Source organism: Microtus pennsylvanicus, chromosome 9, assembly GCF_037038515.1.
Source record: "Microtus pennsylvanicus isolate mMicPen1 chromosome 9, mMicPen1.hap1, whole genome shotgun sequence".
Taxonomy (NCBI): Eukaryota; Metazoa; Chordata; class Mammalia; order Rodentia; family Cricetidae; genus Microtus; species Microtus pennsylvanicus.
In genome coordinates this window covers 12,094,454-12,382,811 of record NC_134587.1, presented here as the reverse complement: position 1 = coordinate 12,382,811, position 288,358 = coordinate 12,094,454, and the positions used below count along the sequence as shown (strand labels likewise).

General features: G+C 43.5%; 4 protein-coding genes across 7 annotated transcripts; 3 read left to right on the top strand and 1 right to left on the bottom strand.

Annotated features, from left to right (window-relative positions):
- Nucleotides 1-5,517: 5,517 nt before the first annotated feature.
- Nucleotides 5,518-29,986, top strand: Erich2 (glutamate rich 2). Of its 2 annotated transcripts, XM_075984393.1 has the most exons (12): nt 5,518-5,959; nt 6,071-6,116; nt 11,689-11,724; nt 12,985-13,015; nt 13,546-13,594; nt 13,814-13,850; nt 17,536-17,625; nt 19,659-19,807; nt 22,210-22,388; nt 24,774-24,831; nt 29,159-29,230; nt 29,781-29,986. In XM_075984393.1, the coding sequence occupies exons 1-12, from the start codon at nt 5,518-5,520 to the stop codon at nt 29,906-29,908; spliced, it is 1,317 nt and encodes a 438-aa protein (XP_075840508.1). In that variant the 3' UTR covers nt 29,909-29,986. The 2 variants fall into 2 exon arrangements, with proteins under 2 accessions (XP_075840508.1, XP_075840509.1); XM_075984394.1 differs by lacking the exons at nt 5,518-5,959; nt 11,689-11,724 and having other exon boundaries at nt 6,077-6,116.
- Nucleotides 29,987-38,986: 9,000 nt separating this feature from the next.
- Nucleotides 38,987-80,061, top strand: Gad1 (glutamate decarboxylase 1). Its single transcript, XM_075984934.1, has 17 exons — nt 38,987-39,608; nt 41,065-41,207; nt 44,483-44,545; nt 50,217-50,378; nt 51,482-51,724; nt 56,827-56,917; nt 63,488-63,600; nt 64,692-64,807; nt 64,889-64,968; nt 65,199-65,253; nt 67,007-67,123; nt 68,406-68,470; nt 71,150-71,228; nt 72,380-72,529; nt 75,460-75,567; nt 77,808-77,897; nt 78,666-80,061. The coding sequence occupies exons 2-17, from the start codon at nt 41,129-41,131 to the stop codon at nt 78,837-78,839; spliced, it is 1,785 nt and encodes a 594-aa protein (XP_075841049.1). The 5' UTR covers nt 38,987-39,608; nt 41,065-41,128; the 3' UTR covers nt 78,840-80,061.
- A 47,175-nt stretch (nt 80,062-127,236) lies between these two features.
- Nucleotides 127,237-155,427, top strand: Gorasp2 (golgi reassembly stacking protein 2). Of its 2 annotated transcripts, none has more exons than XM_075984935.1 (10): nt 127,237-127,434; nt 140,469-140,549; nt 142,214-142,417; nt 143,024-143,110; nt 143,782-143,912; nt 147,550-147,682; nt 148,655-148,778; nt 151,453-151,536; nt 152,358-152,477; nt 154,341-155,427. In XM_075984935.1, the coding sequence occupies exons 1-10, from the start codon at nt 127,372-127,374 to the stop codon at nt 154,676-154,678; spliced, it is 1,365 nt and encodes a 454-aa protein (XP_075841050.1). In that variant the 5' UTR covers nt 127,237-127,371; the 3' UTR covers nt 154,679-155,427. The 2 variants fall into 2 exon arrangements, with proteins under 2 accessions (XP_075841050.1, XP_075841051.1); XM_075984936.1 differs by lacking the exon at nt 127,237-127,434 and adding an exon at nt 129,817-129,890.
- Nucleotides 155,428-169,311: 13,884 nt separating this feature from the next.
- Nucleotides 169,312-271,451, bottom strand: Tlk1 (tousled like kinase 1). 2 transcript variants are annotated; one of them, XM_075984931.1, is made up of 20 exons: nt 271,313-271,451; nt 239,867-239,985; nt 226,546-226,617; nt 210,227-210,302; nt 206,582-206,628; nt 203,519-203,614; nt 201,623-201,712; nt 200,455-200,547; nt 196,100-196,210; nt 195,864-196,000; nt 191,472-191,660; nt 188,345-188,411; nt 180,560-180,657; nt 178,477-178,558; nt 176,160-176,341; nt 175,816-175,985; nt 175,362-175,497; nt 172,998-173,109; nt 171,807-171,914; nt 169,312-171,041 (listed from the first exon to the last, which is right to left on the bottom strand). In XM_075984931.1, exons 1-20 carry the CDS (start codon nt 271,449-271,451, stop codon nt 170,865-170,867), a joined length of 2,301 nt encoding a protein of 766 aa, XP_075841046.1. In that variant the 3' UTR covers nt 169,312-170,864. The 2 variants fall into 2 exon arrangements, with proteins under 2 accessions (XP_075841046.1, XP_075841047.1); XM_075984932.1 differs by lacking the exon at nt 271,313-271,451 and adding an exon at nt 246,333-246,352.
- Nucleotides 271,452-288,358: the final 16,907 nt, after the last annotated feature.

The following is a 288,358-nucleotide window of genomic DNA, read 5'->3' as shown; positions in this document are numbered from 1 at the left end:
TATTAACACAGTCTCAGAGTTTTGCAGCATAATCAAATATCCCTCAATGATCCTGATTTCTTTGGAAATCCACCGGCCCACTGGATAATCCTTTTCACTTCTGTTAGAACCCTGTTCCCAGTAACAGACATTGCTAGTCACTTAAGGATAAGTTCTGAGAAAAACAACAACAAAACCCTGCTGTGTAACTACATCCAAAAAGCCATTTTTGTTACCAGTATTCCCTATCTTGCTCATCAATACGCTCACTCAGATTTCTCACTGATCTTCTATTTCTTCTCCTGGATCCTCCAAGGAGAATGCTAAGTTCCTGGCCGAGAGAGAGAGAGAGAGAGAGAGAGAGAGAGAGAGAGAGAGAGAGAGAGAGAGAGAGAGAGAGAGAGAGAATATCTTTCAACACGAATTATCATTTCTCCTTTCATCCCATGCTGCCATGTCTGAGGACTGAAACCATCTCAGTGTGACTGACACATCCAGTCCTTGGTGTCCCTTTAAGGGAAGTGTACTCAGAGAGAAGGGGATAGTGAATGTTCACGCTGTCTTTAACCTAACACCACTTGTGCGATTGGAGATAGTCACCCATCTTCTGCACGGTGAATATCGGCACAGTGTCAGGTGGGGGGAAAGAATTAAGAATCCATACAGACGTGGAGGATCGGTAGCCGGTTCCATGAACTGATCTCCTTCGGAGGGAAACACTAGGGTGGGGTGGATGTAGCCGAGCAGCTGACCGTGAGCAGCGCGAAGCAGGACAGCACAATGGGGAGGGCTTGGACAAAACCCAAAATGTGGTCGCTGCTAGAGTCTCCTATAATCTAGTCTCACACAGACTTTAGATCCTGCCTCTCAACTCCTGATGGGTTCCTTGCCTGTGCAGAGAAGTAAGGGAGCCCAAGGGCTACGGCACAGAGTACACAGAAGGAATGAGATGGACCCTGGGGGCCCGGGAGAGGGTGGGGCCCTCGAGGAAAGGTGACTGTGTGGATAGGGCTGGAAATCTGTGAGCTGTGAATCCCCTCAGGGAGTGAGCTGAGAACGTGCTGCTCAGACGACAAGATGATGGAAATGGTGATCGCTGGACAGTGGCTGCTCCTATCAAGCTCAATTGTGACCACCTCCAGGCCACTGTTAGAGAGAAACATAAAAAGTGGCCAGAAAGACGGCTCAGTGGGTTAAGGGGCTTGCTGCTAAGCTGAAGAACCTGAGTTCAGTCCCTGAAAACCGCATGATGGAAACAAATGACCAATTATGACATAACTTCCACATCCATGCCAGAGCATGCTCACTTCCACACATGTAGACATACACATAGTAAGTAAATGTAATTTTCTTTAAAAAAGAAGTATTCGGTAGCAGAAAGGACTGTCTTCTAGAAGGATGCAGACATGTCACATGTGAGGAGCAGCCACTGCCTTGGGCCGAGGAAGGTCCCGAGGAAGGTCCCGAGGAAGGAACTGATGTATATAGGTACTCTCCATTGAGCTGTAACGTGGCCCGGGGGCATCTTTAACATTAAAGAAAATCCCTAGTCTGTGAAAGCTGTGGGAATGTGCTAGGGGTCTTCCTAGAAGGCTGTGAGATTTCTGTAGGGTGAGAGAGTTTCCCTTTGTGTCCGGGGGAGACAACTGACCACGCTGCAGTGACTACAGCAAGACAGAATTGGAAGTGACATATTCTAAAGTTCTAACAAAACGAAGAGTCTTGACAGTGTGTCCACAGAAATGCAAGGGTAACCTACACTGTTCTCTGAAAAAAGGAGAAAGCATTGCGCACAACTGACCTCAGCAGCGTGTTAGCGCTGGGATTACTTCCTGAGAAGTCAAGAATATCGGAATTCTGTTTGGCTCCACTGAGAACACTTAAGACACCCAATTTGCACTGACAGCCAGTCTCCTTCTGGTCTTTTGAAAAGAGATTTAAGCAAACCAACTTTAAAATCATTGCTGTTTTACATCCATACCACTGTTTAAATTCATCCGCATATCAAGAACTGGAAAACAATCATAATTTGCATGCCCTCAATAGCAATCTTTTGGCTCCAGGCTCCCTCTACTGACTCCAAAATAATAAATAACCATTTTATGGGCACCCTCCTGACCAGCTTCAACCATAGATGGAAGCCAATGCAAACCCTCTTGTGCAATCACAAAGGACATCCTTACTAAGAGGAGAAGGAAGTTGAACATTTGGGGAAAGGTGAAAATTATAAACTAATTTACAAAGTATTTGTAAAAATAGAACGACATGCCGTCGCCACCAGTTTGTAGCCACAAATGACAAAGTCTCGTGGCTTGACCCAATATTTTAATTTTTAATTGTCAGAGAGAGCAAGGTGTCCTGAAGACACAAGTGTATACAAATGTGATGGTGGCAGTGGTGGCTGTATTTAGTTTAAAACTCTCTGTAAGGAAACTCCCTACATGCAATAATCAATTTACATATCTCCTGACTAAAGATAACCACAGGATGTGTTAAGTCAAGTGCCTTACAGGAATGTGTATATGATCATTTTTGTTTAGAAGAACTATGCCCTAAGGTCAGTGTAAAGATACCAAGTGTTTCCCATGAGGAGATAAATGGAAGAAATGCATAACAGCCCTGTGTTTACAAGAGGGGAGCTGGAAATTAAACACCACCCTTAACAATTTAACTGTGAGAGGAGGAAGTGGGGTAATTTGCATAGACTTCAAACAATCTCACACTATTGAGCAAACCAGCAAATCCTGGAAAGAATTAGAGGCAAAAGCCCAAGTCAATATACTTCAAACACCCTTAGTGTTTCCCAGCAACTGGCGAGAAAGCATCTTCTGGGGAAGTTCACACTTTGCACAAAGTAAATATTAAGTCTGCTGTTGGTACCTTTCCAAAAAGTTAATATTTTACAGTTCAGAATTTTAGTTTAAGCCGGCCTCTGAAGCTCCAAGAATGTCTTTTGAAGTTATGTTTTCATAGAGCTAGGAATTTGGTCTGGGAATGAAAGATGTCATCAAAGATTTATTTACAAAGATGGTCATCAAAACCTCATTGCTTATAGTTCTTCTTCGGCGCTCACGTCTCACACCCGGCATACAGCCTCTAGACAGCTCCCAACAAAGGTTTTCAGAACCAATGAGTTAGTAGGAGAAAAGTTGGAATTTTTCAAATTAGGGACTCTGAAAAAAATTACAAATGAGTTCTAATACATATCACATATATGCTACTAAAACATTTTGACTAAAGACATTGGGAAAATATTTAAGAGAAAATGTTAAGTAAAAAAGAATACCAATAACATAGACCTTCAAATACAAATGTTAGTAAGTAATTACCTATCTGCCCAAAAGAGTGCCCGAAGTAAAAATTACAGTTAGTGACTGGGATTACTACTGGGCAGTAGCATTCTGGGTAGTTTATTTTAGTTGTGCTTTTTCATATGTTGTACATTGTCCTTCATGAGCGTGTATTGATAACCCAGGCTTTTGGTTTGGCAGGGTGCTTGTTTGTTTGTGGTGTGGTGTGTGTTCAGTGCTCAGCATTGAGCCTAGGACTACCATCTGCTGGGCAAGTACTTTCCAACTAACCTGCACCCCTAATCCCTGCGTTTGTTTTATGATCAGAAAGCAATGCATGTTATTAAAACAGTTTTTGTATCATGCTCTGCTAACATTCAGCTCTGAGATGAAAATGTAGCCATTAAAAATCAAGGAGATGGTCCTGGCATGTAGCTTAGTAACAGACTGCTCTCCTACGGTATACAAAGTCCAGGACCACGAAAACCACAGCACCATAGAGTTTAAAGTAGATGCTATGAAGTGATCTGGTATTTGTATGAACATCTGGCTTTCTCTCTCACTTCTTTAGAACAACCACTCACTAGGCAGAAACTTTAGATAAACATCCTGTGTCCAAATGCACAGGCCAGAGCTAAACTTTCTATGTGAGCATCATGCCAATAACAACGCCTACATAAAGGTTATAAAGGTGGGGGAATTATTCCCAACGTTATGCAAAGAAACGCTTGAACTGTAATGCTTTTTCATCAAAGAGAAGTAAGATAACCATTGCGGGGTCGAATAGGCCTTGGGTCAGGTGCTCTGCTGGAATGAGCTTATCCTTAGTTACTCCGAAAGTAGGTTCTTGGACTTAGATGCAAATTACAGCAGAAGAGCTACTGTTACCTAGGAGTTACCGCCCGGAGGTCGTTTGTCAGACTGAACATCTTTTCTCTTTCCATGTTCTGAGTTGTAGGAACAATAGACACACCTTGAAAGCCCTGCACTGTATAAACTTGCGTGAATTCGTCTTTTGCGGTGCAGGTAGTAGGAAGAGACAGCGTCATCAGGTCAGCTTGACTTCTTACACTTACAATAGGGCGGTGTGAGCAGCAAAAGCCACCATTATCTATTTATCAATGCCAAGCAAATTTAACAGAACTAACGTTCATAGACATTAATGATCAAGAAATTCGCTTTCAGCCGGGCGGTGGTGGCACACACCTTTAATCCCAGTACTCGGGAGGCCGAGGCAGGTGGATCTCTGTGAGTTCAAGGCCAGCCTGGTCTATAAGAGCTAGTTCCAGGACAGGCTCCAAAGCTACAGAGAAACCCTGTCTCGAAAAATCAAAAAAAAATACACTTTCTCTTTGCCTTTATTAAGCAACATCTGATGTGTAGCGTCCCTGTTCTTGCAATTGTGGAAGTTGAGGCTGGCTAGGTCCCCATCAAACAAGGCATGTATTTGTTAATTATTTCACTGAGTTCCTTAAACTTCCATTCTAACCTTTTTTTTTCTTGATGCTTTCCTATCATTCATGACTCAAAGAGACTTAGAGAGCGACTGGATGGTGGAATCAGAGAATTTAAAAGAATAACTGAAACTCTGTCTATTCTTCGTTCTGAATGCGTTGGCTGGTTCTATTTTCATAATAATGTTAAAATTAAAGCATCTTCTATACATTAAAACTTACATGTTTTAACCAAAAGGTAAAGTGCGTGTCCCCAGGGGGCCCTTAATATAGTGCTTATATCTCTTCTGTGTGAAATTCGAATCCAGATTTGATTCCAACAAACGGGTCTCTCTTTAAAACTGGTTGCCTAGAGACAAATTCTCCGTGTTCAAGGAGAGAGGTTACCCATTTTTTCCCCCTAGAAGATAAGCTTGAGAAACAATTGAGATTTTCTAACAGAGTCCTCCCACCCTCTTTTGTGACCGAAGCGGTGAGGCATAAGACCTCCAACTGGCTGAGTGGCTGCTTCAGTAGCAGCCCGGGCGCGAAAGGGAACCCAGACTTGGCCCGGGCTGGTGGGAAAGGCGAGCCTGGTTCTAAACACCTGAACCGGATCCCTAGAATTGATGTCGAGACCCCCAGAAAACCCATAATCATCTCGGGGCGATCTCAGGTGCAGGGGATTTTTTGTTCATCTACATCCACACGCACCCATCCCTCCCAACTCAAGGCATCTTTTCTTCCACAAGTTGTAACCCCCAAATAAGGCCACCTCGCCCCTTTCCCTCTGCCACCTAAAGTCAGGATCAGGTATGGAAACCGACCTTCCACTCCCCCTGTCTCCGGCTTTTCTTAAAGTAACCAGGGTACGTGCTCAAATCTGCCCCAGGGTGTGCGCCCCCAACTTGCCCCACAGCGTGACCCCCAGGCCCGTGGGGCGCTGGGCATCCCGCGCCGCACGCTCCACCATCCGCGCGGTTCCATCAGCTAGCCCAATCCCCGGCCCGCCTCCGGCTCGCTCCCTGCGCTCCACCCCTGGCCCGCCGCGCTCTGCCCCGCTCGCCCCTCCTCTGCGTCCGACCGCCCGGTCGCTGGGCGGCTCCCGCGGCTCCCTGGGCTCCAGCGGCAGCCCCTCCTGTCTCCATGGCGACGCGGCGTCCCAGGCTCGCATCTCGGAACCCAGCGCCGGCGGCGAGCGGGTCTGGCCCTCCTGGTCAAACCTTCGAGGGATCTCTTTGGCAGGGTCGCCAGCGGGTAAGCAGCGCCGCGGTGACTGCGAGTAATTTCCTGGTGTCCCCGCTAGTGGCGGGACCCAGCCCGCACCTCCGACGGCGCCTAACCCCGAAAACTTCTCTAACACTGCAGGTTGGGGCTCTGGAGCCCCACGGCTGCCGAGGCACCGCCCGAGAAGGTAAGGATGTTTAGCTGAGAGGAGGGGAGGTCTGCCTGGGTGTGGGTATCTCACCCTGCGGCCCGAAGGAAAACTGTCACCTGCCATCGCGGGGCCTGGAAACAATTTAATGATTTATAAGGATGAGCATTCCCTGACTTGCTCTTCCTGATCGCTCAAGAGAAGGGTCAAAATCCAGTCTGGATGGCTTGGTCTGTCCAAAAAATCAAGAGTTTGACTTTTGACTCCTTGAACCGCACTCCTTTGAACTCCTGTACAGCACACCAATAGGATTTCAACAGTATCTAGTGCTGTAACACCGGTAGCGTAGGTGAAGGTGTTTGTTCTTGCCCCCAAGAAAACTGCTTTTTAAAAAGGAGATCTGAAAAAGATACTTTATTTTTTAAATTTATTTATTTATTAAAGATTTCTGTCTCTTCCCTGCCACCGCCTCCCATTTCCCTCCCCCTCCCCCAATTAAGTCCTCCTCCCTCTCGCCAGCCCAAAGAGCGATCAGGGTTCCCTGCCCTGTGGGAAGTCCAAGGACCACCCACCTCCATCCAGGTCTAGTAAGGTGAGCATCCAAACTGCCTAGGCTCCCACAAAGCCAGTACGTGCAGTAGGATCAAAAACCCATTGCCATTGATCTTGAGTTCTAGTCCGGTTTTATCCCAGGCTTTTTCAGACCCAGGCCAGCTGGCTGAAAAAGATACTTTAAATACTTTAATTATCCTAAAACTCAATGTCAGTGACTCGGGAATACACACACACACACACACACACACACACACACACACACACACACACACACGTTTTTATTTTTGTTTTAATCTCCAGAAAACAACCTCAACAGAAATGATCTTTAACTGTGCCGAGTTTCCAGAACTAAATCCCAACATTTTCCTAGGAACCCCCACTGCACCCGCTCCAGAATTCCAGTCTCTCATCCGTCTTCGTTTGAAAGAGACATGCCTTAACTGTGCTCTCTGCTTCCATGTCCAAACAGTCTGGGGTTTCAAGTAGAACTGGTTTTCATTTCCCAGGTTTCAGGACTGTGTGTACAGAGCCAGGCCATTCATAATAAAAGCTCTAGGACTTATTGAGTGGTTGACTTCTAGTGGCGGTTAAGTTCCGTTGTTCTGTGTGTTTACCCATATAGGAGCCCACAAGTGAGCGAGTGGTTACCTTGTATCATCATTTTATACTTCAACGAGCTGAATTACACAGAGGTTAAGGAATTGACTCAAAATTACAAGATCTGTTGAGATTTGAACGTAGGTTGCCTCCAGCAAGCCGCTGTCCTGCCAAGGAGAGATTAAGGGGTGGACGATCATCTTATATGGATTTGACGCTGTACAGTGAAGTGTGCCTTGGTTGTGTTATGCTTCCCCCCACTAGCCAATCCTTCTTCACCACAGTCTACACCACAATCTACACCACAGCCTACACCACAGTCTACACCACAATCCACACCACAGCCTACATCACAGTCTACTCATCCATTCTGTCAATCAGAACACAAGGATGTTTATGGAAACAAATAGAAAAAAAAGAGCAAGATAGTTGCATAAATACAATAGAGGAAAAATGTTATACCTTCCACCATTACAAGAGAAACCTAAAACAATATTTGGGAATTTGACCCTTCAGCGTTAGCAGCTCAGTTGATAAATAGCTGTTTGGACTTTGCAATCCACGTGGGACCCGCGTGGCCCCACTGGCTGCTAGTTAGTGACATTGGCCTAGATGTGTCTGTTGTGAGATACCTTACATCCATTTTGGGGTACTGAGTCCTTTGGGTACCATCAGTTTGAGGTAACCACATTCCACAGGCTTAGTTCCTGTACATGACTTCATGGCTACCGTGGTGAACAGTTGAACTCTAGTTGGCATGCTGTGGTCTCTGTTTCTTTCCAGTCCTACCCATTCAGCAATTGCTTGCTGAGCAGCAGCTTACATGATACGGAGCTCACTGGGCCCTAGAAATGGGCAAATCCCCAAAGTTCCTTCTCTCACAGAACTCCCAGCTAGTGAGACCACGAGTGCATATAAGTGAATGAAACTGTCATGACCTCATATTTGGCTTCATGGGAGACCTCTTTTTTTTTATCTTTAACATTTTTCTTTTTTCTTTCTTTTTTGTTTTGTTTTTTGAGACAGTACTCATAGGTAGCCCAGGTTAGCCTGGCACTGACAGTCAAGATACTTTTGCCTTGGCTTACTGAGGTTGTTGGCATGTACCCCCATACCCAGTCACGCTCATTTGTTTGTTTGATGGAGCTGGGCTCCAGTCCAATCAGTACCTGATGCCTTTAAACAGATGTAAATACAAAACTTATGACTGAGAAATAGTTTCTTTGTCACTCTCTCTGTTCCTCTCTCACACCAAAGACTGAACACACGGTCTTGCGTATGCTAGGCAAATGACCAACCACTGAGCATTTTTGTTTGAGACAGATGCGAAGTTGTCCAGGCTAGCTTTGAACTTAGCTGTGTAGCCCAGGCTGACCTGGAACTTGGCCTTTCTCCTTCCTCCCTCAGTCCTCCTACAATTACAGGTATATTGCCACTGTTCTGGGCTAAGAACCAGTTCTCAGGTACCTTCCTCTATGGTTGTGGTCATTTCTGAATTCTCTAGCCAAATCTCCATATTGGTAGGTATTATATAGTAATTCTGCTCCCCATCTGCTTTGAGAATGTTCATAACATCCAGGATTGATTCTATCCTTGGCATCTCTTGGTCCATGTAGATGATGCAATCCAATGCAATTCTGTTTATAGATGTAGGCAGTGAATCACCATGGTTGGCCAGCATCTTCTCTGAATTCTTTATCTTGTCTTCTTGCCTCTGTTTTCTCTCAGATTTACCCTCCACCAAATTTCTGGGGTCAATTTAATCTTTGGGTCTTCTTCAAAGCCTTAAATTTGGTTTACCTCCCCCAGTACTTATAGTCCTGACTCCTTAGCATGTACCAATTAATGGCTTTTATACTTTGTCCCCAAATACATCTCTAACTTCTTCTGCAGACTTGCTGACACTGAGTTGGACTCCAGCTTTGTTAATGTCACCTTTACAGTGGTATCCTATGGGGAAGATCCAATCTTACAATGTTACAAACTTTGTGGTTGGGAGTCTTTTGATTTGTTCCATGTTGGCAGGTGGACTTAATGCTTCTTACTTGACATGCCCAGAGGCTATGCTAATTCTGCTACTCAGGCTTTTATTATAGGGTACCAGGTATGATAGCAAGAAATAAGAGCCATAGTAGTCAAATCTTTTGGTTTCAAACAGCAACAACAGACCCCTCACAACTCAGACTTGTTTCAGAAAAAGTGAGAAATTAACTGTCCTGCCCATGGGAGGGACAGAGATTGAGGGGAAATTGGGACTCAGCCAGCATTAAAGATGTATGTGTATGCCTCTTAACTGTGTTCATCTTGTCTCTCCCTTTCTCTCCCTTTCTCCTGTCCCTCCCTTCTGTTCCCTCTCTTTCTCCCTCTCCTCTGATCTCTCTTCTCTCACTCCTCATCTCTCAACCCGGAGTTCTAGACTCACATTTTCCCAACTTTATGACAATCCTAGTTGGAAAGCCTCAGAGGAATTTTGTGAGGAGTTAAGCTTGGATCACAGGTACACCACTTGGGCCTGTCACTGTTAGCTTGAGTCACCACCATGGGTGTCTTAGTTAGGGTTACTATTACTGTGTTGGAAAACCATGACCAAATCAACTCAGGGAAGAAAGGGTTTACCTGGCTTATACTTCCACATCTTAGTCCATTGCAGAGGTAAGTCAGAGCAGGAACTCAAACAGGGCAGGAACCCAGAGGCAGGAATTGATGGAGAGGCCATGGAGGGGTGCTGTTTCCTGGTTTGCTCAGCCTGCTTTCTTTTAGCACCCAGGACCACCAACCCAGGGGTGGCACCAACCACAATGGACTGGGTCCACCCGAATCAATCACTAATTAAGAAAATACCCTCCAGGCTTGCCTGCAGCCTGATCATATGGAGCAGTTTCCTTAGTTGTTCCCTCCTCTTAGGTGACTTTAGCTTGTGTCAAGTTGACATAAAACTATCTAGCACAGTGGGACAGCCAAGCAGCTAGATCCGGGGGCAGACACTATGTAATACATTGTTTATGGATGCTTGTAGGAAACAGAGTTACGAACAGAATGCAAGAGACACAGGACTAAGTCCTGGGTCTGGATCGTGGCACTGGAGGGTGATTTAGGGGCCGTTCTCCTCCTCAGTCTTTCCACTTCTGCCTCCACGGCAAGTGGACCCTTCTTGATATCACTTCTTATTCACGTGTTAAAAGGAGTTTGATTGATCTTGGTCTTCACTATTATCTTGGTTTGAACAGTATAGAAAATTACATGGTAGCCCTTCAGAAACCTTGGGTACAAAGCTCTGAAGCCTGGACAGGAAGGGAGACACTGTTTCTGCCTTGAGAGGCTGAGGTTACTTGGGGCTTCCACTTTAATTTCACCCATGTTGAACATTACAGCTTTCTCCATGGGCCAGCGATCTTTGTTAATACGTATCAGTACTTTAGGGCTGAGGTGGCTTTGTAAGTTAATTGTCTTCAAAGCTAGCCTGTTTGTCTCAATCACAGCTTCCATTTTGCTCCCCACAAAACAATCTTAGCCCAAAGGACATGTCCCCAGCTTTTCTTTTAGATAAAGCTTGAAGGTTTTGGTAGCAGTGTCTCTCCTATGTGCCAGGCTCCGTGTTAAACCCTGTCTTGCCGGGTGGTGGTGGCGCACACCTTTAATCCCAGCACTCGGAGGGCAGAGGCAGGTGGATCTCTGTGAGTTCGAGGCCAGCCTGGTCTACAAGAGCTAGTTCCAGGACAGGCGCCACAGCTACAGAGAAACTCTATCTTGAAAAACCAAAAAAACAACCAAAAAAAAAAAACTAGTTTACCCAACTTCATTGTCACAGTGACCCAGAGAAGTCAGCCTGAACTGAACCTTAAAGGAATGAAGTCACTTTCCAAACTGACCTGAGTAGGTGGCAGACAAGCTTTGAATCTGGTCTCTGACCCCTAAGGAATCAGTGCTGGGATGGGAGATGGCAAGTGGACATCTCTTGGGGAATGGAGCTGATGGACCGAGGAGAGTCTGGGTCTGTCGGTCCTCATTTCCCTTTGCCACAGAAATGGGAAAAGAAGGAACGGTTTGCCTGATTGTGCATCCCAGTAAGGACTGCAGTCCTTGCAGACCTGAAGCTGGAGATGTCAGGGAGGCTCTAACTGGGAAGCTCGTGCTCGGCCCGTCTTACCAGCGTGTCCACAGGACAGTAGTCATCTGTGGAGCCCATTTAGGAAAATCATTTATCATGCCTTGATTTTTCACAACTGGCTTCCCTCAAAAGATGTCTTGCTTTCTGGTACACTATAGCTCTCTATCAACTTTGCAACAGAGAATTAAGTTAGTAACATATTTAATATCTGGCTTGGTCAGGGTTCCCAGAATGCAAAGCCGGGGTGAAAGGGTAAACATTTCTGCTTTGTTCAAGAATGAGAGTCTGTCTGAGAAAGACAATTGGAGAGCAAGCAATCCCAACTAATGACCTTTGCTTTGCTGTCTACAGTCTTGGCCCTGGATTTTGTATTCCAGAAATCCCCAGGTATGTAATAATAACCATTCTAAAAGTCTCATTTGAGTGCTGGGCATGGTGCCACACAGCTGTAATCCCAGCACTTGGGAGGCAGGTGGATCTCTGTGAATTCAAAACCAGCTTGGTCCATGTTGGGAGTTCCGGGTCAGTCAGAGCTACTAAAGTGAGGCCCTGCCTGCCCTGGGATGTGGAGCCAAGTGGGGAAATGAGTGAATTGTTAACACTTTCTATAATTAAGTGTGACCTTTTCCATAAGTGAAAAATACAATTAAATGAAATGCATCTAGACATTTAAAAAGCTCCATTATGGGGAAAACCAATTATATAACTAAGTAACTTAGAAAGGACCAAAACCTCAGAGAAAACATTCAACTTCTAAGTATTAGTACATGCATGTCATGTGAAGATTTATGAGGAAAATTTACAATGTATCATTAGATAAAATAAAAGGTCAATTTGTACTTTTATATATTTAAATGAGACATGTTATTAAATAGTTGAATAACACCTAATATTTAAATAACATTTAAATATTCAAACAATCAGTGAAATTCCGTATCCTTCCACCTTCCTCTGGCTCCCTGCTCTAAAGGGTGTCCTTCCTGGCACCAGCAAACTGGACTGTGGCAGCGACTGACTTATGTACCCTGTTCTAGTTTGTTGAAGCTGGGGAGAGAAATAAAAATGTGAGCTGAATGAAGTTACGATTTCCAGGGTCAGCTCAGTGGGAAGGATGTCCTAGGCCTACTACTGAATGTATTTTAATCTAGACCCAGAGTTCAAGATAATGAACCGCAAAGGTAGCAGCCCTAGAGGACTGTCCGGCACATCGCCACTGCCCCGTGCAGAATCCTTTCTGCAGCTCTGTCTACATGCTCACCAAGGAGAGATAAGAAAGTTGGTTTCTCTAGACCAGTGGTTCTCAACCTTCCTAATGCTGCGACCCTTTAGTACAGTTCCTCAAGTTGTGGAGACCCCAACCATGTAAATTATTTTCATTGCTACTTCATAACTGTACCATTGGGGATCATAATGTGTTTTCCAATGGTCTTAGGGGACCCCCTGTGGAAGGGTCGTTCAGTCCCCCTAAGGGGTCGCGACCCACAGGTTGAGAACTGCTGCTCTAGCCTTTCTAACTTCATTCCTTACCCTGGATGGATCCATGCTCCGCGGCCTGCTGACAGTTCTGTGTTTTACTTCATTTGTGTTTACATTCATACAAGTATTCAGAAATTTGCAAAGTGAATATCTTGTTCCTTTGTTTTGCAGAAACTACCTAGACAAGAAAGATGTTGTAAAGGTAAAGGGTGCGGGGCTGGGATGCAGCTCAGCTGGTACAGTGCTTGCCTAGCATGGCAAACGGGAAAGCCCCTTCCATCCCCAACCTCCATGAACTGGGCAAGGTAGCACAAGCCGGGCTTACTTGCCCTGTGCATTTTTGGTTGTGTGCCTGCTCTTTTGATGGCTAAGCCATTTCTCCACCTCAGTCCTAACACTTGGGAGGTGAAAGTAAAAAGATCAGGAGTTCAAGGTCATCTGTGGCTACATGATAAGTTCAAGGCCAGCCCTGGATGCTTAAATATGCCTTGTCTCAAAAAAAAAAAATAGGTAAAATGTATACTGCTGAAGGTTTTGTTCTTGTTTTTGGTTTTATTTTTAGAATGCTTTGGGTCAGCTTTACCATCAATTTATAAAGTTTAAAAATAATTGGCTTTAGTATATATTACACAATAGAAATATTTACACAAAGGCTCTTGTTATATTTTTTCCAAATACTTCAAACTGAAGTAACAGTGATAATTCTAGTTTTTCTTCTCACTTCTATTTTAGGCATCAAAAAGCAGACCGAATGGCACATTGCTAGTGTTTGACCCAAAGGGTAAGTGATTTATTTCTTAGAATGTGTTTGACCATGATCTTACTCTGAATATTAGTTAAGAAGAATATTGGAGTGGTTGAATGTGGTTGTATGACTAAATACTAAAACCCTGTGTTATGTATCTTTCAAAAAAAACTTAACTATTTTTCAATTAAAAATTTATGTTAGAAATAGCACTGTTGAAAAAAAATAATAAATATTTTTTTTCTTCTCTTTCAGAAAAAGTGATGATTGACCCAAATAAAACAGTGCCACAGTAAGAAAATGTCTTTGGTCTTGCCATTTAAGTAATTAGACGTAAATAATGCAAACCGATTGTCACCTAGTTAAACTTGTGAAGGCAGGCATGCAGGAATGGGATCAGCTGTCACTTGAGTGGAGAAATATTTAAAATGAAAACTGAACTGAGACAGAAGTGAAATAGGCAGTACTCATTTCTGCCCGATGCTTAAATGAGTGTTTTCTGCCTACACTTCCCACTGTTCTTCTGTTCGTTTTGTTTTGTTTTGTTTGATTTTTGAGACGGAGCTTTGGATACTGTCTTGGAACTCACTCTGTAGACCAGGCTGGCCTCAAACTCACAGAGATCCACCTGCCTCTGCCTCCCAGGAGTGTCAGGATTAAAGGCTTGAGCCACCAACTCCCAGAAATACTGCCTCCTTCTTTAAAACATCCCTGTGAGTAGTTACTTTAAAATTAGTATTCTCAGCTGGGTGGTGGTGGCGCACGCCTTTATTCCCAGCACTCGGGAGGCAGAGGCAGGTGAATCCTTGTGAGTTCGAGGCCAGCCTGGTCTACAAGAGCTAGTTCCAGGACAGTTAGGACTGTTACACAGGGAAACCCTGTCTTGAAAAACCAAAAAAAAAAAAGTATTCTCAGCTCATTTAATGTACATTATTAGTCCTACATAAAAAGATAAATAAATCATCTTGAATAGTTGAAGAAGCTGACGTTTGAAAGTCACGGAGGAGTAGATCAGTCAAATTGCTGACTGAGATCCTGCTCCGTTCACAGGATCTAACACTTGGTTAAAGTCCTTCATGATACTATCTGGAGGAAAATATAATATGTAGATAAAGCTGCGGGCCACTTCCCGCCGCCTGGCTCCCAGCTGCTGGCTAGCTTTACCCAAAATAATTACACGGAAACTGTATTTTTTTAAACACTGCTTGGCCCATTAGCTCTAGCCTCTTACTGGCTAATTCTCACATCTTGATTAACCCATTTCTTATAATCTGTGTAGCTCCACAAGGTGGTGGCTTACCGGGAAGGATCTTAACCTGCGTCCATCTTGGAGAGGAGAGCTATAGCGTCTGTCTCACTTCCCTTCTTCCTCCCAGCATTCTGTTCTATCTACTCCACCTACCTAATTTTCTGTCCTATCAGGCCAAGCAGTTTTCTTTATTAATTAACCAATGAAACTATAGATAGACAGATGATCCTCCTACATCAATAATATTTGTTCTGTGAATAAATATTGTAATTAAATAAATAAATAAAGTTTGAATGTTGACCTTAAAACAAATTCGTAGGGCTGGAGAGCTGGCTTAGCAGTTAAGAACCTCTTCCATGGTGGCTCACAAACATCTGTAACTCTAGTCTCAGGGAATCCAACAGCCTCTTCTGGCCTTTTAGGGCACTGCATACATATGGTACAGACTCTTGCAGGCAAAGCACCCATACACATAAATTAAAATGAAAAGCAAAAGGTGCCTGTGCCAACCCTGACCCCTCAGTTGAGTTCTCAAGACTCACATGGTCGAAGGAGAGAAATCTCTCCCATTCATATGAATCAGTGGGTTCTCCACCTTCCTGACAGTACAGTCCCTCCATACAGTTCCTTATGCTGTGGTGACTCCAACAATAAAATTATTTTCGCTGCGACTTCATAACTGTAATTTTGCCGCTGTTCTGAATGGTAATGCAAATATCTGATATGCACATATAGATATCTGATACACATATGCAAATATATAATATATGCATGCAAATATATGATATACATATGCAAATAACCAATGTACATATGGCCCACTAAGACCCCTGTGATAGGGTTGTTCAGCCTCCTAGGGGTCTTGGCCGCAGCTTGAGAATCATTGATACACACACACACACACGCATGAACATAAACATAGCTCTTGGGAGCTGCAGGTAGATTGTCTGTCATGCCCAAAGTCCTGCTTCATTTTGAATCCTATTGGCCAAGAAGAATTCTACTCCATGCAACATATATTTTACTTCCATACTGTAATAGCTAAAATATCCATCTTCAGTTTTGTTGCAAACTTTATACATCCTATAGATAACCTAAAAAAAACAAAAACCACCTTTAATCCCAGCCCTCAGGAAGCAGAGCCAGGCAGATCTCTGAGTTTGAAGCCAGCCTGATCCACAGAGTGAGTTCTAGGACAGCCAAGGCTAATCAGAGAAATTCTTGTCTCTACAAAAATAGCAACAACAATAAAAAACAAACAAAAAGCCAAACTTGTGTATATGTAGTGAGTGACACGAGCCACGTGTGTAAAGGTCAGGAGACCATTCAGCTAGGAGTTGAGTGTCTCCTTCTGTCATGTAGGTCCTGGGACTTAAAATCAGATCATCAGGCTTGGCAGCACGGGGCTTCCTCAGCCGTGCCACCTCAGCACCCTGTATATTTTGTATCAAAGAGAAAATAATATGTAACAGAACAATATTAGAGGACTTACATTTGTTTCAAATTAAGGTTACAGTCCACCAGAAAAAAAAAAGCCTATAGAAAGTATTTCTGTCTCCAGGCACATAATTCTAGCCTGTTGTTACATAGTTGAAAGCATACTCAAAAAGCGTGAGATGTGATGTGCAGTCGTAAGGGAGGTTAGCGGGTCATCCATTGGTAGAAATGAGTGAGAGCTGTGTCCGAGAGCCCTGCTACATCGGTTGCTTTTCTTGGTACTGTGACAAAATAAATACCTGACAAAGCAACTTGAGTAAAAGGGATTTATTCTGTATCACATCATGGCCGGGAAGGAGGCCCCACAGGGGCATGAGGTGGCTAGGCACGCTTGGGGCAGTCAGGTGGTGAACGCCATGCTAGCTTGCTTTCTCCTTTTCATTAAGCCCTGAGATCCAGCCCTTGTAATGGTGCTGCTCATATTTAATAACTCTTTCTATCTCAGGGAACTCAAATCTATAAACTCCCTCATAAGTGAGCCCCAAGCACTGTCTCCCAGGTGATCTAGAGCTTGTAGATTGACAGTCCAGAGATTGGGTGCCTTAGGGCCGGTGTGACTGTAGATGGCAGTCAATGTTCATAGACATGGTGAGCAGGGGTGAGACTCGGGGGTGATCCACATCCCGAGGGAGACGCAGCTCAGGAGGTCATTGCAGCTTGGACCCAGACAGAAAAGCAGAGGGGCAAGTCCCTCCAGCCCCAGTCTACCTTTTGCAAGAGCAACATGGTCAGGACCTCCTGTGCCCATTCAGGGACAAGAGCAAGGCTGATCAATTCAGCCAGTGAGCTTTACAGATGTATGGCGTGACCACCCCAGGCCTCTTACCCAAGGTGAGGGTAAAAGGGGTTAGTGTTTGAAGACAAGTCATAGTAAAATGGAAAACTGCAGGAACCATAGCTCAGAGGATTAACTCATGCAAAGTCAGTGACTTTCACAGTGGGCTTCTCATCCACTTCCATCCCATGCTGACTCCGCCCACTGACTGGCAGGTCTGATTTGGTTAAGTAAAGACCCCACTTGTGGTAGGTTAGAGACAACTGTCTCTCTTCTTTCCCTTGTCTTCTCTTCTGTACCAGCTAAGGGAAAATGGCTGCCGCCAACTCACAGTTCTTTGGCCAACGTTGAAGAAACTGTATCCTTGGGGGGTTGTTCCAGAATGGCGGTAGGCTGAACAGCCTTTTCTAAAATGAATGCTAAGCTGCGCTTTTTCCTTTCTGCTTCACTTTTAAGATGCCTTGGACGAAGACCAAGATTGGCAAGCAAGCTTTATAGTTCCCCAACACAGATCTCCCTGGGAATAGCTAATACATTCTCAGCAAAGTAAGATTTAAATAACTTTTGGGTTTGACCCATGGTTGATTCATATAAATTATTTAGGACAAAATTTAAATTGTAAGTTTTCTGATAGTACTACTAATAACAACTGGGAACATCTCCTAAATAGGCAGATATTAATTGTTATTAATTATTAATATTATTTATTATATAAATAAGCTAAGAAAAATGCTAAAACTTAGGATATCTACCCTCAGTCATAACCACTTGCTTTGTAGTTTGAGGCTGGCCTCAAACTCACAGAGATCCTCCTGCCTCTGCCTCCTGAGTGCTAGGATTAAAGGTATGCACCACCACCTCCTCGCTAGTGCATAACTTTTTTGTTTGATTTGTTTCTTGAGACAAGGTCTCTCTGTGTAGTCTTGCCTGTCTTGAAACTTACTCTGTAGACCAGGCTGGCCTCTGCCTCCCAAATGCTGGAATTAAAGACACATGTGCCACCATGCCTGGCTGATGGCACATAACATTTCATTGTGTATATGCACCATGTATTTTCTTTACCTACTCATCCTGTCTTAGTTAGGTTTACTACTGCTGTGATGAAACACCATGACCAAAGCAACTTAGGAAAGAAAGTGTTTAGTTAGAGGCTTGCTTACAATTTCAGAGGGTGAGCCCATGACCATTATGGGGGTAGGATAGTAGCAGGCAGGCCAGGATGGCACTGGACCTGAAGCTGGGAGCTCATATCTGGTCCACAGGTTGCAGGCAGAGAGGGAGCAAGGCTGGGCTTAGCATGGGCTTTACAAACCTCAAAGTCCATCTTCAGAAGCACACCTCCTCTAACAAGGCCACACCTACTAATCCTTCTCAAACAGTTCCGCTAACTGGGAGCCAGACATTCAAACATACGATTCTATGGGAGCCATTCTTATTCAAACCACCACATATCCATTGATGACTATTAGACTGTTCCCACTCTCTGACTGTGGTGAATAGTGCAATAACAAACATTTATGTTGAGTATCTCTAGGGTATGATGGTTTAGAATCATCAGAATGAACGAACAGGGTAGCTTAGTCCTAGGAAATAAAGGCTACACTTTTACCTTTTCTAAGGAATATAGCAAGCTGGTCAACCCAGTTGTAAAGTAGTAACCCCAGGGCTAGCAAGAGGAACAGAAAGTAAAAAGGAGATTAGCACACAGCCTGATTTCTTGAGTTTGGGCCCTTCTGGTGAAGGGTAGCTTCCTCTCACCTCCACATACAAGCCATGATATATGCCAATATACATAGTACATGCAAAGAGAGAAATAAAGAAGGAAAGAGAGAAGAAAGGAAGAGAGAGAAAAAAAGAAAAACAGAACCCAAGATAGCTGACTGTTCTGAGGTCAGTGTTTGAAGGAGCAAAGCCTCCACAATTTGAGGGGAAAATAACACTTTATCTTTTTGTGTTTTTCCATGCAATTTTTTTCTTTGAAGTTTGAGAACAAGACACACTGGAAGATTCTTAATCCCTCTGAAAAGGGATTTGGGTTATTTTTCCACAAGCGTAGGCGTGCTTCTCTGGGAATGAGCACTGTATCCAGAATGGCTTTGTGTTCATGCGCTGTTTATTGGCTTGCAGTTTCTGATGTAAAAGCTCAAAGAGGCTGTTCTAGGCTGTGGGGTGAACATGAGTGTTGGAACCTCACTAAAAGTACAGCACTTGGCAAGAGCACACATCTATTTATACTTTTTTTTTTTAGAAAGCCATTCAAGGCCAGTTTCCTTAAATGGCTTTATGTCGCCACGTCACGATGATTTCCTAAGTGGTACTCTCACATGCTCTGGGTTGGAACTCTGCAAAGATTCTAGGAATTGTTGCACAATAATGAGTGCCAAGCAGAAATAGTTTTTTATCAGCAATGAAAATAATACTTTTCTAAAGAGCCAGCATTCTATTTAAATCCATATTTGGTATATTATATTATGATTTTCTTTGAAACATAGTTGGCACGTGTGTGTGTGTGTGTGTGTGTGTGTGTGTGTGTGTTATGAACTCTGACGAGCTGTCGCACTGTCTGCTTTGACGGTTAGGAAAGAACCCTGTGCAAAGAAGACTGAAGATAAAGACTCTTCAAAAAGTCCTGAAAGCAGACCGTCCTCAAGGAGTGTTGAAAATAAGGATGTCTTAACAAATCGGCAGTCTGACCTGTGGTTAACTTCCTTCCTTAAAGAAACTGCAGGTAACAAATAGCATGTCTTGGGCTGGAGAGATGGCTCAGTGAGTAAGAGCATTGGCTGCTCTTCCAGAGGACCCGGGTTCAATTCCCAGCACCCACCGGTCCAGTTTCAGGGGATCTGATACCTTCACGCCAATAAAGTTAGGTAAATTATAAAAAATAATATTAAAAAAATCAAAATAAATAGCATGTCTTACTGGGCTTCTTAATTGTGGCTTCTGTTCTAGCCCAACTGTCCATGATCTTTTGGACATGAGTTGACAACACTGTCACTCTGAGGCAGGTCAAAGGAAGCAGTAATTGTTCAAACTCATATACCCAGTTATTTGATATACATTCAGATAGGCATCTGTGGATATGTATGATGATCACTACAGGGTATTAGACCCTAGAATAGATTAAAACACCATGACAGCTTACCAAGCCAGAGTGCTAGGTACCAGCTTAAAAATCTGGATACAAATAAAAAAAATCTGGATACAGTTGTCAAGGCAGACACTGACATTTCTCTTAGGAAGTTCACATTCTACAGGAAGATAGTTCTTAAAAAGTAAGTGTTTATCGGTTGAAGAATAGACACAGAAGATGTGGCTTACTTATAGAAAGGAATAGCTTGGACATTAAAAATAAATGAAATTATGTCATTTACAATGTGGACGGAACTGGAGATCTCTATATTAAATGAAACAAACCAGGCAGAGAGACAGTGCCACACCCTCATCATGGGATGGGTAGTTAAGACTGGAGGAGGGGTTACCACACGCTGGGAAGAGGAGGGAGAGAGGAGGGCTGAGGAAAAACTCAGCACAGGTTAGAGATAGGAGTCTGATGTGTTGTTAAATAGTCGGATGGCTGGAAACCAGGAAAATGATCTCAAAAATCTTAGACTGATGGGGTTCATGTAGCTGTAAGGAAGTGATGTGTTTCATGCATTGAAACATTATGGTACTCATGAATACGTAGTGTGTGTGTGTGTGTGTGTGTGTGTGTGTGTGTGTGTGTGTGTGTGTAAGTCAAGGTTTCTCTGAGTAGCCCTGACTGTCCTGGGACTTGTTCTATAAACCAGGTTGGCTTCAAACTCAGAGATCTGCCTCTGAATGCAGGGATTAAAGGCATGCACCACCATGCTCAGCTGAATGCGATCTTTATCAATCACTATAAATAAAAGTTTTGAACAGCAGTGTGAAACACCAACTTGAAAGATAATTTGAGGCTGTAGGAGGGGCCACCCAAGAGAGAATCCTCTGGACTCGGAGATTTGGGAACTTGTGCACTACGCTGTGTGTGCAGTGAATGAGCCCGTCCCTGTGATGTCGCAGGATGTTCTTGGTCATCCATTATGACCTTCCTCTGATGACCTCAGTATGGTGAGGTGGTGCAGAGACCAGGCGTGCTCTAGAGGGTCAGGAGGTTACAATTCCATGGAGACTGTGGATGAGAAAAAAACAGGTAGATGGGTACCTTCAAAAGAGCTAGTGTCGTGTTTCAGGCTGACATGTTTGGCTTGGAGTTGGTTTTACTTTATCTTCTTTTTTTTTTTCTGGTCTGTATTTTTCCAGCCTGTCTTCTTTGGTGCTCTTCTCTGAAAACCATCTTTTTCTTTCCTATAAAGTGTTTTTATGTCATTTAGAGTACCTCATGGCCATGGTCTCATCAATGAAGAGACCCCACAGACATTTCGAGAAGGGCCTGGGTCTAACTAGTTCAGTCTGAAAGTATGAAAGACTACACAAAGCCAAAGGAACACCCCACAGTGCTTCCCATGGGATGGGGGGCACATTAGAAGAAACAAAGTGAAATATTCTTTACAATTGCCATAATACTGCATTTTAATGCATTTCAGGAAAGATTAATGTAGAACATGGTATTAGTTCTAGCCGATACTCTTGACTGACTCCCAGACCAAGTGGGGTTGCTACGTGAACTTGAATAGAGGTTGTTTCACCTTTTTGTCCTATTTGCTCATCAGTAAATAGGAATAGAAACACTACCCAGATGGAGAGGTGGCTCAGTGGTTAAGAGCACTGGCTGCTTTTGCAGAGGACCCAGGTTCAATTCCCAGCACCCACGTGGCAGCTCACAATTGTCTGTAACTCCAGTTCTAGAGGACCCAACACCCTCTCACAGATATGAATGTAGATGAAACACCCGTGCACATAAAATAAAATAAAATAAAATAAAATAAAAGGAACCATCTTAAAGAACAACAAAATTTATAAAGCAGGAAGGAAAACACTGCCTGTCTCCCTGGGATGTTGGGAGAGATAAGTGAGCGGATATGTGTACAGAGGGAGGCAGTAATGGTGGGTTTGTGCGCTGATTGTCTTTTATTAATATATTGGTTTCACAGATGCTAATAGGATCTGGTTCAGTTTAACGCTTTGGTTATGTGTTCTCTGTTTAAGATGAAGTGGACAAGGATGCAATCCTTGCAAAACAAGAGAAAATCAGTGAGTATTGCCTTGAGGACATCGAGGAGAAGTCGGATTCGACAGATGGCGATGGTGACGATGACACCAACGATGAAGATGACGAAGGCACCCCTAAAAAGGAGACTCGTGCCCCGCTAGAGTTGATGGCAGAAGTAAGTTTTTTGGTTTGGGTTTTTGTACGGTTTCTTTCTGTAGCTCTGGAGCAAGTCCTGGAACTCACGCTATAGACCAGGCTGGCCTCGAACTAATAGAGATCTGCCTGTCTCTGCCTCCGGAGTGCTGAGATTAAAGGCGTGCACCACCACCGCCCGGCCAGCAGAAGTAAGTTTTTGCGTGTGTATTATAACTGAAAACATATAAATATCAGAATAATTAAACAGGATACTATGTTATTAGATAGAGTAAATGAATTAGTATATATAATTATTTAAAAATTAGACTATTTCTTTGAGGACCATTTCTCCCTAAACCTGGCTCTAGGTGTGTGTGGGGGGGCGGTGTGGAGTGCGGGGAGATAGAGACAGGATGTACTTTATCCTGCATGTCAGCTCCATGGTGGAGCATGTGCTCAGTCTGCAAAAGGCCCTGAACTGACCTCTGCTCCCAACTCCCAGCAAATAAAGACTATTTCGTGCCAAAGGGGGAAAGGAATCACAAATTGTGGGGTTTTTTTTTCTTAATTTCTGGATAATCTCAATACATATGTGTAGTGATATTTCATTTGTATTTTAATAAATAAAGCTTGCCTGAAGACCAGACAGTAAAACAGCATCACTGGTCAGCCTTGCAGACCAGGCAGTGATGACACACCCCTTTCATCCCAGTAGCCACACCAGTTTCCATAGAAACCAGGAAGTAGTAGTGCACACCTTTAATCCCAGCACTAGAGAGGAATATGAAATGGGAGAAGACATTTCTCAGTGTCTCATTCTGAGATTCCTGGGGGCAGGATCGCCATTTCTGACTGAGGTAGAGATAACTGCCAGTGGCTGGCTGTTTTTCTTTTCTTTTTTCTTTTCTTTTCTTTTCTTTTCCTTTTTCTTTCTTTTTTTTTTCTGAGACAGGCTTTCTCTGTAGCTTTGGAGCCTGTCTTGGAACTAGCTCCAGTAGACCTTGCTGGCCTCAAACTCACAGAGATCCACCTGTTTCTGTCTCTGGGTTTTTTGTTAATCAGGCTATGTATATGCACATAAGTGCTCATTTCTATTTTAAATACCTGAAAAAAAATTCTGGCTGATTGGACAGAAGCATCGGCCTCTTGTAGATGATCTGGGTCTGGTTTCCAGCACCCACATGGCTGCTCATATCTACCCATAACTCTGGTTCTAGAGTGATGCCCTCTTCTGACCTCCATGGGCATGCATGTGGTACCTATATACCTGCGGGCAAAACGCTTGTGCACATGAAATATTTTTTAAAAAATACATGAAAATGTTAAAAAATAATTACATCTTTAGGTAGTAGAAGTATTTTCAATGAGGTACAAAGTATAAATTATAAAACAGTAGAAGGAAAACGATGCTGCCTTGGCAGTGCCAGTAGATGCTGAGCTACATAGTGTTAATCCACGGTTCTTCTGCTTGTCTTTAAAGATTTACTTGTGTGTGTGTGTGTGTGTGTGTGTGTGTGTGCGCGCGCGCACACGCTTTCATGTGTTCATGTGAACCACACATGAATGTCCTCAGGTCAGAAGAGGAACTGGAGTTACAGATGGTCATGATACAGGTAGTAGCAACAGAACCTGGGTCTTCTTAAGAGCAGCAAGTGCTGTTAACTGCCCAGCCATCTTTCTGGCCCCCATGGTTTGTTTTAAACTCGTAATATGACATTATGGTCTGCACTGGCAGAGGGAAGCTGACCCTGAACCAGAGAAATATGTAAACAGCGAGACCAATGTGATGTCAGTTGAATCAACCTCTCCATTCTCAGGCTCCTAAGTAACGCACAGACCTTGTAGCTAGACAACAGGACTGGGCTCTCTCACCAAGCTCCATCACACGGCTTCAGATACACACCTGGGTGGAGAGATGGCTCAGTGGTTAAGAACTTTTCCTGCTCTTCCAGAGGATGGGTAATTTGGTTCCCAGCCCACACACCAGGTAGCTCACAACTGCCTGTAACTCCAGCTCCACAGAATCCAATGCCCTCTCTGACCTCTGCAGGCATCTGCACACACAGCTGGCATGTATTCACACAGACACATACACACATATATGTGAATAAAAATAGATATTTAAGTATAAAAATATCTAAGTGTGGTTAGTTGACTGGCTGCAGACTCACTCATGGAGAAATGTATAAATGTTAAAAACAGAATAACTGCCAGCAGGTGGTAGCGCACACACCTTTAACCCCAGCACTCAGAAGTGGAGGCACGAGGATTTCTCTGAGTTCAAGGCCAACCTGGTCTACAAAAATCTTGAGCCCTGCCCCCCCCAGTCAGAATAACTAATCATTAATTAGTATTTTTCGGGTGTTTATTAAATTGACATGCAAATTCTGTCTTGAAACCACTTTCTGACAAATTTGTTTTTTAGTTCCTGAGAGCAGAAATGGGCCGAGACTACCAGCTGGCCAAAAAGTTATGTCAGATGAGTAAGTACAAAACGCTCACCTTCTCCGGCATCCCTTTGTTCTAGAAACAGATCCCACAGTACGAAGATGGCTTGACCATCCCAGTCTAGTGAACTCTCTACCAACATCTCAGGGATCCCTTAGGATAAATGAGTTCAGTTATCTAGGGACTCACTGGGACTTCTAGGATACTACTTTGTGTATTAAATCAAAGTACATTAATAGACCGGCTGCTAACCTGGAAAAGAGACTCATGACCGAGGAGGCAGTAAATCACTTTATGCCCCTGGTTTCAGAGATGCACCAGGTGGGACAGGAGTCAACATTAGCTGAACCTGTGTTTATCCCACCAATGTCCAGCCCTGCTTGTGTGCCAGGCACTGTGTGAGACCCTGGAAAGTCAGCAGGCAACTGAAACCAGTCCCACAGTCAGGTCTGGTGCTGGACAGAAAAGAAACTAATAGGTAAATGGTGTGCCAGGAATGATGGGTACCCTAACTGCTGGCTCCTCTTTTCCTGAGTCTCCAGTTACAAGCAAAAAATAAAAAATAAAAATAAATGGTGCCCAATGTGTGTCTTACACTCAGCTCTGAGTTTTAAATTTTAGTTCTGTGCCTTGTTTTGGGCATATTCTATTGACCTGTTTGTTTTTTTTTTAATTTACTTACCCTCCTTCCCTGTGTCCAATCTGCTGTTATAACTATCCAGGGAGTGAGCCAAGTGGGGTCACACTCCTTTAATCCCAGAATTTGGGAGACAGAGACAGGCAGGTTTCCATGAGTTTGAGGCTACCCTGGTCTACAAAACAAGTTCCAGAACAGCCAGGGCTGTTACAAGATAAACCGGTCTTGAAAACTACAAAAAAAACAAAATAAACTATTCAGGGAGTGAATTTCAGAGATTCTGTTTTCCAACATTAGAATGTTCCTTTAATGATTTGGGAAGATACCAGCCAGCTCTTACCTTGTACTTAATGTATTCCCAACCATTCTGACCACCTTCCCTTCTCTTTTCTCTTCCTCTTCCTCTTCTCTTCTCTTCTCTTCTCTTCTCTTCTCTTCTCTTCTCTTCTCTTCTCTTCTCTCTTCTCTAATAAACTCTCTCTACATAGCCCTCTGTCCCGTACTCACTACATAGACCAAGCTGGCCATGCAGATAAGGCTGGCCCCACCTTTTCTTCTAATATGGCAGTCATGGTTATTTTAAAAGTTAAAAATAGCAACCCTATTCCTCACTGATACTGAGACCCAAAACGGTGACTGTGATGGCCTTCAGTGAACACCTAGCCCAGGGTGGGAGTGTCCCCTCCCTGACACAGCACTTCACTGCTGGCTAAAGTGGCTTCATGACCCTGTTTGCACTGCATGGTTTGCATTGGAGGTGGTGCGCTTTATTAATTCTCGCAAACACTTTTGACCTTTTGTGTCTTTCAAGTAAAATGTTGGGTGCCCCACACAGAATTTCCCATCAGGAATCCAGTGTGTTCAAACACAGACCCATGCTCATGCTAGCACATCCTCTACGGCTGAGCTTGCCTGGCCCCCAGCCCTCCCATTCTGTAAAGGAGCTGAAGCAGGAGGTAGGTGGCTGGCTTGGCACGACTCACAGTGACGTGGCACAGGACAGCGGGAGCCCAAGCCTCTTCCTCTAGCGTCCTCCTCCTTCCGGGGGGGGGGGGGGGATAGAAGTGAGCGATTCTGCTTCTCTCACTCAAACTCCATGGATTTCTTATGGAGCCTAGATTGGGGGAAAGAATACTTTTTTAAAAAGGCCATTCCAGAAGGCCTGACTGAAGCTTGCAAACTCTCGGCACCAGCATGACATCCAGGTGGTTCTGACCAACACCCTGGCAGTGGTTGGCACAGATGGTAGGCGTTCTGTACGGTGCTGCTGGCCTGCCTCACCTGTCCACTGGGCTGAAAAAGTTTAAACTGATCTGTGTTCATGGGATTATATCCTCATGGAATTCCCTCCTCCCTGTCCTCTCCCCTTTCTTTCCCTCCTTCCTGCACCGGTGTGTTGAACACATGTTCTACCCTCACAAGCTGGAAAGAGCCCGGGGATCCAGGCTCATTCGCCTTCCCATCTAGGCTCACCCATCTACACTGCTCGCATACCTGTCTCCTAGCCCGTATTACTTCTGTCTGGGCATAACGTGGTCTGCTTCCTGTCCCTCTGTCTATACGCATTTACTCTGGCATTTAGGGGGCTCCTGCTATGATACACACCTGAGTGGGGGTATAGCTGTGCTTTTTCTGCTTTAATTCCCCCGTGCTGAGGAACAGAGAGACACAGCCCACTGCTTCACCGCCCCAGCCCCTCAGTCAAAAGAAGGCCCCCACTGAAAGTTAGCCATTCTCTACCCTAGAGCCATTCTTTTTAAATAATATTAATGACAATAACATCTAATACTTATTAATTGTTCTGCCATTCGCCAAGCCCTGATTCACACTCATAAAGTAATCAGTATGGTAAACATCACAAGGAGCCTGAAGCGCAGGCTTGAAATACTGAAACAGGACCCCGAAGCATTCCTGTAGGGGGCTCTTGCTTTCCCAGGTGCTCAGATGGCTCCAGGTTAGTAAACAGTCTCTAACACAAAATGCCAGAAATTTCCATCAGCTCGTCACAGACCCTCTCAGTCACTCTGGGAGTAAGGATCGCTAGAGCATGGACTAGGTACTGCTGGCCAAGCTTAAAGCTGCTCCCATTCCTTCGCTCTCTGGAAACTGACAGCTGGAGCAGCCAGGCTGAACCCCAGGGATAGCTCGCCTCATATCTGATCCCGTGAGATAATCCCAATTCCAGCAGGAAACTTCCTAAATTGTTTTAAGACTTGTTAACCTGTTCTGCCAAAACAAGTCCACTGTCAAAGACATTTGAGAACCCACAGTCTGGATCTGTGAATATTTCTTTGTGTCCTGCGGTTCCTCCTCCATGTAAACGGGACCTCCTTAACTGTATTTAACCTAGTCTGTCAAATGGATGTGTCCAGGGCAAATCAGACCCTGCTCTGCAAAGAGGCTTTGCCTCACAGAAGTAATTTAGGCTAATGATAAGCACATCTAGTCTAACTTAAAATACAGAAATAAGCACTTTGACAAGAAAGCATTGGTTCTGAAGACCCCTAAAGTCCTTGAAAGGAGCTTCTGAGCGGGCACATAGTCCGACTCAGACTGATGAGAACTGTTAATCACCTTTAGTAGTGTCAGGAATAGTCACTGGCATGGTGAATTGAAGCAGACGCCTGGGGATGATTTCCTGTGAGTCAGTGGAGTCTCGAACCATTCACCCTTCTCAGACAGGCAAATGAATAATAGCACGCTTGGTGTTTCAGTGCCCCCTGGGGGCCGCCAAGATAACTGCAAGAGAGGGAAGTGGGTGTGTGGAAAGAAACCGGAATATTCCTCAAGGCAGGTGGAAAAGAGGAGGGCGGTCTGCAGGGTTTTGAAAAGACAGGGTGACCTCGAAATGAAACTCTGGCCTCTAGGGTACTGGTAGCATATCAACAGGCCCCTGGAAAGTAGTTCAAAGGAAGAAACACGGTTACAGCAAGGATCAGCAAAAGGGAAGATAACAGATAGATGATAGATAGATTGATAGATTGATAGATAGATAGATAGATAGATAGATAGATAGATAGATAGATAGATAGATAGGTAGGTAGGTAGGTAGGTAGGTAGGTAGATAGATAGATAGATAGATAGATAGATAGATAGATAGATAGATAGATAGATAGATAGATAAGGGCTGTGGAGAGGGGAGAGCATTGAAGCGGGCAGGGTTAGGGTAGAGACTACGGGTAAAAATTGTCAGAAGAGAAAAAGTATAGTTTCCCTGTTTGGAACAGTGGCGCGTCTGTCGTGGAAGAGTTTGTACAAAGAAGAAAACTTGCCTCTTTTGGGATAGATGGGACCTTTATGTAGACTCTGTTGTGCAGACCCTGGGCAGGTGAGATTGGGAGGGGAAGCAGACCTCTAAGGACATTGTCTTTGCACCACCCAAGTCTCCGAATTTGGAGACTGTTGCCCTTTGGAGAATTTGATTCTCCAAGTCCTTCCATCGCCGGCCTGGGAAAGAGGCAGCGCTGAGGAGGTTGATCTCTTTGGCTGGAAGGTGGGAAACACCAGGAGCATCATTTCTCCTACAAAACACCAAGTGTAAGTGGAGTTTCCTTTGTGCTCAGATGTGCCAGGGGTAGGATTGTGGAAGTTCTTGGGGTTTGGGGGTTTTGTTGTTGTGTTTGTTTTGCTTTGTCTGCTCTGATTGACAGCTTCAGTCTGTCTCTAAGGGGCTGCTTGCTCAAACACTAGGTATTAATGACATACATTCTGTTCTCTATTTTCAGTCCTAATCTACGAACCAGAAAATCCTGTGGCCAAGGAATTTTTCTCACTTATTGAAGAAATATTGCTAAAGGGTAATTTTAAAATTTGAACTTTGTTTTTTTCCTCATAGAACTGTAAACCATGTTTTAAAAAAAACATTATGAGAGATTGTGAAAATATTTCTTAAGGAAATGTTAAGGAATGTCTAAATCAGTGGTTTTCAGCTTTCCTAATGCTGTGACCCTTTAATACAGTTCCTCATGTTGTGGTGACCCCCACCCATGAAATCATATTCATTGCTATTTCATAATTGTAATTTTGTTATAAATTGTAATGTAAATATCTGTATGTAACCCCCATAAAAGGGTTGTTCGGCCTGTCTTTTTAAGGATCTCATTGCTGATAGTAGAAGTTATTTTGACAGATCTGTGTTTGAAGTTCATTTTGAACCCGCAGACATCTACCTGCTAATCAACATAAATACATTGACAGTCTTGTTCTATTTTGATCCGACCCCAAATTAAGCCCAATTTTTATATTCCTCAAAATGCGTATTTCGTGGTAGAGGGAGTTGCGATGTAAGGGTTTTGGGAGGGTGGGCGCACTGGGAAGCATCATGAGTGTCTCTCCTTTGTGCGGCAGAGAAAGCTCAGAAGCAGAAGGACGAGGAAGAGGACAGTGAAGAGGAGGGTACCAGCAGCGAGAGCGAGGCCGAGAGCAGTGAGGACGGGAGCGAAGACAGCTCGGACGAGTGTGAAGACGGGTCCTGAGGTCGCTGCTGCCGAGAGTTATTTTCACGAGTGTATGCCATGCGGATGAAAATATAAAGGAGCTACTGTGCAGCCTGACTGTGGTTTCTTCGGTACTGAGTTCCAGCGATCTGCACTCTTAGTTCGAGCTCCTCGCTCCGTGTCCAGGCTTAGACCAAGACACGTCACTTCGAGAGGGAAGGAGGGAGGAAATATGACATCCTGGGAGCATAGCGCACGCCCCACACTATTTAATCTTACAACCCCAAGTAATATGTTACCATCCCCATTTTACAGGTGGGAAAAGTGAGGCACCGGGAGAGGAAATAGTTTCTCTAGTGAGAGTCACCTGTTTGTAGGGTCTGGATTTGCCTCTGTGACCTCATGGCTCAACAGCTGGGCTTTCGGTCCCCTTTCAAAGACTGCCCCATCAAACTTTAGCAAAGAACTCATCTGTCCATGTCACAGATCTGGAGATCTCATCTCCTCTCTGGCAGAGAAACTACAGTGTGTGTGTGTGTGTGTGTGTGTGTGTGTGTGTGTGTAACAAAAGAGGCCATGATTTTAAGAGGGAACAAGGCAGGTGTGGTAGTTTGAATGTTACTGGACGCCATGATCTCATAGGGGGTGGCACTACTAGGAGGCGTGGCTTTGTTGGAGTGGGTGTGGCCTTGTTGGAAGAAGTGTGTCGCTGTGGGGGTGGGTTTTGAGGTTTCCTATGCTCAGGAGACCTCCAAAGGTCTCAGTTGACTTCCTGCTGCCTGCAAGATGTAGGACTCTCAGCTGTTCCCCCAGCACCACCTCTGCCTGCATGCCGCCATGCTCCCTGCCACGGTTATAATGGACTGAACCTCTGAGATGTAATCAAACCACCCCAATTAGATTTGTTTTTCCTTCTTAAGAGTTGCCATGGGTCATTGTGTCTTTCCACAGCAATAGCAACCCTAACGAAGGCAGCAGAGCACATGGGGATTGTAGGGAGGAATGGGAAGAGGGAAAGTGAGTTGGTGATTATATTTTAATTTTAAAATTGTTCTAAATTTAAAATATATTTTACATTTTTTAATGGAGGTTGGAGAGAGGGCTTAGTAATTAAGAGCCATGGATGCTCTTCCAGAGGAACCAGGCTTAGTGCCCAGCACCCACACCGGAGCTTACAATTGTAGCTTCAGCCTCCTGTGATCTGTGCTGGCTACTCTGATGTCAACTTGACACAGCTATAGTCATCTAAAGGAACGAAACCTCAATTGGAAAGTTGCATACTTAAGACTTTAGGCAGACTTTTAGGGCATTTTTTTGTTAGTAATGTGGGAGGGCCCTGGGCTTGTGGTCCCAGGTACTAGAGGCTGAGCAAGCCATAGCAAGCCAAGTAGCTGCATTTCTTGGTGGCCTCTGCATCAGCTCCTACCTCCAGCTGACTGTCTTCGATTATGGACTGTGATATGGACATGTAAGCAAAAGAAACCCTTTCCTCTCCAAGTTGCCTTTGGTTATGGTGTTTCATCACAATAGTAACCCTGACAAATATGGGATCTGATTTCTTCAGACACCAGGCACCATGTGGGAGGTTCATATATGCATAGATGCATGTATGCGGGCAAAATACTAATAAAATAAATCTTTAAAAATTAAAAAAAACTCACAGGGTATTAGCTGGCATTGCAGTACATACCCACAATCCCAGTTCTAAGGAGGTAAAGGCAGGAGGATGAGGAGTTTTGAGGGCATGAGACCCTGTCAAAAAAATAAGACATTTTGAAATGAACATAGCTAAGGAAGTAAAAGACCTCCGCAATGAAAACTGAATAAATATACACACAGGCATGCATGTATACACACATATGCATACATACGTCACACACTGACACCACAGAAACATAAAAGTTAACTATGTGTGAACGTGCGTGCCAAAGTTCCGGTCTGTAGCCCCGTCTGGTCCTCCTTCTCCTGAGTACTGGACTTAAAGGCAGGAGCCACCACACCCAGCTGAAATACATATTTTAATTGCCAGCTCTCCTGGGCTCCTTACTGTGACCCCTTTAGCATTTCAGCTACTCTGTAGCAAGGTTTTGGGCCTCAGGTCCCTCAGTACCTCTTTGTAATAAAAATTATTCTAAGCCAGCCAGGACTGCAAAGCCATAAACCACACAGGAACACAAATGGGGCTGGAGTGAGGGCTCAACTGGCTGCTCTTCCAGAAGCCCAGGTTCAGTTCCCAACACCCGCATGGTGGCTTATGACTGCCTGTAACTCCAGTTCCATGAGATCAAATGGCTACTTCTGACCCCTGCGGGCACCAGGCATGCATGTGGCACACATACATACATGTAATCAAAACATTCATACAGATTAAAATAAACTTTTTAAAACTAAAATAAACACATACAACTCTATAAGATCTATCACTTGGAATATAAGGGCTGCTATTTCAGTCATGCTGATAGAGAAATATTGACAGAGAGACAGAAACAGATCTCTAAACACCCTCCTCTAAACACTCACCCCCATTAGACTAACGCTAAGCAGTCCTGGGACTCTATTACCAATCAGCCGAGGGATCTTTTGCTCTGTTCCTCTTTTGCTCTGTTCTGATGGAAGCTACAAAGAGCAACTCTCCTTCCATGTCATGTCTCTAAGCTGCTGGTGTTGGGATCTAGAATTCTTTGGCTCTGGGCTTGAAATGCCCAAGGCTCAGCGCCACCCAGCGGCTGGTGTGACATCTCTGTATTGGGCCCCACTGTTGACAGTGCTGTGTAGCGCCTTACAGCTAGTCTGGAACCTGGTCATGTAGACTTGGCTCCTCCCAGCGTTTCGTCATCTGCAGCTGCCACTCCCGCATCTTTTCAACAGTGCGCGATCCTTTTGTCATCTGCCGTCCTGACTTTTCCTGGTATCAGCCCTCCGCGGTCTCTGCTGTGGACCACTCTCTGGGGCTTTAGCTCCCGTCTGCTTCACTGTGCCTGGAGCTCTGCTGGGGGAGGGGGTGTCCGAGAGCTGTCTGTTCAGTCCTCCAGTTACCAGAGCCAACCTGGTAGTTTGAGGGTAATTAGCCCCCATAAATTCAGAGGAAATGGTACTATTAGGAGGTGTGGCCTTGTTGGAGGACAGGTGCTGCAGCGGAGGCAGGTGTTGAGGTCTCCTAGGCTCGAGCTACATCCAGTGACACAGATCACTTCCTGCTGCCTGCACAGATCAAGATGTGGGACCCTCGGCTCCTTCTCCAGCACCATGTCTACAAGCATGCCACCATGTCACACCAGGATGATGATGGACTAACCCTCTGGAAAATCATGCCAACCTAAATGTTTCCCCTTAAAAGAGTTGCCGTGGTCACCGTGTCTCTTCACAGCAATAGAAACTCTAGACTCTGGCCCTCCTGAGACAAAGACTATAGACAGTAAAGAATACGGGGTGGGGTGGGGCATGTAGTGTTTTGGGATCTAGGCTACACAAGGTGATTAGTGTACTGGAATGAGGGCCTCATACCCTCCACCCACCCAGAGAAGGATGAGAAGAGAGCTACTTATCCCATCCAGTCTGGAGCAGAGATTCACAACCCACCCCCACCAGGTGTCGCGGGTGAATGAGGTGTCCCTCCCTGACCAGACTGATGACCTCACAGGGATGCCTCATTGTAACTGTGGGCAGCATGGCCTGAGGATCATCAGAAGTTGCTGTGCAAATGGAATCTTCTGGAGCCATTTCAGGGTACCCAAAACTGCTGCAGCCGGAGCAGAGACCCCCAAACGTTTAGCAGCATCCATGAAGTCTTTGGTCTCTCAGATTGTTTGCTGCTGCTTTGACAGCATCCCTCAGTCATTCAGAATCATCTGTGGGGCTAGGAGATGGGCATCTGTTTCTCTGCTCAGGCAGCCGTGGGGACATCACCAGGATAATTTGGAGACTCTCCCTAGTGGCTCCTCCCCCTATGTAAAAACTGGCTGAGGCTGAGGTTGCGGTTCCCTGTCCTCCAAGGGCACTTGGGAACTAAGGAGTCAACAGGAGGTTCCATCCAACCCCCTTAGACATGGCTTCTGCTCTAGCTGCCCTCTGATGGAGAGGGGCGGGACCAACAGCTCTTGATAGGCAGCCTCACTGCTCCTGCCTGGCAGCTTCAGCCACTGTGATTAGTTTTAAAATTACATACATGTATAGATTGTACTTTGATGAAATCAGCCTGCCCATTCTCTTCCCTCCAACTCCCCCAACACCCTCAAGAATCCATTTTTCTTCCTGTCCTCCTGGACCCTTTTAAATCAACTGAACCCATTTAATGCACCCATAGGTGCCTAGGTGTAGGGTCATCCACTGGAACATGGATTTACTCATTTTAAAATGCAAAAATGTTAAGATGTTTTGACAAAGATCTGTTATGAAATTAACATTTTCTTCCAGAAACTTCAATAACGATTAACCTCTAGCTGACACTCTCAGGGTGGCTTGAGTCCTCTTCCTGTCTTAACGGATACCCAAAATTCCTGACTTCCACCTTGGCTCCCCTTAACCTTCTTGGTGTAATAGACTATAGCAATCTGCGATAGTCATAACACTGAGTCACCCCAAAACTCACGAGTTTGAAGACCAGTTGCATGCCAATGTTCAAACCAAATCACATGGCAAACTCAGCACGGAGGGGAGGGCAGAGAGGTGAGCAATTCTGAAGTATCCTCCCACTCTGGGATTTGCCTATGGCTTGGTCCCTGGCTTTAGAGTTGAAATAAGTCTATAACTCCAGTAAAAAGATGATTCCCATTTAACCCTTACATTTGTGAGCTGTTAAAAATCAGTTCAGCCAGGTGGTAATGGCGCATGCTCTTAATCCCAGCACTCAGGAGGCAGAGGCAGGTGGATCTCTGTAGCCAGCCTGGTCTACAGAGTGAGTTCCAGGACAGCCAGGACTACACAGAGAAAGTCTGTCTTAAGAAAACAAATGTTTAGCCGGGCGGTGGTGGCGCACGCCTTTAATCCTAGCGCTTGGGAGGCAGAGGCAGGCGGATCTCTGTGAGTTCAAGACCAGCCTGGTCTACAAGAGCTAGTTCCAGGACAGGCTCCAAAACCACAGAGAAACCCTGTCTCGAAAAACCAAAAAAAAAAAAAAAAAAAGAAAGAAAGAAAGAAAGAAAGAAAGAAAACAAATGTTTAAATGGATCTAAATTGATCACCTAGTCAAATAAAACAGGACCTTGGCCTCCCAACTGGAGCAATGACGGCTCTACCCTTACTACGTCAGGAAACCCAATGAGCTGTTAAATATAATCACATAAAATGGACTGACAATTTTGGGAGCTGGAATAAAGCCTCCCCCATTAAGATTCCAGCTTTCTTCCCTGAGTACTGGTCAATGCCTGGGAAGGGGCCAGACCTGACCCCACAAGTTTAAACAACCAGAGTCTCCCTGACCAAGTCAGAATATTCCAGGACCTTCTTACAAACTGTAGCAGCCACATGGATATAGGGATTAAATGCCTGGTATTTTAAACCGAAAAAGAAATAAATAAAATATTAGTTAGCATCCTGACTCTTTCACTAATTCAGTTTTGCAATAAAATTTTCTGTCACACATCTGGATTCAGGTCAGTGCTTTTCTGTGCTGTCTACTTTACAGCGAAGTTGTCTCTCGCTTACAATCAAGGGATACCATGCTGCCATCAACGGAACACACGACCCTGGGTGTCTGAGGTACATCTGGGGCATTTCTTGGCCTTTATAGAGGTCCTGCTGTGTTAAAAAAAAATGGCAGAGTGGGGGGAGGGGGAGAGGAGTGGGAGGAGGGGGAGGGAAATGGGAGGCTGGGAGGAGGCGGAAATTTTTTTTTCAATAAAAAAAAAAAGAAAAAAGGAAAAAATGGCAGAGACCTATATGACATGGAAACGGCCCATCAGGCTTCCTTGAAGACCAGCTAGCTGTGTTTCGGGCCGTTCTCCTCAGGAATTGTAATCTATCGCCCCCTGCTGGTCACTGTGTAGGCGCTCGGGGTGGCCAGGAATGGGCATTTCTAGATTCACACAAATACAAATCACCCAGTGCTGCCTGCTTGCTCGTTTTTTGCCAGAGGGAACAGCCATATGACAATTATCTGAAGACTCCATCTCTCCACGAGATAAAATCATAGCGACTTCTAGAATCGCCCAGCTAGAGCTCTGCCTCCCCACTTCCCCGCCCCAAGCCACCCTTTTAACCCTTTCGCGGCCTGCCAGGAACCAGTGCAGTTTTCTCTTAGGATGGGGTGTGCGTTAGGGTCCTCTAAAGAAAGTCCAAAAAGACTCAGGGATGTACCTTTAAAGTATGGACACACAGCGAAGGGACCTGCGGTCTAACTTAAAACCGCATTCCTAGCTCTCCTGGGAGACACGTTTAAACGCGAGCACTGCCATTTTTCCTTTTTCATTTTTATTCTTTTTTTAACCATAATTTAAATACTTTAAATAGACCTTTATGACCCAGCTAAAATGAACCAAAAATCACGACTCTAAATAACCGTTCCTGGAAGCTAATCATGCGAAGTGCGTCAAAACCGCTTGACGTTTCGCATCTACTCACCTTGACAGAAAATATTTTAAGCAAAAGGGGGGGGATCTCCCCGGAAGCGGGTTGGGGAACCTCTTTCCTACCTAACGCTCCTCCCACCTGATTCTCCTCCCCCCCCCCCCCCACTTTTTGAAAAAAAAAAACAGGGCTCCAAACGCATTCTGATTATCTTTAAATGTCCCGGGGAAAGGGCACTGGGAGGAGACTGTCAGTGCCTGTCGCTGTTGACCTAGGGAGGAACCTCGTCCTTGGAAGACAGAGAAGGTGAGCAGTCGGCCGGCGACCCCCACAGCCCAGTGGAGGGAGAAAGAACAGCGGAAGGCATTCCCAGCCCTTTTGTGCCTTAGAGTGCTGCTTTCTTCAAAGCGCTAATTCTTAGATTAAAACTACGAACGAAATAGCTGGCCGGACACCACACCCTTCCTGGCCACCCCTCACCACCGGTTCAAGTCCCTGGAGAGGAAGTCTTTTTTTTTCCCACCCCCCCCCCCCCATTCTTTTAAGCATCACCCTCTGGGAGTTTGAAGATAAAAAGAGTGAAAACCACAAACAAAAATAGTCCAAATACTGTTTTTGAAAAGCCAAATGACAAGGACAGTTATCACCCGTCCGAATTCTTGGGCAAAATGCTCCAGGGCACAATCCCCCGACAGGCAAAATAAACGATAACTGAGCGACAAGGAAGAAGGTGGGGCCCCGCCTGGGGCAGAGGCTGGGGGTTGGCCCAGCACTTTGCCCTGAATACTCAGGAACGCCCTTAACAACGGACGCTGTCCTCAGTGCTGAAGCCTATTTCTTGACTCAAAACTCGATGGACCGGTACTGAGCGGATTTCCAGGCCTTCTGTTTTTAATACCCCGCTGAGCCCAAGCGTCTTGAGTTGGAGTAGGAGAAAATCAGGGGTTAAGTCAATCGGGAGCCCCTCAGTCTACCTTTCTCTTTGGCTCAGCGGAATACCATCCTCAGGAGTGCAAAGATAATAAATCAAAAGGTCACTAACACTCCATTCATAAAGACAAGCAGGAGCCTTCATTTTCCTCACTACCACAAAGGAGAGAGTAGAGAAAGGGGAAGACACCTTAAAGATCGACCCAGCCTGGGTTAACTTGTGATATCTACTGTTGTAAAAAGAAAATAAAATCTTTTCTTTCCTACATGTTTGTTTTTGCTAAGGCACTAGTAATGAGCCCTTTGAAGTCTGTGGTCAAAGACATTCGTGGTTGAACATTTCTCCGTTAGTGCGCAGGTGAAGCCAAGGCACGTTCACAGGCAGTCTTGGAGGAAGGCTAAGGAGACAGAGAAAGACAGCAGAATTGTAGGTATTTAGGACCAGGAAGATTTGTTGCTTCCTCCCTTAGGGCCAGTGGGTCTTGAGTGTTTAAGCAGTGGCACCCAGCTTCGTTTGAGGGGACATTTCCTTCATGAAACACACACACACACACACACACACACACACACACCTACCCAGGAACTGTGGCGCGATAGGACTCCAGTTATGGCTCAAACCACCCTTCGGGTGCTTTTTGTCTTTAAAAAGTGCGGGGGCTTTTTTGCGAGGCAGAGAGAAATCAGCAGCGTCTTCTTTGGTAGCAGGAGCAGCGCTATTATTTCAACCTCTTTTGTTGAACACAGGGTATCTTCCAGCCCTGACTCTTGGAGCTCCCTCAAGGAAATTTCGGTGATTCGTGCAAATTTTTGATGTTTCCGTTGCACGGTGATGAAAATCGATAAGATAGTCACAGAAAAGGGGCAGGCCTGGGGTAAACTATCTAGGACCCAGGCGTGCGCATCAATAAGCCACATCTGCTGCACCGCAATATGAGGGGAATCACCATGAAAATGAGTAAAACGATCACGGAGTACTCCCCGTCACCCAGACAGACCCAAAGATCAAGTTTGATTTGCCCCCAAAGAATAAGACACGGAGGGCGAGAAAAGTGGAGTCAGGAGGTAGCTGCGGGGAGGCTTGAAAAGGCCAGCAAGTTACCGAGCTTGGTGGGCATCTCCAGGTGTCGTCTGGGGCGCACCAGGAAAAAACGCTGTCAGCACCGGGTCTCTGGGTGTTTGGCGCCCTCTGGTGGAAAATTTTCAGCTACCGACTTTTATGCTGGGGTACTTCACCCCGCTCAGTAAGGTGCTTGAATGTTGCTAAGAAAGGATCTTTAAACACCATGAAATTGAAAAGAAGTGAGGAGAGTGGGCCAAGACAAAGAGTGGCTGTCTTGTCTTCCCGGAGCCACCTCCACGCTCGAGTTCCTCAGGCGTGTGGAGAGGCACTCGTGCGTGTTATTAACCTTCAGACATGATCAATCACGAAGATTTCTTTTCCCATCCTCAAGGGAGGGGGCTCAGAGAAAGCGGGATGGGACCCCTTTTCTATGATGGTACCAGGTAACTGTGCTCGAACGAGGTGGTTTGGGGGTGCCTCTAACTGATGAAGAAGCTGAGCGAGGAAACTCCACCGTCTGGGTGGTCCCTTCGTCTCTGTTTTGCCTTTACAGCAACCCTGACTCAGTAGAGCCCCCCCCCCCGAATACCACTCATAGAAAACCTTGTGGGGAGTCACGGATCGAATCACGAGAAAGGGGTTAAGGTAATGCTGGTCTCTTCTTAATCATCACTAATTTCTTAGCTCCAGCAGGCCAGCATCAGCACAGATGATTCTCGTCTTCTCGGAGAAACGGGAAAGGGGCATAGAAGAGAAGAAGCGCCCAGTGAGACAGACTCCTACGTAGTAATTATCTTTCCCTGCCCTCACCCTATGTTGCCTATCTCAAAAAACCAGATCGTGCTGAGTACGTTCTGGATTACTCATAGGACTTTGTTTTCCCCCTTCTGATCGAAAACGCATGAGCTGGATTTATGATCGCCCTATAAAGCTCCAGAGGTGGTCAGACACCTGCAAAGGAGCCCCACCGCTCCGCGGACGAGCTGCCCCCGCGAGCAGCGGCCTCGTGATTCCCCCCGCCGAGCGGGTCCCCGCCTCCCCACTCCGCCCCCGCCTCCTCCAAGCCCAGAGGCCGCCTCTCCGGATCTCTGTCTTCTCCAGGCTCTCGCGTGCCGGACCAGGGATCGAGCAAGAAACCAGCCTGGGGTGATACCCGTCACGTACGCCTGTGGCTGAGCAGAGACAAGACGGGGACGCTTCGCAGAGGAGCTGCGAGAGGGTCCAGCTCGCGATCGCTGAACCAAGGTGGGTAAATACGAGATCGCCGGGACTTGCCAGTGCCCAGCCTTGGTTGTTCAATCCATTCCTCTCAGCCTGCCGCTTCTTGTCAAGCCCTACCGCACCCCATCCCACCCCGCGCGCGGTCCTGTCGCCCACCTTCCACAGCCTAGTGCTTCCCGCCAGTCCAGTCGCAGCTGTCTTTTGGCGCCCTCCGCCCCCGCCCCTCCTCACTCTTGCGATCCTTGTCCGTGGTTTCTTCCTGGGGGCACATTGGAGCTGAAGTGACACCAGAGCCATTTTCCCTTGCGCTTCGGGGATCGGAGCTCGGGGCTCTCGGATACGCGCCTGGGTAGCAGCAGCAGAAGGTGCGAGGAGCGATAACCTGTTACTTCCCCAGCACCCGCGTTCCACCGCCGCCCGCCGAGCTTCGAGAGCGCGCGCGCGGGGACAAATGCCCAGCCTGAGGGACGACGCGCAAGAGGCGGCTGGTGGGCTGCGCTCTGCGGGGTCTTAGATTTACCCAGATTAGCGCTCTCTCTCTCTCTCTCTCTCTCTCTCTCTCTCTCTCTCTCTCTCTCTGTGTGTGTGTGTGTGTGTGTGTGTGTGTGTGTGTGTGTGTCAGAGAGCAAGCACCAAGTAGGGCTACCGAGCACTCACTCAGCCCTAGGTCTCTAACGCGATGGGCGCAAGTTCGCCTCCCAGGTGACGATCTCCTTTCTACCCTCCATTGCCTTCTCTGGCTCAGTGAGACGAACTCTGGGGAGTAGGTAGAGTAGAAACAGCGAATCTGGGACGCAGCCTTGCCCTAGGCTTCGGATAGCTAGAAACGAGGTGGGACAAGAAGCCGACCAACAAGCAAGGTTCCAACTCGCTGCCTTTTGGTTGTCTGGAGTGCAAGGTGACTGGTTCTTAGTGGGTCAAGTCCTAGGGAAAAAATAAAACATATATATTTTCACATATATATGAATCCCTTTTCCCTCTCACCTTGTCTCACCAAAGTCCCTGTCCCCAGCGCTGTGAGCCTTCTTCATTCCAAGGAATTAGCCAGACACAACAACGGGAACCAGACACCGAACCAGACGTACCCGCCCCGCGCGCCCTCCCCTTGTCTGCGGGTCTGCCAGGCTGCTGGGAGCCCAATGGGGCTTGTCTCGGCTTGGCTGGAATTCACTCGAAGAGTGCTCCTAACCCTGTCCCCACCCTATCCTCCGCATCCTGAACCCGCCTCGGGAGTCCCTTAGCTCTGAGCCTCGCTCGGGGTCACCCGGTTGAGCCTCCAGACTTGAGAGTCGCTCTGGGCTACTGTGCCTGCGCCCCAGTCTCGGAGCGAGCGAGCGCCTCCCCACCCCCTCCCACCCACAGCGCACCGGGACCCAGCCAGCTCGCTGCCCTTGGTCTCTCTTCTGTCTCCGAGACTTCTGTGACCCGGGCCGCAGGACCCAGAAGCTCTCCCCAGCGCAGCTCTCCCTTCTGTTTGCAGCCTGTTCCTGCGCCCAACCCGCAGGGGACCCTTGAACAGTAGAGACCCCGGGACCACCGAGCTGATGGCATCTTCCACTCCTCCGTCCGCTACCTCCTCGAACGCGGGAGCAGATCCTAACACTACCAACCTGCGCCCTACAAGTAGGTCCTGCCCCAGTTTCCTATTAAATGGACTGCAGCGAGGGTGGGGGCGCTGGGACGGCGGGAGGCTGCGCTGTCGGAACGCTAAAGGAGAGAGTGGAAATGATGGAGGCTGGGAAACAAATGGGGCCCTATCCCAGGTTCCAGCTTAGAGGTCATTTGGCTGCCAGGGACACGAGGTGACTCCCAGGGCACCGAAGAGCGACGACTTCACAAGGGCCTGAGGCATAGATCCCTAGGGTCTTAGCGACGGGATGAGACGCGCAAGGCAGGCGTTACGTTGTTTTTTTGTCTGATGGGACAACAAGGGTCAGAACAGGGAAGGCGGTGTGAGGAACCCGGAGTCCCAGCGAGAATAGTTATTTTGCTCTAGCTTTGAGCTCAGACCTGACCTCCTCCTCTCCTCTCCCTTCCTCTACCCCCAGCGCTGTACTCATAGTCCATAATCAGGGGAAATTTCGACGTTAATTGCAGCTTTTAGAAAACTCAGGGTCCCTAATTGCTCCAAATTTGTGTCTAGCTATTGACGAGTGAGGGCGAAGCCAGGGGCGTGAAAGGTGCACAGAACTGCTTGAGATTCAATTAATTACATCTTAGAGACAAAAAGGGCGGGGTGGGGGGATATTAGGCATCTTCCGGAGTGGCACGGTGTGGGGGGCTAACTAGGAGAAGAAAAGGCTTGCCAAGCCGGTAGGCAAAAGCACCCCTATGCTTTTCCCTGGTCCAGAGACCTGTCAGCAGGTGACAAGTCTCGGAGAGAACAGGGAAACCAGATAAAGGGAGCATTTATGCTTCCCCACCCGATGTGTCTCTAATTCCGACTGACTTTCCGACTCCTTGAAGAGGAGCGGAGACACGGGATTTGTTTGTCTTTTTTCCTTTTGGGGGTGAAGTCTTTCCCCACCCCTCTCCCACAAATCTATCAGTTCCAGACGCCCCAGAATCTCTCCAGGGGAGGAGCTGAGGTGGATCGGTGTGCTTTCTCTTTAAACGCCGTCTCACCCAATCAACAAAACAACCCACGAAACACTCAGATGAGAGTGCTTCTTGCTGCTGCGTTTTTTATGGCACCACTTACCGTAAGCTTGTGAAAACAATTGTGCTCTTCTTCGCAAGTGTCAAGAGGAAGACAGGAAAGCCCCCTTCAATCTCTGGGGCAGACTCTGGAGCAGGAGGCCCTAATTCCTCAGGCCACTTTGCAGTTCCCTTAGCAGCCCCCTCTTTCTGTATGCAGGCAGGCTACAATTATACACACAACAAAGCGAGGCTCGGTGGATCGCCAGTGCTGGTGGCACGTGAGCCAGGCGCTGGCGGCGGAGGCGGCGGTGGGAGCTGGCCTGGCAGAACTCGAGGCCTGCGCCCCTTTTGTCTGTTGATTGCATAGATTTCTTTTCCAGGCCTCCTCAATCTTACTCCAGTCTTCATCCCCACAACGCACACCTTTCTCCCTCTCCTGCAGGGGTGGGGGCAACCCTTCACACTAGGCATCCCTGCATCCTACATCCAGATCGCCCTAGTCCTCAAATGTCTGGCCTCAGCAAAGGCGAGGCGATGGTCTGAGTTCACGTGTAGCATGGTGCCCCTGGAAACCACCAAAATGGAGGGCAGAGTTCTAAGTACCCCTGCCAGGAGAATGGCCTTTTCCTAGGAACACCTAACCCTTAACTGAAGAGCCCTGGAACTCGGGCCCCAGGCTTGGTTCACTTTCCGCCCTCCCCGAAAGACACACCCCCACCTGCCCAGCTTGCTCTGCTGCTGGATCCGCTGGAAGGCGTTGGTTCTGCTCACGCCCGCGCGCGGGGTCACACACACACACACACACCTTATTCCAGCAGCCCCCTGGCAGACAGGCGCTCTCTCGCAGATAGGAAAAGGTGTTCTCAACTCCGGCCACAACAAAGAAGCTCTCGCCCATCTTTCTTCCTTCCTGTCTTCCTGTTTTTATCAACGCCTAACTTGAAGGAAGAAAATAAATAAATTGAACTGTTTCTGAACGCCAACCTCAGGCTAAGTGACCTTGGGAAACTCTTAACCTCTCGGAGCTGAAATGTTTTTGTCATCTGAGTCTTGACCCACACTCCTGAGTGTTTCGTGGGTTGTTTTGTTGATTGGGTGAGACGGCGTTTAAAGAGAAAGCACAGATATTGGGAGGAAGTAGAGCTCTGTGCTCCAGGTACTATTATTAGGGTTTTGTTGTTGCAACGATTTCCTTTTTGTCAGTGGAATTCCATCTGCGACATACTGTCTCCCGACGTCAGGCCGTTTCTTCTCCCCTCTGGGGCTCTGTTGTGCCTGGGGTTTAATGGATGTCACCCTGCTTATCGCTGCCAACACTCGTGCGTCGCTGGAGGAGCGGGCCCGGGTGGGGTGGGGGGATGGGAGGCGCCTTGCTGGGAGGGATGGGGAGGGGATTTCTCTTTGGACCCACCCTACACGAAGGAAGGCTTCTCGGGAGCGGTAGGCTGCCTCTTCGCATTCTTTGCTGGGAGTTAACACCTGAGTGCCTCCAAAATGGTCTGGTTAAAAAAGGAAAGTCCTGCAGCCGGCGGTTCAGACCCGGAAGAGAGGTGCCCGCATCTGCCTGCTCCAGACCTTAGGAGTCCAACGGAAGGGTTAATGAGGGGCAGGTTGCGAAGGGGTTTAGGGGTGGGCTGAGGACAGGAAGACGGCGCACCATTGTCTTCTCTGCTCCCCAGTCTGACATGGAGCAGTCATGCGAGTCCGATCATCTAGTCAAATACTATTTTTCACCCAATTAATTCCTGAACTCTTCCGCGACCCCATTTCATGCCAGTTTATTTTAAGCTGCCACTCGGCTGGAGACCCGCCAAGAAATTATGAGACGTTTGGGTCCCAGATGCCTCTGTGTTCCCTATATGAGCTGTTGTCTTCTTCAAGCCCGAAGACTGAGACCTGGGGCTGGGCCCAGCGGGTAGGATAGCTGAGCCACGCCAGCGCCAAGGCCATCTTTGTGTGTGTGGTTAGCTTTTGCCCTGGTGGAGACGCTTGTAGGTGGGGTCCATAGCTGTGAGCATCCCTTCTTCAAAACAAGGTTCAGTACCTGAAGTCAGCAGCAGGCAGGAAGCTTTCTGAGAGCTGGGAGCTCTGTCTGCGAACCAAAGGTGTAGGTAGTTCATTGTTCCTTCCAGAGCAGAGCTTTTCGGGAGGTGCGCGCTGGGAAGGACCTCTACAGCCCTCTCCAAAACCTTTGTGCCCTACACAGTTTCTCACCTGCCTGAACCTTGCTAATTTCTTTTTCCTGTCTTTGCCCCTAGCATATGATACTTGGTGTGGCGTCGCCCATGGATGCACCAGAAAACTGGGCCTGAAGATCTGTGGTAAGTGAACAGGCCCTCAGGGGTGGGTCTCTTCAGAGGGAAGCGATGATTGTGCCGGTGGGTTTGTAGGCGTGTCTGGCATCTGGAGGAGGACCCTGGCCCTTGAACCTGGTGTTCTAACTCCTTTACAGTTCCTGCATCCAGTAGAAGCGGTCCCTAGCAGGCCCTGGCTCTCCTCATTCAGCAGGAGAGGTCTTTTCCTTTGGAGACCCAGTAACCAGAAAACGCTTAGATCCGGGGGGACTCATTTCTCCCAATAATGCTTCGGAAGTGGGGATACAGCACCCCCAAGCGGCAGTCAGGCTGTTCTCGCCGGCCCCGGGCTGCTTGGCTAACTAGTGCTTTCTGCCTTCGAGTCTGTAAAAATCTCATAAAAATTGCGAACTGGTCTGATTTTCGGGGCAAGCAGGCCTAAGGCGCAATATTTATCAAGGCTGCTACTGACCCTTTGTGCTTACTCACTCCATCCTCCATCCCCGATTGAAAGTGGCTTCCCCAACTTAAGGGTTTTGCACCGAATTGTCACCCTGATTCAGATTTCGTTCTTGGGGCTTCAGGGGCCCAAGAAAGGAAAAGGCTTGCCCGCAGCTCTAGGTGGCCTTTCTAGGGGAAGTGTGGGCAGCATGGACCGGACGGTTTGCCCTGCGGGTCTTCGACGGCAGCAGAAAAGAAGGAGGCGGGGCAGGTGCGGGAGGGGAGCTGCAGGGAAGGAGGGAATGTTGGGGGTGGGAGGCGGTTGCCAGCAGGGAAGGAAAACAGATCGGGGAGGGGGAGGAAAAGGAACGAAGGGTCTGAAGTGAAAACGCCCCAGGGTTGTAATTTTTTTTTTAAGAAGAAAAAAAAGGAGATTTGTTCGAAGGGACACAGCTGAATGGCTCCGGCTGAACAATGAAGAGCTGCTTTCCCGACTACATTTCTAAAATTCTCTAGCCTTATCGGGCCAGAAAATACGGGTTTCCCTGGGCAGGGGGTGGAGAGGAGGGGAAGATTAACGAGGGACTTATTAAAGACCCATCCGTCAGCTGCTGGGCACGAGATAGCAGCGGAGCCGGTGCCGCCGCTTGAGCTCCGCCCCCCAGCCTAAGGAGCGCAGAGACCCGGAGGGGAGTGGGTGCTGAGGAGGCTTGACCTGCCCGCCTCTCCAACTCCCCCTCCCTCCGGTGCCGAGGTTGTAGCCGTTGAGAATCGGTGGGAAGAGTGGTTCTTTAGGGCCTTTGGAAATCGGCCTCCTTCCATGTTTGGCCGCGCACGATCCTCTTCGCATCTCTGGGGCCCTGGATCCCGGAATCCACTATTAACCGTGCGCGTTTTCAGGAAAGCCCAGCCCTGCGGCCATAGAACCCAGGGGTTTAGAGAGTCCCCAGCACGCAAAACTGGTGGGCCACACCAGAAGCGATCTCTACGCAGGGGCAGTCAAGAGCCCAGAGCTTTGTTCTATTAATAGCCCCTTCCCACTCCCACCCAGCCATTCCTGGCTTAATGGCCCGTTTCCCCCCTGGTCCCTCTTGGCGCTGTGGCTCCCGCCTTCTGCTGTTGTCATTGTCGTGCAACCCGGCGGCAAACAGAACAGAAAGAGCCCTAGAGTCTGCCTGGGCGACGCAAGGGGTAGGGACAGGTTCCAGGTGAAGGGCACTTTTCTTCTGCCACCTGTCTGTAGGAGCTAGGACTTGAAGGCACAGTCTCTATTCTGCCTCCTCCTGCTCTTGCAACTGGGCCTTGGAAGATGAGATCCAAATACTCCTGTTGGAGACAGACCCGACGTCTGGGGGCATGGGAGCGGGGACTGTCATCCGGAAAGAGATTCCTCTCTGTACACACACACACACACACACACACACACACACACATACACACACACACTCACTTTGGGAGAAGTTGCACCCTGAGTGAGATGAGGGAAACAGGACAGTACTGTGGGAAAATTACACTAACCAGAATGCTGTGCCTTTGAAGGCTTGGTGCTGGAAGGGTTTGTTTCCCATACTTCCAGTCAATTTTCCATTTTAAGCGAGTGGAAGTAGTGTGCGCTAGTCAGCTACTGTTGCTGCTGAATCCACAGCCCACTCCAGCCCATTCCCAGACTCCTCTCCTCCCAGACCATTTTGCACCTGGAGGTTTGCACTGCCTGGACCTAACACCAACAAGACTGACTTGACGGCCAAGGATCTAATAGTCTGTTTCTTCAAATCCATCGCCCTGGATGGTCCCCTAAGCATCTGCATGCTTTGCTGAGATTCAGCTCTCACCCATTCCCTACCCCCTCCTCCTTACTCCAGGGAATGAAGCTGCAAGGATGGCCACAGAGTCCCTAGTCATACCCTCTGCTCTAGAGGCAGAACCCCCTGGGAGAGTAATCAGATGGAAGAAACCCAAGGCTCTGCCAAGAGCTGGAGAGTGGCTGCAGGCATGGTGGCATGACCCAGATAGAGTGAGTGGCAAGCATGCCTAAGCTTCTGGCTCTGCCAGCTCTCCAGCGTGTCCTTGGTCTTCCATCACTTACCTCTGCAGAGGTCCAAAACTTGCTGCCCAGACAGACCCTCCACACATGTGTTCTAAGTTTGTAATCAATTGCCTATTCTAAAGATGGAGATACCTCAAATGCCTCTCCGTATCGCTGGTGTCTTGTGAAAAGTGCAGATCTGTTAATATGTCCTGTGCCCACAAAAACTAAAAAGGAGCTCATGTCCCAAAGCTGTGGGTGCTGGCTTTCAGCATCCCCTGTCTCCCGTGACCCTGTGTCTTTATGCCACACCTTGCTTGGAGTTTCATTTGGAAACAACTGTGCAGAGCATGGTGCTCCGTTTCTACACAGCTCCTAGGGCCCTGGCCTTTGCTATGGGGGGTGAGAATGGAGAACACCCACCGACCCAGAGGGGGAAGTCCCCTCGGGATGTCGCTCATCTTCATTTGAGGCTGGGTGGATGGCCATCTATGACTTGAAGCAACACAAGCTGCAGGCTCTCTCCCCTGTGCCAGTTACTCACAGGCCAGCACTAAATCCTGGTGGCTGGAGTACAGAGCGAGAGAGAATACGGGGTGCTTCTGGAAAGTTTGAGGGACCCCCTAGTCAAACCATTGTTAAAGCATCCACCTCAAGAGCATCCTCCACTTAATTTCATCCTTCATCCCCTATCATCCTCCACCTCACCATTCCTGGAGAAGCAAATAGCTCCTTGCAGGGCCTCTCAGAGCCAAGAGGAGCTTTGATCAGATAGAGACTGCAGGGTAGGTCTCAGATGGACAGCACCACCCTTCATTGAGCCACAAGGACTTGATTTCTCCAGTCAGATACACTCTATAACCGTTGTTCTTGACAAAGGGAAACAGTGCCGGGGCCAGGACCCTACAACCCTCTCATGAATGGGTGCTGCCTCCTGGCTGTGGACTCTTGATTATGTCTTAGGGATCTTGGTTTCTACATAGACAGGTTTGAGAGCGGGGTACAGTGCTTGATGGGGGTGGGGGAACATGCTCCAAGTTGGCAGGCCTTCCAGCCTGTTGGGTTCAACCCTGCTTCCTGGAGTGCTGCTGAGGGTATTTGCACTACAAGCCATGAGCAAGCGAGGTTTCTTCTCCTTCTTAGGGGAAGTGATGGGGTGCTGTGAATCCCAGCCTGAACTCAGGGTTCATTTCAATATGCTTCTTGTATAGCTTCCTGTCATTACTGTGACAAAGGTGGCCAGCTGCCAGACTGAAGCTTCTGGAGGGGGAGAGATTGGTCTCACTGCCTCTGTATCATTCTAAGTACATGACAAGCTGCTTTTCTACAAGTGCTCCATGAGTACCTATAGCTAGCTAAGCCTATGTCAAGTGCTCCATGAGTACCTATAGCTAGCTAAGCCTGTGTCAGGTGCTCCATGAGTACCTATAGCTAGCTAAGCCTATGTCAGGTGCTCCATGAGTACCTATAGCTAGCTAAGCCTGTGTCAGGTGCTCCATGAGTACCTATAATTGGCTAAGCCTGTGTCAGGTGCTCCATGAGTACCTATAGCTAGCTAAGCCTATGTCAGGTGCTCCACGAGTACCTATAGCTAGCTAAGCCTATGTCAGGTGCTCCATGAGTACCTATAGCTAGCTAAGCCTATGTCAGGTGCTCCACGAGTACCTATAGCTAGCTAAGCCTGTGTCAGGTGCTCCATGAGTACCTATTGCTAGCTAAGCCTATGTCAGGTGCTCCATGAGTACCTATAGCTAGCTAAGCCTGTGTCAGGTGCTCCATGAGTACCTATAGCTAGCTAAGCCTGTGTCAGGTGCTCCATGAGTACCTATAGCTAGCTAAGCCTATGTCAGGTGCTCCATGAGTACCTATAATTGGCTAAGCCTATGTCAAGGCTGGAAGATGTTGAAGCTTTCTTGCCTTTTCTCTAACACTGTATCAGTGGAGCCAGGTGACTCAGGAAAAGCTGCACTGCATTTTTGAGTCAAAAGTATTACACCTGTGATATTTACCTGGCGCCAGAAAAAGGCATCTTCCTTAACTTCCAGGACCTTATCTTTCTCCCTCTTCTGCCCTCCCCCTCCTCCCCCTGCTGTCATTACCCTCACCCTCCTCCCTCTGCTGTCCTCACCCTCCTCCCTCTGCTGTCCTCACCCTCCTCCCTCTGCTGTCCTCACCCTCCTCCCTCTGCCGTCCTCACCCTCCTCCCTCTGCCGTCCTCACCCTCCTCCCTCTGCCGTCCTCACCCTCCTCCCTCTGCCGTCCTCACCCTCCTCCCTCTGCCGTCCTCACCCTCCTCCCTCTGCCGTCCTCACCCTCCTCCCTCTGCCGTCCTCACCCTCCTCCCTCTGCCGTCCTCACCCTCCTCCCTCTGCCGTCCTCACCCTCCTCCCTCTGCCGTCCTCACCCTCCTCCTTCTGCTGTCCTGCCCTCCTCCCTCTGCCGTCCTCACCCTCCTCCCTCTGCCGTCCTCACCCTCCTCCCTCTGCCGTCCTCACCCTCCTCCCTCTGCTGTCCTCACTCTCCTCCCTCTGCCGTCCTCACCCTCCTCCCTCTGCCGTCCTCACCCTCCTCCCTCTGCTGTCCTCACCCTCCTCCCTCTGCTGTCCTCACCCTCCTCCCTCTGCTGTCCTCACCCTCCTCCCTCTGCTGTCCTCACCCTCCTCCCTCTGCTGTCCTCACCCTCCTCCCTCTGCTGTCCTCACCCTCCTCCCTCTGCTGTCCTCACCCTCCTCCCTCTGCTGTCCTCACCCTCCTCCCTCTGCTGTCCTCACCCTCCTCCCTCTGCTGTCCTGCCCTCCACGCTACTGTCCTCTCCCTTCCTCCTTCTGTTGGTCTTCACCCTCCTCCCTCTTCTGTCCTCATCCCACTGGTTCCACAGCCCCAACATTGTCAGCATCCTCTCTGGGTCCCCTCCTTCCAGACCCCATCCTGGGGCGGGTTACTGGAGTGGAAGCTGTCCAGTCAACTTAATTCAGTTTGTTGTCACGTCGAGAGAAGATGGGGCTCACTTGCTGCTTTTCTCTCTTGCATGACTGGGTCTGTACCACTGATGACACCAGACACAGCCCCTCCCCGCCTGAAGGCAAGCAGTGCAGAGTCACTGTAGATAAACCCACGACACTGGGTGGCTTCTCTTAGCAAAAGTGAGAGCCCTGCCTGGAGGGTCAGCCTGTGGGTCGCGCAGCTAGCTGGCAGTTCCCAGTCTCTCTGACCTACCTTCTTGTGCTTTAGGCTTCTTGCAAAGGACCAATAGCCTGGAAGAGAAGAGTCGCCTTGTGAGCGCCTTCAGGGAGAGGCAGTCCTCCAAGAACCTGCTTTCCTGTGAAAACAGTGGTGACGCGGGTGCCCGCTTCCGGCGCACAGAGACCGACTTTTCCAACCTCTTTGCTCAAGGTGGTCCCTCCCCAGACCTTACCATGCCTAGCCAGTTGGTGCCTCATTTGAGGGTCTTGATTTCCCCCTGAAATTTTACTTCTTTCACTAAGAAATATCATTACTGTGAACCCTCATGAAACTGCTTTTCTGACCTTGGTATGGACCAGTCTCCCTCCTTCCCTACTGCCCAGGTCCCTGCTGTTTTGAAAGGTAGATGAAGGAAGTCTGTAAGTCATTCGGTTCTAAAGACACTCCTAGAGACAAATAGGGACACTTATCTTCCAAGATTACCAGCCTCCAAACCCCCAACCCACTCTGTGGGAAGCTGTATACCTGGGCCTCATGACCAAAAATCATAGACTCACTTTCCTTTTGAAGATCCTTTACTAGCTCCTGTGGGCTCTGCAATGCAGGCTTTGGGAGGTGCCTTCCCAGGGGACTCTCCCCTCCCTTACCTCTGGCACAACCACAGAAGCCACAGCTTTATTAAACCTCCGAGACAGACATGCCCTGGATGGCCACACAACCCGCACTTGGCTATCCTGGAAACGTCACTCAGGGTCCCAACAGCTCTTTTCCTGCTCACCGCTCTAAGTCTGCTCTACAGAGATGAGAGCCCAAGTCACCTTCAGATATCTAAAAAATAAGTCTAGGCCCCAAAGGATGAAGTCAACAGGAAGATGGTGGTCCGCTCTGTCACCTTCTAGAGCCCATACCCACAGCGGCCCCACCTTCTGCTGTCCACAGATCAAACAGATCATTAATACCAAACCAGATGCACGGGGACACCTGGTCTCCGGGAGGCCAACAGAAGTACTTCACATCGTGTCCCTCCCAGGTGTCCATTCAGCAAATGGACAGCTGCCAGGGTCAGCTGCTCAAGGTTCCTCTAAGCGCTCACTCCTCCCCCATAGCCTGACTCTCTGGAAGTGTGGAAAGCCCTAGGAATGCATCCAATGTCTTTGTGTGGGCAGAAGCGCATCCTTCTGGGGATGGGGGCATCCAAATAGCAGTATAGATCCGTATCCTGGAAAGCCACGGGGCCCCTCTGAAGGCTGGCCCAGGAAGACATAGGTACGAGGCAGGTGCTAATCACTCTTTGGCTTCCCTTCTCTGGTTAGATCTCCTTCCGGCTAAGAACGGAGAGGAGCAAACCGTGCAGTTCCTGCTGGAAGTGGTAGACATACTCCTCAATTATGTCCGCAAGACGTTTGATCGCTCCACCAAGGTGCTGGACTTCCACCACCCGCACCAGTTGCTGGAGGGCATGGAGGGCTTTAATTTGGAGCTGTCTGACCATCCCGAGTCTCTGGAGCAGATCCTGGTTGACTGCAGAGACACCCTAAAGTATGGGGTTCGTACAGGTAAGCGTGAGGAGGGGTTGACCATTCGCCTCACCTAGCTGATCAGGAGCACAGCCAAATCGTGTTGAAGTGGCCCTGTCCTGGTGAGGGAGGACACCAGGTCCTCAGTGAGCACAAGGTCATGTCTGGGCCACACTGACTAGAGCGACAACCCTGGCAAAAGCTCATCATTTCTTTTAAAACTAAAAATGGTACAGATATGTGTCAATAAGGCATTTTTTATTGCTTGCTTGTTTGTTTTTGTTTTAGGCTATTCATAACTTAAAGAGAGCAGAGAGACCATCCCTTTGGTCGTTTCTCAGATCCACCTCACGCTCCCTCGCCTGACATTTGCACTGGGGAACTGGCCCGTTTCTCTCTCTTCTGGGGCCCATTTCTAAGGGTTGTCATTACAAACTCTCACAAACAATGGGGATTCGTTCTTTCACAGTTTTAGAGGCTGAGCCTTCAAAATCGAGGTGTCAGCAGGCCTAGGCTTTCTTTGAAGGTGCTCAGAAAAGATCCAACCTTGATTTTGTGGGTTTTGGTCTTCCTGGGCGTTCTCCTTGGCATTCCTCAGTTTGTAGATGCCGCACGGTGGCCTTGGCCTTCCCTCCACATGGCCTCTTCCCTGTGAATGTTTGCCATAGCTTCTCATATCTTCTCTTCACATGAGGACACCCCCTTCTGTGGATTAATGGCCTTGTCTAGATTGTTTGCACCTTAAAAACCCTATTGCCAAGTAGATTCACAGGAACAAGGGATTGGGCCTTGAATTCATCTTTTGGGGGAATACAATTCAATCAAGAACACCCAAGAGAGCCCCCTTTCTGTCCCTTCCTTCTTCTCTCCCTCCCTTCCTCCCTCCCTCCCTCCCTCCCATTTTCTCCCCCACTTACATCGTATTCCAAATGAGTCACCAAGTTCTATTTCCTACTCAAAGATTGTCCTTTCGCCTCCTCGTCATCTTTCCCAAGTCCTCTCTAATCAGTAATCCTGGCTCAAGTGGTTACTTTAAAATCACCCCAAGTTCAAAGACGTTTTAAACCTCTGTAGGAGCTGTTTCTTAGCACTGAAATAAAGAACAGTTTCTCTGCCTGGCGACTCCCCTCAGGCAGACAGATCTTCAGGAACTGGGGGTCCTGGTCACAGTTGCCATCACAGGGGGAAGCCTTGAGGTGAGGAATGGCATGGTGTTGCTCTTTCCCTCTCTGCCTTTAAGTCCCCTCGATCAGGACCGGGGAGGCTGGTGGCAGAAAAGCTGAGTAAGACGGCTTGGGTGTCGGAAACAAACTGTCCTATTGAACTAACGAGGCTGACCAAAGACGCTGTTGAAATAGGGAATTCCGAGTAGCTTTTGAGGTCAGCCACCACCACTGGTCTGAGAATAGTCTCATTTTATAGTTACTGAATAGGCCAGACTCAGTCACATGCATGAAGTCTGCGCTGTTTGTTGAAGGAAAGTACTCATCAATTCAGCTCCACTACCATCCCCTTGGTTTGATGGCTAACCTGTTCCTGGGGAGAAGTGCTGTCTTGCTGGCTTAGAAGAGAATCAGGATTCCCTGTGTCAGCTTGACTTGCTTTGGCATTCTTTTTGCTTTACATACTTTCTCCATGGTAGGGTAAGACTATTTATCTGTCTGCCTGTCTGCCTATTTATCTATCTATCTGTCCATCCATCCATTCATTCATTTACAAAATCCCAAAGAAAACACAGAATCATGCCATGACAGCATCTCACGCCTGAGGTCAGAGAAAGCCTATCATTGGTCACTGCATATCATCTCATGTATGAATCCACTGAGCTGTTTAAGTCTGTGCACTTCTGATGGGCACAGCAGCTTCCGGAGGCAGACGTTCGCATTTACAAAGTACGTAATCTTCCACACCACGTGGAGCTTTCTGCTGCCCTTCACAGTGTTGGCACCCGTTAAAGGACACCATTGCTGCTGTATCAAAAGCCAGTTCCTGATTGCTGGTCTATAATTTCGAGTATGCATTCAAACCCCTGAAGGATATTAGTGCCCAAATAATGAGTTGGGTTCTAATAATGGAGCATATTCCTCTAGGTACAGTCTAAGAGGGGATATGGTGGTTGACATTGTTCTATGAATTAACAAAGGCCAGCACATGATTTTCCGCGAACTGGCGCAGAGATGAGGCAGCCTTCAATCAGAGCAGCCACTTAGGGGATTGCTGGCTTGTCCTTTTTTTTAACTTCTCATTACGGAAATTTTGAATTTATACCAAAGTAGAATTGTATAATGAACCCATGCGCCTAACACCTAGCTTTAACTATTAACAACTCCTGCCCACATCACGTCACCCTGACCCCTTCTCTGCACTGTGTGGAAGCAAGTCCCCAAAAGAATACTATTGCATCGACACCTATCTGCATGTTCAAGAATTTCTTTAAAAAAAATCACATCAATGTTCCAACTGTAAAAAACTTAAGTTTCTTAATACTATGAAATATTCAGTCGCCTCATAGATACATAATAGCTTTTGCTGAATGTTGTCTCAATTCTCTCGAATCGGGATCCAGTTCCGTTCATGCACACTGCAGTTGGCTTATACACATCCTGTTCAATTGATTTCTTCCTTCGTCTCTTTCTTCTTTGCAGTTTGTTTGTGGGGAAACCTTACTTTAAAATACTTTCTCCCCTTACTTGAGATTAAACCATGCATTATTTAGTGTCCTGTCATAATTGAAGTCAAAATCTGGGTTTGGACCTGGAGGTGTGTGGCTATAAAGCCAATACTGAGAGGGGGATGTTAAGAAGACCCCAGTCTGAGAACAGTCTGGGCTACATGAGGAGACCTATCTACAAAATCACAGAAAGAGCAAAGGATGAGACGGGAGGAGGTGAGGGAGAAGGAATGGGATGTAAACTAGGTTGCTGCTCAGTAGAAGCTGTTAGAGGATTCTGGAAACAGATGCTCTAGCTATCTGATAACGGGTGTTGGGGAACCTCTGCACCTTATCTCAGTGGACAGACTGTTTCACTTGGTATCAGTCTTTGTAGTGTGTTCTTCTGCCATTCTGTGTGGCTTCGGTGCGTATCAAATAAAGTGTGATGAGCTTATTTATAATCCAGTACTATCTTAGGATGAAGGAACTGTTTTAAAAACTGTATATGCTTTAATGGATATCAACAGAAGTGCTTCTTTAGAATATTTTTATTACTTAACAATTTCATAATGTATACAATGTATCTTGCTTACAGCCATCCCAACTCCCCCCTCCCAGTCTCCCTGGCTCCCTTAAAAGTCCCACTCCTACCTTCATGTTGCCTTTTGATTTATTTTGTTTTATTATTATTATTTTTTTTGTGGTTTTTCGAGACAGGGTTTTTCTGTGGTTTTGGAGCCTGTCCTGGAACTAGCTCTTGTAGACCAGGCTGGTCTCGAACTCACAGAGATCCGCCTGCCTCTGCCTCCCGAGTGCTGGGATTAAAGGCGTGCGCCACCACCGCCTGGCTCCATTTTGTTTTATTATTATTATTTTTTTGTTTTCCAAGACAGGGTTTTTCTGTGTAGTCTTGACTGTCCTGGAACTCGCTCTGTAGACCAGGCTGGTCTCAAACTCATAGAAATCTGCCTGCCTCTGCCTCCCAGAGTGCTAGGATTAAAGGCGTGCGCCACCGCTGTCCAGCATCGTTTTGTTTTGTTTTAATCTGCTGAGTCCAGTTAATGTGCCTGGGGTGGGTCTTCCATCTGACTGCAGACACCTACCAGCAGCCATGTTCCTGAAGAAAGATGACCCCCTCCTCTCCCAGGACATTGAGGGGAGAGGGGATTCTCAGGGAGGAGACTTAGACCCAGAAACATTCAACCACTAGCACTCTGACAGTTACTGGCAGACAAAAGCAGTTTCCACTGGGAATAGAGCAGCCAGCAAATCTCCCCAGCACTGTCCTCTGTCACATTCTCACTTGCTAATCTATTGCAGCGACTCCTTCATGGCAGCTGAGCCAAACCTGCTGGTGTGTGTTTGAATTTTTGATAAACATCAAGTTAGCAAAACCTTTGCACTGAGTGTGGAGCCAGTTGAGGCACACGGTGGGCTGCATGGGGCTTTTGACCGCAGAACCTAAGTATTTCTGTGCTCAGCAACTGAGGGAGGACTGATCTGCCTACTTGTAGAGGAGATGCTGGGTCAGCTCGGCTCTTAATCTGGTTAGCTCCATTACTTTATGGGCACCTAACTCTCAATGGACAAAAACCACTGTTGCTTGACATCACATTTGTCCCAGAGACCCAGAGAGTGGTGGGTGGTCTCTGCATCAGGTCTGCCTTGAAACTTCCCAGGCTTGGTTTGATCTACAGCACTCTGAAGCCTACAGCTTCCTCTCCATTAGCCAATCTCAACCTGGCAATTAAAATCCTTGGGATAGTGAAGCAAAGGTTGCAATCGATATGAAGAGAATAAGGACTACTGCCTGCTTCAGTAGGTGGTTAAGAAAGGATCTTAGTTTGCAATCCAAGCTGGCCTTGAACTCACTATCCTTGTGCCCCTGGCCCCAAATGCCAAGATCACAGGTGTGCACCGCCACTCAGGACATTCCCACTTTCTTTCTCGTAATTGAAGAAATAAGGGTGACGAAAGGGCTCAGCTGAAAGCCAACAAATAAGATAACGGAAGGCATAGTTCATTTCATGAGTCTCAGTTTTGGGGTATATGCTTCTCTTATTAATTTGTGTGTGTATATTCTGCTGCACATGGTACACTGTGTGCGTGCCTGTGTACCAAGTGCATGCAGTGGTCACAGAGGCCAGAAGAGGGCATCAGATCACCTGGGATTGGAGTTACAGATGGCTATAAACCACCACGTGGGTGCTGGGAATTGAACCCGGGGTCCTCTGGAAAAGCAGCCAATGTTCTTAACCACTGAGGCATCGTCCCAAACCCAATTTTCAATTTTTTAAGTTAAAAGCATGCTGCCTTACAAACAGACATCTGAGGGTATCATTGGTGCCAATTCCTCCTTCTCCAGGACCCTTGGAGAACTCTCTCAGACCACAGGTTGGAGATACAACTGTATGGTTCCAGCCCTTTTGCTCTGAAGATAGACTGAGGAACCTGGCTTTGCCTTAATACTTGCCTGTTGCCATTCTAGGTCATCCTCGGTTTTTCAACCAGCTCTCTACGGGTTTGGATATCATTGGTTTAGCTGGCGAATGGCTGACATCAACCGCCAATACCAATATGTAAGTCTCGTGTATTCTTTTCCTATAAGTATACATGATGCATATGGCTTGTTGTTAAGACGTCCAACTCCGATGGTTCTGTTCTCTTAGAGTTCTTTTTTTTTCCCATAAAAACTTTTAGATTTTCACAAAGTGAAAAGCTATTCTTGAATAATGTAATAACAGTGTGCTTGTGGAAAATGATAGCTAGTGTTGAAATTTCTATGTGAACTTGCATAACAGGCTGTTTCTCTGTATGCACTTCTTCAAAGGTCATGCTTCGGGCTATGATTTTGGTTTCCTTTCCTGCTGAAGCACATTGGTGCTTACCACTTAGGCGGTATTTCCTCCATAATTAAGCTTTTATCCCCACAAATCAGTTTGATCAGCCTATTAACTAAACATTCCACAGCAGCATTCATCTACTGCAGTAACAGCGCGTATTCATTTTGAAGTAACTGGTAGGCTTTGCTGTGTCTAACGCTTCGGAAACCTCCACTTGCTCGTGCAGACAGCACTTTCATTTAGTTCTGCAATCTTTTAAAGGTATATGAAATAATAAATAAATGTATACGAAACTGCTTTCAAGATTTTAAAGGTGCCAGCACAACCTGGGTAGCCTCGGCAATCACCCCAAGATTTCCTGTATACTTGTGTGTCATCTTTGGGGATCGGAATTCAGTACAAGATATGGAGGTCACCGCAGCTTTTGGACGACTACCTTTGCCCTCAGCACGAGTGACAGTGTTTACCCACTCTCAATGCATCCAGGTGGCGGCATAGATTCAATTAAAGTATCCAAAGGGAATTAATGAAACAAGTTTACCGCAATAACTTAATGATAACCGCATAAGAACCTCAGGGGTGTCTGCCACTGCTGAAGGGTTCAGAGGCCGTTTGTTTGTTATTTGTTAGTTATTCTATGCCACTGGGACTCAGACCCAGGCCCGTGGCACGCTAAGCCTGCCTTCTGCCGTCCTGCTCCACTGCAGCCTCCAACTCACTTCTTAAGTTGGTTGCAAAGTAGATTCTAAAAAAAATGTGAAGTTAGGAGAATGAGTGGGGTCGCCAGCAGTGCCTCTGGACAGCGGTCAGAAGTAATCTGTTTTCCTTAAGCCATGGCCAGGCCCCAGAGCTAGCCGGGCTTCCTTAAACTACCAATTGCGCATGCGCATCCCAGGGCTACCTAGGGCTGTGACTCAAAATACTAAAAGGGCATTCGGAAATTCAGACAAAAATTTAAAAGTAAATAGGGCAAATGGAGCCATTTATGCTAAAAGGCATAAAAATTCAGCAGATTAGAAAAATGAAAGCGGCTTCACACTTCCTGCCCACAGTCAGGACATCTTCACGGTGTGAACGCGGGTCAGAGATGCGATTGCCTTCATGTCCTCCCCAAACAGAAAAAAAGCCTCCCTTCGCCATCTTTGCTCTGCTATGGTTTGTAGAATAAAATATTTATCATCAAGTGCAAACATCATAACATGCTAATTATAACTTGAAGCAAATACACAAATGCTTAATTGTAGCATCTAACGGAAGGGAACAACTTAGATTAGAGAATGCAGTCTGTTTGGACCCAGCAATTTAGGAAACAAGTGAGAAACGCAGAGGAAAGGGTAGGTGTACGTCTGGGCGGGGGTGTGGCTCAGTGGGAGGTCACTTCCTAAGCATCTTCAAGGCCATAGATTTGATCTCCCTGACCCCCACCCTCAAAAAGTATGTGTTCAGCAAGACCCAAATTTCCACAGTGACCCAGACAGTGCATGCCTCAGGCTTTACATATGTGTTCTGTAGGCCTCTGGCTGCAGCTTCTAATATGTACAGTCAATATCAAGGTAAATAAAAAGAGCTTACCCCTTCGAACCATTTATAATTAAACCTTCTCTTAAAAGCTTTTTTTGAACCAGAAAACTCTCATGGATTCTTTCTTTCCCCCTTTTCGATCTATGTTCATAAAATCAAAACCGTTGACTCTTTCCTTAGCACAGCTCAGCCATAAAACACTAAAATATGTCCCAGCCATCTGAGGTCAAGGCCAAGCCGGCTAAATGACACATAGTAATTGCTTCTCCTCTGAACAGGAGGTATTTGTAAAATATGATTTGAATCCAACAGATCGATAGAGAAGCTTATTTAAAATAGTGACAGGGTTCCTGTCAGCTCCAGGGACAGGCATTGTGTGAGGAAGTGATAACTGTTCTCTAGACAGTCTCCTCAGCCGGGTGTCCTGGAAGAGCATGACATGTGGCCATATCACAGGGACGTACGCGGGGACATTTGCTCCCTTGTGACAGTTCCTTCCACAGCCAGGAACGCCGTCCCAAACAAGCCTGGGAGAGACGGGCAGGAGAGCTTTATTCTGGCCAGTTGTGATTTGATTACTGCTATGCTCACACCTCCCCTCCCGCCCCGGTGAAAGAGCGTGATTGCTATCTTCTGGAAAGTCCTTTCAAAGAACGCTCCGATACCCTCATTGAGAATGAAGCGTAGGGCATCTGACTGGTTAGCGAAGAAAGAACGTGCATGTCCATGCTGTTCTATCAGCTCGTGCGCGCAGCCCTGGGACCTGCACCCCCAGGCAAGGATCGATGAGCATACAACAAACACTCTGCAGGTGTGTAGCTGTTCTTGGCATGTACGGCTCTTCTCTGCCAAAGCAAGTCCACCGAGAACAGCTGGGAAGGTTGCACACGCCACAGCACCCGGTGTGATAATGTAAGTGCGACATTTGCCGTGAGCATGAGGGTCTCGCTCATCTGTTGCTTTATTCTCGCGGGAGTTGACACTGGAGAAACGTCTCGGGGAGTTTTCAGTTATTGTACTCTGAGGGGCGAGCTGTCAGAGCAGAGCCTGCAACAAGCAGGTCCCATTTGTCATGAAGAAAGCGCTACAGCCTAAAGGACTGGGATTTCAGACCCTGAAACCGACAGCTGAGATCTCACACAAATCCAAGTGTTCCTCTGAGTTTCTGGCTTTTCACCAGGGAAAGCAGGGCAATGATGTCTTCCCTACATAGTGATTCTGAATACTTAACTCTGGCTCCACCCTAAGTGCCTACGGTATATAAGACACCCATACCCCCCACGTTATACGCACAGCCTCCCGTCTCTCGTTCCTAACTCTTGCCATCTCTGAACGAAGAAGACTCCCTAAGATCCCCTTAAGTAGCTTACTTATGGCACCTGTCACTTCTGTAGAGAGAGAACGGCTAAGAGGATTGCAACAACAGCCACTATGAAAGGGTCTTCCAGGAAAGTCCTCAACAAAAGTCCAGGGTCTTTTTTACCTTTCTGGGTCGTAGTATACCGGAAAGCTCTCAATTTACAAAGTTACTTGGAGCTGCATGCTGATTACCGGAGTTCCAGTTCTTACTGTCTGTTTCAGAACTCAGGGAAGCAGGAGGGTGTTGATGGCCTGCGAGACTGAGAAAGAAAGGAAGGGAAGGAAGCAGAGCTAGGAGGCATAGCAGAGGCAGTCAAAGCTGGATGCAAAAAAAAATCTCAGAAGTCACACAAAACACTCCACATAGCCATTGTCCAGCCATGCTGATGCTGCACAAGGAAGCTAGTAAAGACAGCACAGCTCGTAACAGACTGTAGCAGAGGAAGAGACAGTTGGTGTGGTTAGTGACTGGCCGAATGCAGCATCTTGACCATCAGTTTACTTTAAGTTACTTTAATTTAATTCTGAGTGCATCTCACCGGCAAAGTGAGGTGGATGGTCCAGGGGCAGACCCACCTCCCTACTCAGAATCATCTTGCTGTTTTAAATCCTTGCTTCCAGTCCACACACTCTTAGGCCCGAGCCCTTTGCGGAGCTACCGAACTGATCTTGGGTCCTGAAATGAACCATGTTCTGTGATTTCAGCATCCCACCATCTTCTTCTGGATCTGCATTGACCTTTGATCTCTTGACATCATCTTTCTCCTGTCACTTAGGGAAGGGTTTTTTAAGCTGGGGTCTAAGTTGTAAGGGGAAGAATTTCTTACAGTTGTACATAAAATAATGGTATATTCACACCTTTTACCTGGAGATAGGGTTATCGTTTTCCTAGAATTCCTAAAGGTGTTGCTAATCCTATTACAATGAGCAAGGTCTACTGATCTAGGGTAAACTTCAAAGCCTTTCATAAGATACAGATGCAGGAAGACCCCTCTCAGTATAACTACAAATATGACCCAAAATAGAAGGCAGGGTCAGAGGTATCTGGAACAAGACATCTCATTGGTCCATTTCTCAAATCAACATCCATGACCAATAAGTATCCAGAGAAAACTTTGCAAGCATATAGTCGTCTTAGGCACACAAAAATCTTGTCCTTCAAAAGGTCTCCCCACCCCCACCCCCCCAGTTTCCAGGAAAGGAAAGACATAAGCACTAAGTTCCAGAGTCAGTATATAATAACTGTGAGATAACTGGTCTGCCAGGCCAAGATAGAGACCCTCAAACAAGATGCAGCTCAGGACAAGAACCAAATGCTTGATTCACCGTAGTAAGTGTCCATCTCAGACTTGGAAACGGTGTCTCGTATCATCTTTGTCTCCTCCAAACATAGGGGCTGTGATGCACAGAACAGCCACTCTGTATCTGGTCAAGAGAACTGAATGAAGGCTTAGGAACCACGTACCCAACATAGATAAGGACTCTGAAATCCAGGAGACCAGATGGCCTCCCGGTGGAGCTCTAGACTCTTCTTGCCTGTCCTGAAAGGAATGGCCATGGTCGGCTTCCTTAGGAAGGCAGATTTGTATGAATGTGAGGGCTAAGTTGCTTCTATCCTGAAACACACATCAAATCAAACTCCTCGGTTTTCAGTCCCACACATTCTCTCTCCCCAACATGGTCCCTGCCTGACCATCTAATACTGATTCGCCTCTACCTCAACTTTCATTTCATGATTTTGATACTGTGGTGTGTGATTCCACTATTCCTTTCCATGACCTTGGGAGATTTCTTGTTGGTATGCAATATTATGAGATCTGAGCATGCAAACTGCCACCAGTACCTCTTCACCATGCAAACATTTTGGCCATTCCAACCTTTCCAAAAGTCACCGGAACCGCAGATAATACATTTGTTCAACAACAACATGGGAGATACAACCCATGAGCTTGCCTCTTGCTACCCTCGGCATCCCAGGCTAAACCAGGCACCCTTCTCTTCTTCTTCCTTCATCAGGCCATCAGACATGAGGGAGTGTTGGTTGCTACGGTGATGGGGCTCAGAGCAGAACCAAAGCATGAGTGTGACCTCCAGAGGTGATGGTAACTGAACACATGTTTTCCAAGAGTCTTCCTCCCAAATTTTCAGGGGACCCCCCCCACAAGGAAAATGAACATACTCCTTTTGAAACAAAGTCCCTCTCGTCCTCCCACCAGCCATGTCCCCTGGGGATCCTCTTGGATCTTTTGTGTCCTCTTGTATTGCCACATGATTAATGTGACTGCTTTTCTCGCTCCTGATTAAAGCTAGTGGCTTCACCTGTGTTTTACGTGGAGCAATAGTTATCTCATTCTTGCAAATTAGCTTTTCTAAATCATTAAGCAAGATTCCCATTAGTCTTTGGCATTGGCATTCAGCCGCACGCCTCTAAGTGATGACAATGCCTCCTGTATCACTTGGCTGGATTGGTCCAGGCATCTCTTTTCAGCTAGGACGGTCTTGGCTCAGCCAACAGACACCAGAGCTTAAGAAGTTCGAGCCAAAACAAGAGAAAAGGAGCCTCAGAGTCTAGTAACTATATTCTGTCTTCAGGCTCAATTTTCTGTGGATGGTCTTCCTTGTCGTCTCTTGGACCCTGTTTAGTATCTTGATCTTGCTGCGATGACTGTCCTACCAGACAGAGCCACTGCTTTGAACTTCTTTTAAAAAGAACATGGCTTGCTTCATTTACATCTGTCTGTTGGGAGACAAATGCAACCTGTCAGGCGACCTGACGCTCACAGTCAGATACGTATGCAAGTTGACCGTCTTCTTGTTATTTGTTATTTGTAATTAGAAAATCATCACTTCTAATTATTTTTGACAGATATTGACTCCAGGGAGTTATAGATACATAGTTGTCCTTAGGGATTATTAGAAGAAAGAACATGTAGATAATTACATTGAGATCTTTAAAACATGGGGTCAATATTCCCAATTATCTTCACAGTCAGCTTTCAGAGGTTTACATTGTTTCTGAAACATAGACGTTAGCCCTGCCTATGAGCGTGAAATGGGCAGTCCTTTAATAGAAATAAAATGGCTCTACCAATTGTAAGTAGACGCTGAAATGCATTTTCTCAAATTAACATTTGCCCTACAAACAGTAACGGCGAATCCTCTCCTCTGGGTGAACCACACCTGAGACAGGTGAGACTCTTCTTTGGCTGGTGAAATACCTCACAGCAGACTGCCCACCACCTCTTTTGGTAAGCCAGGCTGGGTTTTGACCCTTCTGGACCAGCAACATGTGATTTCAGGAGACATCACTTTAGTGGTTTTGAGCATCCATTTTCAGTGCCCACTACAACTGCTGTAGCAACGGTCTGTGTTCATCAAATCAGTAGGTTTATGTCCCCTTTCTCCTTCCTTTCATCGCCACTGCAGGTTTACGTATGAGATTGCACCTGTGTTCGTTCTCATGGAACAGATAACACTTAAGAAGATGAGAGAGATCATCGGATGGTCAAGTAAAGACGGTGACGGGATATTTTCTCCTGGTAGGTTTCTTCTCTGTAACTGATTGCCCTGCCAATATGGATTCTTTGATTCTTTTTTATTTGTTAAAATTGCTAACACAGGTCAATTCTAGACACTATGGGTTTCGTTGTAACGTTTGCGCGTATGCATGTGTTACAGTCGATGATCATAACTCTCTGCCTTCTTGTCTTTGTCAGAATGAAGGCTAGCAAGTGTGCTCTCACCCCTGTGAACCAGCTGACCAAGGCTGTGTCTGGGGCATGCTAAATGGTGCCCTTCTGACAACAGCAAATCTAGGGATCAGTGAATCCGATGATCAGTTAACTGACTTCAGCCCAAATAGTGGATCTACTGTAGTCTCCAACTCAATGTAGATACAATAAAAAACCTTTAAAGACAGCTGTTCTTGGTGGTAAGAAGTAGGTACAGGTGGTGGTAGAGGCAATGTAACTGCATATGGGGGAGAAAATAAGAATACAGTTGTCCAGGCAATTCGAGCAGACCACTGATTTGCCTATGTCATTCTCAGGGAACTGAGGGAATGCCAGAGTGACTAGTTTGTGTTGGTTAGGTTTGGGCAGTTATCTCCTTTCTGCTTGGATCTTTATTTGGAGGGACATGAGTGAGGTTTTGTCTGTGTGAATAGACTTAGACTTCTCCTGGATTCACTAAGTCAGCCGGTAACCAAGAGATGCTCTATTTCTGTCTGCAAGCGCCATTCCTCTCTGTCTCTGTCTTCTGAGGTCAGGGAGCAGATCCAGCTTTGTTCAGTAAACAGCTTACACAGAAGATGGAAGCTGGGAGGCTGTAACTTACTGTGTCTTTGCCGCTGCCACCGCTGTCTCTTATATTCTATATAGGCTTTGAATAGGCACTGAAATACATGAGTCATCTCCAGCAAAACTGCCTGCATAGCTTTGGAGATGAGTGTAGCCCCTTCCAGTTCAGAGGAAAGGGTCCAGAGGGAAGTCCTTAAGAGTGAGGAAGCCAGTAAGACTTTCAGGATACTGTCCTTCCCTTTCTTCATGTCTTGAAGCACCAGCTCAACCTTCACATTAAAAAAACTCTACAGAGCCCCGCAACCTCCTGCTATGTGTCTGCTTGTTGATAGGGGGCGCCATATCCAACATGTACAGCATCATGGCTGCTCGCTACAAGTACTTCCCGGAAGTCAAGACAAAGGGCATGGCCGCTGTGCCCAAGCTTGTCCTCTTCACCTCAGAGCACGTGAGTCAGAGACTCTGCCTTGTTGGACTCCGGTGTGTGTTAAGGGACTAACTTTTAACCTCAAGCCTCTGTCTGTTGCAGAGTCACTATTCCATAAAGAAAGCCGGGGCTGCGCTTGGTTTTGGAACCGACAATGTGACTTTGATAAAGTGCAATGAAAGGTAGGCGGGGGAAGCGAGCATTAGTCCCTGATGTATTAAATGTGTTCATCTGTTAAATTTGTTTTATTGTGCTTAAGGACTGACGCGGTACAGTGTGCCAAGCTGCTAATGGTCTGTTGAAAATATCCAATTAAATTACTTTTTCCTGCTGGTGATAAAGGGTTTTTTTTTTCCTTGTATAATCTTGTTGGTTCTTTATTTTAATTTCTTTCTTTTTATAACAATTACAGGGGGAAGATAATCCCAGCTGATTTAGAGGCAAAAATTCTTGAAGCCAAGCAGAAGGTATGTGTGATTTGGCTCATCTGAAACTTCACTGAGTACTTTCTCAAAAAATGACTGATCTCTGACCTACACAGTCAAAATTTTTGATAATAGGATAATTCCATTTCTAAGGTTCCTGTCTAGATATTCACTGGTTTCCAACTTATTTCCAGTTTTTAGCCTCAAAGCTGAGTCTACAAGACATAGATAGATAGATAGATAGATAGATAGATAGATAGATAGATAGATAGATGATAGATAGATAGATAGATGATAGATAGATAGATAGATAGATGATAGATAGATAGATAGATAGATAGATAGATAGATAGATGATAGATAGATAGATAGATAGATGATAGATAGATAGATAGATAGATGATAGATAGATAGATAGATAGATAGATAGATAGATAGATAGATGATAGATAGATAGATAGATGATAGATAGATAGATAGATAGATAGATAGATAGATAGATAGATAGAGTGTGAGAGAGAGAGATGGATAGCGTCTACTGACCAAGAGCTGAGCTCCTGTGCATCTCCTCCACCTGTCCTAGCACTTTTCATTCGTTTCTTTGCTTTCCTCTTTTCCCTGTTGGCATCTTACCGCGAGCCAGAGTGCAGACCTGCCACTGTTGCTATGTGGGAGCATGTTCATGTTCATGTGTCAGAAGTTTTGTGCGCATGTGTGTGGAAGCCGGAGGACATACGTCTTCAGATGTCTTTCTTAGGCACACATTTATCGGAGACAAGGTCTCTCCCCGGCCTGAAACTCACAAGGTGGGCTAGGTGGGTGGAGCAGCGAGCCTCAGGAGCCACCTGCCTCCACTTAACCAATGCTCCCATTGCAAGCATGCACCAACATGCTGGCTTTTTCAGTGGGGACTCCGAGGCTTGAACTCAGGTCCTCATGCTCTGGAGGCAGGCTCTTTACCAACTGAGCTAATTCTCCAGTCCTTGTATCCACCTCTTTTTAAAAACGCCAATGTTTGAGTTTAATTGTCTTGTCAAACCACTTAGAACAGAGTGGCTCCCGCAGAGAGTAGTATCCAGAGAATGTTCAGAAGTGAAATGCTTAAATAAAAGCCTGCCCATCACTCCAAATACTTACTAACCTTTTCTTTGTTTTGTTTTTTTTTTTTTTTTGGTCATATAATTTTTTTACTGTGATCTATTTTCTATATTTTGCTTGTTTAATTCAGGTCCATCTTGTTAGAATTCTTTATCTACTTGCTCTCTGTTTTGTTCCCAGCATCAAAAGGCCTGGCACATAAAAGTCACACAAAAGAAGCAAAACAAAATCACCCCGTTGAATGAACGGATGAACAAGAACACTTCTAGCTGTGGTCTCTGATCCACACCAGTTTGGCTCACAGTTCAAAATGAATATTGTTGTCTTCCACTTCCCTTAGAAATGAGCAGACAAGGGAGGTTAAAAAAAAGCCCATATAAGAGGACTGGGAAGATGACTTCACAGTTAGGAAGGCATACCAATTCCATACCATTCCATACCATACCAATTCCATACCATACCGTACCATACCAATTCCATACCATACCATTCCTCCTCTGAATCAGAGTTTCCTTCCCAGCATCCACACTAGGGTTACAGCCACCTGTAACTCCAGCTCTAGGAATCTCTGAAATCCTTTTCCATGCTCAGGTCAGTGGTGTGCGCGTGTGCACTCGCGCGCACACACACACACACACACACAAATAAAAACATTTTTGAAGAAAACCACTCATCGACTATCTCTTTCGCCTCGCAGGGATACGTTCCCCTCTATGTCAACGCAACTGCCGGCACAACTGTTTATGGAGCTTTCGACCCAATACAGGAGATCGCGGACATATGTGAGAAATACAACCTGTGGCTCCATGTGGACGTAAGTGCCCTCGTTCACACGCAGCCCGGTCCTGGCAAGGGGCAGCAATAACAGTGTTTTCTGCTTTGCCTCCAGCTGCCCTGAACACCCTCCCCGTCTCTCTCTACACACTCCAGCTCCTGCTCTTCCCCACTCCTCAGCCCGCCATTCACAACCAGTACCTGCCGCAGACCCTGGCCACCCTCTGGGATTCATCCCCTGTCCTGACTGCCAGTAGTTGTCTGGTGTGGCTCCTTCTCCAGTCTACTGTAGTGAGCCGTGCTTTCCCTGGTTGCTTTATTTGGGTGAATGGGTGCACAGTAAAATATAGCTGATTTCAGAGAGAGAAAAATAAGAAGACATAACATACAGGAAGCGGCCATGAGTGTGAACACTCCATTGCCTGCCTACATCCCCCCTCTGCAACACTTCTAAGAGGGCCTGTCTGCTGCATTCAGGAAAATCAGGAAGCACGCAGAAGACATGAGCAGCTCGGAGAGTTAGTCCCAGAATGTCCCAGCAATAGCAAATGTGCACTCCTACATATGTGATCAGAGCCTTTGGTTTTCTTCTTTCTTTCTTTCTTTCTTTCTTTCTTTCTTTCTTTCTTTCTTTCTTTCTTTCTTCCTCCTTCCTTCCTTCCTTTCTTCCTTCCTTCCTTCCTTCCTTTCTCCCTGTCCATTCTCTTACTGGATGTAATTTCTTGGAAATACACAATAGGACAATCTGTCCTACTGTTGAACAAATGACTACCAAAGGCTGGGCTGTGTCCCATGCGATGCCAGGCTATCCAGGCACCATGGTACCCACAAGAGTGTCTTGCTATGACTGGAGCTCTGTGGGGTTCTCCAAACCCAGAAGACGTTGGTGCTTTCTGAGTTTCTCGGGATTAGTTTAGAAGAAGCAGGTAGCTGCGCCTGCCTTTTAAACAGTTTGCAATGCCCACATGGCAGTACTGGGCTGAGAGAATCCCTGGCTGCCCACAGCACTTTGAGCCCTTGGCCTTGGTCCACAGCCACCACAAGCTCCACCCACTTTTCCTAGCTCGCTAAGACATTCTCTGGAGGAAGTTTATATAAAGAAATGGGAAGTGATGAAGAGCCTGGTGTCTGTGCAGCTTGAACTCAGTGTGGACTTACTCCATAGGTTATCCTTTGTGTAATTTGCCTGGCCTGGAACTTGCTGTATAGACAAGGATCTCAGACTCAGATCTGCCTGTTTCCGCTTCCTTAGAGCCATGCCCAGCTTGGTTTTCGATTCTTCAGCATCACGGCTTCCTCTTGTCTCTTTTTTGTCCTTGCAGGCTGCCTGGGGTGGTGGGCTGCTCATGTCCCGGAAGCACCGCCACAAACTCAGCGGCATAGAAAGGTACAGTGGGGCTTGGTAGCCTTTCCTCATCTCTTGCATCAGATACCCTAGACACCTTGGTCCAGCCCGTCCTCCTCCAACCTTGATGTCAACGTTAATTCCCCAAGCCTTGATGTTTTTCAGCGGTGAAACTCAATCTGATGGGGCAAACTTTAGCTTGCCTAGTGTTTTTTGAGTGTGTGCTGCATGGTTTATTTCCTAGCTCACCAATGGCAGGTGCCTACGGAGAAAAAAGTAACGGTGGAGGGACCCTAACCCCTTCAGCTCTTCTTCCTCAGTGAGGTAGCTGGTGACTGACACACCTAGCTTCCCAACTTACCGCAGTAGCTGTGGCAAAAGCGATATGGGAAGCAAAAGTGTAGAAAAGACTATCCCAGGCAGTGGGCATGGTCAATCCCAGGGCCCCGAGACATAATCTTGACAATCTTGAGGTCAGTGGGCATGGTGTGAACTGGGAGAGTGGAAGAACAGGCCAGTAGGAAAGCTGGGCCGGGCAAGCTCATCAGAGCACTCTCTTAGCAACAGCTCCGGCTTCATAGCCGCTACTGTGCCTGCTCCCTTCTGTCTCTGTTGCACCGCCATTGTCAACATGAGACTGCCTTGAGAAAGATGAAATATAGGACCCTATAATTTGGAGGAAAATACACTAAGTGTAGGTGAGCCAGCCCAGCTGCACTTTAGACTTCTCAGAGGGTTTTCATTGTCCGTCCTTAGATTCGGGAACAGGTGAAAGGATTGATGCTAGACTTGTTCTTTGTTTACATTGAAGCACGCATGTCTTCTGAAGGGAGCCAACTCCCCTTTATGTCCTGTTTCCTTCCACTTGGAGCAATGGGGAATCATTTACTTCCCACCTTTGGGACCTTCAGAAAATTATTTTTAAAGACATTTTATGAGATCTAAGTATAATGTTTAATGACTTGATATGTGTCAGTGACGACGAAATTTTTTAAGTTCGTGCCTTCTAAATGTGGCTTGACAGGGATTCTTCTCCATGATATCAGCGCTTGGTTAACCTTCCTCGGGATTCCTTCCTGGTCTCTTTCATGTGGTTGAAGGGAAAAGTTCTTCAACCTCTGCCCCTTCTTGAAACTCAGTACACATACACACTGACACACATACACAGGCACACACAGACACATGCGCACACGCACACACACACACACACACACCACGAAGGACCTAAGGAAGAGGCTAGAAACCCACAGCAATAGCTTAGTATTGTGAGAGCATTGATGGTATAATTCCAAGGCAATTGATATATCAAAGGAAACACCCTTCTTGGGTATTAAAAGGCAGAGTCCAACTGCCGCCCAAGCCATCAGAAACGGTTCTGTAGCCTACTGAAGCAAATTTCTCAAGTTTGAATCATTCTACATTACACTCCACTTGTTTCTGTAATGTCCTAGCGAGTGTGCTCCTTAGTCATCTAATTGCATCTGACAGAGTGATGCAGTTGCTAGGAGACCATGCTTGTTAAGTGAGCATTGCAGCCCAGACTGGCAAAAAAAATTTTTTTTTTCGTTTCTCACTTAATCACCGCTGCTAGCTAGTCCAAGTGTCTGGCAGTGCAGCTGATCATTGCACTTAGGTGTGCCTTCCATCAGCAGGTAGGGCCTCATCACCAGCCCTTCTTTAAACAAAAACAGTAAAGGCAGAAAGATGTCCACGGCTGTTGGCTACAAGGAGGCCGACTAGTATATGGGCTGTAAAAAGAATCCTGGGCTTGACTTAGACCAACACCTCCCAGCGGTGTGACTTTTGGTAATATGGTTAAGCCATCTGTACATCAGCTTCTCCACCTAAACTAGAAGTAATAGGAATGTCTACATCATAGTATTTCTGTGAGAATTACATATGCCTGGCCCTGTGATATGAGATATCATCTTACACCTGTCAGAATGGCTAAAGTCAAAAACACCAAGGATAGCCTTTGCTGGAGAGGCTGTGGAGGAAGGGGTACCCTCATCCATTGCTGGTGGGAATGCAATCTTGTGCAACCACTGTGGAAATCAGTGTTTCGGTTTCTCAGGAAATTCGGGATCAACCTATCCCTGGACCCAGCAATACCACTCTTGGGAATATACCCAAGAGATGCCCTATCATATGACAAAAGCATTTGTTCAACTATGTTCGTAGCAGTATTATTTGTAATACCCAGAACCTGGAAACAACCTAGATGCCCTTCAATGGAAGAATGGATGAAGAAAGGATGGAATATATACACATTAGAGTACTATGCTGCGGTAAAAAAGCATTGCATATTTTATGAACGTGTTTTATCTTTTATTCCATTCTGATGAGATAGATGTGAACTCTTGAAGCACAGATGAGTTGTGTCACACAAGCTAGGACATGTCAGGACTAGGATCCCGATTTGCACAGTACACCTGCAAAGCCTGAGTCCTTAGCCACTTTCCAGTCAATATGCCTAGAGTTCTGAGAACAGTCGGACACATAAGTAAGTGGCAGCAGCTGTTGTCAGTCACAGGTCTATGGAATTCAGCGGTGCAACACCTTGAGAGACTGCTTGCAGCTTACATTTCTGCTTGAGGGTCAATTTAGGAGACTGGGCAAGGAAAGCTCCTGGGACCTCAGTGGGGCTGGGTGGGGTTTTTCTCAAGACAACAGGCTTTTCTCTTGCTGCATTCTTCTCAGAGATTCTTATGTGTCTTCCAGGGCCAATTCAGTCACCTGGAACCCTCACAAGATGATGGGCGTGTTGCTACAGTGCTCCGCCATTTTGGTCAAGGAAAAGGTTTGTACTCCCTGCAGAGATGCGTCTGTAGCAGGCACATCCCAGTGCTTGAGAGAGAAATGTTTGGTAATCCCATTGTGAGGCTGCAGACTCTCCTTGCCCGCCCTCCCAGCAATCTATATTCTCCTTTGGATTCTTGCTGTTGGCTGACCTTTGACTTTGTTCAGTCTTGGTACCCTGTTGGTGACAGACCCTTCAGTGAAATTCTTTTGAGTATTTCTTCATGTCTGTACAGACCCGAGAGTGATTGCTAAGTCACCCAATCAATGAGAACAAACTGTGCTCACTGAAACATACTTTGATTTCTTAGTGAATATTTGTAGTCTCATTAGCTTAAAAAAATTAGATGGAGCAGTAAACAAAATACTGACTTAGGGCAACAGGGACTGTTAGCCAGAACGCTTCTGGAAGGTCAACCAGATGCCTCAGTCAGTAAAGGTACATGCTAACAAGCACAAGGCTCTGAGTTCGATCCCTGAGATCTACATGGTAGAGGGAGAGAACCAACTCCCTCAAGTGTTTTCTGATCTCCACATATATGCCATGGTGTACACATGTCTGCACACACACCCATACACATGTGTGTGCACACGCAAAATAAATAAACGTGATTTTTTAAGAAAGCTTCTGTAAATGATTTGGAGACAGATTTCCTTCCTCCCCCACACCCAGAGTACTGATGCTTCATAAACCCTGCTGCAGGAGAGGTGCCCACTCCAGCCGGTCTCTTGTGGGAGTCAGAACCCACACAGGCTCCCTTCTCTACTTACCTGAACTTCCTAAGAAATCGTCAATAAATTGGAAGAGTTGGGGGGGGTAGCATTTGGGGGGATGGAAGCTCTTCATACTCCAAGCCCTGCCCAAAGAAGGACAAAGCAATTCCTCCTTGAAAATGGCAAACCTCAGAGCACCCACTCACATTTCCAGATGTCCCTTGGAGGAACAGTGGATCCCTTGTAGGCATCCAACACAAGAGAACATTTTCTAACTGGAGCGACAGATAGGCAGGGGGATTCTCCAAGAGTGACTTTAAAGGACTTCGGAATCTATGCAAGGCCTCAGAAGAAAGGAGGTGTGGTCCCCAAATCCATCCTTGCAGCCGAATCTCTGGCCGGTGAATGCAGTGGCTCGTGTTTTGATTTCCATGACAGGGTATACTCCAAGGATGCAACCAGATGTGTGCAGGCTACCTCTTCCAGCCGGACAAGCAGTATGATGTCTCCTATGATACCGGGGACAAGGCGATTCAGTGCGGCCGCCACGTGGACATCTTCAAGTTTTGGCTGATGTGGAAAGCCAAGGTATGAAGGGGGAAATGCGGGAAGCAGAGAGATGTGGCTAGCACAGGTCGGGTGAGGGGCAGTGGTGTATCACAGCTAATCCACTGCACATGTGACTGTATCTAGATACCCGAGTTACCTATGTTTTCTTTGTGAGTGGAGTAATCGTAGCAACAGTGACTTACGTCAGCCCTCCCTCCTTCAGCTCATTCTCCCTTGAATTCATATGGAAGTTTCTTATTCTTACAATCCTCTTCTTACTAAAAAGTTTGCCAAGATAATGACTTCCCCAATAATTCTCTTTAGATTAAAAAAATATTTTTTTTCTATTTTGGGGATGTGTGTTTATGAGCGTAAGTGTGCACGTGCCGTGGTGTGCAGGTGGGGGTTAGAGGGAAACTTGCAGAAGCTGGCTCCCTCTCTCATGGATTCCCAGACCAGACTCAGACAGCAAGGCCTGGGCAGCAAGCGCCGTTTCCCACTGAGCCATCTTGCCTCTCCTCCACAGTAATTCTTAAGAATTCTAAAATTATTCAGTGAGGATGTAGGAAAAGATATAAAACTACCATGTTAGTCTGAAAATAATTCAGAATTCCTTTATGAAGGACCTCATCAAGAAATATATATATATATATTTCAAATATATGTGTCCATATATATACAGATATTGAAGTTTAAGTTTCTACTTAAAAAATGGCTATCACATTGCTTACATTTTATTCTCTACTCTGCGTGGTGTGTGCATTGGGTGTGGTGCCTGTGTGGGTGGGTGTGGTGCCTTGTGTGTGTGGTGTTCTAGACGGGTACGTGTGTATGATGCTGTGTGTACGTGGTATTGTATTCGTGGAACTCTGTGAGTGCGGGGCTGCTGGGATTAGAACTTGACACTTGATTCTGGGGACTCGTGCCGCTGCACTGAAGTACACTGCGCGTGCAGCCGTCACCCTCTTGGCTTGCATTTCTGTATCTGTGATAAAGCTACAAGAAGGGAGAGAGATCACCACACGACTGTTTCTAAAGTGTTGCTATGCAGCCAGCTTAAGGTCAGTTTGGATTTTACAGCCTTGCTCCACATCTGTTGTTTCTGTTTGTTAGTTTTAATAATTTCCACAGTACAGATCTGGGCTACCTTTCCCTCCAAACAATAAGGCTTTCCAGCAATATCTAGTCAGATATTTATCTCTTCTATAGGAAAAACTGTGGGGTGATTAGTGTTCTTCCTTGTTCAGCCATCTTGCCTTAATGTCGAGTCTGGATTTGATTTCTCCTACGAAGTAATTGCAGGCATTTTGAGCATGTCCCTTCACCGCCGTAAGAGAAAGAGCCCTATCATTTTGAGCATGTCCCTTCACCGCCGTAAGAGAAGGAGCCCTAGCATTTTGAGCATGTCCCTTCACCGCCGTAAGAGAAGGAGCCCTATCATTTTGAGCATGTCCCTTCACCGCCGTAAGAGAAGGAGCCCTATCACTTTGCACTGCTATAATGACCACATGGTCTGTCTCCATAATTGCAGCTTCATTTTGGCTAACAGTGACCTCTTGAGCTGTCCCTAGGAGGTTCAGCCCCGGGGTGTGGAGGGAAGATCCCCGGGGTGTGGAGGGAAGATCCCCGGGGTGTGGAGGGAAGATCCCCGGGGTGTGGAGGGAAGATCCCCGGGGTGTGGAGGGAAGATCCCCGGGGTGTGGAGGGAAGATCCCCGGGGTGTGGAGGGAAGATCCCCGGGGTGTGGAGGGAAGATCCCCGGGGTGGAATTCCTCTGCGAGGAAGAGCCCCCCCCCCTTAGAGAGCTTCCTGCCTTGCCAGCTCTGGATTCTGCCCAGGCTCACCAGCCTTCTCCAGGCCAGCCTCATGCATCTGGTCTCACCAGCACCAGCCCACACAGCAGCCTGCATGCTGCTCTGCCAGTCAGCCATGCTGGCTTTTGAAACTCAAGCTCAGCCAGTTTATCAGTAGTTAGAGCTAGTGCAGTCTTGGGGCAGGCGCTGAGAGCCATGGCTTCCAAACCTGTCCGCTGGCCTGTTGCTGGAAGGGAACAGTCACTGTTTAAGGAAAGGTGGATTGCCTGTGTGGACTGGGGACTGGTTTGGCCAGAATATGGGGCTGGGGAAGATGCATTCTATGAGAGTGTCTTTCAAAGTGTCTGTGATGAAGAACCAGTCGGTGGTTCCTTTGACCTATCATGGACCTATAAGAAACTGTTAGAAAAATTAAAACACAAACCCAGAGTCATTGCTTGTGACCGCTATCAACAGTTATATGTAATTGTTTTTGTTTTTAAAGTTTCTTAGTGGAACCAGGGGGTGACTCAGCAGGCAGAAGTGTTTACCACCATGTGCTTGAGCCCCAGGAGGATCATGCAAAAAGAAAACCTGACTAGCTGTCTTCCAACCTTCACACACAGACACATACCAAGACATTCCTGTGTGCAAGTACGCACACACACAAACACACACACACACACACATACAGGGTGGGTGGGGGAAACAGACAGAATAAATAAATGTTTTTTGAAAAAGTTCTTAATTTCAGCTTCTCTACTCATTTCATCCCAGACATACTGCGGTTTGTGCTCTGGCCTCAGTCCGGATACGCCACTGTGAGTGGTACTATGCTTAAACAGCTAGCTTGTGACTAACTTGGAGGGAGCTAAAACCCCACTGAGAACAACTTCTAAGAGGACCAAACAAAAGTCTTAGGAAAAAAAAAGCATTTTCTTGCATGCAGGGCTTTGAAGAAGCTGTGCACTTTGATTAGATAGATGGTTCTTCCTACCAGAACCTTTGATTAGATGGTCCTTCTTAACCAGCGCCTTTGATTAGATGGTCCTTCCTATCCATCGCCGAGACTACACTTCTTTATATGGCCCATAGCCAAGGACCGCATAGCCTACCCAAATGACCCTCATAGGGAAATGCAACTTGATATCAACACAGTTTTCTTTTTTGAAACAGGGTACTGTGGGATTTGAAAATCAGATCAACAAATGCCTGGAGTTGGCTGAATACCTCTATGCCAAGATTAAAAACAGAGAAGAATTTGAGATGGTTTTTGATGGTGAGGTAGGTTGTCGTCATGGACCACATGTGTGCTCCCAGACAACCCGGGCGGGGGGGGAGTTCCAGAAGCTCAGATGATAGACGTCTGTCATCTCACCCAAAACAGAACTTAAACTTCTCCCATGCGTGGCCCCTTTTACCCAAGATGTCTTTACTCAATCCAGGTATATGGATACTAAAAAATAGACAAAGCAAAGATGAATAGTAAAGGTAATTTTTGAAAGCAATTCTCTGGTAGACAGTCTTGCTATTTATTAAAAACTAAAGTAAATTTTCATACTAATGAGATGGGTGTAATTACTTATTTGACACAAAGAATTAAATTTTGGTTGAATATATGATATTGCAAGATGTAGAGGATCCTTAGCATTTTTTAGAGCTGAATGAGATTTTGATTTTATAATCTTCAATGCAGAGAATTCTGCTTTACCTTCATATATAGCACGTATAGAACAAAATGGCAGAAAGTGTCAATAGGAAAATATTAAAAGTCTTTGCTTTCTGCAATTGGGCCATTTTCTATGGGCACAGAACACTTTTTTATATACGGTGAAAACTCAGCTGTTCGTAGCTTGCAGCAGAGTGGAGTCTGAGGGGAGCTGTTCCAGGCACCCCACCCATTGACATTGTGGGGCGCTGTACGGCATGTGCAGTACCGGTGTGACTGTTGGGTGCTCAAAACCGAGTCTGTAGCGAGGCGACACGGTGCAGCACGGGCAAGCGCTGCCAGCAAGCCCCAAATTCGTTACATGTTTAATTTAGAGGTAAGTTTTGGTCATTCTATAGTCAGAAGTCTTTTTCCATTCCCCCACACCCAGTCATTCAGCCCCATCTGAAGCGACAGTGCACAGTTAAAGGTGCTGAGCCCCAAAGCACAAAGCTCTCAGCCAGTCCTTCACACCTAGAGTGCTTCCTGTGGTCCTAACCCTTCCTTGTTCTCAGGTCTGTCTTGAGTTGGACTCTATCCATAAGTATCTCCCGAGCCTAAGAAGCTTAGAGGTCAGGCATATCCTCATCGTCCGAGATTGGCTCTAAATGAGGGTTTGCTGTGCCTGGATTCACTGAGAAGAGAACCAGCTAAGCTGCCTCTGCCCAGGTTCACACACTCCCCTGGTTATACACAGTAAAATACCTATTAGCCCAATGTTTCCTGGGTGCCAGCCGTGCGCCGGACACAGGGTTATATATTAGCCAGAATAAATACTGTGTCTGCCTTGGTCAAGTTCACAGTTGAATAAAGAGGTATGGGATCACTGCCAGTCCCGGTAAAAGAAAGCCCGTTCATAACCGGCTGTAACCTAGCACCACCACAGCGAGCAGGTGTCTATATACCCTTCTCAAGACATCATCCGAGACTCACCAAAGTCCGCCAGAGTCCCAAGCACACACAGTCAGCATGCTCCTGCTGATCGGCGTGGTGCGATGTTACTCTTTCTAGTAGAGGATGGAATTGAGTCCCGAGGTCCTGGGTTCGGTTCCCAGCGACCACATGGAGGCGCAGTCATCTGGCGAGATCTGGTGCCCTCTTCTGGCCTGCAGAGTAACATGCAGACAGAACACTATGCATAAACACTGTATGTATAATAGATAAATAAGTCTATTAAAAAAAACATTGCACTCGGAAGGCAGAGGCAGGCGGATCTCGGTGAGTTCGAGGCCAGCCTGGTCTACAAGAGCTAGTTCCAGGACAAGCTCCAAAGCTACAGAGAAACCCAGTTTTGAAAAACTTAAAAAAAAAAAAAAGATTGAAATGAGAACTGTGATGTCTCCAGCCTCCAGCCACCCAGAAGCAGGCGCAGTCCTGGTGGACATTAAAGGAGAAAACTGCAAGCCTCTCTCACCAACCAACACACACTGCATCAATAAAGTAGCCTGAGCAGCTTCCCTCTGCACCAACATCAAAGGAACGCCCTTTTCTGAATCGCTCAAATGCCATTGTTTTTGTCATTTCACAGTACAAAGGCAGTAGGTTGGGGATCTAGAAAGTTGAGAGGGGGGCTGGGGAGTCAACACTCTTGACAGGTGAGACTGGATAAGCTCTGCTTCCTGCCTGCTGTATTTATGCTCCCAGTTGCTTTGCAGATGCCATTCAGACCACTTTCTTTTGGACCATGGGGAAAGGAGAGAAAAACAAAACAAAACAAAACAAAATAAAACCCTTTCTCCAGAACTGCTTCTGGCTTTTGGTCAAGTTGTAATCATCTTATTTTTGTTTGCTTGATTGTCTCTTGAAATTTCCGCAGCCCGAGCACACAAATGTCTGCTTCTGGTACATTCCACAAAGCCTCCGAGGGGTTCCAGATAGCCCTGAGCGACGAGAAAAGCTGCACAGGGTAAGGACAGGCAACTGCCCCGCCCCCTGCTGTTTGTCTCCCTGGTCAGGCCATCCTCCTGTCTCTGTGCTGTTATCAAAGGGGAGGGGTAAACAAACAAAGCCTCATGGTGGCCTTCTGGGTAGTGGGGTGGTACATCTTGATTTATACTTCTGGGGTCTGCATTGCCCCCTTGCCGCAGTTCAGATAAGGTAGGAGCCTCTGAAAGATGGAGGCCCACTTCGGAAGGGTGCTTCATTACAGAGACTCTGTACACAGCAGGTGAACCATAAACATCTTCTTTGGGACATTCCACATTCTGCCGTGTCTGTTGTTTGACTAAGTCCAAGCCTACCCGAGTGCTGGCTCATCTTCTCTGTTGAGTTGTACGTCAAGTTTTATCCATTCAGAATCATTGGCATATATGTGTAACACATTAGGCGTGCAGCCATTGAGCGGATATTTAAGCTCAGTCTGTGTGCCAGGCAGTATCCTGGACTCTAGGCCATACACAGCATAGCTTGTAATGTTGTCTGCCTTTATTTCTTTTTCATTTTATTATCTTTGTTCCAAGATTGACGTTCCAGATTCAACTGCCCGGTGCTTTCTAAGTGAACTCATAGTTGGGTGGATTTAGATATTGGCCATGAAAAATACAGTTCTAAAAGTGCTTCTGTTGTTCTAGCCAAATACCACAAAGTAAACCAAGTTGATCTGTTAAAAATAATAATAATAAAAGAGGGTTGTCACCATCGGTGCTGAGTTTGACTTTCTGTTCTCCATCACAAGGTGGCTCCCAAGATCAAAGCCCTGATGATGGAGTCAGGGACAACCATGGTCGGCTACCAGCCACAGGGAGACAAAGCCAACTTCTTTCGGATGGTCATCTCCAACCCAGCCGCCACTCAGTCTGACATCGACTTCCTCATTGAGGAAATAGAAAGGCTGGGCCAGGACCTGTAAGTCCCCTCTGCTGAACCAGAGTCCCCGGCCATGCTTTTTCCCTCTGGCACCCTTCAGTAGCTCACTCACCCTGGGCCATTCACTGAAGGGAATTATAATCTCTCGGAAAATATCTGTCACAACCTCACGTAAGCTTGTTTGTTAGCGTTAGCGGGAAATTATGTTCTTTAAAAAAAAATAACTGCACAATAGGAATACAATATATATGTACAGTTATATATACCTCTCTCTATGTACATGTATGTATAGTGAGTGTGGCTTAGTCCTAGACCAAGCATGTCTCCCGTCCCCCAGAGAACTAGCCTCACCTCCCCAAGTTATTAAGAGTCTTAACTGCAGGGCAGATGGCGCTCCCACTGCTGCATCCTAGGGACCCAGGGAAAATGCTGCTGGTGGGAGCCTGCCTCCCTGTCAGAGCTGTTCCCACCTGAAGGGGTGATGGATGACAGACAGCACCAGGAGATGACAAGCGCCACACCCTCCCTGTTAGTACCCAGCTAGGGGAAATTGTAGCAGAATCCGTTGCTGTGTTCTTAGAGGTTAGTTTGTGTAGACTGTGTATATTACCGTTGTCGGTCTGTGGGCAGGGGGGGGGGAGGAGCACATATAATGATTGAATTGTATGTCAGCGAAATATTTGCTTATTTATATTCAGATATATACCATGTTAAAGAGGCATCTTGTATTTTCTTCCCATTTGTAATGTATTTTATTTATATATTAATGAAGTAAGTTCTGAATACTGTTTATGGTATTTTCGTGCATTTGTGAGCCAAAGAGAAAAAAAAGAAAATTAGTGAGACTTGCATTTATATTAGAGTGCCCTTATAATGATTTCAGCATATGTGTACTGTCTGGAGAAGAATTCTGATACTGTACATAGAGTCATATATATATATGGAAATCCTGCTTCAGTAGCCTCTGCTTTTCTCTTTCCCCATCTGGCTGTATGTCAGGTGTTCTCAGAGCTTTTCTAGTCACTGTTGAATAATAATAACTAGATCTCCTGTAATTTTGTAGTAGTACATGACCAATCTCTGTGACTCGCTTAGCTGAAACCTAAGGCAATGTTTCTGAAGGTCTCTGACACACTGACCAGTCCCACAGGTGTTTTTGAAGAAATGAAACCCACACTGTGCGTTTTAGAGTATGCAAGAAATAAATAAAGAAATAAATAATAAAGAAATAAATATTCTCCATGAATAAAAGGACTTGAACCATTGCTTTTTCTTCCAACCTGTGTTTCATACATAAGAAGGGCCCAGGAACCTTTACTTGGGATCATCCACGGCCCGTTCATTTCCCGTTAGCTGGCTTTGGGAGATGCTCCTGGTTAAGCTGAGCCTTAACCAACTGTTGCAGGTTCCTATGCCCTTCATCGAGAAAGTCACTAGATCTGTCGATAAATTGTCTTTGCTCCTGGTGCCCGGAGAAGGAAGAGCAAGCCCTGTCTCTCACCCTGCTATCTGTGTCTTAGAGTTGCATGCTTCATCAGTAAATGAATATTTCCATCCTCTACCTCAGGGAGGGTTACGGGCCCCAAGGTCACGGTGGTGAGTGTGGTGGAAAATATCCCTTCTAGTCTGGACCTTAGATTTTCCGACATCTTTGTCTGTCAATCACAGAACCACAGCTGCTTGCGATCTCTGCTTGTGCAGTGGCTCCAGCTTACTTCCTTAAGAGACACAGCTAGCTGCTGGATCATAAGGAAAAAGGGCTCGTTTCCTGCACTATTCTGTTAAGCTATAAACAGCACCTTATTCGTGAGGATACAAGGCTTTGTCTTTGGCACTTGTGGGAAATAGGCGACCCTTGCACATAGCACTGAGATTGATTTAACAAACTGGGCCATAGGGGGAGATCAGAAAAGCATTTGATTCTTTTTCTCTGCTACTCTTTCTCGTCCTTCCCGTGGGTTTCCTCCCTTCCTGTTCTTCTTTGAATTCAGGCCAGTCCCATAGCTTTTCTGGACTTAGCGGTGCAAGAAGAGCCTTGTTTTGGCAATCGCAGTCCAGTTCCACGAAATAAGAGTGCCTTCATGGGGCTGGAGAGATGGCCCAGCAGTTAGGAGCACTGACTGCTCTTCCAGAGGAACCGGGTTCAATTCCCAGCACCCACAAGATCTGACATCCTCACACAGACATACATGCAGGCAAAACACCAATGCACATAAAAGAAAAAGAAAAAGGTCTGTGTGCTACCGCACCCAAAGATGTTATTTATTTAAAAAAAAAAAAGTGCCTTCAAAGTTTTAACCAGGATAGTTAGAGAGTTCCTCTCTGCATCCGCATTCTGCTGTTGTTTCAGGCTGCAAGCTCCTGCAGAAATTTGATGGGGGCTGCTGGTGTGTTCTCTTTAAAACCCCTCCAGCTCATTTTCCTAGCAACTGTATTTTCTCAATGGGCTAGGCCTGTAGGAAGAAAGAGCTAAAGCAACAAAGAAATAATTTAAAAAAAAAAAACTTTTAAAATCACGCACGCACACATGACTGTGAGTGCCCCCAGGAAGTCAAAGACGTAGAATCCTCTAGAATGGGTGTTGCAGATAACTGTGAGCCCCCCATCGCCACCCCCACCATGTGAATGCTGGGAACCCAACTGATCTAAAAAGCAGTGGTCACTCTTAACCAAAAAGCCATCTTCCAGCTACCAAAATCATAATTTTACCAAGCTGTTAAAGTGACATCTGGCATTAGGTCTCCTGGACCACAAAGGATGTTTCTGTTTGTTTGTTTCTTAGCGGAGCTATTCGGGGGTAGAATTAAGGAGGCATTTCAAAATGAAGGTCAACTCGTTCTTTTCAGTGTTCTGTGGGATTTTTCTGTGACTTCTGACAAACCCGTTTTGACGTGTCACTGATGGCACGATCTAAGTCCACCCCAGAGAGTCCCCCTTTGTGCCTTTGACCTGACCCTGCCCTTCTCCCAGCCTCTGGAGCCCAGCGTGCTGGCCCTTGAGCTGTGTGTCTTTCCATCTCATATTCATGGCACGCTATGCAGCCTGCACGTGTGCATCTTCCACCTCACCTGGAGCACTAGGGGACCATCCGTGTTGTCTGCGTCAGTGTCTGTTTCTGCCGCTCCACGCTTTTCCAATTAGATGGGTGGCCACAAAGTATTTGAAATGTAAGTAGTTTCCAGTTTGGGGCAGTTAAATAAAATTGTTATAAGCATTAGCATATAGACGTACGAACACAGATCTCATTTAATTTGAGCAAATGGCTATGTAAGTGCAGGATTCCCAGATCATATGCCAAGAGCCTACTTCACTTTAAAAGTAATGATTGAAGAGATTCAATGAAATCTGTGGGGAACAGCTCTGGGCTCCTGCTTTCAGTGGACGCCTCACATGTTTTGGGTTTACCTCTGATAAGTCTTTTAAGACTTACTTTATTATTTTTATTTACATGCACATGTGTCTGTGTGTGGTACAGGTGCCCGAGGAGGCGAAGCGTGCCAGTTCCCCTGAGCTGGAGTCCCCAGTGGTTGTGAGGCACACATGGGTGCTGGGAACTGAACTCAGGTCCTCTGTCAGAGTCCTGTGTGCTCTCAAGCACTGAGCCATCTCTCCAACTACTGATAAGTAATTTTTTAAAGATTAATTTATTTATGATGTATCCAGTGTTCTGCTTGCATGTATGCCTGAAAGCCAGAAGAGGGCACAAGATCTCATTACAGATGGTTGTGAACCGCCATGTGGTTAGCTGGGAATTGAACTCAGGACCTCTGGAAGAGCAGCCAAGTGCTTTTAACTGCTGAGCCATCTCTCCAGTCCAATAACTAACTTTTTGAAGATGTATTTATTTTTAGTTTTATGTTTATGGGTGGTCTGCCTGCATGGATGTCTATAAACCATGTGCAGCCTACCCACTGCACTCAGGAACCAGATTCCCTGGAACTGGAGTTGCAGGTGTTTAGGAGTATCTGTTTGGGTACCATAAATCCAACTGGGTCCTCTGGAAGAGCAGCAAGGACTCTGAACTACTGAGCCATCTCTCTGGCCCTGATAGCTCATTTTCCCGGTTCCACTGCTATCTGCATTATAGCATATGCTTCAGGTGACTTGAGCATGCTTTCGGGAGTAAATACCAGGCGTTTTCCCAGGGCTGGATCACGGTGCACTTGAACTCCACTGGTAAAGCAGTAGTCACGCTGGAGTGTCAAGTCCAGCCCCTGTGTGCCTCACTGCCTAGCCTTACCATCACTTGGCCTGAAATTTTGCACTCTGGAGTCAGAATATACATTAGATTGATCAGCTGTGGACTGTTTGGGATTCTTGAAAGTGGACTCAGGGAGCCTTGTCCCTGACTCAGGCATGTTAATCACACGTGCCCCCCCTTATCCTCTGCCCTGGGGCAGTCTGGACCCCCGAGTCTAAGACAGAGGGGAAGGAAAGCAGCCCACAGCTGAGGGTATGAAAAACATGGTATCCTTGAGAACACACCATTTCCAACAGAGGTGTTTATCCCGTAGTATGAAAAGGCTGCCATTGGGAACAAGGAGCTGGACACTCATCCGGAAGAGAAAGCTCTCTAACCGAGACTCAGTAACTCCAGCCGACTGCTTCAAGGGGGTGGGTCTTCCTCCGTTGATGCTGTGGGATGTTGCAAGTGCCCTTGGTGTCATCAGCTGCTGCTTTCTTCCTGTCTTTCACTTTTACCTACTAGTCTTAGTTGGGAGTCGCGGTCTGCAGAGATGGCTCCACGGTTAAGAGCACTGCCTGCTCTTCCAGAGGCCCTGAGTTCAATTCCCAGCAACCACATGGTGACTCACAACCATCTGTCATGAGATCTGGTGCCCTCTTGAGGGAGAGACCTGGTCAGTCATCCTCATCAATTAGACCATGAAACCCAACATGGACAAGTTCAACAGAACCACCATATACGGGCTGCCCGTGCATGCTTCAGCATTGATAGGGCAGAAGTTTCATTTCATTCTTAGTTGGGGGTCACTATTGCTGTGATGCAACACCAAGACCAGAGCAGCGGGGCGTGGAAAGGCTTATAATCCACTGCAGGAAGTCAGGATAGGATCTCAAACAGGGCAGGAACCTAGAGGCAGGAGCTGATGCAGAGGTCATGGAGGGGCGCTGCTTACTAGCTTGTTCCTCCTAGCTTACTCAGACTACTTTCTTATGGCTCCCAGGACAACAAGCCCAGGGATGGCATCACCCACAGTAGGCCTGCCCACCCCCATCAATCACTAATTTAGAAAATGCCCTACAGTCAGATCTCACGGAGGCATTTTCTGAACTGAGGCTTCCTCCTTCCCAGTGACTCTAACTTGTGTCACGTGTGTATCAACCTTCCAGCACACTGCTCTCTGCCCGCTCCACGTGTTTCCTCTGGATGTGGTAGGCGCCCGATTTGGTGGCGCTTTGAGATATATCTACAGTTGCTCTTCACCCTTGCTTGTGCCTGCCACACACTTAATAAACCCGCTCCTCTGAAACCAAAATGTTAATCCTCTGGACCATACAGCTGAGCCTGAGACAGTGTTTCATTGCGGATGTAAAGTCTCCCCTGGCTGCAGATACAGGTGGGGCATCTTTCCCCATTATTATTATTATGAACCACCTGTGATCTAAAAGACTCCTTTGCCCAGTTTTCAGTTGCGATAGCTCCTCCCTTTCATTTTAGGTGGTCTTTACATCTTCCCAATGCTTGTTTGGTTTCTCTTTTTGTTTTGAGACAAGATCTTGCTATGTAGCTCAAGCTGACCTCGATCTTGTGAACTTTCTGCCTCTGCGTCCCGAGGCGTGCCTTGCTTCTAATCTTTCCTAAATTATGTGTTTGGCAGCTGTCTTTTCCTGATCTGGGCTCTGCCTTTCACTCAGTTAATACTCTCTTGAAAAGCATGCATTCTTTCATTTAATGTAATAAAGCTCTCTATGCTTTTATTTGTGGTTTCTGTTTTTGCATATCATCTTTAAGTGCTTTCCTGTCCCAAAGTCATGAAGACATCCCCAGGTATTGACATCTAGTCTTTGAGAACTGATGCCTCTTGGCGTTTAAATCTTCAGTCTACCTTGATACCTTGAATTGGTCTTTGTACTCGATTCTTCTATGAGAGTGAAAGGTCTGTGATTATCCCTTTAGTCTTTCAGATAAATTTTAGGACCAATTCATCAACTTGCACAAAATGATTCCTGCTGGAGTTTTTTACTAGACTCTCAATTCTGTGAATCAACTTAAAGAATACGAACACCTTTTTCAATATGGCATAAAGCAACAATTGTATTAGGTCCTCTAAAGGGACAGAACACAGACACACAGACACACACAGACACACACAGACACACACAGACACACACACACACACTGATTGGCCAGTAGCCGGGCAGGAAGTAGAGGTGGGGCAATGAGAATTCTGGGAAGAGGGAAGTTTCAGTCTGCAGTCATCACCCAGACACAGAGCAAGCAAGATGTGACTGCCCGGCCAAAAAATGTACCAAGCCACTAGGCTAACACAGATAAGAATTATGGGCTAATATAAGTTTATAAGAGTTAATAAGAAGCCTGAGATACTAGGCCAGTCAGTTTGTAATTAATGTAGACCTCTTTGTGATTTCTTTGGGACTTAACAACTGTGGGAACCAGGCGGGACAGAAACCTCATCAACACCCCTGCTTTAGGATGGGCCTCTGAAACTGCTTCCCAGCTTACAAGTGAGGCTTGAAACCGTCATCTTGGTGACTGGCCACCTGGCAAATGACAAAGATAACTACTGCTAGCTAAGGTAGACTGTTTTCAGCAGGGAACATTCTAGTCTCACCGAAAGGCTCTGCCTCTGGACGCTGAAGGATTCTGTTATTTTCACACAGTAAGGAAACCACACACGCACACACATGCATCACACTTACATACAGATTTTACACCTTTCTTCACAGTAAAGGGTGCTACATACAACAAGGGAATGCAGGGACCTCACTGTATCAAAGCAGACGAATGGGGCTTTATATGATCAGTTTAGCACACGAGACTCTTCCCTCTTCTAATAAAAACACTTCAAACCTTCTCTGGCCTCCCAGTTCCAAGTGGATTGGACATGACTGAGTGAGGGCTGTGTTACACTGTTTCCACTTCGCATAAATATCTATTCCTCGTTCTCCCCCAAAGTAATTTGGAAAGGCAGACCCACTCACTCTCCGCTTCCACATGTGGTCAGTCAGTGCTCCCCACCCTAGGTTGCCTCATGAGATTCGGGACCTGTAGTCATAAAGCCTCGGGCGCAGTAGAGTCCAGGAAGGAAGCAACACTTGAACCTTTCATGATCTGAGCTTGACAAGAAAATTGGAGCTGTGCCCCACCCCCCATCTTGCAAATCTACACCATTCATGCCAGCATTCTCTAACAAGGACCGCATTTATCTGGAAGGCTCTTGCCGAAACTAATTGCCGCAGATTTGCTAGCTTAAAACAATACAAAAGTCTTTTCCTATGATTCTGTAAGGAAACCTAAAACCCGTCCCCATGGACTAAAATCACGGCATTGAAAGATCTGTGTGCCTGCTGGGGGCTTGGAGCAGCTTCTGTCGCCTCAGCCTCTGCAGCTTACAGGGGCAGCCTGCATCCCTTAGCTCCGGTGCCATCCCTGCGACCCCTTCCCTGTTCTTTTCATTAGAGGACCCAGGCAGTCTCGTTAGGATCACCTAGAAAATCAGGAATAATCTCCTGCCTCTGAATCCTTAACCGCATCCGCACAGTGGTATTTGCTGGAAATCACAGCTTCCAAAGACAGCATCCAACATGAACACTGTGTGAGCGCGAGAGTCGAGGCACTGTCGGGACAATGCAGTTACTCAGTTACTTGATGGTCCGGAGACCATGAGTCAGCACAAACAGGAGACTCTTTTAATCAACTGCAAACGCCCCTCCGAGATTTTTTTTTTAAGAGAAAGACAGATCGTTCCTAAGAATTACTGCCAGAAATCCGTGAAAGAGTGAATAGAGAGGAGAGGCATCATTTCCTATGACCTGAGAAACGTGGGGTACAGGCTGCCCTGGTTTAGAGCCACAGGGGGATTAGAGTCCATACTGGGGGGTCTGAGAGGGCAGAGTCCAGTGGTTCTATGGAAAGGAGCAGTTTTCTTGCTTAGAACATGCCCTATTGGGCCTTTCCCTACCTGAATCAAGCAATTCTTGGAGATTTTTTTTTTTTTTTTTTTTTTTTTTGATTTTCGAGACAGGGTTTCTCCGTAGCTTTTGGTTCCTGTCCTGGAACTAGCTCTTGTAGATCACAGAGATCCGCCTGCCTCTGCCTCCCGAGTGCTGGGATTAAAGGCGTGCGCCACCACCGCCCGGCTCTTGGAGACTTTAAACCCCAGAAGTGTGTTCTACCGCGTAAGGCTGGGAGCACCAACCAAAACTTAGTCTGTCGAAGCCTGGGTCAGAGGACCCACCCTGGCTGGAGGAAAGTCTGAATCCTCTACCTAAGGCTTTCTGAACTAACTAGAAAGAATCTAAATGGGCCTGGAGTTCCCTGGGTGACAGACGCAGCCCCAGAGAAACGGGGCTCAGCTAACTGAGGTTGCAGCTCCTGTTCTGCTCCCAGGCGGATTTTGGCTGCGGAGATGATGCATTGTATAAGACTCCCTTCAGGAACTCAAAGGCAAAATTACAGGCTCCTGGCCCCCGCCCTCAACATTTAAAACTTTATTTAAAGTATAAATGTCTTTGAACTCCCTGGAAATGAATGGCTGCATCCTTTGCTGACACAGATTCTGTTTCTGTCCTGTAGGAGCAAAGCAGCAAACTTCCCACTGGGGCCAGAGGGCCCCTTTGCGGCCACTCATGCGCTGTGCTGTCCCTGCAGGGAAATCCTGCCTAACGGACAGTAGACATTTTCTTCTCCCACTGTTCCTCCTTCCAAAGCAAACTGAGAATGGGGAGACCTGAAAGGCAGACAGAGGAGAGGAGAAGGAAGAGAAAGGGGATCTGTCCCTAAACTTCTTAATCTCCTGGCCTTAGAGGCTGGAAGGAGGAGGTGAAAGGGAGGTGCCCTTGAGTTTCAATTACAGCCCCAGAACAAATGAAACTGATTTTAGGCTGAGACACAACCCCAGCCTCTCGCTTTACTGTAAGCATGGGCGTCCCCTGGGAAGGAGAATAGAAAGGTGCCTTGTTTCAGTGCTACTTTTAGGACTGGGGGGTGGGGATGGCGGTGATGTTGGACGGTAGAATAAAGAGGGAAGCGCAAAGTAAAAGAACCCATCCTTTGTGCCTTAATAGAAAAGCCCCACCTCCTACCCCACACCCCATCCCCGTTCTCTTCCTCGGGCTCCAAGGGCGCCACCTAGTGGGCAAACGAGCCACCCCCAGGGAGTCTGAACAAGCCTCCTGGAGTTGGCGGGGCACACGCAGGAGTGGAGACACAGTTTAGCTCATTGAAGGCTGTCACATTGGGAAGATGTGTTGGCTGCTGTGTTCTTTCTAAAAATTTGGTTCTGTCTAAAACATCTAGATGAAGGTGTGGCATGGGGGAAACACAATCCTTCCTCAGGAAGGAGAACCAGATACCACAGGTCAATCTACAGGCAAGGAGGAGGGCCCTGGGAAACACATATGTACTCTATTAGGAAATGCTGGCTGCATTCAGGATCCCAGGCTCCTCCCATGTGATCTTTCCATCACCTCCTATGACCTTGCAGCCGGCTAACCGGGCAATGAAAGGCGGAAACACGAGAATAAAGCCTTCTTAAGGGGTTAGTTTGTAAACACACAGACATTTTTGCCTCTTTGTGAAGTAGACTAGGAAATAAGGTTCCAGGCTGGGCAGCTACCTTCTGAGTCTGATGGAGTTACCAAGAAATATCTTCCTCTTGAGAACTTCAGCCGGAAACCACTGAAGGAATTTGCGGTCAAGCTATGCCTCAAGGGACATGTCCATTAGCATTGGGCTGAGGTGCGGGAGGGGAGAGCAACGGTGTGGGAACCAGCAGATGGAAAAAGGAGCGTGTTTCTTACAGGTGTAAAAGGTTCAGAAACGAGCAGCCCAGTGTTGCTCTTTGTGGAGGTTTGAAAGGAAATGGCCCCCAAAGGGAGTGGCAGATTAGGAGGTGTGGCCCTGGTTGAAGTAGGTATGATCTTGTTGGAGGAAGTGTGTCACCGTGGAGGCCAGCTTCGAGGTCTCACATATGCTCAGAATACAGCCCAGTGTCTCAGTTCACTTCCTGTTGCCTGCAAGATGTAGGACTCTCAGCTCCTTCTCCAGCACCACGTCTGCCTGTATGCTACCATATCGCACCATGATGATAATGAACTAGACCTCTGAAAATGTAAGCCACCCCAATTAAACATTTTTCCTTTATAAGAGTTGTCACGTTCATGGTGTCTCTTCACAGCAATAGAAACCATAACCAAGACACTCTTCTGTGCAGTATCCCCAGAGATAGGCTTCTATTTTGTTACTAAAGGCATAACCTCCGTTCTCTGAAATGGTGTCCTTCTGGCCCGCCATAAGTAGTCCATGGACAGGCACCTGTCCATATTCTAACCAGCAAATTATTAGTCTGTCTTAAAATAGGGAGGCTAGGGGCTGGGAGATGGTCCAGGGATAAAACGCTGGCTGTGCATACATGAGGTCCTAGTTCAGATCCCCCAGCATCCACATAAAAAGCAAGAGATGGTGACACATATCAGTGACCCTGGCATTAATCAGGCTGAGAACGATAGATTGCCTGGAGCTTACCAGTCAACCAGTCTGGACCAGTCTGTGAGCTTCAGGTTCAGCGAGAAACCCTGTCTCAAAAAATACTGTGGAGAGCAATAGAAGACGCCTGGTGTCAACCTCTGTCCCCATTGCATGCACACGTGCACGTGAGCATGCACACACACACAGACACACATACACACACACTAAACAGCAAATACATAAAAATAAGGAGACTAGTTTGGATTATCCAGATGAACCTGCCCCAGTCCCCTGAGTCCTCAAAAGCATAAGAATTTGGAGAGATTCAGGAGAAAGAGAATCGGGGCATTTTATCCATTGACAGGACTAGGCTAGAAAGTTGCTCATTGGCTCAGTAGCCCAAGACATCCCTAGACTGACAGCAGCGAGGAAGCAGAGGCCTTAGACTTAAGGCAGCAAGGGGCTGGAGTCTATCAACAGCCTGAACAAGTGGAAAGTGAATCTCTGAAACCAAGAGCATCCAATGGGAAGCTAGCCCAGATGTCCAGATGTCATCTCAAGTGTGAGATTGAACCCGAGCCCACCCCGACTTCTGGCCTGCAGAACTATCAGTGGGTGAAGGGGTTGGCTATAAGTGGCTATGAGAGTCTATTATGCTGCAATAGGAAGCTAAAATCAGCACCAACTGAGGTGACTGTCACAGAGAGTGCCCTAAAAGTCACATGGTAAAACCATTTTCTGAAGAAGGTCCAAGTCAATTCATAGAACCCTGGAATGGTTCCTGTTTCCTCCAGCTGTTACGATTTATCTCATTGCCCACGGGGTAATGGGTGTCCTAACAAAGTTGTGGTAGCTTCTTCAGCCTTGTGGTCACATCTATTTGCTAAATCCGATAAAGTCTAATAAAGTTCCAGCATCATGTTGGGTTGAAAGCATCACTGGAGTAAAAGGCTGCTCCTTTGCCGCAGCTCTCATCTCTCCTGGCATGGGGGCAGGGAGGCTGGGACACCGCCTACCCTAGGGTGCCATCCTCCCGCTTTCCCTGTACTTAAGGAAGTGCTGCAGGGGCTTTCCCTTTGGTGACTGTAGAGCCAGACTCTCTGATAGACTACATGGTTCAAGGCAAGAATCACCTCCCACCATTCACAACTACTCAAGTGACTCAGCTTCCCCCATTCCTTTAGGCTCCTACCAGACTCCTCTCATTCAGCCATATTTTACCCTCATCAGCGTGGATTTAACCTGTTAGATCCTGGTCACATTATCTAGAGCAAGTGACTCCTCGGCACTCACCCTCTTCTCCTGACCCTGCTGTCACCACCATGCCACCCTCATCTCTCCTGCTTAGAAAGGTAGAGGACAAATCTGTATGCCCCACCCCAAGCAGATGGCTCCCCTTGTTAAGCTTCCCCAGTGTCTATGAGTGGACCTCCTAGGCATCTTCTCCATCATTTAGCTTAGAAGGAGGAGAATCCCCTCCACTCCCTGAGGCTAAATTTCAGTCATTAGGAAATTTGAATGATGGTTTAAATGGAGGACAAAGCACCGCAAGAGCCAGGCAGCCACAGCTTCACTTCATACAGGATGCTCTAGCCCCGTGGCTGATGACTCTCTTTAGGACGTGAGGCAACCAATGCATCTTCGTCACCTGGACACCACAAGTTCCCTCAGCCAACATCCCATGTCAACAGTTTTTTTTTAAAGAAAAAAAAAGTTGGGGTGATGGCCCCCGCCTTTAACTCCAACACTTGGGAGGCAGAGGCATGTCTACGTGGAAGGTCTATTCTTGCCAGGGCTACAGAGTGAGACTCCATCTCAAAAGAATACAACAAAACCATCAATACACAGATTCATTCACTCATTACCTAATGAGATGGATGCTAATAGAACTTATGCTAGCAAGGCATGTTGGAGTACATTAACTGCATTAACATTGAAGGAGGAGGAGACTTAAAGAAGTTCCAGCAAACTGAAAACTAAAGTCACAGAGGCCACAGTGACTGAACTTGACATTGCGGCTTGGCTGGCATCACACTCAGTGAGATCTCTGGCCAGATACATCAGAGTGCACTGTCCAGCACGGAATGATACTAGCCTCATTGTCCTCCTTCCTGTGGGAATCACATCAAGAGAAGCATGTGTGGGCCTGGGAGCCACCTGGAGAGGAAAGAATGGCCAGGCAATTGAAAGAGTTTGGCAATGAGCCCAGGTGGGAGGTAGCTTGCCTAAGCCACCACGTGGCTGCAGCATTTGAAGGGACCAGGGATGTTTTGTTTGGATGCGGCTTGAGGAAGAAAAGAAGACAATGACTGCCCTTTGATTGTGTTGGTGGTTTCAGGGAGCCAGATAGAAGCCGTGAAAACAAGTACAGGAAGGAAGTGAGAAACTCCATACAAGAAAAAGCTTGATAGTTATGGCTGACCACTTACTAGGGGCCTGGAGTTTGACTCGTGCGAGCTCATCCCCTCTACAAACATCGTTTTATAGACGAGGAGCCTTTGTTTAATTTCTGCTTTGCCCACTTTCAGCCAAGCCCAGAAAGGGAGCGCCCTAGCAGATGTCCAGCTACCGCTGATGGAACACAGGCGGGTGGCTATTTAGGACTCCTTACTTCTGCTGGGGATAACTGTCCAGTTTCTCACAGGCTGCAGATTCCCAGCGGCCTCAAGCTCCAGTCACCTGCCAGTAGCCACACGTTTTAATGACACCCTCACCTCCTGGCCTCACTTCCTCATTCCCTGTCTCTCCTGATGCTCCTGAGATCACCTCATCTATAAGCTACTTGTAGCCAAACCTAGTCTTGAGTTTGCTACTGGGCAATCTTAAATTCAGACAATGACCAAACATCCACAAATTCAAACTGAAAGCTAAGCCCTAGCATGGTAGCAGGTGGTGGAGTGTGCGGACTCTCGTATCAGTCAATGCCTGTCATTGTTGATAACCCTCTGCCCTAAAAACCGTCAGCAGTGAGGATTCCTGCTCCAGGCGTTCAGTCTCGTGTCCCTTTCCTGGCCTCTGTGAAGAAAGGAGAGCTTTAAAGGGACAGTTGCTGATTTTGCTCACTATTTCTTTTTTTTTTTTCTCACTATTTCAAAGGGCTGAGTCCATCTTGGCGGGGAAGACAGAGCAGTTCCTGTCGGTGCACTCGGGAAGCAGGGAATAGGGGACACAGAAGAAAGCGAGGTAAGAGTTAGCTGCCCGCTCCCGCAGGACAGCCCCTCACCAGTGACTTCCTCAACTAAGTCACACACCCTTTCTTTCATCACCTCCTGAAAACACCGTCCTGTCATGACCCCATCAAGGGGTTAATCTATCCACTAGGTCAGAGCCCTCAGGATGCATTCTCTTCCCAGAAGCCCATCAGCTGGTATCCAAGACCTCAATGCTTGGAGTTATAGGGAACATTTCAGGTCAAACCTCAACAAGTTATTTTAAAACAACAAAATATTATACTCTTGAAGTTCTGTGTCACTATATTCCCCATTAACACCTCAAAACAGATGGTGCTCATTCTGCTGAAAAAGAGTGCCTAAAAGTAATATTTATTTAGATCAGCATTTAGTTTTGGGTTTGCCTTTCTGGGTGTACCACTGTGGTGGATTGAGTAAGAATGGCCCCAATAGGCTCATATATTTGATTGCTTAGTCATCAGGGCGTGGCACTACTTGGAATATTCCTTTACACTGTATGAACATATGTCACTGTGATTGGTTTAATAAAGAGGTAGACTGGCCAAGAGCCGAACAGGAAAAAGTTAAGTGGGAGAGCCAAACTGAGAATGCTGGGGGGGAGAAGGGTGGAGTCAGGAGTCACAGGAGATGCAGAAAGAAGCAAGATGAATGTTGAAAGAAGGTGCCACCACCTGGCAGAGGGTAGATAAGAATTATGAGTTAATTTAAAATGTAAGAGTTAGCTAGTAATAAGCCTGAGCTATTGGCCCCTCATTTATAATTAACATCAAGTCTCTATGTGGTTGCCTGGGCACAGGTTGTGGGACAGAAACTTCCGCCAACAGAGGTGTGGCCTTGTTGGAGGAGGTATGGCCTTTTTAGAGGAAGTATGTTACTAAGGGTAGACAAAGACCAAGCCAGACCCAGCAGCTCTCTCTTCCTGCTGCCAGCACCTTATCTGTCTGCAGGCTGCCATGCTCCCCACTGTGATGATAATGGACTAAACTTATGAAATTGTAAGCAAGTCAGTAAGCAGTAAACTTCTATTGCCTTAGCATCGGCTCCTGCCTCCAGGTTCCTGCTCTGTTGGTTCCTGTCCTGGTTTCCTTTAATAATGAACTACAATTGGAAGTATAAGCCAAATAAACCCTTTTCTCCCCAACTTCCATTTTGGTCCTGGTTTCATAGAAACCCTAAGACAACCACACGTAACTGTGTGAGTTTCCTGTAAATAGTTTTTGCGTGTATAGCGATTCATAGTTATTCATGCTCTCCTAATTACATTGAAATTAAAACTGGAGTTACACACAGACTCGTTGCTCTGTAATTTGCAGTTCTCTGGATTGGGAAACTCTTCAGCGGCTTCGGGTAACTAGCCAGTTGTTCCCAGAGAGGACAGTAATGACTGTCATTGCTGAGGAGCTGAATGAAGATCCTTTTTATGCCCTGAAGATTGCTTGATAATTACACTTGATGGTGTTATTAAAAGAAAAAGTAACCAACAGATAAATAGACAGCAAACTGAGTATATAACCGTCCGATAATGTGGGCCAATAGTGTTGGCTGTGAAAATTAACACATTCTTTCATTGATTTTTATTTCTCTAATGGGAACACCTGCCTGTACAAGTACACTTAATTAGATGGGTTGCCTTGGCTCCCGGGTGCTGTTAGAACAACGAGTGAAATTAAAGGGAAGATTTCTGAGATTCAGTTTATCCTGCAAAAACACAACGGTCTGCAAGGATGACTCTAAGTCAATGCCCGTCAGCTCCCTCGGAACACACCCAGCTCTGTCTGCCATCAAAGCCTCCTGAATCTTCCCCCGCTTGCTCTCAGCAGTCTGGTCCTGGAGCAGAAGTTGTTACTATAACCCAATTTCAAGAAAATCTTTATGTTTTATAGATGAAGCGCATGAAAAGATTTCTTACATTAAGCAAAAGGAAGCAGGGAGTATGGTATGGAACACTAACTTCCAGGGATAGTCTGGCTAATGCTCTCTGAATCCAAAGCAGCTGTGATTACCTGATTGGACCCATCAATAGCCCATCTTGGAAAGGCAGAGGATCATGGGGCCCCACCCCTGCTTGAGTATTTATATGCAGTTAACAGTTGATAGAGGGAGGAGAGACATTCTCTTCAGTGGTATAACCACTGGTAAGGCGCCACACTCCTGCAAGCAAATCCCTGCCCATAAACAACCTAAATAAAACTCACTGGGTTTCCCCACACTGAAGAAGTGGTGGAGGGAGAAGAAAGGAGGAGAGGGGGGAGAAGGAAGGGGAGAGAAAGAGAGACAGAGACAGAAAGAAAGAAAGAAAGAAAGAAAGAAAGAAAGAAAGAAAGAAAGAAAGAAAGAAAGAAAAGAAAGAAGGAAGGATGGAAGGAAGAAAAGAGGGAGAAGGGAGAGGGAAGGAAAGAAAAAAGGAAAGAAAAAAGGAAGAAAGGCAAACTTAGGAAGAAGAAAGGGAATTAGTAAATGGGGAGGAGGGAAAGGAACAAGTAAGGGGTTATATGAACTAAATATATTATTGTATACACTTATGAAACTGTCATAATTATCATATAGGATTAGCATGTGCTTGTGTATAGCATAAGGTATACGGCTTAGCAAGGAACAGGCCTTGTCACCAAGACTGGCAAGCTGAGTATGCTCCCTGGAACCCACATAAGGGAAAGAAAGAACAAACACCAGAAGTTGACCTCTGACCTCCATCCCCTATGGCATGTACCCCCACAAGTACATAATCAGACAGACACACAAATAAACATCAGCAACTTTGCATTTTTCTAACATTTGAAAACTTGAAGGCGCTGTAGGGAAGCGGTGCATGCCTTTAATCCACACACTCGGGAGGCAGAGGCATTTCTGTGAGTTTGAGGCCAGTCTGGTCCAAGGAGTGAGTTCCAGGACAGCCAGGGATACACTGAGAAACTCTGTCTTGAAAAGTCAGAACAAACAACAAAAAATTGAAGGCAATGTTGTCCTTCTATTGTTTTTCTTTCCCAAGCTGGACCACAGTAAACTTTCTTCAGACATGTTTTGGGCTGAAGATATGCATATATCCTTGTTCAAAAACAGGTGTTCACAGATCACTCTGATCCTGGGATCCTCCCTGCTTCTTCCTCCACTCATCTTTAGATTGCACACAGGAAGAAAAGCCTGCTTTTGCTGTTGTATGACCCTTCCCGATGATATCTGCTTCTTAATCACCCCCACGGGGGGGGGCGACTAGGGAGGACCAAGTGGCTTCGGAGGGCTGTCACTGGCATTCCCTTCTCAAGTTATTGCCCTGCAGCTGTGGGGGTACTCAAACAAACCATTCAGGGTCCTGACTTCCCTGCTGGAAAAAGCACAAGCCCCTTTCTGAAGGCAAACCCAGTCACAGCATCAGGATGTGGTCTTCCATGCCCTTGTTTTCTGAAATAGCTCCTCCAGAATAAAAGCTCCTACCTTTCAGTGGCAGGTTGCCCTGAGAAACCAGTACACTGTGTTCATTGAGCTCTTTGTCGGTGCTCTGTCTCACTGCTAGGATTGGGCTCCTATTTCCCATTTGAATAGGATTTACACTCGCTACCCTGCCTAAACAGCCCTCATATTTTTATTCTACTGATTAACTCCAACAGTTTTATGGCTAAACCGTTTTATTTAACAGTCTCCAAAAGCACCCCAATAAAATGCATCATGAGGGCTGGAGAGATGGCTCAGTGGTTAAGAGCATTGCCTGCTCTTCCAAAGGTCCTGAGTTCAATTCCCAGCAACCACATGGTGGCTCACAACCATCTGTAATGAGGTCTGGTGCCCTCTTCTGGCCTGCAGACATGCACACAGACAGAATATTGTATACATAATAAATAAATAAATATTTAAAATAAAATAAAATAAAATGCATCATGAGTCCTTTCTTGGGGCTATTTTAATAAGCAAGACCTACTTCCCTCTCAAAATCCCCATGAGCAAAATCTCATTCATTCCAGTTGACAGAAAAGCCATCTACAGAAACACACTACCTGTGAGGGACAGAATGACAAACGGCAGATACCAAAAGAAGAGGTTGAAACACACTAATTCTGCTCAGCACTGATGGGGGAGTGTCATATATCAATTTGTTGATTCCTTTGGCTAAGCAATAAAGAAACTGCTAGGCCCATTTGATAGGCCCACCCTTAGGTGGGTGGAGTAAACAGAACAGAACGCCCAGAGGAAGAGGAAGTGAGGTCAGACTCCACAGCTCTCCTCTCGGGAGCAGAAGAGAGGCCATGCTCCGCTCTCCCAGGCAGGCGCACGCAATGAAGCAAGCCGCCAGGTCAGACATGCTGAATCTTTCCCGGTAAGACCGGTGCTCACAGATTGTTAGAGATGGGTTGATTGGAATATCAGAATTAGCCAGTAAGGGCTAGAGCTAAGGGCCTAAGCAGTGTTTAAAAGAATACAGTATCTGTGTAATTATTTGGGGCATAAGCTAGCCGGGCAGGGCAGGCGGCTGGGGTGTTTGGGGACGCAGCCCCGCCGCCGCCCCATATTACTACAAATGACGCCCAGACGTGTGGCTAACTGAGTCCACAGAAAGCCTGAGAAAGCTTAGAAAAGAATAGAGTAAAGCGTGTTTCTTGTGGCAATTTCTCGGGTCTACTCTGCTTGCTAGAGGCAAGCAAGCGCCTCATCTAAGAGAGGCTTCCTGACTCAGCTTTAGCTGCAAAGCCTGCAGCTCATTAAGAGGTCCTGCCACGAAACACTTAAACGGTGTTGACGAAAAGCTGAACGCATGCTTTTCGGTTTTCAGCCGTAGCAGGAAAAAAGCTGCGCGTTTAAAAATGCCGGCTTTCTGGGCCATCCTGCCAGGGCAAACTCTGACTGTTTGAGGCAGGAGGGCCGGCTACCGAGAGAGGACTTGAGTGTTGTCTGTTGTAGCTCTCTGGCTGGCAGGTACCTTGAAATGCCAGTTGTGGCTATAAACATAGCTGCAGCCTGTATTTCCGCCATGAGGCTGGAAAGCTAAGGAATGGACTGGATCTAGCTGGCAAAGCCACGCCTTTAGTCCTACTGATATTGCTTGGTAAATTAAAGACTCATGTGGTCAAAAAAAAAAAGAAAGATATACAGTAAAAAGAGAGATTCAAAGACAAAGAAAATTTTTAAATGGTTTAAAGTGTGTTAAAAATATATGCAGACTAAAAGTTAAAATTCTTAAAGTAAACCTCTGTGACTTCAAGGTGTGGTAGCACACGCCTTTAATCCCAGTGCCTAGAAGGCAGAGACAAACAGATCTCTGTGAGTTCAAGGTATAGTAGTGTACGCCTTTAATCCCAATGCCTGGGAGGCAGAGACAGGCGGATCTCCGAGAGTTCAAAGACAGCCTGGTCTACAGATGTACGCTCAAAAAGCAAAAAGTTAACTTAGGAATGTCACAGCTTAGATTCTTAAGCGCCTAGTGATTTAAAGGCGCAAATCAAAAGTGCTCCTGGATAGTAAAAAATTGCAGATTCACAATAGGACAGATTCAGACTGCTAAACGAGTCACACTGTTGGATGAATGTACGTAGGCTTGGGAGAGAGAAGAAAAAGAATATAGAGAATAAAGTTGATGCTTAAAAAAAGTAAAAGTAAAGTCTTTAAAGAGACAGAGTACAGATAGTTATAGATATAAATAAAAATAAGCCGCGTAAAGATGGAAAATTCACAGAGAGTCTGGATTATGTACATTGTGTTTTCTTTAAATTTTTTGACTGTGAAGGAGCTAAGTACAGAGAGATATTTCATTATATGGGCTGCCAAGCTAAACCAGAATGGATATAAGGGTATTACGATTTCAGAATTTGGGTCTAAGGATATGATGCTTTGGAGAGAGTCTTCTTTTGTTTTCACAGAGGATGAGACTCTATGGATTTCTTCTATTCCGATTTGGTATGATGGACCACGTCCTCCTGAAGGGTTACTGTGAACATCTTCAGAAAATTGCTTTGCTCAACTGCCAACTGAGATGACCCTGGCACACAGGTTATACCATGAAAGACCTAATTAACGACGCCCCCATTCAGCAGGAAGCAGTTTGGAGAGAAAAAACTGCGCCCATGTTCCCAAATATAGTTTATAAATGTTCTTTTACATTTAAAGGGGGATATGATATAGATATGAATAATTTGCATTAGTATAGATTTTGCTTTATTGATAGCATTGATAATTGTAAAGCTTGTAGTCATGTTGGTTAGATTTTCTAGATATACAGAGATATATTTTAGATAGACATTTTCATGTCTTTCAAAGATTATAGAATAGGACATTTAATGTTTTAATAACTTAGGACTTTTCATGACAATGAGACACTCTGCTCCTGGCAGCACCAATCTACTTTAAGAAGAAGATGGGCATCGAAGAGGATCCTTATGGAGTTTGATAGCCATTTGGGCAAGAAACTGCTCTTGCCTGGACTATTGCATAAACTGGACAAAGAGAACCCGCAGAGAGAGGATTGCTGAACTTGCCTAAGGTGAGATGATCTTTTAGGGTTCCTGATTCATGAAAGAGTCTGCGAGACATTCTGCAGGACACAACAGATAGTGACTGAACTGACTTTGAATTTTCCTGCTTTATGGAAATGTCTGCTGGATACCATGGGCCTGAAGGCTGAAGATGGATGCCCCAACGGTACAGAGGAACTTTGGGTGACTGTCCAGGCAGCGAGATGTCTCTGTCATTTCTAGAGTTTTAAAAGTTGCTTTTTTCATGTTTGTTTATGTAGTATTGTATCTTTCTGGAGTCTTTGATGGAGTTAAGAATAGTTAGTTATAGTTATAGTTTTCCTTAGTTATGATAAAGATTATTGTAACTTTTACTTGATAACTGTTTTGTTATATGTAATTTTGCTATGTTAAGGTTAAAGCCTTCCTTTTTTTGTTTAAACAGAAAAAGGGGAAGTGATGGGGGAGTGTCATATATCAATTTGTTGATTCCTTTGGCTAAGCAATAAAGAAACTGCTAGGCCCATTTGATAGGCCCACCCTTAGGTGGGTGGAGTAAACAGAACAGAACGCCCAGAGGAAGAGGAAGTGAGGTCAGACTCCACAGCTCTCCTCTCGGGAGCAGAAGAGAGGCCATGCTCCGCTCTCCCAGGCAGGCGCACGCAATGAAGCAAGCCGCCAGGTCAGACATGCTGAATCTTTCCCGGTAAGACCGGTGCTCACAGATTGTTAGAGATGGGTTGATTGGAATATCAGAATTAGCCAGTAAGGGCTAGAGCTAAGGGCCTAAGCAGTGTTTAAAAGAATACAGTATCTGTGTAATTATTTGGGGCATAAGCTAGCCGGGCAGGGCAGGCGGCTGGGGTGTTTGGGGACGCAGCCCCGCCGCCGCCCCATATTACTACACAGCACTTCCCTGTTCGAGTAACTTCCTTCCTTCCTCACCCACTCCCACTCAGCAGGCCGTTGGTGGCCATGTTTACATACCAGCTCAATGCCCCTTCCAGGGTGTTCCTAGCTCTTCAGAGGGGTCAGAAAGATGCTCAGCTGATAAAGATGGCCTCTGAGCCCTGGTGGTTGCATTGTCATGAGCCACTTAGTTAAATAAAAAACCATGGACAGGCCACAGGGCTGGTGACTGAGGATGCAGGGACCAGCTCTCCCGGGCAGTCTGGCTTACTTGGTGAAGCTCCAGGCAGGGAGAAATGCTGTCATAAACAAACGGTAGAAGGCACCTGAGAAATGGCACCCAAGACTGATTTATCTAACAATAGGAAAAAACTTACATACCCTCCCAGCACCCAGGCTTTTGGATCCATTGGCATCCTGTGGTCACCCCTCACTGACTAGGCAGGATCAGGACCTTTAACAGCTCCGGGCAGACTCCTGCAGGTTGGCTCCTCTTGGCCTGGTAAGTCATAACTTCCTACATAAGGCTGTTCCCCTAACCTCCAGATTCATTCACACACTCGCACACTCACCTGCAGACATATACCCACAAATATCACACACACACACACACACACAGAGAGAGAGAGAGAGAGAGAGAGAGAGAGAGAGAGAGAGAGAGAGAGGGGAGATGGGGCAATAGCGTCCTTTTACAAGTTAAAATGCATTCTGGATTAAAGTAGAAAGGGGTAAAGCTACCTAAAGAAGATAAGTGCCTCTTAGGCCAGAGGTCTCCACTAAAGCCTGTTCCCATGTTGTTTCCTGCAACATCTGGGTAAGTCCTCCAGGCTTCTAATAACCAAGCCTGCTAGCCCAAGCCTCCCTTGAAAAGCAAGAAGAGAAAAATCTGAGTAACAAACCCCCAGTGTAAAGAAGCACATGCCAGATCGGCTCAAAAATGGAGGATGCCTCTCTAAACTGAAAATATGCCTTCACACAGCCCCCAAATGGCAAGGTGGTCCTTTGCCAGACTAGAAGGAAATGATTTTAAATCTTCCTAGATTGGGGTCCAAGGCCCTGGAAGAAGCAGAGACTAGAACGGAAGTGAGAGCGGGTGGGGAAGTTGGGCGGTGGGCTCTCTAAAGGGTTTTACTCAGCCTAACTGCCTCCTATAAAGATGTTAAGATGCGGAAATCATTGCCAAATGTCACCCAGATTCCCAAAGCTGAACCGGCAGGGCCTGTCCAAGGGCAGCACATAGCAGCAAGACTCTCTAGTATTTTCCCTTTTTATCGATCCCAGCTGATCTATTAATTTAGTCCAACGCGCACAGTAAGAAGGCTGGTCCTGTGAGTCCTCAGACCTCTGGGGTCTGTTTAATTGCACATGGTGCCAAGTTGATCGCCTTTCTCATGAAAGATGTCATCGACACCCTGCCACAGGGTGTTCTTTATAACAGCTTTCTCTAGAGCGGACTTCACCTGGCAAATGGGGAAGCACACCTCACCAGGCGGCTTGGGGCGGGTCCGGGTGGGGCGAGGCGCGTGGGGGGGGGGATTTCTCTCGCTCTGAGAGTTCTCTCCGCTGCTGAGCAGGCAGTGATCTGTGCATTTTTGAGACCTCCTGGTATCAGTAAATGACTGTGTCCCCGCGCCAGGTTACACAAGTGTCCTGGTGCGTTAGGAAACACCTCTGTTTGGTTCCCCTCACCAGGAATTTAGAACTTGAACTTCTGGACTCAGACCAAAATCTGTCTCCTTCTCACTGCTATGGTGCTTTTTTAAAAATAAATAAATAAAATAAGAGGCTTAGGTGTTCTTTTTAAAATAAAATTGTTATTGATTTTATTTTATGGGTTTGGGTATTTTGCCAGCATGCACGTCTGCCTGGTACCCATAGAGGCCAGAAGATGCCATCAGATCCTCTGGAACTGGGCTTAAAGATCATTGTTCGCTGTCATGTGGGTGCTGGGAATCAAATTTAGATCCTCCGGAAGAACAGTCAGTGCTTTTAACCAATGACCCATCTCTCCAGGCCCAGGTATTCCTTAAGAAAGCTTTCAGCCTGAAAATATTATAAATAACCTCATAGAAATTTATAGAAATTCTGTGCTTTCATGTTCTGTACAATTATTTTTCCATCTTTTTATTGTCTTAATGCAGTGCTTTTCTTTTTTTATTATTGATTTTTATTGAGCTATAAATTTTTCTCTGCTCCCCTCCCTGCTTCTCCCCTCCCCTTCAACCCTCCCACAAGGTCTTCATGTTCCCAATTTACTCAGGAGATTTTGTCTTTTTCTACTTCCCATGTAGATTAGATCCATGTATGACTCTCTTAGTGTCCTCATAGTTGTCTAAGTTCTCTGGGATTGTGATTTGTAGGCTGGTTTTCTTTGCTTTATATTTAAAAACCACTTATGAGTGAGTTCATGTGATAATTGTCTTTCTGGATCTGGGTTACCTCACTCAAAATGATGGTAGGCTACAATTACCTTGATACCCAAGCCACAGAGAGACATTACTAAGAAAGAGAATTACAGACCAATCTCACTCATGAACATTGATGCAAAAATGCTAAATAAAATACTGGCAAATCGAATCCAAGAACACATCAGAGCCATCATCCACCATGACCAAGTCGGCTTCATCCCAGAGATGCAGGGATGGTTCAACATACGAAAATCTGTCAATGTAATCCACCATATAAACAAACTGAAAAATGAAAAACCACGTGATCATCTCATTAGATGCCAAAAAAGCTTTTGACAAAATACAACATCCCTTCATGATAAAGGTCTTGGAGACAGCAGGGATACAAGGAACATACCTAAACATAATAAAGGCAATATACAGCAAGCCAACAGCCAACATCAAACTAAATGGAGAGCAACTCCCAGCAATTCCACTGAAATCAGGAACAAGACAAGGTTGTCCACTGTCTCCATATCTATTCAATATTTTTCCATCTTTTGAAGCACATTGGCAAATAACATTGTATATATGGAGGGTATCTATAAGCAGAGTTTCTCTGTCCCACCCAGTCTTTTAGACACTTCCAAATAAATATCAGTCAGGCTTATATTAATTATAAATGTTTGGCTGATGATACAGGTTTATTATGAGAGAGCTCCTGCATTTAAATTAATCCATATTTTTTTTCAATGCTTTGCCATGTGGTTCATGGCTTACTACTGCGTATCTTTATGTCTTGCTTCCTCAACGGCTGGCTAGTGTCTCCCAGACTCCGCCCTTCTTCTCCTGTAGCTCTGTTTGGTTTTCTCGCCTGGCTATATCCTGCCTTGCCATAGGCCAAAGCAGCTTTATTTATCAGTCGATGAGAGTGATACATATTCACAGCATACAGAAAGACCATCCCACTGCAGGTATCCACATGGTGGTGTAAAATGTGTTTCTCGTGAAATGTTTGCTACAATCAAGTCACCTGGTAAATTTCTCACCTCATATGGTTACGTGAGTGTGTATGTGAGAACAGTTAAGATATACTTTTTTTTACTGGGCAGAAGTGTTCAGAAGGTAAAGGCAGATGGATTTCTATAAGTTTGAGGCCAGCCTAGTCTACAGAATGAGTTCCAGAACAGCCAGGGCTATACAGAGAAACACGGTCCCAAAAAAGAAAAGAAAAAGAAAAAAATATATACTTTTCTGACCAAATTTTATTTATCCACTATAGTATTAAAATTTATAGCAATTATTTTATTAATCAAATAATCCATGTACTTCATTCAAAAGCTACAAATGCATATTAGTAAAAAGATTAAAATGTAAGTTTCTATAATCTTGTCACTGTTAATATTTTCTAAGATTTATTTATTTTTATTTTATGTGTATGGGTGTTTTGCCTGCTTGTTTGTCTGTTTACCACATGCTTGCAGAATCCAAGGAGGCCATAAGAAGGCATCAAATTCCCTGGGAGTGGAGTTACAGATGTTGTTAGCTGTCATGCAGGACTGACATCCAGGGAATCTAACCCAGGTTCTCTGGAAGAGCAACCAGTGCACTCGTTCTCTCTCTCTCCTTCCCTCCCTCTCTCTCTCTCTCTCTCTCTGTCTCTCTCTCTCACACACACACACACACACACACACACACACGGTCTCTCTATGTAGTCTTGGTTTGGTTGTTCTGGAACTCCCTATATAAACCAGGCTGGCTTGGAGTTCACACGGACCTATCTGCCTCTGCCTCCGAAATGCTGGGATTAAAGGCGTAATCCACCACACCCAGCTTGCAGCCTTCTCTCCAGCACCCTGTTGGTATTTTGCAGGCATCTTTCTAGACATCATTATTGTCATTACTATTACTATCTGAGTGTGTTTTTGTTGTGTGTGCACACATGCTGTGTTGCCCTCAGGTGACCACTCTGAGGAACCACTTCTCTCTTCCCACCTTTTTCTGGGTCCTGGGGATAGAACTCAGGTGTGCGCTGCAAGCACCTTAAACCACCACCTCTCATCTCAGTGGCCCAGGCTTTCATCTGAACATCACTATGTTAGAAATCCTCTTAGGAAACAAACTTACTCATGTTAATTTTTCCACAGTACTTTTCACTAAGCACAATACTCAACACCCCCCCAAAAGGGAAAAAGAAAATTCCCCAATATTCAGAACTCTTTTCTTATTTATTTATTTATTTATTAAAGATTTCTGCCTCCTCCCTGCCACCACGTCCCATTTCCCTCCCCGTCCCCCAACCAAGTCCCCCTCCCTCATCAGCCCTAGAACTCTTTTCTTTGCTAAAGATATCTGCACATAGTCACTTCAAGCATAGTATTCTAAGAAAATACCAAGATTTATTTTGCCAAAGTCTTGGCTTTTGCATTATAAATATTTCTCTGTTGATCATCCTATAAACCTGCTTTCCACAAAGAAGATTGTTACTAAAAATGTAAAAACCATGAATGTGAGGCCCGCCTGAGCTATGTGGCTCATAAAAGTGACAGTGAGTTATGGGGGACTGGGCTGTCTGCAAAATGTGCAACCTCAATACTGATATTCATCCACTCTTAGGATTTTATATTGTTTTTGTTTGGTTGGTTGGTTGCTTAGTTGTCTTTTTTTTTTTTGTACTTTAGTACACTGAATCAGGACTGTGCTTTCCAAATATGTAAATCCCCCTAGTAAGCTGTATCTTTATAGCATTTGGGTTTGTTCATTCGAGACCCTAGAACAGTGGTTCTCAACCTATGGATCAAGACCACACTGGGAGTCAAGCAACGCTTTTATGAGAATGCCTTGAGACCACCAGAAAACACAGATCTCTACATTATGATTCATAACAGTAGCAAAAATACAGTTATGAAGCAGCAACGAAATATTTTTTCCAGTTGGGGGTCCCCACAACATGAGGAACTGTGTTAAAGGGCCGCAGCACCAGGAAGGTTGAGAACCCACTGGGTTGGAGCATACAGAAGACTTTGGGGTATTTCATCTGGAATAGTTAGGACACACACAGTACTCAGACGAATGGGAGCTGACGGAGTGGAAAATTTCCTCAAACCATAGGTCAGTCCATGACACCGGAAGTGGGGATGGGGTCCACAGTTGCAATATGCTCTGGCTTCTTTGGAGCTGGGAGAATTGAGAGAAGCCAGTTTCCAGTCCGTTCACCCTGGTTTTCCCTACAGACTAAGGCAGCAAGGCTCCATACTGCACTGACAATGGCAGTGGGACATGAGGCCGTTTGCACAGTGATCTATGTGTATTACAACGTCACGCAAAAGCTCAGACTCTTGACTGGAGGGAACCGGAAACCAGAATGTGAGCCCGCAGCTGCTGTTTAGTCACTCACGGCTGCTCACTGAGCGACGGTCTCAGAATCACTCCAACCGGCCCCCTCCCTTGGCTGCCCCGAAACACCACTGCTGCAGAGTGCTATACCAAATCGTTAATTCAGTCATGTGCCCCATCCTCAAGACAGGAGGAGATTAGTAAATAAGGCTCGCTTTTATGATTCGCTTACTTCGAGGCCTGTATTAGTAGGCGCTTTTCATATTTCTTGTCCCTCACCCCGCCACTTTCTCCCTTCGGTGAGCTTTGTTCCATTAGACCTGAGGCTAAGTACCATGGCTCCCAGCTCCCAGACCCAGGGAAGACAGTAGGGGATATTTCGCAGCGTCTCCAGCAAATAAATAATAGCCACCCGGGACACAGACCTTTGTTTCAGCACTTCAGGAGAATTCATTCTTGGTAGAGAAAACTCATTTGCTGGTGGCAGCAGTTCAAACTGCTGGCTTCCCAGAGAAGATTGCCGGAGCCAAATCCTTGCTCAGCTACGGAGGTCAGAGGTGAAGCAACTGTGCTTACAGGGCAGAGCGGTTTTATAGATTCCCCTGGCTTTCTGCTCCCTTCTTTACAGCTGATTAACACTCAATGGCCACTTCTCTTAAAAAGAAAAAAATTCAATTCCTAGTTTTAATTAACTTCCCTATCACAGCTCGCTGGAAACCAGACTGTGACTTGAGACTTTAGACTCCTTGATTTCCGTCAAGGCTCGAAGACTTCCAAATATGATGTCAGGGCTAGGTGGCTGTGGTAAGGTCTGGATTTAACATCTGGGTAGCTCTATGAGGACCCCCGAACGCTGTGTTAGTGTAGCTATCTCAGGTGACTGACCTCCTCCCTGTTTTAGATTGACACTTTACCCGCCACCCCAGGGCCAAGCTGAAATTAGTCTTCCCTTCCTCTCCCGACCCCAGGTTCAATGACAGCGGGACTTTCCGTTGTTAGTTTGAACAAACTGTGGGGCGTTTCTGTCCACTTCATCCTTTGGTCAACTAGCAGAAAGTGTTTATGGGAGACTCACAGCGTAGCCTCCTCTCTGTTAAGTCGCTGTAAACTAGACAATCGTATGCGTGTTCAGCCTCTCTTCCAGCTCTCCAGTACTGCAGCACCGCAGTCACGCAGTGTAGTTGCCGGAAGCATAAAGACTGCACCAAACTGCCTGCGTTCGTGTGAGCTCTGTGCCTCCGTGGCTTCCTACGTCGAGTAAGGCTATAATAACAGATAACGGTATCTACCTTGGGGTTATGCCCTTGATTAGTGGAAAATATAAAACAATTATGACAATGATTGGGTCCACAGTGGCCTTCATGGTGCATTTGTGGGAGGTCAATCTCACAGAAAGGTCGTTTCACCGAGCATGAGGCTATCAATTATTGCTGTCACAGCACGTCTCCTTCGGCAGTTACCTGGGAAGCACGAAGGCAAGGCCTCACAGCCCACCCTTGAGCCAAATGAGAACTGGGCACATTTGTCAGAGTCCCATAACAGGCTGCTGCTGCCTGAGGAAATGACCCCACTGCCCGGGCCTGGCTGTCATGAGTGAGGCCTCGTGCATCACAGGGTAACATAAAGTGGCCGAGTTCTGATTTCTGACACAATCCTCTCTTCAAGGTTTGTTGAAAGCATGCATCTCACCTTTGTGATCTCTCCTGGAAAACCCCAGGACGCGAGGAAGGAAGAAATTCTCAGGGGTCAGTCTGGGTGTGCACTGCCGTGAGCATAAGGCCTTTCATTCCTTTGAAATTGAATACAGCAAGAAAGCATCCACCGTCGACATGCGAACCAGCTTGGTTACGAAGCCGTCTGTCCCTCAACTGAGTAATAGCATTGTCCATAGCACAGAACTTGTAATTTATTGTTGATAGAATGCCCTGGAAAAAAAAAAAACATCGTGCTATGATTCAGAGCGAAAGGAAAAGTTACTGCGGTGGAGAAGGGCTCCAAGGAGCAGCGTGACACACGGGGAGAGGAACTCTGCCAGGCAGTTTGGTACAGTGCTTTTCCTAAACATAAAACCAACTCTAGAAGCCGAAGAAGCTTTGGGTCATAGCTTGGTGGGCAGAGCTCTCTTGTTTTCTCGTGTATGAATGCACAATATTGATGACTTTTATAAATTAACTCTTCAGAAGCCGGGTGCAGGGGCTCATACCTGAAATCCTAACACTTGGGAGACTGAGGCAGCAGGATTGCCTCAAGTTTAAGGTCAGCCTGGGATACAGAGTTGGGGGAGCGAGTGTACTCATATGAGCGAGCATTCATAAACTAAGAATGGTCCTGTCAAGGACACAGATGCCTCAGACTAATGGGACATGGGAACCCACAGTGACTCCATTCCATCTTGATCTAAGGTCAGAGAGTTCAAGCTCGCTCTTGCTCCTCAAGGCCAAATAGCAGGATATTTGACCAGTGGTTACTAGATGTTTGAGAGATAAGAAGGTGATTGTGCTTGTTTATTCCTTGAACCATGGTAAGGAAGTCTTTTGCACCCTCCCTCCTTTGCTTTGGGTCTAAAAGGGCTATGAGAGACAAATCAGGGGCTGCTGCGGTCACTGAGAACCCTCCCGAGTCTATCCTTCTGTCTTCTGTCTCTTTCCTTAATCCTCTCTCCCCTTTTCAGGCGCTGTTCCACAGGTTGGCTGGTCAAGAACCAAAAGAAAGATAACTAGTTGAATAAGCAAAATAAAAATTAACCTCACTTTGATGGAGTCTGTTATACTCTAAAGAACTATTGACAGCTGGATTCCAGAATAACAACCTGAAAGTTTTCTTCAGTATTTCAAATTTTCAATTAATGCAAAGTCAAGTTCTATCTGCATTAAGATAGTTTACCTTTACACTCATTTTATTTTAAGCCTATATATGTTAATTTTGAAAAACAGTATTTTGGTTATAAATGTGAACTGAGGTTTTGGTGTATAAGTGAATTATTTGAGTATAAATTAAAATAAATTCATTTCTGTTAAGACGCAGAAAAGAAGGCCCAGTTGACCACCCCTATGTCTAATCATCTCCCAATAGAATGTAGAACCTAGAACACAGATGAGGCTCTGCCCAGACCCATAGCTTCCTCCCAGCCAAGGCAGATCCCAAACCCACAGTGTCAGACTCTCTGCAATGGCTTTCAAGAAACTTCTCCTGAAATCATGCAGGCGAACTGAGCTCCCAGACAGCCATTGTCCGTATAAGATGCAGCTTCTCCATCACCTTAATTCCAAAACTTATTTTTCTCATGTAGAGGTAGAGAGTTAGGCAGACTGCTTTGGGGCTCGTAGACCTCAGGGGAGACAGTCGCAATTCCTTACCAACATTCTGACACAATGGTCTGGGCGGGGATAAGGAAATAGATCTCCTATTTCAGCCAAGGGGAGACATTTTCCAGATTAGTACTTGGCCTTCATTCACTCTCTGCTTGTAAACCCAGCAATGCTCTTCTGAGTCAATGGAGCAAGGCGTTCCCATACGGGCAGGGTTCTCTGTCGAAATGCCTGGAAGAAGTCCCGTTTATCAGCAAGTGACACCTCCGCACTTTGCACGTCTCACTAAGTATGGTGGTTGAGTTTTCCGGACCCTATCAGAAGAGCAGCTCATTGACTTTAATTATTTTTCAAATTCATTGGCTCCATCTTAGTCTGAAGCTGGCAGGTGCCGGTAGGTTTTTATTGCCAGAAATTAATTAACAAGTGAGTGGAAGGCTTTGGGAGTTGATACTTACCCTTCGTCTTCCCATTTAGGCAGTTGAGAGTGGACCTAAGAACCCACACGCTAGAAGGGAGGACAGGTACAAGGTGAGTAGCCAAGACACAAGAAAATCACATCTCAAGGTCAGCCAGAGATGTGACACTTGTTTCTACCCCATTAGCTTTCCAACTAAGTCACCACGAGACCTCCATTCAGAAAACCCACGGTCTGGGTACCGGATCATTTCCAGCTGGTGTCTGCATCTAGTTGGCTCTAGACAGAAATGACACTTAAGAAGTTGAATGAGATTCTCCCTGCATGCAGTCTGTTGACGTTTGCTTTCATTGGCCTGTGCAAGTCCTGCTCTGTAGCATGTCCCTGATATTCCTCACCCATCAAAGTGGCTAGTCCCCTGTTGCAGATCCATGTCTGCTGCAGTTCCTCTATTGAAAAGTAATTTGGGGGAATATAGGACTCCTCACCATAGCTAGATTACCTCACCATGGCTAGAGACTCCTCACCATGGTACCCAAAGAATTCCCTTTCTCTGTGTGTATTATATGTCATAAAACATACATAATATTTAATTAAAATTTCCACAAATATTTTGCACAAAGAAATCATACAAGAATATATATCAGAACAAAGATGCCTATTATAGCATTAATCATAGCAATTAAACACTAGAGAAACAAACCAAATATCCCACAGTCAATATAATAAATAAGTCAACCCTCGTCTAGCCACTAGAATATTAACACAGCCAGAAGTGATGTCATTACATAATTTATATTCGTTTATAAATTATGCCAAAATCACAGCAACATTTTAATTTTCATCCCTGTATATTCTCATATTTTTAAGAACTTTCTGCATTGAGCATTCACCGCTCTTGTATGCAGAGAAGGAACTTGATCTGAGTTTTCAAATAGAAAAGAATGCAGCCCCCTTGAATCATGGCGCAGCACACAGGGCAGTTTATAGGACCACATCCTGTTGTTCCCGAAATTCACAAGGAAGGCTCTGTGATCCCTTGAGGGCTTGTTGGCTCCTAAGCAGTAAGCTGGGAATTTGTATATGTTTTCCCCGTTAATCATGACAGTGTCCTACAAGGTGGACACTGTTGTCCTTATCCTTATGGATGAGGATACAAAGATTACAAGAAATTCAATGCCTTAATTTACGTTAACTTCAAACTGGCTGTAGAGCCAGAATCCACACCCTCAGGGTTGGTGAAAGTTAATCTCAATTGCCATCCTGATGAGATCTAGGGTTAACTGTGAGAGGTGCCCCTGAGTTTGCCTGGGGCGGGGTGGGGATCTTAATTAGGTTAGCTGAAGTGGGAAGACTTGCCCTCTGTGGGTGGTACCATTCCCTAAGGTCCTGGGCTGTGTAAGGAGGACGTGAGCTCAGCAGCTGCGTTCTTCTCTCTGGTTTCTGACTGTGGACACCACGTGAGCAGCTCAAGTCCCACCACCATGATGGACTTTAACTTGAACTGTGATCCAGAATAAACTCTTGCCCCTCAAGTCGCCTTTGTCGGGATATTTCATCACAGTCAAAGAATATTAACTAAAGTTGGTTTTATTCGTTTATAGTATACACCCACAGGATTTGAATAATGATTAAATAGGTCTAGCAAATAAAAACATAGACTGATAAACATAGAACTAAATTAATAAACATAGAAACTAATAAAAAATACATTTACCTGCTAGTTTTGAAAATTAAATGTTTTAGATACATATGATGTATGATTTGTTCCCCCTTCCATTCTGTTCTCTTCCACCCAGAGCAAACATCCACTCCAATATGAGATTTCTTGTTCTCATGTAAATTTTTCTTTCTTGGCTACAGATGCTGTACCCATAAACTAGGCTGAATTCATCACTTCTTAATAAGAAAGTACGAACAACTCAGTGTATTTCATATAAAGGGATTTGGCACTGACATTGGTTCCAAAGGTCTGGAAAGTTAGAGAAGCAGGTGGAAAAGTGGGGTTTGTGTCATTTCCTCCGCTTGACCTCCAAGTTAATGCCTTCAGTGCTTGGAAACTGGGTGATACAAACTACCTCACCAGACTGCCCTGGCTTCTGGCTTCTGGTGGTTTGGGACAATGGGCAGCATTGGCAAGAGGGCAAAGGGCAGAGGAAGTGGAGGTCAGAGTCCCTACTGTAACATTAGGTCCTGCTTGTTGGGTTTCTGTCCTGCCCAGTTCCCACAGCCGGCAAGCCCCCCAAAAATTCACACAGAGGTCTCCATAGGATATAAACTGATAGGCCCATTAGCTCAGGCTTCGTATTAGCTCTTATAACTTCTATTTACCTATTATTCTTATCTGTGTTAGCCACATGGCTCAGTACCTTTTTCAGCGGGGTAGAATCATCCTGATTCTTTGGTGGTCTGGGCAGGACTGCAGAAAGAGCTTCCTTCTTCCCACTCCTGTTCTCCTGGTCCTGCCTCTACTTCCATCTGGTTACCGGCCAATCAGTGTTTATTTAAAACATGATTGACAGAATACAGACAATTCTCCTGTACCACCCTACCTACTTGACTTCTCCCCTGTTGGAGGTCAGCATGGCATTGCTGAATTAACCACGGAGTCTCTTCTGCCCCCTCTTCCTATTGCTGGTGTTCTCATATTTGCAGTACTGCCAGGAACAGGGGAAAAAATGGTATCTCACTCTCTGCTGCCTTTCAGTCCCCTGCCAGTGCTTCAAATTGGCAAAACCAAATCAGAAGCCTGTTCACATAGATTTTAGCCCCTTGATGCAGAACAATGCGCCAGAAGGATACACAGAATCAGCGGAGTTTAGAGACGACAGCACAAACAAACCTAATACAAGTGCCTAACATTGTTTGCCTTTGTTTGTTTGGTCCAGCATCTCCTGGTCTCAAGCTTGCTATGTAGTGGGGGATACCTTCAGATCCCCTTGCTTCCGCCTTCCAAGTGCTGGGATTACAAACGTGTATCACTCACCCAGATTAGTGTCTGGAATTTTAGAACTTCATGTCAGTCAACATCCTAGTATTCTAACAGCATGCTTGAGAATCGAAGCTCAAAGAGAAGGTGGCTCACAGGCTCACAGGCTCAATCCATAATTGGTCCCATTGATTTTGGACCAGTGATTTGGCAGCGTATCATGGCAAAAACACCCAGTAGAACAGAAGTGCACACAGCATGGCCCAGATACAAGAGAGAAGAGACTGTTCAAGGCACATTTCCAAGGCCTCAAAGCTTCATCAAACCCACCTCTTAAAGACTTCATCATTTTCCGGTAGCATTGAGTATTTAACACACAGAACTGGGGTACGCCTACCCAAATTATGCCTATGCTCTTCTTATTTTTGTCATATTTAACATCTTTGAGATATAGCCATGTTGGTGCAGGGATCACTAATTGACTCTTCCGGCTACAGCACTGAATTCAACAATGGTATTTCTGCACGGGAACTAGTAAAATGAACAACATGAAGTTACTGAGACTGGAACATGAGTTATGAAGACAATATATGGCAGACGTCAAGTGTGGGTCAGACTGGATTGTAGGAAAGTGTGTCCAGATGCTGTTCTTCTCATCATTCAACACAGATTCATCAAGCACCTACCATGTCCTTAAGCATTGTGTTCGATACAAAAGACAGAAAATCAAACATGACCTGGTCCCGGCTCTCCAGCTGCTGACACACAAGCAGTTAAATATGTAGCGTCCATCACGGGTGGCAATGTAACAGACAAGGCAGCACTATAGTCAATAAATTTAAAAAGGAATTACATAGCAATTTCAGTTATAGATTTAAGATGCTCTAAACAGATGAAATACTATACTACAAATAGAATATATAAGTTTAGTAAAAATATATTATAATATATTATATATAATAATAATTAATAATATCATGACCCAAGGGTTTATTTTCAGACTGCAAATTAGATTAACTATTTTTTTTTAAAAAAAAAGAAGTATTATCACAAGTTAATGAAAAAAATCTAGAAATATGACAAAAACCCACTTGAAATACTCCGGCAGCTTTCTTAATAAAAATTTAAGCAAGATTAGTGGAAAATTATCGTACCGCAATAGACTGGTGAACGAGCACTTCAAGCAAGCATCACATTAAGTGACACGTTCTCCTGCCATCTAGCCAAGAGGAAGGCTGCACTTACATGAACTGTCTTTTGGACACTTCAATAGTACAGCAAGAGCCGGGCGATGGTGGCGCACGCCTTTTATCCCAGCACTCGGGAGGCAGAGGCAGGCGGATCTCTGTGAGTTCGAGACCAGCCTGGTCTACAGAGCTAGTTCCAGGACAGGCTCCAAAGCCACAGAGAAACCCTGTCTCGAAAAACCAAAAAAAAAAAAAAAAAAAAAAAATAGTACAGCAAGTTAGAAAGAAATGAAAGGGGCTGGGGAGGTGACTCAGAAGGAGAACACTTCCCTGAGGACATGAGGCCTGAGTTTGATCCCCAGCTCTGAGGGGAGAAAATTATGTGTTTTAACAAATAACCGAATGCGTAGTATTTAAGATTACTCAGACATTTTAAAAGTTTATTTAACTTTGTTTTATGTGCATTGATGTGAAGGTATCAGATCCTCTGGAACTGGAGTTACAGACAATTGTGAGCTGCCATGTGGGTGCTGGGGAGTGAACCCGAGTCCTTTGGAAGAACAGCTGGTGCTCTTAACCATCGAGTCATCTCTCCAGGGCAGGACCATAGAGCCAACCCTGTTAGTGCAGGTGTGGGGGAGTCAACCCCGAAGTTGTAAGCATGGGAAAGTTGTCCCCATTTCCTGTCTGGGGGACCAAGATGCAAAGGGTATGGTTTGGCTCGCCCCGTTATCCACACATCATTATCTACTATGATCTGCTGGAGCAAGTGAAGGGAGCTGACCTGCAGACCCCAAACTGCAAGATCTCCACATACAGGACAGCAACAGGGTCTCCAGAAGGCTCCCGAGCAAGGGCTCAGCTTCAACCAGGTAGTAGAAACAGAGGCCTCGAACCAGATCAATGCAGTGAACACTTCCAAATGGACAAAGGGGTTTACTGTGTGACTCACTGTATCATACTGCGGCTTCCAAGATGAGATTTTTTTTTAAGTTTTTCTTTTATTTTATTTTTTTCTTTGGGGGGTGTGCAGGGGAGGAGCGCAGATGCGAAGGGATGGGGGGAATGAATGGGATCAAGATACATGATGTAAAAGACACATAGAATAAATAAATAAATAAATCATAAAAGCTCCAATGCATGAAATATGCAATTAAAAAAAAAGAATTACTCAGCCGGGCAGTGGTGGTGCACACCTTTAATCCCAGCACTTGGGAGGCCAAGGCAGGTGATCTCTGTGTGTTCGAGGCCAGCCTGGTCTATAGCCCAGGTTCCAGGACAGGTTGCAAAGCTACACAAAAAAACCCTGTCTCACAACAATGAGGACACCAAGAGAGACTTACATAGATCTAATCTACATGGGAAGTAGAAAAAAGACAAGATCTTCTGAGTAAATTGGGCTCATGGGGACCTTGGGGGAGGATTGAAGATGGGAGGGGAGAGGCAGGGAAGGGAGCAGAGAAAAATGTAGAGCTCAATAAAAATCAAAAAAAAAAAAAGAAAAGAAAGGGGCTGGAGAAATGGCTCAGTGGTTAAGAGCATTGCCTACTTTTCCAAAGGTCATGAGTTCAATTCCCAGCAACTACATGGTGGCTCACAACCATCTGTAACGAGATCTGCTGCCCGCTTCTGGTCTGCAGACACACACAGACAGAATATTGTATACATAATAAATAAGTAAATACTTTTTTAAAAAAAGAAAGAAAGAAAGAAAGAAACCCTGTCTTAAAAAAACAAAACAAAACAAAAATTTACTCAGACATTACTTCTTGTGGTAGTTAGCTTTGTCAACTTGACACAATTTAGAAACACCTGGGAAGAGTCTCAATGAGTGCTTATCTCCAAGGAGTTTGCCTGTGGGCCTGTCTGCAAGGGAATGTCTTAACTAAGTTCATCCACGTGGCCAGGATCATTCCCTAGGCAGGAGTTCCTGAACTGTGCAAGAGTTGGCGAAACTGAGCTAAAGGCAAGCAAGCAACGTATGCGTCCATCTCTTGCTGCCCTTTGTCTTTAGAAAATGAAACTCTGAACAAGGGCACTATAACCTTAGCGCCTGTGTTGGTTTTGACTATTATGTTTAGAACAAGTGCTTTAAATTCTGACGTGTGAACTATATATAATTTTATCCACCACCGATCCCTGCTGTTCATTTTTTTTTTTTGCCAGTTTTGAACTTTGGAAATACACAACAGTTTTAGGAGGTGGGTTAAAACCATGTGGAGACAGCTTGGCTATTGGCCTCAGATGCTATATAATGATGCTCTTAACCATTTGGTAAGCAGAAGCTTACAGAATATATACAGTTAGCTTCTTTGGCTTAATGAGATTCCTCCCGTCTCCCAAGAAACTCTTAGAAATGCTGACATGACAATATTATCATCAATCCTTCAGATAAAACAACTATGAGCTTTTCTAAAATATGTTTTATAATCATAGGGTGTCTTCCAACCAGCTTAGAGGTTTTAAAGACTCCAACAGTAAGGTCCTGACCCTCCACTTCCCTACTTGGCCCCATGCAGGTCTATGAAAAAAAGACAAAACCTTAGGGTAGACTCAGTGCTCCCTTCAAAGCCCCGGCCTCAATTCTCCTTCTGCCAGCCTGGAAGGATAGGTGAGAGTGTATACAGTCACAGCATTTAGTTCTGTCTCCATGCCAAGACGAGGAATCCTGGGGTAGCTAAAAAGCATGAACTTCAGAATCAATGTGACTGGATCTTAACTCAGATTTGGCTATTTGCTTGCTGTGGGATCCTGAGTAAGTAAGTCGTTTACTCTCTCTGGACCTTCATTCTGTAAAGTGAGTTTAATATAATTCCCACTTGGAGTAGCAATGTCCTGATGGTTAGAGATGACATGAGCTGTCGGAGGAGGTAGAAAGGCGCCTCAGTCATCCAGCAACCGGAAGCCACAGTCGCTGCTGCAGCTGTCGGTGCAGACAGGAAGGCTTCTGGACGTGGGGTCAGAATTCAGTGCTGCTTCTGGTTCTGCTACGCATCAATTCCTGTGATTGAGTCAAGTCACAATCTTTCTCCCCCACCTAAAAGATGAGACTACAGGGCTGGAGATGGCTCAGAGGTTAAGATCACTGACTGCTCTTCCAGAGGTCCTGAGTTCAATTCCCAGCAACCACATGGTGGCTCACAACCATCTGTAATAAGATCTGATGCCCTCTTCTGGCCTGCAGGTATACATGCAGGCAGAACACTGCACATATAATAAATAATAAAAAGAAAACATTAAAAAGAGAGAGAGAGAGAGAGAGAGAGAGAGAGAGAGAGAGAGAGAGAGAGAGAGAGAGATGAGACTACAGGTAATTTCCGTAGGCTCGAACAAGAAGTTTGACCCTGCTCTGCATCATAAATGGCATGTCATTTGCCAGTACATCTAACAAGGTTAAAATATTGTTGGTATGTTTGCTAAATCATAACAATCATCACATAATAAACACTAACAATCATCAGCACAGAGCCCTTATCAGCTGCTTTTCTGTTGCTGTGATAGAAAGTACCTTGACCTGGCCAAAAGGAAGTTCGAGAAGAGTTTATTTCGGCTTGCGGGTGCAGATGGGATACAGTCCATTGTAGCAGGGAAGGCATGGCAGAGGGAGCAAGTGCCAGGCTGGCCATCGGAAAGCAGACTGATTACATTTCATTCACACACAAGAAGCAGGAAAAGACCAGGAAGAAGAGCCTTGCTACAAAACCTCCAAGCCTGCCTGCCCCCAGGGACACACATACTCTAGCAAGGCTCCACTTCCTGATACTAGCTGGGGACCAAGTGTTCAAACACAGGAGCTGATGGGGGGAATGTCATATTCAAGCCACAACAGTAACGTAGATTCTAAACCAGAGATCAGAACCTGATACTTACAGACGCACCTGTTCAGCCTTCCCTCCATTACATCTCCAAGATACATTTGTTTGATCTGTGTTCTTCTAGCCCACAAACCATTGGCTCTTTAAAACAATGTGAATTTATTGATTAAAAAAGTGGTGAACTTCATATGAGAATTTTGAGTTTTGAACTCTTTTTGAGAAACCAAATTTGACCATACTGGGCGGTAGGCAGATGATTTAGGAAGGGATTGAAATGTCCAGATTCCCGTGTCCCACATTGCTGCCGTGTCTCTCAAACTCCGCCCAACCCATTCTGACTATGCAGGAATGAATTTGTGATGTTGGGTGTCATCAGCAAATATAGCCTAACTAACAATGCATCAACGTTTGCAAATGTATTCTAGCGGCACTAGAGCAGGTTCAATGTTTTATTACTGACAACATCACTCTCACCCAGTTCTGTTTCAATACATTTTTAAAAAATTTTTTATTACATATTTATTTATTTATTTATCCATTTGCTTATTTATTTATTTTGGGAGGGAGGTGAGGGACACACAGGTATCACAGTACGTAAGAGGATATCAAAGCCGGGCAGTGGTGGCGCACTCCTTTAGTCTCAACACTCGGGAGGCAGAGGCAGGAGGATCTCCGTGAGTTCGAGGCCAGAATAGACTACAAGAACTAGTTCCAGGCTAGCTAGGGCTGTTACACAGAGAAACCCTATCTCAAAAAAAAAATCAAAACCAACAACAACAACAAAGCCATAAGAGGACATTAGAAGGCAACTTGAGGGAGTTGGTCTCCATCACATGGGTCCCAGAGATCACTTAGGTGGCCAGGCTTGGCAGTAAGCACCTTGATGCGCTGAGCCATCTTGCTGGCTCACAACACAGTTCTTAAGAAATGTTCTGAGTCATCATTATCCAACTGAGAATTTTGCATAACCCTAGATGTACCCTCATCGTATGTCCTCCAAGAGAAAGTCACTTGCTTACGGCATTGTGGAAGGGAAGCATTTATCTTAACTGGACCCTGAAAAGCCCCCTGATGCACCGTGTGGCCTTTTGATAAAAGACCTTCAGCATAAGCCTTTTAACATCGCGGTATACATACATCGTACTGTAACAGCATGATTACGTTGTCCCATGTTACAGAACAGGAGTCAAGGAAAAATAAACAGCCTAAGATGACAGAATAAGCTTTTCTCCATCACTCAAAACCATATGGCGACTGTCAACTTCTTCCACGGCCTGAATTTGGTGCAGCTTGTGGATTTTCAACTCTTCACAATATCAAGGGAGAAAAATCAAAAGGGCCCATCAGGCAAGTAAGCTAAGTATCAGGAGCCGGACATTAGAGTCCCTGCTGCACTGATCACTGGGCTCTGCCTGTATCTTTCATCTTCAAAGGACCCACAGGTAATAATGTGAGCAACACTCCCTGAAATTAGGCAGAGTTGCTGGAAAGACTCGGTGCAGGAGACAGTTGAAAGAGGCAGATCTGGGAAGGAAGCGTTAAAATAGACTCTTTCATCTGCAAAAAGCCAGACAGGCTACTTTGAATAATAAAGGTTTTAGGTAAAAGCCTACAAGGTAAGAAGAACAATGGGATATCAAGACAGGCAATGTACAATTAGAGCCTTTAATCCCAGCACTCGGGAGGCAGAGATGGTAGATTTCCCTGAGTGCCGAGGTCAATCAGGGCTATACACTGAGACCATATCTCAAAAAAAAAAAAAAAAAAGAAAGAAAGAAAAGAAAAGAAAACTAAGGAGAAAATGTTCATTATCTTGGTTTAGTAATCATTTTTTATGTTAATGGCAAAATATGATATGTTGAACTTTATCAAAATTTAGAAGTATTATTTTGTGATTGATACTGTTAGGAGTATGAAAACTTGGGAAATATCTGTAAGTCACATGCCTGGTAAAGATTCATATCCAAAACATACAAATAACTTATAATATCTTAACAATATAGAACTAAACAACCTAATTTAAGTATAGGAAAAGATCTGAACAGACACTTCAAAGGCAAGATACAGGATGGTATATAACCCCTGAAAGGCTTAGCCGCATGGATTGTCAAGGAGATGGAAATTAAAGCCACAATTACATACTATTATATGTCTAATAGACATATAAAAAAACCCCTTAAAAGCAGCTGAGGATGTAGTTTAGTGGTACAGTGGTTGCTTATGCTCAAAGCCCTTGGTTTGGTCCTCGGCAACAGCAATAATCACACACACACACACACACACACAGTGATGACAAATGTTGCTGAGGATGCAGGCTGTCAGGGATACTCATTTATTGCAAGTGCACTTGTAAATCAATGCGGCTATTTCATCCAGTATCTTCCTTCCTTCTTTTCTTTTTTGAAGATAGTTTCTTTAGTATCCCTAGATGGCCTGGAACTTGCCACGTAAGCCAGGCTGATCTCAAACTCACAGTGATCTGCCTGCCTCAGTCTCTACTCTATAGTGCTGGGATTAAAGGCATGTGCTGCCACACCTGGTTCAAGAGGAGCCAGCTAATTTTTTGGTTTAATATGTGTGAATGTTTCGCTTTCATGTATGCACATGCACCATGTGCACACCTCGTGGCTGAGGTCTGAAGAGGGTGTTGGATCCTCTGGAACTGGCGCGACCGATGGCTGTGAGCTATCATATGGTGCTGGAAGTTGAACTTGGGTTCTCGGCAAGAACAAGTGCTTTTAACTGCTAAACCATCTGTCCAGCCACAGGAACAACCACTTTAAAAAGACAGCTTGTGTCTGGAGAGATGGCTCAGCAGTTAAGAGCACTGGCAGCTCTTCTAGAGGACCCAGGGTTTGATTCCCACCACCCACATGGCAGCTCCCAGTCATCTGTAACTCTAGATTCAGGGAATAGGACACTTTCTTCTGGCTTCCATGGCAGGCACCAGGCAAGCAAGTGATATTCAGACATATATGTATTCAAAACACCCATATACATAAAAGACAGCTTGCAGTTATTTATAAAGCCAAATATAAACTTAGCCATATGCAATCCAACAGATTTATCCTTTATTTTTACTCAACTTAACAAAAAAGCATGTCCACACTAAAACATATGCATTATTTCTATGGCAGCTTCATTGACAATTAAACAAAGCAAACATCTCCCAATAGATGAATAGCAAAACTAAATAAACACATCCACAAGGTGAATGTCTTTCAGTGTCGAGCATGCAATAGAGTTCACAACATATCAATCTTTTGTTTGACTGTGTGTACATTTCCTTTCTGAGCATGGTCTCATATAGCTTAGGATAGCCACAAACTTGCTGTGTAGCTGAGGCTGACCTTGAACTCCTGATCCTCCTGACTCTACCTCTCAAGTGCTAAGTTTACAGGCGTGTGCCTCCGTGCCCAGCTTTTCTTTCTCTCTCCCTCTTTCTTTTTAGAAAATTATTTATATATTAATGAACTAATTTTAACACAGGGTCTATTTACATATTAATTAGCTAATTTTAAGACAGGGTCGCATAGCCCAGGATGACCTCAAATTCACCATACAGTCAAACCTGACCTTAAACTCTTATTTCTTTTGTCTCCTTCATTCTGCAAGTGCTATAATTAAAGGCATGAACATCTGGCTTTATACATGAATCTTAGGTGAATCTTTCTAAATGAAAGAAACCAGACCTAAAAGGCTATGTGTTGTGTGATTCTAGCCTGGAAAAGGCAAACTCACGAAATTAGAAGGCTAGAAGAAAGATTAGTGGTTCCCAGAGTTAAAGGGTAGAGTGATTAGCCAGGGAACACAGGTACAAATTGAGCAACAAAACCTTTCATGTTCCATTCCACCAGCAAAGAATAACAGTGCTAAGTATAAAATATACATGGGGTCATGATGATATAAATAAATGACAAATAATAAATGACAGACATGGAGCAAGCTTCTCTGCAGAAGAATTAAATAATTTTTTGCACATAATTTCTCTTCCCCCAGCACATTTGCAACTAACTCCTTAAGCGTGTCCAAACATGGTGGCTTGCTTCCTTGGGAAAGGGTAATTGTAGCTTGTTATTAATCAGACAGGCAAGCATAGGGAATACTTTAGTAACCGGGAACTCCCCTTGACTTGGGTATACACATAGCCCCCAAAGTGGTTTTGGGGCAAGTGTAGTAAGACAAACTGCCCTCTTCGTGAATTTTTAGGGAGAATCCCCTATTTACCATCTTCGAAATAGATAATTGAGCTTGCATATAATTGAAATCAGATGCATCATGGGAAAGGGGCACATCAATCAAAACAGAGAAGCACCTGGCACTATAGCCCTTGGCAACGAATTCATCCTTTTCTTGAGCCCTATAAAGAGAATCGTCAAACAACCAGAGCTGTTGGGCACTGTCACTCGTGTGGCTACGGTCACTTTCGGCAGCATATTTCTTCCTGATCTTTACCACGGCTTTGCTTTTGAATAAAGTTTCATTGCTGGTCTGTAATCTGTGTGTGCTGTTATTTCAATCCTTGCATAAGAAACGAAGAACCTGCAAGCACCTGGCCTGGAGTCTGACTAGTTACAGGCAGACAGCATTAAGTGGGCAGGCTATCATGGCCAACCGTAAGCCATGTTCACAGCACGTAATTCTGATATGACAGTGAGGATGGACTTCTTTATTGTTATTCTGCACAACCCACAACCCCAGTCTAATCATGAGAAAAAGAGCAGTCATGTCCAAATGGAATATATTCTTTAAAATATCTGAGCAAGATATCATAGCTGTGAAAAATGGGAAAGCTTTGAGGCATAGTCACAAGTCAGAGAAGACAAAAGGAGGCATGAGAAATAACTGTGAAGTAGGCCATGCATTGAATCAGTGAAGCAGGGGGAAATGTGGAAAAATCTGTAGACTTCAGTTCATGATGTAAATGTGGATTTCTTGCTTTTGACAAATGCACCATGGTGATGCAAGATATTGACAACTGGAAAACAGAGTGAAGAGCACATGGGAACTGTATGCATTGTCTATAACTTTTCTGTGACTCTAAGAACAGTGGAGGTGGTGGCTTATACCTTCAGTCCCAGCATTTGGGAGACGGAGGGAGAGGTGGATCTCTGTGAGTTCAAGGCCAGCCTGGTCTACAGAGTGAGTTCCCAGATAGCCAGGACTATAGAGAGGAAAGCTAAAGAAGCCTCTAAAAAAATAAATAAACAAACAAAACAAAGAGTTCCATTTCAAAAATAAATAAACAAGCCAAGTATGGTGGCACACTCCTATAACTTTGGGAGGCTGAGGCAGAATTGCAAGTTCAAGGCCAACTGAGACATTGCCTTATTAAATAAATAACTTTGACAATAAGTTGTTATTAGTATTAAAGGAACACAAGTGTTGTGGGCGATTAGTTGAATATGTGTTACATTTGTTTATGCTGTGGAATATTTATTTAAAGATGCAAAGATGTGTTACATTCTTTTATTTTGCATTCATTTAACTCTGTGAAGCTGTGCTACTTTGCCTGTCTAAGCCTGATTGTTTTACTAAAGACATGAATGGCCAATGGTTAGGCAGGAGAAAGGCTAGATGGGGCTGGCAGCCAGAGAGAATAAGTAGAAGGAGCAAAAGAGAAGAGGGAGGAGTGAGAGAAAGGAGACAGAGAGGAGGACATCAGGGGTCAGTCACCCAGCTACACAGCGATTGCGGAATAAGAACCAAAGAAAGGTATAGAGAAAGGTAAAAGCCCAGAGGCAAAAGACAGATGGGACAATTTAAGTTAAGAAAAGCTGGCTAGAAACAAGCCAAGCTGAGGCCAGGCATTTATAAGAAAGACTAAGCCTCTGTGTATTTATTTGGGAAGTGAGTGGCAGGCCCCCCAAAAGCTAAGAGAAAAGAGTAGAAAACAACTAACTATACACAAAAATATCAGTACAACTTGAGTCTGTGACCATTCAATTCCCACAGTTTCTGTCCCAGCATTAAAGCAGCACAGGTTTTTTTTAGGCATTGCATTAGTAGGAAGTTCCCAAACGTGCGGACCGGAAACCCATCATGGAAGTGGACATAGTAGCACTCGGGCTTATATCTTTATCGAGTTCCTATTCCCACCTGGGGTGGAACGCCAACACTCGACTGCTTCCTATTGACATTACACTCGCACAAACACGCATCCCTTCAACGCCACTGACCGAGAAGCTGTTCTATGCCAAACCTCTGTCACAATTGAACACACAGCTAAACACGCAGGCACACATCAGCCACAGCTGCTATGCTAATATGCAAATGACAAACACTGTGTTCCTCTTCGGTTCGCCCGTTCTCCGAAAGCAATCCATTTATCGGCTCAGCCCAGCTCTCGCTCTTTTGTTTTATGGGGCAGAACTCCTCCTAAAAGGCCGCTTCATGTGTTCCTATTAAGTGGAGTTACGCATTGCCTACAGGTCGTTGGTTCTCCTGAAGTCTGGGCAGTGGTGCTGGGCTTCTCTGGCACACAGCGTGACTGTTTTGCTAAGCAGCAAGGCAGGCTACGGTAGGCAAGGGTTGCCATGTGGAACCGATCTGTTCCGGAAGGGTTGCCATCCACACACTGAGAGTCAGACCTTCCCAGATTATGGCCTGGAAGATAAACTGCACTTACCAACGCAATGAAAAGGGGCCCTTCCATCAAGAGAACTCAGAATTCACAAAGCCCAGATCCGCCACGTGAATGCGGCTTCCTCGGAAGCAAATTGCTTCTGGTTTGATTGTTTTAGTCTGTAGACATTTCTGTCTGAAGGACCTCGCTTTTTTGCTGCCTGTGATGTTTCAAAATGCCAACTTGCCTGCAGCGGATTCTGACTCAGACTGTGACTGGCCTGGACAATAATTTCCCATGCATTCTCCTCCAGCTTGTTGTATTTATTTACATTAGCTTTGGCAGTGTCCTTGGGATTTTATTCTTTGCTTTCCCTTTGAGCATTTTCCCCAACTAAGTGAAGAAGGCAAACTGGTACCAGGAACAGGAGCAATGGACGTATTTTTAAAATGCTCAGATCTGTACCTTGCCTGCTATCAATTGGTACTGAAGACATAATACATATTTTGATGAGGTAGAAACAGTGGTCGCAGTAACTGAGTTGGGGGCAGGGTTGTGAAGCTATTCAGTTCATGCATTTAATTCAAGTCAATAATATTATTAATTTACTGACCTGGGGAAATACGAGATAGAGCCATGGGTTTGCACACGCTAGGCCAACATTAACCGACAAACGCTCACGCGATGTTCGCGCCATACACTAGAGACCAAAAGTAAAAGGACATATCATACTGCACTTCCTCCCGCTCTGCCACTGAGCTACACCCCTAGGCCCCTCAGAAACGTGAGTGCTTGTGATCTGAATTCAGGTCCTCTTGTTTGTGCAGCAAACATTTTCACCCACCGAGCCATCTCTCAACTCCTAATCTAAAGCTTTGGCAACGTATCAGTACCATGAAGAAAATGATAACTATCCGGCAAGATAAGATCATTATCATCAAATCGGTTATTATATTTATTTTCTTGTATTAAATATGTATTTACTGCATTAGCTGCAGTACTGGCGACAGGAGCCAAGTCCTCTGTACTCCCTGCTCTTGAGAAGCCGCACGCCTGGAGCCTTCATTTACTCAATTACTTGTTTAACCTTCCAAGGATGTGCTGATTGTCTTATTAACAGCAAAGGGAGAAATGATATTTTATTTTCAAATTTTAAATAAAATTTGTTAGGAAAAAGAAAACCCTATAATGCAGAACATTATAGAATAGAATATAAAAAGACTTGGGAGGCAAAGGCAGGTGGATCTCTGTGAGTTTGTTACTGGCATGGACTGCAGAGCGAGTTCCAGGACAGCCAGAGCTACACAGAAAAACCCTGTCTCAAAAAGCAAAGGCAAAAATAAAACAAAATTTCTGTTACTACTCTGAGATCACTATTATAGTCCTTCGTTCATATCATCCCAGATAGTTCTAGGTAGAGGAATGCACTAATATACACTTTATATTTAAGAAAATTATTTTATATGCTACAGACTCAGACTGTCTTCTAGCCAGTTTTTCCCTCAGTAATTAACTTCTTTTTCATAAAAATAAATATTTCCCTTCTAATTCCAGTATTCCAATGACCTTATTCAAATTCATCCAATGGAACCAAAAATGTCCTTTACAAACCAGGAACACTGGAATATCTCAGCTACTCAGAAGGCTGAGGCAGGAGAGTCACCAGGAATTAAAACTAGTCAGGAAAACACAGCAAGATTCCAGCTCAAAACAAAACAAAATAAAGCATTTCCTTCACAGCTAATTGGTGAATTCATTTTTAAAAAAAACTTTTGTTTTGTGTGTATATCTGTGTGTGTGTGTGTGTGTGTATGGTATCTGTGTGTGTGTGTGTGTGTGTGTGTGTGTGTGTGTGTGTGTGGCACAGTAAAGAGGGTGCCAGATACCTTGGAGCCAAAGTCATACCATTGTGAACAGTCTGATGTGGGTGCTGGGATTTGAACTCCCATCCTCATGATGTAGCAGCAAGCACTTTAATCCCTAAGCCACCTCTCCATTCAATAAGAATTTTTTTTTCAGACTGGCTTTGTATTAGTGTTCTGGATCAGTGACAAAACACCTAAGGTAATTAACTTATAGAAAGGAAGATTTATTTGACGTGTGGTTTCAGTTTATAGCTGTCGGCTCCATTATATTGGGGTCTGAGGCAAAGTCGTGCATCACAGTAGGAGCAAAGGTATTTGTCTCAGGGCAGCCATGAAGCAAAAAGGGAAAGGAATGGGCAGGGTCCTACTGTCTACTTTAAGGACAGGCTCCAAGCTTACTTCCACTAGGTCCCATCTTATAAAGGTTCCGGTGCCTCTACCGGCTAGTGACCAAGGCTTTAGCACTTAAGCCTTTGGGGTGACATTCCGGATCCAAACGGTAACAAGATCCCCATTCAAGCTCTTCCTTGTATTTTCTAATTATGTCTATGGTATCTCTTTCAAGGCAGCGTTCTTTTTATACGATTCTGATTCCACGTGGAGAGCTGGCCAGTCTTGTGCAAGCAAGGTCCATGGGCTGTATTTCCCTGCTTTCTCGGGATGCATCTGAGCGATCTAACTGAAGGCGTGCGTAGGTAACTATTTAAAAACATTTGGGACTAGAACACGTCACCCTTAATAGTAGTTCACGTTGCCAAACACCAAAGACAGTTGACACCTGGATGGCACACCCTTACCGAGAGTCGAACTGACTGACTACAGTATCTGGGGGTGGGAGGAGCAGGGTCAGGAGGAGCTGTGAAAAGGGCGAAAGGAACAAATGTGAGAAATGTGTGAATCAAGCTTAGCTACTTAGACGCGGTGTAGTGAGGTATCAAAAGGCAAGAGGCAAAATGCCAAGGAAATGCAACCTTGTTTCCCCGCTCTGGACTATGTTCTATCAGGAAGAGGAGAAGAACAACAGAAAAATTTGGGACAGCTGTTATTTCGGGGGAACATTGCTCTTTATAAAAGCGAATTGAAAGGACCTGATATTCCAATCCCAGAAAGCCACTGCGAACTCTTATTAAAACAAGACCTAAAACAAACCAAGTGCCCAGTGTGCTTTTCTGACTCTGGCCACCAGGAGGCGCTGCAAGCAAGGGACCTTTTCTTCCGGGACCGTAGACCCGCGCCTAGATGAGTCTTGTCTACTCCGGAGCCCCGTAGCTAGGCGTCGCGCTCGGAGCCGTAGTTCCGCTTTCTCGTGCGCCGCGCCACCCCTTGGCCGCCCGGCCGCCCGCTCTCGGGTCGTCCCCTCCGGCTTCCGGAAGGGGGCGCTGTCTGCGGCGTCGCAGCGGCCCCGGCTGCCGGGAGACCATCTCCCGGCGGGCTGTGCGGCCCGGCTCGGGCGGCTGCGAGTGCCACGTCCCAAGTGCTACGCGGAGTCGCGGAGCGGGCGGTGCGCGAGGGCGAGCAACGCTGAGCCGGCCGGGCCGTACGGATCGCCCGCCGCCATGGGCTCCTCGCAGAGCGTCGAGATCCCAGGCGGCGGCACGGAAGGCTACCATGTCTTGCGGGTAAGGGCTGTGGGGACGGAGGCCCTGGGGACGCCGGGGCGGCCAGGCCCGAGTCCGCCGAGCGTCCTGGGCGCGGCTGCGGGCGACGCGGCCGGAGACCCGCCAACCTGTCCCCGGCCCTCCGCACGGCCTCGCCGACCGTCCTGATCTGAGCTTCCGAGTTGGGAAGGGCAGGGGACACCGCCTTCAGAAGGGACCGGAGCCGGTACCTGGGTTCCCAGGGAGAGTGACCGAGCCTCCGGGGATGCCAGCCCAGGTGTCGGTTCACCTCGGCGTCCCCTGGATGCGTGGAAAGGCCATCTGGGCAGTACAAGACGAACGAATGGCCTCCAACCAGATTTGACGGACTTGAATTTACTTGATTTTTTTGATAGGACTTTTCCGTTCCGGGTCGCTCCTGACCCTTCCAGATCTCTTCTACATTTCCTGGAGGAGAGGGACTTCCGTTCTTCTTGCTTAGATGAAATAATCAGGGAGATAAAGGTTTAGGTCGGTGTAGTAAAAAGTAATGGGGAGGAATGTTTTCAAAATAGTCAGGGTTGGTAGGGGAACGCAGCGCCAGACACCAGGGTGCAAAGGCACATCCTCCTGTGAATGTCTTTTCCTCGTGGAACCAGGAATGCGGCGACACCTGTGTGAGTGGTAACGCGAACAGAGTGGCCTCCGTCTGCAGCGCCTTGTAGGGACAAGATAGAGCCAAATGATGGTAGCTTCTCAGACAAGACAATCCTCCCTGAGAGTGTGCTTGCTACCTTCTTTTTCTGCCCTGGGTCCCATGTTCTGAGTGAGCTAACATTCTAAAGTTATCTGAATGCTGGGGCTGTGATGGGTTATGATTGTCCGGGATTGCGATGTCTAGCTAGCTGCCTCTCCATTCCGCTCCTAGAGCCTCTCGAAGTCCAGTTCTTAGCAGTTTGTTTTGCCAGGGTGTTTGTACATAAGCCGTATTACTTTCCTCTTCAGCTAACCAGACTCCTAACTGTCGTAGTGATGGGAAAATGGAGAACTGTCCCATCCCGGATTTGAAGGAAAATTAATGGCGGTGCTTTTTTTTAAAATCTGCTCTGATTTTGATTTGTCTCCTGTTACTAGCAAATGCTCAGAATGGCTGACTGTGACCATGAACCCTTGGGGACCTGCGGTATTTTTATAATAATAAACACTTGGGAAAACCCAGTAAGACACATTCGTGTAAATGAGTAGGGGGGAAAGGTCTTTAGGGTCTTCAAAGACAAATCTTCACATCAACAGAACTCCAGTTTAATGACTTCATTCCTATGCAAGACGGTTGAAATACATTTTCTTATAAGGTATTTATTTTATATGCTTGGTGTTTTGTCTGCATATGTGTCTTGTGAGGATGTTGGATCCTCTGCAACTGGAGTTACAGACAGTTGTGAACCGCCATGTGGGCGCTGGAAATTGTACACAGGTCCTTTGGAAGAGCGGCCACTGTTCTTAACCACTGAGCCAACTCTCCAGCCCAAAAAGACTTCCTTTCTTATTGTTGGTTTCTTTGTTTTTTTGTTGTTTGGTTTGGGGGTTTGGTTGGTTGGTTGGGGTTTTTTTGTTGTTGTTAAGACAGAATTTCTCTGTATATGTACCCTTAGAACTTGCTCTATAGACCAGGCTGGCCTCGAATTTAGAGATCTGCCTCCCGAATGCTGGGATTAAAGGCCTGTGCCTCCACCAGCTGGAAGTATGTTTTCTTTATAGGTGCATTCCAGAGGGTTTCTATGCACAGTCAGTGTACAGGTGAGCTATTACTCTCCCCCTTGGGTTTTAGAAGTTTGAGGGGCAGCCTCAGTTCTCATCCGCATCTGGAGCACAATGCTGTAAAGTAGGAGCTAATTCTGTAGAGAACTTTAATCAGAGGGAGGCTGAGTGACTGTGTCATGAAGCGAATGTTTCTGCATTCTCAACCCTCTCTTCCCCTAATTCTGGCACTCATTTCCTTACCTGTGTTTTCAGAGGAACAAGAGTTATTTTCTTCCTTCCATCTGTTACTGCCTAAACGCATAGTGGTGCGTTCCACTAGAGGACGGAGCTTGGGGACCACTGTGTCTGCAACAGGGAACTCTTGAGATAAACTCACCCATGTTTGATGAGTTCTAAACTGATCTAATTTCATGTTCTTTGATAACCAACTCCCTGGGGATGAAAACACTGCTTCGTATTTTGATGCCCGCATCTGCTGCCCTCCTGCTATTTCAGGCATCCGCATATTGATAAAGTAAACTTCCCGTTGAGAGATTATTTTCAGTACTTACTGTTCAGTTCTGCCGTACAAATCTACAGAGGACAATCTGAAAGATCCGGCAATTTCTTTAAACAGAAGACTTTTCTTCTTAGGTAATTGTGTATTTCTGTCTGTTAGGTGCTGTGTATTTCTTCTGTCTTCCTGCATGGCTCAATGCGGTTATGATCCCATGATATTCAACTCGTCATCCCCAGAGGTGACTACCCATTCCTGAGAGTTTCTCGTGTGGCCATTCAGTGTGTAATGTATATCAAAGCATCTGTTTGCGCACTTGGTCAGTTTTCTCAGGTTTTTGCTTTTTTGTGTAACTATTGGAAGCATATGATAACACTCACTGTAAAGTTACTTAACTGGCAATGAGCCTCACTGAATTGAGCTTCCTAGGAGTGTGGATAGCTAGCACCTCCTGGTGTTGAGCGTGGAGTTTGCCGGTCTTAAACTCTTAAAAGGAGTTTCTGGGAACCTTACAGTCTTTTTGTTTGACTTAAAATATACACTTCCAAAACTACAGAATTTTAATGTTCTGCAAATACTGATCTTCATTTTGCTGAGTTGCTGTCCTTTCTGATCATCTGTTCTTTAGAGAACGTTTAAGCAAGTTTCAGGATAAAACACAAGTTCCCTGTAACTGCAGTGACTGAAGGTAATTACTGCTGGCAGGTTTGTCTTTGTCGTTTATTTTCCTGTGCTTTACTCAGCCCCTATCCATGCGCCACAAAGGCTTTGAATGATGCGGCGAAATCAGGTAGAGTGTGGGCAGAATATGGATTAGAGCCGGGCGTGGTCGGTCACGCCCGTAATCCAGTGCTTGTGAGGGAAGGCAGGATTGCCAAGTGTTCAAGACCAAGCTTGAGTGCATAGGCCAAACTTAGTTACGGAGAGAAAACGAGAATAAGCGCATGGGTGTGTTAGCCTTCCAGCCTGAATATCTATTTCTTGTAAATGAAGCGAAGCTTAAGCATTCATTAGAAAGCTGTGCTTTGGAGGAAAAGCTTTCCAACACCCTGGATATTTTCCAAAAGTTTTATTTTAAAAGTGGATACCTGGGCTGAAGAGATGGCTCAGTGGTTAAGATCACATGCTCCTCTTGCAGGAGATCCGAGTCTGGTTCCCAGCGTCCAGACTGGGTGCCGCACAGCAACCCTATTGTTTGAACTGTAGGAGTGAAACCTCTGACCTGTGCGGGCGCATGCGCGTACCACTCCTTCCCACCCCACGTGAATTGTAGGAGTGATACCGCTGACCTCTGCGGGCGCATGTGCGTACCACTCCTTCGCACCCCGCAAACACACCACTAAAGATAAGATTAATCCTTAAAAATAAAAGTAGATTCTTGGGGTTGGCGAGATGGTTAAGAGAGTAAAAGCTCTTGCCACCCAACGTGACAAACCTGAGTTCAAGTCGTAGGACCCGGATGATAGAAAAGGAGAACTGACTCCTGAAAATTGTCCTCAAACACTGCGTGTGCGCCATGGTGCCCACGGACCCACATGCCCAAGCACACAAAATATAACTGAATTTACAAATTTCTTGTAGTCCACGCCTTGATACCTAGCACTCTGGGGGCAGAGGCAGGCAGATCTCTGAGGTTGACTCAGCCTGGTCCACAGAGCAAGTTGAGTTCCAGGCCAGACACAATAGTGCACACCTCTAAGCCCAACACTTGTGAGGATAAGGTAAGGGGCCAGTTTAGGGTTGTATAACAAGATCTGAGTGTGTGTGTGTGTGTCCCCATCCGTGTTCCCATGCCCTTATGTGTGCCTGTGAAGACAGGGGGGGTGAAGTCCTCATTGCTCTCTACCTTATTTTTTGAGACGGCATCTTTTACTGAGCCCAGGCCTCACTGATTGGCTAGACTGGCTGCCCAGCAAGCCCAAGGGCTCTTCGGCTTTTTGTCCCTCCACACTGGAATTGCAGACCACACCCAGCTTTTTAACTGGGGCGCTGGGGATCTGAACTCAGGCACCCTTGCTTTGCACAGCCAGCACTTTTATCTACTGGTCCATCCCCAACCCAGAAGATGATGATGGAAGATTTCAAAACTTGTCTCAAAGCCTTTCAAAATAACATTTCAGCTTCCGTAGCCAGTGGGTCTGGGACTGCTGAGATGGGGCGAGCCTGATGCCTGGTTGACCCTGTGACACCTGTGATGGCCGCAGAGGACCGCCTCCCATCCGAATGGCACGGTGCCACACACACAAGACGGGTTGTTCTTACAGCTTCAAACAGTAGGATAGAGCCGTCCTTGAATCCTAATGGAAGGCGGAGAATGTATCTGTCAGGGCTCCTAGATTCTGCTAGAAGTTACTGCAGGTTACCTCCTACAGTAATGCCTGCCAGACTCTTGCTTCCATTTGACATTTGTTATCCAGCGAGTCCAGCAAAGCCATTGTCAAAAGTCATATCTCATAGATATGGCCATTATAAATTAAACTATTCTGGCCTGTACGTAGCACTCCTTGAGAAGGGAGCCCTCTGGAGACATGGGAACTGCTGTGTTACTCTTTGGGGTGTATTGACTAATGGACTATTGAGATGCTCTGCATTCCCCTTGTAATCAGAGGCCTAACCCGAGCCATTTGCCGCAGACCCGACAGCATTTAGGTGCTGGCTTCAGAGTACAGAGTTGCTGCAAATGGAGTTAGTCCTGTGTAAACGGAACCTGAACCATGTCTGCTGTCAGGTGGAGCTGCCGTTTGGTGGCGCCTCACTGGCTAACGGAGAGAAACCCTGCTACCGCTACCAGGGGACACACTCACAGACAGCTGTGCTAGTTAACTTTTTCCCCAGAAGTAATTAGATTGCCTTATAAGCCAGTACCACCCACAGATTCTGCCTTCCTTCCTGTTGATCTCTTCAGTTTAACACCAAGAAGCGTTTTGATTCATAAACATTCTTTGAAATTACCTTCTAATGCAGGAAGCAGATGCTTTCAGTTTACTAAAGCCCAGGAACACAGTACACGAACCGTAGGGCACTTGTAACCGCTGTGTCAGTGAGCGTAAACTGTGTCGGAAGTCTTGAGCCAGCTAATCTGGCCTGCCGGGCTCCTCACTGGCCAAACCTCCTCCTGTTCTCCATTACCTGTGGCTTCAGCAAGGAGTCTGCGTGCTGGTCCCACCCATCCCTGCCAGGCCAGCTTGATGTCGTGATGGCGCCAATGACAGCGCCGCACTTCCTTCCCCCGTTAGTAGTCTACTGACAGGACTCTGTTCTTCTGAGTTGCTGCTAAAAATGTGAGCTGGTAAATATTTGTGATGCTCGGTGTGAGCTTTGCCATCTGACTGCATATTGCGGGAAGTGTGATTATTCCGTAGTCTCGTGTCTTTAAAAGACACATTCGGAGCAGAGTGGTCCTGGGAGACTGTCTACTGCCCTGTTGGCCGTGCAGATGTACTTTCTGCACAGGGAGAAGAATGGGGCTGCGGTCTCCTCTGTGTTCTTCCCACACCTCCCCCACACACCTTTGAGACGATCCACACATATTTTCAGAAATTGAGAACCAACCACATCTCGTGGACATGGATACATTGAGAGACTGGTCTAGTAGCCCACCCCAGAGCACACTTGGGAAGTGGAGTCAGCCCCTGCTTTACTCAGCAGCCCTGCGAACCTCTTCACACTGCCTGTTAGCTGAAAGGAGACGACAGCTGTGCCCTCAGCCCCACATCACACGTTAGACATGAACATAATTTGAAAACAAGTGAATGCTATTATCTTGGAAAAAAAAAACCTAGCTCTGGGGCTAGCAAGGTGGCTTGCTGGGTACCTGTGCACAGGCCTGTCAACCTGAGCTTGGTCCCTGGGTCCCACAGAACATCAGGAGGGAATGACTCCTGAGTGGTCCTCCAGTCTCCACAGTGTGTGTAGTCCTGCGCACTCATACACACACACGCTAAAAATAGAGAAGTTAAGATATAATCGTGACTCAAATCCGACCCTTTAATTACTGTCCCTAAAGTGCACACATACATGGCACTTGTCCTTTTAAGGAATTTTTGTTTTTGAGGAAACTGTTGAGACTCAGGTGAGCACCCTTGCCTTCCTCACTGCTCTGCCCATTGTGACTGGATACAGTCATTAAAGTTCCTAGGAACCCTGTGATCATGGCAATCTGCATTTGGTGTTCTTCATGCCTCACGGACTGTCTGGTTGGCTGCCTCTCTTCACAGCTAGAGAAAGCACAGAGAGGTTGATCTGATTTGCCCAATCACACAGCAAGCTTTCCTTTCCCAAGAAAAACGTGTAAATCTGTATTTGAGCTGGATTTGGATAGTTTTTGCTCCCCAATCCCAGATCTTTTCTAGAAAGCTGGTACATGTAATGGCAGGTCTTTTTGCCATTTTATGCCAATTCTTTTTGGTCATCAGAAATGGGGGGCTTGTTTGTTTTGAGATGGGGTCTGTTTGTGTTGGAACTTGTGAGCTAAAGTCTCAGCCTTCTGAATAGCTGGGACTACAGGCATACTGCTGCAGCTTAATAAATCATTCAATTAAAATTGCTTCACATGTTACGCGTGACATCACAGGGCCAGTGTCAGAACATGCCCTTTGAGTTATTTGGAAGAACTTGAGAGGAACATCTCGTAGCCTGTTGCAGAATCATTACTACATGTTGTGTCTCCTGTCGCCGTGGAGCATTTAGGCTTTGTTTTTGAGAAGTCACATTTGCAAATCTTCCATTGCTGTGGCCGTGTAAGCACACATTAGCATAAGGGTTTATGTGTGCAGTTGAAGTGAGTCCTCCAGGGGTCACATGCTTGGGATTTATTTTTTAATCTTTTTTTAGTTTTGATTTTTGAGTCAGGGCCTCACTTTTTAGCCCAGCTTGGGTTCACTCTATCTATTACTTGTGCTAATCTCCCTGCATCAGCCTCCTGAAAACTGGATTGATAGGTGGGCACACCATATACAGGTGTTTCTGGTCTTGTTTAGCATCTCTGCTGCTTTTAAGTCAGGACAAAAGCAAGGATGCTGGGCTTAAATTGAGAGCCACGTGGTACTGATGGTACAGTCATTCGAAGAGACTGTGGAAAAGAATCTGGTACGATTGCACTGGTAAGATAGCTCAGCAAGGTGGTTGTGAAGTACGAGGACCTGGGTTTAACCCTCACTACTCGCATAGAAAACTAAGTGTGTCATCCAAACACAGGAGAGGCTGAGGTAGGCAGATCCCCGAGACTGACTGGACAGCCAGTGTAACCCGACTTGATGAGTTCTGGGTCAATGAAAGATCCTGTCTCAAAAAGAAAGGCAGAAATCGCCACAGGAAAGACCCAAGTTGCCCTCCGACCTCAGGCATACACACACACACACAATCTATTTTAATATCGCTAAGCATCAGAGAAATGCAAATCAAAACTACTCTGAAATACTACCTCACCCCAGTCAGAATAGCTATCATTAATATATCCAACAACAAGTGTTGAAGGGGATGCGTAGAGAAATGAACCCTCATTCACTGTTGGGGTGCAAATTTATACAGTCATTGTGAAAATCAGTTTGGAGATGTCTCAAAAAGTTAAAATTGGAATGACCATATATACCCAGCTATTTCACTCCTGGGCAAATACTCAAAGAGCACCATACTGTACCTTAGAGGTGTTTACCTCTCCGTATTTATTGTTGGTTTATTCCCTATAACAACCTACTTGTTTATCAACAGATGAATGGATAGTGGAAATTTGGTATGTGTATGTAAAACAATACTATTCAGCTTTAAAAAATGAAGTCATAAAATTCGCAGCAAAGTGAATGGTCTTAGAATGTGTAATACTAAGTGAGGTCACACAGTCTCAGAAAGAAAAGAAAGTTCATGTTCTCCCTCATGCAGAACCTAGCCAGTAATACATGCCTGAGTGTAAGCAAATACACGTGAGGGTACATGTAGGAGAGAGAACAGAGTGCTAGGGTTAAAAGTGTGTGTCATCACCACCCGGCTTTATTCGGGTTTTTGTCTGGATATATATTCTCATTTCTAACATTGTATATTTAGAAATGGAATTGCTAGTCATGCCCTAACTGTGTTTAACATTGTGGATTTGACAGACTTCTGCAATGGCTGTCCCATTTCACATTCTCACAAGCAGTGTGTAGCTGTTTGCTTCTCTACCTCCTTGCCAGCATTTGTTCCTGTCTTTTCTTAATTGTAGCTGTTCTAATGGGTGAGGCGTGCTTTCTTTATCTGGCTTTGTTAGTTTGTGAGTGACAGCGTGTGTGCTTGTGTGTGGAAACCAGAGGTCTACCTTGGCTGACTGGTTAGAGCCATATCTACCCGTCTCCACTTCTCCAGCGCTGGTTTTACAAGCCTGCACTGCACCCCTGGGTTTTAGGTAGGCTGGGGTAGTACTCGGAAATCATGCTGATGTGGCCTGCGCTTCACCAGCTGAGCTGTTTCCCAGCCTTTCTCGTCCTTTCGTTAAGATTGGTCGGGGTTTGTTCAGGATCCAGACCCTTTCGGGTGTCTGCCGTGGCTTCTCTCAAGTTGCCTTCTGAAGAGCAGGTGCTCCTAGGTGTACAGTTTTTTTTTATAATGTTGAATACTGCTTCTTATATACATTTCAGAAGTCTTTGCACTCTGGAAGGTCTCAGACATTCTCCTTTGCCATTCTCTGTGAGCTTTGTTTTTCCTTTGACCTTTGAGCTGCCCTCCGTCTGCACTTAATCTTCGAGAGGCAGCCTTATTACATGAGTCTCCCAGCTAGTTCTCTGTTAATCCACTGTTTGTTTAAAGAAAGAGTAACTAGTATCCAGGTAGTAACTGTTTCCGGTGTGGAAGAGCTTGGAGGGTGTCACCAGCTTTCTCTCGGTGCAGCCTTGCAGCGTCTGAAGACGACACTGTCCTTTACTTGCAGATAAGAGGATGGAGTCCCAGAGAAATAAACAGACTTTACCTACGTATACACAGTCATTCACAAATTCAGAGCTTAAAACTGTGTTGGTCCTAGCTGGGGATAATAGCACACATCTCTAATCCCAGCACTGGTCTTTTCCCAGCCAGTTAGCCTAGGCTAACTCAGTAAGATCCTGTCTCAAGACAAACAAAACACCAACAACTGTCTCAGTCGGCCCTAAATTTTTTTTACCTTTTCATTATACAATTTTAAAACCTTAAATTTCAAATTTAACCTATTTCTCTTAAATTACTATAATATGATATTTGGCCCTGTAATAAGTGTCAAATGGTTCGTGGAATCAGACATATATGGTTTTTGTTTTGTTTTAATTAAGATGGGTTTGAAAGAAGCAGAAGATAAACAAACACTCGCGATCTTACAGAACAGAAAATACTGACATCGTCTTGATGCTGGGGGTGAGCTGAGGAGAGACTTGGCAGTAACAAGTACCACCTTCATATAGCCCTGCAGGCCGGCCTTTCCGTGCTGTGACTCACGGGGTACTAGCCAGAGACTGACTTCCAGAGCTCCCTCTGCTGGTGTCCTAGCAGTAATTAAGATATCTACTTGCCCTAATTTGTGCTGGGCTCTAATGGTGTATAATAAATTTGAGAAAGAAATTAATTTCAAGGTCCATTAAAAACAGATGGAATCAATGTTTTTAGCAAATGAAATGGAAAAATTGAAAGGGTTGTTTATTTCTTTTAGAATTCAGACTAAGTATTGGATCCGCTCTGAGTCACAGGAAGGCTACTTCTGACGATACTGGAAGCTTTCCCGCTCAGACACACTTTGAACTTCACATTGTGAGGGCAGGTGGGGTCAGCATGCTAGGAATCCGTGTGGGGTCATCTTTGGGAGCTGACGCTGTTGCAAAAGTACTGACCTTGGCTCTTCTTAACTAAAAGATCAACTTTTCAGGGAAGAAGCCCAAAATTGATCTGTCTACAAACTAGTTGGATTCTAGATAAAGTGGTAGCAGCAGCAATTTAGAAGCTATATTGAGATAATTCATATTTAGATAATCCAATTACATAAGGACCCAGTTAAAAGGAAAAACTCATTCTTGGGGTGGTTTATCTCTTTTTTCATACCTGGGGCACTTCACATGTAATTGACAGCCACCTGTGGCTGGAGGTTCATGACTAGTAAATGTAACTTCACCCTCCCCTCCCCCAACTATAACTTGATTTGTTGGGTTTGATCTCTCTGCTCTGTAGCCCATCCAGGCCTCAGCCTGACAGTTCTCTTTCTTCCGCTGCTCCCTGAGTCCCCACTACAAGCATGTGCCACGTGCCCCAGGCCGTCCCCAGCTGCCTTTTCAAGTTGCTATTTGAGAAGAAATCTGTTTGATATTTTGACTTCTAGCCATTTTGATAATACATAAAGTGGGAAAGCTCCCATTTAAGAAAACTAGCCATAAGGAAATTGAGGAATATATTCTGATTTTTAAATTAGCTTAAACACCCTTGGGGCTAGAGATGGCTCAGTGGTTAAGAGCACAGAGTCTGTTCTTAGAGAGGACAGAGTTCAGTTTCCACCCCACACCTGGCAGCTAACCCCCCATAATTCCAGTTCAGGGGATCTGAACTTCTGGCTTCTGCAGGCACCTGTGCTCACGTGCATGTCATACACAGACACATACATGCACATGTAAATAAAAATAAAGTTGTATGTATTTATTACCTTTTGGTACACACTGTCATTAGTTAGCTCCAGCTGGCCTAGAACGTGAATTGTAGACCAGGCTAGGCCCAAACTCAAGAGCTCTGCCTGCCTCTGTGTCCTCAGGACCAGGACTAACGTGCACCACTGTGCCTCCCCAGCCCCTCAAAAATCTTCAGAGAAATAACTATGGAATGAGACCCTTTGACACTGATTCTTTATGAAAACTAATATCTTTAATAATTAGTTACTTTCTTTAATATTTAACTTATTTATAAAAAGGACTTGTACTGGGAGAACCACTGAGATGGACAAAGAATTGAATATCTAGCGAGGCAGAAGACCCATCCGTGGAGAGAGTGCAAGTTAGAGCTCTTAGCAAACAGCTGTCTGCAGGATGAGATCCACTACACGCAGCCTCTGGGTCCCCTTCACTGTTAGTCCTGTTCAGATCCTCACTCCTCCTGCCTTCTACCGTCCTCACTGTCTTCTGTGAACAAGAAGCTAACGTCTTAGGTAGCCCACTCCTTTTCCTGTTTATGTCTCGCTAACGTTCCCGCAGACTTAATCCCAAAGTTACAGGGAAACAGAATAAAGCAGAAATAAGCTTTTAAATACAGTAAACGCTGACCCATCTATAATGGAACACTGCCTACCAAGCAAAACAAAAATGTATTTTTGTTGTTTAGGGCTAATGATATTTGTTCTTGGTTTGTTTCTTTTCTTTTCTTTCTTTCTTTTTTTTTTTTTTAAATCTTTGGCTCTTTACTCTTTGGGGGACCCACCACTCAGCTCCCAAATAAATCGCATGGAGGCTTGCTCTTCCTTACGCATGTCCAGCCTTAGCTTGGCTTCTTTCTTGCCAGTTTTTCTTAACTTAAATTATCCCGGCTACCTTTTGCCTCTGGGCTTTTATCATTATTCTATATATCTCTCTTAACTTCTTACTCTGTGGCTTGCTGTGTAGCTGGGTGGCTGGCCCCTAATGTCCTTGTCTCCTCCTTTTCTTGCTCCTTGATCTTTCCAGAGTTCTCCTTTTATTTATTCTCTTTGCCTGCCAGCCCCACCTATCCTTTCTCCTGCCTGGCTGTTGGCCAATCAACTGTTTTAGACCACTCAGGTGTCTTAAACAGGCAAAGTAACTCAGCTTTGCAGAGTTAAACAAATGCAACATAAAAGAATGCAACACATCTTCACATCATTAAACAAATGTTCCACAGCATAAACAAATGCAGCAATCTTTAATATTCTACAGCAGATATTAAAGAAAAAAGAAACATTGACTCAGGAAGTAAAGTACAATTTTGAATGATACTGTTGAATGATACCGGCCTTAAGTGAAATATATTATAGGAATGATCCTGGCTCCATTTTCAGAGCATTAGAATCATGTGCCCCTGTGGGGTATCTGCAGCTTTACGTGCATATGAATGTGTAGGAACTGTAATTTGCATAGCCTCAGAATTGCCCTTAGAGCCATGTGGTCTACAGCTAGGTATGGTGGCTCACACCTATAATGCTAGAACTTAGGAGCTAAGGCGGGAAGATGGCTAGCAGTTCCAGACCAGCCTGGACAACAGCATAAAGCCCTGTTTCCAAAAACCCAGAAAAGGACTATATAGTCTGTTACAGAAAATCAGCCTGCAAATATTAGTGCAAATGTCATTTTTAGGGTAGTTTTGATAGAGTTAATAACCTCATGCAGAATAAAACTCCCTTCTGCTGCCAGGTGTGATGGCACACACCTTTAGTGCAGCACAGGCAGGCCTCCCTGGTCAAAACAACAACAAAGATACACGTGAACACATTTTGGAAAAGCAGATGTAAAATTAGTTGTATTCACTTTAGATTTTATTGGTTATATTTCTATTGCTAGTTGTCAGTGTGCTATGAATTTAGAAAATTTGGTAGTTAATCGACTTGAGATCTTCCCATTTAGAGCTCTCTCCATCCCAGTTCTGAATCTCTTAGGTTTGTGATTAGAGGCCTGTGTGCACCTCCCTTCCTCTTCTGATCCTCTTCGCGGCTAACAGGCTGCCCTGACACTGGTCCTTTGTTTTTGTAGAAATGAGTGGTGCCCGGGGAATCAATGCTCTCTGTCTCTGTAGTGATTGTTTGACGTGTCATCTGCTGATATGGGGGAGGGTACCCCCATTCTGCCCCCTACCTCTGTTTCTCTGTGTCAAGTATTTATTTCAGATATTCTTTTTACAGGTACAGGAAAATTCCCCAGGACACAGAGCTGGGCTGGAGCCTTTCTTTGACTTTATCGTTTCTATTAACGGTTCGAGATTAGTAAGTTCAGCTTTTTATGGTTTTGTATATAGAACTTTGTGATATTCTTCAAAGTGGAATTATTCTAAATTAGGTTAGGTGTGTGTCAGCTACTTTTCAGAAGTAATCATTTTAGAGGCCGGTGAGATTTCCCATTGGGTAAAGATGCTCGCCATGGGCGTCTCCGGACCTCAGTTCAGTCCCTGAGACAAGCACAAAGGTAGAAGGAGAAAACTGACTCCAGAATTCCTTCTGACCTCCATGAGCGCTCGCTTTTGTTCTATCTTTCCCTCTCCCTCTCTCTCACACAAACGTACACACAGAACCAAAAAAAAAAAAAAGATCAGCTGTGCACACAATTATAATATGCTTATTTTTTCAAGAGAGGCTTTACTATGTAGCCCTGGAACTCACTGTGTAGGCCAGGCTGACCTGGATCTCAGAGACCCCCTTGCCTCTGCCTCCCGAGCGCTGAGACAAAAGGTGTGCACCCCTATTCCCAGCATGTTTAATCTTTATAGGAAAGATGCTAATAAACATTAGAGTGTCACATCTTCTTAGGGAAGCAGATTTGTTCTTCGTAGATGAAAGTTTGGTTTTTTCTAGGCCGGTGACAAATGGCCTAGGACAGTATCACCTCCCTGCCAGCTTTCTTGGATTGCAGTCCCATGATTTGTAAATTTATTGGAACAACAGAAAGAGTTGTTATCCAAAAACGGCTTTTTCTAAAGTGTCTTCAGTTGATACAGTCCTAAAGAAATTATGTAACTTCTAAAGGGAATTCTCATAACAGGAGCTATTTGGCTGGCTTATTTTTATAATGGTCTTATTAAGTTTTTGCTCATAATTTGTCAATGTCTGACACAGTGACCTTTGTTTTACATAATGAAATATTAGCATTATTTCACTCCTTTCCCTTTTAGCTCCTGATAAACAATAGATCATGTGTTAGAAGTAGGGCCTAAGATTAGACTTTAAAGTCAGCACATATTTTAGATTTTAGGGTTTCTCTGTGCAACAGTCCTGGCTGTCCTAGAACTTGCTTTTGTAGACCAGGCTGGCCTCGAACTCACAGAGATCCTCTTGCTTCTCCTCCTGAGTGCTGGGATCAAGGTTTGCACCACCACCACCACCACCTGACTATATTTTAGATTTTTTGTTTGTTTTGTTTTTGTTTTTATGAGATGGTCTTTCTGTGTAGCTCTGGCCATCCTGGAATCCTGGAACTCGCTCTGTGTAGACAAGACTGGCCTCAAACACAAAGATCGCCTGCCTCTGCCTCCAGAGTGTTGGGATTAGAGGTGTGCCTGGGTCCTCTGAGCAGCCAGTGCTCTTAACCTCTGGGCCATCCCTCCAGCCATATTTTAGATTTTAAAAGCAGTCGTGTAACTTTGATAGAGATGCAGTTCTTGTGACGTATTTTGTCTTCAGTCACTGAGTTGCTGGGCCACTCTAGTGTCGAGTTGGTGTTCCATAATCAGGGTAGAAAAGTAGTCAGCTTGCCTCACAGTGGGAGTTCATGTCCTGACATTCTTTTACTGGGAGAAACATTTGAAGTTAATAAAACTCCTGCCTGAAGAACTTGTATTTATATTGATTATCAATATTACTTTTATGAGATGTTTAAATTAATAATAATTTGCTTTACTTTTATTCATTAAAGACTGATTTCTGTGTGTTTGTAGAATAAAGACAATGATACTCTCAAGGATCTACTGAAAGCCAATGTTGAAAAGCCTGTAAAAATGCTCATCTATAGTAGTAAGACCCTAGAGCTTCGGGAGACCTCAGTTACACCCAGCAACTTGTGGGGTGGCCAGGGCTTGCTGGGGGTGAGCATCCGTTTCTGCAGCTTCGATGGAGCCAACGAAAACGTTTGGCATGTGCTGGTAGGTATTGAACGTGAGCTACTCCTGTGGGTGTAAACACAGCGTGGAGAGCTGGAGGGACACTGGCGTCTCCAGCTTCCAGCGAGTGTAGGGATATTATTATTAAGGATGGTATTGAGTTATGCAGATGTTATTATTTGGGATTAGATTGAGTTGTGTAGGTATTATTAGAGATTGTATTGGGTTGTGTGGGTATTATTATTAGGGATTGTATTGGGTTGTGTGGGTATTATTATTAGAGATTGTATTGTGTGGATATTATTAAGGATTGTATTAAATTGTATTGTAGAGAGATTATTATGTTTTTGGTTTCTGAAAATTAGTATTTATTGCTTTTTAGATACGATTATTTTTTTAACTCAAGAAAGAGAAACCAGTGTCAATAATGCACACAGTGATAGAAATATTTTAATTATTAAATATTACCTAATTTTCGTTGTTGGAAATTTAAAATACATGTATTCTCTAGTTTCTTAAATTTGACATTATCTCTAATGTGGGAATATTGGGGGTTATTTGGTCACTGTAATTACGAGCCGTCTCTATAAGACTTGGAGGATTATCACTTTCTATGTGTTGAGTTGGGCTATGTCTGTGCCATCCTAGGAAGTGGAGTCAAACTCCCCAGCAGCACTGGCAGGACTTAGACCTCACAGCGATTACATCATCGGAGCAGATACTGTCATGAATGAGGTAATTAGAACACCACTGAGTCAGGAAACATGCAAGGTAGGGAACCTGTGCAATGACCACGTGATGTTCCCCTCACAGCTACACGTAAGGAGACAACTTCCAGATCTATGTTCCATTTAATACCCTCAGGCATGAAGTATCATAATCAGCAAAGACAGAAATTTTAACTTTAAATGCAAAGCATGTGAAGTTCCTGAACACACACGGCAGAGAGGAAGTGTGACCTGATTCATTGCTAAGAAACATGGTTTCACCCATCACTTGGACTTGTCACTCAGTTATGACAGTGCTGCAGAGGTCCCTTAGCTCAGCTGTGTTGCTCAGGTCCTTTTCCTTGTCTCTCCACCAGTGAAGTTCACCCAAACCTGAGTAACCAGAACACAGCAATGCAGAATCTGCAGAACCTGAAGATTCGTAGTAAGAACACTGAGAAGGGCTTTTGGGACTGGCCTGAGCCCTGGCATCTAGTGGACTTGCTTGAATTAATATGTACATTAAATTAGACTCTGTTAGGTCAGTTGGTATTAAATAGTGATGTCCATGTCAAAAGTAGGGCCCAGAAGTTGATTTATTTTAGGAAGTTTCTCAGCCAATTCTGATAGGAGCCAAATTTTGAGACCCACTGTCCCCAGCTACAATACCTTCAAGTTTTTTCTCTTGACTGTGTGCAGTCCGAAGACCTGTTCAGCCTCATTGAGACACACGAAGCGAAGCCCCTGAAGCTCTACGTGTACAACACGGACACTGACAACTGTCGAGAAGTGATCATCACACCAAACTCGGCGTGGGGTGGGGAAGGCAGGTAAGGTCATCCCTCAGAGAAACTGTGACTGCTCACCCTAGCGGTCAGATAGCCGCAGCTTTTATTTTACCTTATTGTAAAAGAATGCTTTTAAGGCTGGAGAGAGGTTAGAGGTCAAGAGCACTGGCTGCCTGTAGTCCTGAGTTCCTAAGTTCAATTCCCAGCAACCTCATGGTATCTCACAGCTGTCTGTCATGAGATCTGGTGCCCTCTCCTGGTGTGCAGGTATACATGCCAGCAGAACACTGGATACATAATAGGTAAATAATTCTTTAGGAATAAAAGAATGCTTTTATTTTCAAATAACATCTTGATTTCTTTTAGAACTCATTAAAAGAAAGAACTGCTGTAGAATATTGGAATTAGTAATTTATTTTCTAAAGCCCACACCTAGAGAGCGTAGGACCCATGCTGTGGCCGTCTGTCTTGTTTTCCGGTCCTGACCTCAGAGCTAACTGACTCCTTTCTCATTTGAGAATTCCTGAGTGTAAGTCATAATTACAGAAAAGCTTAGGCAGGGTTTGAGAATTCCTGAGTGTAAGTCATAATTACAGAAAAGCTTGGACAGGGTTTGGAAACTACACATGTGCTCACCCCTGCTCAGTTTGTGTGGTTTCCTGGCTCCATATGAGCTCCATATGCTCACAGTATTTTTATCTCCCTACCTAAGGTTCTTAAGTTAAATGTGTTGAGCTGAATTTGCCACCAGAATTGTACATTGTAACTCAAGAGCAGTGAGATGGAGTATCTTCTCCGTATCCAGCCTGTCTGCAGCAGCCCTTGATCATGTTATCGCTAGCCACGGTCCAGCCTTGCACACACCCAGAAATGAGATCGTCTCAGGGCATTCATAATTGATCCACAGCAGGGGCTCGGGATGTAGCTCAGCTGGTAGATTGCTTGCCTAGCAAGCACAGAGCCCTGGCATAGAGCGCTGCATAAAACTAGATGTTGCTCACATGCCTTTAATTCCAGCACTCAGGAAGTAGAGGCAGAAGGATCGCAAGTTCAGAATCATTCTGGACCACATAAGACTCAGTTTCAAAAAAAAAAAAATGTGTTTTAGTCCACTTTAAGATTGCCTCATATGGGCTGGAGAGATGGCTCAGTAGTTAAGAGCATTGCCTGCTCTTCCAAAGGTCCTGAGTTCAATTCTTGGCAACCACATGGTGGCTCACAACCATCTGTAATGAGGTCTGGTGCCCTCTTCTGGCCTGCAGACACACACACACAATAAATAAATAAATATATATATATAAAAAAGATTGCCTCATATAAACTAATTTGCAAAGAGGCTTCTGTGTGCATTGGGTGGCAGAGTTCACTTCACAGTACAGGAGCGCCCTCTGCTCCTGTGTTTTATCTCTCTTCTTCTCACTGTCTTAAACTGCCCTGATGGAGAGCAGCTTATGGGGAGACCATAGCAGGTTACAGCCCATCACTCTGGGGAGGCCATGGTGGCAGGAACTTGAGACATCAAGTCACACACCCCCGTAGCAGAGAGAACATAAATGAATGTGTGCGTGCTTGACGCTAAGCTAGCTTTCTCTGTTCTTACACGGTCTGGGGCCCAACCCAAGGCATGGTGCTGCCCACAGTGGGCTGGGTCCTCCTACATCAGTTAACAATCTAGACAATCCCACAAACATGCCCACAGGCCAGCCTGATCTGGACAGTCCCTCATTGAGACTCTTTGCAGGTGATTGTAGTGTCAAGTTGACAGTTAGAACTAACATGACGGTATGGAAGAATAGCCTGGTCAGATTAGTGCCGCAAGAGTACTTGGTGAGCAAAGGGAAGGAAAGGTTTGTAGACAGTGAAGCTCAGCTGCAAAGGACATTACATGTTCTTTCTTGTTTAGTGACATTGACTGTACACCACTGTGTTCATATTTACAACATCTGGCTATCTATCGTTCCTTTTCTCTGAAGACCTTTTTTAATGTACTTTAATACCTTTTATGGGCATCTCTAGACAGTGCCTTTTAGGCATTTTCTCAAGTGTGTTCTGCATTTGTACACAGAGTATCTCTGCCTCCTTTCCTTCCTTCCTCGGAAGCTGTGTGTTACTCAGCTGCTGTTCATCTTGAGCCTCTCCTGAGTTTGCAGCAATATCTTGCTGTTGCTGCGAGCTCTTTCTCTGTCGTCACCTAGTTTTTTGACTAGCAGGCACCTTGTAAGCCAGCCTGTTGGTGTCCACCCCAGTGCTCAGAAATTGACATAGCAGGGTTGTGAGTTCAAGACCAACCTGGACTACATAGCTTGGCCCTTTTGCTCCCATCAAAGACTATTCCCCAGCAAAAGTAAAAAAACAAACAACAATAATTTGCTTTAAAATGTAATTATACCCAAAAGGCTATCATTGATCAATATAGATTACTTAATGTTTCTTCCTCTAAATTTGAGAAAAAAAAATTGTAGCTTTGATGGTAAGAGAAAATGGAAGTGTAGTTTTGAAATGTAAAGCACCCCTGTGAAAATCAGATTTAGGTAAGGAAGACCTGAAGCTGGCTGTTGCTTGGTCCACCAGCTTTTGGTAGTGGTGGGGTGCAGAGATACCATATATGCCTTAGCAGAGGAGAGAGAGGTTTCCATGCGTGGTGGCTCTGAAAGGGCCAGCTGCTTTGGGAGGTAAGAGATCGGGTGGAAACATAGATTGGAACCCTCCTGTCAAAAGACTTAAACTCACTGATCTAGATTTGGCTTACTCTGAGCTCTGGGGCTGTGTCAACCATGTAAGTAAACGTTCATTGATTCCGCGGTGTGGAGAGCTGTCACCATAGTAAGTGTACGGCCATGTGGATTAGCACACAGGACACAGCTATAGAAAAGCAGAACGTGAAGCATCTCCAGCATCCCACTGGTGAAAGAATGAGCCAATTTTCAGGATTTGTCACTTCCAAGATTTTCAGCTCTGGGTAGAAGTTGATCAGCTGACTTTGGTCATCCCTGCTCTATTGGATTGTCAGAATAGAGTGTTGCTTGATAGTCCCCTCAGCGTTGCACAGAGACAGCAGGAATTCCCCCAGAGGAGGAGGAAGAAACGAGACAGACTGCAAAGCAGCAGAGTGCTCCTGTCTTTTAGAAAGATGCCTCTGGTGCCATGGGCAGAAAAATTAGGAGAAATTGGCATCAAATATACTTATGTGGCTTGTGCTACCCTCTGCAAATGATGGCATCACGTGGGCATGTTTAGAGCTCTTCGGTGGGCAGGCAGCCTGTGATTTTGCAGCAGGTAATTATTAGGTGTCTGCCTAGTGCCAGGACTGTTAAGGCAATAAAAAGGAAGGGCTCTGTCACTGCAGGCCTTTATAGTCTATTGAGAGGGACAGACAGTAAACAGTTAACATACCATGTGTTGAATGGTAGTGAATATTTGGAGAAAAATAGGAACTAAGAGTAGTGTCTGGGTAGACATGGTGTTATGTATAGGTGGACCCTAGAGACTTCTGGGAAGATGGCAGAATGCAAATATGGATGTGTACAGGATGAGGAGGAGCAGGAGTCCAGACTACGTGGCACCATGTCTCAAAAAAAGAAAAAAGAAAACTCGAGGGGGAGGAAATGCATGAGCTTATATGTTTTAAAACTACAAGGAAATGCAAGTTGTATTTTATAACAATAAGAAAATGTTTCAGCCTTGGATGTGGCATCGGCTATGGTTATTTGCACCGGATACCCACACGCCCATTTGAGGAAGGAAAGAAAATTTCCCTCCCAGGACAAGTGACCGGCACACCTGGTACTCCTCTTAAGGATGGATTTACGGAGGTGAGATCATTTTCTATGTGGTCGTTCCTGTGTGGAAGCATGTGGTGGCGCTAGTTGAGGCAGGCGGTGAGGAGATAGGCACTAAGCATCACGCTGAATTTGAGGTCTCTGTAACTGGAGGGAGGCTGAGTATGTGCTCCTGGCCTTCAGAGGACTGGTGTGCAGATTTAGAGCGTCAGCATAGAGGGCAAGTTAGCCAGTGGAGGGTGATGAAATTGTAAGGGATCGTGTGCCTGCAGGGCTTTTAACTGCTTCTTAGGAATCCATCCCATGTGGTCACCTCTCTTGTCAACACATGAAAATCGCACACCTGAGAAGAAGATGTAAAGGCAGGGTTAAGATTGGTTTTGTGTGTGTGTGTGCGTGTATGTGTGTTTGTGCATACATACGTGTGAATGCCCAAAGAGGCCAGAAGAGAATATTGGAGGCCTTGGAGATGGACTTACATGCAGCTGTGAACTTCCTGGCGTGTGTGTGGCAGGGGAACCAAACTCAGGTTGTCCGCAAGTCCTCGCTGCCCTTGCTGCCGTCTCCAGACCCTGCCACAGTGCTTAATTCCCCTTCTCCAGTTCCAGAGGAGGGGCAGCCATGAGCAGTTCCTCCTTTCCTTACTCCCCATGCCAGAGCCCGTTCTGCTGCCCTCTCTTCCACCCCCTAATTGGGGCCTACTGCTAGAGAGGTTAGGATCAGAAGACATAGTGTCAGGTGGCAGCCAGGGAAAGGGCAGAATGCAGTGTGAGAATGTAGAGAGTCATGAGAAAACTAGACCTGACTCTGAATACGGGGACTCTGAAGTATCTAGAGTCCGGATTCCTGGAAGGTAGCAGTGTGGTCAGCGAGAGAAGAGTAAATAATACATCAAGGAGCTACACATCTTGAGATGGAGAAAGGAATCATGGGGTTAAGATTTCCAACTGGTTTCTCAACTAATTCCTAAGTAAACCCCCCGACCTGTGTTTGTTTTTCCACTAGGTCCAGCTGTCCTCAGTTAGTTCCCCGTCTTTGTCACCACCTGGAACTGCAGGAATTGAGCAGAGTCTGTCTGGCCTTTCTATTAGCTCATCTCCACCAGCGGTCAGCAGTGTTCTCAGTACAGGTATGTAGAGCTGGACCTGTCGGTGGCCTCTTCGTCTCAGGCTAGTTTCATAGACCTTAAGAAGCAGGACCACGTGCTCTGCATCAGCAGACAGCACCTGTCCGTAAAACCCCACGAATCAGGATGTGCACTCGCACAGAATCAGCATCCCACTACCCTCTGCATGGTGGAGCCTGGGCTGCGTTACCTCCACATCTGCTCTGTTCAACAAGGGTAGACATGGGGTGTGAAGAGATACTTTTTCTTTCTCAGGACATACACCTGGGTCCCTCCGTGTCTTTATTCTCTTCTACCTGACACGGGTCTTTTGGTTCAGTGACTCTAACAGTTTTTTGGAGAGAATTCCCATGCCATACAAGTCGCCCACAGCTTTTCTCGGTTTGCATCTAGAATCTGCTCCCTAGATGCCCAGTCCCCATGCTCTCCAGGAGGTTTGTAGGGTGTGCAGTCAGATATCCATGTCAACAGACACATGGCAAGGGTTTGTTTCCCACCTAACATGTGAGTTCTTTCTGGCTGTAGTGACTTCTTAGGTCCCTCAGACGACCTTCTAGTTATTCCTGAATCGTTTGGTAATAGTAGGTCAGCCGGCCCTTCTGTGGCTGAGTAATTATTACCTAGTTCGAATAACTTAGGAAAAAGATGACACCTCACTTTTACTTCTCCCTTGTCACCCTGCTGTTAAGCCAGTACTGTGTTTGACATCTGCACCGAGATCCCTGGAGCTGGCACTGCAAAGACCTGGCCTTCTGGATACTACAGAGATGACCGTGAATGAAGCAATACTCGCTCACAAAAGATTGAGAGGAACTGGCATTTTCACTGTTGAGTCAGTTTAAAAACACACTAGAAAAGTTTTCACCACTGAGAATGTGAATTTCTGAGACTAAAGTGTTAGCGCCTTGACCCTGTCAGAAGCAGTGTCCTGTTAGATTGTTTTCCATTCTGGCTTCTGCTTGTTCTCTGAGAATTCCACATAGTAACTGTGGACATAGAAAAGTGTGCTATAGTTTTTGTTGTTGTTTTTGGGTTGGTGTTTTGTTTTGTTTTTTTGAGACAGGGTTTTCTCTGTGTAGCCTTGGCTGACCTGGAACTCTCTCTGTAGACCAGGCTGGCCTTGAACTCACAGAGATCCTCCTGTCTTTGCCTCCTGCTGAGATTAAAGGCTTGCACCTCCATGCCTAGCTGTCAGACCCAGTGAAGCCTATTTGTGGCCCTAGACCATAATTCCTGGCTTAGGTACAGCCAGTTATTTTTTGATACAAAGAATGGATTTATCCTTTAAAATGAAAGAAATGCAGTATGAAAGATTTTATTAGCAAATAGAATTTGAAACAAATCTAGGCTATTTTCATTTTCTTTTTTTTAATGTGTTGGATGTTTTGCCTTCATGTGTGTCTGTGCACCACACATGTTGCTGGTACCCTTGGAAGTCAGAAGAGGAACTAGAGTTACAGACGATTATGAGCTACCATGGATGATGGGAACCAAACCCAGGTCCTCTGCAATAGCAACAGGTTCTCCTAACCACTGAGCCATCCCTCTAGCCCCTATTTTAATTTTCTTAGAGCCAAGGTTTAAGACAGAAACATAAAGTTGTTACAGCATCGCTATTATATGTTAGCATTTAACAGGCACTCTGGTAATAGTGTGGTCTAGGAGAGAGCCGTTTCCAACACTCGAGTTATGCAGCTTGGGCTCCTAGAACTCTTTCTTGCCAGTGCTGTGGCTAGGGTTTTTCTTCTTTACTTTCTATCTCTCTTCTCCTTCTCCCTGCCCCTCCTTCCTTGTTTGCATGTCTCCAGTTTCTTCAGGAAAGACTTCATACACAGTAAATAAGATAGTTGCATATGGTGGCTCATCCTTTAGGCACAGTTCATTCTTGCTGCCTGTTTAAACAGAAACTGGCCCAGCATGGCAGCTCGGGTGCCACCTCTACCTGCAACACTGGACCAGCAGATGTCATGAGCCGAACACAAGTGCATTTGTTCTGAACACAAACATGTAGCTTAAAGATCGTTCTGTACTGTAGTTTTAGATGCCTGGGTTTTGATTTCCATTCCTTACGTGAGGTCAACTGTGGCATTTTCCACTTGCAGAGTCATGATGGCTCTGAAAAAGCCTCATATTTGGAATTACCTCAGACTTCGGATATTAATTAAGGGTGTTCAACGTGTATTACTATTATTTTGACATCAGAAAGCCTCCCACTTGAGTAGGTGGTAAAGACCAGTAGTGGGTCCCAAGGATCCCTTGTACATGGAGTCTATTACCATGAGCCACTCTTGGTACAGACAAATGTGTTGGCCTGTGTAGGAAGTCCAAGTGTCTTTTTGTCTGCTTAGACATGTCTGCCATTGTCCTCATTCACTGAGTCCCAGGGTGTAGGGCTCTCTGGCAGCCCCATGTTTGCATGAGCCCACTGTGGATCTAGCCCATCTCAGGTCAGTGGCAGACATCCTGTCCAGTGATCTTATCCTTAGAAAGCTGTGACTAAGGTGTCTGTCGGGGCTGTGCATTGGTGGGTCACTCTGAAGGGTGATACAGCAAAGGACACAGCCAGTGGTTGGGTCTTAATCATGGTGAAGGACTGGACAATGTCCCCTTGTATATGGTCTGTTTATTTTCTGGCAGAAAAAATGGCTTAAAATTATTTTAATGTGTTTTATTTTAGGTGTACCAACTGTACCATTGTTGCCGCAAGTAAACCAGTCCCTTGCTTCTGTGCCACCAGTGAACCCAGCTACTACATTACCAAGTAAGCAGCGGTCTGGAGACATGCTCAGTGATGGTATTTGCGTGTGTTGCTCTCTTCAGCAGACCGAGGCAGGTGCCAGTCTGCCTGGTGTTCTCTGCCATCTCACCTCGCATCTGCACTCAGAGCTTCCTCATGGCTGTTCTTGCAGTTGCCCTGGCTGAGAAGGCTCCTTATTTAGGTCTTGAATGGCTCAAGTGTTAAAAAGGTTCTCCTTAATATTTCTGATGCAGACCAGGTCCCACTGTCTGGCTGTTACCAGTGAGCTGTCACCTCAGTGATGAGTGTGTGTTGTCAGGGCCTCAGATTAGAGCTGCAGTTGTCCATGTGCAGGTGTGGTCAGCCTCGAGCTGCACATGCGCACAGAGTGATGGGGCAGCGTGGTGAGCTCCTAGTGTGTGGACTTGAGTTATCACCCTGGGGTGTTCATTCCTGCTTTTGCAAATGTCGGACTCAGTTAGTACACGTATGAAAGAAAGCCAGAGACGGTAAACATCCGCCATCAAAGGAAGATCCAGCTGTGCTTCCTGTGTGGTTGCTGGTGGATTCTCCAGGTTCTGGACTACCGGGCAGCATCCCTCTTTTCCAGGGTGTAGGGGCATTTGCTACTTGTTCTTAACCTTTGCTGCTTTCACAGTCTAATCACTTAGATACCAGAACATGCTGAGCTATGTGACAGTTAGCTGTTGCGTGTGTATTCTGATGGGAAGCCACCACACAGGAAGTGAAGCTGAAGAGGGAGGAGTACTTTTATCAGCATGTGAGGAGCCGTCTTCTTCCCGGGCAAACAGTTTACCGTGTGTTCTTTCTTCCCCTCTGTTCAGGTCTGATGCCTTTGACAGGAGGGCTGCCTAACCTCTCCAACCTCCCCAGCCTCCCCAACTTCAACCTCCCTGCTCCGCACATCATGCCAGGGGTCACCTTGCCGGAGCTCGGGAACCCGGGTATGTTGCCTGCCTTACCCTCCTAGGATTTCACTAATAAAAACTCTGCAGGAAAGCGAGGCCTCCAGCTCAGTCTTTTCCACTAGAGCAAATCAGCTTAGCAGATTTCAGCTTCTTGTAATCAGTATTCAACTTTTCATGAAGAGGAGGAAAACAGAAGTCTGTGAGTCAGCCACTGCCTCCCCTTCTCTCTCTACAGCTTGACAGTTTTGGTCGCAGACAGGCTGTCACAGAGGGGTCAGTGGAGTGGCACTGTGGCTGAATCTGATGATGTGGTGTGGGTCACCTGCTAGAGGTGCCCGAGTCCCGCTTTTTCCTGCCTGCTTAAGGCCACAGCCACAGGGAGTGCTGCCTGGTGCCTATGCTGTGCAGTCGAGGCCCATTCTTTTTCATTTTTCTGGGACTGGTCTAGGCTAGCGTCAAACGGATCGTCTTCCCATCGCAGCCTCTCAAGTGCTCGACCATGAGTCTGCACTCCCCTGCCAGCTAAGTAGTCTGTTGTTGACAGGTGCTTGTAGTGGTGACTGAGAAGTCTGGCTGCCAACCGGTGGGACTCAGGCTTTATGTCCAGGTGAAAAGGAAACAGCAGCACCCTGTCTGCTCCTGCTGACGACCCGATGACTGCCCATTTGTGGCACTGCAGTGGTGCATCCCACTGCACTAAGTATTGGTGACCCTGCAGCGATGCATCCCACTGCACTAAGTATTGGTGACCCTGCAGCGATGCATCCCACTGCATTAAGTATTGGTGACCCTGCAGCGATGCATCCCACTGCACTAAGTATTGGTGACGCTGCAGCGATGCATCCCACTGCACTAAGTATTGGTGACGCTGCAGCGATGCATCCCACTGCACTAAGTATTGGTGACGCTGCAGCGATGCATCCCACTGCACTAAGTATTGGTGACGCTGCAGCGATGCATCCCACTGCACTAAGTATTGGTGACGCTGCAGCGATGCATCCCACTGCACTAAGTATTGGTGACGCTGCAGCGATGCATCCCACTGCACTAAGTATTGGTGACGCTGCAGCGATGCATCCCACTGCACTAAGTATTGGTGACCCTGCAGCGATGCATCCCACTGCACTAAGTATTGGTGACCCTGCAGCGATGCATCCCACTGCACTCAATATTGGTTGTCACTGTCACACTTCCGGCAGATTTGCAATTCTCACCATCTGTATACTCATCAGCTCAACACATTCTCAGCCAGACTGAAAAAAGGGGGCCCAGAGAACCCTAGTCATGCTCACCACACCACACTGCTCCTCCCTGGTGCCTGGATTTGTGGTCCCCGCTGTCTCAAATCAAATGCAGCAAGCTAAGCGCAGGAGTTAGCAGATTTCAGCCACTTCTAATCAGCATCCTCTTTTATATGAAGAAGAGGGGAGGAAAAGTCTATGACTCTCCTTCCATGGACAGACACTATTGAGTCTGCCTTCTCTTAGCTCTTCCTGCTTTGAAAATCTCCAGACGATCCCACTAAGAACAGCATAAATAGTTGTCAGTCTCAGGACCTCCCCGGGTGCGGGGTGGCTACCATGCTCCTCCATGGCTCCTTCCTGTTAGCTGTAACTGGACTTGGCACCTTGCCTGTCTCACAGCCAGCCAGCTCCTCAAATGCCATGGGGTGCTGCTTTCCCTTCTGGGAGGACCTGTCCTCCCATCAGCAGATGCCTAAGTGGGACTCAGTAAGAGAAGCTTGGGAATCGGAACTTTGGCCCTAGCTAGAGGTTAGCGGAGGTTGTGGCTCGTGGTCCCTCCTCAGCTTCAGGTTCTAGATGAGGCACAGAGAGAGGTGCTTGATAGCAGCATGCTGGGTGCTGGGAGGATATGTGATCTCTGCTGTTTCTGTCCTAGGTTTGCCACCTCTTCCCTCCTTGCCTCCCCGAAACTTAACTGGTATTGCACCTCTCCCCTTGCCGTCTGAGTTTCTCCCGCCATTCCCTTTGGTTCCCGAGGGCTCTTCTGCAGCCAGCGCTGGGGAGCCACTGTCTTCCCTTCCTGCCACGGGCCCACCTTCTGACCCTGTCATGACTACTGCAAAAGCAGAGGCTGCCTCCTCACTCACTGTGGATGTGACGGCCCCTGCTTCCAAGGTCCCCGCCACTATTGAGGACAGAGTCGGCGACTCCACCCCAGCCATCGAGAAGTCTGTTTCTGCAGTTACGGATGCAAATGCTTCTGAGTCTTCTTAGCTTGGAATCAATCTTCACAATCAACGTGGTCTATTTATTTAACCACAGGATCATGTCTGGGAGCGCAGACCACCATTGATTTCATACTAGTTTGTACCGTACCTGTAGGCATCCTGTACATAATTCTAAGGGGAAACTACGCAAGAGGCTGAGGGCTTGTCTCCTACCAACTTGGGTGGAATCACAGCCAGGGAGGGGTGTGAGAATATGCTTGTATTTTCAACAACCAAAAAGAGTTGTTATGGGTGGCTTGCTGCCAGGCACCTACTGCCGTTCTGGGTTGGACATCTTTGGGAAGGATGGCAGGGTGCTCGCTAGGTTCCCTGTCCTTATGTAAGGAAATGAAATGTTTTATGCCTAGTGCCCACATGCAACGTTTCTTGTACTTTGTAAATTGTTTGCAAGAACACAGACCACCTCACTAAACTGTCAAAGGAAACAAGAATTTACTCTTGGTCTCTGTGAGTCACATCTCTCTTAAGGTTTACAGGAAACTCCCCTTGAAGACGTTTTGTTCCGGTTACACAGCACACTAGTAATTGAACATCTTTTTATTCCGCCTGTACACAGATCTTGTTCTGAACTCAGAATTACTCAGACACCATTTTGTAGCTGCTGCCGTTGCGTTAGGTGCCTGCAGTAAGATGGCATTTAAAGGGAAATAAAGGAGGTGCTGCACTTGTAGCTACTTAACAGTACAGCCACCCCGGAGAGCACAGACAGCAATAAATTACAGTGGCTTTACTTTTCTCCTTGTGTTCTCTCTGCACATGCACACATCACGTGAGCTTCACATCTCTAAAGTCAGTTTGTGGTGTGCTCCTAAGTTTCCAAGAGATGCTAAACTAAGTGGGATTGGTTTCCTGAGAGATATAAATGCATCCACTAGCCCCATTTTGGAAGAAAGACGGAAGTGGTTGACCTGGTGCCAGCATAAAGACTCACACTGCAGCAGTGACCGCTGCTAACACTCAATCAGAAACCCAGCCCCTCTCCCAGGATGCCCTTACAGAGCCTCATACATGCTTCAAGTGGAATGATGAAGAGGGCTCCACCAGTCCTGGCACTGGGCATCCCTGAAGTTCCCTGGCAGCTCGTGAACCAAATTGGCAAGCTCCCGATTCAGTGAGAGACCCTGTCTCAAAAAATAAGGTGGAAAGCGATTGAGGAAGACATCTGACGTAGACCTCTGGTCCACACACACTCATTAAAGAGAAGATACAGCAGTTGTTAAAAGACAGTCAAAGCAAATGAGCAGATTTCAGGCTTTTAAATGACTGAGCAGTAGAGCCTCCGGTGAAGGGTCTTTAACGAGCAGCTGGGAAGAGGGCATCACTTGTATCAGTTGTTTGGTCAAAAGAACAGCGTTGGGTGTGAAAGCCTTGGATGAGACTCTACCTCCGTTAGCCCCACCCCTTGTCTCAGCGTCCGCAGTCTTCTTCTGTAAGCCACTTGGCCCCCCTCTCCTAGGGAGCTGCCGCCGCCCTGGGGTCACTGAGCATCTCCCCATCCCCCCATGGTCCTAGCTGTCCAGCGAGTGCTACTCAGCCTAGCTCGGGGCCGTGCTCTTGTTTGCTCTGTTTCTCTCTAGAGCCGGTTCCTGAGTTTTTGACAGGCTCCCAGCCAGCAGCATGGCTCTTGCCACATTGCCATCAACCACACCTAGCGGCTAAAAGGACCTCAGGCTGAACAATCTGTCCCCACTATACTTCACACGCGAGAAATAACGCTTACTCTTCTTACTCTGGAGATAGCTGCTGACCACTGAGTCAAGCTTACCGTCCACCTGTACTGCTTTGCCATTTATTTCTCCCATTGCTCAAGCCTTCCAGAAGGTCCCAAGCACATTATTCAGGTTCCCCATCAGCCGTGCCACACCTGCTGTTGAGAACTCAGACAGACAGACACCCCTGTCTGCTTTGTCCCTTCAACTCCCTTTGATTTAACATTTTACAAGTCTAATTTCCATGTCTGTCTAAATCGTACAGATTTCCCAGAACCTCTCAGTTTTTCTGCAGCTCACACCCCCCCACACACACCTTGGGGCTTCAGTAAGACTTCTAAAGCCCCTTACCAAGTTCAAGGGCCCTGCTGAATCAGTCAGGCCTAGGGAACTGGGAATCAAAGGCCTCCCTCAGGCTTAATTCCCTCAGCTGCTCCAATGCCTGGTAGTCATAGGGACCTTAGCCCTGAGTAGTAAGTACCAATTGCTGGGTGAACCAGTCCAGCAGGGATCGAGTCTCCTCCGGCTATGCAGCTCTTGTCTTGAGGAGGGATGAGTTTTATTACTTAGTCTCTCCGCTTCTCCTGCACTTACAGCTGTTTACATTAGGATTCATAACAAAATTACAGTTATGAAGGACAACGAAATAACTTGATTGGTTGTGGGGGTCACCACAACCCGAGGAATGCTATTAAAGGGTTGCAGTGTTGGGAAGATCGAGAACTGCCGATGTAGAGGGCCACACCGGCAATCTCTCGAGGAAGATCCAGTTTCGGATGGCTCACGCTTGGTTAGCCATCCCATCACCCATTGCAGGGAGCAGGCAACCACCCCTCATCAACAGCACACCGCCCCATACGACCTATCAAAAGGACGGTCCCTGCAGACACTGTACCCTCACAGATGGGCCTCAGTTGACTGTTTCAGCACCCACCCCTCCCAAACTCTGTTTGGGTTCCCTCGGTGCCGGTGGGAGCACCCTGTGGGACTTTTCCAAGGAAACGGTGAACAAACTTCCTTCGGTCTGCTGTTGGATAGGGCACCAACAGCAGACCGAAGGAAATTCCATCTCGGTGTCTTAGTGAGCATGTGTGTTTCTGGGGGTCACAGGAGTATGGGGCAGGGGCTACTTCCAGGGATGGGGAATGCACAGGTAGCTAAGCTGCATCACCTACCCCAACATAGGTGATGACCCGTGAAATCAGAAACCGTGAACTCAGAACTCAGAAAGTTGAACCCAGCTCAACTTTCAGACACCAAGATGCCCCAGGCTGTCCTGCCTGGTTATTGGCACTGCTGGAACTGGGCTTGAGGAGACTCCATCCCACCTCAGAGGCAACTTCACAGAAACTTGTGTGGACCGGGAGAAAGACCCAGGAGCAGAAGGGAACTGTGCACAACCATGACAGAACAGACTCAGGCATTGAAGAAATCTTACAGGGGAGCAGCCCAGAATCCAGGGCCTGGGCCCCAAGGCTGTCAGCCCCACCGCGCTCCAGCCTTGTGTTCAGTCAGCAACAAATGCATTTACACCACACATGCGCTATATTTTAACAGTTCATCAAAGTCTTTTTTTTTCTTCCAGAGTGTGGTCCTATCTTTTATGTTACCTTTTAAGGAAGGGTATTGTTTTGTTTGTTCCCTGTTTTTGTTGCTTTTTTTTTCCCCTACTGTTTTTCTGTTGGCACAGTGGCAACACCTGAATTTACTGCTGTTTGAGCCAGTAATTGCAGCTCCACAGTTACTAGTTCTGTCTCTGGCAGCAGCCCAGCATGACTTCTCCATCCTGTCCGATCTGCCTCCTGCTACTGCCACCAGATGTGGTTCTAGCCACATCTCTATCGTTCTCTTTAGCAATAAGACCCAGGAGTCAGAGGCTGGGGTGAAAACCTATGAGCTCAGAAAGGTTGATGAGGAACTAGCTGACCTTCCTTCTTTGTCAGCATCTCAGAAACTGTTCTTTCACTCTGCCACCCTCAAAGTCCCTTCCCACTACTTCCTGTGTGCCTCTCTATCCATCTTCCAGACTCCCTCTGACTCTCTATGATTATTTTCTCTCAACCAGTTGCTGGCTTCACCTTCTGACCCAATGTAACATGAGGGCCTGCTTGTTGGGGTTTCTGTCCTGCCCAGTTCCCACAGCTGGTAAGCCCCAAAGAAATTACACAGAAGTCTATATTAATGAGAAACTGATTGGCCCATCAGCTCAGGCTTTGTATTAGCTCTTATAACTTATTATTATTATTATCTATGTTAGCCACGTAGCTCAGTACCTTTTTTGGTGATGCAGATCACATCCTGCTTCCTTGGTGGTCTGCACAGGACTGCGGAGGAATGGGCTTCCTCCTTCCCAGCATTCTCCTGTTCTCATTGCTCCACCTCTACTTCCTGCCTGGCCAATCATCGTTTATTTAAAACATGATTGACAGAATACAGACAATTCTCTCAACCAACCCAAGGTTGATTATTTAATTAACACAAACTTGGAATTCACAGTGTGATTGAATATCCTGGAACATTCCCCCCTCTTCTCTGCAGTCTGCTGCTTTCTGAGCACCAGCAGGCTTTCACCTGTCTGCAGGCCAAGTGCCGGAAGCATACATGAGCTTTTGAAACTCTTTTCACATCTGCAGGGAAGGAGCTAAGAGTTAGACTGACAGCTACACACGGTGGCGCACGCCCTTAGCCCCAGCACTTGGGAGGCAGAGCCAGGCGAATCTCTGAGTTCAAGGCCCACGGTGGCGCACGCCCTTAACCCCAGCACTTGGGAGGCAGAGCAAGGCGAATCTCTGAGTTCAAGGCCAACGTGGTCCACAAAACAAGTTCCAGCAAGACAGCCACGTGTAACCAGAGAAACCCTGTATTGAAAAACAAAACAACAAAAAGAGTTAGGCTGACCACTGGCATTCCTTCCCCTTAGGTGCTGAGTTAGATGATTCTGTGCACAGGGAGGTGACAAAGGTCACAGGAGGGGCAGTATTGGCCCCAGTTTGGCTAGCAATTGGCACTGCTGATACTCTAGCATGCTCACTGAGGGTTCCTTTACAGGCTTCTTGAGTATCAAAACAAGCTGCTAAATAGAAAAGCAGGGAAGCAGCATTGCAACAAATTATTCCGACTCTGGAGTGACAGGCCAGAGAAAGGGCAGAGGGGACATTTTCCCGGGTGCCAGGGCCAAGCAAGTGGTGAGAATGCACCTCTCATAGGGGCTGGTGGTTTTAGTTAGTAGAGCACCTGCCTTAAAGGCACGATGAAGCAAGTTCGATCCTCCTAGAACCCATGTTAAGACAAAATAAAGAAAACAAGGCATAGCTGGGCACAGTCGAGCACACTTTTCATCCCAGAACTCCGGAGGCAGAGGAAGGTGGATCTCTGTGAATTCAAAGCCAATTTGGTTTACATAGCAAATTCAAGGCCAGCCAATGCTATGTAGTCAGACCCTGTCTCAGACCACTCCTGCCCCCGACCAAGGCCAGACATGGCAGCAGGTGCTTGTAATCTGAGCACCAGAGAAGCAAAGGCAGGTGGTGACAGGTGGACTTTTGGTAGCCAGTCAGCCTCGCCCACTTGGCGATTACAAGAGCTTTGTGGCACCCTGTCTCAAAAGCCAAGACAGACAGTATCTGAGGAACGGCCCAGGGTGTCCTGTGGGCTCCAGGCCCTCGTGTGTACTCACATGAGAATACATGCACACACAAACACAAACTCTCCCTGGGGCTCGGGGCAAGCATCTTCAGAAAGCCCTTGACTCAGGATGACTGGAGGCAGATATTAAAAAGTGTAAAGCATGAGATAAGGAAGTTCATATTTTCAAATGTAAGTCTTTACTAAGTAAGGGAGGGAGGGAAGGAGAGAAGAGAGGGAGGAAGGGGAAAAAGTGAAGGGAAGGAAGGGACAGAGTGAGGAGGAAGAGGGAGGAGGAAGGGATGGAGAGAGAGAGAGAGAGAGAGAGAGAGAGAGAGAGAGAGAGAGAGAGAGAGAGAACTGAGGTCATCAGGTTAATTTAAGGCTTTAGACTTAATCCTATGGATGTGTTACCAACTGTGGTGCATGGAAGAAACTATTTTTCTAATTTAATACACATTTTAAATATATATATTGAAAAACAATTGTTCTCTTTCAGTGAGAAAAAAAGGAGCACGTTTAGAGAGACGTGAGTCAGGCATGCTTTCCTAGACCGAAGCTAGTTCACACGGTAGGGGAGCTGTGGGTGGGAGTTTGAATCCAGGTAGATCTGTGCTGGCTCAAGCTTCAGATCTGCCCCACAAGGCGTCCCGGAAAGGCTCCGGGGACCTGCAGTGAGCACTGCAGGCCACCAGATGGCGCTGCAAACTTAGAAAAGCTGCGCCCCGTTGGAGACTGCGGGGTCTACGGGCCGGTTGCGCAGGGCCCGGGGCGTGGCCAGCAAAGGTGGAAGGCGTGCTTGGGCTCCTGGATCTTTCCAGCACTAACGCTTGACTAGGTAGAGAGATACCGGGGATCTCTGGAGTATCGGTACAAAAGCGTCCAGGCTGTGAGGAACGTGGCTGGGACCAAGTCTGGTGCAGTATCCCGCACCCTCTGGCGGCTGCATCCTGCGCCCAGCCACTTAGCTGTTTCTGCCCAGATTGTGTCAGCAGTCACTCCGTCCGAGGTTTACAGATAGACGTTCTCTCGGGTTCAGGAAGAGTCATTCACGACGGTCAGGGAAGTAGCACACGCGATTCTGGGGCAACACACACTTCTTAGATGAAGAGAGGGTGGCTGAGTAGTGCTGGACATGGAATGGTCATGGGTTGGGATACCGTTCTGCAAGACCTTGAACGCAGGATAAAGTGCTTAGCAGACCACTCAGTTCTGAGGATCTTGCCTTTTGCAGATATCAAGGTTTGAAAACCCTCGTTAGCAAGTAGAAGTCTTTTCTGACGTGGGAAATGAAATATGTGAAAATCCAGACAAGTCTGGTGAATTGTGTTCCTATGCCCGGGGCTTCAGTCTCTGGTCAGATGACCAGCAGCAGTGAGGCAAGCCCTGCTCCGCCCTCCCGCAGACGCCATTCAGTCCTGGGGCCACATCTGGCTTTGCTGGTATCTGTTAGTGAACCGCTGTGAGTGCAACTCCAAGTGGTGAAGGGGCAGAGACGGCTGGGACACACGATGGCTGGACACTCAGGTTTCCTGCAGCATCTTGGCCATGAGCCTCTCTAGACCAAGCAGGGGCATGGTGGGGGCAAGGGAGGATGCTTCAGCCCACATCTGTCCTCATGGAAGTGACTGTTGAGGTAACTGAGGAAGATCATGATCGTGAAAGGTAATGGGGGGAGGTTCTGCCTCTAATGCTGAGTTCATTCACTTCCCAATGGAGGGGAGGGTGGGGCATAGGTACACACACACAAATGGTTAAGAAATAGAAATGTATCCTTTAAACTTTGCAATAAAATCGCTTTTCTGCAAAAATCAGTTGTGATTTTTTTTTTTCTCTTCATAATGAGTTCTGAATAAAGTCTGGGGCACGTTTGTCACATCAACTGTTTCTAAACAGTGTGCTGGGGATCTTAAGGTATCTCAAACACAAGATAAATAAGACGGTAAGACTCACATTTGAAAACTTCTGATAATATAATACTTCCCCCTGCCCTCAAGACAGGGTTTCTCTGTGTAACAGGCCTGGCTATCCTGGAACTTAGTTTGTAGACCAGGCTGGCCTTTAACCCAGAGGTTTGCATGCCTCTGCCTGTGTTGGGATTAAAGGCATGAACCACCATGGCAGACATAATTACCTTTGTGTTGAAAAGAAAGATGCTTACAGAGACTGGTGCTCGTTATTTAAAGCAGTTGAACTAACTATGCCCAGATTAGCTCCTGCTGCCACGCTATGAGCAGACTAGACCTACATCCCTCCTGCTCAGACCTACAGAATGGGCATAACTCTAGTTCGCTGTGGTCAAGTCAGTGTCTCATACACAGGTAACATCTATTCCTGTGAAACCTTTCTTAAAGAACATAGCATGGGGCTAGAGAGACGGTTCAGTGGTTAAGAGCACTAACTGCTCTTCCAGAGGTCCTGAGTTCAACTCCCAGCAACGGCATGGTGGCTCACAACCATCTCTAGGGAGATCTGATGCCCTCTTCTGGTATGCAGGCATTCATACAGACAGAGCACTCATACTTAAAAAAACAAAACCATCAAGACAAAAAACATAAATTAAAAAAAAAAGAGCATAACATGGACTTGGGTGGCAGCTTCAGCTTGTCCCCACTCTGAGGCACGGGTCTCCAGGAGTTTCCATCTAGAGTTGGGGATCCATTTGAGGCTTGATGGATGGAATATTATGAAACATGCCAGACACCCAATTTTGCAATCACTAGAGGATAAGTGATGTATTAGCATGTAGATGGCAACTAGACATTAAAACACAGAAGGAGCGGTTTCATGGTCACCACGGGCAGGGGTGCCAGGCTTATGAGAGCCCATTATGTATTTACAAAGATCTAGATGCTCTAAGGTCCCAGACGTAAGAGGCATACATTTCATCACCACACTGCACCCTGCTAGTGTGTACAATTACTGTTAATGATGACGTCAGGGTCCTCTAGGTCAGTTTTCCACTGAGTTCTTATGTGCTCCCCAAATCCAGGAAGTCACAATTCTATGTACAGGAGAGTATGTATGCATTTGTGGTGATCCTATATTAATACTATGTAATGCATTTGTGGTGACCCTATATATGATACTATGTATGTATCTGAAGTGGACTTTCCAAAGCAAAGACTACGCGCAGAAACAGGTCGTTTGTCGAGTTACTGGAGGTGACCCTGTAGTGTTTTGCAGTTATTTGGGGCCTTATGACTCAGCTGTCGTCACGAATGATACTCCTGGTCTGAGGCATGAGAACCCAGGTGTCCTCCCTCGCTTCTCTTCTTCAGCGGCTGCAAGTGTAGGAACAGAACCACCAAATGATCCACTGTGCTCACGAGTGATAAACACACATGCCCTGCCATCAGCCAAGGCTCCATACCAAGGACAGCTGGCTTGGAGAGTTGCCAAGGGCTCTTACCAAGCCTGCACAGATTTTTGCATGGAATGAGAATTGAGCTTTTCTTTCTGGGGGTGGAAAGGGACTTGTAACTCTAGCATATCCTATTATACCATTTTGACTCAATAAACACACACACACACACACACCACAAAAACTCCAAACTTGTGTGTATGTGTGTGTGTTGGGGGTCCTAACACTTTAGGATACACGAGGTCACATGCTGAGGGCTCCAGTCGGTTTTTACTGAAGTGTACCCTGTATGTTACAGAGAAGGAGCAAATACACACACAAAGAACAGTGCTTCTAAGAGACGCGGACCCTGCACAGCTTTACCGTTTAATCCTGTGGTAATGGCAAGAGGAGAGCGATGTTTCCATCGTGGTTCACCCAAACCCTCCAAACCAGAAGGGAAAAGTTCTAGTGCCAACATGGCTGGCCTGGGAAACAGACAAGAGGCTTTGCAAGGTTTCATGTTACATGTTGAAAACAAGACACTTCATTGCCACTGTGTCCTTGTGCCAGGCCACTAAAGGAATGCAGGCATTCTCATCCCCTCAACCAATGCAGAACCAAGAACGTTCCTAGGGTGAGCCTTTATGTTTTCCAGATTTCCTCTCCGAGTATGGCTTCTAGAGATGTGGGGGTTAAATGAACTCCATCGAACAAGAAACTTGACTGTGGCCATTTTAGCAGAAATGAGCAGTTCACACACTCCACCAGATAGTCTAAATCACCCTTACAAATCTGTTTATTTTACTACGAAAAGGTTAAGACCTGTTTTGTAAAGTTAAAAAGAAAAACCAACAAAATACCAAGCTACACTTTAGCATAGTTCTTTCCCCTCACCCCCAAGACTTCACCTCTCCAACAAATGGAAAGGCGTACATTGCTGGCCCAAGGCAAGAATAAGTGTATTTGAAGATAAGCATGCTATTGAGTCAAGACACACAAAGATAGTCCTGCCTGTGCTGTTTAAGCTCCTTACACTAACTTGGTCACTATCTGGGAATTCTGCATCTTGATATGCACGATCTGATAATGCTTGGGGGGGGGGGGGTTGTCTTTCAAGGTTTCTTGTAAAAGACTTAAAAAGTTGAAACTATGCATCTGTGTAGACGACCCATACTTCCGAAAAAGGAGTTTTACAAACTGAAGAAAACATTCCTACTGGAGAGGAAAAACTGTCAGGAAAAAGTTAACAAGCTCTTTGATACACCTGTCCAGAAGCCAGCAGCGTCAGTAGCCATGGTGTCTTGAGATCCAGAGGACAAAGGAACGGCATTAGCTTGCTGTGTCTTGGCCACAGGCAGGCCTCACACAAAAGCCATGCCAGGATAATGAGCTCAAAGACAGCCTCAAAACCAGGTGCTGGCTGCTGCTAAGTCTGCTGTCTCTTCTTAGGACCTCCCAATGGCTTCCATGGAGGTCCTATAGCCTCTCTTATGTACTGGGGCATGGTTTCCTTAGGTTCCTGCCAGGCAGGGGCTATTACTAGACAGTTTACAGATGAGTGACTATGGTCACACAATAAACACGCAAGGCAAAGTCAGAGTTGACTTCCACGCGGGAGATGGACCCCTACCCCCACCCCATCTTGTATTACCCTTCTCCTGAACACCTTCTTAGAAAAGAAGCTGCAGATTTGGTCATTAGTAGACAAAACAACCATATTTTTGAAGAAGCTAAAATAAAACTGTCAACACTCATTTTCAGCAACTTTAGTATCTAAGTCTGATGACTACCCTGCCCTACAGAAGACCTTGGTATCTCCTGCTAAGTGGATGAATTAACACTAACACACACACACACACACACACACACACACACACACACACACACACACGCAGCACCGGGACAGGATGCTGGGCTTGTAATGTTAGGTCCACGGAAGGCACCGTTCACATCAGCTGTAAGACTTGGAGGGACACACTGGCGCAGCTTCTCCCAAGTTCCAGGCTTCCTTCTGGGGGAGCTCCTGACCCAGTCACTCGCAAAGTTCTCAATAGTAGGAGAACACTGGCAGGAAGAAGCCCAGAGCTCCTTTGTGCTCCTCCATGGGGAAGCACACAGGCCCCATGCGTGGGTGGAGGCAGGAGACAAGAGGAGCACGGGTCTCCTCACTGCCACCCACAGTGTGCTCTGATGGCATCCCAATACCTTAGGTTTGCTCTTTATGATTATAAAAAAATAAATAAAAATCACATTTGCTCTTGGATTTCTCAGCACTGAAAAGCGACACTTTGGGATTCCAAAGGCTTTAATTGATTAGCTGAGGCAGTCTTTGTAGCCCAGGTTTCAACTCAATCCCCTGCTCCATACCTCCCTACACTGAGGCTGTGGGCATGGATCAGTCACTGAGCCCAGCTTCTCGGTCCCATTGGCTTCCTCTTTTGGGGAGCAGATTCCGCCGCCCTCCTTCAAACAACTGTTCCACAGACAGAGCATACATAACTGGCCAAAGCACAATCCTTCTGGAGCTCAGTTACTGGGTTTCCCCTCCGTTTGTTTACTTTTCTTTTCCTGGGAACCCAGTCATCTCTTCCTTGGAACTGGAGCAAAGCTGGAGGACCCACTTCTTTGTTGAAGAAACTTAAGTCGCCACAAGAACTAAAGCGGACTGCTTTTTACACGTAAGGCAAAGTGTAAAAAGTTTCGAAAAGGGGGCTAGAGAGTTGGCCCAGAGGTTAAGAGCATTGCCTGCTCTTCCAAAGGTCCTGAGTTCAATTCCCAGTAACCACACGGTGGCTCATAACCATCTGTAATGGGGTCTTTTGTCCTCTTCTGGCCTGCAGGCATACACACAGACAGAATATTGTATACATAATAAATAAATAAATAAATTTTCGAAAAGCATCTGATGCTGGCATTTACTAAGTTCTGGGCGCAGTCCTGAGTGACTTGAACTCAACCCACACAGCACCACAGCAGACTCTGATCCTCGTTCTCAGATGGAGAGTCCAGACAATAGCTGTCAGCACCCTGCTTCCAAACTGTTTCAATGCTCCGAGAGGACTTCTGTGCAGGGTGTCCACACCCCGAGCAGACGGCCTGAGGGCACTCAGACCAAACCCACACACCCTGCTTCCAAACTGTTTCAATGCTCCGAGAGGACTTCTGTGCAGGGTGTCCACACCCCAAGCAGACGGCCTGAGGGCACTCAGACCAAACCCACACACCCTGCTTCCAAACTGTTTCAATGCTCCGAGAGGACTTCTGTGCAGGGTGTCCACACCCCAGAGCAGACGGCCTGAGGGCACTCAGACCAAACCCACACACCCTGCTATTCACTTGAGACTTTCTACCAATATTTGGTAAGGTTCCATGAAAACAAGTTTTGAGTTTGGTTTATATACACTCAAATCTTCCCTACGGAAAAAAAATTTTTTTACAGGGTGGAGTTAACAGACACCTGTAATTCCAGCCTTCTGGAGGCTCAGGGAGGAGAGTTACCATCAATTTTGAGGTCAGTCTGGGCTATAAAACCCTAAATAAATAAATGAATGTGGGTGGGGGTAAGGTAATTGGAGATGTTTTGGGTGGGAAAGTCAATTCAGATTAAAATGGACAAGGTATACATTCAGAACACTGATGTTCAGTGTATGGATGCAGCTCTGGAGTTAGGTTAGACATTCAGAACACTGAAGTTCAGTGTATGGATGCAGTTCTGGAATTAGGTTAGACATTCAGAACACTGAAGTTCAGTGTATGGATGCAGTTCTGGAGTTAGGTAAGACATTCAGAACACTGAAGTTCAGTGTATGGATGCAGTTCTGGAGTTAGGTTAGACATTCAGAACACTGAAGTTCAGTGTATGGATGCAGTTCTGGAGTTAGGTAAGACATTCAGAACACTGAAGTTCAGTGTATGGATGCAGTTCTGGAGTTAGGTAAGACATTCAGAACACTGAAGTTCAGTGTATGGATGCAGTTCTGGAGTTAGGTTAGACATTCAGAACACTGAAGTTCAGTGTATGGATGCAGTTCTGGAGTTAGGTTAGACATTCAGAACACTGAAGTTCAGTGTATGGATGCAGTTCTGGAGTTAGGTAAGACATTCAGAACACTGAAGTTCAGTGTATGGATGCAGTTCTGGAGTTAGGTCAGACATTCAGAACACTGAAGTTCAGTGTATGGATGCAGTTCTGGAGTTAGGTCAGACATTCAGAACACTGAAGTTCAGTGTATGGATGCAGTTCTGGAGTTAGGTCAGACATTCAGAACACTGAAGTTCAGTGTATGGGGGGGGGGGGGGGGGAAGGAGGTGGTCAAATAACATGGAACTTAAAGTGAAACTAGAAAGACCTGACACGGTACTTTTAGAATAAAGCTGTACTGGGTACATGCACATGTATACGTACAGACACGTTTGCTCACGCATGCACCACACACACACACACACATGTGCAACAGCAATGTAACTAAATTGTTAAACTATTAACATAAATGTACATTTCCACCAAAGCATATCTGGTAGCATAATAGTAATCAACAGTGTATTTAATAGGTGAAGACAAACATCGACGCGGGACAATACAGTGATGTCTTGTTGAGATCCCACCGTTTTGGCTTCCTGTAATGAGGTATTTGCACAAACATTTGTTCACATTTAAACTCAAGTTCTTATGTAGGGAAACGGGGCACAGCCAGAAGGAAAAACAAGCACACGTCTCTCACCAACATACATGTCAGCATGGTAGCTTCTGTACTTACTTTCTCTCAATGTCCACATGTTTATTAAAGCTAATGTACTTATTGTTATTATTTTGGCTGGGGACTGAACCTACATGAGCTAAGGACATCACTCTACCAGTGAGCCACACCCCAACCTGCACAGCTACTTCCAAGGGTGAGAACCGCACATTTTACCTCCAGTCAGCGCTGACTCCAGAAGACAAAACAATCAATGCCTCAGGACACAGGAGCTGAAGCTGCCAGAGCAACATAGAAATTATTTAGCAACAAGCACCAGTTTCTTGTGAATATGATACTGGTTCATGTGGCCCAAATACTGGTAGGCTATTTAAATCCACGTTTGGAAAAGCTTTAGAAGACATGGATAAACTGATTCATTTGATACACTCTTATTTTAATTTTTATCAACATTCACTGTGTGTGTGTGCGTGCGTGCGTGTGTGTGTGTGTGTGTGTGTGTGTGCGCGCGCGCGTGCACCTGTGAGGAAGCAGCACACAGTAGTGTTCTGTTGCGCATCCTCTCCTCCCAGCACTCAGGTCTTCAGGCTGGTGGTCCACCACCCACCTCAATACACACACTCTTGATTCTGAGATAACCCACTTCGACTCAACTCAAGAAAGCAATTTCATTTTATGGCTTCTTTTCCTCCTTTCTTCCTGGCCTGTGTTTGTGAGATGTGTCCTTGTCCTTTTCCAGAGCCAGGCTGGCCAAACTCATCATCCCCCTGCCTTAGCCTCTAACAAGCTGACCCTTGCAGTTGTTCTCATTCATTCACAAATGTGGGGCGATCAGTGACCCATTGGCACAGCTTGGCCAAGTTCACCACTTCAAAATGTTAAACAACGCTGGGCATTTTCACTCAGATCATGAATTTCCGTGTGGGCAGAGACTGTAAGCAATCACTGAGTGCCAGCATGCGGTGACCACATCAACGTCCTCAGGGTTCTATCCTAATCATCAACGTCCTTCAGGGTTCTATCCGAATCTAAATAGGAGTTGGTGCTGCCCTGAAAGCTCTCCCGATGACCTGAGGAGCTCACAGGATTAGCCCTGAGGAAGGCTATTAGGCCTAACATTAACGGCTTGAAACATTTCACACTTGTCTGGAGTATGCTTAAGGAATTTAGCCATCTGCTTTTTAAGTAAAGATCTGTTAGGAACCTCCATCTAGAAAGCTCTTTGAATGTAATCTTCACAGTCTTTACATTTTAACTGTCACTGTTTATTACTGTTTGGCTACATTCTCTGTAATTCCAGCAGCATCGTAAACAGACAAAGTGTCTATGTACAATGAAAAAAAAAACACAAACAAACAAAATGGCTTGCAACATCAGGTAAGAGCCACAGTTTAACTGTACATGTTAAGGGGTGTCTGGCAGGGAGAGCCTGTTTTCTGCACCATGGACAACTTACGGTAAGTCTCAGCATTATGACTGTGACAATAAAGAAAAAAGAATCCGTACAAGAATGAAATACAGCATCCCCCAAAATATTGGTTTCTACCACACAAGGCAGTCAGAAAATGTTCACATTTTAACAAATCTGTACAAACCACAAGAAACATTCTATGGGACCATCATCCCACCTTGATGCTAAGAACTTTCTAGAATGTAGAATAACCATGAACAATTTATAAATCTAGTATCTATGTGCTCCACAGCCCTAGAACCTAAAAAACTGATGTAAAGAACTCAATGTGCCCAACATGGATCATTTTACATGCCTTGATTGTTAATGAATGCCTGCTTTTAATATCTCTCCATGATGTACAGTCAACTTGTGCCTTCAAGGAGGTCATTCAATTTTTTTTTTTAGCAAAAAAGCAATATCATTTAGCAGCAATTAAAGCGCCTTCAAGAAGACTTAAAAAAAATACAATATCCAATTAGAAAAGCCGTATTTTTAAACATTTGTACAAGAATAAGCTGCTGAAACTCAGTAATTGTAATAGGACATCTGTACAGTAATTTACAATAGAGCCAGAAGGGAATTTATCATTATCCTGCATAGAACTGGCCTGCTTTTGGTTACACACTGTCTCCTGTTTTAATGAACGAGGCCTGGAAACAAAAGAAAAATGCCTGTTAGTTCTAAAACACTGAAAGCCCTGGGAATGCTATCATTTAGTGACTGCAACTGACTGAAAATAGGCAGCTCTTTGTGTCAAAGGTGTGAAGTGTCCAGAAACGACAGCTCCCTTGTAACACAAGCGGTGGGGGAACGGACATGTGATTTGAGGTACAACTTGGTAAAAGTCAGAATAGGCAAACGACAAAGTCTACGACTGTCCAAAGACCCTAACTCTCACATTCTACTATAAAACACCACGGCCGCTGTCGCTCAGTTCTTGCTTTGGTTTCTGCAGATCAGCTGCCGAGTGCTGATGCTGTACCAGGCACTGTAGCTCCCATGTTAGAAATGTCTCATAATTTTCCATGTGTTCTTAAATAATGAAAAACTACCCTTCATATTAGAACTCTCTGGTAACAATCAAATATATTTAGGTATTATAAACGTTATTTACAGTGTCCCCTCTTCTTCCGCTGTAACGTGGTATTCCTGTTTCGTGCTGCTCCGGGGCAGAGGGAGGAGTGTGACTGAGTCACTGTCCACGATCCACCCTCGCACGGACTCCAGGGAGAGCTTTAGCTCACAGAAATTCTTACCCATGTCCTGTGTGAAAAAACCACAGCACTCAAATTCAAGTATGCATCTGGAAGCCAATCAGAGATCATGCCAATCTTGAAGGAGGGTCAGTACGTGATTACACTTGAAGAAGGAGGTGCAGGAGTTGCTGTCAGCCCAGACATGTGCAGGTTTCCTGAAGAATTGGATCTTCTCATGTGTGGGAGAAGGTAGGGATCATTTGCCAGCTGGTGCACATCAAATCGATCTTCTTTTCGGTAAGCCAAACAGCGTCTTATAAAGGCCTTCAAAAAGAAAGATGGCAATACAAATGACGTTCTAACTTTCAGACCCCAACCCACCAGATCCTCTGGAAGGGTGGACACATTAAAAACTATAAACAGAACACACTTTATAGGTAGTTCAAAACCTTAAGAACTTTTGGGAGTCCAATGACATTTTTACTCTAATCTGAAACTTCCACTGTGCCCGGGGTGCTACATGGAGCCTTGATTATTGCTTTCTTAGGACGCGTTGTTGGAAAGCTCCATTTCTGCTTACAAAGTGATTTTTACATTACTTTTATTTCATGTGCATTGATGTTTAGCCTGCATTTATGTCTGTGTGCGGGTGTCAGATCCCCTGGGACTGGAGTTACAGGTGGTGGTCAAGTGTGTAGATGCTGGAAATTGATTCTGGGTCCTCTGGAAAAGCAAGCAGCCAGTGCCCTTAACTACTGAGCCATCTCTTCAGCCCCTCTTTTTATACACTTAAGTATCTCAGCATTAGAATGGGCAGACAGAATAAGACCAAAAAGTAATGAAGGGTCCAGATCTTGTGGTTTCTCTTCCAATTTCAAAGAAAAGCAAGTTGCTGTGCACATAGAATGAGGAAGCATATTTAATGCTTAATGATGAAGACAGCATGTCCCAAGGCCCAAGCGGTCTCTGCTTCCAGAGCAAGTCAGCACCCTTTGCAGCAGCAGCTATTCTAGTCACTGTGGCTACTGAGGCACTAACCACACCAGAGCCACAACTCAGACACTTGATAAACGTATATGAGGTCAATACCTTGGCTTCACTGCTTACAACTGGTTTTACAGGGAACTGGACTTCTGTGGCTTTTAGTATTGTGTTTTCCTGGAGAATGTCTTGTTGAGATTGATTGTGACCAAATGGCTTAAAAAAAAAAGAATAAAATATTGAAACAAAACATTTAAAACAAAGAATCACCACAAAAATGATTTGTATCTTAACATCTTGTCCTTAGTTACCTAAAACTTGGGATGTGGTCTCACTGAAACAAGATTATAGCTAAGAACAGTCTGGAAACGTCCATTCAGTCAGTCCCCAGCAGATAAACCCCATGTGATGGAGAAGCAAATCAGGCTGTCATTCAAGTAATTAGGAAACAGCCCTAGACTGGGAGCCAGGAAACCCAGGTTTGGTCTCTAGGCTAGTCAGTTTTTAATAATTTAACATTAGCTAGAGTTGACTGGGAACTTCAACTGAATGCTGCCTCACTAAACTGGCCTATGGGCATGTCTATGGGGTATTTTACTGCTTGGTAACTAAACTGATGTGGGAGGGCCATCCCGGAAAGGTGGTCCTTGAGTGAACAGAAAGCAAGCTGAGCAGGCTGAACCAAGCCAGCAAGAAGTGCTCATCTGTGAGGTCTTGCTTCGTTCCTGCCTCAAGTTACTGCCTTTGCTTCCCTAACCTATAACCCAACCTGCAATTTTCTTCCCTGCATAGTTGCTTTTGGTCATGATGTTAATATTAAGGGCTTCATGTAATGCACACTTTTAGACTGGTTCCTCCACCTCTTCTTGTAGTGGTGGAGACTGGATAGGACGCAAACTAGACATTATCCATGGCAACTTGCATTTCTGATTTTACTATCAACAGGTCTGGGGAAAACTAAGTTTGATGGCGTTTCTCTGAGGAATTACTGGAGGAACTGGAATCCAGACCAAATGTCTGCAGGGGCAGTGGGAGTTAAGAGAAAGTGTAAGGAACAAAGGACATTGCAATGTGCTTAACTCCAGAGTTCCCAATAGAATATGTTTGGGCAAGGAAGAAGGAGAGACCAACCAAATCAACTGTTAAAATAACTGTGTCTTCTGATACAAAGACACAATCAAGAAGTGTGCCATTCCTTGGAAGGATCTAAACTGATTCTAAGTTACTGAAATTTTGCACATAAAAGACAAAACAAACATGAATTTATTTTACAGGGATGAACTGATGTGCACAACTTACTTTTCTACCATAGAGACACTGGAAGAAGATGACTCCAACCGACCACACATCAACCTTGTTGGAAATCTTGGGTGGCTCTTTTCCAACTACAAAGCACTCAGGAGGCAAATACCTTTAAGTAATGGGAGAGGGGAAAGAGATGTAATGTTTAGCTCAAAATTTTTAAATCTTAGAATGCTTACTTTATTTACACATAATCACAGTTTTCAGCAATGAAAACCAAAGTTTTAATTCATTTGACTTCAGAACCAAAATATAACTTTGTGAGAAAGTATATTTAAGTCCAAAGAAAGCATTGTCATTACTGTGATAGTGTAATCTGAGTAAATTTCAAATAACAGAAGAAACACTCTCCTACCCTACTCGAACAGTTTAAGCTGCAGCCAGTTCTTCCTACAATAAACAGACCACAGACTATCTACTCTAAGCCACCCAAAGTCTTCATTTATTCCAACGAGACAGGATCTCATATTCCTTATTGTAACATAAGACCTATCCTAATTGACAACATAAATTTCAAAATCTGAGCCGGGCGATGGTGGCGCACGCCTTTAATCCCAGCACTCGGGAGGCAGAGGCAGGAGGATCTCTATGAGTTCGAGACCAGCCTGGTCTACAGAGCTAGTTCCAGGACAGGCTCCAAAGCCACAAAGAAACCCTGTCTCGACAAAAAAACAAAAAAAAATTCAAAATCTGCAATCATATTATCCCCTTTCTCCCTCCAAACTGGCAAGTCAAGGCCAATTCACTCACCTCTGGACATGAGCTTTCTCTGTTGCCTTCCACAGGCATGTAACATGGCTTCCTTGCCCATGTTTAGAAAGAATGACGTGGAACATCTACAAAAGCATTCAGCTCTCCTTGCACTAGACTTCAAGAAGTGCAAGGAGCTTTGATTTTGCATGCAGCTTCAAGCACTACCAGTGTGTGAAATATACTAAGTATTCAAACACTAACTTAAAATTTAAAACTGCTATTCATAAATTCATATTTTGATATATGAAAGATAGAAATAAATTCATTATCTTGTTATAAGTAAAAGAATCCACCAGGCATGGTGGTGCACGACTTTAGTCCCAACACTTGGGAGGTGGAGGCAGGTGGATCTCTTTGAGTTTGAGGCCAGCCTGGTCTATGGAGTAAGTTCCAGGAGAGCTAAGGTTACACAGAGAAACCCTGTCTCAAAACAGCCCCCCAAAGTAAAACAATCCATCAGAGATGCAAGCATCACACAACTCAAAACTCTGATAAATTAAAAAAAAGTAAAGACGAGTAATGTAGTTAAACCATGGTCCACCTAAAAATAATTTGATGCTAGACTGAAGGTGTTTAAGTGTGTGGCTGAGAGGAGCACAGCTCTTGAACACGCAGGCGTCTTGCCACACACAGGATATGTAAGCAAAAGAGCAACAATAGCAACAATTTTGTAGGTGACAAATTTGACTGTTCTGGACAACAGTACAGTTAAGAAACAAAACTGACTTTTCCTTAGTGATACCGACAACAATTTTAAATTTATGTAGATGAGAAGTTTTATAAAAGCAATATGTATGTTCCAAAAGGGTCACCCCAGTCCCCAAATACACATCTAAATAACTCAACACTGAAATCCAATCATTTGTTTGGACTACCATTTCTATGGGAAATATATTCTTTTTGTTGTCGATTCTGAAACAGGGTCTCACTATGTAGCCTTGGTTGGCCTAGACCTCACTCTGTAGACCATGCAGGCTGTCAACTTACAGAGATCCTTCTGGCTCTGTCTCCCGAGTGCTGGGATTATCAGTGGACACTAACACGCCAAGCCTGGAAATAAGTCCTATGTCTCTACATAAGAACATCATGAAATTCCTCTAAGAGGGGAATTTCCTCCCACTGTTCAACATTAGTGAAGTTAAGGTGACAGAGAAATCAATGTTGAGAGTTCTAAAGAGAAGAAACGGGTTTTTTTGGTTTGGTTTTGTTTTTGTTTTTGTTTTTTTTTTTTTTTTTGGTTTTTCGAGACAGGGTTTCTCTGTGGTTTTGGAGCCTGTCCTGGAACAACCTCTTGTAGACCAGGCTGTTCTCGAACTCACAGAGATCCGCCTGCCTCTGCCTCCCAAGTGCTGGGATTAAAGGCGTGCGCTACCACCACCCGGCGAGAAGAAACGTTTTTTTACTTACTATAGGTCTCTAGGGTTTTGCCGTAAAACAGCCTGTTCAAAAATGGCTAAAAGACTTCTAGTCAAGACTCTCCTCAATTCAGAGGCTCAGAATCAATGCCTTTAGCACAGTAACCCTCAAAGAATATTTGGAAATAAAACTAAATTTTCATAAAGCACTGAACTAATTAAGTAGTCTTGATGTATTTACTAAATCATTTACCAGTAAGTGCCTGCCCCCTGGGAAGTCAGATCCATTCCGTCCACACCATAGCTATCATCATCCATAATCTTAGACAGACCAAAATCAGTGATTTTGATTTCTCCACATGCCGTTCCATCTACCAGAAGGATATTTCCTAAAAACCAAAACAGAGTATTTTTAGTAGCACACACACATACACACCCATCTATATGAACAAAAGGATAATTTTTACAATTAAGAGCAATGTTTGGTAAATAAACATGTATCTGGGGTCTCATTATGTTGGTGCACACCTTCAATCCCAGCACTTAGGAAGCATCAGAAGGTGGATCTCTATGAGTTAGTCCAGCTCAGGCTACATAGGGAAACCCTGTTACAAAATGCAAGCAAAAAAGCAGACATAACCCCCAACTCCACCCCTGGAAAAACAAAAACAAAAACCTAACCCTGTAAGACAGGTTTCCTGAAATACCTGGCTTAAGGTCATAATGTATAATAGGAGGCTTGATCTCATTGAGATATCGTAGGGCATTCACTATCTGCATCACAATAGACCGAGCTTCTTTCTCAGACATCAATTTGTGCTGCTTCAGGTAGAAGTCCAAGTCATTGCCTTCACAGTACTCCAGCACAGTACAAAACCTACACCAGAAAGGGAACAATCAGCAGAAATCTAGCCCCATACAAAATCCACACTGGGAAAGTGAAGAATCATTATCCAGTAACTGAGAACCCTAACAGAGAGATGAGAACATCTGCACTGCAGGGTCGGAAACAAAACCAGTATTCTAACAAGTCGAATCTTTGTTTACTTACGTATCTGTATCCAAGGAGAAGTAATCATAGAGTTTAACTATTCTGGGGTGATCCAGTTCCTTGTGTATTCGATACTCTCTGCAGGCATGTTTGTGGTAGTTTTCTTTTTTTTCGTCTCTCCAGCTTTTATTAAGCTGGTGGATTTTCACAGCAGCGTATCTCTGCTCATACAAGTCAAAAGCCTACAATTCAAGGTAGAACACAACCACACAGTACATCAATCTGCTATGAAGATTTGTCAGTTGTATTGCTTTAATAAAATGTAGATTGGCCAGTAGCCAGGCAGGAAGTGGAGGCAGGACGAGGACAGAAGAGTTCTAGGAAGAGGAAAGGCTCAGCTGTCAGTTGTCACCCAGACACAGAGGAAGCAAGATGAGAACGCCTGGCTTATGAGAGGCACCAAGCCACATGACTGAAACAGACAAGAATTATGTAGGATGTAAGAGTTAGTCAGAAGCCTGAGCTAATAGTCCTACCAATTTATGATTTAAGCCTCTATGTGGTTTTTTTTGGGGGACCGGGCAAGAAAGAAACCTCTGCCAACATCAATCAAACAACTCAACAGAATTTAGTTTTGGTAATATTTTTGCAACAACTACCGATCACCTAAGATGATATACAGTTCAGTGATATACTTAAATAAGACAGAAATGCTATGGTGATGAAGCAAAAAAGTAAAAATAATGTCAATTTTCACATTCAAATTCTTTAAATGTGAATATTTTGAATCATGATAAAACAATGAAGCCAGTTTTCTTTTAAATGCAGGCCTGCTCCATTACATGGGAAAGCTTATAGAGAGCAACCAGCAACATAAACACCTATGACACTTTCCTGTGTGTTGTAGGGAAGAAAGTATTTTTATCTGTCTTTCTTAGCAACTAAATTAATAAATTCTTTTCAAGTTTAAAGTTATTTTTATTTTATCGTATGGGTGTTATGTTATCTGCGCAGCTCTGCATGTAGTGTCTGAAGAGGCCAGAAGATGGCACTGAGTCCTCTGAAATAAGAGTTAAGATGTGAACTGCCCATGTGGATGTTGGGAATCTGAGACAAGTCCTCTGGAAGACCCCTCAGTGCTCCTGACTACTGATCCATTTCTACAGCCCCAGTTAATAGGTTCTTTTTTTTGTAAAAAAAAAAAAAAAAAAAAAAGAAGATATATTTATTTATTTATGTATTCAGTCAGTCTGTCAGTCAGTCAGTCAGTATCCTGCCTGTAGGCCAGAAGAGGGCACCAGATCTCATTATAGGTGGTTGTGAGCCACCATGTGGTTGCTGGGAATTGAACTCTATTCCAGAGAAGAGCAGTCAGTGCTCTTAACCGCTGAGCCATCTCTCCAGCCCTAACAGGTTCTTAATAATTCCAGAGGAATTAGACCACCCTGAGTTGGAGTTACAGGTAGATGTGCGCCTTCTAACAACGGTGCGTGAAACTGAACTCGGGTCCTTTGGGAGAGCAGTGTGTGCCCTTACTGTAGAGCATTCTCTCCAGCCCTAAGTGTTTCACACTCTAAATGCTGTTGAAAGAAAGCTTAACAGTTTAAGCTTCATTGTGACTTATATGCAAAGATGCCTCTTTAAAAAGCACTTAGTAACTTCCATGTTTGTTAAAAGGTCTCCAGGAATCCCTACTTTACTAGCTTAAGCAGAGGGAAACACTTCCTAGTTAGCTTCAGTTGTTAATTCCATACAGTCCAAAGTTATCTGAAGGACTCTGCACTGGGAGATTGACTTGATTAAACTGACCGTGGGCAGTGCCACTCCGGAGTGTGTGGTCCTGGACTGTGTACAAAAGGGCAAGCACAAGCCAGAGTAACCAAGCCTGTGAGCAGCACCCTCCGTGACTCTTGCTTCCAGCTCTGGTGTTGAGTTCATGTTTGGCTTTCCTCAGTGTATGACTGTAACCTACAAGATGAAGTAACTGTTCCCTCCCCAACTTGTCCTGGTCATAGTATTTGTCACAGTAAGAGAGGAGCAATGAGAACAAGAGTAAAGTGACTTGATGACAGAATTATAAACCTGTGAGATCACAGCAGAGGAACAGGGCCCCTGGGAACATTGAGACAGAGTGCTAGTAAGTACCAGCACCCTACAGAGGCTCAGGCTTATTTAGAGTTAAAATGGCTGAGAGGATAAAAGAAGACTATACAGGTAAGAACAGATCTTAGACCCAGGAGAAAAGACAACAAACCCCACCATAAGCCCTTTTGTTGTAATGAGACTGAGGATAAAAGTCAGTCTAAAACCAGTATACAAAAGCCATGTGTTTTTTAATCTCACCCCCTCCATTAGCATAAAGAACAGTGACCATTACCTTATACACCTCACTGAAACCACCTCTTCCAAGAAGATGAAGCAATAAATATCTTTCATTTAACGTTGGATGATCTTTGAACCTTAAAAAGGCAGGGAGGAAAAACAGCTATTTAGGCACATTAAAAGAATACAAGAAGTTCTGTGTGCATTAAAGACCATTCCTGACTCTACTCCCAGCTGTCTGCTTCAGTCACTCTGTTGTTAATTTTGCACACTGGACAACTGGGCAGCAGTGTGCTCTTCTCTCTCCATCTTTCTACACAGTACCACCTGTGATAGCATCAGCACTTACAAAGTATAACTGTAACAGCTAGCCACTAACAGCACCCTCTTAAAGACCATCAACTGTGCCCTACAGAAAAGCCCTTTCTTGAAAAAATACTTTTATATTGAGTAATGAGTGACCAAGATTTTATAGTACTGACTTACATTTAAAAATAATTTATCAACTGATTTTTGTTCATGGTTTTATCTTAGTGTCTTTGAACTATTCATCAATTTTAAAAGTAAGAAATTTTTAAAAACTTGTTAAAAAAAAAACACAAGTAACACTTACCTACCATTACTAGTTTACTGTAACTGCTATATATTAAGTGATACATACTATCATTAATAGCTAACGTTTATCATACTGCTATCTAGTAAGCAACTTACATAAGTCCATTTGTTCATTTCTCAACCAATTCTATGAGACAAAGCCTGCTGTATCTGTTTGCAGACGAGGGTCAGACAGGGTAAGCTGTCTGTACAAGGTAAGCAGTAATACTCAAAGTGCTTGGCAGAAACACGGTTTCCAAAATTTACACTCTGACAGCAACAGCTTTAAAAAGCCAAGTGTAAAGACATTGCATTTGTACAATTTACTAAAAATTAGCTGAATATAAGTAAGTTTTTCCTGAAAACTGTAGAAAATAGAGATTTCTGCTTAGACTGAGGCACATTATAAAACTAACAATTTACTTTATCTTAAATTCCCAAACCACAGCCACAAATATGGAATTTGATTTTCAAAGTCAGTTAATTTTAAATTATTTTATCCCATTTGCTTTAAGAATTTAATGTGATAGAATGCAGGGTATTTTCTATTATGCTAAATTAGCAACCTGTGTTCATGGACTGCACATCCACACCTGATCACAAGGCCCCTCTCTAAGCAAAGCATTCTCACTTCCCAAGGGAATACATACATACATACATGCATACATATGAAGTCACGCAGCTTTAAATGACATCGCTAGACTTCTAGATCAAGTGACAACACACAAAGTTTTCACCTACATGCTAATAAACGAAGATCCAGTAAACACAGGTTATTTTAATGTGCCACAAAAGACACTCATTTTAATAACTGGATTTAAACCAGAGACTACAACTTGCAGTTCTTTCCCATGTCTTCCTACATTGTATGATACGTAACTTTTATAATAATTCCTCCTTCATTCCTGTAAAATTAATTTTGACATTCAGTCAAGATATAACTATAAGGTGACTACTATGTCCCAGGTACTCTCTTAGGTTTGATGATACAAAGAGATCAAAACAATAATCTTTTTTTTTTTTTTTTTTGATTTTCGAGACAGGGTTTCTCTGTAGCTTTGGTGCCTGTCCTGGAACTAGCTCTTGTAGACCAGGCTGGCCTCGAACTCACAGAGATCCGCCTGCCTCTGCCTCCCGAGTGCTGGGATTAAAGGCGTGCACCACCACTGCCCGGCTAACAATAATCTTGTTAAAGAAGTTTACAGGTTAAGGGGAGGAAACATAATAAATCAACAACAACAACAAACAGACAGTGGCAATCACCATGAAAAATTAAGAAAAGGATATGAAAGAAGTGAGGCGGAGCTGAGACAGGTATTCTGTCTAGGGCGCACTTGATGGGAAATAAAAGGCAAGTCACCCACATATCCAGAAGGGGAGTAAGAGTGGTGGCATGCGGAGGTGGCTGGGGGCAGACCACACAGACATCCAAGTTAGCAACCCTTTGGAATTCCCATGTGTACAGAGACGGCTGACTGAGAAAGCGTTTATGTTTTCCATGGGAGAGGAAAGGGGGCTGCTGTCATGTACAACATGGCACTTACTGTGAATTATCCTCATTGTTTATTCTCTTGAGCTCTCGTATGTGAAGATTCCTGACTCTTTCCAAGCGCTCCAGTTCCGCCTGGATTTCAGCTTCTTCCTGAAGATGAAGAGAGGAAACTGTAACAACCTTCGTTTATTTGTGATATAAAAGGACATTTTACCCATGTATCCATTTTCACGGCGAGCGAGGAGAATACAGGAGTCTAAAGTTCCATTGAGTTAGAAGACCAGCGTGTTCTTAGAAAAGCATGGCTGATTGCAGGGCTCATCCTCTACCTAGACGCTGTACCTAGTGAAAGCCCACATTTATCCTGTACTCTGAAGAATCTATTTTGATAACAAATTAATAAAATAAGAGAATCTAAAAATAAGAGAATCTAGTCAACCACTATGTTTCCCTGGACATTATGGCACACACCTTTAGTCTCAGCAGAAACAGGCAGACCTCTGAGTTCAAGACCAGCCTGAACTACAGAGCAAGCTCCTGGCTAACTAATGCTGCATAATAAGACCCTATCTCAAAAATAAAGTTCTAATTCTGGATTTAACCACTAGCTAGCCAGATATTGAAAGCAGAGAGATTCTCTGTAGGCAGTTACAGAATAGAAGGAACATCAGGAAGAACAGACTACATTAAAGAGCAGTGGGCTTGGTGATCAAACACAAAATAAAAGAATATAGTTCTTCTCTATTCGAACCAAAAAAAAAAGCAACTGGTAATTTAATAATACACATTGTAATGGTTGACAACATCTTAAAACAATGCTTATGTTCTGATATGCATCACAAAAATCAAGTCATAGAAACAACAGATCTCAATAATGGCTCATTAGATGACCTGCAAAAATACTACTTTCCAATATATATTGGTTTCTTGAGACAGGGTTTCTCTGTGCAGCCCTGTTTGTCCTGGAACTTGCTCTGTAGACCAGGCTATCCTCAAACTATGAGATCCACCTGTCTCTGCCTCCCGAGTGCTGGGATTAAAGGTGTGTGTCACTACCATCTGACACTTTCCAATATTTTTAATGAAAAATAAGACCCATGACCACTTCAACAGAACAATTTGTCTCTTAACAAACCTTAAGCACAAAAATGTATCTTATTCATAATCAGTCTCTTTTGGCAACACAATATTCCCTGGTTTATGAGTTACACCATGCCCACTCCACTCTCTTGCCCTCCAACTCGTGTCTCCTTCTACTTCCTCTTGAATTCATGACCTCTTCTTTAATTACGAGAGAGCGCTATTAATTTACTTCAAATTTATCCTTATTTTGTAGATATAGGAAATATAAACCAATAGAAATATGAACCAACAGCAAAACAAGTATTGCCAACACAGAACAGGTCTGACTTTATCTCACCTGTCACACCTGAGTATGACTGTGCAGATGGGAGGGGAGGAAGAAGATAGAAAAGCTCTGGAATTCATAGCTACAATCTTTTCTGGCTATACACAACATCGTTCTAGTTTCATTTCCAATCAGGACACCTGCCATCACTGACGGGAACAGTCTGTCTTTTCTGAATGTATTTAGCTAGCTCAGATACCTCCCGTCCAACCTGTTGTTAATGTCTACTGATACCTTCCTCTTCCTGACTTCATTTCTTCATCCCTCTTAAGAGAGAAGGGTGTGTGGTATGTGTTTGGTTTACTCTCTCTTCAAATGCACAAATATATAGACTGAAACTTTTAACTGGGCACGAATGCTAAACAAGACAGGTTTGTTCCTCTGCAAGCCTCTCTCTATTTTATATAAACAAAGCAAAACCCTTTCTAAGCAGCTGCAAATAAATGCATGAATCCCAATGACTGGCAAATATAGTATTTAGTATTATTATTCTATACTGTTGTATTATAGGGAAGAATCCCTTAGATATTAACCAGGGTGCTGACATATTAACAGGGTGCTAGCAGGCAGTGTACAGAACATGGTACGGTACAGTGCCGTCCTTTCTTCTAATTTTCCATTTTCAGAGTGAGCCCTTTTCAGGATACTAGTGTGTAGGGTTAAGCCAGCCCCTTTAGGGGGCAAGTTTGCCTCGGGCGAATGCATACTGATAAATCGGGCGCGCGGGAGGCAGCTCGGCCTTTTTCCTGCCTCCTGTGCTACGCAGGAACCTCGGTTCTGTAAGTTTATTTAATCATTAAAGTTGTATATATTCTTTAATATCTGCCTGCATTTATTCACGCCGCTACACTAGTGAATACCCCCACACACACCCTGGCTTTTAAACAGCATGAAAAGAGTTAACTTTCTACTCGACAATAGGAAGGTCAGCCCTAACACACTCGGTGTGTGCGCATGTGAAAGCACAGACTGGAAATGGCTAGTGGTCAAGAAAGTGCTTTCCACCATGAAACAGTGATTTCTAGCTTAAACAATTCTGCTCTAAGTGAGGGAAATTCGACTTGCAATATTAAAACAGCAGCAACAACAAAAAATAATGTGTGTGCATGCATGTTTGTGTATGTAACATAGCCTAAGCTGGCTTGAAAAATCACTGTGTGGTCAAGGATGATCTTGAGCTCCTGATTCTCCTTGGAGTAGTTAGGATGTACTGCTCTACCACCTGCAGATGCTAGGGTTATACCCTGGATTCATGTATGCCAGGACAACACTCTACCAAGTGAGTACATCCCCAGCCCCACAAAAATGTTTAAATCCCACTGCTTAAACTAGCTAATTAATACAAACACCAAAGGAAGAAAATTTACCTCTAAATTTCCCTTTTGGTAGGTGGCTATCATCTACTGCCAAGTCAAGGGTCTGATTACAAGAACCAGACTGTTCAAAGTTTCTGGTGTGGAGCAGGTGGACTATAAACAAAGGAGAGCTTCCATCTACAGCTAGTTCCATGCTCGCAGCCGGAACTTCAAAATCTACTCATTTCTAAGTAGAAAGAAATAGTAAGGACAAAATGTCAACAAAGAACCCCAAAGTGCTTCTCAGCACCTCTCTTGCCCATACACAGCCAGAAGCCTCCTAACTGTGATCTTCTCAAACAGTGCATTTTCCACCAAAGGTCCCCTGAAAACTACTGCTCTTGCAAGAGCAGAACCCTGTATTACAGTGTACAGACACATAATGTGCCTGTGGTTGGCCTTAAGTGAGACAATCTTTAGATTTCTTTTGGTAATGGCTACAAATAGAAGTGAACACAGAGATCTAAAGATAAAGCTGTCCAATATTATACTGCTCATTATTTTCACTCAACACTAAAATGACAAGAAATGTCACATATGGAACTTTTTTGATAACTTGGATGACATGAATATTCTAAAAAGGCCGAGAGAAACAGCAAAGCTGGTTAGGAGTGTGTGGAGACAATTCACCTAAAACCAGCGCCCTGCATTCTCCACTGCGCAAAAGGCTCGCAGGCAATCCAGTCTTGTCCGTTTCAACTGGCTGCATGTTCCACTGTCAGGAGTGAGAAAAGAGCTGTGAGCTTGTTCTCAGCCTGTAAAGAGTTCACCATGGAGGTTAGTACTGATGCTGCTGCTGCCTGTCACTGCTTGTTTCTCTTTGCAGGTGCCAATATCCTCAGAGAACAGGATGTCAGTGGCAGAGTTGTTGCTACACTGTTATCTCTTCAGAACGAGGCACAAGGAGAGATGAATGCCACATCGCAAGGAGCAGAGGAGAAAGAGAGAAAGAAATGGTGTCAGGTGGCATGTTGGATGTGATTCTGTTTCAGTAGAGACTGAGGTGACTGTCAATTGCTTAGCTGATTGCTTCAGGCTGATATCCTGCGTCTGCTAATAATTCCTGCCTAGCACTATTTCAGTTACAAACTGGTTATGTCTCCCCAATAAAACTTCTGACACTTAAACCAGGTCAATCTCAACCTCTCTCTCTCTTTCCCCAGTCATTCCTTTACTATTTACTATCTGATACCAAGACACCAAACTTCCTAGCTTTGTCTTCAAATAATCATATATTTAAAACATATATCTGAAAAGAGAACAGTACACATCTTTAGTCCCAGCACCTGGGAGGCAGAGGCAAGCAATTTTCCATGAGTTCCAGGCCAGTCAAGGTATATATTGAGATCCTGCTCAAAACACCCAGCAACAGAACAAAGAGCAACTATATCCACATATGTTCACACTATAACTTATGGGATTAGCCACTGAGAAGGAGGCAGTGAGAACCTAACTGGCTTGTTGCCCATGGACTATGTTACTCCATGTAAAGCACGTGCTATTCAGAAAGCTAAAGCTGATGTTCACTTGAAAGAGTTATTACAAGCCGGGCAACTCCCAGCACATGGGAGGCAGAGGTGGGCAGATCTGAGTTCGAGGTCAGCCCAGTATACAAAGCGAGTTCAGGATAGCAAGGACAATAAAGAGGTATCCTGCCTACACGAACGATCATATTGTGTAGTTCTGTTGACATGGGACTGAGAATCATGCCTTCACAGACAGGGTAAAAAGATGAACACTTACAAATGTATGAGCAATGGCCGTGTAAACTCCTACACCTTACAAACAGTAAAGCACTTTCTGTGCAGAGTGCTGAGGCTGGAACCCAGGCCTCATAAAGAGCAGGAGTCTTCTGTATTTGGGGATTTTTTGATGTGTTTTTTTGGAGGGGGTACAGTGGGGAAGCATAGGTTTCACTGTGTAGAGGGTGTTTGGTGAGTCCCCCCCACCCCTTCAGCTACCTATGTTCTGGGAATACAGGAGTCTGCCACCATACCTGGCTTAAGAATTCTTGATATTCTGAGAGACACTACAGTGACTTCTCCAAGCCCAGAAGACAAACCAAATACTAAGCACTTACAGAAACTACATTTTTGGAGGCAAATTTGATTTAGTTTAAGGTTTAGTTAAGGTTCCTACTTGACTTTTATGACACTTTAAAACTTTATTTTCTAATACTACAGAGTAGCATAGATACAAATAAACATTATGATTCATTCAACAGTAAATAAGCTATACTGTTTACCTCTCCAATTAACATCAGAATATAAAATGCATATGAATAGATCATGAACTACATCACAACACAAATTATCCATTTTAATCAGCAAATGGATCTTCTACCCTAAATTCTCATGGTGTCAGATTTCTTAACAAGGAATATACTTGTAATTTAGGGCTAATGAACCTAATATAATCCGACTTTATGTTAAGAGGAAGGTGGAGTCATATACACCATGTGGCTGCCAGAGGGGGAAAGATGCCAGTGGAACCTTGCTGGTATCATGGTAAAAAATAAAATAATGAAAATGGGTTAATGCTATATGTAAGAGCTAGCTAGTAATATGCTTAAGCTATTAGCCAAACAGTATTACAAATAATACAGTTTCTGTGTGATTATTTCGGGAGTCTAGGCTGCCAGAAATGAACAGGTGGCCTTCCTACAACAACAGAGGGGGGAAGGAAAGAGCAGAGAGAGATGCCCTTATCTGACCTGTTATTTACTCAGCAGGTTCCACAAACATCAAGTGCTCACAGATCAGAATAGACCCAGCCTATGGGAGATGCTATGCACTCACAGCTAAGGTGCGCTCTGCCAGCTAGCAAACCCAGGAGCTTAGTTACCAATAACAAAGAATTTTCTCATGAACCAAGCCTAGTCTTTGTGTGTTAACTCTCTCTCATTCTCTCTCTCTTCCCCTCCCACTTCCCTCTTTTCAACATAACAGAATGACCTACTTTCTAGCTGTGCTTTAGAAACATTTTTAATACAAATTAAGTTACTGCTTATTACTTTCTAACTGAACAACTAAAACATAAATACCCAGTTGTAAGCAGCAGCTCCTATTTAGTCAGTCTCTAAGGTGACATTACTTGCTCAGTTTTATTATCTCTATGCACTGCCAGCAACTGCCTTTATAAGCACATTCATTCTTCTCATGCAAACCCGTCTCTGAGAAGAGAACTGTAAGCACGTAAGACTGTCTGCACTGCGAACTGATACTTTTCCCAGGATATTTCATGGTGGAGAACAAAATAGATAGATAGATAGATAGATAGATAGATAGATAGATAGATAGATAGATAGATAGATAGATAGATAGATAGACAGACAGACAGACAAATAAATAAATAAAGGAGAGTCAGGGATAGAAGATGTTAGAAACCATAGACTCATAACAAATTTTATATATAAATGGGGGAAAAGCAAAGAAAATGATTATAAAGAGGACAGTTATTAGAAAAGAATAAGTAAATATGAAAAATGTAGTATCTCAAACAGAGGGAAAGAGGGCAAAGGGGGTGTCAAATGCTGAGGTAGTCTGAAACAGTGTACAAATACTATCATGGAAGGAGACATGGAAATAGATGTTACTGGAAAAAAACTAAAGCATTGTTCAGTGACCAAATATTTTCAAAGAACATAAACTCAATCATCAACAATAATCTAAAAAAAAAAACCCAAAACAAAAGAATAAACCCTTCTTTGAATGCTTTCAAAGTTGTATTTTCTTAAAAAAAAAAAAAAAAACTACTGAAGAATACTGACTTTAACTGCTATAAAGTTTGATTTTATCTAACAATAAAGAATATTATTATTATAAAGAGTGAGCTCTAAGTACACCTTTACTAGCACAGCGACTAAGAATCCACTCAGCAGTGGTGTAGTAAGTAGCAGGCAGCCTCAGTAGCACCGTAATTAAGGATTTCCTCAGCCACAGCATAAGCAATCAAACACACAGTATCCTTTATTATCAAAGACTGGCCAGATAACACAAACGTTTCCGTATTTAAACTAAAGCACTAAAATTACTTGTATGTTCATGTGTGCACACACCACACATAACCCACCACAAGTGTAGAGGGCAAAGGACAGCAGCCAGAACCATTGTGTTTCTTCTATCATGTAGATCCTGGGTTGCCAGGTGGCGGCAAGCACCTTTACCAGCTGAGCCATTTCACTAACCCTTGGTGAATTTTTATATGGGGCATCGATCAATCTCCTTTCAACAAAACATCTTATTGTGGACACACAAATACTTGTGACTCTCCTGCACTACAGATGCCCTCCTGCCTCACCGTTCATTAGGAGGAGCACTACGGCTACAGCTCTATCTACAGTTGCATCTGCTATGGACAACAGACTGTAGCTGCACGGGCATCTTGGATGTCAGGGAAACAAGAGAGGGTCACAGTAAGTCTTCCTGATGTTCACGTAATTAGGGTGATGGTCTCTGCGCAGTGGCACAAGCAAATGTGGCATGGTGACAGTCACTAGAGTTTTCCAAAGCTCTAATCAAGTGGCATATGGGAAACATCTCAAACAGGGCTTAGTATACAGTTCAACAGCAGCTGTGTCTACCATATGGGGTCCTTGGTCCTACCCTACTCCTCAGAGATGACTTCACAGACACTGTCTTCCCTTATATGTCAATTCTGTATTTTTTTAAAAAATTAAATAACTGAAAAGCAGGAAGCAGGATAAAACACTGGCAAGAAGTAAATTTTGGGTCTGTTCATAACTTCGTTTTGAAAGGAAAACAATCTGTACTAGTGTTTGGAAACGAGTTTCACCAAACTCAGACCTATGAAAACAAAGGACTGACTACAGTTTCAAAGTTTATACCCAAGTACGAAGTGACACAGTAACAAAAACTGAACAACACACAGCAAACCCATTTTCAATTGCATCAATTCATACGAGATCATTTAGGTTATAAAAATGCCCCGCTCATGAATTTTGATAAAAAACATTTAAACAATACTGACTAAATTAAGAATTAAGCTGAATAAATTAAAAGTTCTCCACATGCTGGACAACAAACTGTAGAGACCCAGCATGGGTTGCACATACCTTTTTGAGATGTCCTAGTCTAAGCTTGAAAATTTCCTCTTGTTCATGATATTCTGCCAGAGTCAGCCTGCCAAAAGTGAGATTTTAATTCTACAATGAGATTAATGCTTAGTACTTTCTTAAAATTAAAAACTAACAAAACATGGTAAAAAATATTCAACCAAATACAAATGTTAAAATACTGATAACTTGAAGCCTAAAACACGGAAATCCTTGGGCTAAAAGCTAGACTCTGTCACAAACCAAACAGCAGAAGGAACTGCTGCAATGCACATGTGGATGGAGCAAGGAAAATAATAGCAAACAGCTTCTGGATGTGCCGATATGCCATAGGTACAAGTTTACCTACTAACATGGTTTCCTAGTCTTAAAAAGTATGGCTTTAGGGCTGGCTGGAGATGGCTCAGCAGTTAAGAGCACTGGCTGCTCTTCCAGAGGTCCTGAGTTCAATTTCCAGCAACCACAGGGTGGCTCACAACCATCTATAATGAAGTCTGGCATCCTCTTCTGGCCTACAGGTACACATGCAGGCAGAACACTGTATACATAATAAATAAATGCATCTTTTAAAAAAATATGGCTTTATCACAAAATGACTCAGAATTTTGTTAACTATATAAAATTTTAAAAGCTGGTTATATAAAGGAACACACTGATTTCTTAAAAACCTGAATAGCTAAAACTTGGTATTTTGAAACCAAAGTTAAAGCATGGTTTTTGAAGCAAGATCTATCATGAAAAATTCCAAAACTCCAACGCATACAGATTGCCAGTTTTTTCAATCCATCTTTTCAAGGGATGGATATTACTATCTTAAGTTTGCAGGCTTCTAACTTCCTTAACATTTATGATTACAGCTGTTAAAAATAACAAAAGTTGTTTAAATACTCTCTTCAGGGCATTTTGCATCTACACAGTTTAGGGTGTTCACAGATGCCAATTTCAGAGGACCTGAGTTCAATTTCCAACATGGTAGGAAGCTAACAACCCCTGTAGTTCCAGCACCAGGGTATTCTGATATTCTGACCTCTGGCACACGTGGTATATTCTCTCTCTCTCTCTCTCTCTCTCTCTCTCTCTCTCTCTCTCTCTCTCTCACACACACACACACAATATGAATCTAAAAGGAGAAGGTAATAAATGTAGATAGAACAAATAGTCTAATGAATCAGGCTCTCATTCATAGTAACAGCAAGCAGACAATGTTAACAATCAACAGCTTTAAGTCGCCATATTTTTTTATTATGTGCCTTAACGTGATTTAAAAATTTACCCTCTTAAGCAAGTCAATTTGTCATGTTACTTACCAAATCTTTTACGCATACATAAATGGAAACATATAGCTCATTTCTTCCCATACAAATTGTACCCGTCATTAAATTATTAACTATAGATAATAGGTAGGCAGCTTCTATTACTTATTATAGATAAACACAAGCTTATCTATTTAGGAGCTTTAAAATGCTCCTAAATAAAGCTACCAGTAGGTTTATGCTCATTTTTTTACTTTGAAAGTAAACAATTTAAACCTGGCAATAACTTTCCATAGTGAGTGAGTGAGAATCTTTGTTTTGTTTTGGCCCAGGTCTCACCATGCAGCTCTGAGAAGCTAGGCTGGCGTTAGATTCAGAGGCCCACTTGCCTCTGCCTCCTAAGTGCTGGGATTAAAAAGCATGTAACGATAACTTACCAGTATTAGAGTTAGGTAACAAAAATAACAGAAACCAGCAACTATTCATTTTAAAAGAAACTTATCATTCCATGTTTTAAGGATATTGTTCAAGCAGGAAAACCAACCTGAAGCCTCAAAGTTACAAACACAAACTACGGGGTTAGTCAGCCTGCTAAGGGGTGCGCGCACAACTCCTCTGATCAGTACAATCCAGAAAAGGTTTACTGGGTATTTTATCAGGCAGGAGCCACGCACTGATTTAAAAAAAAAAAAAAAAGCAGCTGGCATTTTTAAGATGACAGCATGGAAGATGGAGGAAATGAGACATAGTCTGTCTCAGAAATTCAAGTAGGAATACAGAAAACATTTTTAACACGAAAGAAACAGTTCTCCCTAAGATCAGGGACAGGACAGGAGGCCCACTTTCACTACTATACTGGAAGAATAGTCAGAACTATACTGGAAGTAAATAAGAAACAAATATATCCTAACTGTACAGAAAGAACTAAAGGTATCATCACAGATGATACAACTCTACATGGTTAAAAAAAAAAAGCAAAAAAACTAAAGACAAGCAAAAGAATAAAAAACCCGATTAAAAATAATATAAAATAAAAAATAAATTCTGCAATGCTCTAAGATGTGAAAGAACACATAGAAATCATCGCTTCTACATACTAGAAACAAACAGCCATAAATCCCCATTTCAACAATGCATTCAACAGTATTCAAATTAAATTTAAATCAGTTAAAGACTTTTTTTTTTCCGAGACAGGGTTTCTCTGTAGCTTTGGAGCCGGTCCTGGAACATAGCTCTGCAAAACATCTTCACCCACACAAATTTTTGTACAACATTCTAAATTTTCTATAATATGCAACTTTTTAAAGTGCTATTATCCTTTGAATTACAAAAAATAATCGACACAAAAAATTTAAAAAGCCAAACAGAATAGACACAACTATCTGCAACTACATGTGAACTGAGCTCATGGGTCTGGAAAATAATTGCAAAGCACTCCAACGCTTATCAATTTTAACACTAGATTGGTACCGTCAACTGACTCAGAGAGGCAAAAGGAGTGGATCCCACTCTCCACTTAAAAAATTCAAACTTCCGCCGGGCAGTGGTGGCGCACGCCTTTAATCCCAGCACTCGGGAGGCAGAGACGGGCAGATCTCTGTGAGTTCTAGGCCAGCCTGGTCTACAAGAGCTAGTGCCAGGACAGGCTCCAAAGCTACAGAGAAACCCTGTCTCGAAAAACTAAGAAAAAAAAACAAAAACAAAAACAAAAAACCACCCAAAGAAAACAAAAAAATTCAAACTTGGAGCTAAAGGTCAGAGATAACTTTTCAATTAACATCTTTTCTGACTATAATTATTTTTGTTTGTACAGTATTAATTATGAATAACTGCTGTTAACAATGTTAAGAGAGAAATTTAAAACAGAGGCTTACAGTTGTGGTAAATTTGGCCTAACAAAGGGATCATTTTCTGCTCCATTGACTGCCTTGTTTTTTCTCTGTTTTGGTTCAGAATTGGTAGCAGGTGCCTGAGAATTATTAGCTGTGGGAGGTTTGCGTTTGGCGAGAAGTTTCCTTTGCCGTTCAATATCTTCCCTTTGTTGATTTACCCATTCTTGTTGTCTGTGTGAAAACAAACAGAGTCATATTAATCTCCCATTACTTTCCACAATTAAAAATTGGAAAAATACATCATAAGAAACAATCACATAATTTAAATCTGTATTCTTTTGGTTCCATTCCTTTTTAAATTTTTAAACATTTACTTAATTTATGTGTATGAGTGGTTTGCTCATTTGAATTTTAGACAGGACCTCTTCGCGTAGCCTTGGCTGGCCCGGAACTTGGATGGCCTTGAACTTACCTCCCACGTGTTGGGATTAAAGGCAAGCACCAACACGACCGAGAGTGCTCTCTGTATCTATACCTGTGTGCATAACAAGTGTGCTTGGTTTGTGTAGAGGTCAGATGAGGAGAACAGTTCCCCTGGAACTGGAGTTACAGAAGGTTGTGAGTCATCGCCTGCATGCAAGGAACCACACTCCAGGTCCTAGGTCCTCTGGAAGAGCAGCCAAGAGCTCTTAAGAGCAGCGCCATCTCTGCTCATCACACTCAGTGAATCAAAATAAACTACGGGTCTCACTTCACACAGTCTTCAAATGAAGTGGTGTCCCCTAAATCTTTAGACAAGTGTGTGGCCACACAGGATTTCACAGCATCTTGTCTTACTAACAAACACCATTCCCCATTCCCACAGATGCTTCCTTGGAATGAGTTTGGTTAGTTTGGTCTGTTGTATCCTTACTACAAAGCATGGTGATCAAACCATACTAGTATATACAGTAAGATTCTGTTAGATAAATGAGCTAAAAACAAAACAAAACCCAAGCCTCATCCAACGACAGTCTGGGGTAGATTTTAAACATGATTTTATCACTAAGCATTAATATTTCTAGAAAAGCTTATAAAAAGGCAACTTAAGGGCTGGAGAGATGGCTCAGTGGTTAAGGGCATTGCCTGCTCTTCCAAAGGTCCTGAGTTCAATTCCCAGCAACCACATGGTGGCTTACAACCATCTGTAATGAGATCTGGTGTCCTCTTCTGGCATACACACAGACAGAATATTGTATACATAATAAATAAATAAATATTTTTTTAAAAAAAAAGGCAACTGAAATTTTAATATGAAGTGTTACTTTCTTAAAAGAAATTATAGCAATGCAGTTGACATTCTGAAATAAAATAAAACTTGACCTTAATGGAGAGGGGAACTGAAAATATAAAGAAAAACAGCAGGAAAATTATAAAATTGAAAACTTTATTTATGAAATTAATACAAATTTATTAGCACTTCCTACTAAAGAATCTAAAACAATTTTCCAGGGAGTTTAGATTCTAAAAACTGACAGATATTATGTCTAATACAGAATTATAGGCTGGCCATAGATCTGTAATCTCAGCATGTGCATAAGTTATTGGGGCGAAAGGTTGTAAATTCAAAAGCAATTTAAGTCACAGAGCAAAATTTGCACCAAAAAGTTGGAGGAACACGAGTGGAGGTCAGAAACACATATGTAGAAGTTGAGAGTCTGTTCCATTTCCACTGTGTAGGTCCCAAGGACAGAACTCAGGTCATCAGGCTTGGTGCAAGTGCCTTTACCTGATGAGTCATCTCAACAGCCAGTAGAGGAACAACTTGCTCATCCTATAACACATTAAGTTTATTCTGACAGAAAGAGTAACTATGTTCCTTTCAGGTCTCCTACCATGTCAAGACAGAAAATGTTACAGCTCCACATGGTCATGCTACTGAGGTTTTTAGAGCAAGCCCAATGTTTTGCCCCATCGACACCCTCCAGAGCTCTGACTTCGTGACTGAGCGTTGGTTTGCACACATTACTTTTCCCTTAGTGGGGAGGAGAGCTAAGACACGAGAAAAAGAATCAAGAACCAAGATAGAAATTCTGCAAGAATGATATGTGAGTTCTGTTTCCATTCAGATGTAGGAGCAATCGAACGTGGTCTTACTTAATGGAAAGTAAACTTGAAGAGGAGCAGGGAGGGATGTAGAATGGCACTTGTCCCCTATGTGGGGGCCTTTCAGTCAGATACCCAAAATCCCAAACAAAAACAATCAAAAAGTAAATCTTAAATGTATTTCAGAACAGGTTCTAAGTATAAATAAACAGCCTAGTGGTAAGTTAAAAAAATTAATGGGACAGATACAGTGGATACCTGGTTATTCAGGATCACGTCTGGCTCAGAGATTTCTCTCCTCATTTTCTAACCACTTTGGGTTATTAATAATTAATGTGAACATCCTGTAGCAATACTCTGTAATCCGCAATCAGTGTTCATCAGTAATATGCAAAGTAATCAGCATATACGAAGAATTTTGTTCTGAGAAACAACTACTGGCTGTAATAATAATATTTTGTTTCTTAAATTACTTTTCTCTTATGAGTATAGGTGTTTAGTCCACATGTATGTATGTGTGTATGTATATGTATATCACATGCATTCCTGGTGTCTGCATACACCAAAAGAGAACACAGGATGCCCTGGGGCTGGAATTACAAATGATTGTAAACTGCTATGTAAGTGCTGGGAATTGAACCTGGGTCCTCTGGAACAGTATCCAGTGCTCTTCCACTGAGCCATATCTTCAGTCCCTAATATGTGCATTACTGTAAGACAGTCAGGACGGAGTTCAGTAGCAGAGATTCTAGCTCACAAAATATTAAAAAATTAAGGTTTTTCATCTCAAATCCATTTCCTGCTCTCTAGTTTTGCATTCAGTACGGTAGCTCAAGTGTCAACAATACCTGTGCATCTAGACTATCTGTCCATCTTAACTGTCAAAATTTTATCTTCCTCCCAATATTATTTCTGTATTATCATCAAGTGACTTAGTACCTCAATTCTGGTCACATATACTACATATTAACAACCTTTAACTAGCCACAGAATTAGACCCCACTTAGATTAGGTTTGTAGAGATTCTTTCATTGTGATAAGCTAATACCTAGAACAGCTGTCTCCAACAAAAGTTCAATACACCATTGAGAGTCAGGGGGCAGGACAAGGCTACTTGGTGAATATGTTTGAAACAGCAATACTAATACTAATCTGACACGATGTGAAACAGGCTGCGTCCTTGAAAAGTCGGTGGAGACACTGACACCATTACACTCCAGGATTTTACATCAAAGCAAAAAACAAAAGACAGAATCATGGTCCTAGCTCCCAGACACACAAATAGCCAATGCACCCTTACTGATCACCATGTGAACTTTAAAAAAAAAAAGTGGCAACAATTTCTTTGTTTTACAGTTTAGCACTGAAATGCTAGTCATGTTTGGTTCAACTAACGTGTGAGGTGCCTGTAGCTGAGGCAAGAGAAAAACTCTTCTCCTAAGGCACAGACATTAGGGAGATCTTTACCACTTAAGGAATGGGGGAATGAGACAAAAGTAAAAAGGTGGGCACAATGGTATGTACCTATAGTTCCAGAACTTAGAAGGCTGAGGAAGGAAGGTCAGTTAAGTCTAGGAATTCAAGAGCAACTTGAGCAACACAAGGGCCATTAAAAAATAAATTCCAGGAGACAGAGCCACACATTTTTCAGTCAGCATAAAACTTCTAACCACTTTTTTCTTTTAGTAGTAGTAACACACACACACACACACACACACACACACACACACACACACACACCATCACCATCACCAATAAAGCTAGGGGGTTGTTTTTACTCTGGAAAATCAAGTTTAGAGAAAAAGAGAGCCGAACAAGATGACTCCGTGGTGAAGGGCTTGCTGGGTTTAAACACTGAGTCTCAGTAAGAGACCCTATCTCAAAAGACAAGATGGAAAGACCTCTGGCCCCCACACAAAATGTTCAAAAAGTTATTTTATTTAAAAGGAAAACACATTGTACTCTTTAGATGAAAGCTAATAATGTAAGAATTCTGTTACTTACTGAGCTGAGTTATCTGTTATTCTTTTCATATGTGCTAAGTTTTATACAATCAAATAGTAAGGAGATGCTGAACAGAATTCCAAATTTGTAATTCTTTAAAGTAGTAAAAATCCAAACTACTAATTTGTAAAAATGCAACAATGGGGGCTAAAGAGGTGGCTGAAGGCTTAAGAACACACATTACTCTTTCAAAGGACAAGAGTTCAATCCCAGCATCCACATCTGGTGCTTCAAAGCTGTCTGTTACTTCAGCTCTGATGCCTCTGTCCTCCACAGGCCTCTGCACACGCACACGTGCGCACGCACACACACACACACAAATTAAAAAATGTAACCATCACTAACTTCACAAGATTTTGAAAAGCAAAACCATCTGTCCACTGCTCAGTAAAGGAAGCGCCGTGTCTGACTGTTGTAAAGTGCCCAAGGCGAAGCCGATCTTGCATACTCTTCTCTCTGCTTGACAATTTTTCTTGTGTACTCTGAAAATGAGGGAAAAAACAATTACATTCACTTGGCTTTTAAAAGCATACAAGGCAAAGGAAGGTACTGAGGGAAAGGAAAATTTAGTGCTAACTCACCTTCTCAATAAGAAGTTTCTTACTCATTGATATGCACTTATTTAATCGTTCTTTGTATTTTTCAAGTAGTTTTTGTTGATCATCTATTTGCCGCCTGAGATCACAGTTGGCCTACAACATGAGCACATATAGCAACAGTGTATATGAAAATCTTAGTAATGGTTTTAGTGTTTTGAATAAATTATATAGATAAGATAAACACCAAAAGTCTATTTACTATTAAACATTAATTCAACTGCATAGTAGAAAATACAGAAAATTTATATACACTCTCTAGACATTTACATGCATATTCCAAGGTATATAATTTTGGTTACACAATGTGAATCTAAGTTCAGTCTCTCTGTCTCTCTCTCTCTGTTTTTTCATGACAGGGATCTCTGTAGCCCTAACTATCTTGAAGCCTACTCTGTAGACCAGGCTGGCCTCAAATTCAGAGATCTACCTGCATCTGCCTCTGAGTGCTGGGACTAAAGGTGTGTGCCACCAACACCTACCCAGTTCCCTTATTTCTAAATGGAAGTAGTATAAAGCAGCTAAAAATAAAATGTGGTAGATCATGTGCATCACACATTTAAGAGAGGATGTGACTTTCTTCTCTCACACAACCTGGTCTCTCACAACACTTTCTCTACTAAACCGGGACAAGAGTGTAATTTGTTGATCAGTTAACTACTTCCAGCCTGCTGTGAATAGGATACTAATTCTGTTCGCTCTGCAGGCAGCTATAGGCTCAAAGAGGAGAGGCCTCTCTCTAATTCCAGGGAGTCTAACTAGTTTGCCATTACAGGAAGAGAATTACTCTTGTGGTCTGCCCAGATAACCCACCCCACAAATTTTCTGAAACACAAGTTCTAGAGGAGAGCCTGGGAATTTCACTTTCTCCAGCAATGCTGCCTCTGCTACTGCTAGGTACTAACTAAGATCCACAAGTCTAGGCTATTCACACAAAAACCAAAAGGCTATTACTTTTGTTCTTTCCAAAAGTACATTTCTATTTCATGTAATTTATATATATTATATATAATATATACATATATAATATATATGTATATATAATGTATACAATATTCTGCCTGCATGTATGCCTGCTGGCCAGAAGAGGGCACCAGATCTCATTACAGATGGTTGTGAGCCACCATGTGGTTGCTGGGAATTGAACTCAGGACCTTTGGAAGAGCAGGCAGTGCTCTTAACGGCTGAGCCATCTCTCCAGCCCCTTCATGTAATTTATATTGTGTTACCAACAAAGACTACTACGATGCATTAAAATAGTGTCTGAGTATTGATTTAGGAATACACAAAACAGAATAAAGGGACAGGGACAAGGAGGAGGAGCACTGCATATGGAAATAAGATTTAAGAATGAATTTTTAATTCAGCTGGATAGCTGGTTATCAATATAGAAAGAAATTAAAATGAAACCCTATTTTCACACTATACCAATATACAAACCAATTCCAGTTCAATCAAAAAATTGTACTGAAAGATCAATTTTTTTTACTTTTAAAAAATTTTTGAGATTATAATTACATTCTCCCTTTCCTTCTTACCCGTTCCTGGCTCTCTTTCACTTTCATGACCTCACTGTACACTGAAGAACAACCTTAGACTCTTAAAATTGCTTCTTTTGGTATCTTTGATAATAATTTAATACACACAAAGTATAAACTATAAACCTAAGATATTTAGTAATGTAAAAACATATATAATCATCAATGATGTACAAAAAAACAACACAAAGTAATAAAAAGACATCTCACAAAGTGGAAGAAGCCAACATACCAAAAACAAAAACACACCCCTAAAAACTACAAACTAGGAGAGGTCCTGGGTTTGATCTCTAACACCTGCACGCAGGTGCACAGGTTCGACGCACCCCTTCCCCCAAAATTGGGTGTGATGGCATTCATCTCAAATCCTAGCACTTGGGATATAAAGGCAAAGGGGATCAGTAATTCAAGGTCAGTCTCAGCTAAGCTATGAGACACTGTATCTCTATTTATTTCACAGAAAACTAGACAAATAACTGATTATTTTAAAAAGATGCTGAACACTCATCAGTTAACAGGAACGTGTAACAAAAGCACAAGACCAGGTTACAGCTGGTCATAACGCTGTCAGGAAGAACGAATGGTGTTTTCAATCTTGCCATACCAGGACATGGCACAGACGAGCCATAGTTCTGCTACAGTAACACAATCACTTGGGGGGAAATTTTGGTATTATAATGTACAAAATGTGTATGTTCTGTGTTCTCAATTGTCTTGTTTCCTATACTTACAATAGAGGAAAATCTTGCATTTGCCCTAGGAGACATGTATTGAGAATTTCTTAGCAGAATTCTTTGTATTAGAAAAATCAGAAACAAAACACCAGCCAAAATTGGGAGAATCATGCAAATTATGGTATACTCCTTAGAGTCTTAGTGTAGAAACTGGAAGGAACAAAGCAAAGCTTGAGGGTTTGAGTCTATCAAATCAGCCCCCAAAGGCTGTGTTTTAAAGGGATGGCTGACAGCTAATGATGGATGACAGCCTTGAGGTGACTGGATCACGACAGCTTTTACTTCATCAGAGGATTAACCAATAAACTGACTTTAATAATGAGTCCTGTAGAAGAATTACATCCCTGGGAGGAGGGCTGAATTTAGACTTTGTCTGTGACCCACTTGTTTCTCTGCTTCCTGGCAGCTATGAAGTAAGCAGCAATGCTCTATTACAGGTACCCCTTGCTATGTCTACGTCCTCCCACCACGATGCTCCTGTAGATGGGCCCAGGAAAACAAAGCCAAGAAACCTGACTAAAATGAGTGAAAACTGTGAACCAACATAAATCTTCCTTTAAGTTGATCTGTTCATGTATTTTGCCACAGCAATGAAAATGAACAGATTGAGTTACTTTTATGTTACTTATCAACGTGGGTGCAAATGAAGACAATGCTCGAGCAAAGAACCCACACAGGATAATTTCAACAAGCAACCAAGTGTTAAAAAGAATGTATGCACAGTGGTTCAAAGATGACTCAGTCAACAAAGTGCTTGCAAGTCCAAGGAACAGAATTTGATCCCCAGAACTCACGGTACAGGCTTGTAATTCCAGTACAGGGTAGGAGAGACAGGAGGATTCGAGGGACTCAAAGGCCAGCTACTCTAGTCTAATTGTTAGTTTTAGGTCAATTAGAGACCCTGTCTCAAAGGAGATGGATGGAGACACCACAATAATAAAAAAACACAAAGGAAGGTTGAACACAGGTATCACTGATGCCAGAAGAGTGGTTACCAGTAAGAAATGTGACACCCAAGCTACATCACATCAATTTAATCAGAACTCCACAAGGTAGAGTTGAAAATTAGTACTTTTGCCTGGTGATCCTAATGAGCAGCAAGGGACAAGAAATCCTGCTTTATGCCTTACTCACATTCTAAGTATACTTTTAGGTTATTTTTAAATTTTATTGTATGTGTGAATGATGTATGTGTGTCTGAGGTGTGAATGAACATGCCACAGTGTTTGTGTACAATTCACAACTTTGTGAAGTCAGTTCTCTCCTTCCACCTTTATGTAGATTCTGGGGATCCAACTTACGTGTTGTTGGATTTAAGTTACTTACCTAACAGCTTAGATTTATTTATTTACATACCTGTAGTTTCATTTTATGTTTATGAGTGTCTTGCCTGCATGTATATCTGTGTACCACATGCATGAAGTGCCTGAGGAAGCCATAAAAGCACTTCAAATGCCCTGGAACTGAAGTTACAGAGGGTTGTGAGCCACCATGTGGGTTCTGGGAACCCAACCAAGGACTTTGTGCAAGAGTAAAAAGTGCTCTTATCCACCAGTTCCTGAATTTATTTTTGAAATTAAAGTTTCCATTGAAAATTTCACAGGACTATGGCAGTAATTCCATCCTCATTGGTATTAGATGGCAGGCAGAGAGCAATAAACCATTTAACAGTAAATGAGCATCTGACTGGTGGGTAAATAAATAAAGAATGTATAAAGCTAGTTTTCCCCCCACCCGATAGGGTTTCTCTGTGTAACCCAAGCTGTCCTAGAACTCGCTCTGTAGTCCAGCATGGCCTGGAACTCACAGAGATACATCTGCCTCTGCCCTCCCAAGTGCTAAAATTAAAGACACGCGCTGCCCCCCATCCAAAGTGTGCATTTTCAATTAGAAATGTGTCTCTGTATACAAGTGTGTGGGTGCTGACAGAAACTAACAATACAAATAGTACTAGAAGAAGCTTACTGTTTTAAAATACAGAACATTTTGCCACATTTACTATTTTCTCGATAGTTTCACTGTTGCCAAAATAAGTCACATAATTTCCCCTCCATGACATATTACTTACCCTGAGCAAATCATCTATTCGACCCTCCTTCTTTTCCAGGTCCTGGTTTTTATTACTTTCTAATGCTGCCAATTTCAGCATTGTAAGATCAGTCTAAATGAAAGAAAGCCACTTTATTATCTCTATCATATACACTACTACACATAAATGTGAAGGCAGATTTTACCAACTTCAAACAGCAGAGAAAAGCAGTATGTGGTATGTAAACAGATACCTTAGTATAAAGTATAAATGTGAAAACCTTGTGTATAACTGATCAAAGTTCTTATACAAATGCTTTGCACTATACAAAGATCTAGAGAATCTTTTACTCTGCTAAATCAGTTTAGACTGTTTACAACAGACAAGCAAAAACTGTTCATATTTATACGGTAGACATGTTTTGATCTGGTTGGCCTTGAACTCATAGAGATCAGTATCCCTCTGCCTTGGGAGTGTTGGGATTAAAGGCCTGAAACACTCACTATACCCAGCTCAAAGAACGGTTCAAATGTGCAAAATAATTTGTATGCGGCCCAGGAAGTTTCATGGAAATACACTGCTCAACTCACAGACCCACTCTTCAATTCCAAGTCTGAAAATGCATTAGCCAGAAACTGATATATGTGAAAAATAAATATATCAACAAATGAACAAAGAGACAGACAAGACAGTATGGGCTAGGCATTCAGCTTAGTGGTAAAGCATCTGCTTTTCACTTGCACAGGACCCCAGTACCACAAATCAAAGCCAAACAAAAAACAACCCCTACAAAAAGTGTGATCTGCGTTCAAAATTAATGAAACTGAGCGTTAATAGTAGTAATGACACTAATATAATCCAAGTGCTTTTCTTCTAAGCAGTGTAATCATACAGACACTGAAATGGACTCTACCATGAGCATCACACGACAGCATCATGAAGATAACTTGGATATTAAGTGGGAAACCATTCAGTGAGCAAAAGCTGACAGGGGGTGACTGTTCTGGCTGCTTTATTGCCCGAGACATTTGCTCAAGTGCATAACAAAGGGTTCTAAGATGATACTTCACTTCCTCTGCCCTGAAAACATTTGAGTTCAGTAAGTTAGCTCTTATGCTGAATTTTACTTTATAATTATATTCAGAACAAACTATAAACATTTTAAAAAATAAACATGGCCAAAATCTCCTAAATGACAGTGACTTACCTGAGTGATCTTAAAGGATAACTGCTTTGGTTGTATAACAGGGTGGTCCCCAAAAGCTAATGCAGTAGGAGAAGGGCTATTAGGTCGAACCTAGAAAATACGGTTAAAATTTCTACCTTAGGTTAAAAAAATAAAAGTTTCTACTAAGCAATAACATTTCTGAAGATTTTTATCTTATAATACCTTTTAAAAACTTTTTATTATCATCTATTTAACCAGTGAGCATTCTTGAGTTCCTCCCTACATGAGGCCCAATGTGAAAAATGATACATTCCTTAACCAAAGGGGAGCTTACATTCAAGATCCATAAAACCTTAATGCTTTATAAACAAGGTATAGCCAAATCATTCTGAGACAAAAATATTAAACAGATTATCCTCACTAAAAAAAGAAATCACTGAGCGTGGTAGCTCATATCTTTAATCCCAGTACTTGGGAGGCAAAAGCGGGTAGCTCTCTGTGAGTCCCAGGCGAGAAATGGCGACAGTGAGGTCCTGTCTTACACAAACAGGGAGGGAGGGAGGGAGGGGGAGTTGAAAAAAAAAAAGAGAGAAAGAAATCAAGCATAAAAGGTCTGAACAGACTTCTTAGTGCTAGACTAATAATGCGTGGTCATAGACCTCTGAAATCATATCTATTAATGAGTTTTACAGTTTACGTAGTCATAAGTTTAAAAAAGAAAGCAGTGGATGGCAACACTATCAATACTATCTCAGCTTTCAAAGCTGAATCTTCAGCCTTCCTTTGAAAATGGCAACATACAGGATCCCAGTGAACAAAATGTGTGAGCACACGAAATATGTTTACAGACAAGGAGTAGAAGAGGATATAGAAAATAACAAAAGGGTACTTGAGTAATAAGTTCTACTTTTTATAATTTATGAATTTATAACTCATTTTCAAAATACTAAAAGTCAACTTTATTTTTCTGGTTAAATAATCAACTTCCAAGTAAATGAAAAATAAAATCTAAGATGCAAAACAATGCACATAAAACTTCTGTCTTAAAATGTTAGAAACAAATTTTTAAAGTTACAAGCTAATTTTAACATCATCTTTCTCCTATGCTAAACGAACTTTTTATTAAGAATTCCCCTAAATGATTCATGATTGCTTTTATGTTAAGAAATTTAATCAATAACAAAGTTAAAAATCAGAAATTAACAACTGAATACAGAGAGAAATGCTACAGCACTTACTTTAGCTCCCACAAGCTCTACAGAATTTTTTTTCTTAATAGAATAACACTACTGGATACATTTAGTCAATTCAGAATAGCTTCAGTCTAAGAAACTCATTTTCTTAAAATCCAGAGACAGGGTCTCAAGTAGCCCACAACAGCCTCCAAGTCTCTCTATAGCTGATGAGGCCTAGTTCTTGTTTTTTAAAGTATAATTATTTACTTACTTATTTTATGTGCATGGGTGTTTTGCCTGTATGTATGTCTGTGCACAACATTAGTGCCTGGTACTTGTGGAGATCAGATTCCCTGGAACTAGAGTTATAGATGTTTATAGGCCATCATGTGAATGTTAGAAATTGAACCTGGGTCTTGTGGAGTAACAGCCAGAGTGCTCTTAAACACTGAGCCACCTCTCCAGCCCCATCTTAAACTCCTAATACAACCTGCTTTCATCTCTTTTAAGTGCAGGCATGACAGGCATGCAACACAATGTCTGACTAAAAAATAAAAAAAAAATCACTTTCAACAATAAAAGTTCCAGAAGAATCATACCACTAAAGATAATTCAACTCATGAAGTGATTTCTCTTTTAAAACACAAATACAACTATATAAAAGTTAACAACAAAAACAACACATTATAAATTATTAACAATAAATAACCTCTAAGACAAAGACAATGCCTAGTAAAATCTTTGGCTAGTAAAAACTTACAGATGAGGAAGGAGTGGAATGTGAGTGTGAGTTCTGCGGAGAACGGATTGCAGGAGGGATGCCTCTTACCGGACTTGAGCCATTTCCACCCTGGTACTGAGAAAGAGAATTGGGAAAGCATAATTGCTATTTTAGACTTCTGAGGAATTAATTTATATATACCTTATTTTATTTGTGGTACAGGGGAGTGAACCCAGGGTCTTACACAGATGGTCTGCATCCCCAGACCTAACTATACTTTGCTTCAGATAAAATTGAAGTCATTTAAATGGGTCCAGCTATACAAAGCCTAAGACTGCATCATATAACAATGCCTACTACTTTATCTTCTGACTCTGATTTGTTATTGTGGTCCACTCAAAGACAAATCACCCCCAAAATGAACATATTTCTTTGTTTTTCCTCCAAAGCTTAGTAGTTTTCCTATAAATTTTTCTTTTAAAGAAAACCAGTAAGTCTCTAACCTCAAGAATTTAAATATATATATATATATTTTTTTTTTCACATGATTTTAGTGAACACAACTACCTTAGGTCATTATTCACAAGATATGTTAGGTGCTCCAAATACTCACTGCAGTACATAATATAATTGTATAGGACAAGTCCTTTCCCTCTAACAACAAAATCTTTACAAATCCCTTTCTTTCTTATGGAGTTCACACCTTTGTTGCACACAGAAGTCAACAATCTTCTCCACAGCACTTTCCTCCTAGTTCATGCCTCTGTGCCATGACCACTGATGCTTGGTTGCTCTTAGTAGTTTATTGTCTACTTCATCTTTTACTAATATCGTTACTATTATCATTATTATTATTACTATTATTGTTTTGGTTTTTTGAGACAAAGTTTCTCTGTGCAATCCTGGCTTGTCCTGAAACTGACTCTGTAAACCAGGCTGACCTTAAACTCACAGAGACCATCCTGCTTCTGCCTCCTGAGTACTGGTATTAAAGGTGTGAACCACCACTGTCCAGCCATCTTTTATTAAGTTTTAACTTAAGTTTGTTATGAATGGCAGAAATGGGAACTAGCTAGTGTGTTTACTAAACAACTTCCTACAACCCAAGAACTTTTCTTCACTCACTTCATCTAGTGCTGGGGTCCAGCCTCCAATAGGATTCAGGTCCTTAGACAGGGAAGGAGTGTTGGCACAAGGAAAAAATCTGACTACCAGGTGGACTGTACTCAAGTGGCCCCAAATAGCTTGAGTCGTCTTTATATCTAAATAGAATTTTTCTTACCAGGGTGACATGAACAGCCTGATTTTTGGCTCTTATTTTTGACTTTTATACATCATAGTTTAAGAACTACATTATAGGCATTATAAAAAGTCCCATTGTTCCCCTTTATGGTTCCCCAAATACACTTTCCCAGCTCCTGAATAACCTTCTTCTAGACATAGAGTTCAGCATTTTTGCAGGCTTAACTAAATATCCAGCCAGACACATCCTGCTCTTGCAGCACTGATGTCAGCTGGCAGCTACTTGTGGTTACAAAGCTTTAAAAAAAAAAAAGAAGACAGGCACAATGCTTTAAGGACAAGAAATTCAAACTCAAAACAATTCTTTTATGTTTGCAAGATATGCTTTTATAAATTCCCTTTCCTCCAGAGGGTACCACGTCTCAGTCTCTCTGTAAAAGGCAGACTTGATAAGGTGCTCTTTTCCCATCCCACTATTATCATACTTCTAACAATATGAGCTCCCATGTATGGTAAAGATGATCTTTCCATCCGATATTTTACACTATATTTTTCCCATTGGATCATACTAGATCCTATCATTGACTCTATATGCTTGCTGTCCAGGGAACCTACTCTCCGCAGTTGGCACCAGGCACATTCCTGAGGCTTTTTCCTATTCTGTCTGCATGCCTTGCTCCCCCTTCCAGACGGTGAGACAGGGTTAATGCTCTGAGTGCTGTTTTCTCAAAATTGTCTCCACTGAGCCAGAAAAGTTCCCAGGATTGTGAGTTGTAGTTAGAAATTCCAGATAAGAGATTTGAAAAGCATTAACCCCTTGCTGAAACTTTGGGGAAAATATTTGAGAAAGAGCAGAACTTCCAGGGAAAATTACAGCTATTACATGTATGACTGACAAAGTAAAACTAAAAACCACCCAAAGAATCACCAATAAAATGAGAAAGAAAAGAGCCTGCAAGTTGCATGAGTTTTGCGAAGTCCTATGCTGTCCCATGGAGTACTAGTCTGTTTCCACGGATGCCTTGCCCTGTAGCATGCTGATCGAGACGAGGCTAGACGACTCCCAACAATCTAGTGCTTAGCTTATCATCCAGTACATAGTAGGCACTCCAGAGACTATGATTATTTGATTATTTATCCCTACCCTCAAGCACAAGTTCTTAATGATATTCACTGTGAGTGGCTCAAGTCAACTAAAGGGCAGTAGATAATTTCGGATTAGAAACATTTACACTGGATTCTGTAACTCCTCCTCCGCCCCCCCCCCCCAAAAAAAAAACCACAACTACTTTGGGGGATTTTTATTTTAATGCTGTCTGAACTTAGCTGTTGTCCTGATCAGCCAATTCTGCTCTCACTCTCAAGTGAAGACATCTTTTTCTACTGAAGAAGTAACATTTGTTGTTTTAACAAGCAAATCAATCTTTTCAAATAGAAACTGGGACCCAAAAGTATGCAGAAGCAAGGAAATAGTCTAGATTAAGAAAAGCATAGCTATCTTTTTCAGTGCATCTTCAGAGCCACATCCCTACCAATTATTTAATCTCCATCCACAGAGCTCACTGTAGCCAAGAGAGGAGAAAGCCCATGATGATAGAAACAGTAAACAGCGGGTCTACTCTGTCTGCAGTTACCCCAGTTCAATCTGGGGTTCCCCTGCTGAAAACAAAAAACTAGCAGCTACCTTTACCTACAAGTATGGAAGAAGCACTCTGAAACTTTATTGTTCCTAAAAAAGGAAAAATTATACAATACCAACATTATTCTCAAAAGCTGACTTTGTGCTTCAAAGAAATGATTTTCAGCTTGTAGAAGAACTATACTGAATTAGGAACCGGAAATAATTCCCAACAAACTTACTTCAAAATAGTCGCTAATCTTGTGGCCACGTCCCCCAATACTTTTTCCTAAAAACAAAACAAAAGGTATAGATTTAAAAGCCAGTCATGGTTATCTCCCATCAAAGAAAGAAAAATGACAAGTTAAAACACATTTATTTAATTTAAAAGTATGTGGCATTTTAGTAAGGTAATGATAAGTAATAAAAACAATAATAATCTTTATAAATTTATAAAATTTAATAAAATTACATTTTAAGATATATGCAAATTTATGAAAGTACCAATTACTGAAAGATAAATAACATTAAGGGTTTCCTACTTCCTTCTCACCCAACCTTTCTCCTTTCCCTAGCTCGGCCCAGGGCTTCTGATATGTTAAGCATTTGCTACCACAGAGCCCCATGGCCACCTCCCCAACAAAGGGAACTTGGTATTTAAAACATTATTAATATTGTTTAGTATCTATTAATCTCAGAAAAGATAATCAATAAACTGAAAAGGATAGTGGCAACTTTATCTGACAAACTTAACACTTTGATGATGATGATAAAAATAATATAATAATAATAATAATAATAATAATAATAATAATAACTCAGCTTCAGTTGATACAAACCCAAATCTAACATTTTGGGCAAAGAACAACATATTTATTGTCAATGTTATTTTGTAAAATGTTTTGATTTTTCTTTACTTCAGCTTTTCTTTTTTGATTTAGGGTCTCACTATGTTTTCCAAAATGTATTTGCTGCAGCTTATATGTTTCAAAGTCTGTATTTAAATAACTGTTCTTATGACCATATTGATAAGTAGAGTCATCACAGGTCATACTGTTCCTTACATGTTCTGACCTAAAATGCATTCTCCATTAGTTTTAAAAATTTTATTATTAAGAAAGGTTGTATTTCCTTTTGCTTTAGGAAGGAGGGGTTCATTCTTGAATTTTAATTGTGGAGAATACATGACTTCTTCGAGGAGTAAACAGAAAATCTAGTAACATCAGTCAACCTTTGCATTACATAAATAGACATCAATTCAATTCTGACTTATTATTATGTGCTCATTTAGTTTCCTTAACTCTTGGTTTTATGTTATTTTTTTAATTTGTGTTTGTGCACAGTATGTGTGCACACCTGCACGGTTGCCACTTGATAGCTAAAGGACAACTTGTGGGAATCAGTGTTCTCCTTCTACCATGTGAGTGCTAGGAATAAAACTTAGACATGTCTGGAGGCAAATGCCACAACGCACTGAGATCTGTCTTACTAGCGTAACAAATACATCTTAGGTGCCAGGCATTGTGAACAAACTCTATACTTAAGGTCCAACAGTCTTAAACAAAATTGAGATTTTTTTAAAATTAAATAAGGGCTTGGGAAACAGTTGCTATCCAGAAATTTTTGTAAAGATTAACTTATTTATTATGTATACAGTGTTCTGCCTGAGTGTATGCCTGCAGGTCAGAAGAGGGCACCAGATCTCACTACTGATGGTTCTGAGCCACCATGTGGTTGCTGGGAATTGAACTCAGGACTTCTGGAAGAGCAGCTAGTGTTCTAACATTTCTCCAGTCTGCTCTCCAGAAATTTTAATAAAAGTTTCATACAATGTTGTTTTGTTGTTTTTGTTTTGTTTTGTTTTTTAGCAGTCAGCTGGATTGCAGAGGCTTCATCCCATGGAATGTTCTTTCTGTCCCTGGTAACATCCCTGAAGACTCTGAGTCTTAATGAAGAAGGGATGTTTTGGGTTGCCTAACTAAAAACTATTTCCCTAATTCTTTTCTACTAAATGAACCCATATTTTTATGTTATACCCTTTCCCATATATATGATATTGAATTTCCAGAGGAACCTGCTCCTATATAGACCCCCCTCCATGTTTTCTTTCCCTCGTTTAAGTCTAATTTTAATCAGGAACAATTCCTCCAAAGTACATTATGATTAAGGAGAAAATTACCCCACTACCAGTTTCAGAGACAGGTCTGATTTCTTAAAAGCACTAAGTATTTCTACTAATAGAACTGGCTATGGAATGGAAACATGACTTAACATAGTCAAAAAGTTTACTTCTGGGCTTGAAGGTCACTTTAAGGAGAGTTGGGAAGGAAAAACAATAAGCCAGTGTCATTCTAAAACATATGTTCAGTGAGGAAAAGATGCTGAGATCTAATTAGGCAACAATCTTCACCCAGAAGACCAGGCATTTCTGTGGACTGCAGACCAGACAGATAAATGGCCTGGATTCTTTTTTATTAAATGTATTTAGTGTTTGGGAGTGCATGGAGTGGGAGGTGGCAAACACAGTACACATGTGGCAACATAGAAGTCCCAAGGGTGGAACTCAAGCTGTCAGGCTTGGTGGAGTGCCTTTAACCATGGCTCCTAAAACACAAACCATTAACAAGTTAACTAAACCAGTTTGGAAGCCTCATCCTATTTAGGGATTAACTTTTAAGATCTTGTCAGTCTGTTGCTGAAATAAGTTAATGTACCTTTAAAATGAAGAAGTTCCATGCCCACTAACCACAGGTTGGATGGCTAATACAAGAAAAAAGGGAGCAACTACAAAGCGAGGCTGAACACACTTTACACCTTAAAAGGCCGTAGACGAAGCCCTTCCATTTCCCAGACAACTGCTGTAATACACCCTTTGATTTCAGTGCAACATGTAAATGGTAAAGCAGCTCATAAGCCTAGATCTTACGGCTAAAGACTAGCTCCAAAACATGCAACTCTACGTATAAAATCACGTTATACTGTACATCTTTTCAGGCCCCAAAATAGTAGTATCAGTATCGTATCGTCTGGACTGGAGTGCTGGCTCAGTGGCTAAAGTTCTTATTGTTATAATGTGAATTAATGTTCACGCCCCAGAACTGGTGAATCCCAGCACCCACGTAACAAGGCAGACACCTTACATACACCTGTAACCTCACTCCAAGCAGGGTGGGAACATGAAGATTACTGGGGCTTGCTGGCTTCCAGCCCAAGCAAGAAAAATGAGCCCTAGGTTCAAGGAAGAGACCCTACCTCAAAGAACTAGGCAGAGGAAGAGGAACCCTGGCACTCAACACTCTCTTTTGTACACATGCACAAGCACACTCACTTGCAAACACCCACGCACATACACTACACTCACAAAGAAAATTTTTAGAAGAGATCATGTTTAGCCTAATAAAAATAACTTAAGTTTATAACACAAAAAGCAGATATAAAAGGATGAAATGGGCATAACAAAAAACAGGTAGTGTAATTATTCTTGCAACTATTTTCTTAATAAAGAAGAGAATAGGTTGCTTGTTTTAAAGTGAGATATAAAACTTGTACTTAAAAACAAAAAGCTATTCATATTGCAATTCCTAAGAAAAAGGAAAAGTAAAGAAAATAAAGAAATGCTTACCAGATTCTAGGCCCAAATGAACGACAAGGAAATGTTAAAGTCTCTATACAGTAACCATGAGCTAACTACCTACAGTACAAAGGCCTGCTTTTATTTCTATGTGAAGTACAGTCCTTAGCTATTGTAAATGCAGAGAATATATAATAGATATAAAATTTGCAAACCACAAAGCACTTATGCAACAGTTACAGTCCCGATTAGTTAAAAATTAGAGTAACACATTACAAGTGTGCACAGTCTCTGAAGGAAGATGGCGTCTGCTTACCCTGACTACTTTCATTCTGACTTTCTGCTTTTCTCTTTCTTCCCCTGGATGACTCAGATTGTTTCTTCTCTGGTGTCTAAGGAAAATAAGTTAACAAAATTTTAAATTATGGTCTTAATATGCAAAATTATTACTGTCAATGTAAAAATCATCTTTACTTTTGAGGCCAAATAAAGCATTCAACAGTGCTCACAGGATGCAAATGAAATCACTGACATGCAATCTATTTAGAAGTTATAACTAGAGTTCACATTTACAGAATTTGGCTTAAGGGAAAACGAGAAATCTGAGAATTAGCCCTTAATATTCTTAAGTGAAGAAGAGGAAAATTAACTGTTTCCTGCTTTTTTACTACTAATAAATATTTTGTCTATAAAAAGTAAATTTCAGTGAGGAAATAGGGACAGAACACAAACTGACATACTCAACCCAAACTAAGAGACCATTCACTTGGATGCTTGGCAATTATTATTCAAGAACAATTATAGTAAGCACATAGATTATGCTCTAAACCAAGGGTGAGCAAAGAATGGCCAATAAATCAACTCTGATCACATGTTTTTGTATAATCCATAATCTGAGTATGGTTTATACTGTTTTTTGAGACAGATATCCACTTGCCTCTATCTCTTCAGTGCTGAGATTAAAGACTTGAACCAAAACTTCTAGCTGCAACTTTGATTTTTTTTTTTTTTACAGATAAATATTTTATCTTCTCCCACCTCCCCTCTCACTACAGGGTCTAGCATGTAGTTATTACTAGACAAATATATGAATGACTACTTAATAACTTACTCAAGGTTTGCACTACTAGTACTATATATCAGAATTCAAATCACATTTAGTTTTGTGCAATTCTAAAGTCCAAATTCTCTACTTGACATGCTACATGCCCTGAATCAAAAACTAAATGAATTAATGGCAAGGTATTTCAAAACATAACTACACACCTACCCATCACACATTATCTCTTCAGTTTTTTTTACTTTACAATCCATAGATTTTTAAGGAAACCCTGTAAATCTACTTTTAGAGTACTACAACAAACAATTTTTTTTGTTAACATCTTTATGAAGAATCCTAACCCTGTATTAAAATGAAAGCAAGTGTTCCAATAATAATTTATTAATATTTCGTCTAAAAATCTATGCCAACAAATATATATGTGGGGAGAGGGGTCCACTATGTAACTTTGGTTGGTCTGGAACTTGCTACATAGACCAGACTGGCCTTGAACTTACAGTGATTCTCTGCCTCTGCCTCTTGAGTGCTGAGATTAAAGGTGTGGATCACCTCACCCAGCCTACAACAAATGTATCTAACACCTAAGAAAATAAGATTTTTCAGAGTAAGTTAACGTCACACTGGATGTAAAGCACATCAAGAGCCTACTGAATTCTATCTTTAGATTTTTGGCTAAACAAACAAAAAAATTTAAATTTAATTCTGAAAGTAATAATAGAATCAGTATTTTCTGGTTTACCCCAAGGACACTGGTTTACACAGGCTAAGACCGCTACATTTCTGAGGAGAAAGGGTAATGTATTCACAAGAGGCAAACAGATTTGTTTAGTGCAAACCATTAAAATGCTAACACTTCAGTTATCACAAGACAGCTGGGATGGTGGTATATTATATACAAATTCTCACACATATTTGGGAAAAAATTCATTACACAGTACATTCAATAAGAATATTTAAGATAATTTTTGAAAGGCATATAAAGTAGTACTTATAAAGGCTTTCCCCCCTCTGAACACAATTTCTCAGTAGGAGGAAATGAAATATACCTTTGAGGAAAGGGTAACTTCACTTAAAGTAGGTGGAGTAGTGAAGTCACGATTACAGTAAAGAAGAAAAGCCACAAGGTTCATCTCAAATGAGAGGGGGGTTTGAGGAATGACAAGGGAAGAAAAAAAAGACAAGTCTAAAATCTTTAAACTATAATGTACAAAGGAGTGGAAACAAGCGGAAAAATTCAGCACTGTCTAAAGTGAGTGAGAGACAGAGACTGTGAGGCCATGGCACGCTTAGCTTGTAAAGTGAACATCGCTACTGAGTGCAGACCTTCTCTCCTTCTGGGATCCCCTAAAGTTTCTCCCGTGTGCAAATCTTTCACTTTGTGGATATACTTGGAGTTGTACAGAATATAATATGTTAATAGTCCAGGTACCATAAGTCCTGAATAGACTAATAAACCCTTCATCTATTATGTACATCAGAAATCTATTTCTTATCAATCTAAAATACAATACCATCAGCATCACAGGAATGTGGGGACTGGTTAAGGAATACACTTAGAACCCAGCACCTGCTGTATAACTTAGCACACAATGACTTTTTATGTCAACAATATAATTAATTATTCATCCTATATGTCCATGCGTTTTATGTTTCAAAACTTCAATTATGTGTCATAATGCCCTAGTAAGCTTGCAAGTAATTTGTAGAGTGTGCAAAACATTTTCTATTTATGAACACACTTGTGTGTGTGTGCGTGCATGTGTGTGTCACAGAACATAGTTTTAGGCCCCCAGCAACCCTAACACAAATGTGTGTGGACTAGTTTGTTGGGTTTAGATCTAAATAATGTAAGCAATACTGATATTAAACAAAACAAAAATATACAATGAAGTCTACCACTATCAATTCTCTAAGTAATTCATTCATACACAGGCCTGTTTGAGGACTTACAATTTATGAGGAAAATGTGAAGAAACTCAGAGGCACTACAGAGGCACATCACTGACAAAGTTTAGAATCTAACTGCAATTTTCAAACTGTTAACCTTATGCCTGCAGAGAGAATAGGTTGTAGTCCAGAAATTACTAAAGGAAACATAGAAAGCTGAGCTAAGGCATTAACCTACAGAGAGACAACCTATGCTGCTGCTACCCACAACTGCAGACATAGCACCTTATTTTAGTAAGATTCTCCTGTGAAGAAGCAATGGTTCCCTTAAAGCAATCTAAAGCCATCAGTGACACTACCTGTGTATTTTCATGAGGTGTAAAATTGCATACATCAAATACTCCCTATAGAACTTTTCAAATTTTTTACTGTTCTTGCTTAATACACTGTCATTTTTCTTTCCTTTTCTACCTTTTCCAACATACTAGCTGACCTCAGTAAGGATGAACAGAGAAGTCAAAGTTGGATTTGTTTTAGAGTGAGGAGAAAATAATGCATGATCATAAAAGGCCCGAGAATTCCAACAAGAGTGGTCAGGAGAAAAATGAAGGAAAGGCTAGCACTCATAAAACAGTTTAGCTTTACGAACGCCAGGTTTGAAACATACTACTCTGGCATTTAATGTTCCAAGACATTTGAACTCATATGGCAGAAATTTACAAAGTGTTTCCTAGCAGTTGAAAATTTGCTCAAAAAACAAAGGCAAATTTTAAGGTACTCTAGAGGTGATATAATTAAAGTTCTACTTTCATTTAAAACTTAGGTGTTTATTTAAATAAAACTTTTATAGTTAATCATGTAGCTTCTTGGTTTATGCTAAAATGTGAAACTATCTTTCTTCAATGCAAATAAAGTTGAGACAAGAGCACAGAATCCTAGTGCTGTGGCAAAACGAGGGGCATAAATCATTATGGATTATCTCTACAAGTCTCAGGTGAGATCACTAAGTTTTCCCCACAAAGGGTAACAGTACATCAACGAAAATGGGGTAGGTACTGCCCTTCGCTCTCTTTCTATTTAGAGTTCACAAAGCCTAACAAAACATGCAACACACATCAGATAATATATTAATTAACAAAAGTACCAATAGCTAACAGGGCTATATTTAATTTCTTTCCAACTAAACCTTTAAGAAATTACAAACACACACAAAAAAAGAAATTACAAACACTTTAAACACAAAGAAAAGTTATACTAAGTATCGTTAGTGAAATATTCATCAAGCCAATGACTGATTCCTAAAGTACAATTCATTGTCTGTCTATATGGCTTATATCCACACACCGAATTCTAGGATGGTCACTGTAACCCAACTTTTACCTACAGCTGCTAAGAATAGTGTTCAATCTTTATTTTTTGAATTTTAATTTATGTGTATGGGTGTTTTGCCTGTATGCATGTATGTGCACCATGTACATGCCTGGTACCTGTAGAGGTCACAAGACTGAATCAGACTCCCTGGAACTGGAATAAAAGGTCATTGTATTGTAAACCTCCATACAGAGACTGGGAACTGAACTTGGGTCCTCCACCAGAACAACATGGGCTCTTAATCACTGCACTCAGTGCTCAATTGTTTGTTGTTTTTTTTTTTTAATAAGTTTATTTATTTGCTATGTATACATGACATTCTGCCTGCAGGCCAGAAGAGGGCGCCAGATATCATTACAGATGGTTGTGAGCCACCATGTGATTGCTGGGAATTGAACTCAGGACCTCTGGAAGAGCAGGCAATGCTCTTAACCACTGAGCCATATCTCCAGCCCCTCAGTGCTCAATTGTTAACCACATTTTTTGGTAAAATTTGTTAAACTAGATTGAGAAATGATAATGATGGAGAAATCTTTGTTACTTAATAGTACATAGCAAAACCTCAATCTTTACAAAAACAGTCAATGCAAATTAATACTCCCTCCCCAAGAATGTGAAATGTGTAAAATATTCTGTTTTCGGGACTGGAAAAATTGCTCAGTTGTTAAGAGCACTGATTGCTCTTTCAGAGGACCAGGACTCAACTCCCAGCACCCACATGAAGGCTCACAGCTGCCTGTAACTCCAGTTCCAGGCGACCTCACATCCTCCACCTTTGCAAGCACAAGTTTGAATGTGGTGTTCAGGGATACGTGCACACAAACACCCATACAAGTTAAATAATAATTTTTAAAAGAAATTCTGTTTTCTCTAAACTTAAAGAACCAGATCAGAATATAGCAAATTCTGCTGAGAAATTGTTCTTGCTTCCTTGATGTTTTATTTAGATTTTGTAAAATTTATTATGAAATATGGACATTCTGATTCAAGGATATTTTCAACTATAATGACCTGGAATTTGAGTAGTCCATCTCTGAAAAAGAAACACAACTTAGTAATGAACTATTATCGGGAAATCTTTGCAAAAAACATTGACCCCTCAAAGGAAATCTGTTATCCTGCTAACTCTAAATCCTACCATAAAAGTTTATATATTCAATGCTTTGGAAACATCATCAAATAAAAGTTTTTCCATGTTACTCTAAGTAGATAAAAACATTAGCTACTTCGAGTGTACTCTAGTCTATGACATACTGCTCCTATTATGTGACAGTACCATAACATTAAAGTGCGAGAGCACCAGCAGGAAGGAAGGAAGTGGGTAACCACACTCCAGTACCAACAGTTATACTTTTTCAAGTCTGCACATTTCACTGTCTTACATGACATGTCCAGCATCTAAGACCTGAGTTCTAACAACCATGTTTCTTACTATCCTACCATTCTAACCTAGCTTTCACTTGGGAAACTTAAAACAGAAACACACTATGTCTTCAATATTAGTGGACAGTGATTTGGTGATTTAGAGTGCCACCTTCTCATTATGTAGCATAACTGTTTACTGACATTTTCTTTTCTCTGGCTTTCCCTTTAAGACTTTGCTAAGTAGAATGCACCATAAAATAGAATCAAGTTGAACTTTCTCCCTTATCCAAATTATCTTGTCAGCTGCTTTCAAGCTACAAAAGCAGAATCAAACAGCCATAGAGAACACTTGTTAGGATGAGATCAGTGGGTTTGGGAAGCAATAACGAGATAATTCACCATGCAGTCTTAGCATTATGAGAGTAATTACAATATGCAAAATTTAAAACAGTGGTTTTAATTTCTGTCCCATTGTAATAGACAAGAAGTGGTAACTGTCTTTCATACACTTACCACAGTCAATACCTTAAACACAAGTTTCTAGTTCTACACACACGCGCGCGCGCGCACACACACACACACACACACACACACCCCTCTGTGCTGTGTTATTTCTTTAAAAAGATTAATTTCTTTTAAAACTTTATTTACGCCAGGCGGTGGTGGCGCACACCTTTAATCCCAGCACTTGGGAGGCAGAGGCAGGCGGATCTCTGTGAGTTCGAGACCAGCCTGGTCTACAAGAGCTAGTTCCAGGACAGGCTCCAAAAAAACCACAGAGGAACCCTGTCTCGAATATATATATATATATATTAAACTTTATTTACTTTCTGGTTGCTTTCCTGAACTTATCATGTGTGTGCTATGCACAGAGGCCAGAAAAGGGTACTGGATCCCCAGGAACTGGACTAACTGACAGCTGTGAGCTATAAATATGGACGCTGGGAACTGAACCTGGGTCCTTTGCAAAAGTATCAAGTACTCTTAACCACTGAGTAACCTCTCCAGACCTGCTGTGATATTTTTAAGTGTGAATGCTGTGTCTGAGGATATGAACTACTGGACTGGAGAGATGGCTCAGAAGTTAAGAGCACTTGCTGCTCTTCCCCAAGGTCCTGAGTTCAATTCCCAGCAACCACATGGTGGCTCAGATCAAATGTAGCACTTGCACAATTCAAAATTTAATCTCGATGGCGATTATCAATCTATACTTAACAATATTAATATATGAAGATATTTACCAATATTTCAAGAGCTATACACAAGGAATAGGAAGGATAATATAGTGTACCACTCAGTAGCAGACCATCTGCCTGGGACACAAGAAGCTCTAAATTCAGTTCCCATTGACACAGACACAAACATACACTATTATTTTCCCGACAACATTTTTCTCGGGGGTTTGTGATTAGTCTTGATTTGAACTGTTCTTCCATTTATCTATTGGCAATGATTTTCAATTTATAAAGCCTTTATTTCTAAACAGAGTCTCTATTTCAAATCCAACTATTTCTACAAAGACACCTTAAAATATCTAGAAGTGATTTTGATGTATCATGGGTCAAATAATATGTTCTGAAAAAAAGTCAAAAAACAAAACAAACAAACAAAAAATACTACTACTTTTATGTTAAAGAGAATGGTTCAACAACTAAAAGTGCTGGCTGCTCTTTGAATTAGAGGATCCAGGATCATTTCCCAGAACTCCAGTTTCAGAGCATCCAAAGCCCTCTTCTGACCTCCCATTACCAGGCATGCCCGTGTTACACAGACATACAAACAGGCAAAGCATCCACACACAAAAAATAATAGTACTACTAATAATAGTACTACTCCTTATAATTTCCTAGTGCAATTAAAGGCCAAAATTGTGCCATTATAGCAGAAAAGTAATTAGACCATAGCAAATTCACAGGGCAGAAAGATATTTCAGAAAATGAGAAATAAGGAACATTAATAAAATATTCACTGTATTTTGTTGTCATAAAAATGTATTTTCTAGTATTTTTTAAACTCTATTAAAGAATAAAATACTAAAAACAAAATTCTCAGCAATGTCAGCTTGAGCTCAGAGCTCCACTCTAAGAGTCACGTGTGTGAAACGAACACTTGGGATGTGCTCTTATTCCAGGCTACTTGGACTGGTGTATTGGACAGCTGTTCCAAACGATCTCTCAGACCTAAAGATTCTGTACTCTAAAAGATCATTTCTTTCCGAAGACTAATTAGGGTTGATTATTTGGTAAGACAGGCTTTTGAATTAGAATTTCTACCATTAACTTGCCACGCGTTTAACTATGGGCAAGTGACTCTGTGAGCTTGTCTGCACGTCTGGCAATTTAAATTTTAGATAGCTCTACTCACCCCCATGGTTAACATACTTTACTTCCTCCCCTCTGTTAAGGGTAATCTTTTATCAAAAGAAATTTCTTCTCCCACTATTAGACAGCTAGCAATACCTGAAGGCATTTCTGGCTACCAAAATGCATAAGGGCTGTAGAGATTCTGCTAAACATCCTCATCAATTATATAGGACAGTAGCCTCTGCTTTCCTGTAATTATCTGGAGTAAATGCAAAGCCTCACAAATCCTGCTCTGGTAAGTGTGTAAGAATTATTTGTAGCTAGCATACTGAAATTTAACAGGGAATATTTCAGAGACTGGGAAAACACAGGATATTATGGATAGTGTACTTACATATCTTGGTCCTACAAAAAAAAATTTTACTCCTAAAATGGTAAATACTCATAGTTGTAAACTACATTTAAGAAGTTTTTTTTTGGGGGGGGGGTTGAAAAGATGGTTCAGCAGTTAAGAGCACTGATCGCTCTTCCTGAGGACCTGGGTTTAATTTCCAGCACCCACATGGCAGGTCACAACTGTCTGTAACTTCAAGATCTGATACCCTCACACAGACATATATGCAGGTAAAACACCAATGCACATAAACAAATTTAAAAACTTTAATAAAATTTTTTAAAAAGGCCTTTTTGGGATTCTCACTAACATGGAGTGTAGAGTTCAATCTTGATGCCTAAAAGTCTGAAAGCTGCATCTTTAGATAAACTTACTAACAAGGTATTATCGTCTTCAACACTAGGTAATGCAAGCACCTAAGGGTGGCGTGGAGGATGAAGACCTTTTGTGAAGGAGGACGGTTAACAGTGATGTTAACTTACTCTTTCAAGAAACATGTACTGATCATCTACTAGAATATATCAAGCGCTATATGAGACTGAACTTAGAAGAGTTCCACTTAGAACAAATCTCACTTTTCTCTTCCAGGAAGTTTTATATTAGAAAGCTTGCAAGTTTTTCCGCTTGAGAAACCAACCATATTAACCATATTAACCAACCAACCACATTTTCATAAAGGGTAATATTTAACAATGTTTTGTTTGCTTGCTAAATAAATGCCTAGAAACTATCATTTCAAAGTTTTTAGAGTGTGAAGAAATCAACATTACCTAAAAAGAGTATATCAAAATTTCCAAGTGGGTAAACTGGGTGCTGAAACTGGGCAGCGGGGGGGGGGGGGGGGGGGGGATCATCTCAGGAGAGTGATGGATACGCCCTTCCTACTTTATGGAAATGAGGTTTGATATCCACAGCCCCACATCTGACTTGTCCTTCATCCCCCTCCTCTTTTAGGAAATTAATAATGTATATATTTGGGCAACACAAAACTAGTAACAATTTTCTATCAAATATAGATCCTTATTAAGAGTGTACCCTTTTATTGCATGGTACTCTGACCACCACTCCCACCACCACCTCTCAGTTTTCCAATACAGGTTTTTCTGTGTAGCTCTGGCTGTCCTGGAACTCACTCTGTAGGCCAAACTGGCAGAGCTCAGAGGTTTGTCTGCCTCTGCCTCCCATGTGCTGGGATACTTTTGTTCTTTCTAATAAAAGTTACAAAAAAATCCAGGCATTTTGCAAGAATTTTAAGGCCAATAATTCATTTTTTGTGGTCTGAATAAGAAGATATGTGCTGATCACTATCACCAAACACTTCTCTTGCATTGTGTCACCTCTGACCAGTCACTGTACGCACGCTCACTGTACATAGCGAAGCTGCTTCGCTTTATGTCTTAGAACAACTGACACGATAAGAGTTCAGGTTTTTGGAAGGAAGCAAAATAAGGAACTACTGCTAGCAAAAGGATAAAAACAGAAGAACCCATCAAGAACAGCATAGCCTATCTGCCTCTAACACTTCAGAAGACAATGGAGGCCTACAGGGTACAAAGAGCATCTCTGAAAACTGCCGAGGGCATGAAGCTACATGTGTCCATTTTAAACTGAGCACATTTATTATTTATTTAACTTCTTTAAAATACCTATGTTTGTTTGTTTCAGTTTTTCAAAGTACGAGTGTAGTCCTGGTTGTTCTGAAACTCACTCTGTAAGCCAGACTGGGATTAAAGATGTGTGTCACCATTGCCCACACACATTAAAGTGAGCATATTTAAATCAAAGCAAAAGCAATGGATTAGGGGAATGGGAATAAAAATTTTAAAAAAAAATCCAACTATTTATAATGAAAGTCATTTTTAGGCTCCTTTTTCTACTGAGTACTCAGACTAGGGCATTAAAGGGGAATAGCAAGAGAGAAGCTCTCTGTGTCTGTTGGCAGAGAGAGGAGGAAAGAGCTGAGAGTGTGTGCTAAGCAAAGTAAAACTAAGGAATGCGCCAGGTGCCAACTAGCACCTCAGCTCCTATGTATCTTTAGCTTAATACTCGTAATGCTAAATAACACAACACTCTTAAACTACAACACCAGTTCAAGACCAGTGGACAAATACCAAGAAGATAAAAAGCAAACTAGTTCTAGCAATAAAACAAATTTATAAATGTTGCTATTCAATTCTAGTTTAGCTTATGCAGTATTACAAAAGGTGAGTATTAAAGATAAATTTGAGGCAAAGTGGAATAATATGGTTGTGTGTCTGCTTTATGTAAGCACACCTAAGAAGCACAGATACACTACTATGTTTCTCCTATGTTAATTATTGAAAATAATATAATTCAATGATATAAGCAAGGCACAGAAAAACATCCTAAGACAACCAAAATTAGAACAGAGTAGGAATAATGTTGATATTAATAATCATAAACTCCTTGGTTTATCTTTGTTTACTGAGCTAAGAGAGGTGGAGACAGCAAGTACATAGAATTTAGAAAAAGCTCAAGAAGGGAAAAAAACATTGTATTTACACAAGGAAGACTCCTGCTACAGAACTGCAAACAGGTAGCTCGAAGCAGGCTCTACAACGTAAGAAAACCACGGGATTACTGGTAATTAGAAAATACAGTCTCCTTGACAAAGCTGAACATCAGGTAAAGTACATCCTTTAATTCTAACCTCTGCAGGTATCATGATGACTTCTTTTGTGAAACTTTAGCCACCCCTTAAGCCCAAAATCCATTCACACTTTACTTTTAAAATAGAAAAGCAGAGCTAGAGACATGGCTCCCTAGGAGAGTGCTGACATGGCTCTAGTTTACTAACCAATATTGGGGGAGTGGTGCAGAAAGAACCCGATTCCACTGGGAGTTAGGGGAAAGGTTATTGGATATCCTGTGCCATCAACCTCCCGGATACACAAGAAAAGGAAGGATCTTAGCCCAGCCTATGACTAAAGCCCACCTACCATCTGGACTTCATTCATTTACACCCTCTTTTGGGGTGTGGTAGCTGGCTTTCTATCTTCTCTTCGGCACGTCCCTTGATTCCCTCCCAATGCTGCTAGGATTCTTTTCTTGTATTTCCATCAATACTGTGACTCTAAATACAGTTTCCCTTCTGTCACAATCCATATTCTGACAAAACAGTCACTCTCATCACCGTCCCATCGTTCTTCTCCAGCTAAACTAGCACACGGATCCTCTTCATCTATCATCTATGGAACCTGAGCCTAGGTGTCCATCTTGGGGCTTTTTACAGTTTTCCCTAATCTCTTCACTGTTCTCCCCACTGTCTACCTATCACAACAGGTAGCTCATCTTTGTCACCATATCCATCTTCCCTGCTAACATTTCTCAGCAATAAGCACATTATTAAGGTGAACAGCTTTCAAATCTTTAGGTCTCAGGATCCCTCTCTAACTCTTTAATATTGCTGAGGACACAGCAATGGCTAATCCTGACTGTTATACTGGAATTTAGGACCACTTAGAAGAAAATTCTGTCAATAAAGATGGCACCAAGGGCTGAGGTCTCTGACTAAAGTGGCAGAAGCAAATGAAACACCAGCACTCATCTCTCTCAGACCACGGACAGCATGCGACCAGTGGCCCTATGCACCTTCAGGCTAAGCTGCTATCACTGTGCCTTCAACCATGAGGAAATAAGCTCAACGAGGGTAGAGGGAGCCCTCAGTGATTGTGTGTTGCTGACATGAGCATATACGTGTGCCAAGGCCCCCAACGGCACTGGTCCATGTGCAGATGTTGACACTGTGAATACTTAAACATGACTCTGCTTGAGACTGCTTCACTAAGACAGCCCCTACCAAGATTAGCTAAACTTGCCTCTTTGTTCAGCTGTATACAATAACTCCATCTCCTCCTTCAGCCATATACAAGAAACCTGCCTCTTCCTTTCAGATGTATAAAATAAACATGCTGAGTTTCCTCTTCATTCCAACTGTACTCTGTATGTCTGTCATTTTCTTCATTCCTCACAACCCCTGTATGTAACACACTAAAATGCAGGTCAAGGCAAACTTCTTTTCTTAAGTTGTTCCTTTCAGGGAGAGGCTAGAGTAACCAAACTGCTTTCTTCTGGGTGCATTACAAATACAAATATTTACCTTTCAAGATTTTGCCACACTAGGACATACAAATACATAATGCATAAATCAACAGTGTGACGTCACCAAGTGCTACATAGTATGGAAATTCTCTATAAACGCTGGGAGGAAGGGAGGGAGGGATGCCAGGAGTCCTCAGACTGCACTTTAAGATGTGGTTGTCTGTACCTAAGTCCTCATTACGACCCATGCCAGAGATGACTAGATTCTTTCCTCTAGCCTTCTGCTACCTGCAGTCCCACCTTACTTGTCTATCCCAGAAAGACACAACTCACTATTTCCATTCACTTTGCTTGCTCGTCTGTCTCAAAGGCAAAATACTTTAAATCATCTATCTAGGCTCCTTCCCTTTCCTTCTTTTCCTCAATATCATCAAAGTCTATTCATTCTTCTTTTTAAATCTAGTGGGATGCAAGAGCTTTAAAAAAAATTCTGCAGAACAACTGCCCTAAGCACCTAGGGAGTTACTACACACTAATGGTTGAAAAACAGGCCCTAATTGTTAACAGTCACAGCCAACTTCTCAGTGAATTCTAAGGATTGGGGTGGGGGCAGATTCTAAAAGCCAACATTGAAAACAATGTACTTAGAGCCTCTCTCAGGGATTGGCCTTTTATAAAGAAGGTAGTACTGTCTCAGACTCATCTCCCTAACCCAAGTCTCATCTCCCTCAAATTCTATCCTCTACCCTGAGAACTATCAGGGGAGCCTCTGATACTTTTTCAGCTTGTTTCTCCCACTTCAAGTTTCTTCAATCACCAAATTCCTCACTATGAAATTCAAGGGCCTTTAAAATGTGACCCCCATCTCACATCATTCCATACCACTGGAGTTTGTTGGGTGATGTAGTAAAATGTCTTTTGTGGTCTGAAGAGCCATAGGCCTGAGAACTACTGCCATATCTCCATAACTAAACTGGCCCATGCTTCCTTCCACACAAAAGTGTGGAATCCCTTAGCCTGCTGCCTCCTCACACTCTGCCTTATCCTCTGGGATGCTAACTCACCTCCCTCATCTCTTCCTTCCTTCCCTTATAGGAACAGAGAGCTGAAGGTTTCCTACCCTTGGCTCTCAGAGTGCCTTCCACTACACTGTCAGAAAACAATGTTTAAATGTCTGCCTGTCTCCTCCCAAACACTGACCTCACTTGAAGGCAGAGATGCTATCCTATTTATTTTCATATTCTATGGTTAGGCTAGATGAACAGACAACTGATACACAATAATGCTCACATTAGATTTTTGAAGACTGAATAGACTCAGAATGATGAAAAAGAAAACAAACCAGAACATTTGTATCAAACAAATAGTTGCACTATCAAGAGGAAAGTATCTGCGTGGTAAATGTGTGGGTGCATGTGAATGGAGGTGTAAGTATGCAGAGGGGCCAGAGTCAGTGTCTGTTGTCTCCCTCATTCTCTACCTTATTTTTTGAGCCAGGGTCTCTTACTGAACCTGCAGCTCATTGATTGGCTAGTCAACAAATACCAGTGATCTGTCTGTCCCCTTGAGCACAAAGGTCAAAGGTATGCTGCCATGCCCAGTATTTTGTACGTGGGTGTTAAAAATTCACACTCAGGTCCCTGGTTTTGCACAGTGCACTTTACTTTCCAACCCCACAAAAGGTTTTCATTCTGTAATCCTACAGATAAAAATAAGTCATATGCACAGATTAAATAATACACAGATGAACCGAAATAAAAGTGTAAATTTAAGCAGATTCAATTACCCTAATACTGGCTGTGAGGTATTCTTCAATGCTAATAGTAAGAAGACAAAGAAATATGATTCTGGGTGTGTGAGCAGAAGACAACTGAGGAAGGAGTTAGTACTAAGTACTAAAAGAGCAAACAGATAAATGTTCAGCTGGTAAACCAAACAGGATGTTTGCACATTTCTATTCAAGTTTGTGATTAAATCTCAGAAGGAAAAGCTAAAATAACTGAGGTGAGGTATGGTCAGGTGAAAGGACAGCTAATTAAAAAACATAAACCTTTTAGTGCTACTCCCATGCAGAAACAAACACTATTATTTTAAAAATATATCAAGGCCTTGGATCTGTCCCAAAAAATAACAATCAGGAAACAGATACCAAAAAAGAATAAGTGATGTCAAGAGACAAGGGACACTATCTAAATTATACTAGTCAGTGCATATAGAACAAAAACTACTTCTAACTCATGACCATTTACTTCCAATGCCTTAAAGCATGACCTATGAACATTCATATTTAGTATGAATGAAATTTCATCAAGGAAACTCATTAAGGTTCCTACCACAGAGATAAAGCCTGCAATTCATTTTCCTTAGATAAGTAACTTCTGACATGGAAATGTAGAACAATTAATAACAGTCAATTCTTTTGATATAAGGGAACATGTACAATCTGAGAAAATGTCAAAATACTCTGGTACTAAGCTTAACTATCAATTTGTAAAAATCCCATATGCACAACACAGGACAGCAAAAGTCAAATAATTTTTCAAGATTTTCTATTGCTGCCCCAAATGTCAAAATGTCTATACAAACAAATCTATGTACAAGTAATACAGCTATTTAAAATCCAACTAAAATATAGCCACTGAATTCTTTAAAGGGAAATTTTATTATAGATTAATTCCTCTATAAGAATCCAAATATTTGATCTATATCTTGCATTGTGAATATTGGTTAACTAAGGAACCATTAAACACTTTATCCCCTATGAAGATATTTATATAGGGAACCTAACTTTTACTATGCTTTGCTACATATATGTGCAAATATATATGGTTAACAGAAAGGAAAAACACCTAAAGTTATTTTATTGCTCTTCATAATACAAGATTATGAAAGAACATATGAAATTACTGTATATACTCATCTATGAAAAAAATCAAGAATATTCCAAAGTCCAAAAGAAATAAGAAATATTCTTGATTTGTTATTTGTTTTTTAACTCCACTTGGATTAGAACTAACCTATTTTAAAGGTCTTAGTACACATGTGCTAATCTGAAAAACTAAACTGTGATAACTGATGCTACAGGGGCGACTAACGCTTACCTCAAGGGAACCTACTGCAGATAAAGTCCCGTCACTTGCACAGTCCTTTCAGCTGCCTGCCAGTTGTCTCTGTGGAAGGGAAAGCCTGATGAGTGAGAACCCTATGCCACACTCCTGTGGAGTGCAGGGTGCCTGTACAACTGGCACAGAACTGCCTACCTACAGGTTCCTAGATGCTCTCAATAACAAACAGCTAAAAAGATGCCACCCTTGAGTTTCTCTCTCCATTGAATAAGGAAGCCAAATGCAGTAAGAATTCCTGGGTGTTAACAACCTACTGACAGAAAAAGGCTACAAGAATCAAGTATAAATGATTTACATTGACAGGAAAATCACAAATGTATACATGCCACATACATACACACATAAATTGGTTTAAATAGACAGAATTCTATTCCTGAGAGAAAGGCTACACCCACAAAAAGTCATTCTATCAAAACATGAATGCTAAACCCAACCACATTCGTGTCAACCATTTTTAGAAGACGCCATCAAGTGTTTCATGCACAGAAAAGGCCATACCATGGACCTACGTGTTCACTTAGAGATACCACATCAGTAAACAGATGCTAGAAAAGGGGATTTGTCACATTTCTTAAAAATATACAAAATGAAACCCATCGGCTTGATTCCACAAGAATTCTATGTAGATATATTTTTATAACTAGGAAAGCACACAAACCCTTATAAAGATCAACCTAAAATGAGAAATAGTAAAAATTTAAAAACTATGAACTGCAGCATATTTCAAAACCCACCTTCACCATATAAAACCACGAATGGCTGGTTTTCCATTGACAACATCTTTGTATTATTTATGAGCAAATTAAGCTACAGAACTGAAAAACTGTATTCTTTCTAATGCCAAATACAATCTTCAATCTAAACAGCTGTGCTTCATCAAGGTCACCCCCACTCCCTACCATCACCACCCCCCAAGGGGGCGGGAAACTACATGGAAAATTGTAAAAGAAACCTTCAAAATATTAACCTTCAATACCACAGTTGTTAAGGGGGAAGGAGAGGCACACATTTAAAAAACGATTCCAGCTTTTACTTTCCCAGTGCCACATTTAAAATAAAATCACTTACCTCTGATTCTTTGTCACTTAAAGATCCTAAGCTTCCAAAGCTGTGATTAGAACTTTCATTATTTGTTGAGGCCTGTGAAAGATTTTTAAAGGTGAAAATTAGGAGTTACATTAAAGAAACATATTACAAGGTATAAAACCAATCTTTCTTTATATATATGAAAATTAAGTATGATTTCTTTAAGGAAGTCATGCAAGGTAAATACAACAAATACCATATTCTCAACGCTACAAATTGTTTGGAATGATTTGCCAAGCTACCAAAACTCTGTTGTTTCAGGGGCTATCTTGTATTGGTGTGTTTTTTTGTTTTTTTTTTTTTTTACAATATCAATTCAAAAGCAAAGAATTGGGCCATGGGTGGCAAAATTTCTGACCATCTGTAAAACCTCATGAAGACACACACAAAACTAAACAGTTATTAAAAATCTGCAGACACAAACAATAAAGCCAACTGACAGGAAATTCCACAGATTCTCCCCAAAACAGCAGGTGCGGACAAAGCACAAACAACTACAAGGGCTGCATGGAAAACAGCAAAAGGAGAAAGGCTGTCTACAGAATGAAAACAGGGACCATCAAACACCAAAAACCCATTCTTTAAGTCAGCAGACAAATTAAGGACAGAAGCTGTAGCCTGGAGACTTTTGCCCTTTGAAATAGTCTTTAAGTACAAGGAGTCCATCCATAACTAAAAAAGGTTGAGACAGTCATCTTAAATGAATCCTGAAAAGACCTGTTCATAAAAGGGAAGAAAGTAAAAGGAGTGCATATTATTCTGTGAGGAATTAAAAGGAGCACAATAGGTACAATAGCAATAGAGGAAAGAAATATCTAGATAAAAGGCCAGAAAAGGGTAGGGGAAAGATGTCTCATTGTTAAAAGTGCTTGTTGTGCAAGCATGAGGACCTGAGATCAATCCAGAAGCAGAAGCAGCATTCACCTGTGATCTCAACCCCACTGAGGCAGTAAAAGAACATCCCTGGGGCTTGTTAGCCAACCAATCTAGCCAAAGGAAGAAACTCCAAGTTCAGTGAGAGACGGGGGGTCTCAAAAATGTGGGGGACTGGAGAGACGACTCAGCTGATAAAGCACTGGGTGCTCATCCAGAAGACCAGGTTTAATTCCTGGGACCCATACAGCAGCTCATAACCATCAGTAACTCCAGTTCTGGAGGATGTGACTCATTCTTCTGGTCTTTGCAGGGACCAGGCATGCAAGTGATGAGCAGACATACTTGCAGGCAAAACACCCAAACACATAATATTAAAAATAAGTTTCTAAAAAAGATTTATTTTTTATGTGCGTTGGTGTTTTGTCTGCATGTATGTCTGTGTGAGGATGTCAGGTGCCCAGAACTAGAGTTACAGACAGTTGTGAGCTGCCATGTGGGTGCTGGAAATCAAACCCAGGTCATCTGCAAAAGCAGCAGTGCTCTTAACCCCTGAGCAATCTCTCCAGCCAATAAATATGTTTTCCCCCTGAGACAGGGTTTCTCTGTAGTTTTGGAGCCTATCTTGGAACTAGCTTTTGTAGACCAGACTGGCCTCAAACGATGAGCCTCCTGAGTGCTGGGATTAAAGGCATACACCACCATCACCTGGCAAAATAAATAAAAATAAATAAAAACAAAAATTTTATAAATTGTGTAGTGATGGAAGAAGACATCAGCATTGATCTCTGGCCTCCAAAAACATATGCACCCCAACACACGTGTTAATACATACAAATTTCTGAAGGCACAGCCTAGAAATTTCAGGAAGAAAGGAAAATGCCTCAGTTTTGAAGTGAATCCAAAACCAACAGCAGAGGGAACTCTGTGGAAAAGTCATGCTGATTCTCAGAAAGCAAACAAGATGGGTCAATCTTATGAAGTTACTACAAGAAAAACAAAAGTGTAAAAGGAGCCCAAATTTACAAAAGTGCCAGAAATACCCACAAAATAGGTGAAAACTATAACTTACTATTTCAAAATGAGGTATGGCATTACAAAGAGCTTATAATAAGAAAGACCACTACAATCAGATTTTAAACATGAAAGGTAGCAGAACTCAGGAAAGCTTCAGAAATAGTGTCAGTAAGGAACAAGCAATAAACACAACAGAGAAGGCTTAAAGGCTACAAGGACATTTTGTAATCACAAGGACTACAATAAAAGACTTTTATTTATTAGATTTATTTGGCGCGTGTGCACGAGTGTGTGTGTGTGTGTGTGTGTGTGTGTGTGTGTGTGTGTGTGTGTGTGTGTACTGTGTGGAGGTCAAGGACAACTTGCAAGAGTCAATTCTCTCTGCCCTTCACGTGCATTCCAGGAAATGAACTCAGGCTCTTGGGTGTGGTAAAGAGCGCCTTTACCCACTGAAGCATCCATCTCATGGGCTAAATACAAAGAATTCGAGAGAAGGCAATTAGGGAAGCTACAAAGAATTAACAGAGAGAAGAAATTAAAGACTGCTAAAAGGAGAAAATAATAAAAATTATAATTTAAGGAATATTTCCTGCAAATATTTTAATTTATGACTGGGAAATAACACATGCCTATGAATATCAACTCAGAAGAATAAAGTGAAGTTTTCCAAAGGTCTATGCAAGAAATAAACATTTAAGGAAAGCAACTGTGGACATAACATTTTAAATCAGTAAAAGGGATTTTCAAGACAGCAACTGCTATCTGAATACAATCAGGAACCACTGCTCAGACAACCACAATGAAGAGCTGAACCTCTCAGCACTGAAAGGAAGCAACAGAGTATTGTTTGCTTAATGACAAGGACCAAATAAACAATTTGGGGATATTCTAATTATACCATTTGCATTGTCCTTCAAGAGCCACAAATCTCAGTATACTAGACAGATATTCAAATAAAAATAATATAATTCTGAATTTGAATTGGACACAAGAACTACACCAGAGCAACTACAAATTGGGTAAAAATCTTCAGTTTCACTGGTTAGGAAAAATGGTTTCTGGATAGCACAGCAGCCATGAAGAATGAAGAAATATGTAGAAAATAAAGAACCACAAAGAAAAACTAACTTTTGCACAGCAATTCTGTGCTCGTCTCTAGCTGACCTGATCTGTGTTAAGATCAACTCTAAGCAATTCAGAGAAGTCTGCAAACCCTGAGAAGCAATGTGGTGATTGGGCACCCTGTGGCAACACAGTTATGCTGTCCTGATAAGTTAAGTAGCTGCTGTAAAAACGATTTCCAAAAAAGCCAACACTCTCGAGAACACACCACCCAGTCATTTTGTCAGAGATAATGGAATCAATAAGTAAAATACCTCAAAGTAGCTACAGACATGCTCAAATGACACGTTACATACGCTTGTAAGAAATGAACAAGCCGGAATTTTCATCAGAAGAATAAAACTAGAGAAGAGACAGACTGGACTCCAGAACTCGAAAGTTCCACTCTTCATGAGCACCTCACTCACTGCATAGACAAAACAGCAGAGTGCAGGGGCAGAGCTATCCAAACTAGGTAACAGGCAGGCATTAAAGTAGTGTCCTCTGGGCACCAGAAAGCAATCCAACTTACATGCAAGTAGTCACAAGAGAGACAAAGGAGAAAGGGAGGGAGGGAGAGAGAGAGAGAGAGAGAGAGAGAGAGAGAGAGAGAGAGAGAGAGAGAGAGAGAGAGCGAGAGCGCCCCCAAACTTGGTGAAGACATAAACTTACAGGCTCACAAATTCTCCCACAAGATAAGAACAAGAAAAATCACACCTAGGTACATCAAAGTAGAATATCTGAGAGCTAGAGAGGTGACTCAGTCGGTAAAGGAGCTGGTCACTGAGCCTGACAACCTGACCTTGATCCTCTGACCCGCACCTCCCCCCACACACACACAAAATTAAAATTTTTCAAAAATAAGCCAGCTGATGATGGCCTTTAATCCCAGCACTTGAGAAGTGGAGGTGAACTCAGTGAGTTCAAGTTCAGCCTGGTCTACAGAGCAAGGTCCAGAACAGTCAGAGCTGTTAACAGAAAAACCCAGTCTTGAAAAACAAACAAAAACAAAACAAAAAAGAATTTTTTTCAAAAACAGAATCAGTAACAGTTCGAGGCCAGCCTGGTCTACAAGAGCTAGTTCCGGGACAGGCACCAAAGCTACAGAGAAACCCTGCCTCAAACCCCCCCACCCACCCAAAAAAAAACCAAAAAACTTACTTTCCATTTTTGGCATGTAAAATATTACTAATTTTGGAATGATTATATCCGGTGACTTGACCAAGTGTATCCTCATAATCTAAGAATAATCTTTATTCCCATATCAGAGGTGGTAACATAGTAAGCGGTGCGAGCAAATATAATGAAACGTTCCCTACAGACGGGGAGCGCTACTATTGAGCTCTGCCATTAATTTTAAAGGCCCCATCACTACTATATGGATGATGATGGTATAATTATAGTTACAATCTTGCCCTGACCTCTTATCTTACGCTTGGATTACATATATAAGTCACATCATCTTGTTCTAGGTATTCCTATTTAAGGTCAATTATTTCAATGTTAACAGTCTTAGTACAGATTCCTTGGATAGTAAAACCAGCAATTTCTCAATAAATATCATTTATTCTTAACTTTACCTGCTGGGTCAGAATTAAGATGTACTTTCCCATAGTGCCCTGTGTCATGAAGGGATTTACTTAATACTTTTGTTCTTTGATTTTAAAACTTAGACTGAAGCTAGATTTTAAAAATATTTTATCAAATAACCATAAAACCTGCTATTAAATAGAAGTAATCTGCAAATTCTATATACAAAATAAACAAAATAGTATGCTAACTTAAGTAAATTATTGTTTTACAATTAATCTTATAAAAATATTTTTTGTTTAACTATGTTCATAGAAGCATTGTTTGTCATAGCCAGAACCTGGAAACAACCTAAATGTCCCTCAATCGAAGAATGGATAAAGAATATGTGATGATACATTCACACAATGGAGTACTACACAGTGGGAAAAAATTGACATCTTGAAATTTGTGGGCAAATGGTTGGATCTAGAAAACATCATATTAAGTGAGGTAACCCAGACCCAGAAAGACAAATATCATAAGTACTCAATCAGAAGTCCTTTTAGACATAAAGCAAAGAAAAACCAGCCTAGAATCCCACAGAATCTGGACAACAATGAGGACCCTAAGAGAGACATACATGGATCTAATCTACATGAGAAGTAGAAAAAAAAAACAAGATCTCCTGAGTAAATTGGGAGCATGGGGACCATGGGGAGAGTTTAGAAGGGGAGGGGAGAGGAAGGGGAGAGTGAAGAAAAATATATAGCTCAATAAAAACAAAGAAAAAATTTAAAAAAAAGAAAGTATATTTTTGTTAAGCTGTTATTAAAAAAAGTATTTTTCCTAATCCCAATGTAACTCACTTCTGTAAGAGACTATTTAGTCACTTACTTATTTAATTTTTACTTAATGCAAACACATTTACAGGCAAAACGCAGTATTTCAATACATGAGAGTCAAATCAGGGTAACTGTTACTTCCAATTCTGATCACCTGCGGCAGCTCCCTTCTCACAGTTCCATACAAAGTAAGAAACAGATGGCACAAATCAGAGTCACTCTCGCGGTTCTGTAAGCTATCAGAACCTGTTCAACCCGCTCTTCCCAGTTTCCCATTATCTACTCTTCCCTCTCCCCTTCCTTACTCTTGGTAATTCTATTTTGAGATCAATTCTTAATTCCACACAGCACAAAAGACATGCAATACTTGTTCCTCTGTAGCTGGCTTATTTCACCTACCAATGTCCTCTAGAGTCTTTCCAGTTTTGGCACAAATGGCAAATGTTTATCCTTTAAAATGTCTATTTATTGAGCAGGGCAGTGGTGGCGCAAGCCTTTAGTCCCAGCACTCGGGAGGCAGAGGCAGGCGGATCTCCTTGAGTTCGAGACCAGCCTGGTCTATAAGAGCTAGTTCCAGACAGGCTCCAAAGCAACAGAGAAACCCTGTCTCTAAAAACTAACAAGTCTATTTTTACTTTTGTGTATATGTTTGTGCCAGCTTGTCGTAAGTGCACAAAAGTCTCCAGAAAAAAGCATCAGATTCTCTATAACTAGAAATACAGGCGTTGTGACACTATGTGAGTGCTGGGAACCCGACCCAGGTCCTCTGGAAGAGTAGCCAATACTCTTAACCACTGAGCTATTAACAGTTCTGATAAAACTTAATTTTTTTGAGATTTTATTTATTCTCATTTTATGTTTCTGAACGTATGTCTGTGTACCGTGCGTGTCGTTCCCATGGAGGCCGGAAGATGGTGTCAGATCTTCTAGAACTAGAGTTACACATGGTTATGAGCTGCCATGCAGATGCTTGGAATTGAACCTGGGTCCTCTAGAAGAGAAGCTAAGGTTCTTAAACACTGAGCCATCTTGCTTGCCCTGAAATTTCATTTTTATCACTGAAAAATATCCCCCCTCTCTCCCTCTGTGTGTGTGAGAGAGATTTTCTTTATCAATGCATATCTTAATTCCTACAGCACTGATTGGTGTTATAATAAGCATCAGCATTCAGATATCTCTTTGATATACTAATTTCATTTCCTTTGAGTATATTCTAGAAGCAAGACAGCTAGTCCACCCTGTACACTTATGGTTGTTTTTAAAGGTATCTTCTATCTCCGATGGTTCTCCACAACGGCCACCCTAATTTAAAGGTATCTTCTATCTCCGATGGTTCTCCACAACGGCCACCCTAATTTAAAGGTATCTTCTATCTCCGATGGTTCTCCACAACGGCCACCCTAATTTAAAGGTATCTTCTATCTCCGATGGTTCTCCACAACGGCCACCCTAATTTAAAGGTATCTTCTATCTCCGATGGTTCTCCACAACGGCCACCCTAATTTAAAGGTATCTTCTATCTCCGATGGTTCTCCACAATGGCCACCCTAATTTAAAGGTATCTTCTATCTCCAATGGTTCTCCACAATGGCCACCCTAATTTGCATTCCCACAGGCAGTGACTCAGGGTGAGATGAAGAAACCCCATCACAGTTCTGATTCGCACTTCATGACAGCTAAAGCTTTCACTGGTAATCTTATCAAGACTTTAAAGAACAATACTTAAACTAGCAGATAAATTTTTTAAAACTGAGACTACTAGATTTAAAAAATTAACTTCCTCATTTAAATGACTTCACATTTTAAGTCTTCATGTAATAGGTGTAAAGAGAGATCAGCTTCCAAAATTGTCCTCTGGCCTCGCCACACACATGCACTGCACACATTCACACTTAAGATTTAAAAAGTAGATATTTATTAAGTCCCTATGCATGTAGTAAGCATAAATTAGGCCATAGAAATATTAAGGATCATCACCCTACCTGGATCATCAAACTATAACCAACCACCTATTTGAACAAAGTTTCACTGGAATATAATCAGTCACAAACACTGGGTGGCATTTGGGTCTATGGCTCCTTGAGTGCCATAATGGCAGAGCTAAAAAAAGCATTTCTGGCAGAACTCATATGACTACATATATTCACGACTTAACCCTGTACAGAAAGTTATCAAAATGCTTCTACACGGGCCGTATGAAAATTCAAGGTTTGTGTGTTGGGGGGTGGTGGTGGTGAAAGAATTAAATGCAATGCTGTACTTCACCAATAGATGCCCCCATCTAACCATGCTTATCTAATATAAAAAGTCCTTGCTTCCCTAAAAAGCAGTTTCAATTTTGAATTCAAAACTAAGTCTTACACAATTAACACTTCCTGCCTCAGGTACTCAACCTCCATTCTGATTTTAGGTTAGTCAAGTATCAAAGGTTCCTTTGTTTCATGCTGTCTTGTATTTCTGGTGGGACTATAAATTAACCTGCCTACATACTACAGACATTCTAAAGAAGTTCCTGACCCATGCCTATGATTAAAAATAAGAGAGAAAACACAAAAGCAACATGAAACTCAGCAACTCTTTCCCCTAGAGCAGCGGTTCTCATTCTTCCTAATGCTGCAAACCTTTAAAACAGTTCCTCGTGTTGTGATGACCACCAACCATAATAAAATAATTTTCATTGCTACTGTTGTAAATCGTAAACATTTGAGACAGGAGCAATCCACAGTTGAGAAGGACTGCTCTAGAGCTTGGGATCTCAGAGTGGCATAAGCACAGGGAAGAGGTAAAAGGTGTTACTCATGGGCTGGGGTCCCTGACAAACACCACAATCAGAAGGGAAACAGTTCCTGCGGTTAAGATGGCCTTCTGCTATCTCCTCAGCCCCTGAATCAGCCTGTTAGTTTCTTCCCATCCTTGAGATAGCTAAAAATCTGGTTTCTTTTTCTGTAAATAAAAATCAATATTGGTATAAAATGTAAACCACTTCAAAATGGTTTAGCAAAAAATCTGGACTGGACAAAAGAAGAAAATGAAATCATCAATTCAGACAAGATGACTTGTCCAACTTAGCATTTAACCAGGTATTTTGACAAGCACTAGCTCTCAACAAGACTGTCAAGTGGACTAGGCTTTGGTTCCAATCCAATTTCAATCAGCATTGGCATTATTCTGTTCTTAGCTCTGCTAGCTGCCAAATATCCATCTATTATTGTGCTCCTAGCTCTGTTAGTTTTCCATTAATTCTAAACAATAAATTCAGGCACTTAGATTTCAGTCTGAACCTATGAATATAAGAAAAAAACCCAGTATATGTTCCCATTTCCTTAGACATTTTCAGTTCATTGACAGATTACTTCAAAATACCCATCAATTTCTGGGCATTGGTAATGCACACCTTTAGTCCCAGCACTCGGGAGGCAGAGGCAGGCTGACCTCTGTGAGTTCAAGGCCAGCCTGCTATACAAGGCTAGTTCCAAGACAGACAGAGCTACACAGAAAAAGATGGCCTCAATGCCGCCCCCCCCACACACACACAAAAGAAGAAAGGATATCCATTAGACTAATAGATTCAGTTAAAACGTCTCATATTTTAAAAGAATGTTTTGAAATATAGGTTTAATTTACAAAACATTCTAACAAGCCTATTAACTCCTATGAACTAGGCTCAATGATAACTGTGTAAACCAATACCTACATACATGTTAATAGCTACACCTATTCTGCTCTGGCTATTATTAAATGGCTATTAAAAGACAGCTGAGACAAAGATGGGCAGTGGGGTGCACACCTTAAAATTCCAGCACTTGGGAGGCAGAAACAGGCAGATCTCTGTGAGTTTGAGGATCAGTCTGGTCTACAGAGCTAGTTCCAGGACAGGCTCAAAGCTACAGAGAAACCCTGTCTTGAAAAAACTACAAAAACAAAACAATACAAAAGATATCTGAGACAGGTATTTATAATTCTGCCTGCAAACCAAGAACATTAAATAAAACCTGACACATAATGAGAACTTTAAAATATATACTGATATGCTAGGCAGACAGCTTAAATATAGAGAACTTGCCTAACACACACAAGACTCTGGCTTCCTTACACGCAAACACATATGCAGATGTAGAAAACTTGCCTACCATGTACAAGACCCTGGTTTACCTACACACAAACACATATGAAACAGATGGCTTGTTTTTATTCTCACCTGATATCATCAGCTTAGAGGTAAAGAATATTATTAGTAAATCAAACAGTGGCTGTATTTTTGTTTCCAGAAACCTTGCTAGCTCTGGCTACCAGTAATACAAAAACAAGTTTAGAAGGCTTCCCTAATACTTTTTAGAATAAATGCAAGTCTCTAAACAAATCTTCAGTTGGGCATACAGCTCAGTGGCACAGTATTTGTCTAGCATGTATAAGGCCCTAGCTTTAATATTTAGTACAAGTAAAAGTAAATAAAAACACAAAACAAAACTGCCAGGCAGTGGTAGAACACGCCTTTAATCAACCAACACTCAGGAGGCAGAGGCAGGAGGATCTCTGTAAGTTCGAGACCAGCCTGGTCTACAAGAGCAAGTTCCAGCACAGGCTCCAAAGTTACAGAAAAATCCTGTCTCGGACCACCCACAACCTACATTAGAATCAGGCATACCATTTTAATTTCTATTTTTTTAAGTTAAGAAAAATTACTTCTATTGTTTTCTATGCAGGTATGTTCTGCCTGCATGTATGTCTGTGCATCACTTGCATGCCTGCCCATAGAAGACAGAAGAGGACTTTAGAGTCCCTAGGATCGAAGTTATAGACTTATGAGCTGCAACAGGGGTGCTGGGAATCAAACCCAGGTCCCCTGGAGAGCAGGCTCTACTTAACCACTGAGCCATCTCTGGCCCTGCTTCGAACTCTTTAAATTATTTCATCCCACAAATTTAGATATGCAAGTGTTTTGGTCCTTGGCATATTAGCAGTCTAGTAGAAAATAAATAACCAGATGTGATCCAATCAAGTATTTTCGGGGACCTCTAGGCTTCAGGAAGGCCCACCTAAGTTCCACTTGGATAATCAAACAGAAACAGTCTCAAGATTCTGCTTCATCTCAAATAGTGGTCTGATGGCAGAAGGGATCAAGGACATGAGAAATAAGGTCAGCTACACAGTCAAAAGAAAAGATAGGAGCCAGGCGGTGGTGGCGCACGCCTTTAATCCCAGCACTTGGGAGGCAGAGGCAGGCGGATCTCTGTGAGTTCGAGACCAGCCTGGTCTACAAGAGCTAGTTCCAGGACAGGCTCCAAAAACCACAGAGAAACCCTGTCTCGGAAAAAAAAAAAAAAGATAGGAAAAAATTGCTTGTTGGAAGAAATCAGTTTGTTAGACTACAGAAAAGTACAAATGTGAAAAAAAATGGAGAGGAGAAGAACAGAATTGGGCTAAAAGGCAGGAATCAAACAGAGATTAATAATACTAAATAAACTCGAAAACTATGTGAAACCATTTAAAAATTTCTAGCCATAAATAAAGGACATTGAGCCTATAATTAGAGAAGCTAAATAAGAAGGAGAATCCAAAGAAAAACATATAGGCATCCTCCTGAATATTAACCTTCATCAGGCGATGAAAGGAGACAGAGACAGAGACCTACATTGGAGCACCAGACAGAAATCTCAAGGTCCAAATAAGGAGCAGAAGGAGAGAGAGCATGAGCAAGGAACTCAGGACCGCGAGGGGTGCACCCACACACTGAGACAATGGGGATGTTCTATCGGGAACTCACCAAGGCCAACTGGCCTGGGTCTGAAAAAGCCTGGGATGAAACCAGACTCGCTGAGCATAGCGGACAATGAGGACTACTGAGAACCCAAGAACAATGGCAATGGGTTTTTGATCCTACTGCACGTACTGGCTTTGTGGGAACCTAGGCAGTTCGGATGCTCACCTTACTAGACCTGGATGGAGGTGAGTGGTCCTTGGACTTCCCACAGGGCAGGGAACCCTGATTGCTCTTTGGGCTGACGAGGGAAGGGGACTTGATTGGGGGAGGGGGAGGGAAATGGGAGGCGGTGGCGGGAAGACACAGAAATCTTAAATAAATAAATAGATAGATAAATAAATAAATATTTCTGAGAAAGACAGTTGTGCCTTCCAGAAATTTTCACCAAACTAGGAAAATGACATTTTAAGTGCATACACAATCCAAACTCTCTTTCTTTCCCTTTGGGGACAATTCAACAGAAAAATAAAATAGCATCTGTGATGATATGGTATTCAGCACTTTTTCTTTTGGTGAAGGATGTCAATCCCAGGGTCTCTTCTGATAAGTGACGTGAGTTGCTCTTCTGCCTATCCTGTACATAGAAACACTGAGTAACTGCTTTTGGCAAAACTAGCAGAGCTAATAAGTTCAATCAGGTTTCAGGACACAATATTCACACACAAAATTCAAATGTATTTTTTATTTGACAACAATGAACAACTGAAAATAAAAAGTGAAGAGGAAAATTCCACTAAAAGATAAAAAAATGAAACTCAATACCTTTATAATACTTTGAAAAAGAAGGAAAAACTAGAGAAACCCTGTCTTGAAAAACCAAACAAACAAACAAACAAACAAAAAACCACAAGAAACAAAGGAGACATGAATAGGGTACAAACATTACCCCTTATACAGATAACATGTTCCCTACTCAAGAAGTTCTAAAGATTCCGGAAAACTCTGATTTGATAGACTTTGAACAAAATATTAGGATATGTGTTCAACATACAAAACCAGTTGCTTTTCTATATATCAAAAACAAATACTGAAAAGGAAATCAAGAACACAGTGTCATTCATGATGGTATAGCATGGTATAAAATTTAAAAATTGTGTTTCTGTATGTGTGCATATAGTAGACATACAGATACAGATCTCTAACAAAGAAGGTGAAAGAAATCTACAATGAAAACCTTAAAGACAAACTGGAGAAACTACAAGATAAATCTCTAGAACTAGCCTAATATTGTGACAATGCTATAGTACCAAACACAATCTACAGATTAAACACTAGCCTCCATCAAAAACTAAACACATTCTTCACAAAAACAGAAAAAGAAAAGAAAATCCTACAACTCACATAGAAATATTAATGACACCAAGCAGCCAAAGATACCCTAAGCAAAAAGAACAAGGCTAGAGGTATCACATTACCCGATTTCAAATTATATTACAAACCTGTAACAGACACAGCATGCTAATGAGACTAACCCACAGAGATGAACCAAAGAGAGGACACAGAGAAACCCACATGGGGACAGCCATGTAATTTTCAACAAAGGGGCTAAAAATGTATGTTGGAGAGAAAGACAATCTATTCAGATTTGGTGAGGAAAACTATATATCCACATGCAGGAGGAAATTGGATTCCTTTCTCTCGCTCTGTGCAAAATTAATGCAAAAAAGAATGAAAAATTCATTTAAACCTCACACTTAGAAACTACTATGGGAAAAGCAGGGCAACACTCCCATACAGACAGGTGTAGACAAGACCTTTTGTTCAAGAAATTAATAGAAAGAATTGCCAAACACCATTGCATTAATATAGAAATATTCCGTACATCAAATAAAATCAGATTTCTAAATATTAACTTCTTTTCTTCTACACATTATAAAAATCATAAAAAGTAACAGTCTGACTTATATATTTAAGACTTCTGCACAAAATATTCTTTGTAGTTTCAGTGTTTTATATTTGTGTGTGTGTGTGTGTGTGTGTGTGTGTGTGTGTGTGTGTGTGTGTGTGTAAGTCTCTGTGTGTGGTATATACACACACTATGGTGGCCAATGGACAATTTGTAAGTCTTGGTTCTCTCTTCCAACATGAGTCCTGGGGTTTAAACTCTGGTCATCAAGCTGTCTCAACAGCCCCACCAAGTAGGTTCTAGACCACTTAATATAAAGAAATGAGTAAATGAGATTAAAATTTCACTCACTTTCGCTCCAACACTGCAACTCCCAGTGCTCCCAGTGCTCCCAGTCGCAACTCCAGTAAATCTTGCTTCCAATAACTCTTGCCTTCTTGGATCCAGACTGTGAAGCTCATCCATTGCACCTATTAAAAAACAACACATGCACATGTGTGTATGCATACATATATATACATTACATATAGTGAAAGTGCAATAAAATTTACAATGAATGCTATAAACAGAAAAAAAACTTCAAAACTACTCTGATTTAAAGGTACACCCCATTTAACAAAGCATCTTACAGCCGATATATACTTTTGACTATAGCCCACAGTACACCCAATTCAGCATGCACTCACCCATGCATGCAAGCATGCACACAAACATAAAAGATTTCACAAAAACACTTGGCCTACTATAAGGATGTAAACAAGGTAGGTGTTGTGGCATATACCTACAAGGCAGAAAGATCATGAGTCCAAGGTCAGCCTAGGCTACACAGAGAGCTCTAGGAGGCATGGATTATATAACTCATCTCAAAAACATGAAAAAAGAAGGAGTCTTATACATTGTCAATTCGGTTCTAATACATTAAGGGGTAAGAAGAATACAACATTAGTTGTGAGTCATAAGTGTCATAAGTCAAAAGGAAAATTCCTCTGGATACTGAAGTTCAAATCTCAGCACCTTGAAATAAGGCGGAAATTTACATTAGATATATTTTACAATTAAAACATTCAACTTTGTAAGAACTAATGGATTGGACTTCATCAAAATTTTAAAGGTTTGTTAATGCAACACATTTTCATTTCAGATGAAAGGAGAAGCAACACTAGGAGTCATGTTTCCAAAGCAGCTGAGTGATCCACACCTCTCCTTTGGCCTGGCAACTGGTTGATACTGCACCAGCACTTAGAAAGACAAAGACAGCCTGGGCAGTGGTGGTGCACACCTTTAATTCCAGCACTCAGGAGGCAGAGGCAGGGTATCTCTGAATTTACAAGGTCAGCCTGATCTACACAGTGAGACCAGGACAGTCTGCAAAGCTACAGAGAAACCCTGTCTAAAAAAAAAATCAAAAATTAAAAAAATAATAATAATAAAAAAGATAAGGACAACAGGCCCTACTTTGTCCAGGACCAGCCAGCAATAACAAGGTACTTTATTTCCCATTGTTCTTGCAAATGTATAGTTTCTTCTAGGACTGAACCCTTCCATGGGTGTTCCTTGAAGTATGTACCTGGAGAGGAGGCATTTAAGACAAAAATGTTTACCCAGTGCTAAGTGTTAGTCACTTCAACAGTTTCTAACACTTTCAAAAAAGAAGGAATATATCAGAGTACCCTAGCACAGGTCCTGGCACCAAAGGGGTGTTTAGAGAATGCACTGGCAGGGCCTGAAAATCTACCTAGAACACTGGAGAGTTATTAGCTAACACGTAACCATATCAGCTAAGATGCTTTCAATCAATACAGATTCTTGGGGCCTTTTGTAGCCCAGCGTTGTGAGCACTCTGTATTTGAGAAGCTCTGCTGTCAAACAAAGATTTGTCAACTTTTTATTTAAAGAGACCCTAAGTATTTTGATCTCTGTAGGCCAACAGGCAAAATCATGTACACATTTACCTAACAAGAGAAAAGGCTTCTACAAACGTCATGAACAAAACTCAAGTCATAGCCATTGTGAACAGTATCCCACAATACAAGTCTGCTAGCAAGAACAGATTTTGGGGAAAAGAGAATACCTCATTACTAGGGTTTCCTATTCCCAAAATTTCTTGCAAATACTCACCCATAAATGCTAATCTGAAATGAGTCTCTGTATTTATCTTCAAAAAAACGCTTTTAGAGGCAGGCGGATCTCTGTGAGTTCGAGACCAGCCTGGTCTACAAGTGCTAGTTCCAGGACAGGCTCCAAAACCACAGAGAAACCCTGTCTCGAAAAACCAAAAAAAAAAAAAAAACGCTTTTAGTCTTTTAATATAAAAATCACTTTGTTGTAACAAACTCAAAAATAAAAGTATGATCCAGCTAAATTCATATAGCCAAACACTCACTCAGTCCCTAACTATACGAGCAATGAACTTCTATAGTTGGAATGGCTGTTTTGAAGCCCAGAAGTTTCACTCAGGGTTTTACATTTTCACTATCAATTACATTCTTAGATCTTACTTATTTTTATATGTGAATGTACCTAAGTGTATGTATGTGTACCACATGGATACAGGTACCCATAGAGGCCAGAAACTGGAGTTACAGATGGATGTGAGTTGTCGTGTGGGTGCTGGGAACTGAACCCAGGTCCTGGACAAGAGCAGCCAGTGCTCTTGATCCTGATGTTACTTTCATTGGCATGGGTACAGCCAGGGAATATTGATCCCAAACCCAGCATGTGATTTTTGTTGAAGACATTCATTACTTGGAAGACCAGTGTAGAACTGTATTGGGAGGCTCTTTTGGCATTTGCCCTGCAGTGTCACTACAGCACAGAACCAATTTAAGGTCAGCAGAAGCTGCTTCTGTACAGTTAAGAAGGAGATTGTGAGACGTGAGAGTTTCCTTTGTGCTTGCTACACCATCTGAAAATGCCCAAGACTACATACAGATGGGGCTGAAACTACTCCCATGCACGCCTGTGTTCTGCCTTCTCTGATGGCATTTGTGTACAAGAGGGTGCAGCATACTTAACTATGTGCACCTTGTTTAGTTTCTTGTTTTGGGTTTTCATTTTTTGAGACAGGGTTTCTTCATGTAACAACCTTGGCTGTTGTGGAACTTACTCTGCAGACCAGGCTGGCCTTAACCTCACAGAGACCTACCTGACTCTACCTCCCGAGTACTGGGATTAAAGGCATTCATCACCATGCCCAGCATGTGTATGATGTGGGATGTCCTTCTGTTTTAATTGGTTCATGAATAAAGCTGTTTTGGCCAATGGCTTAGCAGAGTAAAGTCAGACAGAAAATCCAAACAGGGATACAGAGAGTGTAGGCAGAATCAAGAGATGCCATATAGCCAAAGGAGTAACATGCCACACTGGTAAACCACAGTTTCGTGGCAATACACAGATTAATAGAAATAGGTTAATTTATAATTAGAGCTAGCCAGTAAGAAGCCTAAGACTTTGTCCAAACAACTGTACCTGGTAAGAACTCTCAGAGTGGTTATTTCATAAGCAGCTTCGGGAACAGGCAGGTGGAGAGAAACCAGCCCAGGGGGACCAGCAAGACAGAGAATACGTCTAGCTGCATCCTATTTTATCTCCTAATTTAATGTCATATTCATTTAAAAAACTGTAAATCTGAAGAAAAAACAATTTTTAAAAGTAATAGTATTTGATAATAGTACTTGGTAACGCATCATCCTCTTTGATCATAAAAATTTCAATCTTAGCCTTTAACCAACTGTCAAAACAAAAAAAAACACTACCAAGCCAGTCAGGACACTCAGTTTTTGTTGTTAACGAATATCCGTGGAGGCTATGCCACTTTAATGCCATGAGAGTGAATGGCATTTGTCATTCACATATTTTCTGCAAATTATCTGCTGATGAATAACATATTAATAACCACAGGCTTTGAACATCTTACTTTTTTTACTAGCTTTGTGAATCTGCATAATTTTTATCTGTTCCACACATACTTATCACTATTCATTGTAGCACATCTTAGTGAATTCCACTTGTTTGTGTTTATGTGTTTCCTCAACTTTGAAAATACTTGTCTGTAATACTCCACAAAGAATACTGGAAGGTTAATTTTTCTGCCACTCTAAACTTGTCAGTGAGTTCTCTAGTAAATAACAATAGAGTAGCATCAATAACATCTGTCGGCTGCTCAAGCGCCAGGAGAACCACTATATACCCTGTGCCTTGCTTTTTAATTAACTATCAAAGCCACCCCAAATGTCCTTAAGTGTTAAAAACAATTACTCTTGCTAAAAAGCTACAAGCTTTAAACAAGCCTCTGGACATAATTTTTTGACTTCTATGATCCAACAATTTAATTAACTAAACACCAGTGAATGACTCTGCTTAGCTAACAAATGAGTCCTTTAGAAACTTGTTTTGATGGTAACTTAATATTTTTTATTTCTACTTTAAGGAATAAATTATGCTATAATGAGATACTTCATTTCAAATTTTCCAACTATACTCCCAAAAGCTGGGAATGCTTGACTGTGCCAACATATACTCTATCCCAGTTGTACTGTTACTGAATAAGAACAATATTTTGCTTTTCTGATATTTAATTCAACAAAATAATCCAAATTCCATTCAGAGGTCAAGGATGTAGTTCTGTGGTAGACTGCAGTTAATACATACAGCACTTGCTTCAGCACATATGTGCACACAGGGATTTTTGTGTGCGCACAAGTCATTCAAAGTCTATTTTCTCTTGTTTTCATGGACAAAAGCTAGTAATAAAACAAGTAACAGAGACCAACAACAGCTGACAGTCAAGCCAGCCAGGCAGTGTCTTCACACCAAGCACTCATCACCATCCATCTCTCCTGCTTTCACTCCCAAAATAACAGCTCCTTATTAAACAATGAAACACAGTAAGCCCCCAAACTCTGCTGAGGGTCAGGTGCACCTACACAATCATTTAAAAATATTTTTCTTTCAACTGTCATAATTTTCTGACAAGATTTATTTCATAATGCCAATTTGTTTGCCATCTGAACAAGAGTATACATTTTAATTTTAAAAACAAGCAATTTCACTTAGCTCTCTTTGGGCCCTTAATAAATAAAGAATACAAAACTGCTAGCAATAATGAAAAATGCACATTAATTAAAGTTAAACATATCCCACTGAAGTGAACATTCTGGCTTATTTTTCTATCAGAGAATCTTTTTCCCTTTTTTCCAATGATGAAGACCGTGCATTACAATAGCTCCTGATATTTGTAACCTCAAAGTGCCAAAAAAAAAAGTTCATGATATGATAAATTTTGTGAATGTTAACGTACTGCTAAATGAAAGAACATGCATTAAAATGCTATCCAATTCTGTCTGGGTTTGATTTCTGTTACTAGCCATCATACGTTTAGAAACTCACCAAGTTGGCAAGATCCAATGCCCCACCACCAAAAAATAGCTCATCAGTTTTGAAAACTAAAACCTCACCTCAGCAATGCTGTAGATGAGAAAATAAGAATGGCAGTTCTCACCAGGACCCACGGCACAGTATATGTTCATTTGTTATCTGGATGCTCTCAGTCATATGACAAAATCTGTCTCTGCTCTTGGTGCCGAAGACACAAGGCCATGTGTTCAAATTTTAGTCACTGTTTTGGAAATGAGTAATACTAGGGTCAGCCAAGGCTACATAGAGAGACTCTGTTTCAAACCAAACAACCCTACAACAAAATCATGATAGGTATCACACCTACATGATGGGGTTTATTAGGATTTATTGTCAAATTTACCATACCCAACATAAAAACAAAAAGCTGAAAACGTCCTATATTTTCTGGTGAGACTTTCACAAACTTTAGAACTGAAAAAGCGGCCTGACAGCCAGCTAGTTTATTACAATATGTTCGATATGATGGAGCATTAGGTAACTGAAAAATGGCCTTCAGGAAAACATGTCAAAAGGTGGGAAACCTCAGCTATGGAAATGTATATGCCTAGTCTGAGTTCCTTCAGCAAATACCTAGCTGCGGCCTTAGAGACACCTGCTTATGACAACAGCAAACCAGAAGAACATCTAGGAGACAAAACAAACAATTGTCAGACTAAATTTGAAAAGAATGTTGGTAGACAGGGTTTGGAGAACTCTTCAGGATTTCTTTGTGAGTAATTCACCACTTTGAGGTGAGGGAGATAGATGTCTCACTCAATCTAGATCTGGTTGCCAGGAATCCCCATAATCCTTATGTCTCCAGCTTCCCAGCCCTGGATTACACATTTACACGCTGCACCTCGCCTTCTATGTGAGTGTGGGAATCCGGGAACCAGAACCAAAGACCTCATGCTTGTGAGTCAGCCCTTTTCAATCTGATCCATCTCCACAGTCTGGGATTTCTCTCAGTTGAGGTGTGAAGGAGAAAGGACATTGGTGAGTTTCCCCGTCAGGACTTGTCTGCTTACCCAGCAGTAAGGACAGAAGTCTGCTCTGAAGCTGACAACTGAATCTAATGATTCAACTGTCATCAGGAAAGAGCATGAGATAACAAGGAGGAAAGGCACACACAGCACAGTGCAGCATACAGAACCGAGGAATAAGACGGGAGACTGTCTCACTGCCGTCCACATACCAAATGTATTCCACACTTGGGATCCTTTAAATGACCAAAGCTACTATGCATAGACCAAAAGGACAAGACATTGCTGCAACTTGCAACATGAATGAAGATTTAAAAAAGTAAAAGAGAGAAGTTGAAATGACTTTGGCTGGATGCATCATATATAATCAATATTATGAAGCATATGAGGTAAAATACTATGCAGCATTAAACACTGTAAACTTATCACTTACCTACCTTATTTGATCATATTACACAGCAAGGACTGAATAATTCTCCATCACACAGGAAAAATTAATTCCGGATCTATTAAAATGTACAATAGGGTGAAGATTTAGCATAATACCAAGAATACATGAGGCCCTTGGTTCATTCTCCAAGACAGCTTATATATGCATGTGTGTATATATAAGCATGTGTGTATATATATACACACACACACAAAGCTGAGAGCTGATAAAAAAAAAATATGGGGCCCTGGGTTCCATCTCAAAACCAGCAAACAAACACACAAAGGAAAAACTAATAAACACTTTTATGAAAACTTTGTATTATTTTCACATCTTCTTGGATGATGAAAAAGACTCACAAGACTGTAATGTATCACATTCATTTTCTTTTCTTTTTTTTTTAAAGATTTATTTATTTATTATATATACAATATTCTGCCTGCATGTATCCCTGTAGGCCAGAAGAGGGCACCAGATCTCATTATAGATGGTTGTGAGCCACCGTGTGGTTGCTGGGAATTGAACTCAGGACCTCTAGAAGAACAGCCAGTGCTCTTAACCTTTGAGCCATCTCTCCAGCGCCCCACATTCATTTTCAAAACAATCAAGAACCCTAATGCAATGACCCAATCTATGACTAGTACAAGGTGACATGATGTGTTATATGTCCTCAATCTTACATTCGTTGCAATCAGCTTCATTATAACTAATTCACGAAGAAAGAGCTGTTCACAAATTAACACAAATTGTCTTCAAGATATTAAAGGAAAAAGTATCTCCGCCTCAAATTCAGTCTACAACTCCAGAGAGCTAAGCACTGACAAGCTGACTCTAATCAAAGTCTGTACATAACTAAAGGCAATCTAAACAAAGAAAATGGTAAGAAAAAGTTATTCAAAATTTGAAAACCAATTTGTGTATTTAAAATAAAAATAGGTAGCAGCTTCCGGCCTTTAGTGGCTAATAAACTAGACCAATCTTCTCGGCGGAAGTCAGCTTCCAGATCAGGCACTGAAGAATCATTTTATAAGTAAGGTTTTTTTTTTTTTTTTGTGTGTGTGTGTGTGTGTGTGTGTGTGTGTGTGTGTGTGTTTTCATATAATAAAGTTCAATTGGACTCACTCTATGCAGAGGATAATGCTCCTCCCAGAAAACCACGGGTTACTAAATAAAATGCCCAGGGTAAGGTGTGAGACACCATTTCTCAAGTGTTCAGGGGACTCCCGGAGACCCCCAAAACAATACCAATTTCTGACTGGATTTAAAGCCCATTCCAAGGGAAGAAACACATCCCTGGTACTGTAAATCTGGCTAAGAATCTGTGGTTGGGGAGCTCAGAGGCCCCAGGAGTGACCCTACTATCTTACTCTGCTAAACGGACATTTTATCAAGTTGGCTTCTAAACTTTTATCTCTACTCATTGATCAGTGCAGCTCTCAGACCTCATCAGAGAAGTTTCCTTGTGTAGTGGATGGTGGGAAATGCAGAAACTCACAACTCTGCCAAGTGCAGTGTCAAGTGTAGTGCTCAGCCACCGATGGGACAATTAATACCATACATTCATACACACACAGGCACACACACACACACACACACACACACACCTGTCCCCCATGAGAGAGGAGGGACTAAGTAAGATTCTAAAAGTTGGAGGTTTCAGAGAGGCCAAGCACAACAGTATCTTCTGGACATGACAGGACCACTGCACCCATGAACTCACGGTGGCTGTGCTTGCCTGCATATGACCTGCACAAGTAGAAGTCAGTCAACATCTAGCATGGAGGGGAGAGGAGTTCACATGCCTGAGTAGCTATGGACATTTACTGGCTTTTGGAAAAGGAGTCAGTTTTTTAAAAGGGTGTGGACCCTAACAGAGGATAGATGGCCCCATACCATTATGGGCAGCACAAATCGGAACTGATGAGTTAAGAACAACCAACAAAAGATGACACAAAAAGTGGGAAAGAACTGAGCTAAGTTTGGGGATTGTCTTAGGTTTCTACTGCTAAGAATAGACACCATGACCACAACTCTTACTAGGAAAACATTTAACTGAGGTGGCTCACTTATAGTTCCAGAGGTTGAATCCATCATCATCATGGCGGGAAGCACGGCAGTAAGCAGGCAGACAGACATGGTGCTGGCTGCATGTTGATCAGAAGGCAACAGAAGTAGACTGTGACACTGAGCAAAACTTAAGCAAAAGAAACCTCAAAGCCTGCCCCACAGTGACTAATTTCCTTCAACAAGGCCACACCTACTTCAACAAAGTCACAACCTTAAAAGTACAAGAATTATAAGGCTGCTAGCTATCAAGTCAACATAAAAAATTATCTGTTTCTAAGTTATCAGCAATAAACCAAAATTAATGTCTAAGAAGTTATAATTTATAATTACATTTGAAAGGCATAAGACACCTAAAAGCACAATTATTTATGTGAACATTATGGAGAAATATAAAATTACCAGAAATGGGATACTGTGTGCATATACATATATATATATATATATATATATATATATATATATATATATATATGATTTGAAATAATTTTAATTGGTATATAAGTTTAATTTATAATTTCAAACAGGTTGATAATTATTTGTTTTTGTGATATGAGATGTCCTTCTATATGCTCTGAATGTTTTATTACCATTGGTTAATAAAAAAGTTGATCTGGCCAATAGCAAGGCAGAACAGAGCCAGGCAGGAAAGCCAAGCAAAGATAAAGGGAAAAAGAAAAGAAGGCGGAGAGAGGGAGGGAGATGCCAAAAGCTGCTGGAGGAATAAGATGCCAGAGCATTACCAGTAAGTCACAGGGCATGTGGCAATATACAGATTATTAGAATAGGTTAGTTTTATTATCGACAGTAAGAAGCCTGAGCCATTGGCCAAAGAGACTGTAATTAATATTAAGTCTCTGAGTGGTTATTTGGGAAATGGCAGGTGAAAGAGAAACATCCAGTTACATATGGCGCCCACCATCTGGCATGGATCCACATAAGGTTCTAAGCGCAAAGAAACGGAGTCACACTGGAGTTCCTGGTCTCTCATACAGATCACAGTGCAGAGACACTGCAGCATTCAGGCTTGAAAACAGCATGGAGGATTCCTGTCTTGGTGCACAGAGTGCTGCATGGCGGATTTAGCTTCTACTCATACAGACAGGAAGGGCTTATGGGCAGTGTGCTACAAGCTGCTTGGTGGCAGCATGGACCCGCTGCTTCCCATAGGAGGGGCAGTGAACATGGCTCCCAGAGCAGATAGGGAACATACCTCAGCCATGGTAGAAAGCCAAAGCTGCTGCATTGGTCCTAGCCATGCCCACTTAGCATTTTAAAAACTCTCCTGGTCAAAAATTGATTACAGATATGCAATAAAGACAGATTCAGACAAAAAAAAAAAACTTTAAATGGGTCACACCATGTTTTAAAAATGTACATAGGTTTGGAAGAGAGAGAAAAAAGATATAGGCAGTTATAAAAAAAGTTTAAAAAACGATAATAAAATCTTCAAAGACAGTAAAAATAATAAGCCACACAAATATAAAAAGAGTCTAAATTATGTATACTATTGTGCTTTCTTTGAATTTCTTGACAATTAATGAGCTAACTGCAAAGAGATTATTTTGATTGTGAGGGCTGCTAAGCTAAACCAACATAAAAGATCTTGACTTCAAAATTGGGTCTAAGGATATGTTGCTTTGGAAAAGAAGTTCTGCTTTTGTTTTGAATATAAGAAGCTGTGGATTCCTTCCAAGGTAATATGGTTTGATCAAAGAAGACCTCTTGAGAGGTCTCCATGAGAGCAATGGTCCAGGTGATCCCACATCCAGAACAGTTTCAAGGCAACTGGCTGAGACGATGCAGCCTCACAGACTACCACAGTCAGGATTTAACCATAACTCTAAATTTTCTCAGGATCCCCAATCAGCAGGAAGTAGTATAGAAAACTACGCCCAAAATATTGTTTATAAATGCTTTTTTTAATTTAAGGGGGGTTGGTTATAAATGGTTAATGGTCATAGTCAATCCCTTTTCTTTTTTAAAAAGAAAGAGGATATAATATAGAAATTATAAAAAGGTAGATTACTAAATATACTTTCATCCAAATCCCAAACATTAAATACTAATATAATTTATAGTCAATTTAGTTATACTATATGTATATTTCTACTCTTGTTTAAGGTATTGTTTATACAGCTCATTTAAAAATGTTAAAAATACAAATTAATAGTCATCTATAATAGCCAAACTTATAGTCATGTTAGGTTTTCTAGATATCCAGAGATATATTTCAGATGAATAGGTAATCTTCAAACACTTCAAAGACCTATAGAATATGGCATTTAAAATGAACTTAGACTTTTCTCAAAAGTGAGAATTGAAGCACTGATTACTTCAAGAGGATAATGGGCAAAGAAACTCCTTATGGAATTTGCTTTCAAAGTGGCAAGGCTAGGCATCTGGCCAAGGAACTGCTCGCTTGCCTGGACTGTTTGACTATATGTTGCATGCAGAACCCACAGGAAAATGACTACTAAACTTTGTCAAAACAAGGTGCAATGGTTCTTCAGGGTTCCTGCTTCACAGAAGAAATTGCCAGACATTCTGCAGGACATAGAAGAAAATAACTGAAAAACTGCCAATTTAGGTAGGACAGTCTTTCAAATTTCCTGCTTCACAGAAAAGTCTGCTGGACACTATGGACTGAAGGTGAATGCCCCAATGTTACAGAAGAACTTTGGGTGACTGTCCAGGCAGCCAGATGTTTCTGTCACTTCAAGAGTTTTGGAAGTTGGTTTACAATGCATTTCCTGTTTGCTTAGGTAATATCCTTTTGGGGTCTTTGATGGAGTTGAACACTAGACAGTTATAGTTTTCCTTAGTTATGATAAAAAATAAATTAGATATAAAACTTTAGACTCACAAAGATAGGGTAAATGATAGGATATTTTCTTTAATTTTGTCAAATACAAATAGACTAAATATTGTAACTGTAATTCTTGCTTAATACCTGTTTTATGTAGTTTTACTATGTTAAAGTTAAAACCTTCCATTTAATTAGACAGAAAAGGGGAGATGATGTGTGGTGCCCCTTTGTATACTGTGAATATAATAATATTACCACTGGTTAACAAAGAAGCTGCTTTGGTCTATGGCATAACAGACTATAGCTATGTGAGAAATCCAAATAAAGATACAGGGAAAATGAAGGCAGAGTCTGGAAGATGCCAGCAGCCACTGGAGTAGCAAGATGTGAAGTAACAAGCCATGAGCCTTGTGGTAAAATAGAGAATAATAGAAATGGGTTAGTTTAAGTTGTAAAAGCTAAGTAGTAATAAGCCTAAACTAATAGGCCTAACAGTTTATAAATAATATTAAGCCTCAGAGTGGTTACTCAGGAACTGGCTGGCAGGAGAGAAACTGGCCAATTACGAAAGCAATAGCAACTAGGCTATAGCCCTGTCAAGCTGCCACAAGAGATGTTACAGGGTGAATTTGAAATGTCCCCTAACACTCATATGCTCAGACTCCAGTGAAAAACTATGGAATCTTTAAGCCGACCTGGTAGGAGCAGCAGCTGCCACTCTACTACCAGCACATGCACAGACACTGTGCCGTGACAGGCTACAGTCTTCTGAGCCACCATGCACAGGTATTCTGATTACAACAGTACAAAAAGTCATGAATATAGAGGAACATTTGCTTCCACGATCATTCCACATATGGGCACCCTCCATTTCAAACAAACTGAGGAAGTTCATCCCTAAGCGAACTATTAAAAACAATCTTTGGAGAGGTAAAAGAAAACTGGCAGTTCAATGACAGTAACAGAAAATGCAAAACTCAAGAGCAGCTGTCAGTTTAACAAGAGAACTGTAGTAGGTCTGCAGAGAGTGGTAGGAAAAGAGTCCTCTTGGGATAAACCCAGCTATAATATAAAAGCCTGGCAGTGCTTGGCTTCTGCCAAAAGGCCTGACTTTAATTGGGTCAGACTGTGGAGCAATTTAAGCCCTAAGATGTTGATGAAAACAGAGTAATTAGTAGAAGCTGACAGCCGAGCAAGCCAGCAACAAAAGTAACCTAGCTAAAAACTAAATGAAGAGATCAAGAGGCGATCAAGCAGAGCAGGGCCAGCCCAGCAACCATCTCAGTTACAGAAACTACAAACATATCCAGAAGAGCATCCTCTAAGAAGCAACTTCACAGGCTGTACTGCACAGAAAACCACTCCAGCCATGCACCCCAACAGATGAGCAGGTAAACAGCAACAGTTCCAGGGCTGAAACATCAATACACAGTTTCCAAAACACAATGCTCAATAAAATCACTGTGAGGCATTCAAAAAAAAAAAGGAAAGTACAAGCTCTACTCAGTGGTAAGATGGCCTAAGTATTGCGTTAAGGTTAAACAAAGAGCTCAAAGCAGCCATGCTATTCAAAGAAAGGAAACCATGTTTAAAGACTTAAAGGAAGGTTTTATATAACTTCCTCACATGAAAAACAGCAACAGAAAGACAGAATTATTTAAAACTAGAAATCTACAGTTTAGGCACAAAATAACTAGAATTTAAAATTTCCTAGATACAACGAGCAGTCGACTGGAGCTCACAGAGGGATGAGTCTGTTCTGGATACAGAGGGTAACTCAAACCACCATGGAAAAGCACGAGTGTCAGGAAAGGTTAATTACACAGACCACAGTAGAAATGTATATAACTTCAGAATCATCTGGGTTAAATAGCAAATGTACACACACACAATTTTGTTAGATCCTTGACATATAAAAGCGCTAATAAGCCATGCATGGTGGCACATGCCTGTAATCCTATCACCTGGGAGATAAAGAGCAGGAAAATCAGTTCAAAGTTACCTTAGCCATCCCATGAGCTCAAACTAGTCTGAATCACAAAAGACTGCCTCAGAAACACTAAAACAAACAAAAGTAATATAAGGACAAACTTCACTGAAGTATGGAAACACTATGGAATAATAAATTGAACATACTCAATAAAATAAATGTAAGTAAAAAAGTTAAGTAGCAATAAACCCAGTACAATAAACTATAAATATGTGTATTCTTTTCTTGATTTCTTTAAAAAACACTAAAACAATAGATACAAACAAGAGACAGAGACTATGTGACAAAAAAGAACAAGACCCAACTAAAAGACTCTACAGAAGACACTTTCAACTCAGAGACACAAACAGGGTGGAAAAGGCAATGAGTTTGTAAACACTCACAAACATAGTTATCAGCTCATACAGCTCTTCATAGGATTTACATGTTAGGAGGCGAGGAATGCCTTATAGCAATTAAGGAGTCATTCTATCTGGAAGATGTAACAATGTGCATTCACCTTATACTGAAGCCCTACAACAGAAAAAAAACTCACAGAATTAAAAGGAGGAATGAAAACTCCAACAGCAACAACTGCAAGACTCAATACTGGACCTTCAATAATTAACAAACAAATGTGCAGAAAAACCAGCAAAGAGGTATGAGTTAGTTATTTTCCTCATAACTGTCAAATACTTACACCAAGCTGTTACTTAGGGACCAATGAAGCTGGGCATAGTAGTGCACGCCTTTAATCCCAGCACTAGGGAGGCAGAGGCAGGCAGATCTCTGTGAGTTCAAGGCCAGCATGGTCTACACAGTGAGTTCGGGGACAACCTGAGCTAATGAGACCCTGGGGCGTGGAGGTGAGGGGCACAGCAATGCTTTATTAGCAATGCTGTACTGTGACTAACGGTTTGAGGGCAGTCCATCATGACAGACAAGACATGGTGGAGTACACAGAGGTGGTAGTTTGTGACTGGGACTCCTCACAACCTTTCTTATACACCCCAGGACAACCTGCCGAGGAACAACAGTGCCCACAGTGAGCTGGGTCTTTCTACAGCAATCAAGACAATACTCTTGTCTTGTCTATAGGCAATCTTAAGGAGGCATTTTCTCAACTCAAGTTTCCTTTTCTCAAATGACCCTAGCTCTTATCAAGCTGACAACACAACCAGGACAAACACTCTCAGAAGACCATATATTCTATAAACAAACACCAACAAGCTGCAAGTATACAAAAAATGTTCCACAACCACAGTAGAATTAAATTAGAAATCAGTTACAAAAAGCACTTTGGAGAACTCACAGTCCGCTGGAAATTAACATACTCAAACAACCAATGAGGCAAAAGAAATCAGAGAAAACAGATGAATAAAAACAAAGAGACATATCAGAATGTGTTACATGAATCAAATCACTGAAGAATTTTACAGCTACAAATGACTATATTAAAATGATAGGAAACGTTTTTATAAATTTAGAAAAATGTCTTCTTGGGCAGGCCTGTGACGGCGAACTCCACAGGAGCAGCAGCGGATCCAGAAGGTGGACATTTGTGGAAGCAGGACTGGGCCAGCGACCTGGGCCAGAGCAGACCTGAGACAGGAGCAAGGTACAGGGGAGCCAGAGACCACGGAGGGTCCAGCCGTGAATTTGGGATCTTCGAGGGTGTAGACCTGAGCCAGGACCCCTGTGGGTCTGGGCATGAGTCTGGGACTTCTGAGGGAGTAGGCCTGAGCCAGGTCCTCTAAGGGTACAGGCATCAGTCTGGGATCACCAAGGTAGTAGGTAGGAATCAGAAACCTCTGCGGGTCCGGGCACACCCGAGCCTGGGACCTCTGCGGGAATAGATTGGAGCCAGAGACCTTTGCAGGACCAACCCCAAGCCAGGGACCTCCGCAGGAGTGGATCCAGACCTGGGACATTTACAGAAACAGGACTGAGCTGGAAACCTAGGTCAGAGCAGGCCTGAGGCAGTAGGCCTGAAGCGGAAAAGCATCTGTAAAGCAAAGGACAGGGTCAATAAGACAAAATGGCAGCCTACAGAATGGGAAAAGATCTTCACCAACCCCACATTGGCCAAGATCAAAAGCACTGATGACAACTTATGCTGGAGAGGTTGTAGGGTAAAAGGAACACTCCTGCATTGCTGGTGGGAGTTCAAGCTGGTTTAGCCCCTTTGGATATCAGTGTGGCAATTTCTCAGAAAATTAGGAAACAACCTTCCTTAAAGCCCAGCAATACCACTTTTGGGTATATATCCAAAGGATGTTCAATTGTGCCACAAAGACATGTGCTCATCTATGTTCATAGCAGCTTTGTTTGTCATAGCTAGAACCTGGAAACAACCTAAATGCCCCTTGACTGAAAAATGGAAAAGGAAAATGTGGTACATTTACACAATGGAGTACTACACAGTAAAAAAAAAAATAACGACGTCTTGAAATTTGCAGACAAATGGATGGAGCTAGAAAACATCATTTTGAGTAAGGTAACCCAGACCCAGAAAGACAATTATCACATGTACTCACTCATAAGTGGTTTTTAAACATAAAGCAAAGAAAACCAGCCTACAATTCACAATCCCAAAGAACCTATACAACAATGAGGACCCTAAGAGAGATATACATAAATCTAATCTACATGAGAAGCACCCCTTTAAGGCAGGTGGATCTCTGTGAGTTCGAGGCCAGCCTAGTAGTCTACAAGAGCTAGTTCCAGGACAGCTAAGATTGTTACACAGAGAAACCCTATCTTGAAATATCAAAAAACAAACAAGCCAAAAACAAAGCAAAGGCACAAATTGGGGGGAAAATATTTCATGGTTCAGCAGGTTAAGGTGCTTTGCCACCAAGCCTGATAACCTGAATTTAACCATGGGAACCCACATGAGTAGAAGTAGAGAACCTGTCTATTCCTACAAGCTATCCTTTGACATTCACAGGTATGCTGGTTCGGGCATGCACCCACATAAATATTTAAATATATAAAATAAATTTTAAAAAGCAAAAATTTAAATGACTTTTTAGATGGAGAGAAAAGGAATAAGAGAGGATTGGGAAGATATACTCCAAATACAAAACTGTCAAATATGAAACTGTCAAAGAATAAATGTTTTAGAATTCTCCAAAATATAAGAATTCCCACACACATACGCATGCACGTAAACACACACATATTTATATATGTACACTCCAAATCAAATCCAAGGCCTCCAAAATACTGGATGAGTGACCTAGCACGGAAGCTGCATCCTCTGTTCCACACAAATATCTTCTGAAAGGGACACCACCAATAGTTAAGGTGCTGAAGGAGATCAGCATGCAAACATGAGGACTGGAATCAGATCCTCAGTGGCTAACCTGTAATTCCACTCTTGGAAGACTTCTAGAGACAGGGGATTCCCAGAGCAAGCTGGCTATTATTATCAGCTATGTAGGTTTTATTGAGAGATTTCTAATAGGTAAGGTGGAAGAGAATGATTCCCATCAACTTCAGCCTCCCCATGTACTCCCACATACATGCAAGAATACATATACATTCATACACACAACACACAATGAAAATGGAAAAAGAAACCAGAACAAAAAATGACAATTAGTCTTTAATCCCAACACTCAGGAGGCAGAGGCAGGTGGATCTCTCTGAGTTGAGACCAGTATGATCTACAGAGTGAGTTCTATAATAGCCAGGGCTACACAGAGAAACCTGTTATGGAAAATTATTTTAAGGTGTGTTACTTTTGTTTATGCTGCATTGGATTAACATTTGTGAAGCTGTGATTCTTTGCCTGTCTCAAACTCCTGAAGGTCCTAATGAAGGGCAGAACGGCCAGTAGTGAGGCCGGAGCAAGTGGCCGGAGCAAGGATAGGGCTGGCAGGCAGAGAGAATAAACAACAACAAACTAACTAAAAACAAAGCAAAGCACAGATTGGGAACAAAATGTTTAAAAGGGAAAAAACGAGGAAGAAAAGGAGCAACAAGAGAACAAGGGGAGAGGACAGCAGGGACCAGCCACCCAGTCACCCAGCATTAAGGGGAGGGGACAGCAGGGACCAGCCACCCAGTCACCCAGCATTAAGAGTGAAAGTAAGATACATAGGAGTAAGGAAAGGGAAAAGCCCAGAGGCAAAAGGTAATCAGACTAATTTAAGAAAAGCTGGTAAGAAACAAGCCAAGATAAGGCCAAGTATTAATAAGTAAGAATAAAGTCTCCATGTATTGTTTATTTAGGAGCTGGGTTCTAGGCCCCACAAAAAGCCAAAAACGGCCAAAAGAGTAAAAGAGCAAAAACAACCAACAACAGAAACCTTGTCTTGAAAAACCAAACCAAAACAAACAAAAAGTTTGATACCTAAGAAGTCAAGCCAATAAGGTTCATAAAAAAGTAGCACCCTTCCACAAAGGAAATTAAATGTACTCTGAGCAGTAATTATGAGGCAGTGTAGGTTTCAATAATAGCAAAAAGAGCATATTGCTCTGATGAGGGTTTGGATAATTGGAGTATATGTAGTGGGGGAATTGGAGTATATGTAGTGGGGGAATCAGGAGTATGGAAAATCTTGTACCTAGGCTCAATTTTCTTGTGAATCTCAAATTGTTCTAAAAATGAAGTCTGATTAACAACACAAATATTTTTAAAAGAAAATTAAAAGCACAAAGAAATAGCACCGCACATCCATCAGAATAGTTACAGTGAGTCAAACTGACAATCCCAGGTGTTGGTGGGATGCTAACAGTGGGGGAGCTCATAGAGAATTCTTGGCAAGGTCAAACAGTGCAGCCACTTTAGAAACCTAGCAGGATCTTCTACAGGCAAACACACAGCCTGTAATCTGCGGTAACAGTACCTGAATGGGACAGTATAAACATGTTCTCAAGGACACTATTAGAAGCCAGGCTGTGAAGGCACACCTTTAATCCTAGCACTGGGAGGCAGAGGCAGACAGATCTCTGAGTTCAAGGCCAACCTGGTAGTGAGACCCTGTCTCAAAAACACAAAAATGAAAACAAGAGAGCACTCTTAGGGGAGCTGCAGATGCAGTTCAGCAGTAGCCTGCTTTGTTTAGCATGTACCCATGTTTAGCATGTTTAGCCCAGCAGTACCACAAACACATATTCTTCTAAAAGAAGGAACACAAGTAACAAGAAGTATACAGAGTACTAAAAAAAAAACCCAGCATTTTCATGAAAATACTTGCTAAATAAATACGAATTTGTATCAGGAATTTACACCGATAAATCTTATAAATGCTGGTGGGAACAAGCAAGACTTGAATTGTACACTATGTGAGTGTATTTGTGTGACGCTCAAACCCTGGCTTAACTATATCATAACAATGCAGAGAAGGCTGCACCTTGTGGGAGGAGGGCTTTTACTTCTTCTTGAGTAGCAGTTAGGCAAGTCAGAGTTTATAATGACTCACTGAGCCTTACTTTGTGAGCATTTCTGTAGGTTATGCTTTATCTGAAAGGTATCACACTATGCAACTTTAGAAACAAAATGAACTGAATTACAGTAAGAGTATCTGAACTTTAGAGACCAATAACTTTTAAGGGCTTAGCACTTAAAAATGTCAAAGAAAAATTCAGTAAGGGTATAAAGCTTTTTACAATGGAAAACATACAAGTATCCCAAAGGAAAAACATAGATTGTTTCCACCTGATATATCAAAGTGTGACAACACTACCATTTATTCTAATGTCTGCGATAAAAAAAACATTTTTAAAAAAACTGACAATGGGATTTTGATTAAAATGTCATTTAATTCCAATCTCACTAGTGGTCAAGATCTACTGAAACAAGATAACCTTTTTGTTTTTGTCATTGTTTTAAGTTTTTCAAGATAGGGTTTCCCTGCTAACAGCCCTAGCTGTCCTGGAACTTGCTTTGTAGACCAGGCTGGTGGCCTCAAACTCAGCCTGGCTCAGCCTCCCGAGTCAGGGCTTAAAAATGTGGGCCACCACACCAGCAGTTAAATTTCCCTTCTCTAGAGGGCACTTGGTGCAGACCTCTGTGGCAGAAGTTCAATTACCTTCCTCCCCACTCTGCTTTACAGCACTTAACCTGCCTCACTCTAATGTAAAGGGGCTGTGCTTCCTCAGTCCCCAGCTTCCAGCCGTCTCCAGCAGTGCTAACTATTCTAAGTAATACCCAGGCCAACATCCTACTCATCTCTTTTGCTTCAGTTTATTTCAAACAACCAAATGACAAATTTAACAGCTTGCTATAATATACACCACAATTACTAATTCATGTTTACAACCTAAGTCAAATTTGTTAACTCAAGATTATTCAGCCCACCTTCTAAGGATCTTGTAAGTCAGTCTTCCTCACAAGGTGCACCCAAGTTCCACAAGGACAGGACTGACTATTCTGCATCTTTGTCTCAGAACTAGGCTTCTGTCTGAAAACCAATTGCAGATAAAGGTGCGTATTACAAGCCTAACAATCTATGTTCAAACCTTGGGACTCACAGAAGTCAGATTCAGTGATGCGTATCTGTAATGTCAGCACTTCAGAACAAAATGGAATCAGTGACAGAAGTGCCCAGAACCTGAGGGGTCAACTAGCCTAGAGTTCACTGAGCACTTGCACAGAAGCAAGAAGGACCATCCCTCCACAAGATGGGCAAAAAAAAAACTCCCAAAAGTCGTCCTCCAGAATGCACACACTCCTCCCTCTAAATCTCTTCTAGAACACACCTCTCCAGGATTTTCTGGTGTCCAGAGGCAGAACTCATGCCAAATCTCAAAGCAGAAAAGCAAGAGAGATCCAAGGTCATGATGAGGTCCCTCAGAGCAGGCTCTGCAGTATAAAGTCTGCAGGACCCACAAAGAGCAGCCGGGTCACAGAGGCCAGATGAGAGGAGGGAAGCCAAGTAAATCGAAATTAATGAAAGCTGTCTGATAAAAAAGAGAAACAAAAAATGTACACGGATACTGTAGGAGAAAGGAGGCCACTTGATGGTTCCCGGCCGCCCGGCTAGCTTAGAATACTGGGTTCAAATTTCTTCATGTGTCTAAAGCTTAAAAGTACCAATTCTCGCCAGGCGGTGGTGGTGCACACCTTTAATCCCAACACTCGGGAGGCAGAGGCAAGCAGATCTCTGTGAGTTATAGGCCAGCCTGGTCTACAGAGAGAGTTCCAGGACAGCCAGAGCTGCTACACAGACAAATCCTGTCTTGAAAAACCTAGAAAGAGAGACAGAATGCGAGCACTGTGTTTAAGGATTATTGCTCTACAGTTTGGTAATAAATGACATAACCATGTTTCAAATATAATCAATTCTCGTCCATTAAAACAAAAAACTAGCTGGGCATTGGTGGCACACCGCCTTTAATCCCAGCACTCAGGAGAACAAGCACTCCCAGCACTCTATGAGTTCAAGGACAGCCTGTTCTACAGAGGAGTTCCAGGATAGGCTCCAAAGCTCCACAGAAAAAACCCTGTCTCGAAAAACCAAACAAACAGACTACAGGAACTGCTAGATTGGTACATACATACCTGTATCCTAATGTAGTAATATGAGCGGCGGGGCTGCATCCCCGGCACCCGGCCGCCCCCACGGCTAGCTTTACCCGAAATAATTACACAGAAACTGTATTCTTTTAAACACTGCTTGGCCCTTTAGCTCTAGCCCTTACTGGCTAATTCTGATATCCCGATCAACCCATCTCTAATAATCTGTGGGTACCGGTCTTACCAGGAAGATTATAGCCTATGTCCATCCTGGGCCGGATCTTCATCGCGTGCATCTGCCTGGGAGCGGGACATGGCGTCTTTCTGAGGCGTCTGCTCGCGAGAGGAGAGCTGTGGAATCTGAGCTCACTTCCTCTTCCTCCCAGCGTTCTGTTCTGTTTACTCCTCCCACCTATCTTCTAACCAATGAGGGCCCAGCAGTTTCTTTTTATTTAACCAATGACCTTCCTCCATCATCCTAATACTTGAGAGGCTGAGGCATGAGGGCCACGAATTGGAGGCCAGACTAGACTACTAAAGACCCTGCCTAAAGGGAAGGGGAGCAGAGGAAATCTATAAATTAGCTAAATTAAGAAACTACAGTGGGACTGGCGATAGCTCTGTTGTTAAGAGCACTGGTGCTATTACAGAGGACCTGGGTTTGAGTCCCAGCACCCACATGGCAGCTCACAACTGTCTGTGACTCTAGTTCCAGGGGATCTGACACCTTCATATAGATACACATGCAAGCAAAACACCAATGCACATAAAGAATCATTTAAAAACGAAAAAAAAAAAAGAAACGATATGTGCTAAAACCTTAGCTGGTACCCAAATTCAACACAAGTATATGTTTAAAATCATTATATTAACTTTCTACATGAAAATACTTTTTACACATAGTGTCAATGTTCAAAAGGTATATATAATCATATAACACTTAATATAAGGCATATACTAAGACATATACACCTTGTGCCATCACAGCGGTTACATAGAGGAAGAGGCAACACAATCTAAAGGGGTTGTATATACTTGTGGTCTGTCCTTGATCATGTGGCGCATGACTATGACGCTATCAAGCACAAATACTGGGAAGAGCAGGAGGGGCTGGGAGTTTGCAGTATGTTGGCATGTATTAGCCTTTAAAATTATAAAATGGAGTCTAAAACAGAGTAAGAAATGCCTGGAGCAACTCTAGCAGAGCACCGATAAGCTAAACTATATACTTGGACAATCTTAAGTGCAAGGCACTTTTAAGATGTTTTAATTTACTTAGAGATTACCAGTTAATAATACGTAAACTTGGTATTCTATGATATGAAGCCCTACCCTAGCTTATAAACACAGGTCCATCTCATGCAGTGCTGGCACAGAAGCTAAAAGACAATGAAGAATTGGCAATTTTCCAAAATCCCACTAGTGATTTAAATTCAGTCTCCTAAAAAAAAAAAAAATTTAAATTTACCCTGTCATATCACTGCCTTTAATAGCCACAAATAACAATTAAGATTTTTAAAAAGATATAACCAAATAAACCCCTATATTAGTTGTTTTATAATTATCTCTTTCTCAGGAATTGTACCTCACTGTACTCATGTGCTCTCAAGAGAAAGACGGTGACAGCTTTCTTAACCTCACTGGTCTCCAAGGTCCTAAGAGGGTTAAGGAATAGGCAATTCAAACAGATACGCTTTAACCAAAATGTGGCATGTGGACGTTACAAAGGAAAAGCTGTCTTTCATTTGTGGTTGCTAAGCTACAGGTAAATGCCTGGGATTCCAGAAGCAAGAAGCTAGAAAAATCCAGAAATGGCAACAGAGAGCCCTCAGATAATATCTGAGCTCTTGAATCTAGTTGCTTCTAGAATCATTCTACACTCCTCCACACAATTCCCAGCCCCACGAATAAAGCTATTACATTGTGAAAACAAGTAACAAAAAACAAAAAGGACGAAGCTAGGATTGTGGCATATGCTTATGATCTTAGCACTTAAATACTAAATCACAAAGGATTCAAAATCAAAGCCAGCTTCCAAAATAAAACATAACTAAGAGGCACACATCTTTAATCCCAGGACTCTGGAAGTAGAGGCAGGCAGACCTCTCTGAGTTCAAGGCCAGACTCATCTACATAACATCTTCCAGGCCAGGCAGCAATTACAAGATGAGACCATGTCTTAAACAAAACAAACCTCTAAAAGCACAATGACTGACACACTAGCTTGGGAAGAACAGTTGTCTAGTCTAGTATATCTGCTGAAAGAAGCAGCACTGCCAGACACGTGACCATTAAGACCATGTACTTCATTCAATGTAGTCCAGTTTGAGATTCAGCTCTGCTGAGCTCTCTGTGTAACTAGGACAGAGTGAGGTCCGCTCTTCACCGCTCAAAATCTCTGAAAAGACCTCCTCATCTGTAAACAGGGATGTTAACAGTACACTTCCTGTGACTGTCCCAAGTAAATGAGTGATGGTTTACCAAGATCCAGAACCCTGAAAAGCACTGGTATCTCTAAGTAAATTAAAACATCTTAAAAAGGGCTGGAGAAATGGCTCAGTAGTTAAGAGCACTGACTGCTCTTCCAGAGGACCGGGGTTCAATTCCCAGCACCCACATGGCAGCTCACAACTGTCTGAAGATCCAGTTGCAGGGGATCTGACACCTTCACACCAATGCACATAAAATAAAGTTAAATAAACCATAAAAAATATTTTAAAAAAAATCTTAAAAGTACACAAACTTGACCAATTACAGTGACGTTTACCAAAACACTTTTTTTACAGAAGGAAAAAAAGTATTTTAAGGGATAAGCACTGTTCATGAGAAAACAAAAAACGCACATGCCTTTGGTCTCCTAAGACAGGATGGTTATTATTAGCTTCACACAAACCTCTCTGACCTTCTCCAGTGGCACTGCATTTATCATCAAAAGGGAAGCACACGCACTGTAGGAAACCATGAAATTGCACTTAATACCAGCACTTCTCAGACAAGGCTTCAGAATGTAAAGATAAAGGAAGCTTGGTGTTTTCTTCAGCTAATTATAGGAAAGGTACAGATTTAGAAATCTGTATAAAACCATGTAAGATGATAAGAAACAAACGTTATAAGTCATTTAAGAAAACTATTTGTCTTTGTAATGAATCTGAAGACTGTAACATTTATTTAAGTACAAGAATAATTAGCCTTCTTGAAAGTCAAATATTAGACCTAATGATGAAGCTACATTGGGAAGACTGAATTCAAAATTAACCTACCACTTGGATTTGTTCAATAGATACTTCTACCCCAGGCTTTCAATTTCTATCAACCTACTCAACCTCTCTGTCTCTTATTAGATTTGCCAAAGAATTTTGGCAATAATTTGCCAAGCAATATTAGAATTAAAGCTATGAGGTTGTTTAAATACTGCATAGATGGCACAGACTGAATGTCAAGCCTTTCTCTGCCCATACTGAATATTAATAAAAGTCAAAGATCTGCCACGAAGCATTACAGCTTTGTTCAGAACCTCAGCCACCAGCTTACACAGCCTTCACAAGGGGACTGCTCCTCTTTCCAAGGAAAATGCTTTGTTCAAATGTTTATCTGCTATAGCCCTAGTGGGTTTATAAAGCAAAAAAAAAAAAAATTTAAGATAAATTGAACTCCAAATTAGATTACTAAACACAAAGAGATTTTTCCATTAATGTATTTCTAACATTTTCCACGAAGGCTCTAAATTTACTTTTAAAAAATGGCATTTAAGATCATGCATGTATAAAAGTCATGCCAAAAAATTAATGAAGGTTTATCTGTAAACTGAACGCATCGCAAAAAGATGGCCTTGTAATTAAAATACGGGAGGGGAGGAACCAAGGGAATTACTCAAAACCAAATTTCCACTTTTCAGCCACTATGCCTAGCAATTATAACCCAAAGCCTCACTTCAAATCCCAGTCTGCCACTGTTACCCAGGTGATGATGGAGGAAGGTCATCCTCATAGGTTAAAACATAGGTGGGTGGAGTAAACAGAACGGAATGCTGGGAGGAAGAGGAAGTGAGCTCAGACTCAATAGCTCTCCTCTCTGGGGCAGACACGATGAAGCTCCCACCCAGGATGGACATAGGCTAGAATCTTCCCGGTAAGCGCACCTTGGGGTGCTACACACATTATTAGAAATGGGCTAGTCCAGGTGTGAGAATTAGCCAGTAAGAAGCTAGAGCTACTGGGCCAAGCAGTGTTTAAAAGAATACAGTTTGTGTGTTGTTATTTTGGGGTATAAGCTAGCCAGGCGACCAAGAGCTGGGGCTGCGGGAACGCAGCCCACAGGAGCGCAGCCCGCAGCTCCAACAAGGTGAGGCTGGGCACATGCCGTTACTTTTCCACTTCAATGCTGTCACCTGTAAAACTAGAGTAATTTAACAGACCTATGTTATGAGGCAGACTCAAACTTTAATTGTTTTATTATTACTCATGCCAACCTCTGACCTGGAGACAGACCCAGGGTACAGCTGAGATGTACTCCTGTGCAACTAACTCACTGTCTTCCTTACATATTTACTCACATAACTTTTAGCATATTCTGAAGTGTTTTTAACATAGACCATTTTTAAGAACAAGATTACATCGCATACTACTTGAAGTGCTAGCAGTCTTAAATAGTAAGGATCCATTAACAACAATGCCCCTCCACACCACGCTAAGGAGCTAAGGAACTCACTGCTGCGCAGCTCAGCCTGGCCTTGAACTCTCAGCCCACACCTTAATCTTTGGAGGTTTTTGCTTTTACTTAAGACAGGGTCCCACTAGTGAGACTGCATGTGTATTTTTTTAATTTTTTGAAGAGACATATCAGTGCCTCTAATCCCCACAACCAAGTACTGCACTACTACAGACTGCACTACCCCAGTTTTATATTTAAAAAGCTGTTGCAAAATCTAAGAAAGAAACCACAAACCTAAAAGAAATCTGAATTTTGGTCTCAACTCTCTTATAGTGAAAGCCTAGACAAATGATCTGCATTCCCACAACTGAAAAATGAAAGATATGTACTAGATGGCGTCCCCAGTACCCTGCAGCACTGTGATCCGTATTTAATGAAACTGAAGCACCAAGATAAGCAACTTGTCCAAAGCCACAGTTAATTATCAGCAAATACTAGACTATATGTCAGTCACCTCATCTATACCACACTGCTTCTCCCACTTACAACACTATCAATTCAGCAGAAATGGCAGCACGCCATTCCTGTTCAAAGCCCAACCTGGGCCACACAGCTACTTTTGGGGCCAGTACGGGCTACATGAGACCCTGTCTCAAAACAAACCAAAAGTCACAAACAAAAAATACACCACTACTAAATTTTCATGTTATAAATCTAAAGTATTTGGAAGTCTCAAGCTAGAGGAGGCATTCCATTTACTGCACTGCCCTCAGCAAGGTGAGGAGAAAACCTGAGGGGATGGCAACAGGCCAACAGCACTGGCTATGACTTGGGACCAAAGTTTAGCTCCCAGAATCCAAGTAACAAGCTAGGTATCCTGAAAACGCCAAAGCTCTAACTGACAAACCCTGGCTCTGTACACATAGGTGTGTGTCTTCCTGCCCCCACCTTTTCAATTAGCAAACATTTACACAGACAGCTACAAACAAGAATTAATGCCTAACTTACCGACACCTAAAATTCAAGATACAGAAGAGATTATGTTCTATATAAGGTTGAAAAATGAATTGCTGTAAGCAATAATATTACAAGTACAACCCTCAGAATATAAAACTAAAATTCTTGATTTTATTTTATATCCAGGTTATATTTAATGTGCATTGTTTAAATTCAAGAGAGATCAATTTAAACATTTTTCTCATTTCTGGCTATACATTCAAAAACATTAAAAAGCTGAAGCATATTACTTCTAAAATCATATAAGCAATTACAAACAAAAGACTAGACTATATTGATAATTTCTCTTTCAAAATTGGAAACGGGCCCCCCAAAGTACTCTAAAATCCTGCGCTCAGTGTATTACACTCAAGCAAGCTGTACCATTAACAGTACTCAGCTCTCTAAATGTCATCAGAACTCATTATATTTACAGGGAACTTAGCAACATTTCAACAAGACTGATCCTGTCAACTCCAGAAAAGCCCTCAGAGGAAAATCAGAGCAAAATGTAGAAGAATAAAAACCAACAACAGTTTAATATTACTGACTTGAGAACATCCAAAACATTCATAGATATAAGTACAATTTAACTATATTTAGGGATTCTTAAAGAAAGAGAACGTCAGAATGTTCCTATTTTTAAACTAGATGGAATCCTAAGTTGTTAAATCCAAGAGCACCCAATCTAAGAATCTACTGAATTTATCTCGCATCTCCCTCACCGCCCTCCCCTGCACACACAAAATGTCTCTGCAGTCAGCATTAAATTCCTCAGAGTTAAATACTTCTTCCCACTGTTAGACAAGCTTGGCAGCAGAGCAGCTACACGGTCTAAGGTTCTTCTCCAAAATTTACACTAAACTCATTCACCTGCTGAATTAGCTCTGCTCTCTAAACCAGGAGAATGAATCTATTTTCCATTAATGTTTTCGAAATATATGCCTCCCATGTGTAACCCACTCTAGTCTTCACGAGCCTGAATATATGGTCCACTGACTTTCTGTGGATCCTCACAGATACTTTTAGAGTATACAGAGCACGTCCACCGTGCCAGTAGTCTGTCCCTTGCAGATTTTGGTGTAGCATCAGAGAATGGTCAGTCACTCTGGAAAGACAAAGACTTCATACACCTCAATGAGAACATATCCAACAGACACAAAGGAGAAGCAGAATCCATCTGTTCTTCCAGGGAGCCAAAAAATCCTATGAAAACATAAAACAATACCACTAGCTATACTAATTTTTTCATTTTATAACTATTTTTTCACAAAAATTTCACTTAACATGTAACTGGCTAATTACATTTAAAATTAATGAATAGTTTCAAAATTATCAGTTTTAATACAGCAAACATTAATTAACATAAAAAGAATCTTTGGGATCCTTAGTAATGTTTAACAGAATAAAGAGGTGCTGAGACCAAAGTCTGTAAAAGTGTAGCATCTCTCAGCTTTCCAGCCCTCTATCCTGGGTTGTCTTTTCTCTCACTCTGCTAATGTGTAAAAATGGCACATATACTGACTCCTGAGCTGAACCCTAAAACATCAACAAACCTGTCCTCTAGCTAGTGATCTCAAGGAGTTCCAAGTCCACACCGAATCTTTAACATCTCCCTACAGGCACTCAAGCACCTGAAGTTAAACACTGTATTCGTCTTTGGACTGCAGTCTTTAAACACGGAAGCTTGTGAAAGCAGCAACCTAGCTTCTCTCTGATGCTGCCTATCACTAATACTCCCACTATTCACAAAAAGATTAAGTTACTCATAACTAGCAAGATGGATGAGGAAAGAAAAGCTACTTTGAATAATCAATCTTTGATTCTCAGCAATAATGAATTCAAAAAGTTAGCATGTTAACATGCAAAAGACAAGGAATAAAATTAAAATCTGCTTATTTAGCTGGTAAGACACTAGATTTCAACACACTGACCTTTACTTGAAGTCCCCTTCTTTTTCCCCTTTTCATTTGTTGTTAGCTCTTCTAGAACCCACTGTGTAGACTCCAAGATCTCTTGCCTCTGCTGCCATGGCGTGTGCCACCATGCCCAAGTGAAACCTTAATTTCTTACCTCTCCACCCCTTGGTATCAGTATTATAAAAACAGTATGGGTTGGAGAGCACAAGTTCAAAAGATACAACAGGAACCCTGCTAAGCACCTATGAGCAATCTTCCAAATTACTAAAGAAAAAATTCTGGGACTCAGAGCAAAGAAAACAGCCTATCCCACATCTATCACAAAACTCCTCATGAGCTAACAGATTCCTAAACTTATCCATATTGCCTTTAAATCAAATAATACTATATAAATATAACCATGGGAATTACAGCAATAAAAGTAGAAAGGAAGCCAAATATATAACATTAAAGATAATCAGATTACCTTCTTTAGACTTTTGGAGTCTAATCTGTCAAAACTTCAAAATAACTTTTACAGACACGTATGACATATCTTTAACTACTTTCAAAGTTTAATTTGCTGAAAAGAAGTTCACCAGGGGCTCAAGATGCAGCTTGGCGGCTAAGGGCACTTGCGCTCTTGTAGAGCAGCGCCACAGGGCAGCGTGCAACCATCGGCCATCCAGTTCCAGGGGACCCCACACCCTCTGCTGACCTCCTCTGGCACTAGGCATGCATAGTTTATACACAACACAGACATAAGTCATACACACGAAATAGAAATTTAAAAATTAAATCACTGACAAAAAGTTCACAAACATACAGTACCTAACATCTTTTGAACTTCACACTTTTCCATGACTGAAGGTTAATTTAGTTCAGATTTTCAAGAAACAAAGTTTGTGCTATTTAATACATTCGCTCAATATTTTGAATCAAGATCCATCACCATTTCTTACTAGTCCTCACTTGGAGTCAAAAGTTCTCAAACTTAATCAGTTTATGCAGAATGTTAACATATATACCTGCAAAAAGGGACCAACGATCATAACAAAACAGGGGACATCACAACAACGGTCTCCATCTTGATTCCTGGGGCATCCTAGAGACAATTCCTGCTGAAGTTGGTAAAAATCTAAGAATATGGTGCCAAGTCTTGAAATGGATGGGAGGGATTAACACAGTTTTAATTTACATGTTGGTTAGTTAAAAAAAAAATCCCACAATGACCTTCTAGTTTTGAGGGCTGGGGTGCAACCCTGTGGCAGCGCACTCGCCCACTTTATGAAGGTCCCACAGAAAGGGAAGGAGAGAAGGAAGGAAAATGTGGTGTTTTCACAAAACCATAGCCTATGATTTCAAGTATTAACGGATCCTCCCTCCTAAATTAAACTGCTGTGCTGGGGTGGGGGCGCTGGTTATTTGGAAGTTTGAGCTCCTTAAGTCCAACCACAGGAGTGGTGTAGAAAAGCACACACGGATGGATGAGAAGTCTGGCTAGATCTGACCTTCCTCGGAAACTCCATCTGAATTTGGTGGCTGCCAAATTCCTAGTACTGATAACAGACGTCAACTGTTAAACCAACACCATGCCCTCAGAAGCTTAACCAATACAGGTCCTGGCTCATAGTAATGGCTCAATAGGCTCAATAAACACGTGGGAAATGAATAATTATTACAGTGATGTAGTAGTACTTTAGAAACCAAGACGGTCTTTCAAAGCTCCTGCTATCATTAGACATTTTAATGAAACTATAGAGTGGAGGTATGGTACAAGCACTACGTGCCCTGTTTCCAAATGCCACTTAAAACCATCTACTTACAAATATTCAACTTTATACATGTACATAAACATCGTACAAATTTTCAAGCGCAGAAAGAAAAACTCATGTATTAAATTTTAGTCATTCAATAAATAAGCTTTTATCTTCTATTAATGAAAAATCAGTGTCGGGGTGAGACGAAAGGGGAAAATGTCTGTCAATGTAGTCGGCGTGTTTAATGGATGCCATAAATCAAACCTTCCCATGAATTTTCCGGAGCATATTCATGTCAATCTTTGAGCCTATTGTCACTTTCACACATGCTCATGGGAACAAAATGACAAAGAATGCTATGCCCGAACCACTGGAATCGGGCATGAAACACTTGATTAGCAATTATCTAGGCACTAGATACAAAATATAGATATGTTTTCAAAATACACGAATCCTGTCGACTCCTCCATAAATCGAAGCTCTGAATTTCTTTACGAAATTCACTAGGCTGCTGGACTTCCAAACGTTTTCTTCTTTCTTTTTTAAAGGTGCCGATAACCTCCTTGTGTAAGACAACTGGGAGCGAACAACCCATTTACCGATAGCTAACGCATACGGCTACGCATTTTCCAGACAAAAGCGCATGAAAATAGATCCGATGCACATTTATTCTTCCCTGGTAAATGAGTGTTCTCCCAAATCCCATTTCGTGTAGTAGACTTAAGAGTTAAATGCAGCCAAGTTCACATTTTAGTCAAAAGCTCTAGGTGCCTTACTAGCTGTGTGACTGCTACATCTGGTGGCAGAACACTTGCATGCAAGAAGCCAGAAAACTTAGAAAACAATTGTAACCGATCTCCGTGCGTGTTTTGCAGAAACCTTCACGCAGGAATTTCCCCCAAAACAAACCCACAACCCCCCTGGCAGAGAAGACCGCGAGCCTTCTTGCACCCGCGAGCCATAACGCACAAACGCGCAGGAGCCGATGGCGAAGGAAGGAAAGTTGCCACCATCTGGAGAGGTGGCTCGGGCAGCCTTGTCCACGAGTCGCCCTGCCGTTGGGGATCGCTCTAGGGGCCGCGCTGGGGATCCGAGTCAGCCCCAGAGCGTTCCGGCGGCGGGCGAGGGGCATCCTGCCGGTCCCGGGGCAGCCCGGCTCGCCGCGCGGGGGACCGCCTCTATGGGAGGAGTGCGGGCTAGGGGAGGGGGCTCGAGCGCCAAGGCTGCACCGCGAGGGCAAGCCCACCCGAACCCCGAGGCCGGGAGGCTCCAGGAGCGAGGGCAGGCCTCCCGCCCGCCAACCGCCACCCCCCACCCCAGGCCGGGGTCGGCGCGGGCCGAGGGAGCCCGCGGGAGGGCGCGGCGGCGCTTACCTTCCCTGGGCCTCCCGGATGGCGGCGTGTGATTCAGCAGGGACCTGGCCGCCGCCGCCGAGCCCGGGGTTGGAGACGTGGAGAGCCGGGACCAAGATGGCGGCCCCTCCAAACTTCCACTGCTACTTTGGACACTCATCAAGCTACTTTCTGGGAGCCCGACTCCCCCCTGCGACGGCGGCGGCACCGGCACCCGCCTCCGTCATGGCGGGGGCCGCGCTGAGGGCGAGCGCGGGCGCGAGGGCTGGGAGGGGAGCGCCGCGCCGCCGGGGGAGCGCGCCGGGCGGAGGGCAGGCGGGGAGGGCAGCGCTGAGGGGAGGCGCGGGGCCGGGGCCGCGGGGCCGGAGCCGGAGCGCGGGCGGAGCGCGGACCGCGCCGGCCGAGGCCACTTCCGCGGGCGGAACCTGCCGGCACCTCTGCAGTGCGTCGGGCCCCGGCGTCGCCCGGGCAGCGGCGGGCGGTGGGTGGCGGCTCAGGCGACGGGGTAACCTCTGCATCAGTTACGGGCGGCGGCGGCGGCGGCGGCGTCACGCGCCGCCAATGCAAACACTATCGCGAGGCTCCAGCGCCTCCGGTCGCGGTGGCGGCGGCGGCGGCCGCGGGGCCGGCAGGGGGGAGGGGAGAGGGCTCTGCCCGGGCGGGGCGAGGGCGGGGAGGGAGGGCGCGAGCGCGCGGAGGGAGGCGCGGGGACCCGCGGCGCGGGGTGGCGAGTCGCGTGCGCGGGGCCGGCCGGAGGGAGGCGCGCCCCCGCTGCCACCTGCCTCCCCCCCCTCGCCGCGGCGCGCCTGCTCCGACGCGCACCCCACACCCAGCCTGCCCGAGACGCCTCTGCTCTCTCTCCTCTCTCTCGCCCGGCTAGAGAGTCTCAAAATGGAACTGAAAAGTTGAGAGTTGCCTCTTGCCCCTCAGGAGAGAAAAAGAAAAGAAAAGAAAAAAAAAAGTGTGAGCTTACCCGTCCGCAGAACGGGTCGTTACGGAATAAAAGACCTCAGAAAATAAAACTTTCCTTAAAAACAAGCTACCAAAGGAATTGAGAAATTCTCCCGGTGGGGGTAGCCCATGTGAGTGGTGGAAGCTGTTCTTTGTTTTCACAATAGAAAATCTAAATAGGAAATTTTGACTACTGAATTCACATTAAGGGGGTTGGGGGGGACTATAGTGTTCATCTTGAAGAAGGTATGGATGGTTTCTAGAAATTTCCAGTTTCTACTGCTGCCGTTGAGTATTGACAAATTCACAGAACAAATTAGAGCATTTGCTAAAATTTATAGATAGAGTGTAGCTTTCTACACACCCACGTACACACACCAGCGATTGGCCATCTTGTTCGTAAAAGAACAGTCTAGTAGTCCAGGAAAAATACAGCAAGGTTATTGCTCTCTTTAAACAACCAGACTGAATAGAGCACTAAAAAGATTGCGCTCTAGAGCAACTGTGCGGGCATAAGGAAATGACATGATTACCAGGGGACAAAAATGTCATTTCTATTTTTTATTTTTATGACTTTGCATTTCTCATAGTAATGTTCTCTTCTGATAAACTATCATCCTAGAATAGAGCCGGGCTTGTCAGTTATCTCCAGAAGTCATTGGACTGTTCTGGGCTTCAGATTCTGCCATTTTTCGTCGCATTCTGCTTTTGAAACCTAAGAGCTGCACAACTTTATTGAAGTAGAACGGACTCACTGCAAACGGCACGTCTCTGGCTCACACTGTAGCGTGCACACAGCTCCGAAGCCCCCTGTATATTCAGTAGAATGGACTCACTACGTCTTTGGCTCACACTGTAGCGTGCATACAGCTCTGAAGCCCCCTGTATATTCAGTAGAATGGACTCACTACGTCTTTGGCTCACACTGTAGCGTGCATACAGCTCTGAAGCCCCCTGTATATTCAGTAGAACGGACTCACTGCAAACGGCACGTCTCTGGCTCACACTGTAGTGTGCATACAGCTCTGAAGCCCCCTGTATATTCAGTAGAATGGACTCACTACAAACGGCACAGCTCTGGCTCACACTGTGGCGTGCACACAGCTCTGAAACCCCCTGTATATTCAGTAGAACGGACTCACTGCAAACGGCACGGCTCTGGCTCACACTGTAGCGTGCACACAGCTCTGAAGCCCCCTGTATATTCAGTAGAATGGACTCACTGCAAACGGCACGGCTCTGGCTCACACTGTGGCGTGCACACAGCTCTGAAGCCTCCTGCACTATCGATGGTGAATATCTATCTATTGCCCTCCCAGCTCTCATCTACCTGTCCATTGGAGGTTCCTCCCTGACCCCTGGGAACCATGGATCTACTTTCTGTCCTCTGAAGTAATTTGAATTTTCTTGAATTTTAGATGCAGTGTTTTCCTGTCTGGTTTCTCTCAACACAATTATTTCAATAGCCACAGGGTTGCATTTTCTTGTATGGATCTATCCCACTCTATCCCTTTAACTGTTGATGGGCATTTGCATTTCCCATCTTCGCTTTAATACTTCCATGAACATTCATGTACGAATCTTTGTGTGGACCTACGCCATCCACATTCTTGATTACATGCCTATGGCCTTCTATGACTTGTAAATAAATGTACCCTCTTTCTGGTTGTTTGGTCTTTGATATGGGGATCAAGCCTAGCGCTTCAGACATGCTAGGCAAGCACTCTGCTTCAGCCCCTCTTTCTGTGTTAAGACTAAGCTTAGTCTGCAGATTGTATCATATAGATAGGACAGGAAGGAAGTTAAGAGACTTGACATTAATGTCAGCAAGTTAAAAGAAATACTTATTTCAACTTTCCCATCTATAACGAGGTTAGACTCACTGGGCAACTCCTACCAATTCCAGGACTATAGTTCAGAGTTCAGTTCCTCATAAAATGAAAAAAAAAAAAAGCCACAGACAGGCAAGGTGGCTCACATCTTGAATCCCAGGACTTGAAAGTTTGAGACAGGAGGATTGCTTTAAGTACCAACTGAACTGAGTCTTAGGCAGTGTGCATGTTTTTTCATGGTGACTAGCGGAACACAGCAGACACATAAGCATGTTACAACAGTGATATTTTGCTTGTGACTGTTGCCTGAGAAGGACAATTACATATTCTGTTCTTGCCTTATTGTAGCTTGTGATGAAGATAACATTCACCAGCTTCTAAAGAATCCTCTTCCAGTAATAAGTAACTAATCAGGAAAACGAGCTTCGTTTAAAAAATGGAATGCTAATGTGAGTTCGAGACCAGCCTGGTCTACAGAGCTAGTTCCAGGACAGGCTCCAAAACCACAGAGAAACCCTGTCTCGAAAAAACCAAAAAAAAAAAAAAAAAAAAAAGGAATGCTAAGCATCATCTACATTCATGCCTTCAAAAGCTACCAAAGGATAATGACAGAATTGCCATACTATGTTATAGTAAATAAAAGGTGGATAGGATATTTTGTTTGTAATCTAACATAAAGCTTGCCTAGAGAACAGAGTGCAGAGCCGGGCAGTGCGTGCCTTTAGTCCCAGCACTGAGGAGGCAGAGGCAGGCAGATCTCTGTGAGTTCGAGGCCAGCCTGGTCTACAAGAGCTAGTTCCAGGAATGCTCCAAATCCTGTCTCGAAGAACCAAAAAAGATCAGAGTACAGAGCTAAGTCACTAGTTAGCCATAGAGGCCAGACAGTGGTGGCACACACCTTTAATCCAGCACTGGGGAGACAGTGGCAGACGAACCTCTGTAAATACAAGGCCACGTTGGGCTACATGAGATTACTAAATTTGTGTAAAAAAAGAAACAGAACTCAAATAAAGGTGATCCCAGCACTTGGGAAGTGGAGACAGGATTCAGTCTGAGATGCAGTCGGAGGTTTCGTAGAGACAGCATTCAGTCTGAGAATTCATAGAAAGGATTGCCCTTTGGTCTGAGCATTGGTAGAGGTAAGAACTCTCTAGTTGTCGGGGTCCGATGCTAGCCCAGACCCTCAATTATTTCTCTTGACCAGACCCCAACATAAACTCTCCCTGGACCGGCATGGAGGCGCAGGAATAAAGACACAACTCACATGTCTTTATTGGGAGGGAGATTCCCAGAGATCCCTCATGAAATCCTGAGTTCACATCCTGAAGAATTTCTCTCGTTTATTCTCCAAACAGTCTTTATACCAAAACTTAATTTAGGGGAAATACATTAGCATTCTGTCTCCTAGGTAACCAGGTGAATGGCTTTCAGTCCCATCCACAACTACCTGTCTGCTGTGTATGCTAGCTGTCACGTAGGTTTGAATTAACATCTCTATCAGGCATCCTCCAAATTACAAAGGAGCAACAACATGCTGACCTTTTGTTAGGTTGCGACTGCTTGTCTGGTAGGCTCAGGTGGGGCCTATGGCTTCAGAGCCTGGGCTGCCACACCATATAGGAATATGGGCCTACATCTAGTGGCTGCTGCTCTGCTTCTCTGATCCGTCAGCTCTCACCCCCCCAATATTAGACTCTGAGTTTTATTTATTAAGACCAATTAGAATTCGTGCTACAATGATCTCTATTTTTAAGTTTAGAAAAAAAATGACTAAAAGGATACTCAAAATTTTAATATCAAAAATTTAATAGCTAGTATATGTTGTGAGATTATATAATTGCTGTTTCTACCACTGTTCTACCACTGTCCTTCCCCAAACTGTGTACGACGAGCTGTGTGTGTGTGTGTATATGTATATATATATATATATATATATATATATATATATATATAAAATTTCTTTCATGTGCATTGATATTTTGTCTGTGTGAGGTTACCTGATCCCCTGAAACTGTGGTTACAGTCGGGTTGTGAGCCACCATGTAGTTGCTGGGGATTGAACCAGAGTCCTCTGCCATGCTCTTAAATGCAGAGCCACCTCTCCAGTCCCCAAATTATATATTTTTATATTCAGGAAAAGTTCCTTAAATGACTTAAGTAATTTATACGGTAGTTTTGTAAACTGTATACAGCATATACAATTATATCCCCCAACTCCTGGGTAAACTGAAGCAGGAGGAAGTTCAAAGCCTGCTGGGTCATATATTCATGAATCTATCTTGAGGTGGCTAGAGAGATAACTCAGCAGTTAAGAGCACTGGCTATTCTTCCAGTGATCCCGAGTTCAATTCCCAGCAACCACATTTGTGGCTCACAACCATCTATAGTGGGATCTGATGCCTTCTGGCAAAGTCATACATGCAGACAGAGCGCTCATATACATAAAATAAACAAACCTTTAAAAAAAGAGGATCTGGGGACTGGTGAGATGGCTCAGTGTTAGGAGCACTGACTGTTCTTCCAGAGGACCTGGTTCAGTTCCCAGCACCCACCTGGCAGCTCGCCGCTGTCTGTAACTCCAGTTCCAGAGACTCTGACATCGTTATACCAATGTACATGAAATAAAGTTAAATAAAGTTTAAAAAAGAGGATCTGCTTGAAATGTATGTGTATATGTATGATAATTTAATTCTTTAAAACAATATGCCAAATAGGTAAGTTCGCCACATATGTGCCTTACACATTTGTTAATATGTAGGAATTCAAAAAAAAGTCTGACGGATGGCTACAGCAATAAATAAATAAATGGATGGATGATTACGGTAATAAGCAAATAAAATGGATGGCTACAGAAAGAAAGAAAGAAAGAAAGAAAGAAAGAAAGAAAGAAAGAAAGAAAGAAAGAAAGAAAGGAAGGAAGGAAGGAAGGAAGGAAGGAAGGAAGGAAGAAAGGAAGGAAAGAAGGAAAGAAAGGAAAAAAGGAAAAAAGGCAGGCCAGGCAAACCCAAATGCGAACTGAAGGGGACATCTGCCACTGGCGGCGGAAAGAGACTGAAGTATCCCTAGAGAGGAAGCAGGCTTGTGAGCATGGGCGGCCGCAGAGCAAGGGAGAGGAACGTGGACCCTTCCAGGGCAGAAGGGGGAAGAGAGAAAAGAAGGCCCTGTGCGCTGGGCGCTTCATTGGCTGAGTCCTGAAGCCTCTAGAGCAGCATCTAGACCAGGCCAAGGGTTCTGTCAATTTTGTGGAATGAATGAGTGATGAGGCTCAATAAGGGGGTGAAGGAGCAAAGCAGAGGTCTCCCGGGGTCTCCTGAGGGAAGGCCAGACACAGCAAGTGGAGACCTGAGCCCTCACCTAGAGTGACTCTAATTTACAGTTACGTCCATTACAGTCTTTTCTAGTTGTATTTAGAAATGAAGTTGTGTTTCATTCCGTGGGATAGAGAAGCCAGTTCCCGCCTCCCTGCGCACTGATTCTTCGCTTCCGTTCGCGTTACAGTCAGAGCCGCAGCTTTAAATCAGCTACGGTGGGGCTATTCCCACCTGCAAAGTAAACAAAAGCCACAAACCCACTTCCTCTCCCCATCAGAGCTGGTTACTAAGCATCAGCCTGGCAGACCACTGAGGGCTTAGCAAATTCATCAAGGTCGTCTGTCTGCCGTGCCTTCACAAGGACCGGGGCTGCCGTGTGTACAGTTACATTTCCAGAATCCGACACCAGCCTGGCAAACAGTGAGTGGTATGCACGTGTTGAGCCAATGCATCACACGCATAACGGGTTAGCAAGTCCTTGAACCCCTGGGCTAACCTTATAATCATCTGGGCTGTCCATCAAGCAGAGGAAGGAAGAGAAGTGTTTTACCGCCCCTCCCCCTCATACTCTTCACTGACTACTGTTTGTGGTTCGATAAAGTTCACTGACCTCGTCAGGGTTGCAAAGCCCTGGGGAGGCAGAGGCATGCAGCTCTCTGGGAGTTCCAGTCAGCCTGGTCTACACAGTGAGTTCCAGGACAGCCAGAACTATGTAGAGAGACATTGTCAAAAAAAAAAAGAAAGAAAAAAAAAAAGAAACCAGTAATGAAAAAAGTAAACCAGTAATGAAAAAAGTTAGTTTTATTTTATTTATTAAATAAAAATTTTGCATGAACCATGCTTACATTAAGAATTATGGCCAGGGGCTGGAGAGATGGCTCAGAGGTTAAGAGCATTGCCTGCTCTTCCAAAAGGTCCTGAGTTCAGTTCCCAGCAACCACATGGTGGCTCACAACCATCTGTAATGGGGTCTGGTGCCCTCTTCTGGCCTGCAGGCATACACACAAACAATATTGTATACATAATAAACAAATAAATTTTTAAAAAAAGAATTATGGCCAGGTGATGGTGGCTTACGCCTCTTAATCCCAGCACTTGGGAGGCAAAGGCAGGCGGGCCTCTGTTGTGTTCAAGGCAGCCTGGTCTACAGAGTAAGTTCTAGGACAGGCTCCAAAGCTACGCAAAGAAACCCTGTCTTGAGGGGGGAAACAAAAAGAAAAGGAAAAAAAATGATGATTCTCTGATATTTGAATTTAATTGAGCATCCTGGGCTTTAATTGACTCAATCTGGCAGTACTGGCCCTTTTGAGTCCATAGATTAGTACCCAGTAAAGTTGAAGATCGGATGACTTGGGATGACTTGGCAATTCCGTTCCAAATAGATACCACAGGAATCCTTGCTCCTGTTCACCAGGAGATAAGGATGTGCTCTGCATAGTTGTTTGCAGTAGCTCAAACTGAAAACCACACAGATGTCATCAAAAAAAGAATGGAACTGGGCATAGTAGTCCCAGGTCATTAATTCTAGACCCACGCCATTCAGGTCTACAAAGAGTTCCAGGACAAGCAAGGTTACCCATCTCAAAACCAAGCCAAACACAAACAACAAAGACAAATCCAAGAGTCTAGATAGAGTACTGAATAGTCACAGAGAGACACTACACAAAGATCAGAATGCTCACAAACAGGATGCTGGTTAAAAAAAACAAGTGAGAGGTAACAGCGAATTAGGAAGCTGATAAAGGAAGGTCTCTTGAGATCAGGACTGTGCAGTCAGCCTGGGCAACACAGAGCCAGCTCAAACAAGGAAGAGAGGGGGGCTACGGAGATGGCTCAGTGGTTAAGAGAATGCAAGGCCATTCTAGAGGACGCAAGTTCAGTTCTCAGTATCCACACTGGGTAGCTTGCAGTTGCCTGGAAATCCAGCTCCAGAGTGTCCGATGCCCGACTGATACAGCCCTGCCCCAAACATACAAAGAAATTTAAATAAAAAAAAGTCTTTGAAGAAAGAAAAGAGCCCAGGGTGGTGGCGCACACCTTTAATCCCAGCACTAGGAAGGCAGAGAGAGGCAGATGGATCTCTGTGAGTTCAAGACCAGCCTGGTCTACAGGGGGAGTTTCAGGATAGTCAGAGGTACATAGTGAGACCCTATCACAAAAACACAAAAATCAACAAATCAATAAAATAAATTAAAATTAAAAAAATCAAAAGAAAAAGAAACCAGTTATAGAAAAATAAAGTCAGCTTGACTTCATTTATAAAACATCAAAATCTTAAGTACCAAATATTATATTGTTTGTAGATAAATATATGATTGTCGCCGTTAACCTTGACTGTCAACTTGATTGATCTGGCACTGATCGTAAGAATATTTCTGGGAAGGATTAATTGAAGTTGGTGGACCCTTTCCAAGAGTAGGTTGTAACTGTTCACTCGATTCGGGAAATAACCAAGCCAGCTTAAAGATAAACCATTATATTTTTAACTGGGGAAAACTCACACCACAAGAATGGGAAGTCTGAGTTCCGCTGTGTCCTGCAGGAATCACTCAGAGAGAGTGAGCACCTGGTCCGTCCCAGTTTTTCTTCCTAGACTCCAGGTAGCCACGCCTCAACTAGGTTCCACTTCTTTATTTTTTTTTCAAGGCAGGGTTTCTCTGTAGCTTTGGAGCCTGTCCTGGCACTAGCTCTTGTAGACCAGGCTGGCCTAGAACTCACAGAGATCCGCCTGCCTCTGCCTCCCGAGTGCTGGGATTAAAGGTGTGCACCACCACCGCCTGGCTAGGTTCCACTTCTTAAAGGTGACTGGTTAACAGAGCTTCCCCAATGTATAAAGAGGGCAAGGGAGTGATGTTTTTCCTTGCCCACTTCCCTCCTTGCTGGTGAGAGCTGCCACTGCTGCTTCCATCTTTCACCGAAACCAGAACCCAGCTGTGCATCGTCCAGTGCAGGTCTAAGGACTCTGCAGCAATCCCCCAGGCCTTCAGGATAAATTTGGATCACTGAAGCATCTGGCCTTGCGGAATGAACAGCTAGATGTCGGGCTCTCAGCGTCTCCAGGATGTGCACAGCTGCTGCTCTATCTACTGAGCCCGAATGGCGGACGGCAATCTAATAGATAGCGTTATAGTGAATAGCCATTCTAACTGTTCTGGGCCTCTAAATAACGCTGCCTGGTACAGTGCTGAAGCTAAAATGGGGAAAAACAAAATGGGAGTGAGGAGATGACCTCATCTACCACAGGGAAGGACAGAGGTGATCGCGGGCAGCCACTGGGGCTTCAGATTCCTCAAGGAAGCCACATTTTCTTTAGATCAAAATATAGGGGTACGCTTAATTCCCCCCCCTAAATTGATAATACATCTATTATGAAGCATAACAAATACCAAGAAAATGAGATGTACCAAAGGGAAGTTCAATGTTAGCCCAGTTTCTTCCACACAGACTTAGCCTACCTTTTGGCCCTTTTCTTTGTCCCACCATATACACAGATTGGCGTTCTCGGGACGCCTGCTCTCCCGTCTCAACATGCTGCCTCAATTGGACAAATGACTCTTAGCACGTTCAATTCTGAAGAGCACCCATTTCAAGTATGAGCAGGTTTGTTCTACCCGCCCTGTGCAACTCACAAAGACCTGCTTGAAGATTCAGGCTTCCACATCCTTTATAAAGATTGTTCTAGAAGGGGATGGAGAGTTGACTCCATGGTTAAAGAGTACTGGCTGCTCTTCAAGAGGACTTGGGTTTGATGCACAATACAAACAATCAATCACTTCAACCCCAGGAGACCTGACATCCTCGTGACCTCCACAGGCACCAGGCACACTTGTACATGGACAGACATGCAGGGAAAACAGCCATACATAGAAAATAATAATAATATGATAATAAATACATAATAATAAAATATATGAATTTTTTCAACAAAATATTATTCCATAGTTTGTGCATAATAGGTTTGGTTAGTGGCTTGGATGAGGCTCGGGAGTAGAGCCCAAGCCTAGCAGACCCAAGGTCCTGGACTGATACTGAGGTACACCTTCTCTGACCTCTCCGGCAATAGAAATGCGCCCCCCTCCCCCGCCCCGCAGCCCAGTCTGTCAGTTCACCAGTTCAGCGAAGTCGAAAGACTCTCAGTTCATACACAACAAAGAACTAGAACTACAAGATTCTCATAATGAATCAATTTTATCTGATATTAAAAGATCATAACCAACTTCAGAACAGTGTGTTCCCCTCCCATAAAGTGCACTGCGAGCTGCCCTCCAAGGACGCCAGGATTATACAATGTTTGCCGATACAAAGTGCAACAAACCGACACCGCATGGCTTAACAAAGCACGCTAAAAATTAAAGGAGAAAGTATATCAAACCAGCTTCCAGTCCGGGGGTTGTCAGCTACACCGACTCATCCTAAAGTTTGTTGATCAAGCTAAAATACAAATGCATCACACTGGGGGAGGGAAGGGGAATCCCCCAAATCTTATACTCACTCTTCATTGTTCAGGGTCCTGAGTTCAATCTCCAGGAAAAAGTGTGTTGTTTGTTTGTTTCTTTGCTTTATAGATGATATTTTTCCCCGGCAGGCCTTGAACTCTTGGACTGAATTCTCCTGACTCAGACTGAAAGAGCTAAGGCTACAAGTATATACTGCAGTACCCGCTTCAATAAATTTGTCTTAATCCACAGCAAAAATGACAAGAAACATATTATCATAGCTAGTTTTTGCCAACTAGACACAGACCTAGACATGTGTGAGAGAAGAGAGAATCCCAGTTGAAGAATTGCCTCCAGCTTGACCTGTGGGCATGTCTGTGGGGGTCATTTTCTTCATTGCTGGGGGATGTGGGAGGGTCCAGCCCACCACTGACAGTCCTGTCCATGGGCTGGGTTTTCTGTATAAGAAAGGTAGTTAAACAACCTAGGAAAACAAGCCTGTAAGCAGAATTCCTCCATGGTCTCTGCTTCAGTTCTTGCCTCCAGGTTTCTGCCTTGAGTTCCTCCCTCGATGAGGGACTCTGACCTCTAAGAGGGGATACATGCTTTTCCTCCCCAAGTTGCCCTTGGTCCTGGTGTTTATCACAGCGACAGAAACCAAAGTAGGACACATATGCAACCTTAGATATATTTAGAAACTCTGGATTAATGTAAGAATGTCAAATATTATTGGGAACCCCCCCATCCTCCTCTTTCTCTCAGCAAAGCATTCCAAATGAACTAAGGAAGAGGGATCTGTGCTGCAGGGACGTCTTCTCCTTGGATGGGCTACAGGTTAGAAGTGTGGGTTCGGTTTTGAAAATTCATCTAATGGTGGACTTGAAAGAAAAAACAACAACAAAAAGAATTAGAAAAGATAACCTAACACACCATGGTTCTAAGTTTTTTCCTCCACACCCAGGAAACAAACCTGTTGTTACAATTAATAAGAAAATGGAAAGAAGTGTTAAAACAACCCTCTTATTATAATGAGAGGGAATGGATTGTGCTTTCTGTGGGGAGAAGAGGAAAACCCAACGTTTTAAAAATAATAAACACACAATGAATTTTTTTAAAACTGCCACTGTGTCAGAGTCCTCGAGCTAATGTTTGTTTACTGAGCTGGTGTCCACTCTGGGCACGTGGTGGATGCAGTTGTCTGCAATGAGTTGCACACTGTCTATCCAATCTTGCAAACAGTCATAGACTAATAAACACTTGTAGGAAACATTTGTTGAGCACCTGTCGAGGGCAAACTATTTTGCCCAGTGCCATGGGAAAGCCGACGATGCCAGATGCGAGATGTAGACAGGTGAGCTGGAGAATTCAGGGGCTCATATTTGAAGCTTCCTAAACTACAAAGAATTTCAGATGGGGGTACCGGGCGGTGGTGGCATACCCCTTTAATCCCAGCACTCAGGAGGCAGAGGCAGGTGGATCTCTGTGAGTTCGAAGCCAGTCTGGTCTACAGAACAAGTTCCAGGACAGGCTCCAAAGCTACACAGGGAAACCCTGTCTTGAAAAAAGCAAAACAAACAAACAAAAAAAAAAGAATTTCAGATGGGCTTGAAAAATCTACCAGTGCAGTGAGAACGTGGTGGCACACACCTTTAATCCCAGCACTCAGGAGACAGAGACGGGCGGATCTCTGTGAGTTCCAGGATAGGCTCCAAAGCTGCAGGAAAACCCTGTCTCAAAAAAACAGCAACAAAAACAAAAAACAAAGAAAGAAAGATATCAGTGTAATCTAGATCATTTCTTTTTAAAAAAAATCCAATACTTCTCACTTATCCACTGGCGTCTGGGTCTATCCATTACTGACAGAGGTTCTATTTTTCACCATTTTTTAGTTTTATGTAAGTCCTGAAATCTTCAATCTTTGTAGTTTTCTTTTCTTACTTGTTTAAAACTTTATTCAGGGACCTTGCCACACTTTCATGTCTCCTCTAGACATGCATGTTTAAAATCTATTGCCTTCTCCTCTATCTATGCAATAAAAATGGGATAGATTGGGAGAGGACAATGACATGGTAAGATGTGGAGTTCCTCCATGACACTAAGTCACTTAACTACTCAAAATACAGAAAAGAAACCTTCTAATTAAGTTAAATAAAGCATTAGTTTTATTGGTGATCAGAAAAGCATATCAGGAACATTCTCCCATGGGCTTGACATAATTTGATGAATCATAACATCATGACTCACTGAATCATAAAAAGAACTCATGATTTGGAAGATTGGAGTTGGAAAGAGTTGATGGGGATGTCTAAGGCATTAGCTGGAGAGCGAGCGAATAAAAGCACTAATAACGAGAGGCGATGTGTAGTATGAATAAAAACCCAGAGGCAGATACCGGGGTTCAACCTGAAGATCAGAAAAGCAAAGCAGCTGGGTCTTATCTCTACCTCAGACCGAAAGTGGGCGATCCTGCCTCCACTAATCCTCAGATTGGGACTGAATGTGAAACCTGTCTCTTCCAGTTTTATATTCCCCTCTAGTTCTGGGATTAAAGGTGTGCACCACCACCACCTAGTCTTTATGGCTGATTAGTGTGACTGCTGGGATTTAAGGTGTGTGCAGCCACTTCCTAACCTGTATGGCTGATTAGTGTGGCTGCTTTGCACTGATCTTCAGGCAAGCTTTATTTATTGAAACACAAATACCACTATAGTGATTTGATGATTTTAAATCTAAAATGTTAATGAGATCATACTTTAGTATTTATATAATATGCAATATGCTAGATATAAATACTAAATATAGTTACATTGGGATTATATTTATTTTTTATTTTAATTTGTGTTTGTATGTTTTGCCTGCATGTATGTCTGTGCTCCACTGTGCGCCTGGTACCTTCAAAGGCCAGAAGAGGGTGTCAGATCCCCTGAACTAGAGTTCCAGGTGGTTGTGAGTCACTATGTGGGTGCTGAGAATCAATCCCAAGCTCAATGAGTCATTTTCTTCAGATCCCTAGATTAAATTTATAATAGTAGGGTTTCTTTCTTTCTTTCTTTCTTTCTTTTTTTTTTTTTTTTTTTTTGATTTTCGAGACAGGGTTTCTCTGTGGCTTTGGAGTCTGTCCTGGAACTAGCTCTGTAGACCAGGCTGGTCTCGAACCCACAGAGATCCGCCTGCCTCTTCCAGTTTTATATTCCCCTCTAGTGCTGGGATTAAAGGCGTGCACCACCACCGCCCGGCTCTTTCTTTCTTTTTTTTTTCTAGACACAGGTTTCTCTGTGTGATAGCCCTAACTGTCCTGGAACTCACGCTGTAGACCAGGTTGGCCTCAAACTCACAGAAATCCACCTGCCTCTGCCTCCCAATGAAGGCGGAAATGATCGGACACTTAACAGAAAAGGAATCTCACACTAGCTCGGATATTCTGCTTGAACGATGGATGAAGATCAGATCCAAAAGCAAGCCGAACAGCCCAAAAAAAAAAAAAAAGCCCCAGGGGCAAGCAGAGAGAGGAAGGAAGGGGGGACCAGACACACTTCCGCATCCAGGCAAATAGTCCATGAGTCCACGCCCCAGCAGGCAGGTAGGTATTAGCTGTAACCTTCCTGCAGCAACCCAAGTGCTGGGATTCCAAAGGCATGTATGTGCCACCACCTGGCAATAAAGGTAAGATTTCTTTTGGGAGCAGAGTTCTAGGGCAGCCAGAGCCACATAGGGAAACCCTGTCTAAAAAAAAAAAAATTAATTTTTCTTTTTTTTTATTTATTTTTATTTTTCGAGACAGGGTTTCTCCGTAGCTTTTGGTTCCTGTCCTGGAACTAGCTCTTGTAGACCAGACTGGCCTCGAACTTACAGAGATCCGCCTGCCTCTGCCTCCCGAGTGCTGGGATTAAAGGCGTGCGCCACCACCGCCCGGCTTAATTTTTCTTTTTTTGAAAGTTACTGATCCCAGGAGTTTGAAGACTAGACTGGGCAACACAGCAAATAAGATTCCGTGTGTACTGGAGGATTATGTACCATGTACATATTTATCTGCCTAACACAGTCTTTCAAAATGTTTTCAAATTGTTTATTTTCTATGTCTGACTGCTTCGCTGCACGTCTATGCATCCTCCATATGCGTGCCTGGTGCCCAGGGAGGTCATAAGAAGGCAGTGTCCCCTGAAATTGACATTGTTGGCCGTTGTGAACCACCATGCAAGTTCCGGGGTCCCGTGAAAGAGGAGCAAGTGTTCTTAATCATTGAGCCACCTCTCGACCCTCAATCACGGTCTTCATCTGCATGTACATAATACAGAGACCGAAAGGAAATATAACAACAGAGTTGTTTTCACAGCCCAACACAATGATGGTAGGTTTTTGTTGCTGACTTCTGTGTTTTTGTTTGGTTGCTTGCTTGGTTTTTCAAGACAGGGTGTCTCTGTAGCTTTGGAGCCTGTCCTGGAACTCGCTTCATAGACCAGGTTGGCCTCAGACTCAAAGAGATCCGCCTGCCTCTGCCTCTCGAGTGCTGCGATTAAAGGCCACACCACCTGGTTGTTACTGACTTTTGCATTTTTCAGTATTTTACAAATGTTTTTACCAGAGCAGCAATTACTTTATGTAGGGGGAAAAAGTGCTGTGACTCTTTTTTTGAATGTTTGTTTGGATTTGTTACCCAGATTAATTAATAAAGAACAGCAGAAAGAAGGATTAAAAGAAGGGAATGTGGAGGAAAAAACAAAACAAAGCAAGGTGCTTCCTTTGCTACAAAGGGGCAGAAATCATTTGGCTTTTTATTGATATGATTAAATGAAGTAAAAAAGAATGTATGAAAAGCTCTCAGGAACTTGCTAGCCGAATCAGAGGAAAGCCCACCATCTAAAATCACAGTAAAAGATAAGAGCAAAGGGAACCAAAATCTGTAGAACGAGCCGCAAACGTGAAAAGAAACAGCCGGCGCACCCGAAATCAGTTGCAAACCCGGCAGCAGTGAGACCAAGCATGATAAATTTAGTTATTAAATTTAGATTCCCTATTAATAGAAAAAGCCTCTCAGATTGTGTGAAAAATTAAATCCAATACTGTGCTGCTTATAAAAAAAATGCATCCAAATAAAACAACACAGAAACCCTGCGAGGGGGGCGATAGGTAAAAATGTAGTAAGCCGGCAACAAGTTAAAGATAGCGCCATTGCATTAAAAGAGACTCTAAAACAAGAAATCTTGAAAAGGGATCTTCGTTTATAAAGACCAGACATGCACATACACACACACACACACAAAGACGAATGGCAACTGACAGTTCACAAAATGGAAAATACGATGAGCTGATCGCTGGTGTGGTAGAACCTGTGCCTTTGTGCATCTAGCTTCCCGCATGGGCAAACGGTGCTTCCCCTCAGTTTTCCCAGAGCAAAGAGCAGCCTGCTGCTAGGTAGAGACGGCTGAGTGTGAGAATGCTGCTGTGCTCCTCAGGCCGAGGACCATCATCATCTTCCAGCAGGAGAGCTCACACACCGATAGGTCAGAAGATGACAGTGGCCTCATCCCCGCACAGCACTTCCTGTTACTGCACAGCACACTTGCACTGACTTTGCAGATGTATCAATAAACCTATTACATTCGGCCTCTGGCATTTTTGTCCCTCCTTTGCCCCTGTGGTCTAGCCTATTCTACCTTGATTCGTATTGCCTGAAGGACCAAGAAAAGGCAAAAAGGCAAACAACAACAACAACAAAAAAAACTACTCTGTTCTATTTGACGAATTGGAAAAACTTAAAATATTCATATGTGGCACAGTGTATGGATGGGAGAGAGAACAATCATTTCAACAGGGAGGCTGTGTGAGCTGGACCACATGGAGACATGGAATCCATGTGGATTTGGGCATTTCTAGATAACAAAACGAGTTCAAGGCCTGCCTGAACTCATAGCAAGTTCCAGGACAGTCGGCGCTGCATAGAGATTCCAGGTTTAAAAAATAATAACAAATAGCCGGGCGGTGGTGGCGCACGCCTTTAATCCCAGCACTCGGGAGGCAGAGGCAGGCGGATTTCTGTGAGTTCGAGACCAGCCTGGTCTACAGAGCTAGTTCCAGGACAGGCTCCAAAATCACAGAGAAACCCTGTCTCGAAAAACCAAAAAAAAAAAAAAAAAGAAAAAATAATAACAAATATAAAGTTTTTTAAAAGAAAATACAGTAGAAATATTTTCATAACTATGACTAAGTTAGGCAAGGATTTCTTTTATGTGTTTTTATTTTTATTTTAGACAGGCTATCAAATGATATAGTCCCAACTAGCCTAGAACATACTTAGGAGAGCAGGCTGGTATTGAACTTCGGGCAATCTTCCTGCCTCAGTCTCTCAGGTGCTGGGTTACAAGTGTGAGTCGGCATACCTGGTTTAGGCAAAGGTTTAGTAAACCAAGCACTGACCAGACAAACAGAGGGACCAACGTGGCCGAATTACATAAAACAAAGAATCACTGATCAGCCAAAGAGTCATTTTAAGCCGGTGAAAATGAAGAGTAGAAAAAAGATATCTGCAAAATATATAGT

Coding starts and splice junctions, on each gene's coding strand:
- Erich2 (XM_075984393.1), top strand. CDS start 5,518: ATGGAAACCGACCTTCCACTCCCCCTGTCTCCGGCTTTTCTTAAAGTA. Junction 19,808..22,209: donor CTTCCTTAAAGAAACTGCAG/GTAACAAATAGC, acceptor TCTCTGTTTAAG/ATGAAGTGGACAAGGATGCA. Junction 22,389..24,773: donor CGCTAGAGTTGATGGCAGAA/GTAAGTTTTTTG, acceptor TTTGTTTTTTAG/TTCCTGAGAGCAGAAATGGG.
- Gad1 (XM_075984934.1), top strand. CDS start 41,129: ATGGCATCTTCCACTCCTCCGTCCGCTACCTCCTCGAACGCGGGAGCA. Junction 65,254..67,006: donor TTCTTGAAGCCAAGCAGAAG/GTATGTGTGATT, acceptor TTCGCCTCGCAG/GGATACGTTCCCCTCTATGT. Junction 77,898..78,665: donor GACGAGAAAAGCTGCACAGG/GTAAGGACAGGC, acceptor CTCCATCACAAG/GTGGCTCCCAAGATCAAAGC.
- Gorasp2 (XM_075984935.1), top strand. CDS start 127,372: ATGGGCTCCTCGCAGAGCGTCGAGATCCCAGGCGGCGGCACGGAAGGC. Junction 127,435..140,468: donor AAGGCTACCATGTCTTGCGG/GTAAGGGCTGTG, acceptor TTCTTTTTACAG/GTACAGGAAAATTCCCCAGG. Junction 147,683..148,654: donor TTAAGGATGGATTTACGGAG/GTGAGATCATTT, acceptor TTTTTCCACTAG/GTCCAGCTGTCCTCAGTTAG.
- Tlk1 (XM_075984931.1), bottom strand. CDS start 271,451: ATGAGTGTCCAAAGTAGCAGTGGAAGTTTGGAGGGGCCGCCATCTTGG. Junction 239,986..271,312: donor ATCCGGGAGGCCCAGGGAAG/GTAAGCGCCGCC, acceptor GTTTTTTAATAG/GTGCAATGGATGAGCTTCAC. Junction 176,342..178,476: donor GTTTCAGTGAGGTGTATAAG/GTAATGGTCACT, acceptor CTTGAATTGTAG/GCTTTTGACTTGTATGAGCA.